Below are 288,358 nucleotides of genomic sequence, written 5' to 3' on the forward strand. Positions count from 1 at the left end.
AAATGACATCGCTTCTGGTGTTCGGAATCCCGAGCAGTTTTTACAATCCTGGGATTTCCAATTGTGGGTCCTGGGACACAAGCAGGATCCAACTGCACATCCACCGTATCTGTGCATCCTGTCATCCCCACAGAACATTCTAGTGAAAGAAAGCGAAAAAAAGTCGCTGGGCAAAAATTTCGTTGCATATTATATTGACCACTTGCACCATGCTGGAATATTGACTTTGGGTTGGAATACGTCTCTTCCTTGTCTGCTACGGAATATCTTGTGGCCGCGCCTCAGGACACTCCTCTCTGTTAGCAGTCCACCAGAAGACATGACATTCAGCACTTCTACTTACGCTGCAGCTAAAATCAATGATAATTTTTGCATCTTCCGCTGGAGTATTCCGAGGAATGTCGCTTGTGAGAATACATGAAATGGTGCGCTTTGCATTTCTCCTCTTTTATTCGTGCACAGAAACTGTCGTGTCCTCGTCTGGAGCAGCAGAGTCTAGCTTTCAGAAAAGGCTGTCTCCATCTTCCCTTTTCACTTTCAAACATATTCCTAAGAGTCAAAAGAAAAATATAAAAGAGAGAGAATCTGGCAGTATTTTGTGTAGCCGTATGGGACTGAAGGAGTTTTAATGCTAGTTAAGGGCCGACCACGGCTTGCACGGTTCGCAAGTCAGCAGCTAAAATCTTTTGTCATATGGTTCAGTTTCAGTTGGTGAAGCACAGGAGATCTTGGCTTGCCTAGTCTCCTGTGTTGTTCATGACCATGGTAGTTGTCTCCCAATGTAAAGTTTCAAATTATCATTAAAGAAAGATAAAGATTCCTAGAGCTGGACGAAGTTTCTCCAGCATGTTTGTATGTCCTGGCATGCTTGTCTCATATCCTAGTTTGTAATATGGTTACTTGGCCAGCGGACACAATGGTAGCGAGACCGCTGCCAAAATCACCCACTGCTTAGCTTAGTTTGTGGATTGCCCACAGGCAGAAGTTGGTCACATGATGGCTCCATTTTACAGGGTTCTGAACTTGCAGAAGACTGCATGGCAGACAAAAGAGCCACGAGCAACGTTTATTATACACTTCTTACATCGTTTCTCTCGTGCCCTAGCTTGTTTACCAGGCCACATAAAAGATTTACATGATTTACACGCACATACCAGGAGAATAATAATTCATACACAAACCAATTTTGTGCAGCCCACCTGGCATATATAAGAGAAAGATAAAACCCAGCTTGCACTTTGTACTCCACTAAAGCAATTCTACGGCAGTTTACACTTTTCTAGGGCAGTTACGAACTGAATGATTACAGCTACAACCTAACACACACAAAAAAGTGTGTAACAGCTGACTAGGACATCAAACCAAGGCAAGCCGGGTCAACATTGAAGACCAGCATTCAGCATTTCATCTCACAGCCAACTCTCATTCAGATTATTCACCATTCTTTCCATCCCACATTCGCACAAGAATCCACGCAGCAGAAAATTCCGTTAAATAAATCGCAGTGCAATAAATAAAGTTTAACAATCCTGCTTCACACGTAATTTCTGTCATGTAACAAACGCACAGCTCCGGAGAGCAGACGACAGGCCGCTAGCGTCTCCCCAAATTCCTGCTAAAGCTCCTCGGTGCCAAGCCTGTGCAGAAGAAACAAAGAGCCAAAATGCAGTGAGGCATGCTTCATAATAACAGACATGTAAAAGAGTAAGGACAAGACACTGACTGCCAATTATTGACGAAGATAAAATAAGATTGTTGACCGAATTTCAACGCACTTATAGTAATCACTGCCCTCCCCCTCGAAAAAAAAAAAAAGTCTGAAAGCAAGATTAATGCTATGAGACTACAGGATTCTGGTGCCTGGTTAAGCCTTTGTCAGACATAGCTCTTTGTTGCGGGCACTGTTGTGAAAGCAATGAAGTACAGGACAGGGACAAGATAAACACGCAAGGCAAGCTCCAGTTTTCGATTCAAAGAGGGAACAAAATTGGGATAGAATTACTTCTTTCAAGTGCCTTGAAAATATGCATTTTATCATATCAATCTCCTTGGTATCATATGTACAACCGATCATATGATGACACCGATCAACTGATCACCGATAACAAATGATGCACATATCCTCGCCTTCGGGCAACATAGAAGGCCGCTCCATTCCCTTATGTTAGAGCGAAACAGTTGACACATAGTGGCGCTTTGTTGTGCATGTTTGTTTTATGCCTGTTGTCTCGCATTTCCTGTACTTCCTTACTGTAACAGCAGTTGCTTGGAAAAAAAGAACTATGCCTGAAGAATACCAACTAGCCTCTTACCAAGCTGCTTCTATTCATCTCCACATCGTTTTCCAGATACCCCACAGCGATTGTTGCAACAGTGGCCTCAGAGGGCACAAAAGCTTTGACCATGAAATGTGTAATCCTTTGAGTAGTCTGCTTTCCACAAATGACTAATTTAAAATTGCCTCCACCATGGCCAACAGTGGCTATGAAAAGTCAGAGACAAGACAAAGTCACTAAAGACTGCAAGTTTTGATGACTTGACAGAAAAAACCTGAATGAAGAAACTGATATTTTACAATGAGGCTAACAGCTACTAGGTTCTCTAGAAAGAACAAATCATGAAAAGAATGTTGGGTACATGAAGGTGTGTAACTCAAAAGAGAGGTTTGATGGGGGCATCTACATTTATATAAAACAAGCTTCTTGTGCACAAAATTGCACTTCCTGCACAAAATCTTGCTTTAAATAGATGACGATGCTCCTTTTCATTTGATCTCTTGTTTGAATTTCAAATATGAACTGCATGTTACTGGTGTTCATGTTTGATATGGCAATTTGACATTCAAGACTTTTGTGCAACGTGATGATGGACGAGGTGATGCATATGCTATCTTGCAAGTGAAAAGCCTAGCGAAGGCGTGCCTTGAATCCACGCACTTTCTCTTGCTCCTGCCCTGGCAGCCCTTGTACTCTGTATGTTGCACTCTCTGCACTCAGTGTGAAGAAAGACACTGTGTTCCTTCAGGTCAGCTGCTTACGGCAGCCATCTTGAAGGCAGCACCTCAACATGCCACAACACAACAGTACTGTATTGTATTGTATACTAATATTGTATCGTGTTATACTGTATTGTAGCCTCTCTGATCTGATGAGATAGTGCGGACAAATTTAGAGCACAGTTGACTCTTTACTCTCACTGTGTCAGTCTTGATTTCGTTCAATCTGGACAAGAGACAATGGGCCGTGCAAAATTTTGTGACTGTCCATGGCACATCTGCCTACCAGAGTGACCCGACTAGATGCGCTGTTTCAGACAAAACAGGCCCTGTAAATGGAATGACTCTGTCCTTAGGCACCAAGTAGAAGGAATGCAGGAGAGTGTTCAGTAAGCTATGATCCTGAAGCCACTCCCTTTTGGAGTGTTTGGGGTAAGGGAACATATAGTAGGGGGCCATATATGCATCCAAAATCAGCAGGACACAGGAAAATTACTAGGGGTGTGCGATTATTCGAGTTCTCGAATTCAAATCGAACATCAATCCCTCGAGGTATTCGATTCACGAATCGAATATCCAATATTCGGCTTTTCGAATATTCGACTATTCGCCGAATATGAACTACAGCACCCTGAAAGTGAGCTTCACCTAATGCTTCCCTGCATGAGGTGAAGCCTGCTTTACGAAATTGTCAGCGCTGCAAGACCAACACAGGCGGACTGTTGTTGTATAGCTTAAGACAATGTTAGAGCAAGTTAATTGCATATACTTTGCCTAAGGAAGGGGTGGCATCCCTCCCACGTGCACATTAGTGGTGGATTTGGTTTGATGTCTGGGAGGTTGCCTTTAAAAAGTTACGAATTTGTTTGGATCACAAGTGACCTGTGGGATGTTCAGAAACAATGACAGCCTCGCCACTCCCTGATATCAAAGTTTGAAATCAAGATGATTACCCCAGTAAGTGTAGCCTCACCTGAAAAGCAGGAAACACTATCATGTAAAATTAAAGAGTAGGGTCTTCCCACAGAAGAATTGTGTCTCTCTCTTGTGACAGTTAATGCCAGGAAAATTACACTAAAGCCATGGGCTACAAATTGCAAATTTTTAGTGCAAAAGACATATATTGTAAAATTTGCATGAATATTCGATATTTGATTCGGTATTCAGCATTTTTTCCCACATTTGATTCGATTCGACCTCAAATATTCAGATTTGCACACCCCAAAAAATTACTGATAAAGTGCACCAGTGGTACTCTGTACGTTGGACTTCCATCATTACACTTTCTGAACACTAAACACTTCTGGGATGAAGACTAAGTACACTTTACACACTTGCCATCTGCTGTGTTCATCATTTTTTATCTTCTCCACTTGAAAATCTGCTTTTTCACGTGATATCACCAAAACATACATGTTTTCCAGCTTCTTATAAAACTTGATTTTTACCCTCTTTATTTGGAAAAGGCATAAGACTTGGAAACTAAAGAGTTCTACCTGTGTTCCACAGATGCACCTGTTGGCATACGTCAGCATTTTCCTAAGAATTCACTCAACATCACATCATGATTGAATTTCTGCGCAGCCCATAACCTAACATCTCCATCATAAAGCATCACATCATAATAACTAGGGTTCCACGTTTTTGGCCTTTATTCCTGGGGAGATTCGGCGGGCGATTTTTGGCATTGTATATGTTCTTCGAATACGGATAGTTTCAGCATTTTAAAATGTTTGCAGTAAAAATAGATGCCAAAAAAACGGCAGCTATAATGACTTATACAAGCAGGGCGGCATAGTAGTGGGACATTGAGAACGTGCTAAACAAAATCTGTTTTGAAATTCTGTATTGTACATGGCAATACAGGCCACGTGTGCTTTTTCCTTGACGTGTACTTCCGAAACAATGTCTAACTAACTTCCATGCATCCTTTGGAGTCAACATGCAAAGCTGAGGTAGTTGGTAGCGCTTAGACATAGCTGTGTCAGTGCAAAGAAAGACAAAAAGAATGTAAGAGAGTCATCTCATCTACATTACTTTCTATCCATGACCCACTGCGCTGACAGAGCTATAGCCTGTAGAGAAAAGGTGGTAGCTGACGAGGCGGCAGGTGACTCTGCATTTATTTCGTAATCTGAAGGGGAGGGGGGTCGTAAAATTACAAAAATCAAGTGTGCTGCCAGCTCTCGAGCAAAAAGTGTGGAGTGACAGCCCAGTGGCCGTTGTTCTTGTATAAAAAAAACCTCCATTGTCGTTGTTCTGTACATGGCATTGCGGCGTGTTCCTTCAAGGGCAGACGGATGTCGCCCTGGGAATGGGATCGGATTTTCCCACAGGCCAAATCCTTTGGAGTGTTTCTATGTAAGCTGCATACATTCTATCCCAGAGGTCTTTTACCTGAAGTGCACTGACATAAAGTCCCCTATGTGTCTTCTGAATATGGCTACGCTGCAACGAAGTCAAACAGCCATCAGCTAACAAACAAAAAATCCATGCCTAAAACAAACAGCACAAGAAAGTCATGGTGGAGGCAACCAGTTTAACCATTCTGAGCAATCCAACCAACCTTTACCGGTTAGGAGGATTTCCCCTTGCGCGCTAGAAACTTAGCGGTACAAGAAAGCCACCTGCCGGGCCACTGGGCATCCTTGTCTGTCAGGGGCACATACACCACGCCCATGAGGGAGGTCCGATGGACAGTCCCATCCTCCAGCTTGTCGATCTGGTCCAGTGTCTGGCTGTGGCCTGCACGGCCCACAGGGCAGATCATGCGGCCTCCAGGTTTCAGCTGCTCAATGAGCTGCAAAAAGTCGCAATAATTCAATAAACTAAAGTCAGGCAAATTAGCATCATGATAGCGATAAGGCCTCTTTTCCCGTCTCAGTATATCTTAGAAGTCATAAAATGATAAGAGTGCTTGACCAAGCTCTGACAGCTTTTTAAATTAAATACGACCCCGTAATTTCTCTATGCCAATTTTCTGCGAATCTGTCATAGGGCACACTCTGGCCACTAAACTGCGGATGGTAAGATTTGTGGCTTAACTGGCTTACTTTGTGACAAGCTCGTGGTTACCCCTAGCACAACTGAACAAACTGACATCGCACATGCTTGTGCTGTAAAGCAGTTCAAGTGCTTACTAGTAACCTGTACAACCAACTGTGAAGCATAGTTTTCAAAATATCAAATCTTGCCAGATATTTCTGCACACACTGGACAACTGACATTATCCCCCCATCTATGCTGAGAAGAGTTGATCCAACGCTTGCTTTCCGCACGCTACGAAACACCTCTCGTCAAAATGCTGCGTCAATTCATCAAATGCGACTCAATGTAGCTTTTTCAACTCAGACAAGTGGACTCTCCCAGATGCTGTCACCGCAGTGTTCTAGAAGATCTAGAGAACATTCTTCTTCACTGCCCACACTACCAAACCTCCAGAACCACACTCTCCGGATTTCTTTATCAGCTGGACTCTTCCCCCCACCTCTCTCAAAAGTGCTTGGTCCCTGGCAAAATCCAGCCCACCGACGCTCTGCCCTCAAAGCTCTCTTCCCCTTTCTGGATACCATAGGACTTGGATCCTTATTGTGAAGGGGCTCATCATTTAATTCCCCGCATCACCACCAGCAATGGGGTAGCGTATTGCCCCTAGCGATGAAACTCCCCATTCATTATCTCAAAATAAAGTTGTTGTTATTGTTGTTGTTGTTGCATGCACTTGCTGAGCCCAAAGATCATGGGCCTAGTTGGTCTATGGGGTTCTTAAGCTTGAGTGAGCAGAAGTTACTGGAGTCACCCGGTAGCACACACCTGGAACACTTTGTCTTCTTCTTGGCCGGCCACGTTTTATCTCCATTAAACCTACACTACTTTTGCAAATGCCTGCCTGTGTCCGCTTCCTCCCATCTCGCTTCGGTCGTAACACCCTCAAAATCTACTAACCTTTGAATTTGCAAAAATTAAAGGGGCTGTAAACAGGCCGCCAGACATTTCACAAATAATGGTACCCCATGAAAGAACGCAGGTCATAATACCCAAATATATTTCGTTCACCTCGTGCCAGCTCAGTGACCCATAGAAATGCTTTCAAAGATCAGTAACCAGCACGCCTATCTCCAACACGAATACGTCACGTGCCTAAGTAGCCTTTTGCCGTCCAATCGGGGGGCCGAGCTCCGCACTATGACGTTTCAAATTACCAGCCAATAAACAGACTTCATTATCAGCTGTGAGGCGGAGTGCTCCGTTTGCTTGTGTGGAACTACATTTTGCGCTCCGTGCTTCCGAAATTCAGCGTTATGGGTATGACATCTCTAACATCTTCGGCTGGCGCAAACATCAATAATTGGGCTGCTATCATATGACGAGACTCGAACCCGGGTACCTCCCAGTCACAACGTGACATTGCCAGCACGCTAACCACTCTGCCACGCGAGCTGGTGACGCGATGCCGCGTGGCTCAAGCCAAAGTACGGCAGCCCAGTCATCGGAACCATTCGAAGATGACGAAGATGACCCATCGCGCACCTACCTAAGATTCCGGAACTGTAGCGCCGGATATTCATTCGCGCTCGCGGTGTGCTGTGTGCTACTGCGCGGAAAACATAGTTCGCGTGTGACATCTAAATTGAACGCATTTATTTTCCAGTTTGAGGTTGTAACTGTTTAGATTTTGAATAAGACACACATTCATCTAGCACAGTTTCGCAAGTGAAATAAAATCACACGTGGAACCCTTGATCGTAATTGGTGAGGAAAGCGCCACGTCAAAATGACGTAAAGTTAGAGCGCAGGGCGGAGCTAAAAAGCGAAAGAGTGCAGTGAGTATTTCATCAATATGCAAGTGCCTTTTGGTTTTGAGCGTTAGTAATTGCAAGAAGCTTTCACTGACTGAGTTGCAATAATATAATGCAGAGAAATGTGCACCTTGTATACCTGTTTACGGCCCCTTTAAGGGTTCGCAAACAATAAGGGTTTTACAGTAACCACTAGCTAACCAAAAATTATGGCAGTCCTCAGAAACAAGCCTATTCCACCTTTTTCTTTCATTTCTGTAAAGTAGTCATGAATACACTCTTTACAGGTAATTTCACAAGTAACTTTAAATTGAGAGAGATTCCATTCCCAGAAAAAATGGCAGAAGAGGCATGGCTACACAATGGCCCTGCCATTACATATTCTACTCACTAGTAGTGCCGTTACCAGCAGAAGCATTCAGAAGGGAACAAAACAGTCCACTCTGTGCCTTCCTCGTGCCACCTTATTGTACTCTTCTGAGACAGTACTAACACATAGTATTTGTGTCCTTGCAAACAATGATTTTCCCCAGCTCTTACCACTGCTCAGTGGAATGTACCGTGTGATGGACTGGATAATTTTTATAATAACCTTCTTCGATTAAAAAAAAAAAAAAGAAAGCTTTGACTTTGCAAATTTGGGAGCTTTCTCAATTAAAATTTAATCACTCGTGTATGAACAGACAACATGGATGGGCAGTCCGTTGAAACTCTGTGACACCAAAAACGTGTGCAGCGCCATGCATGCATATATGTAATTAGATGTAATTCTTGAATTATCATCGTTCCACACACACACTGCTGTCTGTGACATGGACACATTTTATGCAAAATTCTGCTGAAACTCACCTGTGTTGGCAACTCTGGTGCTGCTGCACCAACATGTATTGCATCATAAGGCCCTTCCTCTTTATGTCCTTGCCTTCCATCTCCAACTGGACATAGAGTTCAAAGCAACAGGTCAAGTATGTACTTCAGTACTGCTGTAAGCAAGTTGGTTAGTACCAAAATTTACTCAAAGTACATGTCGGAGACTAGTGTTTGAGTGTACTCAATGTGTTTTCTACACATTCTTGTTATGCAGGTACAGTCAAACCTCACTTTACGAACACCCTTCGTTTCTCAGAAAATCGTTCGTAAATCGAGGTATATTCGTAAATCGAGGTCCGAGGTGTGCAGTGCACAAATACCTCACAAAACCACGGGAAATTGATTTGAATAAGTTTTATTTTTGAAAATACTGCGTAATTGTGCTTTGCACCATACTTTCTGCAGGGTCTATCCTGTTTAGAAGAGATGACAGAAGTCTGACACTTGACTCATCCACCTGGTCGTCAAAGTACCCTATCGCGCGCTGATGAGACTGTTTCCAACGGCAAATATCACGCTTATCACCGGCTGTCAGGACTGAATGCCTTCTCTTGGAATGGCAAGATGTTTCCATCTCTGTGACCTGGTCCAAACTCACAACCGTTCGGCTGTAAACGCCCGAATTATTCTTTCAGGCAATGGTGGATCATGTTTGTGGAACGTAGTGGCGTTGGGACATTGTATGTTTGACCTTGGCAGCATGTAATGAGGAACTTTCATTATCCTCCGGTCCATTGGCCTGTCCTCTGTACGTTCATAACACCCGTTCGTATATCGAGGTCAGAATGGCTTGGCTACTTTGGGTCCGTTCCCTAATAATCCGTTCATAGTTCGGGTATCGAGGGTTCGTAAAACGAGGTCAAAATACACGGAAAAAGTTTGGTTCCCTGTGGAGCTGTTCGTAAGTTGAGGGAATTCGTATATCGAGGGTTCATAAAACGAGGTCAGACTGTACACAGGTGCTCTAGAACATCTTTTTTTTTTTGCAGTCACAAATTATGGCAGATACTTTCCCTCTGTTATCTAATTGTGCTGGTTCCTTTTAATACCGAAACTCATGCAGCGCTGACATCACAGCCCTCGCCACCACCGGTGAGGCAGCACACGAGAAGTCACGTGCTTATGGCTTCCAATAGGAATGAACGCAGCTCTGTAACGTCTGCGCTCTGCTTGTGAGTGTGTTCGTGGGCTTCTATCTCTCCAAGTATGACACACAGAAGAACAATTCTTTTTTCATCTGCATTCTGGCGTACAGTACAATGCGTCCATGGTGTAATGAACCACATCTATGAAAGTGTCCCAACCCCTTTAACATATGGTTGCCAAAAAATTTTTGAAGAAAAATTCAAGGATCTTTCGAGGACCTTTTAAGATTCTGTTGTCATTTTGCCCAGGATGTTAAACACAGTTTATGGCCAGGTTTTCAATATTTCTGAAGAAAAGATTCATAAACTACCAATAATAATTACACTGGACTCTTTCTTGCTTCGGCACTATGCAGTGAACGACACTTCAGCTCGTGCATCGGTGTTTTTAGTGAAGTGATTCACCACGAAGTGATTCATCGTGACTTTCCAACACGTGAGCGCATTTTTTCCGGCACATTCAGGAGATTGGCTCCCGTTTTGGAAAGGCGACCTGCACATGGAGGCGAATGACCCCGATAAATGAGCAACGCGTTCATTGGTTGCGTGCTTCTAGTGCTTCCACACGCGTTCCTCCTCTCCACCGCACTTTCGTCCTCGCCACCGCCGAATTGATCGTGGATTGCATCATTCCCGAAACTTCCCGTCATCGAGTAGCCGGTATGCTGCGGAAACGTTAAGCGCTGAGCACCGAAACGAAGATGATTATTCTTCGTGATGATGAGTGCGAAGTACGATAAGTGACGTGAGTGACGATGAGCGCGAAGATCCGGAAGACACGGACCGCCGTCTAACACACTGTGAGGCTCTCTCCATGGTACGTGCACTGAAGGACCTCTTTCTGGAACATCCGACGGCGTCCGATGAAATCGTTCGTGATGCATTTTTTTTGCTCGACAAGGTTGAAGTAATTGTCGCTAACACCGCCGTAGCCACGAAGCAACAGAAGATTACAGATTTCTTCAAATAAAACGGTTGTGTTTTGAATTGATTTTGACATATTGTGGACGCTACATGTGTTCCGGCGGAAGCTTGTAATCATTTGTCGAATTTAAATGCTGTACTTTTACAGCGAATATCGCATATAACGAACCCAATTTGCGATTCCCATGCGACTTCGTTGTAACGAGGTTTGACTGTACAAGGAGAACTCGTTCTGCTTCGCCGGTCAGTGAAGGTCAGCGCCTCGTCCCTTTGCCGCTGTAAACCAGTTTTCATACCTGCCAACTTGGGAACATCCAAATCAGAGAGATTTAGAGAGAGAGAGAGAGTGTGTGTGTGTGTGTGTGGAGTGGGGGGGGGGGGGGTACATTTGGTTTTGCAGCAACAGACTTTACCCTTTCCAAGAAACTATCTGGGTCTCTGGCTGTGACGAGGCCATGCCACTTTCAACCATGTCCCTGTTCTCTTCGCCACACTCAGCTCAAAGAGATGGCACAAAGGCAACAAAGGCCATCCTCAGTAACGTGGATGAACTAGTTGTTGAACAGTTTAACAAGTCATTAAAAAAGTAGTTTGCATAATACGTCAGGACCATCAGTTACAGTTGTACATCGCCGTCATCAGTTACGTGAACAGCGACCGCAAACACTTCCCGTTCAGCGCGCTTATCATGAGCTCTTGTGCGCGGTTTCCCATTTCACCGACAATTGCAGCCGACTTAGTTCTAGCACACATGTACAGCTTTGCAATGTAGGGAGTTGGGAACACGGAGAATAAGGGCCCGCACGGATAACATCGTAGTCAGGCCCTTGTCTCGATTTCGGAAAAGCTGATGTAGCTAGTACAGTTTGTCTTTGCATTTAACGTGGTTCTTGTGCTTCCCCGACGTAACGTGGGTAACAACAGTGTCGGTCCACCCTCCACATGGAATGCTGATGTTGCAGTCATAAACTGTGGAGAACACATTCTGCCCTTGCTTGGACGCGATCGCGCGTCCCAATTCAGTTGGCTATTGCTACAGAAACACGTGCAGATACTTGTTTCGCTTACACGGAGCCGTGATCTGCAATGTGCAAGGCAAAAACACGGCAAAGGTGCCCTTGTCGCCCGAAAACACGGAGGAAACGCGCGGAAACTAGAAGCGCTACAACTAGAATAGAAAGCGGAAGCGATGCCGATGGTGATCGGGCTGGTATGGGATTGACGTTTACGTCTGTGTGGCCAGACAAAAGGCAGACGTTCTAGATATAGAAAGGGAAACTGCATTTTCCGGGGGGTTTGCTTCTCGGTCGTACAATCGTACAAAACGGTCTCAATCCAGGAGTCTCCCGGATGAATCGGGAGACTTGGCAGGTATGAGTTTTGACAGTTCTCCAGGAGAATTGGGGATAGGATCGACCGAACCATTAGCGATCCAAGAGAAAGGCTTTTTCAGAACCCCGAACAGCCGAGTAGCAGACGACAGCGGAGTAGCAGACAACATTTCTCTAGGCCAATCAGCAAGCGTTCTCCTTATAGCGTCAGCGCGAGGTTCCAGGCGGATCACAGGCTGGTCATGAGCAGTAGCTCTTCACCACTGTTGCGCATGGTCGCTTTTTGTGACATATTTTAAATTCAATTTCTGCGATAATTATGATTCTGTGGTGTGAATTACTTCGCATGGTGCATCTTACTGACCTACTTAACAGTTTTATAGGAAGAAAACAGGGTGTTAAAAATGACTTCTGTGCTACTTTAAGCTGAGAAAACAAAGGGGCGTGCATAAGAAAGAAAGGGAGAACAGTGTCGCTACAAATCGGGGGTGGTGGTGTCTGGATAAATCACTATGCAGTGATGCAATGCATACCCTAGTGGCAGTAGCACTTGCAGTAATTGTTGTCTGTGTCCTGTGTGGCAAGTACAACATTCAGCTGCTTTGCCCATTACTGTGTTCATGCTTGCATGAAAATGTGCAATGACTTACCAACCAGCTTTATCCGCTTAGACTCATAGAGGCCTGGCTGATCCAGTTTGATGTTCTCGATTGACTGATTGATCAATTCTGGAATATGGTCGATGCCAACAGCAAGTCCTGTCTTGCCCACCTAGGATGGCAATGGGGAACAGGAGCAGGCGTATTATCAATGTTGCAAAATGGGCCGGTGGGTACATAATTTAAAAGCGTTATTTGTCCCTGCGGCATGTTCTAGTATTTAGTCTAGTATTTACACACTATTTATACCAAATACCTCTTTCATGTAACAAAGTTTATATTGGACTACCCGTTGTGTAAATACTAGACTTTTGCGAACATGCCGCAGGGACAAATAAACATTCAACAATGCAGGAACATTTAAGAATCTGCAACAACTATAGTCCAAGATTCCAAAACACAGAAATTCTTTATCAAGGGAGGGGAGCAGGAGGCCTGATATACAAAGAAGCGCAATTGATAAAACAGGCAGGAGAGAATTGTATTAGCCAATCATCTGTAGAATATACAGATAATGTGCGAAGGTTCTTAGGTGATAACCAATAGGAGCGAAACAGATTTCCTGGAAAATCCTCCCGATACGTCTTTAAAAGATGTTCACGAAACAAAAGCACATGGTTGAAGTCCATGCTTGTGTCTGTGTCCTTTTATGTCTTTTAGTGTACTGTCTTGTTTGTACCCAGCACTGGGGGCTTTTAACGCTTTTAAATTAATATCAATGTATGTCATCCTGTTACAGATGGCCTTGTCAACGTGATGCTAATATCCGTCGCTACAATGATATGCTGCTGAGAAGAGGCAGATAAATAAACTGCTTCAAATCCAGCCGCAAGCACCTGGTGTCTAAACAGTTGTAAAAGAAACATAACGTGTCTGCAGATTTTTATTTTATAAAATATAAATGCAGAGATATAGACATCTCTTCCCATGGACAACACATTCAACAGTGCCAATCTATCTTCCAGACAGCTCGACTTGCTTATTATGGCATATCATTCAATAACTACAGGACATACTTTTTTTTGGAGATCTCTCTTTTGTGTGTGTATGTGTTACGGTTGTTGCTGAAATATGTTGCTACAATTTTAGCATTTGCAACATTGCTTCTTGTCTGCTTTATGTTCAAGCTGTTGATGTACCCATGGCCGGCGAGAGAAATTACGGGGCCCGGGGATGGGTCATGCCCGGGCCTCCTCCTCAGATCTTAAATAACACAGCCCAAGTATTTCTTCTGCATATGATTACAACAGGCCTTGGATCCCACGGGCCCCTGAAGTGGCCCGGGCCCAGTGGCACCATCCCGGGCTGCCCCTCCCTCTCCCCAGACCTGGCTATAACGCATGGCAAGCTGACACGAAAAGCACCTGGGATTGAGCACGCCTTTTCACAATCGCCCAAGCATTCTTATTGCCAATGGGCCGTTTTAAGTGTCTTATCACATTTTCTTGCTCTGACTTGTGTTATGCACAATGATGTTACACTACAATAATGCTACGAATACTTCTGCGCCATGTTGGGGGCAATGTGGCACAGTTAGTAGGAGTATACACATTGCTATTATTCAGATTGCGATTTGAGCAATAAAGGCACGAAACATCTGTCATTTAAACATCTATTGCACTAAAAGTTTCCACCACTGTGTTAATGGGTATTTATGCAGCATTGATATGCATCAGTGTACCCTTTGAATGCCTTTGGGTTTAGGTTTTAAATTTATAATTGTGGGTTTGTGCTTCTTGTCCTAATAATGCATTTTTTGTTGTTGTTTGTCCTTGAGGGACACACATGCACACAGACACAAAGATCCAGTGCCATGGTTACACCTCACAAGATCATCACATGAAGAGTACATTTCTGAGTTGATAAAAGACGGGACAGTGCAAGAATGTCAAATTAAATGTCCCACTGATCAGGTGTGGCGGCTGTCTATGCTGCTGTGGCGTGACAGCCATTATTGGTATTGGTATGTGGTATTGGGTGCCCATTACAACCTCTTACACTGCCGATATGCTCTGCATTGCTGGACATTTGAGTTCACTCCAACAAATCTCTTATGACGTGTTCAACCATGAGCACCTGTCTAGGTAAATGTCTAAAAGACAGCTTCATTATCAGGCCATGCATGAGCCAAAATTAAGCAGCAACACACCACGTAACATTCCTCTAAGGCCAGACTTGTGCGTAACGCGTTACTAGTAAATGCGTTACTTGTAATCAATTACTTTTCTGAGTAATTTTTTGAGTAATCAATTACTTTTCTGAGTAATCGATTACTCAGTAACTGATTACTTTCCCGGCAGATATTAGCTTATCTTTTAGATGTTCTGCCCCAAGTCAAGCCACTGGTGACGTCAGCCTTTGTTGGGCTGTTGCTGTTCTACTATAGCAAGCGGAGGTCATTGTAATGACATTCTGGAATTTCAGGGTCTCTCTCTCTCTAATCTCTTCCTACACCAGTGTGATGGTACCTGAAGATTTGGAGGTTTATTGAGTCATGGGGATGTTCCACGCAATGCTCTTCCACAATCGGGTCAACGTCTTCCCTTGCGATAAATACAGTAGACATACAGATCTCCTTATCCTAGGCATTTTTGTTTTTGTTGTTATCTCCACTGTTCCACTGTTGAACCTTTCTCTGTTTGTTCTTTTTTCTGAGGCACACAAAGACGGTTATAATTTGCGTGAATGCAGAGTAACAACTGGACTAACGCGTTAGTTTTTTACTCGTTACTCAATTACATTTGGAGTCGAGTAATTAGTAACGGTAATCAATTACTTTCTTCGAGTAATGGGCACAAGTCTGTCTAAGGCAGATAATTCAATTCAATTTGTTGCTTCTTATATTTACACGTTTTATAATACACATCACCTTTCTTTGTATCTTTCATTGTAACCCGTCTGGTCCTGCGATTGTGACCTTTGGGATGCCAAGAATTTTGTAGGTGTTACATAAAGTGGAGTGGCACTCATAATAACTGAGTTATTTTAATGGCAACATGAAGAGGCAGGAAAGAAATGGCATCTCGTTTGTTATGAGAAAACCCTCCCCAAAAATGCATATTGTATCAATATTATTTCAGAGTTCAAGAAAAAAAAAAAGAAAACAACAACAAAGTAAGAAAGAAAAAGTAGGTACACAGATAGGAGCTTCAGAAATCAAGCCTCTCATACAACTGATGACATTCTGGCTTCTTGTGAGTAACAGAGCTACCTGAACATAACTGATTCCTAGGTGTTTCATGCTTTAAAGGAGCACTCAAGCCACATAAGAACAGTGTATTAATTTCAAAATGTTGATTTAATTTTGAACGAAGCTTACTGAAATTATGGAGGTTGATGACATTGTAGCACAACACTTACAGGCAAAAATGGGAAAAGTCTAGCACTTGCAAGTGAATCATAAGATAAGTATTTAAAGAGATTGAAACATACAAATAATTTATTTCTCTAAAAAACAAGCTCTCGGACGGAGTCCGTCCTTCATCAGGTGAGATACAATGATGTGTCTTACCTGATGAATAACACACAATAACATTTTATAAAAAAAAATTGAATTTACCTGTTAAATCCTAATAACCGACAGCGTTTTCTCAGCTTCATTATGCTAGGACGCAGGCTAAATAGGAGTGTTGCCATTGTTTTCTCATCTCATATTTTCTCAAACCCTAGGAGTGTAATATTTTTTCCAGCAGTCTTCCTGGTCTTTCCTAACCATGTTCGTATACCTGAGATATTTCTCTTAACGGTTCTTGTCGTGGGTAACACACCTACTCTACATGGCCTTCTTTTGTTTATTATTTTTTCTTGCCCTCAAACCTCTCGAACAAGAATTTTTTTTCCCTCCTCACCACCTTCTCTGTCCCCTTCCTCTGATGTACATCAGTATAAATATCTTTACCACCTGCCAAATGTATCTCACCTGATAAAGGATGGACTCCGTCCTAAAGCTTGTTTTTTAGTAAAATAAATTATTTGAATGTTTCAATCTCATTAAATACTTATCTTAGCATAATACTTAGTAAACGTGGCATGCACCATACGGTTTATTCACAGGTTCAGGTTCGCCTAATCCCTTTAATTCACATGACGTCACTTCGCAGGGGGCGCCACAGTCACTTGTGAATGGGCTGCGATAACATAGGTCCTACGGGTTCCAACTGGCCTGACTTTAGTCAGCGTCGTGTTCAGCATCCATTTGCTGTTTCTAAGTTTGTGCACTGTGTGAACATTACTTTTACAAAATCCCCTAATTTTCGCATTTCAACATTAATAACTTCCAAATAGCACATGGCAGCGAACGAAATCACAACCAAACTTCGCCGGACCTACATTATGGTGGCGATTTCTCCTTTTCTCACGACCATTGCGTCAACATCATTTCAGTGTTTCATACGGGCCACCACGTATGATGCTGCATCTTATGAGGGTTTTATTCTTCGACCCACCAGGCTACATTCACGAGGAATGTCCTGCCACAAGGTATTATTTGTACATCGGTTCCAGAAGCCTTCAGTAACACAAGTAAGATTACTTCATAAACGGTACCATTTGTTTGAAGTTACACTTCTCTGCAGCAGTAGAGCTGCAATACTGCGGCAGTAAATAGGCTGAACATGTTGCAGCAGTGGCACTACGTTGCCGAGAACAACTCCCTCAAGACTAGGCTGATCTTGTGGGTGTCTGGGATTGGCTGGCATCAAAACAGCATTCAGGGCCAATCTGGGAAATCTGGGCTCCGTTTCATGTAGCTCAGTTAAGTTTGCTGACACACCGGAGGAAGGAGAGAGATGTGCCGATCTCACTCCTTGATCTGCTTTGTCGATAATTTCATTTGCCATCCTCTACAAAGTTATATTTACAGCTACATGTGTAATGCAGTGCAGTATGTTGTATTGAGAGTTTGTTGAGGCGGGCATGTTGATGTGGGTCAATGTTCCAAAACGGGGAAGAGCACAATATGTTGTATATCAGCATATACAGCATATCTGTGTGTTGTAGTACTAACCATAAGTGCCATGCACACAGTTAGGTATCCGCTTCCAGACCCGACATCCAGAGCTCTTGCACCCTCATAGAGATTATCTTTCAGACACTCCAGCGCTTGAGCATGCTACAAGAAGAAAGTGGAAATTTCGTAAGAGGTCTAAAGACTCCAAGCATGTTTTCTTAATGGTAGTTATGCGAACGTTTACAAAGTAGAACAGAATGTGGTTCTCTCACCATATGAGGTGCACTGATTGTAACCGCATAGCCAATGCCCTGCGGTGAATCCTGATATGGGTTGTACTTCGTGTAGTGTCCTCGATCAACCGAAGACATGACTTGCTCAACCCTCTGAGTTCGGATAATTCCATTTTCTGTGCATTCGGAGAGAGTATATAGTTCACGGTCCATAGACTTGGTCGTGCGACATGCTGTTTCGTCTATCGTCACAATGATGACGGTGTATTCGAGGCAGCAAATGGCTTACTTTTCAAGTTTGACACTAACTCGAGGTTGTTTTTTCCGTGGGACCTCCAGGCCATGGTCAAAGCGAGAGCTAACAGCGATGCAGCGCCGACCCGATTCAGCATTTACCGCAAACTTTACCTGAAACAATAACGCGTAATTTTGGGAGGGTCAACAAGTGAGGTTGCTGCTCACTTTGTGTGCGTTTTTTTTTTAAACAGTTACGATATCGTATTTACAAATGCGTCGCAGAAAAGGAAGTGACCCCGGTCGCACTCCTTGAGATTACTTGCTATAACACACCGCTATGCAGCACAAAAAGAGCTAAAAGCGCAGAGTCCCATACCCATTTCGTCAATCAGCTTCAGCAAAACTACATATTAACTTACTATGCTATTTTAAACTTTACATTCCACGATGAGCAAAAGGCCTCACAGATTCACGCATCCAAAACTGCGTGCCGAGTGAACGCGCATGCTCACCGCGTAAACATCCGCTACGTCATATCCGACATCTGTTCACCACCAGGTGACCAGGATTTTTTTTTACAAAAATTCCGAACGAATGTCACATCGTAAGTATACGTATACAAAACACAGCAGCTCTGTCAAGCTGACAGAACACACACAAACAGCGTTGTGATTTGTGGACAGTACACTTTATACACGATTCATCGTTATGGCATATTCTTTGTGCTCAAGGTGTTCTGTTTCTTGAACTTTAACATCATCGCAACATCATTGCAGATACGCATACAGTACACTACATCAGCAGGAAGCGTGGAGGCTGATGATTCCTAGATCTTAGACTATAGTATGGAAAAGAGTCTGGCAGCCTTCCGCGCGCGCCTCAAAGAAAATGCATCAACCACGTCATCATCAGTTGGAGATTACGAAGAATCCAGCGGAAAAGATCCCACCAAGGTGCATCGAGATAGATGTGAGCAATGCAGAACGAGAACTCACCGGTGACATACCATTTCAGGAAACAAAAGGCAACCTCAAAGAAGAATTGCGAAGGTCGCTGCTATCAGGCTTGAGAGCGTCGCCCGTCTCCCCAGTCGTATTTACGGACGAACCCTTGGTGAACGAAAATTGCTGTCGCTGGACCGTGTGGGATGTGGCCATTCTTGTTACAAAATTTACGTTGTGGTTCTTGCTTATGACCTTGGCAGTGCACGTCGAATTTGGTGCGGTCTTCTTCATACTTTCATTATTCTATGTCATTTTTACCAACCTACGAACATCACCCAGAAAGAAAGGGGAACTGAGTGCGTATTCAGTGTTCAATCCAAACTTTGAAACAATCCATGGGACTGTCTCACCGCAGCAGCTTGAGCAACAGCTTGCATACGGTGCCATGTGATGATACGTTTTTCTATTACAGCAGCATGAAATCACTTTGTGAAGCTTTATTAAAATATTTTTCATAAATGCTCATATTCCTCCCAAATTATTGAACATAATCTTAGCACCCTCAAAAGAATACTCGTAGTGGTTCAGCCCTGCTGGTTGCATACCAGGCTCAAGAAAAGCAGCCTTCTCACGGTATTTGAGCTGGGAGCTGGCTACACACTGCAGGCAGGGAACGGTACTTTCTCTTATGTCACAATGTCGGAGAACTTCTCGCAGCTTCTACGACCTCAAGAAGGGACCCATAGCTTGGAACGCTGGACTGTGGAATTCCTAATTCTTCCATCTGCATAAGAAAGACAAAATGGATTCAAACAAGGCTGCAAAAGAAATGATGCCTTTCACATCTGGTACCTTAGGAATGGATCTGCTCAAACTGTGCATCATATTTGACAAGTGCTGCCACGTAATCATAAACTTCATTTGTAGCCATCGACATCGTTCATAATCAACCATACACATAAAACTGGGAAAAAAAGAACTGGGGCTACTGTACAGGCCATGGACAAAAGTTCAGGAACATGGGAACGGTGTTATGTTTCTGCAGTACAACACTGAAAGCAGACAGAAGTGTTTGGTGCACTCATTCAGAGAGGTGGAAGAGCCGGATGTCGTGGTCGGGTAACTGTTTATTGAAATCGCGGCAAGTTGTGTGGTGCGGTCATCTGGACGATGATAGGGAAGGACTTTTGTTTTGTTATCTCGGTGCTGCGGCACGATTAACTTTGGGATATGCCCCCCCCCCCCCCCCCCCCCCCCCCCCCGTTTTCCTTCCGAGGGCATTTAAGGCGACGCACGAGGACAGTTGGGGCTTTTCCTCGTTTGGTTGTTGTTCGAGCGGAATGTTGGCACAGCCGGCCGCAGGAATAATCTGGTGTATGTAAGTGAATAAACCTGCTCTTTAGTTGCGAGCCACATTGTCGCTTTTGTTTTAGAATTAGAGTCGCATTAGAGCCGAATTAGAGCCGCATGGGATATGTGGGCCGTAATTCCCACAGTTGCTACGAGCGTAGTCGTCTTTCCCTTTGAATGAGTGCACGCATCCGCTTCCATCTATCACAAGGGTGTCGCACCCCAGATAAATTTTGCCTTTCACAGGTTTGTAAACTTTTGCCCAGATCTGTACAGGCATGTGAAATGACGGCACCGTAAAACGAAAGGCCGGCAGTGCCATGCTATATCAAAAAAGGAGAGAGAGAAGTGTGTCGCGAGAGAAGTGTGAGAACTAATGTGTCCTGGAGTGTCTCAAACAGTTTTGGGGTGTTATCGGGTGCAAACGACCTTTTAAAGGGAAACTAAGGTGTAAAATTTCTCACAGAATTAAATATTCCGTTACTTTGACACCAATACAAAAAGAACAGGATTCATCTGTTGTGTCGTTCGTAATATATGCACGAAGAAAACCGCAATTTGCACCATCCCTGTCCTACTCAAGAAGCACGACAACGTGGAGTGACCTGTCACTGGTCTCCTAAGATTTTCTCCCACAGTGATTGGGCCAATCGTTTGAGGAAACCAATAACAGTACACTCCGTAGAGAAAACGTAAATTGTGATTTCATTTGCACATAAATTATGAACGATGCAACGGATGAATCCCGTTTCTTTTGTATTGTCACTGCGCAATCAGACGGAGAAACCAGTCTGAGAAAGCAGCCGCGGAAGGTCCCATCATGTTCCTCACGTGCCTTTCTTCTCAGCTCACGCGCTGTTTATACCATTTGAGCTGCGCCGCCCTAATTCATGAGCCGCATGCCACGGGAATAGGCTACGTCACGGTGTACCCCTCTCCTCCCCTCATTCTCTGATATGCTCTTTCCAAGAGTTTTTGAAAGGTGCGCAGAACAGAGGCCTCGTGCGCATGTTTGCTGGTCACCCGCGCCCATTATTCTTTTGCAGGAGCTCATTTTATTAATTGCAGAACACACAAACAAAAGAGTTTCGGGATCACCTCATTGCTCCTTTAGTGTCGCAAGAGATATGTATCCCGTCAGTGATGGTGCTCATTGCCATCGGGGCCACACTATCCACTGTGTAGCATTACTTATGCAAGAAAGGCCTCTGGATGCACTGCAGGGGTTGCTGTAGGTGGGCCATTCTGATTGTTGGTGATTCATTTATTGCATTACGCTACCCACGTTAGACATGGTACAAGATGTGGCTGTTCTAGGCCACGGGCAGACATTGGAGCCTCCCTGAACGTATTTTGTTGCTCTTCTTTGAGGATGTACCCAAAACCATGCTGTACTTGGCATGAATTATACTGCGTGCACAGAGCCTCATTATGTGATTGTTGCATAAACATTTTCTTTGTCAGTTATCTATGTTTTATTAGCAATACTCTTTCCCTTTCCCCCTAGCCCTATCAGTTCAACAAACGAGTCACTTACGCCTTTTGAAAGTGTGCATTACTTGATGACTGCTGTCTCTGAGCCTTCAATTGTTCATCTTAGCTTAACTGCAGGCACAGTTTGATATTGGATGGTTTGGAAGGCTACCTTTTGGCTAAAGCATTTGACATCCAAGTAGAGTTGCAGACGGATCTTGTCGTCATCAGATGCGGCCCCCTCTGGCAATGGAGTTCGGTCCCTTCCCCTCTTCAACCTCTTTAAGCTGTCTTCCATTTTCTTTACAGATACCAACACGTCATTGGTGACCGTCAGATACCTATAAATGTCACAACAGAAAAATTCTTTCAAATATCATTACAGTCGTTAGTAAAACACATACTGAGACACACAACAGATCAGGTACAAGTGGCAGTATAGACAAGAATGCATAGCTTGAGCCAGGGGCGTCGGAAGAGCAAAGTAATCTACGACCGAAAATTTCTTCCTGCTGATTTCTCCCCGGGAGACGCCGTACTCTATGAGACCACGTGGCACCCCAACCGTGGGAAGCTCGCTCCTGCCGCGGAAGGACCCTACACCATACTTCGCAAGATTTCACCTGTTAATTATGAAATGGACCGCTCCATCTTACCTCTTGGGCGGCTAACCGACATCGTCCACGTTAGTAAACTACGCCTCTACCATTCCCCTACTCGCTTTTCTCTTGGGGGGGGAGTGTGACGTATGAAAGAGGAGGTGCAGCGCGCGCAATAAACATACGTTCTTTCTCCGATTCACTGATCGCTCCGCTCCTTCGTCACATGAGGTGGGGACAAGGGGGGCGGGCACCCTCCTTGAGCTTGGGCTGTGGGGCCCCCCATTTTCATGCATAGATTTCAGACAGGGTGGCTGATACTCCCCTATACAACATATTTTTACAGGATTTGTATATTCATCAGCATGAACTTTGACTACTAGTGGTAAGCTTTTTGATGTCAGAAGTATTTGTTACTGGCATGAATATATCTGCTGCTATGAGTAGCATCACTACCCTCTGACACAAAACGCATTGCAAACCTAAATATGGCTCGGCAATATCTGATTCCCATAATGTGCATCAGATAGTATAGAGAAAGACTGGCCATTGTCTAGGCAACTGAATGTAATAAGGTGAAGCTGTTTTCCATAGCACCATATTTCAAGTAATTCTGCACTGTGTGTAGTATGTGTCACTTTACTACTTTTCATTTGATTATGTTATTATTATTTATTTTTATTGTACACTGACCGTTCTTCATGTACCAGTCCCTGAAACTTCAGCTTGTCCCCCAGTGGCGAGGGACTTCTGAGGCCCGTGGCCTGAGCCAACTTGAGCCCGGTGGCAACAACCTTGGTGCAGCATATTGCAAAGCGCTCCAACTCAGCAGAACACTGATTATTCCTGACCAGTGGAGTGGCTGGCTGTATACAGAATCCTATATTTTATTGGTGGTGGTAGCATCAAGGTAATGCTAAAGTGGTCATGCTGATGGGATCGGATCACACCAGATGTGCTGTCTCATGTTTCATGGGAGACTTTCAAGACAGACATTGGCGCAGTTCTGCTGAAGTACGCCCAAGATGCATACAACTCCTCCCTGCCTGTCCCACATCTGCACACTGTTCATAGCCGCTGTGGATATGTGGTAATAGCAAACAAAAAAAGTAATTGTCACTATTCTTCGAAGAAGGGCTCTTGTTTCAGAATTCTGTTGCAATGATGATTCGGCATTCCATTGAGGACAATCGGCCATGTCTCTTCTTGTTCTGCTCGATATTTCTTGTGTTCATTAAGTACTACTACATTGCAGGTTGTTACAGATGCATTAGGATGAAGGAAGGCGATTGTAATCTTGCTCTTCTTTAACTTCTTTCACATCGTTTCACCACGCTCTTAGCAATCCACCAGTCATTGTTAGTGCTGCAACAGCGAAATCACCAGAATCCTTGACAGTTTCGAGTAGATTCTTCACAGGTAGCCTTGTACGTTTGTATGTATTAGTGAACCGCCTCTAGAAGCCTTGGCGATCATTGTGTGCATCAGTCAATTTTCTGCTGCATTTTAGATGCCCAGATATTAGTTTGTTGTGACCACAAGCTACTAGGTTATAACGACCATGTCATAATCGGCAACCCCTATGAGGAGCCCGTCCTCACGATCTGCTAGGGGTGCTACTCATCCGCCCGCGAGATCTACATCATGATTGGAAAATAAAAAATTGAATTTTGAACACGCAGAAGCGGACATACGACTACCATAGCAGACGACAGCAACAGCTCCTATGAAAACGCGTACAATGATGATGATAACCAACTTTAGAAAGAAGCATCTCCCGTGGGACATCCACCACTTGTACAAAAATACTAAGGCAAGCTGAAGTACAAAGTATTGCAGAAATTGAGGAAGCAATAACCGGGCTGATGAGTATAGTGTCACCGCTAGCTTCCACATGTGGCGTTGGGAGGGGGTGCCTATGACATGGTCGTTATAATCTAGGTCGTGGTTGTGACATGGAAACTCAGGTTTAGCCCAAAAATGAAGAATCCTACTCATGAACAAGTAAAATAGTCATGCGCGATAATTGGCAGTGACCCACGAGGAGCGACAGTACGTCACTGATAGTCCTGTGCCCTTGATCCTGTCTTTGTCTGTGTTTTCCATGTTTCCGCCCATGTTACTCTGGGTTGTCACCATGATGCACACTCATGATTGAGCTGTGGGGAAGCTTTACATGGACATAGTGATGCGTGCATCCATGTACGGTACAACATGCATCAGCAAATCTTAAAAACAAGATAAAATAACAAGGTTTCTCCCACAATGCTTTCTAGAGTTTAATCAGTGACAAATTTCCATACTTACTGCTGTGTGATCTCTTCCAGTACACTCCTCGTCCAATCTGCATTCCACTGTACTTTCAAAGTCTCTGTCACATGTCTCTTTAATTTCACCAGGGGTTCCAGAATCAGGTGAATGTAGCTGGAAGGCTTGGTAGGAACCTGAGAAGAAACAAATAAATACGAAAAATTGCAGCACTCCTTCAATATTCCAACCAAAGGTCCTTTACGCAGAATGCATATCTGTCAGCAATATGAAGATATCTGATCGAAAGAAGTGAAAGCGATTCAATGCACAATTGGGCAATGTGCACTAAAGTAGGCCACGCAGCATTTACGTTTGAACAAAGTCACGTCAAAGCACAAATGGAATTCCAAGATTGGCTTTCGTGGGCTGTTAGTCAGTTGCAGGCGGGTTGTTTCATTTATAATCGAATGATGCCCGCCGGTCACATTTTTATTTCTCTAGAAAAAAATATATGTTATCCCACCCATACAGAGAAGCAAAAGGTGCCTGACCGCAGGTCTGTGCGATATTTTCTTCTCCGTCCACGGCGCTTTGAAGCAACCGGCGCGATTTCGCGGCTTAAATTTTTTCCAACTTTGTGACCTTGTATCTCTTGAACGAGATGTCCCATTTAACAAAATTTTTTTTGCTGACAGAGTGGATGGTGCACGTTCCACCGTGGGCTATTAAATTTATATGGTCAAGAGAAAAGTATACGAAAAAAATCCCAAAAAACGCAACAGAGAGCCTTTTTACCGCACGTTTGGAAGGTCATGGCCGAGGCCCTGGATCTCAGACTGTGATGTTCTTCACATGAGCAGAAAGATCGTTCTTTGCTCTTTCGTTTGACATTAAATACATTGCTTTATCTTCCGCCATTATCCCGTAACAATGCCGTGAACACGGAGGGGTAGGGGAAAATTCTCATTTTCGCGGCAGTTTTTACCCAAAAAGGACATCTTAAAATTTTCCGATATTTTGTACTAACATAGCTGAGACATAGCTCTTTCAGGATATGCAATAAAGTGTTTGCTCATTTTGGTCCCACAGGGCGCGCAATTTTTTTTCTCGCACCCCTATTGGGCAGCACTCGCAGGGGTCAAACACACGTACAAAGAGTGGACTTCTACCCGGACTTGCACCCTGCGAAGCCTCGTAGCCAACGTCGTCGTCTTTAACATTGTCGTCGGCGCCGTCATTGATTAATGCAGTTGTCTCGTGGTTGTCGATGAGTATTTGCAGGTCACTGGTAAGGTTTTGAGCGTCGCAGCGGTCTGTATTGCTGTTCGTCGAGCTCGGAGACTGGTCGTGTCGTGAGTCAGCAGAAGCATGCTGCTGCCCTAGAGTGTCTTCAATTGCAGCGGGGTGACTACATGCTGAAGGCGGGAGGCGTCAGGTGAAAATCCGGGTAGACCCAGTCGTCGGTACGGGAAACGGTGGTAGACCCGGGTGGCTCCTTCACAGTGGTAGCAGAGCGGCCTCAAGTCTGACGTTTGCCGTACGTCTGTCTAGCGAGTTCCTTGTGCGCGTGGCTGGTAGCTGAGTGGTGCAGGTTGGGCGGGTCGCGAATGCGCCCAGCTGTTGGCGTGCCGCGCTGCCGATGGTGGCTGTCACATTCATCTCCTTGCAGGTTGGGGTTCCCAATGGCCGAATTCCGCAGGTAGACCACGCTTTCTTCGACTCAGTCGTTGCTGTTCTTCCAGGCCGTTGAGCAGGGATTGCCCCGCACCTCCACCAGATATGTCACGGATGAAAAACGGACGAGCGAGACGGCGAATAATCGGCGAACACTTTATTCAGCTGCTTAGTTGGTTAACATCAGAGTGATAGCTCTTAGACAGAACTAAGGTAAAAGAATAACGCTCCGACTGGGAGCTCGCAAGCTTTTATGCACAGCGGCGAACATTATAGAAAGCGCGCGTCGGTGGAGAGAAGGAAATACAGAAGCCTCTCCAAGGTTGTCGGCCCGTCCTTGAGATTCATGTGAGCGAAGGAGCAGATGCTTCCAGAAGGATCGCCTGCCATGTAGCACGACGTGTCGCGGGCCGCAGCCCGTCGTTCGACGCCGCGTTGCCTGTTGTTGCGTGTGGTCGCCCCAAAGACGATACGTGGCATTGTCCCGATGCCAGAACCTGTGTCGGCTCATCGCATTTCGTTTGCACCCTGCGAAGCCTCGTAGCCAACGTCGTCGTCTTTAACATTGTCGTCGGCGCCGTCATTGATTAATGCAGTTGTCTCGTGGTTGTCGATGAGTATTTGCAGGTCACTGGTAAGGTTTTGAGCGTCGCAGCGGTCTGTATTGCTGTTCGTCGAGCTCGGAGACTGGTCGCGTCGTGAGTCAGCAGAAGCATGCTGCTGCCCTAGAGTGTCTTAAATTGCAGCGGGGTGACTACGCGCTGAAGGCGGGAGGCGTCAGGTGAAAATCCGGGTAGACCCAGTCGTCGGTACGGGAAACGGTGGCAGACCCGGGTGGCTTCTTCACAGTGGTAGCAGAGCGACCTCAGGTCTGACGTTTGCCGTACGTCTGTCTAGTCATGAGTAAAATCTTGCAGCCAAAGAGATGACGGAGACACAACGGTAGAAACACACAACAGCGGAACTGCAGTTCCGCTGTTGTGTGTTGCGTGTTGTGTGTAGCGCGACGTGTCGCGGGCCGCAGCCCGTGGTTCGACGCCTCGTTGCCTGTTATTGTTGTCAGGGTGTCGAACTGAAACGTTTTTCGTTCCGGTTTTATCATAAACGGTTCGGTACCGGTTCTGCTCCGGAGCAAAAAAATAATGGCTCATATCGGTTTTAACCGGTTCCACACCTAGTGGGCATATGCATTTCCAGAAAAAAAAATCAATGTTGCAAAATGTAAACCCGGTTATCCTGCATACATTGCGTTTCATATTAATAGGCAGCTGAGAAGTAGCTCCTGGCTCCAGTTAAGAACTTTCAAAGAGAAACAATCCTGAAACAAAGAAAGACTGTCTGTTCAAAGAGGCTTTCTCGACGTGGAACGTCCATTGGAAGGACGACGTCCATTCGTATATCGACATACATTCCACCGTAACCGTATCCCTCGTAAAGTATCCGTGATATGACTTCAGAACACACGACGTCAGTCTCATTCGCCTATTCGTAGTCCAAACCGGCGAAGTTTTTTCTTGGACCGAAAACCGTTAAATTATTTTTTTGGTTTCAGTCCAGAGCGAAAAAACCGTATACGGGTTCGATTCTGTTACGGTTTCCACCAAAATAGCGGTATTTTTTGGTTTTGGTTTTCAGTTCACTCCGGCACCCTGGTTGTTGTTGCGTGTGATCGCCCCAAAGACGATACGTGACAATATGCCCAAACAAAACAGGTTTTGTTCAGTGTTCCCAGTCAGTCTTTTCATTTTTTGTCAGTGTATTGCTCTCTTCTCCAACAAACTCTCCAATTCTCTAACAAACGTCGGGATGATTCCGTATACTAGTTCCATTTTTAAAAAGGCTCCTTAAAAACTCTAATAAATACACGGATGAAAAGTACAACAAGTAGTATCACTACACATAACCAAGTCACATAAATCACGGTGAAAGTCAGCACACCCACCTCTTTATTTGTCCGTCGATAGAGTCGTGGAATGTCGTTGACAAGCTTCAAGTGGGAACAACAAGTTCTGGCTGTATCATTCACAATTCGCTTTGAGATATTTGGCTCTAGTTCCTTTAGGGCGATGCTGCATTCTGATATACTCTCTGTAAAATGTAGTAGCAATTTCATTCTACGTTACTGTACAAGAACTGGTGGTGTTACATAAATTAGTATAACACTGATAGTCGTCGTTGCCATGATATTTCAGCAAGAACAAGCTCATCAACATTCACTCCTCAGTTTACATGTTATGCGAGGCCTTCCAAAAGGGATATACCTAACTTGCTCAGAAAAAGCAAGAAAATGCGATTTTTTTTTTCATGTTAGCACAGCGAAGCAACTGTGGCTATGAGCAGCATACAGATGTGGATAGATTGAGAGATGACAGCAGGAAGGAGTGGGAGAGAAGGGGGGTCAGTATACATCCTGGGCCAACTGCAGGGGGAACTGTGCCGACATTCTCGAAAGTCTTTGGAAAACCGAGGGAAAACCTCAGACAGCACAGCCGGTGGTAGGATTCGGTTTTTACCCTAAGTGATAATGATGCATATCAGGGGTTAAAAACAGGTTTTACCAGGTTTAACCCTAAAATACAAGGGCCTAATGATATTCCACAGCATTTCTCACATCACTGGTATTGGCTTCTTTGGCATGTGCTAAAGCATGGGAAGGGATTCCAATGGCGTTTGAGAACCCTGATGAGTTCTAGCTCACCAGAATGGCTACATATTCATTACTCGTGAACAGACTGAAAGTACTTTAGAGTGTTTGGTACTTATTTAGGCAGCAAGAAAATGTTCCGCAAGAAGGTCATATCGATGCAGCATGTTACCTTCTAGTGCATTGAAACATGTGAAACCTTGACGTTGAAGCTTTGGTTTGATTATGCTGGTGAACAGGTACATCACCTGCAATAGAAAAACACGAAAAAAAAAAGGTAAAAAAAATTTTACAAGACCTTGATACGCACACGGTCACAGTGTACCTTGTTACTGTTACGTACCTGAGACTACTTAAGCCTATTACTGAGACTATTTAGTAGGGCTTATGGTTTTCGGTGATCATATTTTCCAAGGTATTACGATGTAGGGTGAAGATAGGTGGCAAAGAGAGGCTATCTTGTTATCTTATGATGCTATAAGCCCAATCAACTTTATACTACAGAAATTTGGTTTTGCGTTCATTCTTGCAGTGTTTACGGAGTTCTCAATAATCATGATCACCGAAAACTGGGAGCCCTACTTAGAAGTGCTGGTGAACAACATGTGTCTGGATAACAGTGCACTAAAACAAACAGAAGGCAAATGAAAGTGGATCTAAATGACCTCCTGACTCGAAATAACCAAACTGACCCGGTTACGTGGAGCAGTGTACCAATGTGCTCTTTTGCTCAGCTATCCAGCTGCAAATTACATGTGCATTCGCCTGGTTTACACATGGGAGTGACAGAAGATAAGGAACCACCACAGGGAGTGCCCTTATCATGATGATGACGAAGAATGCACCGAAGCGTCTCTTCTGTCTGTTCTTTATCTTCCGTCACCCCCCGCATGTGAATAAGGCAGATGAACACATAATTGGCAGCCGGACGGCTGAGCGAAAGAGCGCATTGGTACACTGCTCCACACAGAAATACGTAAACCAGAACCAATTAATTAGTTGAAAAAATCACTAAGTTTTGACGTAGATTTTTTCCAGGAATATTTTTTGCTGAAGGTCCCGATCGGTAAAACAGAGGTTCTGAAAGCATCAGAAGTAAAATGTAAAAGTTAGGAGTTTTATAAAATTACTGAGCATATGCAAATGAGCCACACAACTCAGTTCAGTTCATGGACAATGTCTCAGGGATGATGACTGAAAGAAAGCTTTTTGATAATGTCACCTGTTTATGAATTATTCAGCAGAACGACCTTCGTGAAACACCCGGTATATGGGCGCAGAACTGTGTTGTGTGCACTCTACTGCTACAGTTATGCAGAGAGCATTATCCTAAAAATTATTAGTACAAAATATCAAAGCAAAATAACTGTTACAACTCTTTATATCCATCTTGCCTTTAATGTGCACTTTAGAGCAATGTCGTAGATGGGCCATTCCACACCAGATGATCCTAACATACCGCTCGACCATCGCCGATATTTTTGTCATGAACACGCACACACACACACTTGCCATGAACTAGTCGCATACAGTAACGTGAAGTGGGGTTCACTTAACTCTTAAATGTAATGAGGCGAAGCCCACTTGCAGAATGGCGATAGCGATACCTCGCTTCAGTACTATTCGAAAAATATTCGAAAATTTCGAATACTGAAAAGAGCATTCGAATAGCATCAGATATTCGTTTCATATTCGAAATTTCGAATATTCACACAGCTCCTTTTATCTGATCAATGGAAAACTTGAGGTGTGCTTGAATAGTATTATTTCTAGGGGTGTGCGAATATTCAAGTTCTCGAATTCGAATCGAATATCAAACGCTTGAACTATTCGATTCGCGAATCGAATATCCAATATTTGATTTTTCGGATATTCGACTATTCCACGAATATGAAGGACACAACCCGCAAGTGGGCTTCACCTGATGCTTCCGTGCATGAGGTGAAGCCTGCTTTACGAAATTGCCCTTGCTGCAGGACCAACACAGGCGGGACGGTGTTTAGTTTAAGATAACGTTATCCAAAGTTAGTTTTGTAGACATCGTCTGTGAAAGGGGTGGCACGCTCCTCCCACATGCAGTTTAGCGGTGCCGACGAGGGACTTTGATTTGATGTCTGTGAGGTTGCCTTTAAAAAGTTAGGACTCTTGAATAATGACTACAGCCCACGAACAAGAAGGGTGTCTTAAAGATGTCCTTTATGCCTAAAATTTCAGTAGTGCAACTTCCTAGGGTCAGTGCAAAGAAACTAAATGGTGTTCATGGCAAAGCTGAGGCAGGATGCCAATTCGTTTGTTTCACAAATGGCCTGTGGTTGTCTGAAACAATTACAGCCTCATCCGTATAACATGCTACTACCTGACATAAAATTTTGAAATGAAGGTAACCACTCCAGTACTGCAGTAAGTGTAGGCTCACCTGAAAAGCAGGAAGCACTCTCATGTAAAATTAAAGAGTAGGGGCTTAAACAGAAGAATTGCATGTCTCTCTTGTGACAGTTAATGTCAGAAAAATTACACAAAAGCCCTGAGCAACAACATGGAAACTTTTAGTGCGAAAGTCACATATTGTAAATTTTGCACGAATATTCGATATTCGATTCGGTATTTGGAATTTTTTCCCCCATTCGATTCAATATTCAATTAGACTTAAAATATTCGGATTCGCATACCCCTAATTATTTCTGTATCAAATAATAGCATAACCTTCTGATAGGAGTGATGGCTGTCGTACCGATAATGACTGTACAGTTCTCATTGAGGATACTATAAAATTTTTTTCTGCCGTCGATATTTGTGGTGTTGGGTACTTGAAGTATGCCTGAGTACTTTTACCTCAGTGTGTTAGGTTAGTTACTCAGGAATGATGGTGAATGGTATCAACTAAAATATAATACGTACAGTAAACCCTCGTTAACTCGAACTCGCTTATCTCGAAATATCGGTTATCTCGAATATTTTTTGCGTCCCGATCCATGTCCCAATGTTTCCTATATATATTTGCCCTTTTAAGTCTAAGCTTTTTTTGCCCGAGTACGGATATCTCGAAATCCCATCACGGGTAGGTCTGCGTACCTACGGCTGATAACGTACATTCTTCGGTCCCCCCAGGCTAGGTCAAGGTCAAAGCCTTTCAGTCCTAGTGACTCACGCCTCACGCGCCGCTAGCTGTGGCAGGCAGACAGCACTCCCCTTTCCACCCAATGTCACTCCTCCTCCTCCTCCTTTGCATTCGTCCGAGTATCTCTCGTTTTGTTCTTCGCGGCGCCATGATGGATGAACAACGCACATGAAAGTCCCTGACTTTGGAGCGGAAGGTGGCACTTATCAAAGGCCTGGTAGCAAGTTCATCAAGCCAGTAGCATGAACTGTTTCATTCATGCGGGTTTCCGGTCTTCCACCGCCGTACCGGAGCCAGCAGACCACTTCAGTGGCTGTGATGAATTGTGCAACGACATGATGCGCCTCACATGTTTTGGGGAGAGTGACTTAGGACTTCAACATCGAGGACTATGCGCTTTACGACGGCGATGTTCCAGTAGCGGTGAACTGAGTGATACAGAAATCGTCGAGAGTGGCCGCGGTAGTGACGTGCCGGGAGGAGCGTCTCATGCGTTGCATTGAAGCGCTTGAAGATGCTTTCTTGTTCACAGACGCAAATGCCAAGCAGATTGCTATTACGGAGTTATTCAGTCTCAGATGATGTTGAAAAATAAATGGCTTCGGAATTGTTTACGAGCCCTATTACTGTAGGAACGCTTTTTTTTTTTACGTTTCATAACATAGCGCATTGTGGTAAAATCGTGGCCACATAATTTTCGCTGTTCGCTTAACTCGAAACCCCGCTTATCTCGAAATTTTTTCCGGTTTTTACGACTTCGAGTTATCGGGGGTTTACTGTATGTAGTAATGGACTCTGCTAAGAAGTGCAAATTCAACAGCTTATTTCATACCTTCTCGACTAGTAGGTCGGTGTCACAAGAAAGCAGCACCAATAAAACAGTTTCTGATGCTTCGTTGTTTGCTTGCCTTGGAGCAGTGAAACTGTCTGTGCTCTCAGGTACTGGGGATGCTTCTTTTCCTTTTTCACCCTGCAAAGGAGAAAGTCACACCTTACTGTCACAAACCCTAGTAGCAACGGTTGCACTACACCCCTAAAAGTCATAGAACGGTCCAGTATTTAGGCAGTATGCCTTAGTATGGTTTAGTTGACCGGTTCTGTATATTGTCCTGCATTGCTCTTTGTTCTGCAGTTTGAGGCAAACGAAAACAAGAGTGTGCCGTGCTGTAACACACTTGCACACCGTTGTATTCTCGCTTCGCTCTGAGGGATCCCTGCGCTTCGAGGGACCCTTCCAGTAGCTTTGGCAATGCATTGGGCACGCACTCGCTGCGCGTGCACAATGCGTTGCCCAAGCTACTGGAAGGGTCCCTCAAAGCGCTGGGATCCCTCAGGGCTGAGCCAGAATACAGCGGACAGGCTCACTTACATGAGAAAGAGAGAGAGAGTTCAGTTTCAGTGTACTATAGCAGAATTATATTAAAAGGTGGTTTTGCTACTTTCTGGAGGACTGAAACTTAGGTTTGCAGATGTCAGCTGCACAGGCCTCTGTTCCTTGGAAAGTTTTGAATGCTTCTTGAAAACAGTTTTGAAAAGAAGAAAACAAATTTTTAATCTCTGATGTGACCTTTGATGTGGCGTGGTCCACCACTTTACATCTGAATTGAAAAAGAACAAGTATATGAAGTGGAAATATGTGGGCCCTCATCCTCCAAGAAAAGCAGAAACGCTTTCTTCAGCAGGCAAGCTCATGGTAACCTTGTTCTGGGATTGACAAGGCTCTTATTCACCTGGAATTTCTTATCGCTCAAAAGAATATCAAAGCATAGTATATTATTAAACTTTGACAAATGAAAAACAGAGGCCAACAAGAGGATAAAAATTGCGTTTGATGGCAATTGATGCGAAACAGTGTCAAAATCATATGAAAGAGCAGATTCTAGGGTGAATAGATCAAGTGAACACGTGATGGCAAGAGGAGCCACTGAGTGCGATGTATTTAGTAGAGGTGCGCGAATCCGAATATCTGATGTCAAATTCAATGGGGAAAAAAATGCCGAATAGCAAATCGAATATCAAATATTTGTGTAAATTTTACAATACGTGCCCTTTGCAATAAAAGTTTGCAATTTGTAGCCCATCGCTTTAGTGTAATTTTTCTGTCATTAACTGTCGCAAGCGAGACATCTAAATCTACTGTGGGAAGCTCCTATTCTTTAACTTTACATGATAGTGTTTCCAGCTTTTCAGCTGCATCTACATTTACTTGGGCAATTATCTTGATTTCAAAATTTGATGCCATGCAGTGGATGCTACACAGATGACATTGTAATAGTTTCTGAACATCCACAGGTCACTTGTGAAAAAAACAAATTGGCATCCTGCCTCAGCTTCGAGATGAAAATCCTTTAGCTTCTTTGCTTTAGTGTGTATGTCTCGCCTGGGGATGTTGGATTGCTGAAATTTTGAATGTAACGAATGTCAAAATTCCCTGCCGGTGCCGCTAAAGTGGGAGGGGTGCCGCCCCGTTCTCAGGCGAAGTATACACAATGAACTTGGGCTAACGTTATCTCACATTAAACAATAATGGTCCGCCTGTGTTGTGTTGGTCCTGCGGCACTAGCGATTTCGTGAAGCAGACTTCACCTCATGCAGGGAAATGTCAGGTGGAGTCCACTTTTGGGGTGGTATTGTTCACATTCGTGGAACAGTTAAATATTTGGAAAAACCTAATGTTAGATATTCGATTCACGAATCGAATACCTCGAGTGATTGATTTACGATTTCAATTTGAGAACTCGAATATTCGCACATCCCTAATGTCTTGCAATCATGCAAGAAGAAGCGAAAATACCCTCCAGGGTCTTGAAGAAGTTCTGTTGCGAGTTGCAAACAGTTATTCTTTTGTTCTACTGCAAAGCACCAACGGAAGCAATTCAGGAAATAAGGTGCTCTGATACGACCAACTTAATTATGAATTACACGTTTTTCTGCTTCTGAAGTGCCCAAAAGTGAGCCTCAAAATTGCATTGCCATTTGCAAATGCAAAGGGAGAAGGAGAAGGTAAGCAAAGCACCAAAAATGCCCAAACGAGTAGAGTAGTAGTAATGCCATGATCTGCATTTTTTTATTAAAGTTTAGTCCTGCGAAAGTGGCCATAAGCGTCGTACAGACACGGACAGATGGAGACAGGACAGCAGGAGGAGGGAGTGGAAGGGGGTTAGTATGTGTGCTGGGGAGACTTCAGGAGTAACCGCGCAACATTTGCTTGAAAAGATTGCTGGGAAACCCAGGACAAACCTCAGCCGGTGGTAGGACTCGAACCCACCATGTCCCAGTCTGCAGAATGACTACGACACTATCACCACCGAGCAGATACTTTTATCCACTCGCTGGTCATGCCGTGCAACTAGCCAACGATCACAAGTGACGGGCGGATGTAACAAAGGTGACAACACATTTTCGCAGCATGCTGATGTGACCGTACTGCAGCTGTTCCTTTCTCTCTCTCTTTTTTTTTTGTGTGTGTGTGTAAAGTACTGAGTTGTTCCTGACATAAAGTTGTCCCAAATCTAGCAATGTGCACAAAGAATGTAGCAAAAATAGCTCCAGTGGCTCTTACCTGTTTATCCCCTCCGCCTTCGTCACGCAGGAACTCAGTCAACCATTGTCGATGCCTGCTCAGAAGCTGAAGCGTGAGCTTCCAGAAGCGATGCGCTAATGGAGTGAGGAACACATTCGGGTTCCAACAGCGTTGAAGCTGCTCCCACAAGACTTCATAGCAGCTTGTGTGGAACTGTGAACCAGCTGCACGTGACAATGAGACAATTACAGCATGTGCATATATCGTTCACCAGTTAGGCAGGAGGCGCAGGACTAATGCTGCTCATACGTCACAGAAATTAGGAGACACACCCAAGAACATTGGCTTACCCTTACTGCACTGCAACGGCTGAAGAAGGCATGCTTCTAACTGAGATGCAATATCTTGGAACCTGCACAGTAACAAATGAGAGTTCTATAACATAAAAAGAGCCATAGTCCATTGCCACTTTGCCTGCTCTTGCAGCTATTTTGCGTACCTCAGCTGAAAGTACACAGGCAAGTTCCACTTTGCCAAAAATGTCTGATAGGACGGCTGGTTCCGCAACCGGATTAACACCTCAGCAGTGCGGCATGCGAGCTCAAATCGGTCCAGGAACTCCATTGTAGAGGAATAACGTGCATGAAACTGGTCAGGGTTCCCTGCAGCGAAGACCAAAGGGGCTCTTGTCTCCAGAAGCATTGCCAGCTCTGGCCATACTGCATGGCTGAGGAAGTCGTACCCACTGACAGTGGATGTGTCACCCATTCTGCAAGTAGCAATAAATGATCAAGGGCATTACTGTTGAGGTCACTGAGTCAGTGTGTGTGTCACGATCCTAAAGAGGCCACTGATGCCTACACAGTTACGTCCAATAAAATAAATGTGCATTTCACTTTGTCACATATGACTGTGTACCAGTCCTCATCAGTTCTAACCACTCTCTCATGTCTCTGGCCTGACTCTGGTAAGTACTCGACCAAGGAGGGATGCAGTACCGGATTTGTCGAGGAGTGGCTGGCTGCATTTGTACCGTATTTTCACGCGTATTAGCCGCGGCTTATGCGCGATTTATTTTTTTTCGCGGACGCTCTGCGGCTTATCCGTGGGTGCGGCTTATCTGGTGACTATTTTTCCCTGGTACTTTCCCCATACCCCGGGTTACAAGAAAGGGCCGACAGTGCCTCATGTTTTTCGGAACAGGACCGCCCTGCCAGTGCACGAACAATACCGAACAGGGGCGGGTCCACTCCACATCCGAGTGAACGAACCCGTCAATCCACGAAAAAAACGCAACAAGGGCAGAATCCGATCTTAGTAGAACACTAGAACTGACCTCCTTTGTTATACATCATGCCGACACCGGAATGTGGACAGGGTTTATGGCCTTCCCTACGGTCTCCTTTGTCGGCAGACGCACAGGAAGGGTTCAATACACCTGACATCGGGATAAAACGTGGTCAGCTAAGCGTCAGTTCTCATTTGACGAGAACAGCAGCATTCGTGGACACGGGCACGGCAGTTAGAGGTGAGGCATGGCTCCAACGCTGAGGCACAGCCACGAAAGCGGCTTCAAAGTAAAAGTCGTCGACTTCGCGGACAAGTACGGGAACAGGGCAGCTGGCAGGGAGTACGGCGCTGACAAGCGTTGAGCGTCTCTGTTGATTTTTTATGTGCATCACTGGTTTAGCGCACAAAGCAGTCGCGTCGTATTACCCGCGGCTTATCTGCGAGTGCGGCTTATCTGCAAAAACATTTTCAAAATGTATCTAAAAACGAGTCCTGCGGCTTATCTGCGGTGCGGCTAATACGCGTGAAAATACGGTACTTTTAGCTCCATTCAACAATCGCATATGAGCCCACACATAAATTATGTCAAATTGAACAAGTTAAAATCAGTGCAGTCGTTGTTTGTCTTTACTTGTACTGTCCTTCGTCATATTATTGAGTAATAGTTGAAAACAAAAGGAACTTATCGAGAAAGAAATGCAGTAATCAGGGTTTGTTCATATGCATAAACGATGTGCAACTTGAAGCAGAGAAAATCTCGACAACATAGAGTGGGTGGTGCTGGTCGCCATTTCCTAAAACATTAAGCGCTGTTTACTGTGCCTCATAAGTAGGGAGTGACTTTTTCGGGTTAAACCCGATTCCGCCCAGTTATTTCCCCCTGAACTGACCTCCGACAAATTCGAATTAAACCCGATTTGTCCCCGAATTCCATTCACTATGAAATCCTCGAGTGACGTCGCCAAGTGTAACACGTGAAAGAATGGATCACTTACGTTCCCAGAAACACACCCATGTGCGTCACCACTGTCTATGTCTTCGGGGATTAGCGCTGGTAGGTCACATAAAATAAAAAAAAAGGAGAATGACGGGAAAGGAAAGAACCTAATAGACAGGATGGAGGAACAAAAACAGCGGATAACACCCGAAGGCAAACATCAGATTCCCCCCCCAATCTGAGAAAGGCATTTAACGCGGAAAAGTCACTCCCCTGTGATGCCGATCTTGAGTGCCTGTGAACTGTATATAATTAAATTGTTAATTCTTCAGACAAGTTAAATGGCCAGCCCTGTGGCTACAACATGCTGTTCAGTACCCTATGCCCTTCTTTGTTCTCTAAAGAAGCTGTTCCTCTGCAGGGATCGGAACCGGTATTTTTTTCGGTCCGGTTCGGGTTCGGGTTCAGGCATACTGGTTCGGTTCGGGTTTAGCTCCGCTGAACCGAAATTATCAGCTTGAACCGGTTCAGGTATATCGGTTCGGTTCGGTTCGGGTTCGGCTCAGGGAGAACCCCCACCCCACCCCCGCACATACACAGACAAAAAAAAATCTGTCAGCGGCCAGGGAATTTACAGGGATTGGAACAGTTACTTTTTTCGGCATCGGTTTAACCGGTCCACGGGCAGTAATTTTGCTACATGCAAGCAAGCTTACGCTCATCGTACACGATTGTAAGAGAAAGGTGTGAGATAACCGTTCAGGTGAGCAAAAAAAAGGTCGGTCATTAGTACAGTTAATTCACCTCTGAACCGATTCCCGAACCGGTAACCGTATCATTTTTTTTCGGTTCAGTTCCGGTTCGGCTCAGGACAAGCAAAAAAATCGTTCGGGTTCGGTTCGGTTCGGGTTCGTCAGAAAATAACGGTTTTTTCCGGTTTTCGGTTCGGGTTCAGTTTCGGTTCCGATCCCTGTTCCTCTGTTGTACGCAGTGAAAATATTTGCTCACTGATGGACAAAGTTCCCTCGATACTGATGCGGTCCAGAATAACAAGACAGAAATACATTGCGATCTCTAGGTTAGGTACCTTATTGCACTGTCTACACGGCATATTTGTCCGAAAAGCAAGTGCACGTATTAGCGAGACATAAATACATTGAAAAAGTTTGCCCATGCAAAAGTTTCACACATGCATATGTGATGAGCAACACTGTCGCTGCCCCTTGTCAACCCCGGACAAATCCATCACTGCTTCCCTTGTTGCTCACCAGTCGAACGCTTATCGTAGCCAGGCCACAGAAATGAGAAATCCGACAGAAGTGATCGAAGTTCAGTCTGCACCACGACGTAGTAGACTATAACGATCATGTCATAGGCATCCCTTCCCAGCGCCACATTTGGAAGCTAGCGGTGGCGCTACTCATCGGCCCGGATATTGCTTCCTCAACTTCTACAATACAGCTTACCTTAGTATTTTTGTACAAGCGGTGGATATCCCATGGAAGATGTTTCATTCTAAAGTTGATTATCATCATCATTCTACGCGTTTTCATAGGCGCTGATGCTGTCGTCTGCTACAGTACTTGTATATCCGCTTCTGCGTGTTCAAAATTCAAATTTCCATTGTCCAATCAAAATGTAGATCTCGCGGGCCAATGAATAGCGCCCCTAGAGGATTGTGCGGACGGGCTCCTCATAGGGTTTGCCGATTATGACATGGTCATTATAATGTAGTAGATCGCGGTCCACACACTGTGCCCTGAATTCAACCCGGTGCGTGCAGGCGGCTTCAAAATCCGATTAAATTCATTTTCTTATGTTTCAAACTGCTTCAAAATGAAATACTGCATAAACGAAGCATTTCAGGCACCCATTATTCCGATTGCCTCTTCAGTTCAACTGTGTTTTTTGTCAGGACGCCACCTTTAAAGTTGTCATTCGTCAGAGGCAGAAAACCCAACTGAACTCAAAGCAAAACTGCGCCTCACGTTTACGCGCCAGGCGCGAGCCTCGTTCGTCACCGTCGACGGACGCTATAAATGAAACAGTGGAGAATAAATATAAATGAAACTTGGAGAATCTAGCTTTCAATTACAAGCTGCTGTTCAGCAAGCACAGTTTAGCGGTGCTTCTGTATTGGCTATAGAAGGGTAAAAGGTCCAGCAAACCAGAAAGGAAACATGAAGCGAATTGCTTCTGTATCAGTTGTAAAAGGGTAGGAAATCCAGCAAACTCGTAAGGAAATATGAAGCGAAGTGCTTGACAGGAGTACGTAGAAGGTGCTGACTAGCTGGTGCATAACTCTGGTACCGTCCTCTTCGCAGAACCGAAGTGCCTCAAGATGAGAGCCGCCGACATTTCGAACAGAGAAGAAGAGCCTCTGTTTGAAATATCGGCGGCTCTCATCCTGAGGCACTTCCCTTGATATTCTGTATAGGTAGAGCCTGAAGTTTTAAGGTTTAACCCGATTCTTCCACGAATTTTTACCCCTCAATGGAAGGTTGCCCCTTTAGTGTGAAAGCCCATTTTTACCTTGCAAATTACCCTCACTGAGACGTCTGTAGGAATGCACACTAACTTGTCTGGTAGCAAATGCAGTTACGTCACTGTTTGTACCAAACCAGTACAGTTAGTTTGAGCAAATGAGCCTGGTCTCTCCCCGAATTCAGCATACTGGAATTGTTTTCACCTGTGTCGCATGAATTTAGAGCACATGTTTATTTACCCGATTTTTGCCTCCCGAATTTATATTAAAATATTTCCCGAAAACTTCAGGCTCAATGTATAGGTTGTATGATGCTTGGGTGCATGCCCTCACACAAACCCCTGAAACAGCTGTACCCACGAGCTGTAGAGATGGCTGTTTGGATGGCCTTGCATTTTGTTTAGCAAATGATTTTTATTCCTTCGTAACAAACAGTTGATTTTATGGAGAGAATATGAAACAAGTACGTTATACTCTGTGGATCAGGAAAAAGTGTTAAATGTCAATTAACACGCAAACCTGCCACAGCGATATAATTTCAGTGATTTTCAATGAATTACACGAGCTTCTTGCATGTGATAAACAGCAATTAAAATTTTTGAAAAAGTCCTTCAGTACCTTTCTCCTACTGGGCCCAGTGGCAGAATGGTCTGTGTTCAAAATATTGGCGGTCCCTGTCTCAGGCATCTTCTTTAATCAACAATTTGATATCATACACAAAATATTGTATGCAACCATTTCATCGCAGACTAAGAATTTACTCGCAGAATTAACACACTCACGTAAATACCCCCCACCCCATGCAGGAGGACAGAAAGACATGTTGACAGAAAGAAGATACTGTTTCCATACCCTGGTGTACTGACAGTAACATTTAGAAGACCTTGACACCTGGTGCTGACAAAGAGAACCACCTGACTGTACACTCCTTCCAAACCGGACTCCTGAATCACTTTTTCTGATACAATCTGAAAAAGAAAACAATGATGATAAAACTAAGAGTGCATACTCATATATGCAGTGAGAAGGCTAGAATGTGTGCGAAAGAGTAGCCCAGGAGTGCATCCTGGCAAACTGCAACCCATACAGGCCAGGCCTCGTGGTCTTGTATTTTTTGTATTCTCAGTTGAGACACAATAAACATATCAGTATCATTTCACTGACCTGTTACAATCACGCTGGTTGTGCACATATGTTCTGAAGAACACTAAAAGACAAAGCTGGCAGAGAGATATTGCTTCGATTTTGAACACTGTCCCTGTAGTTTCCTGTAGTAGGCACCGTTGCTGATGGGCATTAAAACCAAATCCAGTTACAGGAATTTCACGCGTATAAGCCGCACCGCAGATAAGCCACAGAACCCGTTTTTAGGAATGTTTTGAAAATTTTCGGGCAGATAAGCCGCGGGCAATATGACGCGAGTGATTTGTGCGACAAAGGAGACCATAGAGAAGGCCATAAACCCTGTGGTCCATACTTGGGGGTCGGCATGGTGTACAACAAAGGAGGTCAGTTCTAGTGTTCTACCAAGATTGGATTGTACCCTTGTTAAGTGTTTTTCATGGGTCGACGGGTCAATGGACTTCCAGAACACATGAATCACTGTCACCACTTTTGTTAAAGCTGCTTGCGGGAAGGCACTAGAAGGGCCAGTCTACTCGAATGTGGACGTGCATTGTAAGGGCGGTGCTGTTCCAGAGACATTGTCGGCCCTTTCGTTAAAACGTAATCAGATAAGCCACAGCGCACCCGTGAGAAAAACAAACCGTGCATAAGCTGTGGCTAATACGCATGATATTACGGTACATTTCTGCTGGCTGTGAATATGGCACTGACGAAAGTCATTACCTTTGCATAACCGTGTTCTAAGAGCATTTATCTAACCACTGACTAGCAGAAGCTCTATTTCTACAGAGGCTCTTGACTTACAAGATGTTTATCACTGAGAAACCAAAATACATAATGAAAAATGCAATTGAACTTCTATGTGCAATAAGCGGACAAGCTGAAAAATGCTGAAACAAGTAACCTCGTCAGGAAATAGAATCTGCTTAACATTGTAGGTGCCAACAAACATCATGACTGGTGACAGGAAGAGTGCGGCACTAAACGACATAATCCTCAACGGAACAGTCAATGTGACTTAAAAAAATACAATGTTCACTGCCATGGACTGTGTACACTGCCCATTCCTGTCCTTCCCCCCATACAACATGTTATACAGGGTGTATGCTCCAGTGTGTCCAGAAATTATATTTAAAGCGAGCGATAAAAGAAAAGCAAGTGGTACTTTTCTGCTACTTGAGTAAGAAACAGGTACTGCTTCACTAGTAGCATCTGTTTCTTAGTCAAGTAGCTGAAAAGTAGCGCTCATTTCTCTTTTATCGCTTGCTTTAAATAAAATTTATGGACACGTTAGAGCATGCACGCTATATAGTTTGACAGAAATCAACAATGACATAAATACTGAGAACAGCCTATGCACAAACATAGAACAAATATTCACATTTTTTCTCCCCCAGGACAGTCATCACCTGCACAAATACTCTACTCAACGAAATAAGTGTCCCCTTACATCTCGGAACACAGGTGCCACCACTTTCTTTCGAAACAACTCTTCCATCGACGTGACACGGTCAATTGTGGCACACACATGGAGCACTGACGACAACTCTGCCGGATCATCCGCGTTGATGCTCCGCAGAAACGATGCTTCAAGGTGCTGCTGAAGTGCCGACGTCACGACGTCAACTCTCTGCATGGTGTTTTAAAGTCAACGAAAAAAAAAAGACTGTTAATACCCAAAATACACCAAAATGAAACCAGCACTGTTGGCCAATATGCTCGGTTAATACCTGTGCCATTTCGCCAGCGAGTTTCACCTGGTAGCATTTCTCGAGGTAGAACAGGATTTGGTTGACTTCTGTAGCAAGCTGCTCAACTTGATCATTGTTCCAGCTGGAAAAAGAAGCAGAAACATTTTCAGAGTCTTTATATCTAAATAGTTTGATAACAAAAAATAATGAGAAAAAAAGCTAATTATGTTCTCAACAGGGCAAAAACAAATAAAGAAAATAAAATATATTTTCAGGCAAGCCACAGCAAACTGAAACTTTTCTGTTTCTGGAGCAAAAAAAAAAATAAAGCATGCAGTATTTGGTGGAAGTGGAAATTTATGGCAGCTGTATAACTTATATGGCTCGGGAAGCAATTTAGTTACAGGAAAAGTTACTAAAACCAAAATGTACGTAATTTAGTTACTGTTACTCATTAAATGTGATTAAGCCACTCTCGAGTTACTTCATGCGGTGTTCATGTAACCATGTCAGAAGTTCATAACTTATGCACTGAACTAGATGACACAAATGTATTATGTCAACATTGAAGCTTACATGCAGAAAACAAAACACATGAACAAAAGCAAGAAAGCACATGTAAGATTGATGTTAAATTAGTCACTACATGGTACACAGCATTAAAGTGGTGAATACATTCTACTATAAAACAAATTTATGAAAGTAGATGAAATTTAAAAATCACCATCACTGGTTGGGTACAATGAGTGTCCACACGAAGAATTGAAAATGTCATGTTTTAAATGAATGCTAAAACCTGTGTCAGACCAGTCTATATGGACAAAAATGCAAGATCCAATTGCAGTACGGAAGCTTCAGGCTTTGGAAAGAGACAGTACTGCAGGCAGAAATTTACACAACCGCAGCGGAAAGTACAAGTTACAGATAAAATGTAATCAAATTACAGCTACATGTACTTGTTTTTGAAGTATATTTAGGTAAAGTAATTAATTACAGAAAATCAATTTTATCTGTAACTAATTATTTCACAGCCATGGACATATATCATGCTAGAATACATAACAAAAGGAACAAAAATTGTTCCTTCAGCCACAGCCTTCTCAAACATGGTTGGTTGCACTGAACAAGGTCTGTATTCTGGAGAATAAGGTCGTTTCATTCATTCAGGTCATTGGCATGTGTTATTTGACATATGCGGCCAACGCAAGAACCAAAGCTGAAACCTTTCCATCAAACCGTTCCAGAAATAAATAAAAAAATTCAGTTGGACACCCTGGTTGTGAATCATATTTTGCAGTCTTCAAACAGGAATAAATGACACTACCTCCTTGAGCCATCAGCAGACAGAGGAGGAAGCAAACGCTCCACCTTTTCCACACTTTTGCACACAAATTTTGCATGCTGTATCAGGGCCTGAAATTATTGCAACAAGTACAATTATTATTGCGATACAACAATATAATATATATTATAAAAGACAAAGCTGCAATTTTTGGCATTTTCAATGCAAATACAGGTTTTAGCAGATATGCTTCGGCTGCAAATTATTTATTCTTGTAATCGAAGCATTTGATTCTGGACTTGATGCAACTGTTACAAGACAAGAATGTGCAAAGCATAAATAATGTGTCACATATTGTCTACTGTCACCAGCGTACAACAATTTATTAACAAACACACTTGGAATGAGCCAGTTTACGGGAACCGTCTTGTGTCCTAATCTATTTGACTTTATATTCGACTCTACGCTGACGATTGTATAATTTATCGAGCTATAACCAGTCCTTCTGACATTGATCTCCTTCAGTCGGACCTAAACTCATTACAATCGTGGTGCTCAACGTGGTTAATGGAATTAAACATAGATGAATGTAAACATTTAAGGTTTTTTCGTTCACGTGACGCGTTGCCCCATCCGATGTACACTATTAACAACGATGTACTCGAGTCTCTTACATCTTTCAAGTATCGTGGTGTCCATATATCATCCAACCTGTCATGGAAAACCCACATTACTCAGATATGAAATGCCACTAATTCATCCCTTGGCTTTATTCGACGCTTCTTCTATCACGCATCATCAAGTGCAAAGTTACATCTATATAGGTTACTTATTCGCCCCCCAAACTGGAATACGCGGTCTCAGTCTACGGCCCTGGCAGTGATAGCCTTATCAAGGTACTTGAATCTGTCCAGAACCGCGCAGCACGTTTTATTTTATCAAACTACTGTCCAACAGCAAGTGTCACATCAATGAAAAGATATCTGGGATTAGCGCCGCTCTCTTCTCGTAGAAAAGTAATTCGTTTATCTCTATTCCACAAACTGAATCACCATAACGACCCAATGGTGTCCACTTACTTTTCATCACCAGATTACACCTCCCATCGCGTCACCACTCCCTAAGAGTACGGGTTCATTTCACTAACACAAAGTAATTTTCCGGTTCTTTTTTCATTCATACAGCATAGGAGTGGAACTCTTTTCCCCGTAACATCGTCACCATCTGGGATACTTCCACTTTTAAGGATGCATCAACCGATTTGTTTTTGTTAACTTTTTCAACTTTACCTATACCATATGTTTCTTGTTTTGTATTACATTTGTTACATGTTACTGTATTACTTATTTGTGTAGTATCATGTGTTATTTGTGTATAACTTATATATGTTTCAAATAATGTCATGTACTTGCCACACGTGTAATTATCTTATGTTATTTTGATAAGTGTCTTGTTTTGTGTATGATGCCTCTCCCCTCTATAAGGCCTTTTTGGCCCTGAGGGTATATAAATAAATAAATAAATAAATAAATTAAATAAAGAAATAATCTCTGCAGTTAACTTCTTGATAACCTGAGGAGGGAGCAACAAAGTAAACTGTAAGGAGAATCCAGGATAGTTCCTCTGAGCTCAGATTGTAGGGGCCTCATCACACCCTTTCTTGTGGTAGCCAGCATTACAAGGCAGAGTTTCACAGTATTTGCAAGTTCTCTCATATGAATTTTGGTTACTGCAGGCAACATCTAGGGTTGCCACCTTTCGGAGTGCAAAATACCGGCTGAGGGAAAGGAGCTGGAATAGAGGGAAAGGAGGAAATGTTCGCGGGAAAGGGAAAGTGGGTGAGGGGTGGAGAGTATACAGAGAGAGAGAAAGAAAGAACGAGCGTACTCGCTCAAGACAACAATGATAATAACAACGAATAACTAAGAAAACGACTGTTGACTACGGAGTTGGGTCTGTGCTCCAGATTTATTCAAGCTGTAGTGGAATGTTGAAAGGAAAAACACGTAAAAACCCTTATGAAAGGTGTTGAGTGACAAATACCGGCAAAAGGCTGCCGGTATCACCTTCCTACTGGCAACCGGCAGAGCGAGCAAATAACCGGCCCTGCCGGTATAATACCGGCCTGGTGGCAACCCTAGCAACATCTGTAAGCAGCAAAGTAAATATGCTACTTCGCGTAAGCATATTAACGGGTACAGTCAGCAACCCTCTGACAAAAAACACATTCCAAATCTAAAAATCTCTGTCATTGACAGAGGAAGAGGCTAGCCATTTCCAAATTAACCAAATGCCGTAAGTGGAAAGGGTTCAAAGTGTTTGGAGTCAGCCTGCATTGTTCTATTCATCCGTTTTTCTCTATACAGAAGGTTCTTAACATAGGCAGAGAGTTTTTAATCTGCCGTAGGGGGCAGGGGCGCAACGTCCCCTTGTCCACTGGCTGGTGGCACCTCATCATATTTTCACGTTCATCTTGGGTGTCAGCTGAGGGGACTTCTCGGAGGGGGACTCAGGCCCCACAAGCCCCCACATAGTCAGCAGCTATGGTTCTCAATGCATGAGTCCTTCAAATTTCAAATGGTACCCCATGTGGCGAGGGACTTCTGATACCACTGGGTACAAGTAACTGACTGCCGCCATCTCATACATGTGAACTGAGTACTGGTAACAAACTTTTTTTTATACTTTGATGCATTTAGTGACTTAACTCATTGTTGTCAAGCTCTGTAGCTTCTTTGAGGAACCTCAGCTAGTGTAATCACTAACTGACCAATTAACCAGTAACCATATTCATTCGCTCTTTCTGAGAGAGAACGTTCATGTTGAATACCAGTAGGCGAAAGATAGTGAACGAAGATGCAACAAATTTCTGAAATTAGAGAGATAAACAGGAAATTCTAAAGAAGCTGCAACCACTTGCTTTCTAGTTAGTTACTTTAGAATTTTGTGTTTGTCAAACCAAGCACCTCTGGATTGCTGGTCAAGTGATCTAAACAACTGCAATACACAGGCATGGCCTACCATGACTTGCATTCATCAAGCAGGATATCTCTCTCCACATTCTTCCTCGTACGTATACATACAACACAGGATGAGACAACGGCACCTAGTAAGCATGATAGGAAGCTACAACTACATTTGCTACACCAAGTGCAGCTATTGAAGGCGAAATGGCGTGGTCCAGCTCGAATACAGGGAGGTTCGATCAAAAACAGTTACCCAGGACGAATAACCCACCTAGCAGAAAACACACTTAAAACCAGTCTTCCAACACGTACATTATAGGGGCACAAAAACAAAGTGGATCAAATGTATGAGTAAGATAGACTCCAAGTGCAGTAGGGGAACGACACAACACAAGAAAAAAAACGTACGAGAATGGTACAGACAAGTCAACAAGGAAATGAGGGCAATCGAACATCACTGCTGGAGACAATGTCCAAACAAAAAAACAAAGCATGATATAAAGAAGAACGGGCCCCATACAGCTTCTACAGAGGTGACCACCAAAGCGGCTTGCTATTCCAAGCCAGAACAGGCGCCCTCCTAACCAGAGAAAGAACCGCACAGCTCTTCGACCACCCCGACGAAACACGTCTGCTTTGCGGGATCGAGAAAGAAGACATAGAACACGTGATGTTGAAATGCCCGGATACCCAAGCAATCCGTCTAGAGGGTTTAGACATTAAAACAGCGCTCGGTCTAACACCCCCTCAAAATGGTGAAGACCCCAGCAATATCGCAGACAGCTGCAAGTGCCACATAACAAATTGGAAAAAACAGACAAGAACCCCTCTGCACACGTTAGAAACTAACACGCTAGCCAAAGCCAGCACCAAAGCCTGGTCAGTGATCCAGGACCCAGTCAACCAGCACCACCCGACCAGCCAACAGACCGGGAGACCCTGCGAACAAGCAAAGCCAACCCCCAGTGAAAGCGATCAGGAAGTGACACACGGGAAACCACCTAGCGGGCACTAGCCTGTCTGGAACGCCTGGAGCCAAGTTCTTTGTGTCTTTTTTCCTTTCATTTTAATTCGCTCTTTTCATTTCTTTTCACCTTCCGTCTGTGGCACCTCAAGGTGCCTGCCCTGTGTCGAAAGCAGTGTTGTACGTATCGCCGTTACAAGTAACGCCGTTACACTAATCGATACTTTTTCGGTATCGGAGTGCGTATCGGCGATACTTTTTAAAATCAGTATCGGAAAAGTATTTCCGTTACGCATTTATGGTAACACATCGTTACCGATACCGATACTTTTTAGTGCCCCACCTTTTCTTCACCGACCATATTTCTTACTCTTATTCATTGTCAATGGTCCGTCTAGCCCTCGACAACAAGCTTGTGGACACGCCTACGTGCTCCGTAACCGGAATTATGAAATTATACCAAACACGTGTTCACCGTTTTTCTTTGAAACTGAAGGAAATAACCACGCTGTGTTCAACAAAAGAGTTGAGGTCAACGAACAGAGGTCAAGTTCTTTAACAGTGCACTCTAAATTCCACTGCTAAGCTGCCGTGTCGCACTGGGTCACACTCACATATACTGTGGCATTGTAAACTTCAGATAGGATTCCTGGGTCATTGGACTTCATGGTATGTGTGGGCCTGACACTAACATAATTGTCACACTGGCCTCTGTCAGCTGCCTGAGACACCACAGCTTGCAAGGATGACAGAAGACGATTTCAAGAACCAGCTATTGCTAAAAGTCAAGCATAACGTTTCCGAGCTACATATGAAATATGCTGTCTTTTCACTGCAGAACTGTTCACGTAAGCGATATTTCCATGTTGCACCATCTCCGTATTTCAAACAAAAGTATCGCCCAAAGTATCGCGTTACTTTTTTTAGTAACGGTAGCGGTACTTCGTTACTTTACAAAAGAAGTATCGATATCGGTATTTCGATACTTTTTACTCAAGTAACGAGTATCGGTATCGCGATACCATATTTCGGTAACGGGTACAACACTGGTCGAAAGGGATTAGGCGAACCTGAACTTGAAGCGACCCTCCTGAGCACACAGACAGACAAACACAGCACACACCTCAAGGAGCCTAAGAACAGCTGGTTTTATGAAAGCCAGTGTGCCAAAGAATGTGATGGGTAGAAACACAAAAGCAGGCATCACAAAAAGTGGGAAACAACCGAAACAGTAGTAGTAGGGGGCCAGAAAATATAAGAGGTGTCAACGGAGTCCTTAATCGCAGAGAGGACTGAACGGTCACTACATTTACGTTGGCAGTTTGAGGTTTGTGAAATTGACTTCATCCATTTTCACCAACCACAATGCATTTTGTAAAAAAAAAAAACAGTTTAATTGCTAGATTTATTTCCTTTTAACGTCTCGTCTGTAGTGGTTGTTCGCCCACACAGGCACTCCAACTACTTTACCTTTTTCTCTCGAATTTTGCGCCTTTTCTCTAGCTGCTCTTGTGACTGCTTCAGGATGTCATCTACGGTTGCCTTCACGTCCTACGAACGCAGAAACTCTTCCAGCATATATTAGAAACGCATGCTAAACCTTTTGCTTACATTGACTTCTTGCTTCAGCTGCTCCAAAGGCTGGGATATATTTTTAATGAACTTGTCAAGCCCAACCTGTCGATAATATCTGGTATTACAACACTTAAAGCTCATTACACAGATGTTCGAGTAACTTACAAGATTAGCTGACAAGTTAACGAAGTCTGCGTAGTCCTTGTTAATAAGTTCTATCATCGATGAGCGTAAGAACTTTAGGTGAATTCCAAGATCGTCTCGAAGCTTCTCTAGGCTTGCATGCTTTCGATGTTCGCTAACGAAGGTGTCCACTGAGAAGTTTTCCTGCGATAAGTTAAACTACGCTAACTAAGGCTCGTACAACGATGAAACAGAATTTGCTTCTGCTGTTAGAACATCACGTCAGTTTCTATAGTCACGAAGTTCATACCTTCATGAACACATCTCTCGGAAAGCATAAAGTTGCCGTCGGCTCCGACTTTTCTGGCAGCACTCTTTCCATGTTTTTAGACGTGGTCCGATTAGCGGTTCATATTTACATATTCCATAAACACAACACTGGACGGCGCCATACTTGCCACCTTAGCTTAAGACCGCAGTCGAACCAAAAAATATCCAGAACGATATAATTTTTGGATTGCAACGATAATTGCAGACTAGTAAAAACAAAAATTGAAAAAGTAAAATAAAACATAAAGTGTACGGTGAATAGCATAATAATTATCATTAGAAAAAGTGCGTTCTTTCTGTCAGTTTGCCTTCATTTCTCCTGTTCCCTTCGAGCAACACGGTTTCAAGCAGCTATCCAGCCTGGTAAATACATGTAATCCATATGGTAAGAGATACCAATGTGGTTAATACGTAGATCATGTCAGGAACATGTCCGTATAACTTCGTGTTCCCAACATTATTGCGAGTAGATCGAAATTTTAGTGCAACACGTGTGCAAGGCTTAGATGTGATAAACACGTGCAATGCTTGATATTGGACAGTTGAATATGTTCAACATGCTTGATATTGCTTTTTTTTTTCTTCCTTTGAACATGTGTTTGCATGATGACAAGTTGAATCTTGAATGCACTATGTGAGTCGCAACTGATTTAATGAGTCTGATTCAATTCCTAATAAAAGTATCGCGGCATACTCACGTTTTTCGATACTCATGCTTACCTTTCATTTCAGAGTGCAACATTCCATCCGTTGTGGGGACCAAAAGAGCCCGTACATGTTAGTAAGACACATTTTTGGAGTCTAAAGGCCACAAATGATGTATACTACAATTCTTGACACCATCGTGGAAGTTAAATGACTGATTTAATGAGTCTGATTCTGTGCCGTGTGACTGATACTTGGAAGAAGAGGAACGAGTTCTACAGACCTTTTTCTTTACAGGTTATACCAAGATGCTCAAAGGGGAGTAACTGAAAAATCTCAGTACAAGTGCATATGTATGCTATATGTTCATTAAAGCTATTGTATAATATATATACGAGCTTTGTCCACAGTTCTTTGGCATTTTATGGATATAAATATTTTGACTGGTGCTAGTGTTCAGATATCTCTACAGTGCCTTTTCATGGTGATGCGACAGATTGTAGAAAGAGAAGCTTTTCTGCTTCAGAAGTAAAATTACTCTTCAGAGTGGCAAAAAAAGGGGCCGTTAACTCTCACCAAACACACAGCTAATGCTGTTTGTGCCTACACGCTGTAATGTCCATTGGCCTGTTTGATCTTGATCAGGATCACTTGAAGGATCACAGTAATGTTGTCTTTCGTCAAATCTTACGAAGCTGTGGACACTTGAAGATTCAAAATTCAGTTGAATCCCATGCATCTACTCTACATATCTATTCAGGACCAACTAAACCTGTGTCCTCAACGATTGCTCATGTTGCACAGAAGCTGCACACCTGAGTGTGCAGCTGCACGCACCATTATTGACGAGCATCCATCTCCAATTGCGGTAATATACCGTTTCTGTTTCCGTTACCATTACCCTTCCCTGCCTGGAACACCTGTCATTGGTCAAGGAGTAGCGATGACCCTGCATGCTTAGGTCAGGAGTCGTGTGAAATGGGATGCATGAGGAAAGTACCTGATGACTACGTGAAAGAAAATAGTGATTTTGAAGTATCGTCTGCAGCATGGATTGACAGTTTGATATGCAAGTATGTTTAATTTCATAAGTTAGCTGGTTTTTAGGGAAATAGCTCCTCCCTGTGTAGCTCTGCCCAGTGGTGACAGCTGACGATTTTTGGCACAAACATTTCTAAATGCTGACAATTTCCGAATTTAACAAAACACATAAATGACGAAAACTCTGAACCCTATTTATGAGTATAAGGACTGCTCCAACAGCATAATCCTACGTTTTAACTCATGTTACAGCTTACATATTAAAAGCATTTGTCTTTATTATGTTCGTATGATTCTTTGGTGTCCTTAAAATTATAATAAATTAAAATTAACAGCACACACGAAACATGTCCCAAGATGAAAGGCCCGTCTCATCTTTGCGCGCTTCTGTTTTTCCACATCTCGAGTGGATTCTTTCCTTTTCTCTCTTTTTCTCTAACTTTATCCTTAAGCTTTGACAGATTCTTGGCCGAGCGCTCCAAGTTCCTGTACTTATCTGAAAGGTCAATCGAGGAGCGATCGTGAAATCCACCGAGCCTCTTAATGAGTGCCCAATGTCCTCTGCCGTACTTCACCACTCCGTATACGAGAGCCTCAACTTCTGCATCGCAGTAGAATTTCCTCTTTCCTGTTCCGCGTGTAGCAACACTGGTACCCTGCGCTGCAGACGGTGGACTGCCTTCGATAGACGAGTCCTGTATTACGGAATCTTTGTCCCTGTCATCAACGTCTGCCTCCGTAACCGTGGCTCGCCCGGATGTCGAGCTTGTGCCTTTTTTGGTCGTTGAAACAGCAGGGCACTTGGCACTGATCTCTGTAGGCTTTTTCGTTCTCTTCGAGTACCACGGACTCCTCCTTGCTTTTTGCCCTCTGCCACTTTTAACTGAATTAGGGGTTTGAGTGCCCCTCAGCGGTACTGCACCCTTCTGCTCTTCGCTCTCACGCACGCGTGCCACCAATGTCACACCCTCATCACTGGAGACCGTTTCGTCATCTTGTGTCTTGCTGCTTGCGAAGGCACAATTTTCTAGTCTCCTTGGAAACAATGGAGCATAACGCAGCAGTGTGTCACGCTCTGTCAAGGACTGCTTTTTATTTTTGTTATATTCCCGCAGCTCTTTCAGTGGGTTAATCTTCTGTTCACGCTTCTCTTTAACTCTGCTCTTTACAAACTTATATGCCTCAGGATTGCTTTCAAGGTTTCTGAACTTGTCCCTCAAGTCCGTGGTTTTGCGACCCACAAATCCGCCTTCCATGTGTATCTTTTTCCATATCATGTTATCTCCCGCATATTTCGCGACACCATAGAAGATGGCTTCTTCTTCAAGGCCGCTGAAGGCAATGGGCTTTCTACGACATCGAACATTAACAACTTGCTCGCAGTTTCCGTTCTGCGCTCCCTCCTGGTCACGAGCATGTTCTAACATTCTTGCCTGAAGACTTATTTCCACTGTGGGCCGACCACTTGTCTTTTGCCTTCTACGTCTCATTTCTCGTGCCGGCGGTGCATTGGTTGCGGCTGCTTCCTCCGACAGTACGACAACGCTTGCGTCACTTTCGCGAGCTTGAATGCCCGTCGGCAAACAAGGGAAGGAATCATCACTCTCTTCTATACTTTCTGTCGCATTGTTACTTTCGTCGTGTCCTGAAACTTCACTTTTGTTCCCACTAGAAACAACAGACTCTTTGACGTTAGATGTCCCTTCCAAGGCTCTGGTCGACACTGTGGCTTCGCGCTCCAGGTCCGTAGCTTCTAACGACTTGTCGTGCTCACCAGGTTCACAAATTTTCCTTGCTTCCGAATGTTGTTCCTGTTCCGTTTGGACGACACTGATTGGTGCAACGCTGTCAGCTTCCGTATCGGGAGACTCTCTTTCACAAATGTGGCTTACATTCCGATCCACCGATTCAGGAGCATCGATCGAAGACCTTACTTTGTCGCTTCCCTCGTGCGAATAATTGGACAAGCATTGCGTGTGTTCTTTAGAGCGCTGCTCGGAACCCTCGCTGCATTTATATTCTGTTGCAACCGCTGTCGTTCGTTGTGTAGCACCATTTTTGTGCACATTTGGTTGCGTAACCCAATCTCCTATATCAGAGATGCGGGATATGAGATTAGGCGACAAACGTGTCAGTTTAACCACTGGCGAGATAACGTTGACACGCATAGGACAAGGCTTCTTTAAGGGTTGGTTGTCTTTACTGTCTTGTGATAGATTAGATAAAGTTCTTTTGTTGCAAGGTAGGTCTGCGTCACAATCAGAAACCTTATGTTTCACTGCAGTTTCAGATTCAGAACTCTCTGATGCGCCGAACAACGAGGTCTTTTTTGTCATTGTTGTTGCACTTTTCACAGGACTTCCCTCTGGCTTGCCGTTTCCTGGGAGATCTTGTGGAGATTCTGCGCTGTGTAAGGATCCGCATGCCTCACTGTGCGAGCCACTACTTGTATTACAAGGATCTGACTCATCTTCAGCTACGACATCAGACAGTGTCTTATGTTCAGCCTCGTGCTGCAAGGGCTCTGCTCTTTCGTTGGTGTTACTTCTAGATGTCGATTTTTGTGGAGGTGTTGCACTCGTTTCTTCTCCTTTGCTGCTCGACATGCTACCAGGCATAGGATCTTCGTCGTCGCATTCACTGACGCTGCCTAGTTGCAACTTTTGAATGATGGCGGTGTCCCCAGGGGTCCATAGCAGTCTGCTTGTTGTCATATCAGACGACTGCGAATTACTATCACTCTGACTGTCAGGAATCTGCTCCTCAGCCAAAAACTGTGACACTGGGAAGCCTTGAGACTCGCCTACTGGATCGGTTATCTTAGGTGTACTGCTGAAAAGCCGACGAGGCCTGCACTGTTGGATGCTGTCCTTGTCCGCCACACAGGTGACATTTTGCTGAAGTTCGCAATCGGACAATTTATTGCTTACTGCACTTCCTGCTGCAACACAGTTTGGTGTGAACACTTGTGATGCCGATGTCTCTGGGACTGTGTCCATTTGTATTTCCCATTGGCACATCATTTCACAATATCTGCTCACACGAGTCTGCTGTACACATTCCTGTGGTGTCTCTGTCACGCGGTCCATTTCTACAGGACTGTTGTCCACGCATGTTAAATCATCCTCATTGCTGCTCACAGGTTTGCTTCCTTCTAATATGCCAGTGTTAAGCACATTATCGGTGCAACTCTTGGCTGTTTCTGCCTTGTTATGCATTAGCTTGCCTGCTAATGCAAGGGTATCACAGGAGGCCTTGGATGATATTTCAGCACCTGTCACACTTGAGATGATATCTTCGAGATTTATTGTTGGAAAGACGTCCTGAAGCGTTGAGGTAGCATCTTGTACAAGTGTGCTATGTGTTCCTAAAAGCAAGGTGCTGTCGCACAGTAGTGCAGCGTAGAACTTGGGCAAGATTTCTGTGACTTTATTTGCACTTATAGTGTCCAGCTTAGCAATAATCTCTTCTGAGGTAGGCACTTCCACTGGCACTGTACGAGTAGCTTTGTGTGATGCCATAGTTTCACTGTGTGGGCTGAAAATAGACAAAGATATTGGGCATCGCCTCATTCAATGTGCACATACTAAGTGTTATGTGCTGCTATCTTTGGAAAGGCAGCCATATTTTGTGCGCCTACCGCAAGTATTGACGAGAGCACACTTTCAAGATTGGTACGTGTAAGCCTACATTAACCTCTGGTATCTTGTAAGTGAAGATATCGAACTCATCGAAAAGAGTCGAAGGAGGTGTTAACAATCTGTGGTTCATCACCTTACATTGTAGGCATAAATCAGAACAAATACAGGTAAAAATTAGCAGAGATGCCAATGCACCAGCGCGACCATGCAAGTAGTCTTCAACTGTTATTATGTAGAGACTAAAGCAAGCAGGTCGTAGATCGGCAGCCGCTGATATTTTGAACAGAGTGTGTTCCCTGTTAGACATATTGGCGACTCCCAATGTGGGGCTTTTGCTGCAACCTGTTTCTCAATGAGTACTGTGAGAAATACGACCTACGAATCCGAGTGACACTCACGCAAACACCCTTGGGAGTTTCACATCAGCCCATTGCACAGCCGACCGCTACAAACCACCACAAACCACGCAAGCTTCCAGAATGGATTGAATAGGAACTTTTTCTTAGTCTATGGATATGACCGTCAAGTCAGAGCCAACAGGCGCTCTTCGATTTGGCTCAGGGTGTCGAACCGAAACGTTTTTCGTTCCGGTTACGTCATAAACGATCCGGTACCGGTTCTGCTCCGGAGTAAAAAAAATAACGGTTCATACCGGTTTTTATTCAGTTCCGCTTCTGCTGGGAATATTCATCCCCACAAGAAAAAAAAAAAAAAAAGGAATCAATGCTACAAAATGTAAACCCGTTTATTCCGCATACATTCCACATGGTATTTAATATCAATAGACAGCTGTGAAATTGGTAGCTCCTGGTTCCTGTGGGTTACTGTCTGTTCAAATGGGCTTTCTCCTTTATTGAAGCGCATGCTACAAACGGACTTGTTTGTCGTGATTGATATATTAACATTGCCTTGAGTTTGAGGGGATAACACAGGACGAACACAGGACGAGATGAACAGATAGACTCACGAACCAGCAATGAAGCTTTAATACAGAAAGGGCAAGGGAAATATGATAAAAAGAAAGTGTACACTCCGGCGTCTCGGCGTAGGTGAATATGAGGCGTGTAATACGAACGAATCGGTGGTAGCATCGATAACTGCACAAGGGAACGTGTGTGATTGTAAAGAATGGAAAGGTATTCTAAAGCAGTACAGATTGCAAAAAGGACGATAAAAAGTAAAAGTATTGGTAACAGTAACAGTAAAATATATGAAAGTATAAATATACAAGCAAAACTCAGAAGTGAATAAGGTAAGGAATAAAATGTGTTTGAGTCTCCCCATGGAATTAGTCAAGATTAAAGAAGTTATCCGGGGCTAACGGGGCTAAGGAGAGTGACCAAGCCTTCTGGGATGACAATGCTAGGTTGGCTCACACATTCTTTTGTAGTTGCTATTAGAGAGGATTCTAGTAGAGTGCGGGACAGCTTGTCATTGCAGGAGATTAAACAGTTGGTTCCTAGAAGGTCTGTCGAGCAACCGGAACAGCCCTCCAGATGTTTAAAAAGTTCAGAAGTACTTGATTTGTTTTTGACATTATTAGCATGTTCCCGAAGTCTATCGTTTAGGCAATGGCCACTCTGGCCAATGTAGGAGCCCCCACACCGAAGGGGTACACGGTACACGCACGACTTTTTGCAGTCTACGAACTTTTTTGTGTGGGATGTGGTGCATCGCTGGTGTTGAACAGATTTCATGAAGGGTGTTAGGGTGGACAGCTTGTTGTGAACAGAGTAGGCTACTCTGATTCCTTGCGAGGTTGCAAATTTTCCTAAGGCATGTGAAATACCGTGGTAAAACGGTAGGACCACGCGGCGGTTCAGTGGGCGTTCAGGGTTTAAGGGTTTTGGGGTGCTTAGGAGATTTTGCAGGTGTGTATATATCAGGGTGTCGAACCGAACCCGAACCGAAAACCGAACCCGAACCGTTATTTTTGCCGGAACCGAACCCGAACCGAAATTTTCAGAACACTGCTGAACCCGAACCGGAGCAGAACCATAAAAAATAATAGCGGTAACCGGTTCGCAACAAAACGGTTCGGACATAGAAGTCAGCACAAGAGTTCCTCTCTATCCCCGAACGAAGACACATCGGTATCATCATCACGCGCCTATATCATGGATTTCAGAAATTTTCACCTAGCAGTCAGACGACGACGTATAGTAAGTATACTTTCAGCATCTTTTTAACATGTTGAAGCGCAGTTGTCCTTGTGAGCGCCGCGGCTGGCGCCCCACGCACGCGGTGATGCGGCGTCTACTCTTCAGAGACGAGGTGCCACGCGGACGAATGCAACAGGAATGGAGTAGGCCAGTTATGTAGCTCTACACGACGAATATGTGATCAAATAAGCGCCCAAGATTTCTTTTTACACGTGAGCAGTAAAAATTAAACAAGTCAGAAACATGAGAAGTGGAGAAGGAGCGTACGCAGAACGGTGCCTGTTTGATTGGTCGTGGTTTGAAAAGTAAATGTGGTTCTGCTTATTGGTAGTGCAGTTGTGTCGTGATACATTGCCTTTGTGAGGTGGATTAACTAGTACACTGCTGTGAGCTTGGACAGAGTAAGGCTGGCAGGCTTATTTTCGACATGCTTCAGTACGGTTTCAGATCGATGCAGTGTGCCGGCAAGTACTGTCGTCTATCTTACGCTGTCCATCTTATTAGGCTTCCTTTAAGTTTATCTTGCTGGCACTGTGCGTGTGAAAAAGAGATTTTGGGAACAGAAAGTAGCGGGACAACACCACTTCATCAGCGTGGACTCTACTTGCAATAAGTGTTCATCCATTTCTTATTTCTCTCGCTAAAGAGCTACCTCACCGCTAAAGTCGTCAATGCAGACAACAGCAGTAAGCTATTAGCCACGCATTTCCTGATAAAAGCAGTTTTATGGAACATATAAAACGGAAGCGTTGAACCGGTTCGCGAACCGGTTCGGTTTTTGGCGTGGCCGAACCGGAACTGAACCGGAACGAAATCAAAACAATGCGAACCCGAACCCGAACCGAACCCGTATTTTTTGCGGTTCGACACCCTGGTATATATTGCATCCGACTGGAAGCCAGCTTCTTTGAGGCGGCTGATTTGTTGGGACACAGTGGTAGGGACTTTATGGACACAGGATTTTTTAACAGCAGAACCCAAGACGGAATTGATTACACCTGACTTTACGGCTTTGGGATGGCAACTCCACCTTGACAGTAGCGGTTTCGGGTCAGTACGGCCATACTCCCAACACAAAGTTGGACTAAGGATGAAGGTTACGTCTAGGAAACCTAGACGGCCGTTTGAGGGGACTTCTGAAGTAAAGACCAATTCAGGACAAGTCTTTTGAGCACAAGCCACGAGTTCAGTTATGGAGTCTGAATGAGAGGCTAAAATAATGATATCATCAACGTAGCGTCGGACAAGAGTTGTGCCACGACATGATTTGGAATAGGACGATAGTGATCGATCGAGTGCAGAAAGGTAAATCTCGCTAAGCTTGGGTGCGACAGAAGAACCAATGCAAATTCCCTTTGATTGTGTGAAAAGACTATCGTTGAAGCTGACAACTGTAGACGAAAGGTAAAGTTTGACATGCTCGAGAAAGGAGGAAAGTGGGATCCCCGCATTTCTTTGAAAACAAACCAAATTCTTCTCAATGATGTCCCATAATCTGGAAAATAGGATTGCGGTGTCGAGGGAGAAATACAGGTCCTTGATATCAAGTGACATACAGTGGAAATTTTGTGTGTGATAAGGCACAATGTCATCAAGGAGATCCTCAGAATTTCGAATACTGATAGAGTCTGGCAGGAAAATGCATTTCAAAGAATTTTCAATATAGTCGGAGATAACTTTCTGCCAAGTGCCGTTCTCGTTTACAATGACTCGAAGTGGTTGAGAAGGTTTAAGTACAAATTTTACGGAAAAGGTATCAGCTGAGGCAATAGAAATCTTTGTAATTGTCGAGGGTTTGAAGTGCAGGGATCGTAAAAGATCTAAGGCTTTCCGTTTAGCAAGTTTGAGGTTGCCCTCAAAAGGCTTTAGGACGGAAGAGATGGAGGCAAGAGCTTTCTCATTAAAGCTTGACTGAGGTAAGATAAAGAACTTGGAGGATTTATCGGTCTCGAAAAGGACGGCGGAGTTTTTTGCTCAATCCCGCTTGATGTTCAGTTGCCATGCGGTAGGTTTTAGGAGAGGCAACGAGGGAACGTTGAGGGCCGAGTGTAGCTTTTGCAAACATTGTTGTGTCAGGGAGACTCGGGTGTCACTGATAGACGGCGCTGAAGAGACTTCAAGACGCTGAACATAACCAGCACGAATCAAACCAAGCATATCATTCCAGATTGCAATTGCAATCTGGAATGATATCCTTGGTTTAACAAACGAACAAAAGCTTTCCTTGCCGTACGTATGAATTATTTTGAGTGCCAGATACCCAGCGCTGTCGCCGATCGGCTTCCCTATTTTGGCCGGGGCAGTGCAGGTGCCATGTATTACGGCTTTGGCCCGGGGAAGCGGGAGGGGGTTTATTTATTAGACCAATGAAAAAAAAAAAACGGGGGGAGGGAAGGTGGGGAAGCGGTGACACTTCCCAGTTTCGCTCGAGATGAAGAACCACCTGAATGCACTCAGTGTAGCGAACCGCTGTCGGTTTTACACAAACTCATCTCATCTCCATGCAGCAAGGCTATGCAGTACTACGCTTTACCCTAGAAAACTACGAGCACCATGTCAACATGTGCACATTCCCCATCTCTCCGCAGCAAGAAGAATGAAGAATCGTCCGCGGCCGGCGCGCGGGCAGAAGCGACTTTCTCACGTGACATATGACGTTCGCCGAGAGGCGGAGCCCGTGTGACTCGAACTACAGCCGAAAAGAGTCTCCCGGCGATAGCAGGCGCCCACAGCTCCCCATAGAGCCCATAGTTTGAGATAATTCAGGCAACACTGGACATACCACCAATGAAAATGCGTCGTGATGCCTACTGTGCCTACGTCGTGATGACTTTGTCAACCAATCCCGGAGCGCGCAACCTCCTTCGGCCAATGGGCATCCGTCATGATGCCTGACGATGACCAGGTGACTATGACGTGATTTTATTTTTCTACTGCCGCGAATGCGGGGAGCTATGGAGGCCTGGCGATAGTGCTAAGTTTTCCAAGGTTGCGTGTTCACTAGAGTGGCCTAGATACCAGTATTCTAGGTCACTCTAGTGTTCACTCATCACGCACATGATATGTGCTGTGTGAGAATGACCAAGCTATGGGTGAACTAGAAGGACTGATGTATTTACTGGCCTATTCAATACATGGGGAGCGCGTGGTCCCTCTTTTGAAGCAAGCACGTGAGCTTCGCGCTTCGCCACGCCAATAGGCGCTCGCCGCACACCACGCGGATTTCGGTTGAACTATTACATCAATTCAATATGCGGCAAGTCTGACCATGCCGATGTTAAAAGATTTTTGATATACACGTCATTGGTTTACATGCTGACTATTTACATTCGATTCGGGCACGCCCTGTCGTCACCACTGCAGTGGTCGTCAGAGACAACGTTGAAATAACAAGGAACGTTTTTAAATTTTGTTGCTTAACATGGCTTGACTCTTTTATCATATGCTTGAACCGTACATGGCTGATGTAAATGCGAGAAAATGAGCAAACAGAAAAACAGGTACCGAAATTCTAGTGCCTTGGTCTTTTTCACATACTATTTCCGTGCAGTGAGAAAGTTGCCTTGATGCCAGCCTCCCACGGAGGCAGTATAGTACCAACTACCAAAATGAAGTAACGCAACACCTTGACCCGCTACCCCCCCACACACACAAAAAAAAAAAAAAAAAGAAAGGAAGAAAAAAGAAAGGCAAAGAAAAGAAAAACAGACAGCGCAATACAGTACTAGCGTCGCTACATATTTGAAAAAGTAACGCGATACCGCTACCTTTCTCAAACAAAAGTAACGTAAATACTATGCCGCTACTTTTTCGCTGTACGCATCTCATTGCCGAAGACGCTCCAATATTTATGTTCCCAACATGCAGCAGGGCCATTCCAGGGCAAATGATCCAAAGGTGCCGCTATAGCCTCCGCTTAGAATTTTAGGTGAAGTTTTAGGTGGTTCCTTATAAATAGCGGTCGGAACAGTTGTTTTATTTATTTATTTTATTTTTCGGTTCGATCCATACGATTTTCAAATAAGACAAATGTACTTTGGTAGTAGTTCTTGTTTGGAAATTTGGAGGTTTGTGTTATTTTTATGTACGTATACTGGAGATAAACATGGAGGTTTGTTATGTACATAAACTGTTAAATAGGGACTGCTAGGCAAGCCCGAGCTGCAGCCCCCCCCCCTCCCCCCCCAAAAAAATCATTTTTACATGGAACATATACAACAGTCCTGTGTAAGAGATAAAAGAATATTCATAAAAGAAAACACGCATACGCACGAAAGGTATCATCAACAGCAATCCTAACTGACCTATCAAAATAGTGACCGTCGCGTCATTCATTTACAAGGTGGTTGTTGCGAATCTGCGTTATTAGACCAGTTTTAATCTCGTTATCTTTATACCCTGCTATCTCCCTTTGACTTTGCATGCAAAGTTCGGTTGTTGCTGACCAGCAGTGGTTCACAGCAACACCTGTTGTTACAGATGTATATTTCAGGTGCAACGTTACGGTAGCATGCTGTAGTTTACTCATCGTGTGTACCTTGTTACATCCTGGCCGATTGGGCCTGGCATTCTGGAATTGGCCGTTACTTTCACAGCCCGAAATAAAAATAAATATTGGGGTTGCTGGACGACAAAAATTGCGTACAAGGAAGCCTACAACTGCCAAAAATAACAAGAGAAAACATAAAAATAAAGCACAACCAATGGCGCTTCTTGTCCTTTCGGACCATATGTATTCCGGAAGAGTGTAATGATACCGCCCGCACTAGCATTCGTGGGCGTTTCGTTTTTTTTTTAATGGAAACATCATAACAACAATCGGTTTAGTCAGTTTTTAGCCTGAGGTAATTCAGCCTGCCATACGAAATACGAAACAAAATACGAAATATCTCGCACGGACGAATTTCGTTGGCAACGCGGTTCAATCCGCTAGTTCCGATCTCTCACGACGCCCATTACGCCCGAACCGTTTCGTGATCCTGTAAGCGCAAATTTTTTCAACGTTCAGTTCCGGTTCGGTTCAACCAGAGAGAAAAAAAAAAAGGGTTTGGTTCAGTTCCGGTCCACCGAAGAATACAGGTTTTTAGCGGTTTTCGGTCCGGGTTCAGTTTCGGTTCCGATCACTGCTTCTGAATCGGAAAGCAACGAAACATAATTCGTTTCTAAGTTTTGTTCAGTATAGTGCGACTGCTTAGTGTTTGCTTTCCATGAAGGGTTTCGTGACTGATATCCGCTCAGTTGTTCCTTGCTACGGTGCGCCGCTGAGCGCATACACGTTTGCGAAGGTACCTTGAACTTATATAGGGTGTCCCAGCTGAGTGCGAACATATTTCTTAAAAATATATATACCACTCTTTCCGAGATGAAATCAATTGCAGTGTGGCATATGCTGAAGGGCACTCCCTAGGAGGGCATTAGCAGACTCGTAAGGCAATGCCTTAATTAACTTTCAATAATTAACTTTTTAATTATAAAAGCTACGAAGTTGTTCCAATGAGAACATCTGATCTCTTTCGTCAACTGATACCGGAGCCGTTTTCAGAAAAAAAATCCGTTCGATAGATCGTCCGCTAAAAATTCGTGAAGGAACACCATTTCTTTCTTTATTTTGTTCATTGCGCATTTTCGGAGACGCGTCTCTCCTTCACCGCTAATGTGAGAGGATGAAAGAGCACACTACCGCCTCTGGCGTCCTGGAAACAGATTAAAAGAAAACAGTAAATGCAACCCAAGATAAGGACAGTTCGGAGAGGGTCACCCGATACGTTTTTTTTCGTTTTGTTTCCGCAAGTTAAAGCTCATCTTCCACGCATGAGGCGGCACTGTGGTCCTTCACCCTCTCACATTGGGGATGAAGGAAAGACGCGTCTCCGAAGGTGCGCGATGAACAAAATAACGAAAAAAAAAGGTGTTCCTTCACGAAATTTTTTGCGGACGATCTATCGAACGGATTTTTGTTCTGAAAACGGCTCCTGTATTAGGTGACGGAAGAGATCAGATGTTCTCATTGGAACAACTTCGTAGCTCTTATAATTAAAATGTTAATTATTGAAAGTTAATTAAGGCGTTATCTTAGGAGTTTGCTAATGTCCCCTTAAGGAGTCCCCTTCAGCATATGTTATGCTGCAACTGATTTCATCTCGGAAAAAGTGATTCTTCGAAAGACACCTTGATCACGCTTCTATCCAGACCTACTCACGCCGAGCTGTTTGATCAAAAATGTGCGTTGTGTTGAATTCTCACAAGTTCGCGATTATTTGCTACGGCTTACAGTGCACCCACGGGACATAGCTTTTTTTTTATGTGTGTTCAAAGCATAAATGCGGGCAGAATTCGCAGGAAAACTCGAGGAAGAAGCTCCCAAATTTTATATGGCTAAAAATTATTAGTTTACCAAAATTTTGCAAATCTCGTGTACGCCACAAGCGCGTCGAGCGCGTTAGGTGCGACGATGAAAAATAAAGAGGTAAAATGAACGCTCCCGTAACTAATAAGACGCTTTCTAACATGATCCGTGCCTTACGTGGTCCTTAAAGGGACCATGAAATGATTTTTTTCTTGCTCTCATCAGAAAGAAAACATTTTTCTGAGACTAGAACCAAAATTTTACCTTCGTCATGCGATGAGTATTCTCGGGAGCGAATTTAAACGAAGCGGCGAGGGGAGTACTGCTGGCGCCGCGCTGTGGCAAGATGCTGCGCGGAAACACAGCGAGCAACTTGGTGGGACCACGGCCCGGTCCGAGACACGTCATCGTGACGTGTCCCGGTCCCGCCAGGAGCATGCGCCGTAGGATCCCGCGTATGCGTTCATCGGGAGTGGAAATCTTCATGACGCCAGCTTCCGGGCTATCGTCACAGTATCAAGGGGATGAAACTCGCGAGTTCACTTGCAGACTAAAGTGAGGCGCTGAGAGCTTTTCACGCCATCAAACGTCATGAAACGTCAGAATTTTTACGTCAAAGCGCGAGTTCTCAACCATCACGAGCCCATTGGCTCCTGAGGCTATGTTAGCATACTGAGGCCGCTCCCCCGGTATGCGAGTATTGGTTGGTTTGAAATTATGAACTTTCCTTGACGCGCTCAAGCCGGCGACACCGTGTCGGCGGTGCCGGAGCAACTCGCAGCAAAGTTTCGAAATGTGTTGGGTTCAGCAGGGACGCATGCAAAGCATCTATGCCGGTACCGCTTTGGATGGTTTTTAGTGTCCTAACATGTTGTCGATACCGACTCTGAAAAGCTCGGTGCCTTATGGATAGTTCTGCAAATCAATTCAGTGATAGATAAGTGGAAGGCAGGTCTGCTCCGCATTGCTTGGTGCGACAACGATTCAAGAAGGACGAAGACTGCGTTTTTCCGCTACCCACTCGATGACAGGTAAGTCAGTTCCTATTCCATTCTGCGGCTTAGCATTCCATAGCGCCACACCTGTGGCATATACGCAGCATTTTGACAGGTAGAATTTTTGGTTTTCACGTTTCTGATCTCTATCTTTCTTGTTCAGGTATAAGCACTCAACCCATATCTTCTTCAGAATAGCATCTGCATGGATACAGTAGAATGGATAAGCCACTCAGAGTGGTTGGAGGATCATCTTTCGGCATAGCAGCTGCACAAGTTCCTTTGTGGCGGGTCAAACAGGCGCCTACACAAGCAGCAAAGGGATATGGACATGTTCTCTGTCATGCTGGATCTCTGAATGTGTGTGCCTGTGCGGCCAATATACTGTTGTTCTACTGTGAAATCTTCCACGTGAGACATCAGCTATCAATGAATGCAAAGTTGCTTCGGCATATCATTCGAACTTCAGAAACAATGTTCATATCATGTTCGTGTTTTGCGCAGCTACAGCAGACTGCAGTTTGTGATTTGGAAATATCTAGCTCGAAAAATAAAGCGGTTTGTGTAACAGAAACAGCCAACGCTTCCGCATTTTGTTATTTATTTCACTCGACGCGAACGAAAATCCACAACCACCCAGAACCGCCAAAGCGGGGGAGAGGGTAGAGAACAGATGAGAGAGGGAAAGGGGAAAGCACCGCCAGCGTCACAGGTCACCCAGGGAGACAGAAAAAAGCAAAGCAAAAAAGCTACTCAACCGTCGTCCAACGATTGGCCCAACGCTAGAGGTCATGTGAGTTTTTCCCGACAATAGAAATATACTACACGTTCATCCCCCTGGCAGTATATCGCAGTCGCATCCTGTGGTTTTCGCCGACATTCCCAGACGATGTTGGATGGTTGGTTGCCCTAATTCACGTCAATATTCGCCTGGCATCCAATGTCATATGCTTCCCAGTGACGAGACGGACAGCTTTTGATGCCACGAAGCAATCGGACCGCTGGAATGGAAAGACGGTGCGGCAGTGATTTCCCCAGAAATTCACTACTGGGGGGGGGGGGGGTGTGCCGAGCTTTCAGGGGGGGAGGGGGGGTCATGCTTGGGGAAGGTTCCACTTACGGAATTTTTCTTAGACACACGATCATGACACAGAATCATGGCACAATGGTGACATTTCTGCACAGCTTTCCCGGTTTATTTGTACACGTTATTACTTTGGCACACAGTACATTAGAATAGAGATTCATTGTGAACGGCATTTCAACATTAAGATGCATAATCACACGACCAACATAGATAAGAGACCACCATCTTGTCAACGAACACCTAGCAGTCAACGGTGAAAACCTTAGAATATCTCGCTTGGTTGAGTTGGGCGCAAATGTCTCTTGATGATCCACATTGAGTTTGCGTGCACGCACGCATTTTTGCTCGTACATACGCGCAATATTTGCAATGCACAGTCAGTTTCAAATGATTTTGGACAAATGCATGGTACGATCATCTACATGACTGTGGTCCTACAGCCCAAGTTCGAGAGTACGGGATGTAATTCGCTGCACCGGACTCACTACCAGAACGTGTTGGTGGCCGAGCTGGGTGGAGTCACCTGAGAAATTTCAGGGGGGGGGGGTGTTGCAAAAATGCAGGGAGGGTGTACCCCCCCCCCCCCCCTGAGGGGGGTGTAGGGAAATCCCTGCGGTGCGGTGCCATCGACTGCTCGTGTCTGTAGCGAACATTTGCATGATTGCGATTACGAAGGGGGCGCTGAACCTCTTCAACGTACTGGATAACGAGCTCAGTGTCTTTTGAACCAAGGTGTAGCACCATCACAATACGTGTCTCACCGGGGAAAGAACATCCACCTCAGCGGCGCAAAAATGTGAGTACTTTTCGCTATTGGGGCTAACAAAGGCCTCTCAGTCCGTGTGGTCCAAATGCTATGACAGATTTCAGGATTGCGTAAATGGGGTAATTCTTCTCTGCGTGACTCGGAACCTTGCGGCCGCTTACGGCATACGAGAGAGAGCAAAAAAAAAAAAAAAAAAAAGAAAAGAAAAGAAAGAAAGACAAAATAAAACATCCAGAAGATGTGGGTTCGAGTCCTACAGCTGGCTAACCTTTTCAGTGACTTTCATGTTTTATCGTTACAAAATAGAAGCTACCAAATCTAGGCTTGACTTCCTCAGACTAGGATGACTTCCTCAGCGGAGCCCGAAACCCCTTAGGTGAGACAGTTGATCATTGCAACCCACTACTCAGAGCGGACAAATGCTATGCACCCTGCTTCCAGATTCCTCTTTGATGCAGTGTCTTGCCTACCATTCAGGCTCTGTATATTGTTCACAAACAAACATGCCCCTGCCCAGATGATAGGCAGAACACTGCAAAAAAAAAAAAAAAAAAAGAGGAAAGGGAAAGGAAGAGACATCGCGATAATAATCTGAGGCTACATGGATTCCCATTGGTGCAGGGCAGGGGCATGTCCTCCTCTCATCGCATCGTGATTTCGTTCGCCAGAATACGCCTGTCAGAAAAAGCCGATTTTCACATTTTTTTTTTTGCACTCGCTGTAGGATTAGATATTTCGGCTTCCGGTGTATTCGACTAAGTTCGCCACGGGCTTCGTGATTCTGTAAAAAAAGTTATGTTGACTAGGCAAATTTCGGAGTACAATTTAGAAATTTCAATTTATTGCAATTGAAATTCGACATAAGTATTTTTTGAAGATGGCAAACTTAGTTGCCGCACGGGAGCCGTTAACCGCATATTTTTCCGTTCTACCGTTTTCTTATAAACCCCAAGGCGGCAACCGCACGGAGCATTTTTGCCAACTGAATGGCAGCAGAACTTGAAAGGAACGGTGACCTACTAAGCGAATAATAGACGACGGACCGATGAGCCGGTTTCTGCCAAGGATAGATATTTAGTCTGAGGAGAGGAAGTGACACCACCCGACGGAACCGTGTGCGCCAATGAAAACACGCTTCACAGGAAATGCCACAAGCACGTGACAAAGTCACCTGTGACCATGCCTGTGACCGCTTTTTTTTTTCGGGCTTTGCACTTTTCGCCCTGCCTCCTAGGAGGACACGCAGATGGCCCGTCGCGCGGACTTCGACGTGGATATATTAATATCGGAGGTTTCAAGGAGGCCACTCGTTTGGAACGTCAAACTTGTTCAGTATAAGGACATCAACTTAAAATATATCCTTTGGCAGGAGGTGGCAATGTGTGTGCAAGGCGAAGGTGACTAAACGAAACATCAAAATATTATTTGTGGCACATGGCAAATCGGAAATGTGTGAGGAGATAACGGTAATAAAAATGCAGTCTGATATTTCCTTAGTCAGCATTGCAGCATTGCTAGAAAAACTCATAAGCCAACATTCTCTTCGTATCTCAAAATTTCTTGTAAACACCTGATTTCTAGATGTTATTAGCACCGTACTTTTTCAAGAACCACCAAAATATCATTTATGTTACTAAAGAATGCGTACAGCAGTTTACTACAGTAAGCATTGCCATATCGCGTGCAACAAGCGGTGGTAAACGCTAGGCCGACGCTTCACCATGACAACCTCAACGTGGTCATTCTGCTCCATGCGGTTGCATAGCTTCGATGGCGTTCCGTTCACGCTGAGTTGGCGCTCCGTTGGCCCGATTCAGTTGGCAAAAGTTGCTCCATGCGGCTCATCGGTCTGTGCTCTATTGTTCGCTTAGTAGGTCACCGTTCCTTTCAAGTTCTGCTGCCATTCATTTGGCAAAAGTGCTCCATGCGGTTGCCGCCCATATGACACGTTTCGTGCCGCACCCTGTATACCTAGAAACCATTGCCGAGGGGTCAAGAGCAAATGCTAGTCGAGACACCTGCGGCACGGGAAAAAGATTTTAAAGATGTAAGACATAATTAAATATAAAGTTATGACATAAGTTAACGCGCATAGCGCATATGTGCATTTAATGATTTTCCGATCAGAATGTTTCGAATACGAAACTTTTTTTCTGCAATAACACTATTTTGTTCGCGTTTAGGGCAGAAAAGTAAAGCATTCCTCTGGAAACTGGGAGGTGGTCGATTCGGGTCCTGCAGGCGGCCATGTTGTGTGATGTTTCCTCAGAGTTTGCAGACGAACATCGGCACAGTTCCCACTGATCTCTGCCTTGGACGCATACTGCACTCCCCCTGTTCTTTACTCAATTGCACTGTCTCCTGTCTATCTGCCCACATCTGTACGCCGTTCACAGCCACAGTTGTTTCGCGGCGCTATAACACGGAATTCATCAATCCATTTCCCGGGTTCGAAGTTACAACGCGTCCTACTTCGCAAATGAAACCAAAGTAGTTGTGTTGCATTGTCCGTTCGGTTGACAAACAACAACAACAACTTTATTTTCGGCCTTGGAGAGTGGGGAGTTTCATCGCAACAGGCGATACTCTACCCCAGTGCTTGGTGGAATGGGGGGAATAAAATAACGAGCCCCTTTACAATAACGATCGAAGTCCGATGGTGTCCAGAAATGTCAGAAGACCTTTGAGCGCAGAGCGTTGCTGGGCTGGATTGGGCCAGGGACCAAGCAATTTCGGGAGGGAGAAAGGGCGAGAGTCCAGCTGACGAAGAGACTCGGAGAGTGTGGTTCGGGAAGGTTCGTAGTGAGGGCAATGAAGAAGAATGTGCTCCAGATCCTCAAGAGCACCACAGTGGCAGCAGGTGGGAGAATCAATTTGTCTCAAGCGGTAACGCCGCTGAGCTGTAAAGACCACATCGAGGCGCATGCGGTGGATTAATGCAGCATCCTGACGAGATGTGTTTCGTGGCATGCGGAAAGCGAGCGTGGGATCAACTCTGTTCAACATAGAGGGGGGAAGAATGTCGGTTGTCCGTTGGCGGGAAGCCAGGGGTGTCACTAGACGTCGCAGAATTGAACGGCGGTCTCCTCTGAGCAGAACAATACGGGTCCGCTTCCGTGACGAGAGTGCTGCTTCTGCGGCGCTGTCGGCCTGCTCGTTCCCCACGACACCACAATGGGCTGGAACCCACTGGAGAACAAGCCTGTGGCCTGCGGCGTAGATAGTGTGGTAAGCCATTAACACGTCTGTGACTAGGGGTGCGGATGGGCCTCGTATGCCGGAAGTTTCAATTGCTTGAAGTGCAGATTTGGAGTCTGTAAAGACTGCCCATTCCCGGGGTGGAAAATCAGCGATGTGTTGTAGAAAGAAAAGGATGGCATAGAGTTCCGCAGCGGTGGAGGAGGTTGGATGTGAAAGGCGTCTTCCGTGCACGACGCCTTCGGATGGAATGACGAAGGCTGAGGCGGACTTGTTGTTTCGGGATGCGCCATCAGTATATGCTTCGGTTGACTTCTCAAACTTGCCAGATGGCATTTTTACATTACAGGGTTAGTCTGGCCAACGTTACACATTTTGATCGCATCGTAAAAATAGAAGACGGCGTTTATCCAACACCAAACTTTACAGACTGGTAGCCATTTGTCTGAAGTTTTGTTGGAATTTTTTCTGAGCATTATGGTCCCGTAGAAGAAAAATTAAAAATCAAGCAAACTTTCACTCTATGCATTTTCTATGGCCTATCTCACTCAAAAGCCGCCATTTTCTGCTCTGTGCGCTTCAGTTTCATTTCACCACACACAGGTGGCACCAGCATACAGAACAAGACTGGAACAAGAGGATTGGTGCATAACGTCAGAATCGGCATGTGACATCGTTGTAGGCAGCGCTACCTGTGTGAAGTGATGTGAATGTCAAGCAGACACAAGAAAAGATGGCGGAGTTTGTGTGGGATAGGCCATTGAAAATGCATGGGGCGAGATATTGCTTTATTTTTAATTTTCTTTCTACATGACCATAGCGCTTACAAAAAATTCGAATTGATTGATTGATTGATTATGTGTTTAATGGCACAAAGGCAACAAAGGCCATAGAGCGCCAAAACTATGGTGAGTGTGTCGGAGATGATTATGGGAAAGATGATGTGAGAGAGAGTGTGGTAGTTAAAACCTATCTACAGGTATGAGCGATGAGCGATGATTGATTGACCAGGATAAGAGAGAGGGGGATGACGATAGCAAGCGAGCATGGCAGTTAAAAGCTATCTACAAGTGTGACAATGAGATATTTACATGAGGAGTTCGGTGATAATGGATAAAAGCGGAGCAATGCTTATCATCTACATCTGACTAAGAAACCCACACGTGGTCAAAAATTTGATTACGTTATCAAACGGCACAAGAGGGGTGTCACCCAGTAGAAGGGCTGGGTGGAGTGGGACATGGTATCTGTAGAATGCGGTGAAATACTGTTGGCGTTGGTGTTCGAAGTGAGGGCAGGATGCCAGTACGTGCAAGACAGTCAAGCTGTCACCGCAGTGCGCACAAGCTGGCGGATCCTGACCTCTGAGTAGGTGGTGATGCGTGAGCCATGTGTGTCCAATCCTCAATCTCGCGTAAAGAACTTCGGATGATCTGTTGATGTGTTCAGTCCGATGCGGGGGAGAAACGTGTGGCTGTGTGAGGTGTAGCTTGTTATTTTCTTCCATGTCCCACTCCTGCTGCCACTGTGTGCAGACAGCTCTCTTTAACACTGGCAGGATGTCTTGGTAGGGTAGTCCTAGAGCTGACTCCTCTTGTGCCAACGCTCGCCGAGCCTCACGGTCGGCTCGTTCATTCCCCGGGATCCCAGTGTGGCTGGGGACCCAGCAGAGACAGATTGAAAAGCCTCGGGAACAAAGTTGGGTCGCAAGCGCTCGTACTCGCTTGACGAGGTGATTCTTGCTGTCATAGCATGAAAGCAGCGCACGCACAGAGCTTAGCGAATCGGAATAAATCACTGAATTTTGAAGGTCGTTTTGTTGGATGTGCCGCAGAGCCAGGAGAATCGCGTAAAGCTCTGCGGTGAAAACTGTGGCGTTCGTGTTCAGGCGTGCCGTCATAATAGAATCACCTTCAAGGGCAACGGCCGCCACACCATTGCTTACTTTAGTCCCATCAGTGTAGATTGCATGGTGGTTCCCGAAGTTATGGTGAATCTCCAGGAATTCCTGGAGAATGACAGTGTGTGCAGTGGATTGTTTCGAATTCGAATGAAACTTCAGATATGGCTATCAGTCTGCGAAGTTTGGGATGGGCAAACCTAGTCTTCTATTTTTACAGTGTGACCGAAATGTGTAACCTTTGCTAGAATAACCCTAAAGTTGGCGTAATATTCTTATTCAGCGTCGCTTCTAACGCTTCAGGCCAACGTACATTATAAATGGAACCACAGAGCAGCATTTCGTGAAGCGCATGTGGCTCTCGTATTCTTCGTCATTGTATGGTGTAGAATATCGGCCCTGGTGATGAAACTCCCGATCATGATTCGTCATTCGTTCGTCGTTGTATACATATCCATCGGATACATATAAACAGGAGTAAAACACGATTCATATTGTTTTGTTTCTGTGTTTCAATTTCTACGACTACAGAGCGGCTACCCATCGCTGGAGCATACGGCGAGAGTGAAGAGGGCGCGAGGTGGAAGGCGAAGAAGGAGCGCACGCTTGGGAAGCCGGAACGCATCTGGTTGCAGTTCGGTGAGCTTGGCTTCAAACTTGTGACTGGAACGGTGGCGGCCGCAAAATCGCACGTATGAAAAAGCTGCCAAGAGTCATCCGCAAAAGTTGGTATACGTGGTACTGAGTCATTGACAGAATGGCGTAAATGCAGGCTAGCTGGTGGATAAATTCCACGATAGTCAAGCCTGAGCGATGGGCAGGACACGTAAACAAACACAATGCCTTCGAGCCTTTTTGAGCCTTCGTGTTTGTTTGTTTACGTGTCCTGCCCATCGCTCAGGCTTGACTATCATGGTACTGAGTCGCACTACAGACATAGCCGGACTGTACCTCACCACCGTGGACAACGACTTCACAACGACTTTACTAACTGGGAGAGGAGAGCCATCTAAATAAAGTAATATGTGTGGAAAATAAAAACTGTGGTCTATAACTCTACGTCAACAGCTGTGCTCAAATTCTGCACTACCGACTATCGTAATCGTCCAGTGAATTTTTTGTTCAGGTATTGCCCAAAAAGGCCAGTGCACTTAGTTTAGATAACGCACGAACACACTGAGCGGCATAGGTCGGCGAATTCACTCATGATGGCCATCACCGACATCATTCACCACCACATCACTCAGAATTACGTGTTGTTGAGTGATGGGCAATGATGTGGTGTAATGTTGAATGATGGGCAATGATGTCATGTTCAGCTTGATGTTAATGATGCGATGTTATGTTGAGTATGATGTTGAATTATGGATTATGATGTGATGTTAACCCTCAAATGGGCTGAACCATGTTGATAACATGTCTCTGGCACCATGATACAGGGGGGTGTGGCCCGCTTTAAAGGGCTCTGCTGCTGCCTTTTTCAAATTTTGCGGTCGCCTCTGTTACAAGCCCAGTAGAATGGCGTTCGCATTATCACTTTGTCACCATGACTAAAGGAAGTTTAGTCGCTTTAAAGGGCTCTGCTGCTGGTTTTCTCGAAATATGTGGTAGCTTCTGTTACAATCCCAGTGGAATGGCATGATATATCTCGTTCATAATATTACTGACACAATGATTAAATGGAATTTTCCTGTTTTAATCGGCTCTGCTGCCGACTTTTACAAATTTTATTGTGACCTCTGTTACAATCCCCGTAGAATGGCATTGCATAAGTGCCAGACGATGGCAGACATATGGAAGACATATGCCAGACGATGGCATAATGGCACGATGATTGAATAGTTTTCGTGCGTTTTAGAGGACTCTGCTGCCGCAGTAACCGTTAATAGTAAATCAAATTATGTTGCTCTGCTGCGCTTCTGGAAGAAGCTAAATGCCATCCCTAAAACTGTGTACAGCGCACTTTTAAACTGCAATATGCCCGTGGTTGTACGACTGGCCCCAAGCGGTAAACAGTATTTCAAATGGCATTGCTGTGCTGTACTTCAGGTAGAAGTTTTAAAATTCCTAAAAGCCTATGCACCGCCCCTTAAACTGCAATATGATGATAATTATACCATTGGCACCAAAGTGGTAAACAGTAATTCAAATTACATTGCTCTGCTATGCTTCAGCTAGAAGTCAAAGTTCGTAAAAATGTGTGCATCGTCCCTTTAAACTGCAATGGGCGGGTGGTTGTACCATCTGCACCAGAGCAGTAAACAGTGATTCAAACTACATTCCTCTGCTGCGCTTCTGGTAGAATTTGAATAAAATTCCTAAGAGCGTGTGCACCACCCCTTTAAACCGAAATATGCAACGTGCCGCGATTGTACCACTGACATCAAAGCGTAAATAGTAATTCAAACTACATTGCTCCAGTGTGCCTCTGGAAGAATATAAATAAGAATTCCTAAACGCATGTGCATCGCCCCTTTAAACTACAATATGCAAAATACAGTCGTTGCACCAATGGCTCCAATGTGGTAAACTGTAATTCAAATTACATTGGTCCACTGTGCTTCTGGCAGAAAGAAAATACAAATCATAAGATCATGTGCACCGTCCCTTTAAACTGCAGTATGCAACATGCAGTGGTTCTACCATTGGCATCAAAGTGTAACTAGTAGTTCAAATCACATTGCTCCACTCTGCTTCTGGTGGAAATTAAATAAAATTCTCAAAAGCGTGTGCACTGCCCCTTTAAATTGCATTACGCCGGCGGTTGTTACATTGGCATCAAAGCTCCGCTCCGCTGCACCTCTGGAAGAAATTAAATAAAATTTCTATAAGCCTGTGCACCGCCCCTTGAAACGGCATTATAACGGTGGTTCTACAACTGGCACCATACCGTAAACAGTAATCCAAATTACATTGCTCCACTGTGTTTCTGGTATAAGTTAAACGAAATACCTAAAAGCGTGTGCACCGCCCCTTTAGAATGCAGTACATGTATTACCCAAAGGCATCCCACGCCCTCAGTCTCATAATCGGTCTCTGGAATTTAGCACCTAAGCCCATTGTAAATAAAGTTTGATTAAGAACGGGTTCTGAGGCTGAATTCTGCCCTATGATGTGATTGGCTATGATGTTAAATAATGGATAATGATGTTATAGGCTGCGATGTCAAATGATGGGCAATTATGTTATGGGTTGTGATGTTGAATGATGGATAATGATGTGATGGGCTGTGATGTTGAATGATGGGCAGTGATGTGTTGGGCTGTGATGTCGAATGATGGGTTATGATGTGTTGGGCTGTGATGTTGAATGATGGACAATGATGTGGTGGACTGTGATGTTGAGTGATGGGCAATGATGTGATGGGCAGTTATGTGTTGGGCCGTGATGTCGAATGATGGGTTCTGATGTGATGGGCTGTGATGTTGAATGATGAGTTATGACGTGATGGGCTGTGATCTTGAATGGTGAGTTAGTTTTTTTATTATAATTCAGTGACACGTTTTCTGGGACACCCTGTATAAAACTATATCTAAAAATATAAAACCATAAAAAATATTCTTTATAACATCCATGATATGACCGCTGATGGAGCAGCAGCCATATGTACGTACTTGAAACAGAAAGGTAACAAAATCCCAACGTCCTGATATCATTGAGGATCGGGAGTGACAAAAGACGCAACCAAAAAAAGGGCGTGGTGCTCGAGCAAACGAACGGGCACTATAATTTTCACGGAGCGGGCGCACGGGCTCGGACAGTGTGAATAGCAGCCTTGAGCAATGCTAGTCCGTTTTCTCTCCGCTTCAAATTTCGATATTGACACGGAGGAGGCACACTGTAGTCTGAAAAGGCGCGGACCTGACGACGAGTTTGTTCCGTGAAAATCGCTTATAATTATAACGTGGCGTGGGGAAAATTTATCGTCGCGAACACGCCACACGCGTGGAAATACGGTTGTGTGCATGGCCTACATGAAGCAGAGTGGAGCCTGTGAAAAGTGCAAAAGAAAACACATACGCACGTCTCGAACACTGTGAGCACACGGATGATCACCGAGGAAAAAAGCGGTCCCAACACGGACGCGAAAAATGTTAGTGTAAAACTTGTGAAACGTTGTGCAACAAAACCGGTAACAAACCGACGCAACAAAAGACGTATTCGACAGCAATCGATGTCTAGTGTCATCATTATTTGTCTCCACTGTTTTTTTTTTTTGAAATTATGACACAAAACGATGCTAGTGCATCGAATAGTATCAACACAAGCTGTGCCGTCTGAGGTTTTCCTGGTGTTTACGTAATAGATGCACATCATTTTAATTATTTTTTACCAAGAAGGCTCAACGCCACTGTGAACCAAGAGGTTTCTGGATTTTTTTGTCATTCCGTGTCACCGCCGCGAAGCAACGCAAGAGGTTTCTGGATGCAACAGTGGGTTCCACGTCACCAGGCGGCTTTCTCAGCAGCGCTACTTATTTTGTCCTGGCAGTGTTACGGCAGAAAACATTATTTTCTGAACTTCCTTCTCATGTTTTGCCAGTGCCTTCTATACATACAATCTGTCCGTGTGACCCCAATGCTGCTGGTCAACAAACAAGCGGCATGTTGAAGAGAGAGTCGCACTTGTGATTTTATAACGTTTAATAGCCATCTATGGGTGGAGACACTTAGAGAGATGTAGTCCGGTGAAGGGCCAGACATCCAAAACAGGGACATCAGGAACCGGGTTTGGCGCGACGTCCGGGAAGTCATGGTTGCGCTGCAAGACATGTTACTCGCATTATTCTATGCGCTTCTGCCGCGTTTCATGGATTCCGATAATTATCTCCCACATATGCTGAATATTTCATTGATAACTAGTACACCGCTACAAAACTGAGAAAACGCGAACTAGCACAACATGCTCTTGCACAATCAAACCTAAAATCATCATCATTATCCTAATATTTATTATTAAGATTAATAGTAATAAAACGCGACGTAAAATTATTTTCTACACTTCCACTGCACTTCTCTACATGCTTCTCCATTGCCTACACTTCCAATTGAGTTATACGATTACAACTACGTACAACATGGGACAAAGGTTTATGGAACACGGCACAGACGTATTCCTTCATCATAGTGGCGCCCTGCTTGCTCTCGGGAAGACATCGAATAAGAAACAGGTGACCGACTATCCTACCCGTCTCTCACCATGTGTGTCCACTCTTGTTTGCTGCTAGGCTGTCTCTCCAATGGAGAAATGCGACACCCCAGTGTTCCGTAAACTTTTGTCTCAAGCTGTATAAATCGCAACGAACATGTCGTAAACATGTTATCCCAATCAAACATACCGCATCGTTGTTGTCCAATCACTCGTGTCATCTTATCAACCGCATAGTAGGAATGGGTAGACGGGTCCAGTGAACCGTTAGGGAAGTATGAAGGGAGTAGCCTCAGGACGAGAGTCGCTGATACTTGGAACAGAGACTATTCTTCTTCTGGGCACCGTCCTCACCATTGGCATGGTATTTAAAGGGTTAGGTATGACGTGTTAAAGGTTCGTGCGAATTGTGGGTCAACAGCCGAGGGGAAGAAAGAGTCCGTACAAGCTTTTGCGGCCGGAGCAAATGGCCGCTTTGTTAGAGTGCGGAGTGATCTTGGCTCCAGACCGATTCTAGAAATGGGAGGTTCACGAACAAGGGGACGAAACGGGACAACAGGCACGAATTGGCGAGCATTCCGGAAGATAATGAAGTCAGTGGATACGTGGGGAAATTTTCGGAGCAAGCAAAGTGTTCCCTTCTTCTTCGTTGTAAGATATACAGGGTGTTTCACCTAACGTGATAAAAAATTCTAACTGGCAACCAGGTAAGGGTAACGGTAACGGAAACAGAAACGGTATATTACCGAAATTGCAGATGGTAACGATAACGGAAACACATACCACGGTCCTCCGTTACCGGAAACAGAAACGGAAAAGAAAATTATCGTCCGGTATTGAATTCGGGTAATGGCTATTCCATTCGGGTAATGGTTGTGCGACGACATTTGAGTGACTTTTCATTTTATTTTTGTATTTTAATGACTCAATTCCCTGTAAAGCTCTAAATACTACACGTGAGCATGGAAACAAAGCTCAATATTGGATCTCGAGGGTGCATCCCTCGCTTACCTCGTCTCAGTTCTCATAACTGCATGACATCAACACATGACTAAACTCCATCGTAGCACCAGGATGACCACAAGGATGACAGCACACAATTTTTAGTTATTTATTTTTACTGTTTCTCATTTCACTGTGGCTAAGGCAGTATTGGGCAGTATTATTTACTACTGCGAGCGTCCGCTTTTGAATGCGACATTGGATGAAGGTTACGCCCATTTTTAGTTGCTGGATTCGGAGTGGCTGAAGACTGAAGACATGCTCCTACATTTTTTAAAAATCTTACAACGTGGAGGGGGGGGGAATATATATTTATTGAATGGAAAGGTCTGCCAGACCAAGGTCGGCATGCTATTCCATTAAAAAAAATCAAAACAAAACGAAGAATAAATAGAAAGGAAAGGACGCGGACGCCTTACAAGGTGTGCGCACCCCAACGAACTATAATTCCTTGTGTAGTGTGTACGCGTGACACCGAAGCAGCACTTGGGCAAAACAGTGTGCGGACACAGCCGGACTGGCTGTCCTCCCACACACTAAATTTTTTACACCTATGTTAGTGTAAGAGGGGTGTATTTTGCAACATACACCGAGATCACACTCATATTACACCCCTTCGAGGCTGATCCTCTCATAGATGGGTGCGAATTGGGTACACATCTACATTGGTGTGTTAAGGGTGTACTAAGGGTGCAATGTTCTAAGGGTGTTTGGTCTTATTCTAAAATGTTTAACGTTGTCGTGGAATATGAATGGCGTGTACACTGAGACTTAATTATTCCTCATACCAAAACCAGTAAGAAACACAAACGTTATCTTGATGGTGAGTTGATGATGAGTTGAGCAATTCCTCACTTCAGTGTTTTTTTTTTTTTTTTTGTGGGGGGGGGGGGGGTGTTATATAATCAAATTTAACTTAGACGCGTCACCCTTCGTTTTGACTGCAATGCGATCAGGGCTATCGATTTTGCAGACGCTCGCAAGACAGGCAATGTATATAGTATCTGTTTTTTCTTAGAAAGGAAATGCCTTTCTAAGTGAGCTTTTGGGTCGTCATCCCATTTATGTGATGTTTCAAATTTATCTCTAAATTTAAGCGCGTGTATTATTATCCGTATATCAGACCGTATATGGCACCAGTTCGGAATTGCTATATTGGGAGAACACAATGCATTATATGTTCATGTTACGCATTTACTTTGACTGATTTGCATGATACCCTCACTATATGGAAACAAAGCTGCACACGTTACACCATTGCTTAAGGGTGTTGATTTACACCAAACATTCAATCAGTTACAGGGTATCGTCCAATTACCAGTGTAGACCAACAAGCCGCACACCCGCTAAGTAGATGTTACACCCTTTCAGAGGTAATGTGAGTGTATCATAACTCACACCCTTTTAAGTGTAAAAGTTTGAAGGTGTTGTGAAATACACCCTGAGAGGTAGGTGTATTTCATTACACGTACAAACTTTTGCATTCAAAGGAGTGTGAGTTATGGTACACCCACCTTACACTCAAAAGAGTGTAAACAAGTTTAGTGTGCACAGCTCTGTAACAGCATTGCCATTACCGGAAACAGTAACAGAAACGTAACGGAAACGAAAAGGCTGGTATCAGAAACGGATAACGGAAGCGAAAATATAGCAATAACGAAAATGGAAACGGTAACGAAAATACGTCCGTTATCCTTCCCTGCTGGCAACATACTCGCCGGAGGACTGTGGGCGTTCGGCAATTGCCTTCTGGAAACTTTTGCCACCGTTAAAGAAGGCTTTCAATGAAAGCCTTTGTCTACGCTTTCATCCAAACGCTTTCGTCTACGGAGCAATACATTCGATGCCACCCCTGTGCTTCCAACGCTGCGTGCTGGGCGGAGACGCTCAAGCCTCGAGTCCTCTGTTCGAAATATCGGCGGCTCTCGTCCTGAAGCTCTTACCTCAACATTTGCTTACCGGGTCACTGGATTTTCTACCTTTCTATTGTAGTGTGGTAGTATGCTTACGACTGCAAACCCGCTGGCAAGAGCCCAGGTCCGCGTAGTTGTTTTCATTCCCTTCGCATCCAGTGTAGACGAACTTCTGGCACTCCCCGCTAACGACGTCAAAATAGTACCTCTCGACCTCCGCAGAACAGTTCCCAACGTCCAAAGGTGCTAAGCACTTTCTGTGGGACAAATCTACAGAGAACGAAGGCATGCCATCAATCAGTATCGTCTACAGTCAATTTCACAGCTCTAGTGAACATTGTATTACTGGCGCAGTTTTTGTAGCAACTGACTATCCTCTTGTAGTTGTTGCTGTTCCCGTAACAACCTCCATAAATGAACTCTTCGCAGCGGCCCGATGTGGCGTTGAAGTAGTAGCGTCTCATGTGAGCTTTGCACGGCCCTGGATCTGGAGATGCTGTACAGGCAGGGGGCTTCGGTCTGAGCAGCAGTCCTGCAAGGGGAGGACCATCAGTGGCTACAAGTTCTATGAATACGAACCGCATCTGCAACATACTCTTGTCATCGTGGAACTTTTTTTTTTACTTTCGTGTTAGCGCCGCGAAGCAACTGTGGCTATGAGCGGCGTACAGATGTGGACAGATGGAGAGAGGACAGCAGGAAGGAGTGGGGTGACAGGGGGGTTAGTGTGCCTCCTGGGCCGACTTCAGGGGGAACTGTGCCGACATTCGTCTGAAGAGTCTTCGGAAAACCCAGGGAAAACCTCAGACAGCACAGCCGGTGGTAGGATTCGAACCCACCACCTCCCAGTCAGCACGACACTAATCGTGGAAGTTGACGCCATACATGCACTGGACTCCTCAATGCTAACGTCTGGTCGGCACTCGGAATACGGACAATGACTCGCGGTAAGTGTGGAATTAAAAAAAAAAAAAATACAACTCACTAAGATAGTCGCGCACGCGGTCACTTCTCCACGACTGAACATTATTGTGGCGGTTACTACGCTACACGACAATCTGTCCTTACGTTGCTTTATTCATTTAATAATTGGTACAGTGCTGGACAAAAGTTTACGGAATTTTTTATTAATATTAATTAATATATAAAAATATTAATTAATAAACATTTTAATTAACATTAATGAATAACAACCTGCGGCTAGCAATGCAAGTAGCAATGCAAGGTCGTACGTGAAGTTCGTCATATTTCGCCCAAATGGCTATTTTCTCCAAGTGCTTAGATCCTGCTGGAATTAATTTTTCGGTGTTACTCGCACTGTGTATGAAGATTCAACTACTGCTCATCTGCTGCTTCCTGCACTCCGCGCCCTATTTCTTCTAGAGGTGATTACTATTGATGGGCATCTTCGAGAAAACGTTGAAACGGTAAGAACTAAAAAAAAGAAACCTTACCTGAAGTGAGCTCGACAACGACGAAAAACACGACAGGGTAGATCACCTTCATAGCTTTCTTCAGCTCTTTAATGCTCTGCCCGCGAGAGTCGTCACCTAGCTCCTGGAAACGCGGGAATAAAAATGAACCCCCGCCCCTTACATGTGCGTGTATAAGAGCATACAGGGTAGATTGTACCAAGGTATATCTAAACTGGTAGCGAAAACTAGCGAAAATACCAAATCAGACCCATCGGCAAGGCCACCAGCAAGAGGCGCGAGCGATCCTGGGTGTTGACAGTAGAGGTACGGTTGTAAACAGAAAAACTTTGCAACATGGGCGTCGCTTGTGTGTGTACTAATAGGTTATTCATAATTTCAATGTAGAAAAAACTTTCTGTTGCCCCGCTCGTGCACAGTACGTTTCCGTATCCTGCTCCTTGCGCATGTGTGCGAAATTGCAAAATTCCCATATCGGACCCCCCTCCTGGGAACAAGGCTAACCGGAAGTCGCGCGTCGCTAGTAATAAATTGCGCTGTAATGTGCAAATTCTGTAGTGAGGTTAGGTTAGGTTAGGTCAGTACATTTTACACGCGCGGGGGGGGGGTCCGGGGGGGGGGGGGGGTTCCCCCCTCGCAGTTGTTCGAGACTGTGCTCACTTCCGTCTAAGCCTCGTTCCCAGGGTTAGATCGGAGGGGGTCCAATGTGGGATTTCTGGCTCACTCCACAGTTGGGTCTGTTTATCCGTGCGTCTCTGTATCCGTACCATGTGTCCGTGCATTGTAATACGGAGTTCGTACAGTCTTTGGGTTAAGCAGGAAGCGACGTTCACATCTCTGTGCTGTAAACCAAGATTAACACGAGTGAACAGATGAATACAATGATCCCATGTTGCTGGGCCCGCGAAAGAAAGGTTTCGTCATGGGACGAGCGGCCATTATGGTGTGAGTGTTAGCAGGAACCAACTGTGTACAACGATGTCGTGTTTTGTTGCGATGGACCTGTAACGGCCACTTATTGAATAAATGCAAACGTCTAATCACTAGGTATACGTATAGCTCTAGGTGAGAAATGGGCCTTATGTGAGCCTTCCTAATTTCTGTATGGTCATCACGATGCCTTTCTGTTTGGAGTTGTCAAAATCTGTGATAACCGTATGTATTTGGAATTTATATGATTCATTAAACCTGATATGCTTTATTTTTCTGTGTTCCCGTCTGGTATTGTTGACTGGGCGCGGAAAAGGGAATACAGAGCAAGTGAAGTGGGCCAATGTAAACGTGCATGGCTAATTATGCACTAATTATTATTCATACTAGTGACGTCATTTATTTACAATCGTAGTAGTCCGCGCAACGGATGGATGGCGCTGACCGTCTCAATCATGGCGTCATTCTGAAGCCACAGGGGCCTATGGGAGTTGCGCTACCTGTTTAAATATACCTTGGATTGTACTGTCACTAGCCTTTTTCTTTTCCCCGGTAGTCACCCGAATCCAATGGAGGATATCTCACGCGTACCTGGCGCCCGTATGTACCACTATCAGCGTATGCGACCTTCACAATGCAAGTTTGCGATAACAGAGTCGGGAACTGCGTCTCATCACAACGAGCGCTTCCGGGTTCGGAATCCGGAGCCGCTTTTACGATCTCGGGATGCAGGGTCCTCTAAACATGGATCCGGGGATGGGTTGGAATTTTTGTGCAACTTTTCGGTCGGTAAGATGCTGCTTCCTTTCCAGCTCACAACTATCATAAATCATTCGTTCTCAGGAAAGTCGAAATTTATTATCCCGAGAAACTCGGGATTTGGCCCCTCAATGTCGCGAGATTTCGAGACATTCGGAATATCGAGATCGGAACACTACCCATGCCTAATACTTCCCTTTGATTCCTTCCACAGAGAACCAGTACGAGGTGCTTACCTATGCGTGTACTTCCTTCTGAATGCAACCGATACTCCTCTTGCACAGTTTGCCGTAATCACACAACAGCCTCTTCGCATATGCGCAGCAGTGCGCAGTATGCAGACATAGTGCGAAAGCAGATACGTGAGAAACGCTCTTCACACGTGACCTTCGAGCAAACATAACTTTTTGTATACTGCTCGTTATGCTTCAAACAAAGAGGGTCGTTACAGGCACGGTTTCGGAGAAAAACGTGTTGAACTTAACGACGGTTTAAATATGGACACATCGTACACGTCTTTTTGAACGATTTCAAGGTGAGACGTGCGTGTGCGTGGTAAACGGCTTTTCTTTTCTTCTTCACGTACTGGAGTACTGATTGTGTTCGTTCGCGAATAAGCTATTTGTAGTCTCCGTATTCGTGTAGAATTCATTTCCAGGGAAGCCTGAATTGTGAATTTTTCAGCCATGGTCTCAGTGATTCATTGTGCTCCCCACCCCCCGCCCGACACCACAAAATTTACGTGCACGGCCAAAATTTATCGTGATACCATTACACCGACGTTGGCTCGAAAGTCTGCCTTCCTTCATTCAAAAATGCGGTTTGAACCGCACAGACAACAGCTAGCCCACCGTAAAGTAACAAGTGAGTAACAAAGCAACACGAAGACACAAATATTCTGCTGTAGTGATGGCGTATGCCCGTGATGTTTATGTGCCAACACTTGCCAATGTCGGACGATGATTGCTGCATTTCATGGCTACCACAACAGACCCACTTGGGATCTTCTTTGAGAACGTGAAATTAATCCTTGCGAACATGGCACTCTTCCAGGGGATACTTCGTTCACTCAATATATGATTTACTGTTCTTTCGCTCGAACCGGACTGCCAGTTATGCCCACTGGATTGTAACATTCCCCGCCTTCCTGAGCTACGAGATTTTTTTCCCAATCCGCTACAGCGCACTCTCCCTCATGAAGCTCACCTTAGATCCCGCATATCTATGAGAAACTCACAATGCAAGCCTGCTGCTCGACAACGTACAATACGGCACGTCTTTTTGCGGAACCTAATTGCTATTTGTTGGTTGCCCTCCTCAGGGGCCCCTGCCGAGGAGGGCGACACAGCCGATACTCGGTTTCCTGGTCCTGAGTACCGCTCGGGGGCTTGCGCCGCCCCGACTGTTGTCCGTGGTCACCGGACCTGTACTGTCCGCGGCCCGAAGAATCGAACCACAACTGTAGCATGCTCCTCTCGATCTGTCCGTTCGCGTTGGCGTCCCTACACCAGAGCCGTGTTGCGTGATCCCGAGGCTTCGTTCCAACAAGGCCTCGAGACGGTCCAAGAAGCCGTCATCTCTCTTATTTACCGCGTGTCGCTGTCCGAGATACCTCGCACAGCCAATGCGTATCGACACAACCTTCTCATTGCGTTCGTCTTTCTCTGCGACCTCGATAGCTTCCTGCATACTTTTCGGTTCGCGCGAGCGAACGAAGCGCCTGACCGGATCCCTAACCCGGATCATCCCGGATCATCATACCCTTTCCTATAGCGCGCGTACGCGGTTGGCGAAAGCTCGTGCGTCGTCATGTTTTTCCATTTTGACGCCTTTTGATTCCGTATCAAACCGGCTTATGGCCATCTTTTTGAATAATTCAAAAGAGTTGACCACTAGGGCCTCTTCCTCCAGCCAAGCAAAGTTATGCGCACTTCCCATCATTTTATACCTAGCCATGCCAATAAGCTGATTATCTTTCCAACCCCCCATCTTTCCCAACTGCTCTAAAACCTTAATTAGCATCAGCCGAAGATATAAAGGTTCAAAGAACCAAAAGTGAATAAACCGGTTCACACCGGTGTCTGCAATAATCAAGCAACAAGTTTAACCTCTCATGTCCCTTCCAGAAAACTCATTTCAATCTTGTGCAAGTATATCGATATGCCACACATTTTGCACGCAGTTTTCTTATCTTCTACTATCTCCCGTGCCGTCACATCTTTGCTCCTGCACAACATTCTTGACTCATTTAAACTTGGTTTGCATGTGTAGCTTCTACGGTTGGCGGGCAGATGTACGATGTTTTTTACTGACAGTTGATGTTCACGTAACCGTTCATTTACATTACAGGCGAGGGCACAAAAGAGATACAGCGGTTGTACATTGCTTAATGGGTTCGGTAAGTGACGTCACAATCGGTATAACTACGCCATGTGGCGGTCGTTGGAAGGAAGTAATTTGTGTCTTTAAAGGAACTGTAAAGTGAATTTCAACCCAGGGTAACCTTATGATTTTATGAAAGCCGAGGCAGAGTACATCTCAGTTACGAAATATTTCTTTTGGAATCATTTTTTATTTTTTATTTTATTGAGAATTGTCTACGGAGGATGAATTGCCGTCATCACTGTCACCTGGCCGCGTGGTGTGTCTTCATGTGTAATGAAAATGTTGAGAGCCTCAGAGCGGAAATGTGGTATTGCTCCTTCAGTTCAGGTGTCCTTGCGGCAAATGCGTGCAGATGCCGACGTTAGAAGAATGCCTTTGTTGCCGAATGAGACGTTACTGACGCAGCGCAGCGGTTGCATTTCAAGAAATCAGTACATTGAAATACTGTGGCTGGACACTGAGGTGCTCCAGGTGTCCTACTGCTACGTGAGAGAAAGCGACGACTACGCCCTTATCAGGAACAGCCAAGTGAACAAGTGAGTTCATTCACGTGTACCTTCTGTTTGTTATCAGTAAAGTTACATATCATAATTTTACGCTGCGCATGGTAGATGCAGGAAGTTTTGGGGACGTTGCTTACAAACAGTTTATCAGGTGGCTCTGGGGAACATTAGGAAAGCACGGCTGAAAGGCTTCAAAGCATGTGCTGTACACGTCATAAGGGAAAACTTTCCTTCTGAAGCATACAAATGTTCTTGCTTTTGACGTGTGAAGCAGTAGGTGCTGTCTTTTTTTTTTTTTGATTGCGTGTTAGCGCCGCGAAGCAACTGTGGCAATGAGCGGCGTACAGATGTGGACAGATAGAGAGAGGACAGCAGGAAGGAGTGGGGGGACAGGGGGATTATGTAGGTGCTGTCTGACCATGTGTATGTTTACTCGCTTTAACTGAGGTGAAGCTCTCACTTTTCTTTCGGGTGCTTGTGGGCAGCATTGAATGCCTGCCATCTTGACAGAGGTACGCTGGATGGTTTGGCCCTGAGTACTGCAAGATCACAGCAGTATACCCCTTTCATGCACAATAGGTCTGTCATATACCGTCCTGGATTAACCAGACAGCCATTACACAGAAAAATACAGTCTACAAACATCAAAGCTTGTAAATATTGCTTTATTGATCACGGTGTTTATGAATGAATATATGAGTGATAGCAGCAAACAAACAAGGAAGGGAGGAGAACATCCCCCGTACTTTGTCCATATCGATTTGCAAGTGCTTCACCTCCCACCAACCAGTAAAAAATGTATGCATGCGTTTTTTTTTTCAGTGCACAGGTGTTTGCTACAAACACGCTCCAGTGCATAAGCTGTAAGAGAACATAGGCTATTATCTTGCCTATCAAACATCACATGAGTTCATGACTTCATCAGTATAAAAAGGGCATCAGGTGGGGACATGCCAATGTCTTCAACAAAGTCTTCTCTTCAGAGGCATCCCTATCATTGACTCCGCAAGCATGCGAAGAAAAATTTTAGACCTCTTCTGTGCACATCCATCTTTGTAACGCTTTCTCTATTTCTCGTTATAAATTTCGTTATGTTTCTCTCATACCCAGTCCAATTGCAGTCATTGGTGCGGGCTCAGGGCTTTTGCAGACCGTTACCATTTCACTGTAGCGCACATCTTTCCAAGTTCAATCAGGAGATGATCTACATCCTCTGCCAACAAAAGATAATATCGTCATGGCTAAGTGTCTTCTCTATACTCTTTATATCAAAACATGGTCCCTCATGGCTGTCATGGATGTTGATAGCGTGCCGGGTCAAACCAAGACAAATTATCTCGAAGTTAGTATACACTGTTTCCTGAATGACAGATTTAGATTGTGGCGAACAGCTAGTGTGAAAATGGAATGGCACACCCAGCTGATCATCACAACAGCGGAAAGACGAACATGAAAGGGAATCCCATCCAGCACATCCAAAGGACGCAGAAATCGCGAGGAAGTCGCATTTCTTCGGATATCCCGCAGGTCAACGGTAAGACAAGTTTGCGTACTTCTTGTTACCGAAGGAAGTAATGCAGGTTTATCGTGTGAATTGTATTACATACAACATTTACGAGTCACTCTTTACGTTAGAGGCGTTTCATAGTGCAGTGCGTTGCCGTAACCTGTGCGTTTTGGATATGCCGCAAATTAAATTATATGTGTCGTTATGCTATAGTTGCCCCTCATGCATGTCGCAGCCGCTCACTGTGATCTACGAACGTTTGTGGCAAGTGTGTTTTGGTGTTCAAGTACGAAATCAACATCGGTTGTCCATTCATAACAGTGATTTTCGTTCAGAGTTACGCATCATCAATAAATTTTTTTATTTTTCAGTGCTCCTGCAGCCCTCGGCAACAACGTCACGCCTGGCCCAGCTGTTTTCGAAAACTGTACACCTTTACATTGGGTGTACTACACTGGCTTAATTTTGAACTGCTCTTCGGTGTCAAAGCACCTAAAGCTTCAGTGAAGCCTGTTACAAGACGTGAAAAGGAATATACTGTAACTTTTTCTGAACAGTTCGAGAGGACAAATAAACTTGCTTTATCAACCGTCATCGCTTTTTGTTTCTCTGCTTTGGAACAACACTTGCGTTACTCTACAGCAAGCGCGCAAGAAAAACAGACGAAGCTGGGATTGGGGGGAGGGGGTACGAGAAGAGAGAGACGAAAAATCCGAGGAGAGAACTGGAAGGAGGTTGAGAAAGGAGGTCACTGTGCGAATGCGCAATTGACCCTACCTTATTTCCCGTGCTGCTGTGAGTGGCTCCTGGAGATCACGTGGTTTGGGCGCCCGCCATTTTCCCTGAATCATTGCGGATATGGGAGCTTCCGGCGGATGTAGTAGCCGCGCCACGTATTCTTAGTTTCGCTTCTGTCTTGCACGCACTCATATCCTGCAGTTAGGAAACCTCTTATTGACGTGCGTTTGAAGGGTGAACCTGCTTACGAGTTTCCCGTTGCAGCCATGCAATAGTAAAACGAGAGAGATAAGATCTCTCCCACCGGAAGTATTAGGGATATCACTAAATATAACGCGCATGTCCGATCACTACCACTTTCATTTTTTAGACCAGTGCAGTGTTTCAGTGCTGCGTTGCCGTAACTTGTCGCAGGTGTCACATGACTTGACTAACGTGATAACGCAAAAGATTGCGAGAACGCTCGTAAGAGACCAACAATGAGTTGGTGTTGCGGAGCGAACAAACATAAATATTGGACGTGCTCAGCCTATGTGATTCTAGCACCATGTGAAAGCAGTGGGCAAATTACACTGTATATACTTTCTCACCAGTAAGCTAGCTTAGCCATTTTCTTTAACAGTTTCGCTTATATTTGGCGCAGTAACTGCACTATATCAGGGCAAAAAGTGACTAGTAAGAAATTCTTCGCAGTAATCTATATTCAATTGTGTATTATACTATTCTGATATATTCGAATTTTCAGCACCGCTTTGTCGATGTTTGCGAATATTGTTAAAAATCCTTGTCTGAATTTTAGCATTACACGTAAGCTACTTCAACGGATTGCAGCACATGACAATCGCTATGACGTCACTCTTTCGAACTCTTTCGAAGGTTTATTAAAATAAAGTGTATATGACTGCGCATGATGTATCTGCTCCAGAGGACCATTTTGTTGTTCCAAAGCGTTTTTAGTTTTTCTTTTTTTCTCTCTTTTTTTCCTGCTCCAGAAGGCTATCCAAATGGTTTGGGCTAATCACATGCATCACTGTATACAGCCCACATGTGTGCACTAGCTGTGTGTTGCTTGCTCTACACTTTTGTTTTGAATTGTTTAGTTTAGTTCTGATATGTCCGTGCACACAACGAGCAAGTTAATCTAGTATCAAATATATCTATTCGTTTACACGAAATCCAATACATTATATTTGAGCAGATATATTACACAATAGCTGCGTACGGCTTCCCTTACACTATTATGAACGCAATGTTAAGAATAGAACAGTCCTGTCGCCATTCTGGCTCGACGCGCCTGAATATCTCGAACCTCCCGCACGAACTTGAACTCGTCGTACGTCAACCATCGGCACAATTCCTCGTCACGTCGTTCAGGCTTCACCACCTGCACAATCACATGCACGTCAAGGTCGTGGTCCACACAACGCGAGTACCAGTACTTCGTTGCATTCTGCAGATGTTCCACGTACCACTGCATACGTTTTCTACCGAACTTATTCACTTCCCTGTCGAGCTTGTCGCTGAAAAAAGTGTACAACTGCATGTCGATGTGGTTGAGCTTTTCGAGACCCCATCGAGTTCCATTAGACAGTTGTGCACGCTTCGATAGAGCGTTCTTGCGGAAGGCTATGATGCTTGTAAATGGGAGGCACAGTTTGTTACGAAGAAGGATGAGGGACTCCTCGAGGCGTTCTGTAATCATGACCAGTTCGAACGTCTTGTTGACATGATGGATGAGATCATCGACGGCGGCGCTGTTGTCGAATTTCTCTAGGCCGAGGTCGAAGGCGATTTGGTTGAAGCCCAGCAAAGCAGAGTATCGGTTATGGCGAAGATCTTCCGTCAGCGTAGGCGTCTGGAACAGAGACAACCGTTAAGTATAGACCTGCGTTCCCATTCAGTTTTCATGTTAGTTTACTTTGGTACCTTTAAAGGGCATTCAAGTGCAAACATTTATGTTCGCAGAATGAAAAACGGCGTTACCTTGAATCAAAGGACGCGACGCATGAATCACCTTCCTTTTGTGTCGGTGTCAAGGTAAGGACTTCTTTCATTCCGCGGTGAGAAATGTCTGCACTATGCCGTGTATTCACGCGAGTGACATCCTCAGGGAAGATTATAGTGGAAGAAAAAGTGAGAACATTGCTCACAGAGCCGTAACCTAGCCTCTGTTCGAAGTGTCAGCGGCTCTCGTCCAAATCATCACAAGGCATTTAACATACTGTCACCACATCGGTGAATCTTCGCTGTGTCGACTTTCACGTATGTCTTCTGTATGTATGACTTCAGCAGCAGTGCACATACGAGTTGCATATACTAATCGCATGTTGTGTTACAGACAACAAACCTGTGTCCTGTATCTCTGAGCTATCGGAACTACCTCTTTGATAACCAGCAGGATGCCTTGATCTGATTTGACACTGGAACATGGTCTTTTCCGCCCTCTATCTGAGGAAACTTCCGTACACTCTTAAAAATGAACTTCACCGCATAGCACGCTTTTAGCCAACCATCATCTCGAATGATATCGTTATCTGCCCTGATTTGTTCAAAACGGGAGGCGTACGCCTTTTTTGTGACACTTATGCTGTTCATAATTGTCACAGAAAAGGCGTACTCCTCCCATTTTCAACAAATCAGGGCAGATAACGATATCATTCCAGATGATGGTTAGCTAAGAGCGTGCTATGCGGTGAAATTCAGTTTTAAGAGTGTAAAAGGCGCAGCTGCTCTCGGCATTATCTTCATTTCAGAGGCAGTGCACATACGAGTTGCATACAGGGTGTCCCAGAAAACGTGTCATTGAATTATAATTAAAAAAAACTACACCACCTAAATCATGTGGTCAAAGGCATTTGTTCTTACTAGGTTTTTGCCACCTCCTGATGTGAATGTCGTGTAACGTAAGTTTAATTATGTTAATTGCGAACTGAAGTCGGAAATTTGCCAAGTAAAGGTCACTTTTTTAACGCACCAATGTGAAGAGCGTGTCTAATTTACTCAAATGAATGGTAATTGACAGGTATATTCATTATTCATATATTATATATATTCATATTCATATATATATTCATATTCATATATTATATATATTCATATTCATATATATATTCATATTCATATATTATATATTATTCTGCTCGGACGACGATGTTCTAAACAAAAACCTCGCGGAATTAGAGCAGACCTTCGTTAATCGTAATTTTCCACCCAGTCTAGTAAGAGACGCCCTGTCCAAAGCACGACAAACAGACCGGAGGAACTTATTCGGTAAACGCAACGACGAACCCAAGGGCGACCGCGTAAACCTTGTTCTTACCTTTGGTGCAGGCGCGGGTAATATTAACAGTATCCTCCACCGCCACCATAGCATCCTTCTGCAATCTGAACGGACACGACAAATATTTGCCGAGAAGCCACGAGTTACCTACAGACGTGCCCGCAACCTCCAAGATAGACTAGTCAACTCCAAAGTTCCCAAACCATTAACACCCACGGCGGGATGCAATCCATGCAATGGTAAAAGATGCCAAATATGCAAATCAATGCAAAGCACGGCAGCGGTCAAGAGTACAAACTCCGACTTCTCCCTTAAAATCAATGGCGACTTTTATATCATTCAATGTACAACATGCTCCGCGCAATATGTAGGTCAAAGTAAAAATTCATTTAGGATTCGATTCAATAACCACCGATCAGATGTTTCGAAAAAAGGTAGCCTCCCGGTTTCTCGCCATTTTAGTCGACCCGGTCATTCCATTAATAACGTCGCACTTTTTATTCTAGAGTCAAATTTCACATCCGATCGCTGCAGAGAGCAACGCGAATCGTACTTGATCTACAAATTCCAATCTCTAATAAATGAGGATAAAGGAGTGCTATCAACTGTAAGAAGCATATCCGGATAACTTTTTTTCTGTATGTCCTCGGAGTGCCCGCTGCCTCTTTTCTTTTTTTCTTTACAGCTGGACACAATGACTCTAAGAACACCCCGGACAACAGGTTTTCAACGAGCGCGACCCAAGGCTCTGACCACTGATCTCGATTGTAAAAGGCTGGATCGCGGATTGGGAGCGCGAGCGTGAAGAAACCGGCCGCCATCTTACGGTGCCCACAACAGTCGCCGCAGCGATCATGGCAACTTCTTGCAATTACGGTCGTACCAACCGTACTGGCAAGGTTACAGGGCCTAAATTTATACAGGTGAGTCACTCTTCATCAAGGAATAAATAGGCGTCCATTCTGTACATTTATTTGACCATTATGAAGTGTTTTTTTGCCCAAAACGAGCACTGGATGCAGGTTGCTTGATCGCTCTTCCGACGTTCAATCGAGCACACTTGCATTTTACCCGGCGGCAAATACAGTTTGAGTGCATAATATGCTTGAAAGAACATGTTACACTACACAGGTAGTGTTGTCATCAATATATGTGCGAACACTCGAGCGCTTTTTTGCATGCATTGCTAGCATGGTACACGGTGTTCTCTGCGGAAGCAAGTGCCACATTCATTTCTTTGAATTACCTTCGCGCACAAGTTCGGTATTACGTCATAATAAGACCACGATTGTCAAATTTTTTCATGTATTGGTATTGTTTTGTGCCTTGGTTTGATTTGTGACAAAGAATCCTACGTAACGGTGGTGTGGCGCGACTCGAATAACGCCTTTGTGTCTGAGCTGTGTCGTCAACTTGTTACGATAGTAATAATTTGTAGCGTGTCGTGCTATTTGTAGCAGTTTCAAGGCAAAAGTGGTCTCTCAATACAGGTTTCGTCATGAGGGCTGTCCAGTGAATAATCTGTGCAGTGTGATACGGCTGGGTGTACAGGTAAGTATCACGTTCCTCATCCACTGGTTTCTTCTTTACAGGAAGGAACAACCTCAGTGCACGCGCTGTGGTTAGCCTCTCTCAGTTTTGCATATTTTGTTACATGTTCACATCAGAAACACACCTTACACTTTAGTCTCCTTAACCCAGCAATATAATAATTAGAGATTATAATTCTTTTTAGAAGAGTTCCCCATATTCTTTTTAGAATAGTTTTTAATCTTTTTAATTTTTAGAAGATACAGGAATTGTAAACCATGTTTTAAACTGATGTTTTAACATTTGTCCAATGCATTTATTAAACAACATATTCATTTTTAACTGGTTGCACCCAAACCAATGTTCTGATGTAGTATTTCCTTTGTTGTCGATGCACCATAAAAGTTGGAATAATCATCATCAATGCAGGTTACTTCACAGCTGGCTCGACATACTCAAGAAATGGGTGCAGAACCTACGTAATGCCCGCAAACTTTGACTACCACAGCATCTCCAGAAAGTAAAGGGATATGTGTCACATGGGATTTTTAAAGGCATTCACAGTATATAATACCTTGTATGAACTGTTGTAGATCTAAGCAGCTTCTACAGTACACTCTCAGAAATTAAAACTTGTCAGGGAACTGTGATAATTGTTTCAGTTAATAGGCATGCACATATACGCTATAAGAAGACAATTATTTATTGAGAATGCACTTCTCTGGCTACTCATGTTGTTTACATCTACTGTTGATCACATTCATTTATCACATATTATATTCTTATATATTATTATTATATTATCACATATTCGATCACATTAAATTTAAAATTTAGCATATATGAGAAAATATCAGTGGGGAAGTTGCTATTCATTGCTCATTCCAACCTAAAATTGAGTGCTACAAATTTAGAGAGCGTACCTGACCATTGTTATTCCTAAAATATATATTGCCATTGTAGCAAGGTCACAAAACAATAAATGTAGCCTTTTGCGACCTCCCTGCACGTTCATTGTATCCTGAAACGCATAAGTGCAAGAAATAAATCTTGAACTTGAATAAACTTGATGTTGTATAAACTTGACATAAAATGTTGAATAATATAATGAATGATATAAAATATTGAATAAACTTGAACTCGTATTTTCTCTTTACTCATCATCACTGATCTTCATTACAAAAGCATATCGTGTTAGACTTTTTTGTTTGCGTTTCACAGACTGGGTACACGAGGGCCAAAATGACAAAATCACAACTGTTTCAACCTCCAAATAGTCCTGTTGCAATTTGAAGACCATACGTGGAGCTGCATTGTTTGGAACATGCTCCACATAACAAGCATGACAAAGTCAGCACTGGATACCAGGACCCCGTCCCCAAGCAGCTTTTCTCACGCTGCAGTTGTATTCAACAAAAGCATGTGAGTGCTGGAGAAGGACATTCAGTTTGGCACAACCGTGCCTGCAGATAATCAGAACAAATAAAGGAAGAAGCAAACAAACATAGAAGGGCTGTACTTCAAAAAGAGATAAGTCCTGTGTCTCAAGGAGGTGTTACCACTTTCTAAGTAACTTAATTGATTAAGCTTACATCACTACCTGATTAACTGTCCTAACGAGCGTGATCTAATTGCGTGAAGTATTTAGGGCTGCTTCGGTGTGTCCATATTTGCGAGGCAAAGCACCGCTGTCGTTTACTAAAAGACTGTTTCTGCGGCGATGCTTGATATAAATCATACTAAACCCATGCACGACTAAGACAACGGCTGTGATTCTGCAGTACGATCTCTTTCTGCCATGCGAGTATATATCATCCCGGACCGTTCTTTATGGAACAATTTGTGTCCAGAACGCAGCACGGGATATTACATACATGGTTGTTGTTAACCTCACATCGTTTCTTATTGAAATATTGGCTGGGAAACGTACTGTAGTACAATCCCCAGCGCTGCACTGCCGTGACGGTCTAGTTTCGGAATGCAAAACATAACGTAATTAACAATCGAACGACAGGACACCTGTGAAACACTGTTAGGATACATCTGTATACTGGCACCTTACAAAATTGTGTGATGACAAACAACGATCAACGCCTGCAGCGCAATAAATACTCACAATCTCCGTTGCCTCCCATTGTTTTCTATGGGCGCACACTGCGTTTTAGGGCCTCCCAACATGGCGGCCCGAATGCACGCCTCTCCCCCGCGAGCCCCTCTCCCATGCGCGATCCAGCCTTTATACATAGAGATCAGTGGCTCTGACACGTAATCTCCCCGGCCGATGACCCAGGAACCTTCCGGAATCTTCCAGAACATGACTCACTGACGACTGCCTCGCAGTGGAATTGTACCAACTGTGACGACACTTTTGTAACCTTTTAAAAGACCTTGTATATAGATTTTCGTCTCAGTCCCGAAGAAGGCGGAGCTTCCGCCGAAACGTAGACTTCCCCAGACCCTTAGTTTAAATGCCAGCTTAATAAATAACTTCCCCCTACTCCCTACTTCAGTCTCTGGTGTCTTTTCTCCCCTATTTATATATATTCATATGTATATTCATATATTCAGGGGCTATCTCATAAAAAAAAATAGCCGAACATCATGCTCTGCGGAGCTAGCGCGCGACAAATTTTTCATCGGAATCCTTGTCAGTCCGACGAAAGGAGGTTGGAAACCCCGCCCACACCTACAACGCAGAAAGAGATAACACAGGTATGGCTTATCGCGTCCGACTTTCGCTGGGATCGCACTTTCCCTCTCCCAATTTCAAGAACTGTTACTTTTTCTACACTCTTAAAAATGACCTTCACCGCACAGCACGCTCCTAGCCAACCATAATCTCGAATGATATCGTTATCTGACCTGATTTGTTGAAAACGGGAGGCGTACGTCTTTTCTGTGACAATTATGAACAGCATAAGTGTCACAAAAAGGCGTACGCCTCCCGTTTTCAACAAATCAGGGCAGATGACGATATCATTCGAGATGATGGTTGGCTAGGAGCCTGCTATGCGGTGAAGTTCATTTTTAAGAGTGTACTATCACTCTGTGCACTCTTAAAAATGCACTTCACCGCACAGCACGCTCCTAGCCAACCATAATCTCGAATGATATCGTTATCTGCCCTGATTTGTTGAAAACGGGAGGCGTACGCCTTTTCTGTGACAATTATGAACAGCATAAGTGTCACAAAAATGGCGTACGCCTCCCGTTTTCAACAAATCAGGGCAGATAACGATATCATTCGACATGATGGTTGGCTACGAGCGTGCTATGCGGTGAAGTTCATTTTTAAGAGTGTGGGTGGGTTTGGAACCTCCTTTCGTCGGACTGAGATAGATTGCGCTCCAAAAGTCGTGGCGCGTTATGGTTCGGTGCTACGAAAAGCATGATGTTCGGCTATTTTTTCCGATGGCATAGCTCATGAATATCACTGTCAATTATCATGAACTTGGGTGAATTCGGCACGCTCTTCATATTGGTGGGGTAAAAAAGTGACATTTACTTGGCAAATTTTCGAGTTCAGTTCACAAATCTTTACATAATTAAACTTACGATACATGACATTCACATCAGGAGTTGACAAAAACCTAGTAAGAACAAATGCCGTTGGCCGCATGATTCTAGGTGTCGTAGTTTTTCTTATTGTAATTCAACGACACGTTTTCTGGGACACCCTGTATACGAATCGCCTGAGAGAACTGATGTTCTGAGGCTGGAACACTAATCGCCTGTTGTGTTACAGGTGAGCGAGTTTGTTTATTAAACATAGTCCTGTATTCATACAGGACTGCCGCTGTTGTACCTATATTTTGTTGCTTCATATAGCAATAATCCGCTGAACATGTCGAAGGAGTTCAAAGAACTTGTCAAGGTTATCGATTATTTGAAGCGCGAATTACGAGCAGATAAATCGATGACTGAAGGATGCCACCCAGAACTGTCAAGATGCTATAAATGAATGTAAAAATGATATCAAGGAATTGAAAGTTCTACGTAGCGATGTAAACCATCTAAAACAGGAATGCAGGAACATGGAATTGTGTGTTGCGAACCTACAGCAAGAAGTTAACGCCCTGGCACAATATCAGAGACTCAATAATTTGGAAATCAGGGGCGTCCCAAAGGAGGCTTCCGATCCTGTTAACATTGTCAAGAAAATAGCAGACAAAGTGGGCGTAGAACTTCAACTGACTGATATTGATATATGCCACCGAGTCCCTACATGGGGACGACATCAAGAAAACATAATTGTCCGCATGCTTTCTCGTACAGAAAGAAATGAGCTGCTCCAAAAGGCCAGGAAACATAGACTAACTTGTTCATCAGCAGCAGTTGCGCGCAAGAAAAGAACTGGAAGTATCTTTGGACAAACAAAGGCAAAATATATGCCAGAAAATCTGACGACGCCCCAGTTCTTCAAGTTAAAACAAAAGAAGATATTCGTCTCATGTCATAGGGCGAGATTTATTGTCAGAGAAGATTACAGCCCGTATAGTGCTTCTGCTTCTTATGTTGATCTGCAAGAGCTAGACCTGAGTCGTCTACATTCTGCCTTTTCGTTTTTTCACATAAACCTACGCAGCATAAATAAACATTATGATCGAGTTATTGACTTTAATTGCTTCTTTGGGAAAGAAAGTAACATTTTTTGGCCTTTCTGAAACTTTGTTAAATAACGAGACTGAAGGATATTACCAGTGATGGCCAGTAGTTAAACTACTAGGGCCTGGTTTCACCAACGCCGATTAACACTTGAACCGAGATGAACGGTCCCTTAACTTGAATTTAACCCTTAACTGTGCTTCACAAAAGGGTGTTATTGTTACTGAAACATTCATCACCTCACCAACTAACGTTTGCAAAAAAGAATTGAGCGTTAACTTCAAGTTTTAGCAACGCTTGATCTCGGTTTAACCAGCGTTGGTGAAACCGAGCCTAGTTAAACTTCTGATTGTAGTTAAAAAGTAGTTATCAACATCTTGCAGAAACGTAGTGGCAACTACTAGTAAGCTACTATTTCGAGTAGTTAACTACAGTAGTTAGGTTACTGAGGGGGGGGGTGCAGGCGCCAACTACTTCCGATTTTGCCGCAAGCTTTACGGCACGATTGTGCTGCCGACATTTACCTTGAGCTACTTGTTTGATGAAAACGGAGGTACAGAGCAATTGTGCCGTGCACGTGTACTAAATCTTCCCTTTTAATGCTTGTCTAGTGAAGCCTCATTTGTTACGAAATAATTCTGTAACTTAGTTTATCACGTAGGCGCAGAAAGAATCCCGCCGCAAGCTTTGTATTTGACAATCGTAGCGGCCTGCGTGATACCGTGGTCACCGTCCTGGTGTGCACATAACCGCGTAGGATGGCTACGTGATCGATCATCGTGGTTAAGCGAAAATATTTTACGGTCCACAGTGGCGCAATTGGCAGCCACCACAATATTTGTGCGTGGCGCATTGATCTGTGACGAAGGAGCCTGAGTGTAAATCTCGTACATGGTCCGTCGTATGTTGTACGTACCTTTATAGCGGAAGCTTTCACTTCATAGAAAATATTTCCGCAACAAGCTATTTTGTCAGCGCATAATATTCAAGAGACAGGCAGTGGATTTTACGACAGTATGTGAATTAAGCGACGTAGACATAAGAGTATATTTTAAATATCATTATCAATGCTTGTGATTCATATTTAGGTGTCTAACGACACTATACAAGAGATTGGTGTTGATGGACAACGTTGAGTAGTTATAGATGTAGTTAAAATACATTGCAGTAGTTAAAGAAGTAGTTTTAACTACTCCCCTGAAAAGTAGTTGGACTACTAGTTAAACTACTCTTTTGCAAAGTAGTTAGTAGTCATAGTTAAACTACTGTAGAAGTAGTTACTGGCTATCACTGGATATTACTCATTTTGTGGATATAACCATGAATTTTCCAATCGTACACTAGGTATTCATGGCGGAGTAGGTCTTCTAATTCACTCCTCTGTACCGTATCAGTTGAGGAACGATCGTTCTTTAAGTGGTGACCTTTGTGAATCTCTGTTTGTTGAGATTTCACATACTCATTTCAAGAGATACTCCCTCCTTCACAAAGGTAAAAATGTTATTGTGGGTGTCATATATAGGTCACCTACGAATGACATTAAGGAATTCATAGAAAAGTTTGATACTTTTTTGAGTGACATTTTGCGAAAACATTATGTCATAATCTTGGGTGATATAAATATTAATATACTGAACGTTAATTCATCAAGTGACTATCCACATACTTTGCTCGCTAATGGCTTTGATCAATGGATCCAGTTGCACACTCGTGGTGGCCACACTGGTACTCTAATAGACGACTGTGTAAGAAATCTCAATGGTGATGAATTTCTTGCTGGTGTTATCCCATGTGACATTACAGATCACGACATTATCTTTGTGAATGAAAATAAGCCGAATCACGTGAAAAAAACATCAGAACGACAGGTTAGGATTTCTGACTATCAGATAGCAGATAAATTCTTAAGTGAAATAAATTTTGGATTTTGTAGATGCCAACATGTCAGCCACCGAAAAGTTTACAAGATTTTATCAGATACTTGTCAATAGTTTAGATAAAGCATGTAGGATCGTTTCTCGATCTAAGCGGCAGTTCATACGTGAACCCTGGATTACTGCACACTCTTAAAAATGAACTTCACTGCATAGCACGCTCTTAGCCAACCAGCATTTTCGAATGATATCGTTATCTGCCCTGATTTGATGGAAACGGGAGGCGTACGCCTTTTCTGTGACACTTACGCTGTTCATAATTGTCACAGAAAAGGCGTACGCCTCCCGTTTTCAACAAATCAGGACAGATAGCGATATCATTCACGATAATGGTTGGCTAGGAGCGTGCTATGCGGTGAAGTTCATTTTGAAGAGTGTAGGTCTATTACAGTCCATCAAACGTATAAAAAGGTTCGACAATACCCCGAGAACACAAATTTAAGAGAGAAATACATAAAATATCGCAATATGACAACTAAGCTATTGCGAATAGCAAAGAAGAATTATTTCCATCAGAAATTTCATGAAACATTTGGGGGCGCGCGGAAGTCATGGAACCTTGTAAACTGTGCCCTAGGGAAAACAAAGCCAACCAGTGAAATATCAACGTTAAGAGACGATACGGTTGCAAAGTGATAAGTAATGTATTGAACAAATATTTCTTATGTTCCGCTTCTACACAATCAATTGGTGAGGAGAAAGTCAGCATGAAATATTACCACATCGGAACTCGCATACGTGTTTTCTCTCACCCTCTTGGCCTGAAGAGGTTGACGTTGAATCAGTTCTACAGGGACTGAATAACACAAGTGCAGTTGGATACGATAATATAAGTATAGAATTCCTAAAAAGGACTGTAACAGTCATATCTTATCCTCTGTCATCAATTATCAACACGCTGTTTAGTGAAGGGACGTTCCCAGACGAGCTGAAGATTTCCAAAATTGTTCCTGTTTACAAAAAAGGTAATCGACTACTCCCGGAAACGATTATTATTAACCAGACTAGAGGATTTTTTTGAGAAACAGTCTTTTATCTGATTATCAGTTCGGATTCCTGAAAAATAAGTCGACAAAACTAGCAGTACTCTCAATTTGTGAACTTCTGAAAAGTAATATTGAAACAAAGCTATTAACTATGGGGATATTTGTGGATTTGCGGAAGGCGTTTGATGTTTTAAGCCACTCAATATTATGTAAGAAACTTGAACGCTACGGTATTAGAGGTGAAGCCCTCAACCTGCTCACTAATTATTTACAAAATCGAAAAGAGTTTGTGCAAGTTGCTGGCACCTCCTCTTCTCTAGGTAATGTTTCCACATGCAGGCGTTCCGCAAGGATCAATTCTTGGGCCTTTCTTATTTATAGTTTATATAAACGACTTGGTAGCATTTCCTGATGTGCCGACAATTTTATATGCTGATGAACCTTCATTATTTCTTGAAAGTTGTAATATTGTGGATTTGTGTGAGAAGGCGAACAATATAGTAACGAAACTGAGTGCTTGGCTTAACTATAATAAGTTGTAAGTGAGCTCATCTAAGTCATCGTACATTATATTTAGGCCACCGCAGGTCCCCACAATTACATATACTCAGGATGTGGTTCTTGGTTCTGACATCATTCACAGACGCTCATCGGTTAAAATATTAGGGGTTCTACTCGATGAGCACTTGCAGTGGCATGAACGTATTTCTAACATCTGTAAAAAAATATATTCTGGCACCTATGCAATAGCCAAGATAAAATGTCTTTTCCCCTTGCATACTCTTAGAGCAATCTACATGTCATTCATCCAAAGCTATATTTCTTACGGCATAGAAAGTATCGCCTTAACATACGAATCTACAATAAAATCGTTGCATGTTGCGCGGAGGAAAGCACTACGTACTATGTTATCACTGCGGAACCACGACAGCGTTACATTTCCATTTACACTTATGAATATCCCTACAGTCTCAGAACTATTTCGTTCCAGGTTATGTGCAATTGTATATAAGTTGACACATAAACTATGTAACGTGCCGTTCATAACCTTGACTAAACGTGAAGTTACAGCCTCAATACGAAGTTATGGGCCATACAGGGTGTCCCAGAAAACGTGTCATTGAATTATAATAAAAAAAAACTACACCACCTAGAATCATGCGGTCAACGGCATTTGTTCTTATTAGGTTTTTGCCACCTTGTAAAGTTAATGTCATGTACCCCAAGTTTAATTATGCAAATATTTGCGAACTGAACTCAGAAATTTGCCAAGGGAAGGTCACTTTTTTACCCCACCAATATGAAGAGCGTGCCGAATTCACTCAAATTCATGATAATTGACAGTGATATTCACGAGCTATCCCATCGGAAATTATTTCAAATCTCAAAGTTGGTGAGTTGTAAAACCACACGAAATTAGTGTTCTTATTATTACAGCATATCTAGCTCTTGTAGTAAAGCTTGAGATATGTGCAAAGTAGTATATGGTCTGGTCATATAGTCGGGGGGTTTAGTTACGAACATAGCCACCAGGGCCAACTTCGCGTCTGCGCTGACTTCACTCGCATAATTTTTCCCGCGCGCGGCGTGCGGCGCGTGGGCGGAGCGTTGTCCGCGTGCTTACCGGCGGGCGGAGGGCTGCGTGGGCGCTTATCTTCAGCCTGGGCCGACTTCTTTCGCCATTTTTCCGCCTGGACCGTCTGCACTCACAATTTTTTTCCGCTACGACAGGTGCGCGGTGGGCGGTTTACATGCAAGTATAGACATGCAAAGGATAGCCATACACAAAAGTACAAATGAAAATATATTTATTAATGCCAACAGTGCAGGGAATTATGTTGTGACTTTGTGTGAAGGAGAAAAACCCTGAATCAGAAGAAACACAATATGATACACGTAACAAATATTATAATTATTACAGCTATGATGCAATAGCATCGAAGAGGTATCACTCATCAAACACAGTATTTTTTATTAATGGTAATCATACACACAAGTTTTTAATCAATCAGAATTGAAATAGAGTAGCACATTTAATCAAACAAGATATTCTTAATCAATACGACTACAATCAAATTACTAAGTTAAGTTTTGCTATAAAATGCATGAGACGTGAGCTCCATCATTGCAATCGTAGAGGTTTAATTACAAGTTCTGACAGATGTAAGTAATTTTGGGCACAATAGGGAAGCTAAGTTGATTATTTCAACATGACACAAATTTAATTAATCATTTTATTATGAAGTGAATAGCGCAGACATAAGGAAATAATTCGAATCAACACAACACAATCAATAGCTAGCACTGATAGAGAACCAAACCGACGTATCCTTCAACATGTATGGAATGGAATAGCACATTTAATCAAAGAAGATATTCTTAATCAATATGATTACAATCAAAATTACAAGTTGTATTATAAAAAGTCCTAATCCTAAAGTCCTAATAATCCTATACATAAGAACCATCATTGCAACAGTGGAGTTTTAATTACGAGTTCTGATAGATGTAAGTAATTTCGAGCACAATAGGGAAGCTAAGTTGAATATTCTAACATGACACAAATTTAATTAATCAGTTTCTTATGAAGTGAACAGCGCAGACATAAGGAAATGATTCGGATCAACACAACACAATCAATAACTAGCACTAATAGAGAACCAAACCGGCGTATCCTCCCAACACGCATGGAAGATAATAGCGAAACATTACTCTATCAAAACAAGAAACGGACGTGACCTTTAATCAAAAAGACGTTCTTAATCAATATGATGACAATCAAAATTTCAAGTTTTATTATAACAAGTTTGAGTCGCGATCACTATTATTGCAACACTAATAATTTCTTCATTAGCATGTTTCCTATTAAGTGTTTTAAGCCATTCCAAGCACAACAGGTAATCTAAGTTGCATATATCTTGTTCCAACATGGCACAGCTTTAAATTATTCAATTTCTTATTACGTGAATAGCGCACACGTAAGGAAATAATGAGAAACAACACGATCAACAGATAGCATTAATAGAGAGCCAAACCTGCGCATCATCCAACGCGTAAACAACATATACAGGCAGGAAAATAATAGCGAAACAATCTATCAAAACGAGAAATATTACAAATACTGTGACTAGCACAGGCTCAGTGCCGAAGAACAGAGGAACACTCTAAGCGGCACGTTCTCCAACACGTCAATAGAGGAGAATAATCCATCATTTTAACTATCATAAAATCATCCTCGTGACTTAATCCAATTGAACACTATACAATTTTCATTCTAACAGACAATGAGCAGAAGTTCAATATTGTTGTTCAATGTCTGATGTATCATCACTTATTGAAACTCAATGACTACATCAACTGCGGTGGACCACCGAACGATTTTCATCTAATAATCTCTTGTACGCCATTCAAGAATCTTCATACAAAGAAAGGAAACATCAATAAGAGATTGCCCAAGTTTGTGAAAACTAAGTGCAAGTTACTGAAGCGATACAAATGCGGCGACAAGGTATCGATTGTATTAATCAACGCTGGACTCAAGCGACCGATAATAAGACATCGTTATGTAATACATTACGAATTCATCAATCAAGACAACAAACGAAAACTTCAGAGTTTGGAATAGAACAATTGTACTTTATCGAAAGTGTATAACTGAAATAATAAATGTAACTTCTTTGTCATCTCTATAATGAATTCTACGCATTTCATTTCATTTCATTTCATTTTATTTATTTCTTCACAGAAGTGAAGGGGAGGCTAAGGCAAAAAAGTCTCTAAGGGACTTGACAGAGGCCTCAGTCACCCGCCATCAGCAAAGACAATGCATATATACAACTGAAAGCACAATACGTGGCACTGATAACACTTGATAATACAAACATGATAAGTATAATGATTTGTAACATACACTCTCATTACTTAATCAACTAAAAAAGTTTTAGCACTACAACTAAAAACTTTAATGAGTAAAGCAAGAAGTAGAAAGTACTGCATTCGGCTCAACCTGAAAAGAAGCGGCCAAAACCGTTATTCTAATGCACAAAAATAGCCTAACAATTCACACTTGGATATTTTGGTAAGGTCATTGTCAAATGTATTTAGCAGCTTACTTAGATTGTACTGCAAAGTTTGAAAGCCATAGGAAGTCCTACATTGAAGAAAGGAGTATCTACAAGGATTGCGGTAGCTATAGACGTGGCTCACGCGTTTCAAATTTGCCATGTTGTCACAGTCCTCGAACAAAGGCAGCACCCCACACGAGTATATTGCAGTTCTGTTTCCCCGGTTGCTTAAAAAAACATCTGTCCGGCACAGCAACACAGGCAAGAAACTGCGCGAATGGCCTGCGCTCTGGTAGCAGCCATTCGCACGCGTGTGATTCCAAGAACTATTCCCCTATATGGTGTCTGGTCCACACTTCGGGCCTCTGTAACTGGACCCGCAGTGTTGCACGGGAATGTTGTGCGCTTCCTTAGTGTTTGACACCGACGACAGATTTATGGAGGGGGGTGTTCTAGTCCCGAAGCGGGACAGAATAATGAACTGTAAGCAGTTGGTATCGGGCTAGCTCACGAAGAAGTCGCACACTTTCACGTGGCGTATCGGGCGTCTCGATGTTGTGCCACCAGCATTGGGCTGGTGTATTCTTCAATCAATCTGTGCAATAGTGTCCTCTGCTTCAAGCTCCATCTCCATCCTCCTCAAGTACAATCAGACTTTTCTTCAAGATCATCTTCTCCACTGCGCATCTCGTCTCTACGAGGGACCTCACTCACCGGCTATTGGACAGTCTTTGACCGCAAGTTTGCTTTGTTCTTATTCTTTGTATGTTGCCCTTCTGTAATGCGTAACTGTAACTGTCAGGCAAACTTCTCTCTCGTGTTCAACTAGTGGTTCAAGTAACTGTCTATAGCTGATTGTTACTTTGTTAATTGCTTATAAATGTGTGTGTTTCCAAAAACGATTGTGTGACTTGGTCTGCTCATTGGTCGGTGACAACACAGCTCTTCCCCAGTTACGTCGTCGCGTTGGGAAATCCCTGGCTCATCAAACCACGTGACACATGTCTAGAAACTCGTTGTCATTTTCTCTAATGGCTTTCTTATATCCTAGAGCAAGTCTGTAGTTATACAAGTTGTGAATTTTTGGTATATAATGTTTTGTGAACAAGCCTAACGTTGTATGTCTGTAAGGTAAGTTTTCTAAAAGCCTTAAGAATTTTTTCTGAACCAGTAAGAGTTTGGAGAGTGAGTGTTTCGAGGATGTGCCCCAAACAAGAAGACAATAGTTGAAATGCGGTTCAATTAGCGTACGATATAACAATGTCAAAATGTTGGCTGGTAAGATGAATTTGTACTTAAATATTAGTCTAAGATTGGAGCACGCCTTTGCCCGAACATGTTGAATGTGAGCATCCCAAGTTAGAAAGGCGGTAAAATACACTCCTAGGAGTTTAACCTTTTCAACTACTTCAACTTTTTCGCCACATAAAAGTATATCATTTGTTAATTGGAAGCTTCGGTTGCGAGATCTGAAAATGATTGCCTTGGTTTTGGCTGGATTAAGCCGCAGACGGTTTGTATCTGACCATTCAGAGAGCTTTAGAAGTACTTTCTCAACAACATCTCTGATGTCCCTACCCGTGAAGAACATGCTGGTGTCGTCCGCATACATTACAAACTCTGTCTCTGAGCACACGTCTACAATATCATTTACGTACAGGTTAAAGAGAAGGGGGCCCAACAAGCTGCCTTGTGGAACTCCGGATTTCACGGGCTTGAAAGATGACTTCTTGTCTTTTATAACTACGCACTGTAGCCTACAGCTAAGATATGACGTTAACAGCATTAAAGGAAGTCCGCGTATGCCGTAGGAAGAAAGCTTACTTAGTAAAATTGTGTGATCTATCGAGTCGAAGGCTTTGGAATAATCGGCTATAATCCCTAGTGTGAACTGCTTGTTCTCAATTCCTTTTGCTACTATTTCCTTCACTTTTAAAAGCGCTGTTTCAGTGGATTTTAATTTTCGATACCCATATTGTGCAGGCGTTGAGATAGAGTGACGATCAACAAAAGTGATCATTCTTATATATATTATTTTTTCAAACACCTTAGACAGTACCGGTAAAATGCTTATCGGTCGGTAGTTGGACATGACCTGCGTGTCCCCCCCTTTATGTATCAGACAAAGTTTGGCTATCTGCATTTCAGCTGGGTACACTCCGTGCTCAAAACAGAGATTGAAAATGTGCGATAAGCAGGGTGCTATGTGGCTCGCTACACTTTTTTTTTTGCGCTATTTGCATGTTGAAAACATCCAAGCTCTTGCTTTTTTTCAGAGAAACAATAGTTGAGGACACTTCATTAGCATCAACCGGAGAGAAAAATAATGAAGTTGCTACGTGCTGGATGCATTCTTGTTGGTGTTGATTGATAAGATGGTGGAAATTGATTCGCAAAGTACGCGTTTATGCCCTCAACCATATCTTGTCCTGTTAAAATGGTATTATCATGGACAACACTGTGGATGGAGCCATGACCTGTACCATTTCCTCGCAGTTTGTTTATGACACTCCATATATTGCTTCTCGATGACAAGGATGCAACCCGAGACAGGGAAATAAACAACAGACAACAATTTTCTCAGTATCCTTGTCATCCTTGCATCCTTGTCATCACTGAGAAAATTGTTGTCTGTTGTTTATTTCCCTGTCTCGGGTTGCATCCTTGTCATCATGAACCAGCTTGTCTGCGCCCTCTCTCTGTTGTATATTGCTTCTCGATTCGTCAGTGAAAAGTCTCACGTAATAATCTTTCTCAGCACGTCTAATTGCCGCAGTGGCGTAATTCCTAAAATTCTTATATGTAGTGTGATTGATTTCAGTTCTATCTTTCAAAAACATTTTATAAAATTTGTCTCTTTCCCGTATAATTTTCATTAAACTAGTTGTCATCCATGGCTTCCTATAGGTTTTGCGCAATGTTTTCGTAGCCATAGGGAAGCAGGAGTGGTATACCTCAAGTAACTTTTTGAAAAAAGAGCTGTAGGCTTCATTAGGTTGATCTGTATTGAGAACAAAGTCCCAGTCTGTACCCGCGACGATGTCAACAAATCGTCTAATACTATCTTCACTGATCGATTGGAAAGTGTAGTGTTCTTTTTGTCTCGTAACGCTGTACTTAAGAGAAAGAAATATTGGAAGATGGTCACTTATGGACGTGTCTGTGACCCCAGACTTTGATACAATATTAGTATTTGTAAGAAACAAATCTAACAGACTCGATGTTGACCTTGTTATGCGCGTAGGCAACGATATGGTGTTTGAAAAACCGTAAGTAGCGAGTATAGACTGAAAGTCCTGGCTATGGGAGGAATTTTGCAATAGGTCTATGTTAAAATCACCTCCGAGATAGCATGTACATTTTTGCTCTATTACAAATGACAGAAGCTGCTCAAGGCAACGAAAAAATTCTACAGTACTCGTTCCGGGAGGCCGATAACAAACACTAAAGATGCGATTTGACGAGCGTACCGTTAACAACTCAAAATCATTGCACATGACAGTGTATTCACTTAGTATTGTACATGAAATGTTGTTCTTTACCAGCATACTCACACCTCCACCCTTTTTATTTGTACGATTTAGAAAGAAGGTTTCATAGCCCTCTAGAGTAAACGTATCTTCAGGATTTCTACCCCATGTCTCCGTAAACATGACGATGTCGAAGATATCTTGTACATTGTCAAACAGAATTTCAAGCTCAGAAACTTTATTTTTGAGGGACTGTATATTGACGTGGAAAAGATTGAAACATTTTTCAGATATGTTGTCGACAACACTACTAAGAGGAAGTGACACGTTTCCATCCATTTCTAGAAATAAAAATAATAATAACACCAAAGGTAAAAACAAAAAAAGACTTTTTTTTTTACTTAATCTTGTCCATGTCACTAATGCGAGCAATCCTAATCACGGGTGACAAACCTGTTTTTCTAACGTACGTAATACCATACTTGTGCCACACGAACTGGTATCGCAACGAAAACAGATTGTTACAATGATAGCTAAGGAAACGAATATTCCACACTAAGTGCAAGAATTCTCATATGGAATCAGAGCTGACCGTCAAATAGGTTTTACCCGACTACACTCTACAATTTCAACATCCGAAGTATAGAATTGACAGAGAAGAATTAAGAGGCGTGATACGAGTGCGTGCATATTTCTCAAACAGTTGGACTAGCTTTCTTATTTATGAGCAAACGACAAATGTATAATTGAAAGTATGTCTATAACATCTTTCGACAATATATGTTGAAAGGAATCTATTATCAAATGCCACGATGCAAATGGAGGATTTCACAAGCATGACGTGTGGGCAGAGTCTACATTTCTAATCACTTAATCCTCGTAACACACGGCACACAAATGCATATGAGATAAATTCTAAGTGGCAATCAGATTTTGCGAGAAGCGAATCACACAACAGTCATCTGAAATGTTTAACCAATATACAATGGAAGGCATGCAATCTTAATTATAATAAACAGATATTTCTTTTGTAAACTTAATCATTATAAGCAGCACAGGTCACACATAAACGTAGATCAATTCACAAAATGTACCCTAGGTTTCTCGTAACCATACTGAGAAACTATCACCCTATTCTTAGTGTCATAGGATACGGGCACTACGAATGGAAAGGGCATGCATTAATTTGATAAGTTTTTAGCTCATAATGAGGTAAAACGCAAACACCACACTAAATATCATTTTCTTGTTTAAATTTTCAAAGTCAAAACTCTACACTCTTTCTTACATTTTTTTAAAGATATAGATTTAAAAGTTGTGTTTATAGTCACACATACTATACAAAATATTTGATTGTGGCTTAAATGCTAACATTTATAAAATTAAATTCACTTCCAGGAGAAGTGGAGTGTTTAATTAAAATTTGAACGGGTGTTGCAATTTACGATCAGAGTTGTAGAATGTGTAATTTCACAATACGCAAGCTTTAGCTCGCTCACTTTGACAAGCACTCTTTCGCGATGACAGAAAATTTCAATCGAAGTGTTTGATATTTTCTATATACACTACAACGTAATGTGGATTCTTTATGCCATGGAGATTAATAATTACGAATATTTTTCGAATGAAACTTACTTAAAACTCGAAGAAAGGATCATCCCCGTCGATGAACCCGTTTCCGGAAAAAGCAACACGCTCGCGTGAGGTACCGCGTTAACGCGTTGTTAATCTATATCTTCAAAAAATGTAAGAAAGAGTGTACAGTTTTGACTTTGAAAATTTAAAGAAGAAAATGATCTTTAGCGTGGTGTTCGCGTTTTACCTCATTATGAGCTAAAAACTTATCAAATTAAAGTATGCGCTTTCCATTCGTAGTGCCCGTATGCTATGGCACTAAGAATAGGGTGATAGTTCCTCAGTATGAAAAACCTAGGGTACATTTTGTGTGACCTGTGCTGCTTATAATGATTAAGTTTAGAAAAGGAATATCTGCTTATTATAATGAAGATTGCATGCCTCCCATTGTATATTGGTTAAACATTTCAGATGACTGTTGTGTGATTCGCTTCTCGCAAAATCTGATTGCCACTTAGAATTTATCTCATATGCATTTGTGTGCCGTGTGTTACGAGGATTAAGTGATTAGAAATGTAGACTCTGCCCGCACGTCATTCTTGCGAAATCCTCCATTTGCATCGCGGCATTTGATAATAGATGCCTTTCAACATATATTGTCGAAAGATGTTATAGACATACTTTCAATTATACATTTGTCGTTTGCTCATGAATAAGAGAGCTAGTCAACTGTTTGAGAAATATGCACGCACTCGTATCACGCCTCTTAATTTCAATGACTGATCCTTCTCCGTCAATTCTATACTTCGGATGTCGAAATTGTAGAGTGTAGTCGGGTAAAACCTATTTGATGGTCAGTTCTGATTCCATATGAGAATTCTTGCACTTAGTGTGGAATATTCGTTTCCTTAGCAATCATTGTAACAATCTGTTTTCGTTGCGATGCGTAGAATTCATTATAGAGATGACAAAGAAATTACATTTATTATGTCAGTTATACACTTTCGATAAAGTACAATTGTTCTATTCCAAACTCTGAAGTTTTCGTTTGTTGTCTTGATTGATGAATTCGGAATGTATTACATAACGATGTCTTATTATCGGTCGCTTGAATCCAGCGTTGATTAATACAATCGATACGTTGTCGCCACATTTGTATCGCTTCAGTAACTTGCACTTAGTTTCCACAAACTTGGGCAATCTCTTATTGATGTTTCCTTTCTTTGTATGAAGATTCTTGAATGGCGTACAAGACAGTATTAGATGAAAATCGTCCGGTGGTCCACCGCAGTTGATGTAGTCATTGAGTTTCAATAAGTGATGATACATCAGACATTGTACAACAATATTGAACTTCTGCTCATTTGACATCGTTGCAAGAACTGGTAGAAGAAAATAATTGCGTAGCCGTGGTAGTGGAACTTATCATGTGATAAGATTTTTTATGTACTTTCCAAGTCAATAGTTAGGTGTCATTTCAACAAATCCGTAATGAATCGTGCGATATAGATCGCTTGTATATGATAATTTGATCTCACTGCTTTCTTGATGAATGCAATGCCCATTGCAATGATTACAATTACATCTGGTCTAGTGTATTTAAATTCTTCGTTAGCAAACCTCAAAAACTCCGCCATCAGACCCAGTGGCCCTTCCGATGTTGACGTGCAAATATTTTTATAAGTATTGTAGATTCTGCAAACAAATTCTTGCACCTGCAATTCTGTAATTTGTACCATATCTCCGAATACGACCATCTCTAGGACGTATTGAAATGCTGTGATAATAGAATCATTTCGCGGCTCATCTTTTTCGAATCAGCTTTTTACCATGTCCTCCCATGACTTATGATAGCGAGTACAAAATCCGTCCATCTCTTCAATGTAGGGCAATTGTCGTTCTGTTTTCAAGTGTGCCTCTACACTTAATTAAAAGCATATCTATGCTCATTTTGTTCTTTAAAAGCTTGTTATGCTACCTGAATTAGAATGTTATTAATATCCCGCTCGTGTTGCCGTGCAAATTCTGGAAATTGATTTAGAAAAAGATGTGATGAGTAAAAAAAATGTGCGCTTTCAATGATTCCATGTACAAGACCGCACTAGAAAGCTCCCTTCCCTAACTTGATGCTGGTGTTGGGGTCGTCGGTTTGCGTCACTCACTTTATCGCTTGAATCCGCTAGTTCATCCTGCTTGTTCATTGAAAAAGGCAAGTTTCTGTACTGATTCCGTGGTGTATTCACACTGCTTGCTTAGAAATGATTTGTCTGAATTGACTTTGTTTCAGGTATTCACCCGATTGATATTCTGTGAGTTTGGAATTATGTATACATGATGTATTAATTGTGTCTGTTGACTTCCACTATAGGAAAACTTTTAAATATTTCTCGCTTGCTTAGAAAGTGGCTGCCTGAAATAATTATTGTCTTGTATTTGTTTCGATTGTTCACTCGATGGACATTATTAAAAATAATCTCTAAGTTGGGAATGCCTCATATTATTATATTCTTGCAAGTATCTGTTGTTTACGTGTTGGATGATGTGCAGGTTTGGCTCTCTATTAATGCTAGGTGTTTATTGTGTTGTTTCTCATTATTTCCTTACGTCTATGCTATTCACTTAATAAGAAATTGATTAATTAAAAGTTGTGTAATATTGGAACAAAACATATGAAACTTAGATTTGGTATTGCGCTCGAAATGTTCATAACTGTCACAAAACAGGCGTACGCCTCCCGTCTTCAACGAATCAGGGCAGACAATGATATCATTCGAGATGGTTGTTGGCTAGGAGCGTGCTATGCGGTGAAGTTAATTTTTAACATATCTATTTTCTGTGTTGGATTCATAAAACAAAGTAAGGTTTGTAGTGTCTGTTAGAATGAAAATTGTATAGTGTTCAATTAGATTAAGTCACGAGGATGATTTTATGATAGTTAAAATGATAGATTATTCTATTGTTTACGTGTTGGAGAACGTGCCGCTTAGAGTGTTACTCTGTTCTTCAGCGCTAAGCCTGTGCTAGTCACAGTATTGAATTTGTAATGTTTCTCGTTTTGATAGATTGTTTCGCTATTACTTTCCTGCCTGTATCTGTTGTTTACGTGTTGGATGATGCGCAGGTTTTGCTCTCTATAATGCTATCTGTTTTGTTTCTCATTATACTTCTGCATATGTCGCCACTTACTATCAGGGTTTACAAATGCTTTTTCCTCCTTTCCGCTAGTGAGATCTCAATTTCAAAGCCAAGTTCCAAAACTAAATCCCAGGTGTCGCTGCTGTACCTGACTTCCGTATATAACCCGCTCTCCTATACCCCATTCGTCTTTCCTCTTTGGCTAGTCAGTCTTGATAGCGGCCTCTTGCGCACGATTTACTTTCGAAAGTTCTTTGTCCTTTGTTAGCTTAACAAGGTACGTTTGGTTCTGTGTCTTCGGTTCCTCCAACCCAACCTACAGTTTGGGTCGTAGCCGTTGTCCTTCGTTCTTGAACTCCCCGTGGTAGGTTCCCCCTTTTCTTCCATTTTTTTTGTTTTTGTTTGTTCTGTGGGTTGCTTCCTCCACCTGATCATAACTCACACTGACCTGTCTTAGAGCTGGAAGGACCCTCTCGGGGTCGGAATATTACTTTTCAGGGTCGGAAGACCAATTTGCGGGGCCGGAAAGCCAATCTCGGGTTGGAAGACCAATTTACGGGGTCGAAATGTGACGTGCTCGCAGCTGGTTCGGGCATGATTGCCTTCCCAACAGCGGGAGTATTGTCTGAATGGGCGATTTATCCTTGACAACGAGATTTGGCCGAGGCAGACCACACTTATAGGGACGACACAAACATGTAAGCCTCATACGCCAGGAATCATCGAAAATCATGGTGTGGTGTAGTGGTAGCATATCTGACCGGAAATCAGAAGACCCAGGTTCGATTCCTGGCGTCAGCGCCTCTTTTCCCTGAGTTGTTGCATTCGATTTGTCCTTGTTCCACCTCCCTTAGGGCAGCACACAGCATCAACCAGCAGCTCTTGCGCCTAATCCTTCAGGGCCACTTATCCCGCTCCTGTTTCTTCGCAGGTGGGATGTCATCCCCTTCCCCGCTAAGCTCCCGCCGCGATCCTAACCTACGTGCCGTGGTCGAGTCGCTTGCAGCAACGGTCGCGTCCCTGGAAGTTCAACTTCCACCTCTGCCAGCTCAAGAATTTGTCGTGCCGGCCGTTCCAGTAGCAGTCCCTCCCCCACCTGTCCCGGGAGCGACGCCAGCCCAGTCTAGCATTCCTCTCCTGCCGCTTGGAAACGAACAGGATAAGGAGTACATGCAGAAGTGGGATTCTCATCCAGCCGACTGGTTAGCAGGCCTGGCTAGCTCCGGCCCACAGGGCCTGTCTCCTGCAATCTCTCAGTTCGTGCAGGCCCTTTGGGGGCCTGAGGGAAGTGTTGAGCGTTGCCCCAAGGCTCTACATGACTTCCCTCGCCTCAGGCTTCCCTGGCTCGGGCTCGTGGTGCCAGACATGAACCCTGAACTGAAGGCAATAGCCCGTGAGCTTACCAGGGACCACGGGTCCATTACGAACCGGTACCAATGCCTGCGGGACGCGCAAACAGCCTTGGTGTCAGCGTTGGGCCCATTAGTGGCTCTTCTGGAGGTTTGCTCTGCCGTTGGACCGGACCAGAACGGGGGTGCCAGGGGAAGCTTGCCTGGAGCAACAGCAGGGCCCAGACAGGAGGACGGTCGCCAACCACTTGGTAGCTATCATATCTCACCTTGGTAGGCTGTTCGCCTGTCTGGGTGTAGAACGCAGGGAGGGCATCCTCAGCCGCATTGTCCCCGAGCTCCGCCCGCTGGTGTCCTAGGATCTGCACTTAGAGGGCTTCACCCTGCTATTTGAACAAGGTCTGCTGGAGCAGATAAGGACTCGCAATGAGGCAGTCAGGGTCCTCCGCGAAGCACGGCAGTCCACCCCAGCAGCATCCTTGGGCGAACCAGCCGCGAAACGCAGTCGGCCGGCCCAGTCTGCACCTGGCACGTCCCGCCGCCCCTACCAGCCCTTTTCATGGAGGCCCTTCTCTGGTGGACCACAGGGAGGGGCTCCACGAGGCCCCAGAGGTAAGTCATCCACTATCACCTTTGCCAGCCGGCAGGCTAGGTTCCTGCAGAAGGACTTGGCTAAATCTCACACGGGATGCTTGGGTTCTCAAAGCTGTAGCAGGGTACCAACTCGAATTCGCGTGCACCCCCGCGGCATGTTCAGGCCTCGCGCTCTCACGCTCATTTACCCACACCAGCCGGGAGGCTCGTTGTAGAGGAGTTGCTACACAAAGGAGCGATTTCAGTCACGCATGCTCACAAAGCGCTCTTCCTGTCTCCTTTCTTCCTGGTCCCAAAAAAGGACTCCCAACTGCGACCAATCCTAAATTTAATGCAGCTAAATATCTACATTTCCCACGAGCACTTCAAGATGGAGGGTTGCGATACAGTAAAGGAGTGGTTCCTGCAGAACGACTTCTTGGTGCGCATCGGTCTGAAGGATGCCTACCTCTCCGTTCCAATAGCAGCGCAGGATCGTCCTTGGCTTTGCTTCCTCTATCAGGGAACTTGTTACCATTGGAATGTCTTCCCGTTCGGGCTGAGGTCAGTACCGAGGGTCTTCACGAAGATAATGAGACCGGTCGTGGCCTTTCTGAGATCGCAAGGGATACGTCTTGTGATTTTCCTGGACGACATTTTAATCATGGACCAGTCCTCCTCCAATCTCGAGTCCACGCACACAGTCGGTTGTACACCTGCTCCACACCCTGGGGTTCATTGTGAACCTTTCAAAGTCCCACCTCATCCCATCCCAGCAGCTAGTCTCTTTCTAGGCTTCGAGGTTCGCACGTCCTCGTTGTCTGTCTGCCTTCCCAAAGAGAAGGGGCTAGCCATCAAGCAGTTTCTGGGCTCCCTGGGCCAACAGAGGGTTCGTGCTCAAGTTCTCGCAAAGGCGATTGGTCATTTGAACGCGACATCCCTCGCAATTCTAGAGGATCCTCTTCATCTGAGGTCCCTCCAGTTGCTCCTTATCCAGGCTCTGAGAGTGGGTTCCTACTAGACCATAGTTACGCTTTCGGCAGAGGTCATGCGGGACTTGGTGTGGTGGCACAATATCCTCCCTCTGTGCCCCAGACAGAGCTTGCGCAGGAATCCCGTAGTCCAAGTTATTCAGACCGACAGCTCTCTCCAAGGCTGCTGGGCCTGCTCACAGACCCATGTGACCGGGCATCAGTGGTCTTGCGAACAGTCCTTGCTCCACATAAATGAGTTGGAGTCAGTAGCAGCCTTCCTGTGCCTCAGAGCTCTGGGGAGGGTTACAGCTTCGGGCTGCATCCTCCTCCTGTTAGACAACAAAGCAGATGTAGCAGCCATCAATCGGATGGGGAATGTCCGTTCCCCTCGTCTCAACAGGGTAGCACTTCAGCCTTGGTGCCTACATCGGGGGATGACTGTGAGAGCTCAGCACGTACCCGGCAATCAAAACCTGGTGGCAGACCAGGCATCTTGTTTTCGCTTCGACAGCAGCAGCTGGAAGCTTTATTCCTCAGTTTTTCGGAAGATAAACCACCTGTGGGGACGATCTCGACGGACCTTTTTGCACATCTATCGAACTACCAGGTGCCTCATTACTTCAGCTGGAAGCCCGACCCGGGGGCTGCGGGAATAGATGCGTTCAGCCTGGACTGGTCAGGGACCAGCCTTTATGCCTTCCCTCCTTTCAGTCTGGTGAATCGATGCCTCCTGAGGATGTGCACGTTGCGGAGCTCTCTTATCCTGGTAGCGCCAATTTGGCCGGCTCAAGCGTGGTACCCCACTCTCCTTCGACTGGCTTGCAAGGAACCTCAGGCTATCCAACCTCTCCCAGACCTGTTGGTGAACGCCAGGGGTCTCAAACACCCCCAATGAATCACTGTTTGCACCTAGCAGTGTGGAATCTGTCGAGCAATGCAGAGTTAGTCCTACCCTTTAAGAAGACGCTGCCAACCTCTTGGCAGCATCAAGACGAAAGGGTACTAGGCTTGCATATGACTCCTGCTGGGGGAAGTGGAGTAGGTGGTGTGGTGAACGGTCGGTTGATCCGTTTTATCCCCCTTTAACTCAAGTCCTAAACGTTCTGGCTTATCTGCACTTTTCTGAACACCTGGCATTCAGGACAATCTGCAGATCTCGTTCAGCACTGTCCCAGGCGGTTGGTGTCTGTGACGGGTTCCCTCTGGGTGAGCACCCTTCAGTTTCCAGATTGCTTAAATGGGTTTTCCACCTCAATCCTCCTTCTTCCAGATACTCGTCCACCTGGTCAGTCGAGAATGTCCCTTCCTTCCTTTCATCTTTGGGCGATAATGACTCACTGCCCATTCGTCTCCTGACCTACAACTACAGCCTGCCAGTCAGCAGATCTTGTGTTATTTTCTTTAAAAGGCATTCAGCGCCGGGATTCTGGCAGGGAACTGCGTCTGGCTGGCCTTAGGAAAACTTCTCACATGTCTAAGCCCTGGCCATCGGTCTTCGCCCCTGCTCTTTCTCAGGTCCCTCTTCTCTGGCTGGTTCGGTCACTCGAGTCTTGCATTGCTCGCACCCTTCCTTACCGGGCTGGCCACTCGCAAATCCTTCTAACTACCCAGAAACCCTTCCAACCAGCTTCCCGGGATACCGTACCTAATTGGCGGAAGCGTACTCCTGTTTTCAAGGCCCACTCCGCAAGAGGAGCAGCCACCTCAAAGGCTCAGGGAAAGGGGGTCCCAATTGCAGAAATATTGGAAGTGGCAGGCTGGTCTTCCGACACCACTTTCAACCATTTTTACAGGCGTGACTCGCGCGCAAGAGCACACTTTGGGGTGCAAGTACTCAGCTAGCCGTGCCGCCCTCACAGCTTTGAAGAAGCATTTGTAAACCCTGATAGTAAGTGGCCGACATATGCAGAAGTATAATTACCAGTTCTAACGAACGGTACTTACCTGAAGTTAGAGCTGGAATTATACGATGTATAGGGAGACACTTACTATCAGGTTGCCTACACCCGCCCGTTCCTTACCCCCACGCGTGCTCCTCCCCCCATTCAATCTGTTTTTTCTGTCTCTTTCCCTGCAGGACGGGGCAGATACGAGGGCAGCCTGGCTATTTCATGCCAACAGCGATGCACAGTTTGGATAAATAAATATTCTTCTTTGCACTCTAATCCCTCTCGTTCCTGTCTCCTCTCTACTGACCTAGCTTATCGGAAAGAAGAGTGGGGTAAAGGAGAGCGGGGTATGTACGGAAGTCAGGGACAGCAGCGACACCTGGGATTTAGTTTTGGAACTTTGCTTTGAAATTGAGATCTGACTAGTGGAAAGGAAGAAAAAGCATCTGTAAACCCTGATAGTAAGTGTCTCCCTATACATCGTATAATTCCAGCTCTAACTTCAGGTAAGTACCGTTCGTTAGAACTGGTAATTATTTCCTTACGTCTGCGCTATTCACTTAATACGAAATTCATTAATTAAAAGCTGTGCCATTTTGGAACAAAATATATGCAACTTAGATTCCCTATTGTGCTTGAAATTGCTTAAACACTTAATAAGAAACATGATAATGAAGAAATTATTAATGTTGCAATAATAGTGATCACGACTCAGACTTGTTATAATAAAACTTGTAATTTTGATTGTAATCGTATTGATTAAGAATATCTTCTTTGATTAAATGTAGTGCACTTTGTTATAGATTTTATTTCCTCTCGTGTTCGTGTCGTTCTTGTCGTCGTATCGTTCGTGTCCCATAGTCTTCCAGGGTCTCTGCTGTTCACAATTAATTGCATACATCTATCGGCACTTGTAACTGAAATTAAAATCCCGCTATTGCAATGATGGTGGTCACATCTCAGACTTTTTATAATGAAACTTGAAATTTTGATTTTTATCATATTGATTAAGAATGTCTTTTTGATTAAAAGCAGACTTGTGCGTAATGCGTTACTAGTAATTGTGTTACTTGTAATCAATTACATTTTTGAGTAATTTTTCGAGTAATCAGTTACTTTACTGTCAATGTAATTTTTCGAGCAATCAATTACTTTTCTGAGTAATTGGTTACTTTTCCAGCAGAGATTAACTTATCTTTCAGATGTTCTGCCCCAAGTCAAGCCCCTCATGCCATCAGCCTTTGTTGGTACTTCTACTATAGCTCTACTACAGATCTACTTGTTCTAGGCGTTTTTGTTTTTGTGTTATTTGAGCTGTACTGCTGTTGGACCTTTTTTATTTTTTATTTTTATTTTCTGAGGCACACAAAGACGGGTTTAATCTGCGTAAATGCAGAGTAACGACCGGAGTAACGCGTTACTTTTTCTACTTGTTACTCAATTACATTCGGAGTCGAGTAGTTGGTAACGGTAATCAACTCCTTTTTCCGAGTGACGGACACGAGTCTGATTAAAAGTCACGTTCGTTTCTCGTTTTGATGGAGCAATGTTTCGCTATTATTTTCCATACATGTTGGAGGGTACGTCGGTTTGGTTCTCTATCAATGCTAGCTATGGATTGCGTTGTGTTGATTCGAATTATTTCCTTATGTCTGCGCTATTCACTTCATAAGAAACTAATTAATTAAATTTGTGTCATGGTTAGAATAATCAGCTTAGCTTCCCTATTGTGCTCAAAATTACTTACATATATCAGAACTTGTAATTACAACTGTACTATTGCAATGATGGTGCTCACGTCTCAGACATTTTATAGCAAAAAACTTATAATTTTATTGTAGTCGAATTATTTAAGAATATCTTCTTTGATTAAATGTGCAACTCTATTTTAATTCTGATTCATTGTTAACTTGTGTGTATGATCACCATTAATAAAAGATATTGTGTTTGATGTGTGATACCTCTTCGATGCTATTGCGTCATACCTGTAATAAGTATAATATTTGTTACGTGTATCGTATAGTGTTTCTTCTGGTTCAGGTTTTTGGCTGGATTTTTCTCCTTCACATAGAGTCACAACATAATTCCCTGCACTATTGGCATTAATAAATATATTTTCACTTGTACTTCTGTGTCCTTGGCATGTCTATACTTGCATGTAAACCGCCCACCGCGCACCTGGTGTAGCGGAAAAAAATTGCGAGTGCAGACCGCCCACGCAGAAAAATGGCAAAAGTATCGGCCTAGGCTGAAAAATGCGCAACGATAAGCGCACGCGCAGCCCTCCCCCGCCGGTAAGCGCGCGGATAATCCTCCGCCCACGCACCGCACGCCGCGCGCGGGAAAAAATACGCGAGTGTTGTCGGCGCAGACGCGAAGTCGGCCCAGGTGGCTATGTGGCTGACTGGACCCCCGACCATACGACCAGACGATATACTGCTGTGCAATGTGTGTAAATATGTTCAGTGATAGTACTATGTTTGTGTACCCGCCCTATATGTATTTCTTCTTGTTGTCATGATGTTATGACGGGGATCAGTGACACGCCGCTGGCGTTTGATTCCTTTCATGTGTTGTCACTGTTCTCTGATTTTATTACTCAACCTGCGAAGTTGGCAATATGTACTGTAAAATAATGTAAAAAATAAACAATTTCCTTCCTTCCTTCCTTGTCCTTTTTGTTTTCGATCATTCTGCCTTGCATGCTGCATATTTTTATAAAAAAACAACAACAACCTTACACAATGTTCTTAACACAGTCCCGCTTACTGACACAACACAAAGCTTCCTTGTTCATCCAGTCGTCGTGCAGCCGCCCTTAGGAAGGTTTTACAATACCGTATTTCACGGAGCCAAGACGGACCCATTGGAACCTACTGGATTCGGTTGCTCTTTAGTTCTATTTTTGAAGCAAATGGACGACAAAAACGGTCGTGTGAAAGAACCCTTACACGAACATCCGTGACTGCGCCCGTACATCAAATGCGTGTAAACGGACGTCGAAACCGCCACATTCGTTTACACTTCAATTGCATCCGCCCATCAGCATGTCTTTTCGTCATATACCTGTCACGCACTGAGTTTCTCGGGACGCACGCGTTTGCATAAAAGTTCCGTTCGAGTCTCAGACTCAAACTCGGCAGCGCTTTCCGCTCGTGCATGCGAGCGCATGCTCAAAGCACTGCCAAGGCTATTGAGATTGCGTGTGAGGCTCGTCCTCAACTTTTATGCAAACGGGCCCGGTCCGTAGAAGAGAAAAAAAATAGACGAATGCGTGAATATCCTCGTAAATTTCAGAGGACCACCGACGTGACCCCCCACCCTTCTTTTTAATTTTGTCTGCGACGTGTTCTGCAACGAATAAAATCAGCTCTTGCAAAAGAACGACGGGTGCACGTAACCGGAATTGTCGGCAGTGGGCCGAGACCACGAACCATGACCATCTCGAGTGGATGGGAATCGCCGAGCGAAAACTTCAGAAGTTCATCGTGCATCGCCCGATGAACGAGAGGAGCATTGCAACGTGGCTTATGTCCACAATCCCCAAAGCGATCGCACAGACGTATGGCGACCGTAGCTATAGCAACGGAGTGAAGAAGTGACTCGAACCTGATCCCCTCAACTTGCCATACCAACCATACTCATCCACCCCGAGCACCAAGTTCCTCCTCCATAGGTCAACAGCACCGACTTGAAGCCTCCTGGTTCCTGGCTCAGCGACCTCTCACTGTGGTTAGTCCTTGTTGAGGCTGAATTCACGGAACGTCACATCACAAGCCAACAGACGCCACGTACTACCCTGTCCTTACGTCTGTCATCTCAGGTGATGGCCGAAGTCCGTGATATCAGCCTCAATCCCTTATGACTCCCTCAATCCCTTCACTTTTGGCAGGGAGGTACCTGTGGCGGCCATGGCTATAGCAACGGATTGAAGAAGAGGCCACTTCTTCCACCTGCACGGGTCTCGCATTAAAGGGGTTGGGACACTTTCACAGACCTGGTTCATTACATCATGAGCGCATTGTACTGCACGCCAGAATACAGAGGAAAAACGAATTGCTCTTCTACATGTCGTACTTAGAGATATATAAACCCTTGAACACACCCCGAGAAAAGCGTAGACGTCAGAGAGCTCAGAGCCGCGTCCATTCCCATTGGCAGCGGTAAGCACGTGACTTCTCGTGCGCTGTCTCACTGGCGGCGGTGAGCGCTGTGATGTCAGGGCCGCGTCAGTTTCGGTATTCGAGGTGCCCACTTTCTCCGCTTCTGTTGCCCTCTTCGCTTTGAAACTTGCAATGCAGGTTCACATCGGTGCAAAGAACCATCTTTTACGTTTATACGGAATAACCTGAGATGACCTGTCGAAACCCCTTTAAGAACATTTTATCGCTGTTCGTCAAACGTTGCGGTCGCTCGTTATTTAAACCAAACACTTGCGTAGGCATAGCTGATAAATATATGTTTTTTTTTCTAAACTAACGCCACACACAATATTACTACATTGGCGAAATAAGCTGACGCAAGATTGTTCGTGGGAGCAGCTGCAGAGTTGGTACGTGTGAACAGGAGACGGCATCGAAATCGGTCGTAGGACGTTGGTTCGCGTTGGCCGGAGTTGGTGAAGAAGATTGGTCCGAGTTAGTGCTCCTCCTAAACAGCGCGTGAGCTAAGAAAGAAATAAACACAGACGGGTATGGGGACTCGCGTCACGCGAGGGGATCTTGGAGGCTGCCCGCGCCTCCTTTTTGTAAATTCGATTGCGCAGTGGCTATATATACGTATACACCGCAGTGCGAAAATATTTTGCATGATGGCTTCCGATGGAAAGCTTGACGAACGAAACAGTGTTTTGAGCCATATCAAATATGTCCTCATTGCCCCTCTGAAAGAGAACGACGACAGACCTCTGCTTTTGCTTACCTCCACGAACTTCTCCAACGTAGCGTTGAAATGCTTGTCGAGTTGGTAGTAATGATACATGGAAGCAAACATGTCGGCCGGTTTTCGCATGATAGTGATAAACTTTTGCTGTGCTTCTGGCATAAGATCTCTGAAGGCCGAGTGCTCGTAGCGGAGATGCATTGTCACCAGGTTGGTTGTCATGTTCGCCGCCGAAAACTTCTCCAACTGCAAGTGACATAAAAAGCAATATGAAAAAACGCGCATGTCCTGCATTCCAAACACACAGGTGGGCAATATCGCCTGGATTTGTTGACCGTTTGTTCGTTTGTTGATACACTATATACCGTATTTTCCGGTGTATAACGCGCGCGTTTTACAGTAGAAAAGTCCTCTGAAGAGGTCCTGCGCGTTATCTAACGGTGCGCGCTATACACGGAAATATTTCCCTTTCATAGTTCCTTTTCAGGTCGGTGACGTAACAATTCTAGCGTCTTCCAGGGTTTGCTGTGGCTTTGTCCCAAATTTCGCAGGGTCAGTTGACAAAACCGGACTTCATAAAGGTTAAAAGCGTCTGAGATTTTGTGGAACTGGACATACCTACAAAGAAGAATATAAAATGTTGGAAAGGAGAGTGAAGTATACTATATGCATGCTATATGACACCGACTCTGTTGCATCGGAGTTTAACGGCTGAATGTATTTCAAAAAAAGCATATGCATAAATGATACACCGCCTTGGTTTATTGTGTATCCTGTTGGCAGTGCAGCTGCGCTTTATGCACCGGTGCGCGTTATACATCGAACTTTTTACAAATTCGGTCCGTTTTTATTGTTGCGCGTCATACACCGGAAAATACGGTAGCTAAGGCTGACAACGCACATGTCTTCCTGTCGCCGCCGTGGTTATCCCCCAAAAGATGGTAACCATTAAAACAACCTATAGGAACTTGGTAGTGCGTGTGAAATATCCTCCTGGCTGGCTCTGATCCATGTCAACGACACCTAGACTGCACACGGCCTGACTGCTAGTCGATGTCATGAGGAGACCCGCCAACCACACAGCCTTGCCTTTTGTGGCTGCGGCTTCGGAGACGATATACATCTACTCGTAGCCGCAATGCTTTGTTTTCGAAATTCTCTGCTGCGATTGGTTGAAGTGGACGACACCGCAACTGGCTATCTACCATTGAGTTTCGGCGTCCCATTCATCGGTGGAGCAGCCTTTGCATAACACTAGACCGTTCAGGAAAGTTTCGCGGAAGGGCCAACACGAGTTCACAAGAATGATACACTTCATCCGACGTCAGTGCAACGTTCCGTGCACCGTGGAGCGGAGCGCACAAAAAAGGTAGTCGCGGAGAATGGTGCTCGCCCACGATAATTTGTCATTGATCTGGTGCGTATTGATCACGTAAGCCAGTTCTTGCCTCTCCAGCAGATGAGACAATAGCTTCTCCAAACCTGCAGCACGGAGCAGACGTCCGTGACAGCTACACAGCCGAATCAGCTTTTACTTTAGCTGTATTTACACTTTTTTATTCGACAGAGTATTTTGCACGAGGGCATGCGCCTGTTGTGCATTCAGTTTGCACCACGGCCATCTCTATAATACACGACCATAACACTCGCCCGTTCGCCTATGGGACTTCCGTCCGCGCCTCGAGGAGCGGAAGTGCCGTATTTACGCCCAGAGCGCTCGCCAGGGGCGCCACTTGCGGTACCCAGAAGAGCGTCTGTTGTAGCTCAGCTGTGTGCAATATGAGTGGTCCTTGTGGTTAATTCTTCGCGCGTACACGTTTGTGTATTGTCGCAGGTTCTCTGTTCATGTAGAGCTAAGAGTTCTGAAACTAAATACTCAGAAATAGGCTGTGCTCTGAAGCGTAGGTGGCATGTAAAACTGTGAAACTCGCGCACTATGTGCCGTACATCGTACACATAAACTTGGCAGCAGCACCTTGTGTGTTGGGCCAGTTATCATGCGTTTATGATTGTGAGACGCAAGCGCGTTCAGACTTTACTTTTCACGTGAGAGGCGTTCCGTGCCAACATACAGGGCAGTTGCAGAGAATGGGTGAATGCGACCGTAAGAAGAAACTGTTCCTGGCAAAGAGATGACTGACACCAGTTACGACGTCCAACAGAATTTGTTGTATAAGCAAGCACTTCAGTTTTAAATCAGCAGTTGCTTGTTTTGTTTTCCTACTTATTGGCCCCTTTTTATTGTACTTTCACACTTTTTTTTCTTTCTTTTGCGGTTTGCCGTTACAGTGCTCTGCTAACCTTTATTATGCTGTCGGATAAAAGCCACTCTGAGAATTTTTTTTGATGGTGGCTTTTCTGCGACGCTACCTTGTGGTGCCTTTTTTGTGTTCGTTTTGCACTCCTGGGAGATGCAAGGCTGTGTAGACTTCGTGATCACAAAACCTAGGTACCGCGCCACGGTGCCACGTCTGAGAATTTTGCGCTTTGCGCCGATGCTAAAGACTTCCGCCTTGAAATGCCGAGAACACGCAGAGTTCGAGCTAGCATGCAGGCGAAAAACGATTTTAGATGGAGAGTTTTTCATTGTTGTTGCAGACAATGGTCGCGGCTGATAACTTTGTTGTACGAAGCATCTTCATCAAATTTAATGCAAGCCATTGCTCATCGGCACCAGTGAAGGTGCTGTTCTCCTTTGCGAATCTGATTGTACGACCGAACACAAGAATCCTAAGTGATACAGTCAAAAACTTCTCATATTAAAATTACCGTGATAATCTAACAAATAAATGCTATTTTTCCTTGCTGACCTGTTATGATCATCGTTATTTCTGTAATTCCAGACGACATCTTCATCACAGTATTTATGGTACAAGTTACGGCATTTAAATACTGTATATTTTATATTTAAATACTCCTATCGAAAAGTATTTATGAAGAGTATTTAAACACCCCTTTCAACAAAGTATTTTGTATTTATATTTAAATACTCAAAAAATGCATTTATGTCCACCTCTGGTCGGAGGCCACGGTTCATTATTCGTTTTTTTCAGAGAGAGATGCGTAAAAGGTACTCAGCTATATTAGATAAAACTATTTATGGTACACACTGCCATCCATAAAGTGCACCCTATATTAAATGAAACAATCGCAATTCGCAATGAAGTTACTTGTGTCAAGACGCCGCGATATATTTTGAGCCACTTCTCCCGTGTATTATAGAGATGGTCGTGGTTTGCACCCGTCTTTCTTCTTCTCTTTGCACTTTGTCGTTAATAGAAGGCAGAAGGCACATCACGAAAGAAGGAAAAGGCATGGAGCAGACTTTCTTTTGTCTATTCGCGAGTCCAATGAAGTACAGGTGGCGCCTCAAACTTCCATGATGGCGGACATATGGAGGTCTCCGAGCAAAGAGCGTAGGGAATTCGGTGTGGACACAGTTATGTTCATCTGTTTTTGTCATTAATACACACGAACTGACATGTTTCATGAAAAATTAATTTTGTCTGCTGGTCATCTCATACTGTGCAGTTCCAGTCAGAGAAGTAGGCAAAAAGTTTCCGTCGTCGGAGTTTGTTAACATACGTCGGGAGTCGAGCGAACAAAGGAAGAATTTTAGAATCTAAGAAGGCAAAGCAGGGAGTAGTTGCTATGAAGAGTGACACAGCATGTGTTTTGGAATGTGGATTAGTAGTCTGCGAGCAATAACGTTTGAGTTTCTCTTCCGATAGTCCTGTACTATTACATGTGAGTGTTCCAAACAACAACTCCGTTGGAAGTGTCGTGTATCTAGGGATTATATATACTTTTTTCGGAACTTTGAGACACAAGTAGTCATAAGAAATTGTAGTGCCCAAGTTGACCTTCACATGGGTATTTGCAGGACACTTCTTTGTTTGGTGTGGTGATGACAAAGACCTGCTCATACATGACGTTAGCTCTAACCTGATGTTTGCAGAATTCTGAATGTATGTCAAAGGTATACGTGAGCAATACCTATTTTGAAAATCCTGGGCACATACGCGTACACCTGACACCTTGTCTTAACACCATACATGTGCACTATTTAACATGCCATATGCTATGCGGCGAACATCTGAGCGCTGCAAGAGATGCTGTGGCAAAGTTAAGTGTTCGTTTTCTGCACTGCCCTTTGTATTCACGTACAACTTGGTATGATATTTTTATCTTGGCGAGTCATTTGTTGATACGTGTGCGGCACCAGACAGGGGCTTTCCCTCCCAGAGACCATCCATTGTCAATGCTTGGCTACGCCGCATTCGTAATATTGTTTGTTTTGCCTAAGGTCTGAAAATACATACATCTTCACACGACAAAGAAATGCCGGTTCCTCGTTGTAATATTAATATTCAAATAAAATCGTAGTGATCAGGAAACTCGTGAAATGGGCCGACACACAGGACTTCAGTACCATTCTTGATAGGGAAACTATTAAAAGAAAGCATAAGGTATTTCCAACAGACTGAGAAGAAATTAGTGCCGCAGCGTTCCTCTTTTCGATCTCGGTACATTCTTTGTTGCCGGCATTCTGCCCATGAGCAAGAGAAATGTGTACCGCCGTACCGCTGCCTGGTCCGGACGTGCTCTCGAACTTCCACTCGCAGCTTTTCGATATCGCCACCAGGTGGCCACGGCTGGGACGGAATCGTGAATTGGAACGCTTTCTCTAGATCCGTGGTTTATTCATGGGTCATCAAGGTATACGCGGAACTGTAGGGTGCTCGTGCAGTGGAGTTTCTTTCTCAATATACCATACTGAGTTAACTACCAGGGGTGTTCAAGTCAAACCGGGACCAGAGCCGTATATTCAAAGGGAGTCTGGCCATTCGGAGGAGTCACAAAAAGAGGCTCGACCTGTCAATCACAGTTTCGCTCCTCTGATTGGGTTGCTTTTTACCAAGGGGGTCGCCATAACACCTTATTGCACCCAAAATGGCGACGAAAACAAACAGTGGTGAAGCGGAGATTTCGCGACAAAACATTTTCACGGACTACTCTGATTTTACGCTGCAAATGTACATTTTTATATACGTTTCTTGGAAACCAGTTTCAACGTACGCTCATCCATCGGTATCTAACCGAAAATAATACGTTTTGTCGCCGATGTTAGGCCTAGTGAACACGGCGATCACAGCGAAATCGTAACCAAAACGGCACTGTGCTGTATAATCTTATATTTAATTGATGGATTTCATGGATATAAACAGTCCTGCCTCTTATATTCCAACTATTCATGTAGATTTGTTTGAAAATCATACCGACAACAGAATGTGTCCCAGCAGGTGGTTCTGCCGGCAGCGGTACAACGACAGAAGCAGACGACAATTCCCGACGTGCCTTACGCTCCCTAGGTGGCGCTCACCAAATTTGCGCTAACAATCCACTACTTTTGCAGATTGCGAGAGGTATCCATTTCAATCCCATCCAATCCGCTTGCCACCCAAAATGGCGCTACCCGTGTTGGATAAGGGGGCAAATAGTGAGGATAGGCTGATTGATAGCGCCCCATATTTCAAGACTTCATTGGTCGGAAAGCTGAAAAAGTGGGTGGAGCTTCAGGTATAGGCATGACCCATTAATGGCCAGACTCCATTTTAATATACGGCTCTGACCGGGACTTCTGTCTCGCTGAATGTACAAATGGCTCGCGCTACTTCTTTTTCGCCTCCGCGTTCACCACATGGTTGTCCAAAGTTTGTGCAAAACAGAAAACAGTGCTGGACACGATGGCCGACAACGAGGTGAGCGCGCACATCGAACAGCGAATTGTCATGAAGTTTCTCGTGAATGAAGGCGTAAAGTCATCTGAAATTCACAGAAGACTTCAGGCTCACTATGGCCACGATACACTTAGCCGCAGCAAAGCGTTTGAGTGATGCAAACGGTTCAGAGACGGCCGTACATCAGTGGAGGACGATCCCGGCCGCCGGGGCGGCCCAGAGCCCAGTGTCAGAGTTCCTGAGAACATCCAACTTTTGGAACGCCTGATCCTCGAGGACCGACGGATAACATGTCTCGAACTGGCTCGAAAGACAGACTTTTCTATGGGAACGTTGAACACTATCATTCATGAACACCTCCAGTTTCGGAAAGTTAGTGCCCGTTGGGTCCCGTGTTTGACGGCAGAGAAGACTGGAAATCTCCCAAGAGCTAAGGTACCGTTTCGACACTGAAGGACAGCCGTTCCTTGGTCGGATCATCACGTACGATGAAACATGGGTGCACTATTTCACTCCTGAGTCTAAACGCGCATCAAAACAGTGGAAGCATCCGGGCTCGCCAGCTCCCAAGAAGTTCCGAAGCACCCCGTCTGCGGGTAAGGTCATTGCCACGGTTTTGTGGGACAAGGCTGGCGTTGTTCATGTTGATTTTCTGCCCAGTGGTACCACCATCAATAGTGCATATTCCTGCCAGATTCTCGGGGATGTGCATAAGGCGCTGAACCAAAAGCGGCCGGGCCTCATCACCAAAGGAGTCCTCCTCCTACAGGACAATGCAACGCCCGCATACCGCGCATCTTACGACACGCACCTTACAGGAACTTGGCTGGGAGCTGCTGCCACATCCCCCTTATAGTCCAGACTTCGCCCCCAGCGATTTCCATCTCTTCGGGTCACGGAAGGCAGCCACTTGGGGGCAGCCACTTCAGCTGCGACGACGAGGTCAAAAATACGGTCCGACAATGGCTGCTACGCGCCGGTAAGGATCTGCTGGCATCCAAGCCCTAGTGAAATGCTGGGACAAGTGCATTAGTGCAGCTGGAGATTACGTTGAAAAATAAAATTAAATTCTTGCCAGTAAGCTCATTTTACTTTAGCGAAAAATGAAGAGTCCCGGTTTGAATTGAACACCCCTCGTATTCCAAGCTATTGCACAAAATCATGAGGTGCGACAGAGTCATCGTCCAGACCCGTAGAAAGGGCAAGTGTCGGCTTGGCACTAAACGGGACTTTAGCTTTCGGCAACGAAGGGACTCCTTCCTACTCACACACTCTCGTACTCACACACACACATATACGTACACACGCACACATCTTATGCAAAGGCCCTAGTGGCATGTGACAATTACCACTTTGGGGGTAAAGTGCCCAGGAAGACCCAGATGGAAGTCCTTGGCATGGCGTGGCATGGCGACGTTGAGCAGGTTCTGGGAAGCGTACCGCATCAAGATGTTGAAGATTGTCGAGCTACCTGCCTTGTGCACCTTGATGAAAATGATGTGTTCTGCTGGTCGGCACCTGGCAGAAGTGTTCAACTGCCAACCCGCGTTTCGATTACGCCCCAATCTCAGCCTATTTATGGAGAAAAAAGAATTTCAACGGTAGCTTCACCTCTTCAAGAGGTAGGGTGCGTAACATATACGCCAAGAGTTTCTATACCTTATTGCTGATGCCCAATAAATGACAAGAATTCGCTGCAGATATCGAATGATGTGGAAATACTATATGCCATTAAATTCCCAGGCGATGTAGTGGGCAGGTAGTGATAACACCTTGGTGTCCGGAAATGGATTTGCCGGTACGATGTGCGGATAGCTCAGGATATCCCGAGACCCAACATTTGCATTGTAAATGCGTATCAATATTTTCTTTCTAGAGCGCTTTGCGCTGCGCGCGAGCTTGACTACAGCCGTATCGTCGTCGAGAATTAATTATTTGCAGTTCGTGCGGTAAATGGCACGACATTCGGGTTGTTTTCGTTTATTGTCTCACCAGTGCGGCACAGGCGTTAGCAGTATCAAAGTTACACATAGTTGTCCCAGAGCAACATCACCACTGTCCTGAGCGCTGAAGACTACCGGACTGCGGTTTCCGCGCGATGAGACGATGTGTCCCGCTGTCTCACTGCTTTGGGAAAGTCGCAGACGTACCAAACATGCAACAACGCTGTTTCTTAACTTCTGTGTTTCATCGACCTAACGAATGTTGTTCAGCGATGCCTTGTGGAGGTAGCACTGTTGACACTTTATTACATCTAATAAGTCGTTATGTCAAACAGCGAATCGGATGTAGTTTGTTACCGGGTCCACTGCGTTTCTGTAACCAAAGAAAATAACTAGGTAAACGATATGTTTTGACCTGAAGCAGGAGCAAATTAGGAACGAAATTAAACAGGAATTACCCTCGAATATTGCGTGAAACGTATACGCTGTACAAGTGCGTCTGTATGCATGAGAGGAGGCAGTGAGAGGGAAGAGGGAAGGCGCCGCCGCAGCCAATGGGGCTCTCCGAGTGGAGTAACAGGGAGAGGAGATATGCGCAGAACGCTCGGTTACTTCCAGAGCGTATAAAAATTAAATTTTATCGCCAGTTTCTTGAAGGCAATCCGCAATCTTTACTGAGGACCTTCTGATTTGACCCGAGGCACAGTCTCGACGCCCGCACCGCCTAGTGCGTGCCTAGGGGGGGGGGGGGGGGGCAGATCCTCAATCTGTCTAAACCAATCTGGACTAACCTCACTAAAGTGAGGTTATTTAGCCCAATTCAACGACCCTACCTTTTGCAAGATGGCAAGTTACGAATCCGTTAGGCTTAGCATTCCCGTGTTTCTCCTGCGCTAGACGTGACTGAGATGGGGTTGTTGAAGTGCATATAAAAAACATTCTAGACCACACAACTTTATAATTCTTATATTTTTAGATTCAGTATATGACTTTCTTTCACTTGTACGCGATATTTACCTTTCAAACGCTTTCAGTAATTTTAAAAGGCAGTGGTCCCGGTAACGAACTACAGCCCAGCGAGTCGTCCATTCTAACGCATACTAGAATGTGCTAAGTTTCAGATCAAATCACAACCTAGAAGCTGCATAGCCGGTGCATGGAATACTGGTGGGGTGTGCAAGACCCAGATTACTCCATCTGTTGCTGATCGTTTTCAATTTCTTGAGCGCCAAACAAACAGACCGTAACTCTCCATCGCCGCGCTACACGGTAACTAACCCCGTGTAAAAGCGAGCGCACAGTGTGAAATCCCGCTTTACGCAAACAGTCTTTCAGGACACTGCTTCCAGTAGCTTTTAAATTACCAAGTGTTCAACTGTCCTGTAAGCACGGCAGTAGGCATAATAGGATGGCTCACCAGGACCTGGCAACTCTGTCGTAACAGACGTGACACAACAGGATTAAGGTCAGCACAAGTGTAGCAGTTATGCACTGGAGTAGTCGGAACTTTATCCTACGCGAAACCATTTCGAATAACGAAAGCGCACTGCCATTGACTTCTTCTTCTTCTTCTTCGTCCCGCGGAGAATGGCCATTAGCCCCATGTTCTTCATCTTCTTCTTCTACCAATGAGATAATGGCCGTGAGCCACTAAGGGAGATTGGCCAGGACAAAAGGGGCGTGAGATGTTTGTTCATGGCCTTTACGTGAGGCCGACAACGGCAAGCCCTATCGCCATCACCACCACCACCACCTTGTTCATGGCCTTCATGTATGGATACTTCATGTTCCATGGCCTTCATGTTCTTCTTCTTCCAACACTGGGTATCCGCACGAGCGACTTTTTCGGGCGAGATCTCGGCGGTGGCGCGAGCACGACAGGAGCGGCGTCATAGTTTCTTGGGCGCACGTGAGCAACGTAACGTCGGGTGCGTTTTCTTATTCAACTCTGGCAACTCCGAGATACTCTCAGCCGGCGAAAAATAGCCAGTATGGTGAGCCTTCTAGCTCACCATATAGCCAGAGTAGCCAGGAGTGACAACTTTACTCTGGTCTGAAGAAGGGTAGCCGTCGTTCTGAAGTCACACACAAGCTAGCAGACCACGATGCGTCGTCTGCTACCAACCGTCTTGTTGACAGACAATATGGGTGGTGTTCATTTTCGAAATGTAGGACCGGTTAAAAACTGTCGAGCATTTTCAAAATCTGCTGGAGTGGACGCATCTGCGTTAAGTTGTTAAACAGAGTGTCTGCCAACACTTCCGGCCGTCAGGCCACTCCGCCATTTTGAGCGCGGAACTCTAGCCGTTCGAAAATTACGGTCAAATGTGGCTACTCTGGAGTCACGTGATGATAAAGGCTCTGATGTCGTTACCCTACTCCTGGCTACTCGGGTTCAATAAGAAAACGCACCCGTCTTCTCGTGCACTCGTCTGCCGCCCAGAGATGCTGTGCGCGCTCCACAGAATTTCTCCGAAGAGAAACTAGTCACACCAAGAATATCGGCCGTGTGGACCGTAAGACCAGCTCCTCAAGTTCCGCTTTTCGCTCCTTCTCACCCTTCTTTTTCTCCAGCGCTACCAACGTGCTGTTCAATGTTACCAATCCAGAATATTGCTACATAGATCGTTTTAGACTTTCATTCCTATCCGAATATGCTGAGCTGGGTGGATGAAATCCCAGTCTTACAGAGCACTGAATGAAGAAAGAAGCAAGTCACTGAAAAGGTTTGCCAGCTGCAGGATTCGAACCCACATCTTCTGGATTGCTAACCTTGGCTAACCTTTTCAGTGATTTCCTTCTTTCTTCATTCATTGTTCTTAGGCACCTTTGTGTATTTGTCCGTTTTTCTGTGTTGCAGACTCAGAACATCAATTTCCATCATGTTCTACACAACACGTCAAGCAATATAAAAGAGATACATATATATGTATTTTTTTTAAGCGGAGACGTTGTCCTGATTAAAGCAAACGAATGCTGAGGCTGTTGGGGTGGAATAACTTGTGAATTAGAGCTTCATTTCTATAATTTCGATAAAGAGTAGGTCTACAGCTTTCTTTGCTTAGTGTAACAAAACATAGTCGATGTAAAAATGATGACTAACTGATACAGTGCTAAAACATGTTCGACGTTGTTGACGACATTATCGTAAAGTGTCTGCTTGTAACTGCGGACAGTTGTCCACGAAACAGGTAGCCGCTCTGTAGTCGTAGAAATTGAAGCACAGAAACAAAACAATATGAATTGTGTTTTACTCCTGTTTATATGTATCCGATGGATATGTATACAACGACGAACGAATGACGAATCATGATCGGGAGTTTCATCACCAGGGCCGATACTCTACACCATACAATGACGAAGAATACGAGAGCCACATGCGTTTCACGAAATGCTGCTTTGTGGTTACATTTAGAATGTACGTTGGCCTGAAGCGTTAGAAGCGACGCTGAATAAGAATATTACGCCAACTACAGGGTTATTCTAGCAAACGTTACACATTTCGGTCACACTGTAAAAATAGAAGACTAGGTTTGCCCATCCCAAACTTCGCAGACTGATAGCCATATCTGAAGTTTCATTCGAATTTTTTGTAAGCGCTATGGTCATGTAGAAAGAAAATTAAAAATAAAGCAAAATCTCGCCCCATGCATTTTCAATGGCCTATCCCACACAAACACCGCCATTTTTTCTTGTGTCTGCTTCACATTCACATCACTTCACACAGGTAGCGCTGCCTACAACGATGTCACATGCCGATTCTGACGTTATGCACCAATCCTCTTGTTCCAGTCTTGTTCTGTATGCTGGTGCCACCTGTGTGTGGTGAAATGAAACTGAAGCGCACAGAGCAGAAAATGACGGCTTTTGAGTGAGATAGGCCATAGAGAATGCACAGAGTGAAAGTTTGCTTGATTTTAAATTTTTCTTCTACATGATGATGTAGCCTCAGATTATTATCGCAATGTCTCTTCCTTTCCCTTTCCTCTCCTTTTTTTTTCAGTGTTCTGCCTATCATCTGGGCAGGGGCATGTTTGGTTGTGAACAATATACAGAGCCCGAATGGTAGGCAAGACACTGCATCAAAGAGGAATCTGGAAGCAGGGTGCATATCATTTGTCCGCTCTGAGTAGTGGGTTGCAATGATAATGCTGTCTCACGTAAGGGGTTTCAGGCTCCGCTGAGGAAGTCATCTGTAAACATGAAAGCAGATGAGTGAAGGGAAAAGAACGGATACATATGTTCAACATAATACATAAATATTCTGTTGAAGTATGGTTTCTAAAATCATGCTAAACGAGGTGTACTTTTATCAACCGTGCACCACCTGAGTTTAGGGCCTAGATTTGGTAACTTCTATTCTGTAACGATAAAAGATGAAAGTCACTGAAAAGGTTAGCCAGCTGTAGGACTCGAACCCACACCTTCTGGATGTTCTATTTTGTCTTTTTCTTTTTTTTGCTCTCTCGTGTATGCCGTAAGCGGCCGCAAGGTTCCGAGTCACGCAGATGAGAATTACCCCGTTTACGCAATCCTGAAATCTGTGATAGCATTTGGACCACACGGACTGAGCCCCAATAACGAAAGGTACTCACATTTTTGCGCCGTTGAGGTGGATGTTCTTTCCCCGGTGAGGACACGTATTGTGATGGTGCTACACCTTGATTCAAAGGACACTGAGCTCGTTATCCAGTACGTTGAAGAGATTCAGCGTCCCCCTTCGTAATCGCAATCATGCAAATGTTCGCTACAGACACGAGCAGTCGATGGCACCGCACCGTCTTTCCATTCCAGCGGTCCGATTGCTTCGTGGCATCAAAAGCTGTCCGTCTCGTCACTGGGAAGCATATGACATTGGATGCCAGGCGAATATTGACGTGAATTAGGGCAACCAACCATCCAACATCGTCTGGGCATGTCGGCGAAAACCACAGGATGCGACTGGGATATACTGCTGAGGTGCAGTAGTGGCGCGCACTGTTCAATTTAGCGCGCCCAATATCAGAAATAGCAAGGCACGTGATTAATATTGTGAGTGTTTACCAGCTCAGTTGATGTTGACCAAAGCGGACCAAAGCGGTTCACGCAGCAACAGCGCTGAAAATCACACAATACCATTTATGCACCAGCAAACTATCACATGCAGTTGCTTGACAGTTTTTGTTTGTTTTTGCTCTAGGCATCACATCATATCCAAAGCTAACCGCTTGAAGTATGCATAAATGAGAATAACCGCAGACGCCTGTATATGCACGTATAATGCTTGTCGAAACAACAATGCTTCTTCAGGAGCTCACCTGGCAGGATCCTGAAGAAAACGGTAAAAATGTGGTGCCGCTTGTGTGGTGCCGTCAGCGACAGTCTACTCTGCTGTTCAGAAAGCACGCCTATCTGAATATCTGAACATGGCTCACGCCTTTACGAGGGCCTGCAATAGGGAGTATTCTGATTATGTTCAGCTTCTCTACTACACGTTCAGCTTACCTTCAAGTCCCCAAATGTGTAACTCGAGTGTTCTTGTACGATATAGCAATAAATACAAGCAAAAAATGCGAAGCAGTCCATACGGCACAAACGGAGACACTTGAGGAACTGCGCATGCGAAGCCCCCGGAGAGCAGCAGGCAGTGTTGCCACGTAAATTAAAATTATCTGTAGATCCGAGTCCGAAAAATCTGTAGATCGTGCTAAAAATCTGTAGTCACTCAAAACTCAGTTTCTTGAACGTTTTGCCTTCAAATCTGGAATGTCTGCCTGCGTCTCTAAATTAGTGGAAGAGCAAGGGCTTATTTCGTTCCACTGGTGAAGACCACAGCCGGAATCAGTGATTTCCCCAGAAATTCACTGCTGGGGGGGGGGGGGGCGAGCTTTCAAGGGGGGGAGGGTATACTTGGCGAAGGTTGCACTTAAGGAATTTTCTTAGACACGGAAAGAATCGTGGAACAATGGTGACTCTGCAGAGCTTTCCCGCTTTATTTGTACATGTTACTACGTTGGAACGCAGTACATTAGAATACAGATTCATTATGAACGGCATTTCAACATTAAGATGCATAATCACACGACGGACAAAGAGCAGCACCTTGTCTCACGAAACTCAATGAATACCTACACACAGATTGTACAAATGCATGGTACGATCATCTGCATGACTGTGGTCCTACAGCCCAAGTTTGACAGTACAGGATGTAATTCGCTGCACCGGACTCTCTACCAGAACGCTTTCTTGGCCGAGCTAGGTGGGGTCACCTGAGAAATTTCAGGGGGGGTGTTGCGGGGGGTGTAGGGAAATCCCTGGCCGGAATTCATTGCTGCGGCGCACTGCCATTACGCGCTGGAACTTTTGGTTTCGGTTTGCGATGTCGCGTACTTAAGTCCGCTACAACACAAAAAAAGTGCCACTGCACGTAGATTTTAATACTTTGACATGTGCATTCACGTCAACTGTGGCACTCCAACGCAAGAATAACGCACGGGTGCCGTATCGCGTGTAGTAGGAACATTTCTCTCTCTTGTTCCACCATCACAGTGGTGAGCGAGGATCGCGATGGACCACAACAACAATAATGCTCAATATATTATTTCCACATACATAATGAAAGCGTACATGCATGTCGTGAATTATAAACGTTGTGGATTCACTTCAAAGCTAGTCAATCCAAGTCTGTGAGGCAGACTGGTAACGCGCACACAAACACTCAAGAAAACCTCCTCGCTCGCCAATGGTTCCGTCGCTGGAGACGTCCTTCTCCACCGCCGAGCCCTGCCAGTTTCGTGATCGGCGGATCAAATCATTCATGATGTAAAACCCCGAGACTAGGGAATACGAAGGGACAGACACAAACACGAAGTGAGTTCGTGTTTGTGTCTGTCCCGTGTTCCCTAGTCTCGGGGTTCTACATCATGCATCATCTTCACCAGCTCGCTTGCTTCCTAGCCATCTTTTCATTGTCAAATCATTGTCAACTGCGGCGGCGTAGCAGCTTGACCCAAAAGCATGCGTTTTGTGTGCTAGGCCAGTTATGGTGGTCGTTGAGAGGCTGTTTCTTTACTTCGTTTTCATCAAATTAACTGCGGAAAATATTTAAAAAAATGGTCGGTAAATACTCACTCTCGTGCTCTGCTGACGTTTTTCATCGTTGTCGTTTTGTGCACTAATGCGAAACACTGGGTTGAGCGACTCATTCGTTGGAGCAGAAAATCATGAGATTTTCAGAAATCTCTGTAGATCTGTAGATTTTTCAAAAAGTAGGTAGGTCTCATGTTAAATCTGTAGGTGTGGCAACACTGGCAGCAGGATGTTGAAGCCACTGATCTCTATAGTATATGGGTGGATCGCGCATAGGGTGCTCCACAGCGTGGAACCGGCCGCCATATTGGTGGGCCCAACACGTACTGTCGTCTGCATTTAGTTATGCGCGGCTGCCCGCAATTTTTTTGCTTCCTTTAAATTAGAGGGCATGCCATGCCAGCTTGTTGCAGTTTTCAGTGCACTTCACGCACGGACAGACGAAAGGGGTTAACTTTAAGCTATTTATTTTGAGGAAAAACAGTGTTTATTCGTATCGCATGCTCGCGCTTGCTCGCACTGCTACTTCGCTGGTGCCGTTAGGTACTAAGAAATTACGTTTGGCTGCTCTATTTATGTATTTTCTCCACAATGTGCTTGTGCATTACAGGTTCCCTCACAGTCGCCCAGCCGTGCTGAAGAAGTGGGTGCAGAAGATGCATCGCAAAAATTGGGCCCCATCTAAATCTTCGGTGCTCTGCAGCAGACACTTTGAGGAGGCCTGTTTCGGTCGTACAGGGCAAACTGCGCGACTCAAGAGTGATGCTGTGCCTACAAAGTTTGACTTTCCACAGCAACTCCTGAAAGTAAACACAATAGTAACACATTAGAATTTGCTTGGGAACCTGTGTAATGTGCAGCAATTCTGAATGTGGTAGTTGATCCAACAAGCTCAGTACAAGTCTTCAGAAGTGAAACATCAGTCAACATACATGACACAACAAGACTTATGCAACAAAATTTATGGTACAAAATAATTTACATTCCCTGCTAGGCTTTCTGTCATCATCTTTAAGGCTCATGTCAATGCAAGAAATAGCTTGCAAACAAAATTCTGTTATATTGAGGTTCCACAACTTCTCCGTTTTAGCTGGTGGTGATCACAACAGCTCTGGATTTGTGCACTGTGCTCAGGGTGCAAAGTCATGGAGACTTGTAAGACACTTTTTTTTGCTAACTCACATTGCACTTGCTGGACTGAACTGACACTACTACTTTTTGCTTTTATGGTTCTTCGCAATGTAATTTTACATTCACTACCTAGAAATGCAGAGTCATGTCCCTGATTTGATTATTCAAGACAGTCCTAGTATAAGGTCAGGGTCCTGTGGCGTAATATTCGAGCTTGTAGGAACCAATACATATACTAGCTCGTTAGGTATTTCTCATGCAATGCAAAAATAAATAAATAAATAATAATGAAGAAAAAATAATAATTTCTAGGTTTTCACTGCAGTGCCCACTGACCTCCATCATGACCTCAGTTCCTGGCATATGCAAGAAATGTGGAAATAAATGTTGAATTTAACAAATGTTGTCATTTATCCCACATGAACAACAGCTTCTAAAAATGATTAATTAATCTTTCCACCACAGAGGGTACAGCCAAGAAAACCACGTCCAACAAGACATAACATAGAGGTAGAGCAGGACGTCAACCATGAGATTTCACAGCCAGGACCATCGTGGGCTGCAGGTCCAGGGGTCTTGTCACCTCAGCCAGTCCGATCCTCACATAACATTGCTGCTGACCACACATACAGAGTGCAAGAGAGTCCACGGACCTTAAAAAGGAAGATAGACATCACAGTTGAAGCACTGGACAACGTGAAGAAGAAGCTGAAACGCTCTGAAGAAAATGCCCGAAGGCTTAAGAAAAAGGTACTCACTGCGGAGAGTGTTATAGAAGATCTCGAGAAGAAATCTCTCGTATCATGTCAAAGCACTGACATGCTGCGTGGCACCTTGTCTGATGTGCAGCTAGGTTTAGTACTGCGCACCCTTCAGAACAAAGCTGGAAAAGTAAGCAGAAAGCAGCATCCCCAGTCACTGCGTAGCTTTGCGCTCAGCCTCCAGTTTTATTCAGCAAAGGCATACGAGTACGTCAGGAAGACATTTAACCTTTCGCTTCCACACCAGGCGACACCTCGGTCGTGGTACAGCTCTATACACGGCGAACCAGGTTTCACACAGGAAGCCTTTGATGCACTCAAGGTTCTAGTCGGGGAACAACAGAAGTTGTCGAAACGTGTTGTTTGTTCCCCGATGCTTGATGAAATGAGCATAAAGAAACACATCCAGTATGCAGGAGAATCGTTTCAAGGTTTTGTTAACCTTGGTACCGGCCATGTTGATGATAGCCAGGAGCCAGCTACGCAGGCTCTTGTTTTCCTTGTGGTAGCCACGGAGAGCAGTTGGAAAGTGCCGTGTGCATACTTCCTTATCAACAGTTTGAGTGGACAAGAGAAGGCAAATCTCTTCACGCTCTGTCTACAGAAACTACATGAAACTGGCATTCTCGTAGCAGCTGTCGTGAGTGATGGTTTGGGCTCGATTCTCACAATGTTTCGAGAGCTTGGTGCAGACATTCGGGCCCCCTCCCTCAGACCGTGGTTTCCTCACCCGTCAGATTCTTCTTGGAGGGTTCACATCATACTTGATGCCTGCCACATGCTCAAGCTTGTGCGCAATGCCTTTGGGACCATGCAAGTCCTCCAAGATAGCAATGGAGGGCAGATAAAGTGGAGCTTCATTGTACGCCTTCAGGAGCTCCAAAAGACAGAAGGGTTGCGGGCAAGCAACAAACTCAGGGCTGCACACATTGATTGGAGCAGCCAAAAAATGAAAGTCAACTTGGCTGCCCAGACACTCAGTGCAAGCATAGCAGATGCGCTGGAATTCTGTGATCAAGACCTAAACATTGCAAGCTTTCAAGGGTGTGAAGCTACAGTGAACTTCCTCAGAAGGTTCGACCGTCTCTTCGACATCCTGAACTCTCGCAATCCTCTGGCAAAGAACTTCAAGGCACCAATCCGATACGCGACCCGCCACCTTTGGATGTTATTCTTTAATGACATGGATGGTTATATAACCGCTGTTAAAGATGGATTTGGGAAGCCAGTTCAAGAATCTGCAAGAAAAACAGGATTCTTTGGATTCCTGATCAACATGAGAAGTCTTCAAAGTCTCTGCACTTGCCTTCTCTCTGGCGAAAATCCACACTTGAGGTACATGCTTACCTACAAGCTTTCACAAGATCACCTTGAGCTTTTCTTCTGTGCACTAAGAGGCAGAGGTGGGTGGAGCAATAATCCTACTGCAGGACACTTCATGGCTGGATACAAAAGACTGCTTGTACACCACCAAATAGAGCCATCAGCAGGAGGCAATTGTACAGCTCAAGACAGCACACATACACTTACAGTGTCAACTGCGGCAGCATCAGAAGCCACCTCCCTTGATGAGCTTGATATTCAAGCCTCTCGATATTTTGGCACCTCTACAAGTGAAGGTGGAGACCACGACTATGCAGAAGCGCCAGACGCTGGGCAACTCTCTGCCTTTGTTGAGGATGTCGTCGGGTACATTGCAGGGTACGTAGTGAAGTCAGCAACGAGGAGAATCTCCTGCGCTCACTGCATTGATGCCCTGACAGACAGTTCTTCAAGCAGTGCCCTACTCCACCGCAAATCGCGTGGTGGGCTTGTCAACCCGTCCCAAAGCGCCATTGCCATATGCAAGGTGACAGAAAAACTAATTCGACGAATGCTCCACATTTCGGAGGGAAATTTGCCGTCTAGCATTCAGATCGGGCAGCTTCTCACAAGAGCTGTTTTACAAGACATCTTGTCCACATCTCTGAGACACGACGTTTTCCCTACCCTCTGCGAGCACATGTTCGAGTGCTCTCCAGAAGAAAACCACGTCATTCGCCTCACTGTTAAAAAAGACCGCAAATTTACGGACCGGCGCCCACGGAACCAGAGCTTCTCTTTTTCATTGCTGCTCCAATTCCGTAGCGGCACATGAACCGTTGCTATCCCGTCGTCTTTTCCAGGAATGAGTAGAGCAATATCGCTGAAAATGAAATATTTTGTTCAGACCACGTCACGATTATACTAGCAGAGACGATACATATCTTCAGCGAAGCACATACTTACAGTTTTTAAACGATCCAACAGTGATATCGCGATATTCGGGCGTAACTTTTTGCTCGGATGAATGTGGCAGGCTCAAGGACGCCGGCGTCTCGCTGTCAGCGAGTGCGCAGCGCGGAGCAATCCGCTCCTTGCACCACGCAGGTGGAGCCAGCGTCGTATGTCCCCTACCGGCGCTGCGCAAAATGTTGGGTAGTAAAGGGTGCGTATCCTCGCTTGCTTTGACTACACGATTTGACTGCGTTGCGGCTGTTCCCGCTCTACTTGGCCTTAGCTGTAGCTGACTGTAGCTAACTGTAGCTAAAGTTGTTGGTTGTTGCTATGACACGGTTTCTGGTCCATGAACTGCCTGGCCATTTTTTTGGACAAAGTAGCGCTGTCAAAGGGTCAAGGATCTGTGAATGCACATCATTCGGCTGAAGATTTCCCGGGGTATTGTCGTAACGTGTGCTGGCTTAGACTCATGCCAAAATCCCTGACTTTTGCGAAATTCTATTTCCGCACGCATGTAATCTCAGAAGTTGTCGATTTGCCCAACTGTTATGTTGCGGTTGAACGGTTATGGTATTCTTATGGTTTTTGTTAGGTATGCAGAGTTAAAACACGCGGAGAGGTAGGTCACGGCTACGTTGGTCCCTGAGTTTGCATAAACTATTCACAAACGGTACAGGTGACAATGAATTTCAATTAAAATTGCCGCGGATACTGAGCTGGCGTTTCCTTGGCCTGGTGGCTCTCTGGTATCAACGAAATTATGTTTGTGACAGCGCATTGCACAACTTTAATAGTATATTCTGCATAAACGTTCGAAATGAAAATGAAATTTCGAAAATGCGAACTACACAGCAATTTTTAGACATTCTTTCATTGAACAGTAGACATGACGGCACCTTTAGCTTAATAATTACGTAAGGTCTCTTGAGGTTCATGATTGAAAGCGTTAAAACCCCAGTGCCGGGGAGCTAAAAAGTCAGACACATGCACTGACGCCGTTTTGCGTTGTTGCCGTTTAGAAAGCCCTGAACGAGAGGGGTGTATTTCCGCGTAATTTGCTGCACACTTAATACTGAGTTTCAGTATAACCGTGATATAATGTACGCTGACGCCTTTACGCACGTAAGGGAAAGCGTTGGTGGTTCGCACGCGCAAAACACAAGCAGCGCATTGCGCAGAACCAAGAGGCTATCCCTTACGTCAGTGTTTCCCAAACTTTTGGCGGTGACGGACCCCCGGACGGTGACGGACCCCCCCCCCCCCCCCACACACACACACACACCGTCACAGGCAGTGCATAACCAGCAACCTCGTCAGCTGCTGCGTGCTTTCGATACAGCTTCAGAAACGATTCCGGACTGGTTTCTTCCTCTTGTTTGTATGTGTATGACGCGGACAAACGTGCATTGCAGGACTTTTCTATCAGAAATTAGAAGATAGCCGTTGAAGCATGCTTGTAGCAATTTTGGAAGTTCTGGGTGTTTGGAAATCGGCCAGCATGTACGAGCGCGTGTTTGTGGGGACGAAAATCCTCACTGGAATGTGAGAGACGGTCGCGGACCCCCACGGACACTCTCGCGGACCCCCAGGGGTCCGCGGACCACACTTTGGGAAACACTGCCTTACGTATACGCAAAAGCGACAGCGTACGGTATGCTAAAACTCACTATTATCTATTACGGGCCTTTCCTATCAGGATGATCGTGTAGTACCGCAATTTCACCTCTCCCTCGAATTCCACAAGGAATGTATCAAAAGAGAACACCAACCCATCCGCCAGAAACGTGAAAACGTGAAACACACACACACAAAAAAGAAAAGCATAGAAGAAAAAGAAACCAGTAAAAACCAGCAACCGTAAAAATGTCAAACCCACGGAAGAAAGTGGGAGTACAGTGAACCCTCGTTATTATGACCATGGTCGTTCCCGAAAATTTTGGTCATAATGCGGAATTGTCATATTAACGGGAGGGATTTGCAGAGGTTTCACAGCATTGTTCCCCAAGAGTATGGTCGTAAAGCGCGTATGTCAGATTATCGGGGGTCATATTAACGAGGGTTCACTGTATTGGACTCCTTTTTCATTTCGGCGAGATTTGCCTGGCTAGAGTCATGCATAGCAAGCTCGTCGCGTCTTATACATGTTTCATTACAAAAAAATTACAAACGTGCAGTGTAACTTTGTCTAACCTAGAGCCACCAAATAAATGTGCGCTGTACTGAGCGATTGTAATATGCTTCGCTTGAGTGGACACCATTTAGCGAGACAAGTCAAACCGAAGGAAAGCAGGAGACCCGCCCGAAGTTACTACTCAAATGTTAACACGTGGCTGGTAGAGGGCGCTCCAGCTGCTGGAGAAACTCTACTGCAAGGAGCGGATACAGCATTGTCACCTCAGCCGCTAACTGGAAGCCCGCGAAATTCTTTCCTCGTAGACGCATGAGACGCTCCGTGAAGTTTTAAGTGTTTGGAAGTGCATCTAGTGTTCGGTCTTTGGCCGACAGTACCCCCGCAAAGCAAAGGTGAGTTGAAACTCTGTTTCGTTGTTCCACTACTATACCAAGTCACCACTTGTAAGCATGGTTGAAAAAATTGTTTCGTTGCAGACGCGTTTGAGCAACGGTGTGCAACAGCAGGAGAGCAGTGTCTGTGTGTGTCACTGTGTGTGGATCATGAGTAGAAACGTAAAGAGTTGCCTAACGTTCAGTCGTTCAGGGGGAGGCTACTGAAATAATTTGTGTTTTGCTGTGATCTCGCACTAAAAATTGATAAATGCTGTGACTCTATTTTCCCCCTTGGAGCTGGAGTAAACAGAATTCCTCTGTTGTGGAAGGTTCACCTGAAGGTGTCCCAATATCCAAAGTGGATATCATTCCGATATGGCCTGTTATACTTTCCATTGAAATCTGTCTTTCAGTCTTTCCAGACAAATGTACCTTTCACTAGTCAAAGCGGCGTCAAAATTTTCACCAGTAACAATTTCCTGCTCGCACAGCTGAAGGCTGTACATAAATGGATCCCTTTTTTGCACTCTCTTGGTAGGTGATATACGGGTGCACTTTGTTCCTGCAGAAATTTTCATCTCGTCGAGCTCTTTTCGACCATCTGCTATCACATGAAGATTTTGCAAGGGGTGTTCCTTGCACCATAGAGGGACATAATGCTGCTTCTAAGAACTATAGAACCAATTCCTCCAGGTGTCATCCTGACGAAATGCCAACACATTCAACACAAAAAGTATTGTCTCAAAAGTTTTGCTCTCTGACTTCTTGCAGCCAGCAGTGTGGACAGTGAGGAAGCACATATTGCACGCTGAAAACATCACCTCATCACAGATGCATCGTGCACTGTGAGTTGACAGTCCCTTCTTGTGTGCTTCGACAGTCACTATTCATGGGACTCAATATACAACAGGACACTATCTTGTGGTCTCGAGAGACGAGTACAACCTGTGCTATGGGAAACTGTTACACATCTTTGTGGAAACTGGCCCGGAGGTGATGCCAATTTTTCTTTTTTGCATGACGCCATCAAGCTTCCTACTAGACCTCAGGCTATACCATCTTGAATCTCAGGTACAAGTGAATATTGTTGTGTGCGACCCTCAAAATTAATGGACAGTCATCCATATTCAGCTTATGAAGTAATAAACTCTATTGTTGTCTCCCTCAGAATATCACTGCTCAACCATGATTATGAAGGTATATATAGTCTGTTTAACCAAATTTTTGCAAAATATATGATACTTCTGGTTTCGCTTACTAACTTCTAGTTTTCTGACACAGAAAGTTCCATATGAGAGGTACATATATTTCCCTATGCGTGCTACAGTGATTGCTATATATGTGTGTGGTTTTCAGAGCTTGCTCAATGCTGCTGCTTTTTCTCTTTCTTTTTTTTACTAGACGTTTCTGAAGATCAGGAGTAGAGATCACAAAACGAAAAACTTGGTGTCAGTAACATGTCTTGAGGAGCTAATCAGAGTTGCTGTGGGTCATCGAATTTGTCAGGAAGGCGACATACAGGTATGGCACTTTTGTTATAACGTTTATAATGCTCGTATGAGCTTCAATTGCATTGTTGTTCTAAAAATCTTTGTAACACCACTTATTTGTTTCTAGGTGTATTTAATGGATGAGTTATCACTTCGCTGTATGGTTGCTGGTGCTGAGAAATGCCTCGATGACATTTTCATTGTCAAAAATGGACTATGGAAACAAGGTATAGTGCATACATCTCCAGATGCCACTTTGCCCTCTTGCTTGGGGCTTTAAGTGCCATTTTTTTTGTTTTGCTTTCCTGTTTAGATCAGTCAACATGTGTGAGTGCACCTTCACCAATCCCACAAATGCCTCTGCTCTCACGAATTTATTACCCTTGGGAGAGCCTCAGCAAGACAGTACTTGATGCATTGGAAGCAGACAATGTTCTGCTTGCCTCTCAACGACAGGAAGTGTCACACATGGCAGCGTCATGGCCCTGCATATCCATTGAAGGTGGGAGGCACTCCTGATATTTATTCACAGGTATATTTGCTGTTTGCATGGCTTACCTGGATAGAGTACAGCAGATATAAAAAAAATGTTGTGACATGCATTGAAATGTTGTAGGAAAGCATATCACATACTGGTAAAATATAGCATTTTGAAACTCACGTGATGTAGTAGAGTAACAAAAAACTGGTTTGGAAGTTTAGATATTGCTCTAGCTTAGATTATCTGCGGGCCTGTCTCGCAAGAACCCTCCTCATATTATACTACATATTTACTCGGCTGGTACGATACATACTGCAGTAAATACAGCAGGCGATGTAACACATACGTATAGCAGAGGCCATATCAACTGCTAACCTTTCAGAGACATTCATATGCTTCACATATGGTGGTGTCTCTGCCATGCTGAACTATGCTCATAAGCATATTTCACGGATGAAAAAAAAAAAATCCTATCTATGTGCTCAGAAATTTGTTTGTGCCACTTGCAGTGGTGGACGTGTAGTGTTCTTCATAAACTTATTTGGAATAGTTGGTAGAGAAATGGAGTGTTTGTCCTGATCATTACACTATGTGAAACTAAGAATATTTCATGCAATTATTTTTAATACTCATAAGGAAATTTTATTAATTGGTTGTGATTTTAAGCACCTGGTTGGTATCATTGAGAACGAAGGGAGCCAGCAGGCATAAAAAAATCAAGAGGGCTACATACATAAATGCGTGAGGCAGTGAGGGCAACAGATGAATATAGCAAGAAGTGGGAACATGTAAGTTGTAAATGCTTCCTACGAGCATATTACATTTCTTTATTCATCAAATAATTTAATTTGTTGTGGAAGTATTATGACTAAGGAGGCTCAGTAATACTTTCTTTTCTTTTCAGCTCGTGATACATAGCGGTCAAATGTTCCGCCACCAAAGTCATGCACAAGTTATTTGTAGTATTTCCAGTAATTTCCAAAATAAAGGGTTATTATTGAAAAGCTATCCTCTCTGGACACACAAAACATGAGAATTGAACAATTAACAATGAAACAAAATCTCTGGACATCTCGCATTGATCATAAGGACTGTAAAGGAAAACAACAGGAAACCAGCTAGCATCATGGTCGACAGCATTTATCCCTGTTTTAAAGCGGAATCATCGTTTCATTGCTGCACAGGGCCCCGTCATTATAATTAGTGAATTGCTGCCGTAATGAAGAGACACATCACGAGTACAGTTTCCTATACTTACTTATATATAGCAGTACCTTGCCCAAACGGCACTTCGGTGATGATGTACTATTTACTGAGTGGTAGCCGTTGGCAGTTCACAACAGACTCAGCACCGTTTTTCTCAGTTACGGGTGCATTCCTGTACATTCGCCATCTACCATCAGAGTCGTAACGGAAGACTACGGGGACTTGGCTGGCATCAACGGATAGCAGCATTCGTTCCCGTTTTGAAACGGAATATTTTCTTACAGTGCTCATAAAGCTTACAGCTAACTGCTATGGCAAGATTCGACTTCACCATCTTGCAAAGGAGCACAGAGAAAACGTGAATGACAGACCACGACTACGAAAGAAGCTCTCAAGAATCATAGTATTCAACAATCAATGACAATGACTAATGGCCGTAGAAGTCGAGTGTTCTTTCTATTCTACATGTCATGTTCGCAGTGATGTTACTGTGCAATTTTATCCACCTTTACTGGGTATCACTTTAAACAAGCCGTTTGTGAGGTAGGGTGGACGTAAACTGCGGCGTTAACATCGCAAGTGCAATCACTCTTGCAGCACTTGTTACGTCATGCGCTCTTCGTGCACAGCGCTTCGAATTTCTGTAACGAACTGCGCCGACAGCTGAACAACTGCAACACACTCGTAGAACACAATACGAATGCCAATGGATTATGGAAAAGGCCAAACGAGAACCATATACAGCGCCTAACGAACCACACAATAACAAACGAAAACCACACACAAACGAAACTACCTTACGATACCAAACAGTGCAAACCCTTTCTAAGCAAAAGGAATTAAATTTATATGTTGTCATTCACCAAATTCCTGTGTTTTTATGCTTCCCGTGCACGTAACTAACGACACCATATTCGGAGTACAGGAAGCGGAGAAGAAAAAGAACGTAATTACCATGAAAACTACAGACACACCGCCGAAGCACGGTAGGAATACACTAGCACACTGATTCCTAAGAAAGATGCGTGCTAATCAACAATGAGGAGCGTTTAAAGAGTAACAAATGCTCCAAATCGAATCGCTTCCCATTGTTTCCTATGGGAGCAGGCGGCACCATTGAGCCCTCCAACATGGCGCCCGGTTGCCGCACCTCTCTCCCACGAGCCCCTCTCCTATGCGCGATCCAGCCTTTATACCAGGGACGGGCATAAATACACTTTTGGGGTATTTAAATATAAATACAAAATACAACATGTTTTCATGTACTTAAATACTGCCTATAAATACTTTATGATGAAAGTAATTAAATACAAAATATAAATACATTAATACAGTATTTAAATACTGTAACTACTTCCGCAAATACTTTCAGCCGTCCAGACACATTATTTTTTTAAATTAGTGTATAAATGGAGCCACCTGTGGATGCATGTCTGCTGCACACAATGCCCACATATTTATTTTTCCGTGATGCAGTGTGATGATTTCAGTATCTTGCATGGACCGACTTTCCATTGACCGAAAACGTCTCCTTGACTCTCAGGAGCAACGAGAGGGGTACTAGACAGGACGGACACGGGACAAGGACCGACGGCGACTCAAAACCTGCTAATGAACTCGTTATCGCTTCTTCCGCTTTCTCTATGTTGAATAAGTGTTCATTTGCTGGTTTTCAGTCGTCGTTGTCGGTTCTCGTCCCCTGTCTGTCCTGTCCCCACCCCCCGCTGCTCCTCGGACACAAGGAGATGTTTCGGTTCAATCGTATACACCAGCTTGCTTGCCTCCCTCTACTTATGTTAATCGACTTTCCATCTTCAGCGACGACAGTGAAAAACTGTCTAGTGCGCTGCAGCCCTTGTCCAGAGTTCCCAGTGAGTGACTGAGTAGAATTGCCGCTAAAGGTATATTTTAAGGGTTCCCTTTAGACATCAGGCTTTGTCAAGTGACGCAAGAGGGTCCCGAATCACATTTTTCCCAAATTGGTGTTATCATTTCTCTCCCCGCTTCCAAGACTGAAGCAACGGGGGGTGATGCCCTCATTCGCACATTGTGCTGTTTTCTAGAAGGACGGAAATCTTCGAACACACGGGATGAGTGACCTGTAGTCTCTATCCAAGATACCCTTCATCGCTGGGGGCTAATAATGTGGAACTTGAGAGAAGCCCACAAATACGGGAGGATGAGATATGTGTATTTTAAATATAAATACGCCTAGAACGGTATTTAAATATAAATATCAATACATTTTTCTTGCCTGTATTTAAATACATGTATTTATATTTTAAATACTATTTTAAATACAATGTATTTAAATACTGCCCATCCCTGCTTTATACATAGAGATCAGTGTTCTACACCCGACAGCGAGATAAGACGTATTATCATAGATAACCATTTTTGTCGGAACCAAATGTGACATGAAAAGGGCCTTTAGTGTTTACTGAACGTCGGAGTACCATTTTTAGCAAAGAAAATCTTTTTTGTGATGCCTGAGGTACTTTGAATGATGTGTTCCTGCTCGGAGACATTGGGTCCTCCGTTTGTGTCGTTCAGCTCATGCGTTCGCCTCCACGAAAGCTCATGAGTGCGGCTTGGAAATTAAGAAGAATTTTGTTTTCCGTATCAGGCTTGTCCACAAGGAGGGCAGAGGACATTTTGCAGTCAATTTGTGATCGCAATAATTCCGATATTTCGAATGAAGACGTGAACAGCAAGTACGATTCCGAAACGGACGAGTACAGTGATGCCTCATCAGACAGTGATGACGATTCTACTGCGCGTGCCCCCCAACGCCGTGTTTTGTGGAAAACTGACAGTTCTCCACCAGAAAATGATGTGCCCGTTATGGAAACAGGCTGTGTCTTCACAGAAAATAGATCCGATTTCGAACCCGTGAACTATACAAGCTCTACGTTGAAGACAACATGCTTGAAACTATGGCCGAAAAGACAAACCAGCGGCTACTCAAGGAGCGTAAAATGATAGCAAAAATTACAGGTCAGGAAGTGAAGCAATATTTTGGGTGCTCCATGCTCATGGCAGTGACTCGATATCCCAGGATTAGCTTCTTCTGTAAGAGAGGAATGGCGGTCAGTGCAATAGCTGACACCATGTCACGAGATCGCATTTTCTTGCTGAGATCCAACCTGTGCTGCCAACTTGAAAGTGATGTCACTGACGAAGAGACTAAACGTGAAAGACTCTGGAAGGTTGCGCCATTTGTTAAGATGGTCCGGAGCGGATGCTTGGGTTTGGAAAGACCCAACTGCTTTTGTGTGGACGAACAGATAATCCCACTTTCAGGGCGCTGTCCTGCGAAACAGTATGTACCAAATAAACCGAATCCCGTGGGTCTATATAACTTTGTTCTGGCAGGAAAGGATCGAGTCATCTATGACTTCAGCATCTACAAGAGCAAAGACACATTTCCTGATTTTGGCCTTGGTGTGTCAGGCACGTAGTATCAGGTAACTCAGTGATGAAGCTTGTCGAAACAGCGCCAGTATGTTCCACACTGTACTGTCACCGCTGGTTCTCATCAGTCCCCTTGATGGATGAGCTAATGAAGAAAAACATTTTTGGCACTGGCACGCTCATGAAGAACAGACTACCAAAGGAGGCACACTTCATGAACGACAAGGACTTGATGAAGAAGGCACGGGGCACCTCTGAGGAAGTTATGCGAAGGGACAGCAAGCTTGCTTGCGTGAAATGGGTAGGCAAAACACCAGTTGTGATGCTCTCCACTGCCTTTGAAGTTGAACCTGAAGACACTTGCAAACGCTGGTGCAAGAAGGAGAACGAATACATGGATGTCCCACGCCCCTCAGTGATAAAAAACTACCGGCTTACTATTTCATATTGGACAAGTTTCCATACTACCTTCGCCTTACATTATGACCTCATCTAGCAAAGTGTGTTGGCTGGTGTGGACAAGGAACGTCGCTTGCGCGAAGAAGAAGAATGTGATCAGTGACTGAGGTGGAAGAAGAAGAAGTCATCAGAAACGACGACGTTTTTCCGCCCATTCAGATTCTACTGATTTTGCGGTTCCCGTGTCCTGCACCGTCAACATGAGCGAGGACGCGTTATCAGTCGGGTACCTGACCGCCGATGAATTCTTAGAGAGCATCGGGGTCAGGCCGCTATCGCCTGACCCATACTACGACAGCATAACAGCAGGCCTCCACGATATGAACAACCTTCGCCTTGGCCGCCCCGACGTTGTGAGGCATGTGTCAATACAACAACTCTTCGGAACGGCGACGCAGACCAAAGAACATACCACCAGCAGGTTGCCATCACTGACGAAGATCTGTAATGGTCGCTACAACGTTCTCCTTGCCGTTGTCTTCGTAGCAGCGTTTACCTTCGGATCCGTTGTCCATTTCAGTGACGGCTCCAACGTAGCGAACTATCGTCTTGCGCTACAACGCCAAAGGCCTGCACCGGCAGACAACAACACCATCGCTGACACGCCGGATTTACAAGACGATACTACGTTGGGACTAGACGCGGCCAATACGGAACAACACTACACAAGAACTTCGACAGTAAGATACAAAGACGACTGGAATGCTGAACAACTACAGTCAACGAAACGTCATCGTAGAAGGAACATAAGATCAACGACCACAACCCTAACCAAGGAGAAGGGCATTACCGAACATTCCACCTCAAGTACCTCTGCAGACGGTGAGAAGACATATGACTACATGTCACGATACAAGACAACTCCCAGCATTTCTCCAAACATGCAGCGGACGCCACGTTCGAAACTTGATACGACGTACAGAAAATATTCATCGACTTTTGCAACGAAGTATGTAAGCAAGAAAGGGCATACCAGGACATTCTCAAGCGGTGCGTAACCCCATGCTATGACTACGACTACGCCTTCGACTGACGCTACGACTTCGACCGCTTGGAATTTTCTTTAATCTTGGACGTGGATAACCCGCTAATTGAAAAACGGAATAAAATGCCTCAGAAACACTTTCCTTGTGAGGTTATAGTTCATTGATCACTTCCTTCAGGCTGATAAGTATCTCCATTCTGATGGCTACCATTCAGTTTTTGCGTCCTGTGGCCATTTCATTGACCGACCAAGATCGCCCTTGCGTCGTACTGAGCATTTCCTTTCCTTGCCCTTCTAAATTTCATTTCGTTCCTACCATAGCTTGGCGTTTCGGGCCTTTGAAACTCACGATCACAATCATCTGATAAGGCGTGAGTTCGGCCCCTGCTATACGCACTCACGCCGAGGTCGACATAGCATATCGGTGATCTCAATCATGTCGGATGTTAGCGCTCTCGGGCGAGAGCGCTATGTACTCAAAGTCAAGTGCAGCTCAATGTACCAAGCAGCACAATGTACTCAAAGTCGAGTGCAGCTCAATGTACCAAGCAGCTCAATGTACTCAAAGTCGAGTGCAGTAGGGGTGGACGGGTAGGTGGAAGACCTTGAAAAGACTCGTGAAGCTAAAGAACATCGATAAGACACATACCGCCCACCCCTATTGCACTCGACTTTCAGTACATTATGTTGCTTGGGGATATGCGCCATGTCGACCTTCCCGTGAGTTCGTCGTAGCAGGGCCCGAACTCGCGCCTTATCAGATGATTGTGTTCGTGAGTATCGAAGTCCCGAAATGGCTATCTGATTCATCACCCAGAGGATCTCCTTACAGTGAGGCAGAGCGTACTTCAACGCACGGAGGGGATTAGTCTTTAAGGTTTTTGTTGTTTTGTTGTTACTGTGGTAGATCGTGGCGGAGTGATTGGTGGTAACAGTTTGCGCGAATGAAGATGATTTTCCACTTGTCGTTCCCACGGAGGCAGATGAATGAAGTACATGTAAAAAAAATGTTCCAAAAGCTGCAGGCACGCGTTTCTACCAAAATTATATCGAGAAAGTAGTCCATAGTTGTCCACGTTATAAATCTTTATTACGTGTAATGCTTCAAAGGGACCTTGAGTTGTTTCCGAATGTGTTGCATTTGTTATATGACGAATTAGGATCATCGAGGGGCTTAAGCTACGCTCTAGCTCTGGGGTGGGCAATATTAGCAGCAAATTTCTCAAAAGCACAAAGTACTACTCATCCGTGATACTGACAAAATTGTTAGAGCAGACCCTGGAGTTTGGAACGTTGCCCTATGCCTGGAAGACCGGAATTGTTATACCAGTTCACAAATCGGGTAGCGTGAACCAAGCTGCCAACTTTCGCCGCATATCACTAACCAGTGTGCCATGCAAGATCATGGAACATATTATATACTCCCATCTAATCCGTCACCTTGAGTCGAACGCCTCTTTCACTTTATATCAGCACGGTTTCCGCAAGCAGTTTTCCTGCGGAACGCAGTTAGCAGCCTTCTCTCATGACATCCTCCGCTATCTTGACATCGGATTAGAAGTCGACTGTATATTTCTCGACATCAGCAAAGCTTTCGACAAGGTATCCCATAGCCGTTTACTTGCGAAGCTTTCCTACCTTAACATCGACACTAAAATCCTGGCCTGGATCCAGGCATTCCTCATTGATCGCTCGCAATTTGTTCACGTGAACAATACCAATTCTTCATCCGCACCTGTAGTATCAAGAGTTCCCCAAGGCTCCGTCCAAGATCCACTTCTTTTCCTTATCTTCATCAATGACTTGCCGACCCTCGTTTCCTCCACTATGGGACTCTATGCCGATGACTGTGTCATATACACTCCTACTGCCAACAATCTCGATACTAACCAGCTACAGTCCGACCTGGCTTGTATTGCGACCTGGTGTTCCACTTGGTCTATGGAGTTGAACATCAGTAAGTGCAAGCATATGAGAATCTCTCGATCCCGCAAACCATCCCCCGTAGTCGAATACAAGATTAGTGGTGTGAACCTTGAAAGAGTCTCCACGTCCAAGTACTTAGGTGTCCCCATATCATCTAACCTGTCATAGAAAATACACATAGCCCATATATGCGGTCATGCAAACTCAACTCTTGGTTTCATTCGCCGCTCGTTTCATCAGGCTCCTACCAATGTGAAGCTTCATCTGTATAAATCACTCGTTCGACCCAAACTCGAATATGCAGCGTCGGTGTCGGATCCGGCTACTGAAAACCTAGTGAAAATGATGGAATGAGTACAAAATCAGGCCGCGCGCTTTATCCTATCAAATTACAACCGCACATCTAGCGTAACACACATTAAAACTACTTTTACACTTATCACCTTTCTCGCATCGCCGTAAAATGGTCCGTCTCAATCTATTCCAAAAAATATACTACCACGATGATCCCGTTCCTTTCGTTTTACCTATCGGCTCCACAGTACGTTTCACAGCGCATCGATCACGCACGGAAGGTCTTCGTGCACCCTTGCAACACCAATTCTTTCTCTGACTCATTTTTCATCTGCACATCTCATGAACGGAATACGCCTTATTCATAAGTGCTGCCATCTCGTGGCGGCGGCTGGCGGCGGCGTAACGTGGCGGCTACCGCGTAACGTTGTTAATATCTGCGACTCATCTACCTTGAAGACTCACTTGAAGACTCACTTCAGCACACTAACCACCAACATCACGCAGTGAAAGAGTGTCCTTTGTATTTATAACTACGTTTACATGTATTACTAATTGTTTTGTGTTACATTTGTATCTACAGAGCTTTATCCTTTGTTATATGCCTGTCTGTTCGCCTCTCCCCTCTGCAATGCCTCACGGCCCTGACACTAGTCCCACTGACAATAGTTCAGTTGAGATTGAAAAAAAAAAAAAAAAAAAAAAGCAGAGCAACGTGATCTCAATTTTTTGGGGCACAAACTGTAGTGGTGTACGTAGCGCCGTTACTAGTAGCGGCGCTACCGTATCCGTTACTTTTTTCGGTAGCGCAGTAGAGATCGCGCTACTTTTTTAAGCTGGTAACGAAAGAAGTACTTCCGTTACAAATTTACGGTAGCGCAATCTTTGAGCGCTACCGCTACTTTCCGAGCTGGGGCTCGCGACGTCTCACTTCGACCTATCATCAATCCTCCACTGCCTGCCTTCGAACAAGCTGCCCGATATCACAACTCATTCTGGGAAGACTGGGCAAATAGCCGGAAGGAGGGCACAGAGGCCGTTATCTTACAAAGAGGCTGTGTCCTCCACGTGTTCCCTATTTGGGATTAACCTTCTTGAAGATTTGGTGTATCGTCGGAGTTTTCTGCAAACTGACGTCACTCCTACTGCATTCTGGTGCCGTCTTCCCTAGCTATGAGTCATGACATTCCACATGACATTGCACCACGTACGCTTAGGTGCTTGACCGTTGCCATTTCTTGTCCGCTGCAATGGAGGGACCATGGCCTGCTACAGCAAGCATCTTTGACTATAAGGAGGAGAAAGAAAACAGTAGTGTGGTGTTCAGATGTCTACTATGCGCCTAGGTGGGAAAGCTTTATCTGTGCGTCTAGGAAGTAAAGGTGCAATTTGAAAAAGCACACCATGGTATGTTTACTAACTTCTCGTTCCGGGAAATCTCAGTTCTTTTTGTGACAAAGCTGTTGAGCCTTTTATCGGTAGACTTGCGTTGTGCTTTATTTGCTTTAGAGGAAGAGAAAAAGATATGCAGGATATCGAGTAGACTTTAGTAAATCTGTAAAAAACGGTTTTCCAAATTTTAGCATTCAGGCGACCTACATGTAACCTCCATTGGACGTTGATTTATTATTTTATTTTATTATTTATTATTTTGAGCTATTGTTTTATTTTATTATCTATTATTTTAAGACGTTTGAAGTACGTCATCAACGATACTGTTTGTTTCTTTCATAAAAGTTAGCGCATGAAGTATCGCGTTACTTTTTACGGGTAACGGTAGCGGTATGCCGCTACTTTTAGGTACGTGTAACGATATCGGGATTTCGTTACTTTTTGCTCAGGTAGCTCGTATCGGTATTGCGCTACCTTTTTCGGGTAGCGGGTACAACACTGGCACAAAGTAACGGCATCTTCCAAATAAACCAACAATGGTCGGTAACAGAACACCAAGTATAGTCAATAGGCAGAATCAAGTTCAAACTATATCACTAAAGCAGACACCCAATTTAGAAGAGTTAACAGTCTCAACCGAACCTTTGTCTAAATGAAGACAGGTACGTGTATCGACATTTTTATTTTTTAGTTAACTTTAACGAATAATGCACAATACGATTCCTCAAGATTGCATACAGGAAAAATTACACCCTTCACCCTCTGTCACTGTGTGGAGTTTGCGATATAGCGTTTTTTGCTTTCAAACAGAAAAATTAGGAATTGCAAATTCATAAAAAAAAATTTGAGGCAAAGCTGTGGTTTTTGCGTGACAAGATAAAGTGATAAATGTAAGATGATGATGATATCATTTTTGTGTAAGGAAATGTCTGTACCCTGCTTTCGAATTTCAATGACATATCTTCACTATTCTCTATGCGTATTGATTCTTCCCGTTCCCGCGTCATCAAGTGGATTAAATTGCTTGCATCCATCGGGCATCTCTATGTTCTGTTCGTAACAGGAGGGAGGGTAGAAGGACGGTGGGGGCAGGCAGCCCCCTCTCATTCGGTTTCTACATTTCCATAAATTTTAGAAATATTCCTCGCATGTATAGTGTGGAATATTTCGTGTCGACGCTGATCTGTTGTTGGTGTTTTTGTCTAAAATTTCTATATTGTCTGCTTCTGTTGTATGTAAAGATGTATGTAATGTATGTAATGAAATCAAAATCGTTTCATTGCTGAGTTTCAATTGCATCTTTCTGTGTTGATCATAGAGATAATGCAGTTAGCGAGAAGTCTCTAGTTGAAATTCCATTAAAAAAGAAAACCGACTTTGTCATGCGAATAAGTTGACAATGGAAGTCACACTCATGCAGTCAATAATACAGTTGTTTATTTTGATATGGTACAGCTGTTGTTGAAGTAGTCTTCCAAGTTTCGAATCTTTCGATTGGCATCCTTGTCCTGATGAATGATGAATTGACAGTGTACTATACAGTACTAATTCCTTATGATAGGCCGTTTGAATCAAGCGTTGATTAATACCGGTGTTATGTCTTCGCTGTATCTGTGGCGTTTTAGTAGAAGTTACACTTGATTGACACGAACTTGTGCAATCTTTTGTTGATGTTACCATTAGGTATATTGGGTATTGTAAGGGAGACAGGAGAACTGGAAGTTGCCAATGGTCCACCACAGTTCATAAGCACACTGAGATTCAATAAATGGTGGTCCATAAGATGTATCATTGCCGTCAACTTTTGTTCCGGGGCCGTCGTTTATCCAAACGGTGGTACCAACTGATAGAGGGAAATAAGTGCATGAATATGATAGGAGAACGCATTACATGATATGATTGATTTTGTACTGTTTAATACGTTCTATATCAATACGCAAATAGAAGTTCAGGAAGTCCATAATGAATCCCGCGATGTGGACTGCTTCTGCATTATGATTAGTTCTGACTGCTTCCTTTATGAATCAACTCCCCTAGCAAGGGGTTCTACTGTATCTGTAGTCACGTATTTCAATTCTTCGTTAGCCGACTTCAAAAATTATCCCATCAATCCTAGTGGGCATTCCAATCTATATAGATATGCAGCCATTTTTGCATTTTGCAACTTCTTGTGCCTTCCATTTTGTGATGTTTGCGATATATGCGAAAACGACCATGTCTATGACACATAGAAAAGCAGAGATGATGATATCATTTCGTGGACCTCTTTCAAAACAGCTCCGTACTAGATCTTCCCACGAGCAGCGATAGTGTGTGAAAAACTATCCACATCTCCCATAGAAAGTGATGATGTTTCCTTTATGGAGCAGCCTTTTGTCCCATTTCAGTTGTACTTCTACACTAGTAGTATATGGCGGAGCCCAGTTAACAACGTAGCAGCCTGGGACGACTCCTTTCACGAATTTTTTACGTGCGCGGTTCCCTCCGGTGGGTGGCGCGTGGGTAGTTTACATGCAAGTATGGAAATGCAAAGAACAGTCATACACAAAAAGTGCAAGTGGAAATTTATAAAAGCCAATGGTGCTGGGAATATATCACTACCTGGGAAACGTCATCATGACGTTGGTAGTCAGACTGAAACCGAAACAAATTGGAAGGGGAGGGCTGGGATCCACGAATGGGGCACTTGTTCACTACCTCCTATTGAAAGAAAAGTAGGACCGAAGGTTGCGTCCCTTTCAGAGGCCGTCGTAATCTCCTCAAGACTGTGGCTTTAGGGCGCGACTTTGTTCGCTCTTAGCTTTGAGCGTAGTTCAGCTCTACCAAAGTGGTGGTGCTGTTGCACACCATGACATCACTTGTTTACAAACAGGGACAGGTCTATTGTAATGCGAATCAAGTGGATGGGAAAAAATTTATCCGAAAAACCTTCACGATCTGAAATAGAAACAGGCCGGTTTCACATCAGTTCAGGCAGAGAGGTCCCATCGACATCCTGGGTTTTCATTATTTTTTAATATTTAGAAGCTCATCATACATATTGATCAACAGCAGTAAAGTGAATAACTTCTACTGAATAGTTTTTGTGCAAAAGAAAAGAGAGAATGTCCGGCCCTGAATTGGACTGTTTCACTTTTGCTGTGTTTGCACACGTATATTTCCCGAGTTTTAAATGATATTGTAGTGAACTTTTTATGGTTTAGTATGCCAACAGTCCAGCAGTCCGAGCACAAATTTTGTTACACAGGTGCAACGCCTTATGCTATAAAAAATGGCGAACATGCTCTCTTGCACAGTTTTGTTCCCACTTCGACGTGTGATTTGTCAAGCTTCCGTCCGTCATTTCCATACTTGTATTTCAGCTTTTCACGTTCTTTCATCTGATATATCTATCTTGCGTATACCTCCTACTGGTATCTGCTGAAACAGGCAAAGGTTTAGGCCTATTAAAAAAACCTTTATTTTTTAATATGTATTTTATATATTTTTTATATATATTTTAATTATATATATTTTAATATATTTTATAAAAAGTATTTTGTATGCCCATTTTTTGAAAAAGCCCTTTTAATTTTATTTATATTTTGCCAGGATATCGCGCGATGTAAAAAAATTCTGCTTCAAGAGGCGTACACTGGCGATTAACGCTTTAAAACGCGGCAAAGCAAGACATCGGAAAGTGGAGCCCAAGAAACATTCATAGCTCATACCATGGACAGTGAATGCAGAAAAGTGACGTTTTCATAAAAACTGTGTGAAATGATTTGTTGCTGTCATTGCAAAATACTGCTTCTGCTTTTGCAAGTCTTGTAAGTAGAGGGTGTCCCAGCTAAGTGCGAACATATTTTTTAAATATATATATATATATATATATATATCACTTTTCCGAGATGAAATCAATTGCAATATAGCACACGCTGAAGGGCACTCCTTAGGAGGACATTAGAAAACTCCTAAGGCAATGTCTTGATTAACTTTCAATAATTAACTTTTTAATTATAAAAGCTACAAAGTTGTCCCAATGCGAACATCTGGTCCCTTCGGTATCAGAGCCCCTTTCAGAACAAAAATCGGTTCGATATATAGTCCGCAAAAAATTAGTAGAGGAATACCATTTTTCTTTATTTTGTTCATTGCGCAACTTCGGAGACGAGTCTTTCCTTCACCCCCGATGTGAGAGGGTGAAAGAGCACACTATCGCCTCTTGCGTCCTGGAAAAAGATTAAAAGAAAACAGAAAATGCAACCCAAGATAGGGGCAGTTCCGAAGATGCGCACTCAACAAATTAAAGTAAAAAATGGTGTTCCTTCACCATTTTTTTGCGGACGATCTATCGAACCGATTTTTGTTCTGAAAACGGCTCCAGTATCAGGTGACTGAAGCGACCAGATGTGCTCATTGGGACAACTTCGTAGCTTTTATAATTAAAAAGTTAATTATTGAAAGTTAATTAAGGCGTTACCTTAGGAGTTTGCTAATGTCCCCCTAAGGAGTCCCCTTCAGCATATGCTATGCTGCAATTGATTTCATCTCGGAAAAAGTGATATATGTATATTTTGAAAAATATGTTCGCACTTAGCAGGGACACCCTGCCTATCGACATAAACTACCACTTTTGGTTACACAAAGTTGTCCCTTTTCTTGTACGACATTGACAGATATCCGCTATCCCGCGGTACCGCCAGCAGGGCTCCGACACGTACTCACGCAGAGTAGGGCCGCGTTTTAACCAGGGATCGGAACCGGAACTGAACCTGAACCGAAAACTGGAAAAACCATTATTTTCCATCGAACCCGAACCAAAACGAACCGGAACAATTTTTTTGCTTACCGGAACTGAACCGAAACCATTCCATACGGTTACCGGTTCGGGAATCGGTTCAGAGGTGGAATACCTAATTGTACTAGCGACCGGCCTTTTGTTTTCGATTATATTTATTTTTTGTACGATGCCAGATGAGAGTAAAAGTTTTGTGACTGTATTGCCAGTTTTTTGCCGGAACAAATGAGGGCCCTGACTGGGTTCTGCCAAAAGGCTTCCAGCACTTCGCTTTTCGTTTTCAGCAGACGACCACGGCAGTGCAATACAATAAAAATATCAGAGCTCTGCTACTCCCTTCGGATGCCCTGACCATCTTGTGCAATGAAGAGGCAGAGAGTGAAACCGAAACTATGCAAAACTTCGTGTGTTTCCCTAAGAACTTGTCTTGTGATGCAAGTGGTCATGGGGAGGCAGCAGTTACGGTTATCTCACACCTTTCTCCTACAACCGTGCGCGGTGAGGGTAATCTCGCTTTCATGTAGCAAAATTACTGCCGATGAACCGGTTAAACCAGGACCGAAAAAAGTAACGGTTCCAGTCACTGTAAGTGTCCCGACCGCTGACCGCTTTTTTTTTTCGTTTCTCCCGGAGCCGAACCTGAATCGAACCGATATACCTGAACCTGTTCAAGCTGATAATTTCGATTCAGGGGAGCTAAAGCCGAACCGAACCAATAGGCCTGAACCCGAGCCCGAACTGGACCGAAAAAAAATACCGGTTCCGATCCCTGGTTGTAACGCGTTAATCGCCAGTGTACGCTTTTTTCGTGAAATGAAAGGTCTAAGATCTCGCCACGTACTGGCAAAACAAAAATAAAGTCAAAAGGGGCCTTTTCGAGAAACGGATGCGCAAAACACTCGTTTTTTCGAAATATGCATAAACATTTGCTTGTTTTAGCGGATACCTGTAGGAGGTATACGCACGAAGAACTTGAACTGATATCCTCAGTCAGGCACGGACTGGGTGACCCATCAAGCAAAAAGAGTAGGAACTAGAATAGTAAGCGATTATATTCATGGGCGTTCCCAGAAGTTTTTCCAAGAGGGGCAAACTGCTTCCAAGGTGGGCAAAATGCCCCTCTCCTTATACTTCTTTTCTTGGAGACGGACGCTGCAGACTGTGCGAGTGTTCAGAGGTTCATATAATACCATCTCAGCGCAATCATGACGACCTCTGACTAAAGAGTGCACAATTTTTACAAGCGTCCTTGGCGCTTCGGGGAGGGGGCACTGCCCCCTTACCCTCTCTCGGTACTTCCTTGACCACATTACGTATATTTTGCTTTTGCATTGAGTGCGCTCTTTACATTTGCAAGGAAGCTAAGCAGGAAACCAGAGAATGATTGCACGCGGTGGTGGTGATGGAAATGCTTGCCGTGGTCGGCCACGCTCAGGAGGGCAACTTCACGACTATCGCAGGGAGGGATAGTGCATCCTGGGCCGACTTCGCAGGGAACTGACTCGATTTGCAATTTTGCATTCCATGTTAGCGCCGCGAAGCAACTACGGCTATGAGCGGGAACTGTGCCGACAATTCATTTTAGAGCGTCTGAGGAAGACCCAGGGAAAACACCCAGACAGCACAGCCGGTGCCCGTACGCGGACCCTGGTCACCTCAGCGTGGAATGATTGCACGCGGGGAGTGGGAGGAGCATCTACTTGTACACGTTAAGAAAAAAAGAAAAAAAAACGAACTAAATACCGTTGCTTGTTACATAAAAAAAAGAAAAGGACGAAATACGTTATTCGTTACTGAAATACAAAAAGTAAAGCTTAGCCCTTACTCGTTACTAACGAGTTTCTTTTCCGTTACAAATGATGTTGCAGAACGCCAAATTATGAAGTCAACATGCTTTTGTTTTCATTCATAACTTCATACTGAATTTACTTTCAGTAGCAGTTGCTGCTCAAAACACTCATAGGTTATCGTTATTTTTGCGCGTTTTCTGGAGAATACATCAGCGGCGAAACTGAACAGGCGCTCAACGGAAGCACTTGAAGGAACAGACGCGTTCAGCCTCAGAAAATGTTCATGCACACGAGGGAAGTGGGCTTTAAAGGGACGGTCTCGTACGGCCGGGTCGATTGCGAAACTTAGCCAAAACTATCTTCATGAGTACTGTGCACATACAACCGTCAAAGTTTCATTCAGAATAACGAAGTCGTCTTCGAGGAATTTGTCGAAAGGGGCCATAATAGAAGACGACGGAACCTGTACTTCATTCTCACGCAACGTCACGCAAGACATCGGCCTGCGGGTAAATCGTCAACGTCGCCCACTGGCTGAGCGAAGAGCAAAGCAGCAGTTTGAAGTTGCCGTTGCCATAGCAGTTGCAACTTGCAGAAGGATTTTGGGTTGAGTCATCCCCATAAGCTCCCCTTTGCTATTGAAAGGGGGACGCTCAGACGTGTATCTCCGCGAGTGGATAATGTAGTCCGTGCATCGAATGTGGGGTTTCCGAGAATGTGGCGCATACTCGGATACGTGGAAGCTAAGTCACGCGTTTTCTTTCCGCGAGTATTTAATGCGGTTCTTGAATAAACACACACTCCTTCCCCATGTACGTCGTCAGCGACATTTCGTTTCGAAACATCATCAGTTTGCAACGGCGAGTGTAACGGAAGCGCACATAATATATTTTTGGTCGGAGCTGTAATACGACCGCGCTGCCGATGACGGACGACTTTAGATTTGTGATTGTGGGTAGTGTTGGCCTGCGGCTTTTAACTTGTCTCTGAGGATTGACATAGTTGTTATAAACCAGCAAATGGTCCATGCACTTCATAAAATGTGCGTCTTTCGCGTGACAACCGAAGGAAAATGTACGAGAGTTCCCACGGTCCCCAGTCACTTCTGAAAGTCGTCTGCTCACGCCGGTGCACTAGCACGCGCGAAAGCACACAATTCCTGCATCCAATCACGAACTTTCCCGCAGGGCGACGTAGCCAGTAACACAACAACAACAACAACAACTTTATTTTGAAATGGAGAGTGGAGAGGTAACACAAATCGCGGTATGCTCCGCAATCTTTATCAATTTAATTCGGTTATCTAATAACCGTGACGTGCTTTGTCGGGTAAGTTCGAAGCATTCCATTTTCAACAAAGGGCAATCAAATGGTACACTTTACCTCCTCGGACCCCTTGTCTCTCTGTGGGGAGATTCAGTTCTCAGCCTCTGATGCTCTGACAAGGTATATGTAAAAAGGTAGCGATATTCCCATAAGGCCCTGCGTCTTCAAATCTACGCCATCTTTTGACGGTCAGCGCCATCCATCCGTTGTGCGAACAACTACAATTGTGACGTCACTCATGACATCCGGTGACGTCACAGTCGACGTCAGTTCACTTGTTCGCGCACTTCCGTTTCTCTTTCCCTTCCTTCCTCCTTTTCTTCCCTTTCCCCTCACCCCGCACGCGCTTCGTTTTCCTTTACTTCCATCGCGACATCGAACAGTGGTTCGACGGTCGATGGATCGCCTGTTTGACCATGGAAGTAGCCCATTGAAGAGGGCAATGAAATACAAGACAGAGAACACTTCATGTAAGAGTGCACTTTTAACAAGTTTAATGACAAATCACCCATAGTAACATATGACAACTCGTGCGAACATTGAGAGTTTTGTGTGTGGTAACTTGACGTTTACAGGATCCGCAATCAGTAGTATACACAAGGCCATGCATAGCACAAGACATTGTGTGGTGCACTTGTGATCTCATAAGGGTCCTGCTCAAGTTTGGATTACAAGAGAGCTTTCGAAGAAGCTGGTTCATTCCACCACCACACATCACTGCAACATAAGGTCTACAATCAGTGAGAGTGCACTATGCAATATATGCCACTGTCATGACCACTGTGGTACCACAGGCAATGACTCTCAATATACAATCTGTATATCACCTGTAACTTTCACATGCATATCACAAGTGAACGTAGGACACAACAAGGCAGCACTCGAAATGGCATGGAGGGTTACTTCATCTGGCACATCTGTCATAATGCTGTGTGGGTTGCTTCACCTTTTTAAAAAGTGTTGAGTAATTCAAGGTAGCAATTCTCAGGCACTGAGGCAGGGCAAAAAGCAGCAGGTGTGCATGGCCCCTTGTACATGGTATATGCACATGACAGTCAACCTGAGACATTCAAAATAACACTAATGCAAAGCACAAAATACATACTAAGCACCAAGCCACACTATATTACTCAGTAAAGCAGTCCATACTACGAACAACGTTTCTAAGCACCCCAGAAGCATTTACGTGGTCTTCACGTGCACCGAGTGCAATTATGAAAGAGGTTAAACAAATACGTACAAACAGCAGTCCAACAATTACAACCTCAGCCTTTCAACTTGCCCTGCTGCCCTCGGATGCACTGCACAGTCCTTAAGCTGTGCATTTTTGCATCCCCACGGATCAAAACAAACGCACACGAAGAAAAGGACTGGATAAGTCAGCATACACTGACAGAGAACACAAAGTTGGAATGTTTCGTTTGACCATAACTAAGATTTACCCGAGAGCTTCGACCTGAATCCTTGGGCAGTAAGGAACCTGTCAACATTGCATTCAAAAGCTTCTTCACAGGTGTTAGCAAATGAGGCAATGGTCTTTCAGACTCTGCACGAGTTCACAGATTGTTCTTGATTGCTGACGTCGCTGTAGATCCTTTGTGTTGTTTTTCGTTGCAAGCCTGGAGTGTGTGCAGCTTTTTCCGCAGCTCCTGCAGCTTGCTCCTTGGATGTTGAAGTGTTGACTCGTATTGAATCACATGCTGCGGACGGAGGCATTGCTCACCCCTGCCTATAGGAATGATGACAAAAGGAAGGTTACGGATTGTAGTAACTGTGACAACAAAGCTACTCGATGGGGGTGCATACCTGCAGCTTGGGTTGGCGGTCCTGATGGTACTTGTAGAACATTGTCAACTGCAGGTGTACAGACTCTGCTAGCAGTTGTCCTGAAGGGAGGAATCGTACGTCACGATGCTCAGTAATCTGCTGGGTAGTGAAACCTCTGCCCCATTCCCTGTTGTGCAATGCAAGGTGATGCACTGTTATCTTCAGGTTATGCACCTTTCTTATGTCAGTGTACCTCTACTATCAGGCTTCTGGTGATGATCCTGAAGGGGTAAGCGTGGTGACCCAGTGCTCCCTGTATCACCTTCTGTCCCTGCAGTTTCACCACAGACAGGCCTGCTGGGAAACCAAGATGATGGCATGTTGTCTGCTGTCCTCCCCAATGCTTCTGTTTTATGCTATATGGTGTCAACATACGTCTGTACAACAATACATGCATCTGTTTTACTCCTTTTGAGGTCATGCTGATATAGTGACAACAACACAGAAAATATCGCTCGTTTCGATGTTTTTGTTGGCCCCATACTTACCAGCACTATATGATGAGCACTTAAGTGTCGGGACGGTATCCCGCCTGAGCCTTCCTGTGTGTAAAAGTGCACTCTGTGCAAAGGGTTGTGCACAAAGCAACGCGGGGTGTCAAGGAAACAGAACAGCTCTGAAGCTTCACGTCACAAAATTCCAGCCATGCTAGCATCTGTAAAATGATTCCCATTGTAAGTAGATGATACACAAAAATGTATGCGGGATATTACACAAGAACTGGCCGGTATCCCAAGCATGCATCAGACTGTGAAAAACCAAGGCCCAGAGCTCACTGCAATACCATGTTCAAAAGCGCAACTACCAAATGCAATCAGAAGCAACAAGAAAGCAAGCCCAAAGTCATCACCAAGTACCCACCAGACTACCTACATAGCTCCAGAATACATCCAAAAATGGGAAGAAGAAATCATACGACAAGCTCGTGCCCCTATGTGAGGTGCAGTGGCGCGCACTGTCCAACTTAGCGCGCCCAATATCAGAAACAGCAAGGCACGTGTTTAATATTTTGAGTGTTTACCAGCTCAGTTGATGTTGACCAAAGCGGACAGATGTTCACGCAGCAACAGCGCTGAAAATCACACAATACCATTTATGCACCAGCAAACTATCACGTGCAGTTGCGTGACAGTTTTTGTTTGTTTGTTTTTTGCTCTAGGCATCACATCATATCCAAAGCTAACCGCTTGAAGTATGCATCAATGAGAATAACCGCAGACGCATGTATATGCACGTATAACGCTTGTCGAAACAACAATGCTTCTTCAGGAGCTCACCTGGCAGGATCCTGAAGAAAACGGTAGAAATGTGGTGCCGCTTGTGTGGTGCCGTCAGCGACAGTCTCCTCTGCTGTTCAGAAAGCACGCCTATCTGTGTATCTGGACATGGCTCACACCTTTACCAGGGCCTGCAGTAGGGAGTATTCTGATATGTTCAGCTTCTCTACTACACGTTCAGCTTACCTTCAAGTCCCCAAATGTGTAACTCGAGTGTTCTTGTACGATATAGCAATAAATACAAGCAAAAAATGCGAAGCAGTCCGTACGGCACAAACGGAGACACTTGAGGAACTGCGCATGCGCAGCCCCCGGAGAGCAGCAGGATGTGGAAACTCGCTTACTCTGCATGGCTTTGACCACAGGGGTGACACAAACCCGCCATTGTTGTAACTACCCTCAAGCGGGTGCTTTTGGCAAAACTGCCATCTTGTCCTGGTCGCACATCATAGAAAACGTCATTTTGAGGTCACGTGACTTTGTTTACATGTCATTTTGCCGCTTACCGACATATTTTCACCGTCATAACACCAAGAGGTGACCGTATTTTGCCAGCGTAAACTATGCGGTGCTTCTTCCGCAACATGGTAGCCCATTTCACATTAGTTTATAAGTACACCGCATCGGCTCGGTAAGTCTTAACGCGCGGTCGTCATCACATCTTTGGAAGTTGTCAACAATACGAGGCTGTACGTGTAAAATTGCGCATTTTACTGCGAGATTATCGGATAAAAGTAATTACCGTGGTCGAAAAACATCCAAAACGTCGTCCAGAAAGAACAACCGCATTGTTTACAAACGGTTTGGCCGCCGATCACGGGTGCCGCCATCTTTAAGGTCACGTGTGCCTTGACGTTTGGTGTGACGTGCGACCAGGACCTGTCCAGGATGCATTGCGTTCGCCCAGCACGCTTTCGTCTACGGAGCAATACATTGGATGCCACCCCTGTGGCTTTGACGTACGCATAGAGCAGGCAAAGATGTACTTTTTCCTATATTGAATAACCGAGTAAGTGATTAGTACACACCTAACTTTTCTCATCGATGTAAAAAAAAGTTGTTTACATTCGTGTTTGTCCTCGCAACACCCAGGTTCGCTCGCGCATCAAAATACCAGGGCTGCCGGGCCAGATTTCGTATTTTTCCCCGCCTTCGCTACCAATTTAGATTTATCTTGGCTCTGATGCAAAACACGGCTGATGTAGCGTAGGAACACTGGTGTCCCTGGCGAGGCTGGCGAGCGGCATGTACTGCTCTGCCATCTGTGAAGAGCGGAGCGAAATTCTTCGCTTCAGGTCGTGATAAACATGGCGGAAATCAGCCCAAAATACGTTCTACACCACTGATCCCTATAGTAAGCGCGTTCTTTTCACTTGCACTGGACTGCACTACGTTGGAATCCACGCAAGACGGGTTTTCGGGGGCTGCACTTTCCAGCTGAAAGGAACTTTATTAGTAATGCCTTTCTTTTCAACAGGAAAGTGCAGCACGCAAATAACCCAGTTCAGATCTGGTGCAGGAGGTGCAAGCGAAAAGAATGCACCTAGTATATGGCTGGATCGTGCATAGGGTGCGCGATCACCGTGGTCACCGGCCGCCATATTGGTGGGCCCAACACTTACTGTCGTCTGCATTTAGTTAAGCGCGGCTGCACGCGATTTTTTTGTTTCCTTTAAATTAGAGGGCATGCCATGCCAGCTTGTTGCAGTTTTCAATGCACTTCACGCACGGACAGACGAAAGGGGTTAACGTTTCACAGGTAAGCTGTTTATTTTGAGGAAAAGCAGTGTTTATTCGTATCGCATGTATGTGACACTCGCGCTTGCTCGCACTGCTACTTCACTGGTGCCGTTAGGTACTAAGAAATTATGTTTGGCTGCTCTATTTATGTATTTTCTACACAATGTGCTTGTGCTATACAGGTTCCCTCACGGTCGCCCAGAGGTGCTGAAGAAGTGGGTGCAGAAGATGCATCGCAAAAATTGGGCCCCATCTAAATCTTCGGTGCTCTGCAGTAGCCACTTTGAGGAGGGCTGTTTCGATCGTACAGGGCAAACTGTGCGACTCAAGAGTGATGCTGTGCCTACAAAGTTAGACTTTCCACAGCACCTCCTGAAAGTAAACACAATAGTAACACATTAGAATTTGCTTGGGAACCTGTGGGGATGTGAGGTAACTGTGTAATGTGCAGCAGGTCTGAATGTGGTAGTTGATCCAACAAGCTCAGTACAAGTCTTCAGAAGTGAAACATGAGTCAACATACATGACACAACAAAACTTATGCGACAAAATTTATGGTACAAAATAATTTACATTCCCTGCTAGGCTTTCTGTCATCATCTTTAAGGCTCATGAGAATGCAAGAAATAGCTTGCTAAGAAAATTCTGTTATATTGAGGTTCCACAACTTCTCAATTTTAGCTGGTGGTGATCGCAACAACTCTGACTTTGTGCACTGTGCTCTGGGTGCGAAGTCATGGAGACTTGCAAGACTATTTTTTTTTTGCGAACTCGCATTGCACTTGCTGGACTGAACTGACACTACTACTTTTTGCTTTTATGGTTCTTCGCAATGTAATTTTACATTCACTATACCTAGAAATGCAGAGTCATGTCCCTGATTTGATTATTCAAGACAGTCTTAGTATAAGGTCAGGATCTTGTGGCGTAATATTCGAGCTTGTAGGAACCAGTACATACTGTTGCTAATGCAACCCACATATCATGATCATCATGAGTACAACACAACTGAGCGCATGTCTCGCACATCACATCTTGACTATCATCCGTCGCGAGCGTTATTCATTCTGGAAATAAACATACTCCCCTATACTTCCCTCTCATACTCCTGGCCAATCGCCCTGTTTGGCTAAGGGCCATTTCCTTTGTGGCAGAAGAAGAAGAATAAACATCGTCGTAACTAGTCACGTCTCTTCTCGACTTGGTATCAACAGAAATTGGTGCCGTGACCAGGATATTCAAGGTTAAAAGAACGAAGGATACAAGGATTACGGCTCTGGTTCTCGCATTGTTGACCACGGTGAGTTTTACGGGTTGACTTTCTCCCGTGGATATTCGAATCGAGTCGGCCATGGACAAGTTGAAGAGAGACAGGAAATTTTTACGCGACAAGATTGAGGAACGATATCGACGAGAAATTGGGAGCTGCCGGTACAACCGCGCAGGATATTGCTATACTAAGAGAGAAGCTCCAAAATATTTCCAGAGATTTGAAGGCTGTTGACAGCGAGCTCAAGGATAAATTCTCTGACGAAGAATATGAACGCGAGATGACTGCCATGATCGAATACCGCCATCAGATTTTGGGGACCATCACTCGCATAGATCTGCGCTCCCAAGAAGTTTCGACGGGCGCGTCGACTTCGGTGGCTTTGAACCCCAGCCCTGTTCCAGCTGCTTCTGTCCATAGGGACAATAAGATAAAGTTGCCAAAATTAGAGCTCCCATAGTTTCATGGCGCCATAGACGCATGGCTTCCTTTCTGGACACGTTATGAAGTTGCAGTACACCACAACAACGCGCTTATATACCGCCACTGAGAAGTTCTGTTACTTGACGTCTCTGTTAACTGGGAATGCCGCTGATCTCATCCGATTCTCATCTCACGAGGCAATTGAACTTCTCAAGAAGGAAAATGGATCATCCACACGCATAGCTGATGAGCACATAAGGAAGCTGACAAACATGGTCCCAGTCACGGATCCTGCAGATATTTCGAAACTGCGGCAATTCTATAATGAAATTCAATCCCGGGCACGAAGCCTTCAGGTTTTGGGCATATCAACCGATGCCTACAGCGCACTACTTAGACCCATCATTTTAAGCAAGCTGCCCAAAGATATGGTCGTTGAACATCAAGAACGACAAGAATTTAATGACAGTACTCGCGGCGCAGATGTGGAACAGAGATGCGGCGCACAGTCAGGAACGTCAACGGAAGGTACGAAGTACTGCTACCTTGGAAAGACGACATAGATCTTGGAACAAATGAACGAAACGCACGGAAACGACTTAAAGGTTTGACGGACCGTTTACTTCGTACGCCCGACCTGCTCCAGACGTATGATGATGCTATCCGCAAATATCTAATTGACGGCGTCGCAGAAAAGGTGCCAGAGAACGAATACAATCACGATCAAGTTGATAGACCAGTGTACTACTTACCTCACCACGAGGTCATTCGCACGGACCGCATTACAACGAAATGTCGTATCGTGTTTGACGCTTCCGCTCATGAAACTCAAGAGATCAGCTTGAACGAGAATCTTCACATCGGACCAATATGAACCCGAATGTAAGCGTTCTCCTACTGAGATTTAGACTACATGCTGTTGTTTTTACTGCCGACATAGAAAAGCCCCCCCCCCCATTCCTCCAAATACTCACCACAAAAGAGACCGAGATGCCCTGCGATTCCTCTGGTATCAAGCTATGCCCACAGGAGTGGACGATAAGTTGGAAATATGGCGAATGACGAGAGTCACGTTCGGGACTGGTCCTAGCACATTCCTGTTGGCGGCGACATTGAAGAAACTGCTGAGAGAGTCCGAAGTAGACTATCCGGAAACATCAAGACTGTTGAACGATTGTACGTATGTCGATGATTTTATATCTGGTGCTGACTGCGAGGAAGCCGCTATCAACGTGTACAACGAGGTGAAGAATATAATGCAGAAGGGAAGCATGAACATGCGGAAATGGGGCTCCAACTCAGCACGGCTGAACGCTTTGTACGTGCAGGACCCGGAGGAAGTCTCGCCCTTCGCTGGAGATTCCCGCGTGATAAAGGTTCTGGGAATGAAGTGGGATACGGAACAGGACTCCCTCTTTTACAATGCTACCAACCTTCTTCAACGTGGAAGGCCTGCTGTATGGACGAAGAGGAAGGTGTTGCAGATGGCTCAAAGCATATACGACCCGCTAGGTTTGATGTCACCGTATACGATCGCTGCAAGGATCTACATGCAAAAAATGTGGCAACAAGGTCTCACTTGGGATCAACCTATTCCGGCGGACCTACAGGAGAGTTGGGAAAGGTGGTATGAAGGCTTACAGTACCTTACCGAGATCAAGATCAACAGGTACTACGGCATGTGGACGAAGAATGTATCGTTGCACGTTTTCTGTGACGCAAGTTGCAACGCGTATGGCGCCGTTGCGTACCTCGTTATTAAAACATCGGACTTTTCTTCAAACGGATCTGACGCTTCTTCAAACATAGTGCTGACAAAGGCCAGGGTAGCACCAGTCAAGAAGCAGACGCTTCCAAGGTTGGAACTCCAAGCCGCTGTTGTAGCTGTGAAAATTTCAAGAATGTTGATGGATGCATTCCCAGGCATCAAACAGGTTTTTTTCTGGACTGACTCGACAATCGTACTGTATTGGCTACACGGTAAGAGCGAGAACTGGAAGGAGTACGTTCGAAAGAGAGTTAACGAAGTCAAGAACTATACGAAGCCAACACAATGGAGGCACTGTCCTGGGACCGAAAACGTCGCGGGCATGCTCACTCGAGGTCTTCGACTGACTACACTGACGACCAACGACAAGTGGTAGAACGGCCCTAATTGGCTCACAGACGAACAAGCATGGCCTGAACAGTGCTTCGAAGCACCAAGCTGCGGGGAAGAAGCGAAACATGAGCAAACAGCACTTGCAACAACGACGGCGCCAGCGGAAGAAGTTACTTGCCGCACGAACTTCAGCTCACTAAATCCTCCACAGAGTAAGACTCCACAGAGTAACAGCGTGGATAAAGAGATTTTGTGGAAACTGTAAGGGGGCTTCTATCGATGGACCACTTAGTACGGAAGAGATTGAAAACGCTAAGATCTATTGGCTCCGACATGTACAAGTCACACCTTTCCCTGAAGAATATCAAACCCTGAAGGCCGCGAAATCACTAAAAAAACGACACTTCATGCAGAAGTACAGACCGTCTCTTGATGAGAACGGCATAATGAGGATTGAAGGGAGGTTACAGATGGCAAATCTTACGTTCGATGAAAAGCACCCCATAATCATGCCACGAGATGCTCACTACGTCCCATTACTCGTCGAGCAAGCTCACCGAAGGGTCATGCATGGAGGAGTAGCAGACACTCTTGCAAAGCTCAGGGAAAACTATTGGGTAGTTCGAGGAAGGCAGGCGGTGAAGAACATTCTTCATAGGTGCACCGTTTGCAGGAGATATAACCAGACAAAAACGTCTGAGTACACGTCACAACTTCCTGCTGACAGAGTGCAACAATGCCATCCATTTACTGTTGTAGGAGTGGGTTTTACAGGACCTCTATACGTCAGAGACACGCACAGTCATCAACGCAACGTGAAAATGTACATTGCCATGTTTACTTGTGCTGTCGTAAGGGCTGTCCACCTAGAAGTTTCCCGCGACATGTCGGTAGCAAGCTTCGTTCACGTACTACGAAGATTCTTCGCATGGCGAGGGATGCCTAGAGTGATATACAGCGACAGCGCACCCACCTTCAAAAAATGCAACAAGGAACTTGCTGCATTATGGCGACGTATACGAGACGATGAAGTGCTGGACTGGCTTGGGACCAACAGCGTGAGCTGGAAATTCATTCCTACAAATGCACCGTGGTGGGGTGGATTCTATGAAAGATTGATAAGGTCTGTGAAACAGGCATTGAAGAAAACCATCGGCAGAAAATCATTGACGTATGAAGACCTGGTGTCAATCGTAGCAGAGGTTGAAGCCGTCATTAATTCTCGACCGCTTTCTTACGTGTACGATGACCCACATGAGATTCTTCCGCAAACACCAGCGGAGTTCATCACAGGGAGACGCCTTACCATATAATGCCTCCAGAGATGACAACAGAGGAGACGGAACCCATCCATCGCACATGGCAGAAACATGCAACATTGCTCCAAGCAGCATGGCGAAGGTGGCAGAGGCATTACCTCATGGAGGCTCCGCTCAGCCAACCAGTGCAAACAAAACAGGGGGGAAACTATGTCGCCAGGCGACGTCGTGATTTCAGAAGAAAGAAAGCCAAGGATGTTCTGGCCTCTGGTCTGCATTCAATCCGGACACAAGAGACAAGATGGGACGGTACGGACATATACAGCGCGAACGTCTACTGGGCATGTGACTAGACGCGCTACCAGGTCGCTGTACCCACTTGAGATACAACAGCATGATGTTGCCGGTCCTCAGTCTGTTGCTAATGCAACGGACATATCATGATCATCATGAGTACAACACAACTGAGCGCATGTCTCGCACATCACATCTTGACTATCATCGGTCGCGAGCGTTATTCATTGTGGAAATAAACATCGTCGTAACTAGTCACGTCTCTTCTCGACTTGGTATCAACACCTACTAGCTCGTTAGGTATTTCTCATGCAATGCAAAAATAAATAAATAAATAATAATGAAGGAAATATAATAATTTCTAGGTTTTCACTGCACTACCCACTGACCTCCATCATGACCTCAGTTCCTGGCATATGCAACAAATATGGAAATAAATGCTGAATTTAACAAATGCTGTCATTTCTCACACATGAACTACAGCTGTTTCGAATCGGACCCAAGAATTCGTGACCGACAGTTCCGATGCCTTCTACAAACTGAACCTTTATTCCTTTATTCCAAACTGACCTTTATTCCTCTCTCTCGCGCTCCTCGTCTTCGTCCACCGCTGAGCCTAAGAGCCCTCATCCTCCCGGGCCACCGGTGGTGCGATATCCCCTTCCAAGTGGTGCAGCAACTGCACGGGACGGTGAAGAATGGTCTTGTTGTCTTGTTGGCCAGCATGACCGCACAGGCACGAACAACACCGTCGCGTCCGGGAATGGTCTGAGTTACGCGGCCGAGCTTCCACAGAAGCGGCGGTCCTCTTTCGTGGATGACGACCACATCTCCGACCCTCAGTTGACTCTCCGGGTCCCGTCTCGCCATATGCGCGGATCTCAGCTGGAAAAGGTATTCCTTGCGCCACCTGCTCCAGAACTGCTGGCGAAGACTATCCTGTGCTTTCAGGTAGTGCTTGAGTCTCCCTGCGTCCAACGGCTGTGCAACTTCGCCCGGTGTTGGGGTGGCAGTCAAGCGCTTCCCTACGAGGAAGTCTGCAGGAGTCAAAGGGTGCAGGGCGGCGGGATCGGAATCCACATACGTCAGCGGCCGGCAATTCACTATGCATTCTACTTCGCATAAGGCTGTTGTAAGATCTTCATATGTCAAATGGCGCCTTCCTAAGCAACGCCTGAGGGAGCCCTTCACGCATCTGACCATCCTCTCCCACCATCCGCCCCACCATGGTGCTCTTTCGACAATAAACCTCCATTTGATGCGATTCCTGGCGGCAAAGTCTTGCACTTCTGAGGACACGGTGGAGAGAATCCGTGACGTCTGATGGAAGGTGCGAGCGTTTTCTGACATGATCAGTGACGGGGCCCCGCGTCGGGACGCAAAACGCCTAAATGCGCCGAGGAAGTGTTGAGTGGACATCCCGGTCGCCAATTCGGGGTGGATCGCGCGGGTAACGCCACATGAGAAAAGGACGATGTACGCCTTCCGCTGTTCGTTATTGTCAAATGCATAGAGCGGTCCAGCAAAATCCACCCCTACTACGTCGAAAGGACTCGTGGGTGTGATCCTTTCCCGCGGGAGAGGAGCGACAGGTGCTGTTTCCGAATACAGTCGTTGTCGTTTGCATTGTAGACACGTATGAAGAGCGCGACGAACCGTCTGTCGACCCCTTACAATCCAATACTTCTGGCGAATTTCACAGAGTGTGTCTTGAACTCCTGTGTGGTGTAGACGACAGTGCATGTCGAGCACGAGCAGCTCTGTGAATCGGTGTCTGGACGGCAGAAGGATGGGATGCCGTACGCTGTCGCTTTCGTCGGCGTACCTCAGACGACCACCGACGCGGAGTAATGAATTCTCGTCGATATACGGGTTCAATAGCAAGACGGCCGATGAAGAAGAGATGGGGCGTCTCGTCTGTAGGTCATCGATTTCAGTGGGGAAAGATTCCAACTGAGTCCAACTGACCCAGAGCAGCTCTGCTGAGTGTAGCTCTTCCGCTGAGAGTGAGCCACTGTGTTTCGACTGGGGTCTCTGGGTGTTGTTGATGTACCTGAGCACGTATGCTGTCACACGGAGCACGCGGTTAAGGGAGCTGTGATCTTCGCGTTGAAGAAGGGGGTCCCGATGCTGAACAGCGATGGCGCAACAGGCCTCCTCGATCCGGAAATGCGGAGATGCGTTTTGGGCCGCTACGAGACCATCCACGTTGCCAAATAACCAGGGTGGACCGGTCCACCACAGCTTGCTGTGGAGCAGCTCAGTCGTGGTGATTCCCCTCGTGAGCAAGTCAGCCGGGTTGCTTTTCCCGTCGCAGTGACACCATCGAGCCGGGTCCGTGAGCTGGCGAATCTCTCGTAAGCGCCCCTCGACAAACTGAGGATTCTGCGACTGAGTCATCTTCTCATTCTTTATCCAGTGCAGTGCAATCTGAGAGTCCGTCCACAACGTGACCCGTGACTGCAGGGCAGGTATATGACTTCACAGATGCTCTTGAACAGTCTAGCGGCGAGAAGGCAGCCAAGGAGCTCTAAACGCGGAAGAGTGACCGTCTTCAATGGTGCAATGCGACCTTTGGCGATGAGCAGATGGGAGCTGACACCCCCGGGAGCCTTGTGGGTGCGTACGTACGCAACCGCTCCGTAGGCCCGCGGGCTTGCGTCTGCAAAGATGTGAAGGTCTGGGACGGTGCCGGCCGGATTGAAGGGAGATCTCAGTGCTTGCATTGTGGAGAGCGCGGGAAGGCCGTGTACCCATTCGCGCCAAGCTTGGTGTGTCGGGGGGTGCATGGGTAGGTCCCAAGGAACTGCTTCCTTCCACATTGCTTGAAACAAAAGCATCGCGGTTACCCTAAAGGGAAGGAGCAAACCCAAAGGATCGTACAGTCAAGAAAAGGTCCTGAGCACCGTGCGCTTCGTGGGCTCATTTTTCTGCGCGAATTCGTGAACCGCGGTGACTGGTGCTAGGATGACGTCCGCCTGTCTGTCCCATGGTACACCTAAGGTACGAAGCACTGGGTTTGTACAACCGACGTTATCGTAGGCAGTTTCGTCTGCGAGAAATTTCTGTCGAAGTGCGGTGGAGTTCGCTGCCCATTTTCGGATTTCCATCCCTGCGTCCCGCAGGACAGCTCTGGTCTCGGCATATATCGTCTCGGCATCTTGCACGTCGTCGCAGCCAATTACTAGGTCGTCAACATAGAAGCTGGTGCGGAGGCGAGCTGCGGTGGCTGGGTATCGCGAAGCGACCGCGTCGAAGTGATGGTGCAGAGTTGCCGCGAGTAGGAAGGGGCTGGACGATGCTCCGAACGGGCCTCTGGTCATCCTCCACTCCTGGGTCGCAGGATAAGGGTTGGATGATGACGGTAGCTCCTGGATCCACAGAAAGCGGAGGGCGTCTCGGTCCTCTGGTCGCATCTGAATTTGAAGATACGCCTTCCGAATGTCGGCGGTCAAGACAATGGGAGAAGACCGAAACGTGATGAGGAGATGGAGGCGGTTGCTGTTTAAGTTGGGACCCTTCGACAGAACCTCATTAAGAGACGGTTGGCCGGGAACATGGGACGATGCGTCGAAGACTATGCGGACCTTGGTCGTGACAGCCTCCATACGTACAACGGCATGGTGGGGCAGGTAGTATACGTTCCTGGTTGTGTCTGGGCCAGAGGCTGGTTCGGCATGCCCTTCGACGAAGTATTCGCGCATTGTGGCGTCGTACTGCTTGAGAACGTCGGGTGCCATCTGGAACCGCCGGAGTTGAGCGTTGAGTCTCATCTCGGCGGTTATCCGATTGTGTGCCTCTGGTGGTAGCCCAGGCGCCTGGATCATGAGGGGAACCTCGTACCGATCTGTCTGCCACTTGATGTTCTCTTGAAACATTTGGAGGTCTGCCGCTCCGGAGGGAGCGGCTACGTCAGTATCCGCGATACCTAATGCATCTACTCGCCACAGGATGGTCAGCTCATGCTCGGGCGCGTCGTTCGTGCAGCACAAAAGTGACGTGGTGGCGGGATAGTCTGGTAGCGAGGAACGCAGTGGGGCAACACCTTGGACGATCCACCCAAATACCGTTTCGACGGCTGTGATATTGTTGGGACGGCGCTCTATTCTGCCAGACACAAATCGCCAGTAGTAGTCCGCGCCTACCAGCACGTCGACGTTCTGCGATAGACAAGTCGTTGTGACTGGAGAGAGACCACGATCATGTAGCATTTGCAAGATCCGGGCATCCACAGGTGGGCTGAGCGACCTGCAGATCTGTGGGATAGCGATGGCCTCTACTTCCAACGACTGATGTAAGCCATCGATACGCAGAGACACCTTCTGGTATGTGCGATGCGTGGACGGTTGCGTGGAGCCAAACGCAAAGATCGACATGTTTTCGGATGCCAATCCCGGGCATCGAAGCCGCTGAGCGAGTTCCTCGGTGATGAATGTTCTTTGGCTTCCCTTGTCGAGAAGAATACGTACGGACGCGGATCCGCCAGGACCGGCAACCTGAACCACAGCGGTCTGCAGAAATGTGACAGTAGACGAGGTTGACGCGGTGGTGGCTTGGATTTCAGGTGTCTGCGCTGGCGATGATGAAGCCGATCCAACGCTCCCGGCGGTGCGCTCTCGCGCTTCGCGTTTCGGTTGTATGTCGCAGAGCACAGTCAGATGTTGTCCGTGGCATCTGGTACACGTGAGACCAGCTGAAGAGCGACACTGACGGGCCAAGTGGTTCCGCTTGGCACAGCGGAAGCAGCGACGCGCTGACGTGAGGCTTCGCCGTTTTCCCTCGGGTGTTAGTGGCGCTGGACAAGTCGCCGTGCGGTGATCGCACGCGCGGCAAAGGGCACACGAAGGGAGATCGGACGGTGGTGCTGGTGGAGCTCCATCAGGGCGTGTGGAGTCTGTGCGCACACCAGCTGGCAGCGCTGCGGCTGAAGGAAAGGGGGCTGGCGCATCGTCTTCCGCGTGGACCGGAGGTGTGTGCCGAGGCCGGTGAAGAGCGACTTCTTCCCTTGCTTCCACTTGAATGCGTAGGAAACCCATCAGTACACGAACCTCCGCGGCACACGCCTCTGTCAGGGCATCAATGCAGTCAGCGCAGGAGATTCTCCTTGTTACTGACTTCACTACGTACCCTGCAATATACCCGACGACATCCTCAACAAAGTCAGAGAGTCGCCCAGCGTCTGGTGCTTCTGCATAGTCGTGGTCTCCACCTTCACTTGTAGAGGTGCCAAAATATCGAGAGGCTTGAATATCAAGCTCATCAAGGGAGGTGGCTTCTGATGCTGCTGCAGTTGTCACTGTAAGTATATGTGTGTTGTCTTGAGCTGTACAATTGCCTCCTGCTGATGGCTTTATACATAGAGATCAGTGTTCTACACCCGACAGCGAGATAAGACGTATTATCATAGATAACCATTTTTGTCGGAACCAAATGTGACATGAAAAGGGCCTTTAGTGTTTACTGAACGTCGGAGTACCATTTTTAGTAAAGTAAGTCTTTTTTGTGATGCCTGAGGTACTTCGAATGATGTGTTCCTGCTCGGAGACATTGGGTCCTCTGTTTGTGTCGTTCAGCTCATGCGTTCGCCTCCACGAAAGCTCATGAGTGCGGCTTGGAAATTAAGATGAATTTTGTTTTCCGTATCAGACTTGTCGACGAGGTGGGCAGAGGACATTTTGCAGTCAATTTGTGATCGCAATAACTCCGATATTTCGAATGAAGACGTGAACGGCAAGTACGATTCCGAGACGGACGAGTACAGTGATGCCTCATCAGACAGTGATGACGATTCTACTGCGAGTGCCCCCCAACGCCGTGTTTTGTGGAAAACTAACAGTTCTCCACCAGAAAATGATGTGCCCGTTATGGAGACAGGCTGCGTCTTCACAGAAAATAGATCTGATTTCGAACCCGTGAACTATACAAGCTCTACGTTGAAGACAACATGCTTGAAACCATGGCCGAAAAGACGAACCAGCGGCTACTCAAGGAGCGTAAAATGATAGCAAAAATTACAGGTCAGGAAGTGAAGCAACATTTTGGGTGCTCCATGCTCATGGCAGTGATTCGATATCCCAAGATTAGCTTCTTCTGGAAGAGAGGAATGGCGGTCAGTGCAATAGCTGACACCATGTCACGAGATCGCATTTTCTTGCTGAGATCCAACCTGTGCTGCCAACTTGAAAGTGATGTCACTGACGAAGAGAATAAACGTGAAAGACTCTGGAAGGTTGCGCCATTTGTTAAGATGGTCCGGAGTGGATGCTTGGCTTTGGAAAGACCCAACTGATTTTGTGTGGACGAACAGATAATCCCACTTTCAGGGCGCTGTCCTGCGAAACAGTATGTACCAAATAAACCGAATCCCGTGTGTCTAAAGAACTTTGTTCTGGCAGGAAAGGACGGAGTCATCTATGACTTCAGCATCTACAAGAGCAAAGACACATTTCCTGATTTTGGCCTTGGTGTGTCAGGCACGTGGTATCAGGTAACTCAGTGATGAAGCTTGTCGAAACAGTGCCAGTATGTTCCACACTGTACTTAGACCGCTGGTTCTCATCAGGCCCCTTGATGAATGAGCTAATGAAGAAAAACATTTTTGGCACTGGCACGCTCATGAAGAACAGACTACCAGGAGGCACACTTCATGAACGACAAGGACTTGATGAAGAAGGCACGGGGCACCTCTGAGGAAGTTATGCGAAGGGACAGCAAGCTTGCTTGCGTGAAATGGGTAGGCAAAACACCAGTTGTGATGCTCTCCACTGCCTTTGAAGTTGAACCTGAAGACACTTGCAAACGCTGGTGCAAGGAGGAGAACGAATACATGGATGTCCCACGCCCCTCAGTGATAAAAAACTACAATGAGAAAATGGGGGGAGTGGATTTAGCGGACCGAATGCTCTCCCTGTACGCTCAGAGAAGCAGATCGAACAGGTGGACACTCCGCACCATGCTCCACATGTCAGATCTTGCCTGCGTCAATGGCTGGCTCCTGTACAGGGCAGACAAAAACACAATGGGACGGCAGAAAAAAAAAACATAATGGATTTCCTCGATTTTAAACTATCTGTAGCTGAGGGGCTCATTTGTCAAGACATGAGCCGAACTGTCTCAGATGATGAAGACAGCATGGATGTGCAGCCAAGAAAAAGATCAAGAGCTCTTTCTTCAGAAGTATTCAGACAACAAGGGGCACTCCATTTACCATTGAAGGACGACCTCTCAAGTGGAGCAAGGTGCCGGAATGCTGGGTGTAGCATGAAAACACGCCACCGATGTGCACAGTGCATCATGTACCTATGCATAGAAGCTGGCAGAAATTGCTTCTATCAGTTTCATGTTTGAACATTGTTGCAAAAAGCATCTCTGTGAATGTACTTTACTCGCTGTGTTTTAGTACTCGTCAGTTTCATATCATATTTCAATCCTTGGATATATAACATGCAATAAAAAATTGATTGTTATTTCATCCTCAGAAAGGTGTGATGTTGTGGCAGTCTTTGATCAGTCTCCTGTGACAACGTAAAAATCCACAACCACATAAGTAAGATATGGAGACAAACCTCGTGCCGCTGGAGGTGGATGTGCATTTTGATGCACTTTGGCATTACACACATTACACACGTCCCTTTAATTGCGAAAAGGGCATAATCATCTGTAGTTCGAACGAATTGCGTCAGCTCCTGGTCGTCGCAGACTGCGGTATACTTGCGGAGCCCTCGCTCGCACAAGACGAAAAAAATCTTCGCTGTAGGATACACGAATCGCGCTCTGTGCCTGTCCCATTGGGGGAGTGGTTACATCCGAGGTCTCCGTTTCCAGCAGGTGCGTCACCTGGCGCAGGTTTTACAAAGCCATAGAATGTCCCCATAGAGATGAATGCGGGTATGAAAATTCGTATCCGCAACCGCACCGGACCCGCGGAACCACGCCCCGCATCCGCAGCAATGTCATTAGTGCAACTCGCATCCGCACCCGCACATCACAACGGGTACCCGCATACCCGCAGGTGCAGCCGCAGCCCAATGCGCACGCATGTTTCAGTTATGCCACTTGATCGTCACAGCACGAAATGATTTATTGATGCTGGGTACACTGTCCTTTAGTGAGCCACTTTTTCAACAGTCAGACGCTGTGGCGACAGTTGACGTGTTTGCCAGCTTACTAACACGAGGGGAACCAGTCGTCGTGTCAAAAGATAGCCAAAATTAGCCCTACATGGCAAACATGACTGACAATAACAACAAGTTTATTTTGAGATGATGAATGGGAAGTCTCAGCCCCAGGGGCGATACCCTGCCCCATTTTTTATTGCCCACACTACCAACCTTCCCGGTCTCATAATCAGCTGGACTCTCGCCCACCCTCCTGCCCTCTCTCTCGCAAAGAGTAAGCATATAGAACGTGGTGCCAGTAAATGACAAAGCTGTCATCTCGCACACCACGGAAGCACTGGATATGGAACGTCTTGGAAAATAGCTTGGGCACAATGTTCGCGGCAAATCGGGTCGTACACCAAAAGCCGATAGGCTTGTTTTGGGCCTGCGGGTATCGCGGGTATACCCGCGTAATCCGCGGAGGCAGTGCGGGTCAACCCGCGATGACACGTAAATGTGTACCCGCAAAGAGCAAACTTGGGCGGATACCCGCGGGTATACCCGCACTGCACTCATCTTTAACCATAAGCTCAGTTTTCTATCTTAGCAAAGGGTCTGGAAAGAAGACCACAACGTGGTTTTTCGAGAAGGCTGTATATTATTGGTCAGTGACGTGGACGCCGGGAACCTGGTGACTCAACATCCAGGTCGGAGCACCATGTGTGAAGTGTAGAGAGGGTGACCCATTTGAGAATGTCGTCCATACTGAGTCGAAAGGGGAACGACGGGAAAAAAGCAACGAGTAACTTGAGGTAAGGGGGAGTAGTAATGTAACAACCCAAGATTTACACAGAAAATCCACGGCAAGTATTGCACTTTTTACTTTAAATTATTTTGAAATTTTTTAAAAATTCAAATTTTTAAAATTTAACACGAGCTTAACACGAGCACGTTAAAACAACGCGCAAACATCGGTAAATCACTCACCTTTTTCCCCGCTGCGACGGAGCGTCCGCTCTCGTCGACAGCCAGGGATCAAGTAACGACGGAGCGTCCGGCCGCACGTCGTCTACCTACGAGAGCCAGAGCTGGACTGACTGAGGCGACGCGCCGCGGCAGCTACGCATGCGCGCGCGCTCCTAGCGCCCTCTGCTCCACCCGACCGCGCATGCGCGCGCGCGCGCTCCTAGCTCCCTCTGCCCGCGGGTGTTTTCGGTTTCGGCTCTCCGCTGCGCGCGCGCGCGCTCCTAGCGGCGACGGGTGGCTTCTGAGTTTCGGTGTCACTCTCGTTTTTTTGCGCGCGGGCGTTTATCTGTATAAAGGCAGCGCGCACCGCGCTCGCGTCATCATTCTGTCCGATACGTGGAAAACGCCATGTGTGGTTTATTCTCCTTCGTTTCTCGGCGTCGCAAGGAAAAGACAAAAAACGAAGAACTTCGCGAATTTATACGCGGCATCGTGGAGGAAGCCTTTCAAGTCCACCGCCTGGAATGGTTGCAAGCGCGTCAAGAAATGTGTCAGGACAAGATGAAGACGCTCGACCGCATCTTAGCGGCGGACAGACTGGCGAAAAAGAAGTCCAACTTTAGCCTAGATAATCTGTATTAGGAACGCAGTTCCGATGTAGAGGACGACGACGACAACGTGTAAATAAAAACGATGCATTTCTCTTCGAGTCTCAGTCTCTTCGTTCTCTTCGTGAAACGTGTACGCACGCAACATGTCTTCCCCCGGAACCTTTTCGTTTCCGTCATCCTTTTCGCTGTATCTTAAGCGGCCCCTCCATGTGCGGCAAATCTACTTTCGTTGCTAACGTGCTGAGGAACCTGAACGACGTGGTGGACAAGCCTCCGTCACAAATATTCTACGTGCAGAAATATGCTTCGCCGAGCATGCAGGACGAATTCGGGGACTCCGTAAAATTTACCAAGGAGCTACCGCGAGAGTGGGACACGTCGCGCGCTACGCTGATCGTCGTCGACGATCACATGACCGACGCCGGTTCCTTGAAGGAGGTGACCGAACTTTTCATTCGGGGTTCTCACCACGCCAACGCGTCGATCTTCTTACTCGTTCAAAACATCTTTTTCGACAGTAGCCATTTTAGAACAATATCCTACAACGCCAGTTACGTCGTCCTGTGGCGCACCGTGCGCAGCGTGCACCAGATGGAACATTTCGGCCAACAGCTATTTGGCAGGAAAAGATTGGAGCATTTTCTGGACGCATATAAACAAGCGATGTCGTCGCTCCACGCATATTTACTCGTGGGTCTTCACAACTATACGCACGAGGATCACAGGTTGCGTAGCAATATCTTTCCGGGAGAACGTCAATATATCTACGCTCCGAAATGAATCTCTGCCCTCACCTCACTTTACTCAAAGTACTCTCCACTCTACCCCCTCCACGCCGCCGCGACGTCTTGAGACGTTCGTCCTCGTCCGACATGAAACACCTCTCCGAAATTTGCCTCAATGTATTGAACGGAAAGGTGGCTCTAGCTCCAGATACGTTCGCGCGTTTGAAGAAGCACAAACGCTTTTTACGACGGCTCGCCTAAAAAAGGTTCACAAGAATCCGCAACGTTTGAAGCGCTATCTGTCTCAGCAGCGAGGACAGGGCGTTCTTTCGTCGGTGGTTCCTCTCCTGCTTTCCGCCGTGTTGAACCTTTTCGCCAATGGCCAAGAGAATTGAAGTGACCACCTCCTCCTCCATCGGAAACATTCTTTCCTCGAAGGAGAGTGACGACGTCAAAGTGAAACTCATACTGCAAGCACTGTATCGCATACTCAAGCAGTACGGATTTGACCCCTACGACAATAAAAACAAGGTGTCCGACGCTACAAATGACTTTGACTATTCGCTCCTCTCTCCAGAGGTGGACGAAGAGGAAGCGGAAAGGGTCGTCTCAGAATTAAAGAAGGTTCTTTCCTGGAATCGCGAGGGTTGTGTCTCCGTGTCGGGCAAGCCCATCAGACACTCCTCCGTTTACGAACTCGTCAATTATTTGTTGCAACGTAAGACGGGAAAGAAACCTTCCTGGTTCCCCAAAGTCTCGAAACTATTGCGCCTGATTTCTCTGCCCAAATCTCGCGAGCCTCAACAGCAGCAGCAGGCCTCCATTGCGTGGACGACTTATGGAGGGATATGAGAAACCAGAGGGTGGTTTGGGGTGTGTGGAACGCTATAGAAAAGCGCATCACTTGAGCAAAAAGAAGGCTCTCGCCATTCTCAGAAAGCTGGATGCCTACACGCTACACCATCCGGTCAGAAGAAAGTTTAATAGGAGACGCATCATCGCGCTCAAGATCAACGACGTGTGGCAAATGGACCTCGCCGATTTTTCAAAATACAAGATATTCAACGGTGGCTACCGCTACATTCTCGTGGCAATCGATTCCCTCTCCCGCTTTCTGCACACCCTCCCACTAAAGGCGAAGCGCCCCGCCGAAATGAAAAGGGCCATGATAAGACTTTTTCGGGGAGGTAACGTAGGTCATGCAGGTCATGCGGTGAAACCTCCCAAATTGAGCGAACGCGAAGCCACCTCCATCTTGTTGGAGCACGCCGCACCCGTCGCTTTCGGCGACGTCACTCTGAATTCGGAAACCACGTCCCTACGGAACACACTCAACAAGTATTTCCAGACGCACAAGTTGGACGCCTCGCTAGAATTCGCGGATAACGTCTACTCTCTGAAAACGCCAAAAGGGTTGCACGTACCGGAACCCCTTGTCAAGCTGCTACATCTCACAGCCGTCGAGGGACACGGAGAAACGCTACGCGTCTCTCTCCCCGTAGCGCGCCAATTTTCTTTCACGATCAAGACGAAAATTCCTCGATCTTTGCAAGTACATCTGCCTCCCGGCTATTATGCGACGCCGCAAGCACTTCTAAATGCGATTAACCAGCGCGTAGGCGAACGCGCGCGCTTCAGCTTCGACGGAACCGAACAGAAATGTAAAATTCGGCTTTCCGAGGGTACCTCCACCCTAAGACTTTCCGAGTACCTGGCCGTGCTTTTGGGCTTCGAATCGCGTACCGTGTTCACGGGGGAGGAGGAGGAGGATGCCACGAGCTCCGTCGAGGTACTCCTGGAACCCCCGTTTCACAACATAATAGTAGTATAGAAATGTGTCCTATAGCCAAGAGTTTTCTCTAATCCAATTCTAATCCAATTCCAATCCAATTCTCAGCCATAATCCAGTTCTAAGTCAACACAATCCAGTTCTAAGCCAACACAAGCCAAATCCAAAGCCATCTGATTGGCCGCCATTAGCTCTGCCCACTTCACGTTGATTGGCCCATGCTAAGCCTACTGATCTTTGATTGGCTGACCGTAGCTCCACTCCTTCATGCTAATTAGTTGGCTTGGCTCCGCCCAGTTCACGCTGAATGGCCCGTGCTAAGCCTTGACTGATCATTGATTGGTTGACTGTAGCTCCGCCCCTTTATGCTAATTACTCGTCTCTGCCCACTTCACGCTGATTGGTGCACGCGTATCGCTGAGCACAGCTCCGCCCCTTTATGCGGATTAACTGGCTCCGCTGATTGGTCCATTCGAAGCCTACTGATCACTCTCCACATTTTCCAGACTTTCTAGGCCCTCTGATTGGCCGTCCCCCGTTTAAGCCTACCGATTGGCCCCATTCTAAGCCCGCTGATTGGCTGACTAAGTCCGCTGAACATAGCCTTCGTTAGCGCCCGCCAGATGGCGCGCTCGGCAGCGACCCTGCTGCGGCTTTATCTCAGACGCCCAAACTTACCTCATGCCACCAGATGGCGCGACTCAGGTGCATCAACTCCACGCTGTTCCACTTTGAGGCGTCACACGAGCGAGAGAACTTTGTCGAGATGTGCTGCCACATACTGCGCTCCCGTATCACCGCAAACAAGTTGCGGGAAATCATACGCGAAATCTTGGACGAGTACCTGTCGGCTTACAGGGAGCAATCACTGCGCGAGCTTCAGGAACTATGTCAGGAAGAAATAAGAGTCCTGGAGACGATCATCAATCGCGCTAGGAGCTATGGATGAAAATAAAGATGCATCACACCTCGCTACACAGTCTGCTCGAGTTATTCCACGATGCGCATGCAGTTCCAGCACCCCGCTCGAATTCTCATCTCCGGCGCGTCCATGTGTGGGAAGACGGTGCTCACGCAGAATATAATGAGACACCCCGAGTTATTTAGCGTTCCACCGCAGAAGATACTCTACGTACGAAAGTATGCAGCCGGCTGGGAAAAGGATTTCGACGGTGTGGAGTTTATGGACAGGATACCCGCAGATTGGGATGAGCGATATCCCACTCTCATAGTTATTGACGATCAAATCACGGAAAAGGGGGTTCTATCGGAGGTAGAGTCGTTGTTTGTACGTGGTAGCCACCATAAGAATGCGTCCGTGATCCTGATCACACAAGCCTTGTTCTATCACAATGCCGCTTTTCGAACGATATCGCTGAACGCCAGTTATATCGTATTGTTCCGGAACGCTCGGTCCGTACAACAGATCGAAACCTTCGGACGTCAGGTGTTCGGGAAACAGGGGCTCTCCTATTTTCTCGACGCATATAACCAGGCGACGGAGAAGGCGCACGGTTATTTAGTTGTGGATCTGCACGCGCAAACACCTCCCTCTCGTAGCCTGCGAACGGGTATTTTACCGCACGACCGGCAGTTCCTGTTTACGCCCGCGAAATGACGGCCGATCTTAGAAGACATCTCACGCTCCTCCAAGTATTGGCCGCCAGCAAACCGACGCACCGCGCAGAGTTACTTAAAGAGCTCAGCTGCGACGACATTCGAATCCTTTCGGAAATCTGTCTGAACATTCTACGCGGAAATATCCCACTTTCGACGGAACTTCATAAAAACCTGAAGAAACACAAAAAAATCCTCCGCTTCCTCGCTTACAAGTCACTTCATAAGTGCCCCCGACAGTTGAAGAAATATATTAGGGGACAACGAGGTGGTCTCATTCCCATACTTCCACTGCTCCTCTCAGGGCTATCAAGTCTCGTGGCGGGAGTCGCCGGGCGAGCGATATCCAAAGCCATCGGTCATGGCTCATAGAATAGAAATAGGTGAAGTTCTTAAATCGAACGATTCGGACGATGTAAAAGTGGGCAAAATACTGGAAGCCCTCTATTACTTGCTGAAGCGTGCTCACTATCATCCTCCTCCTCCTCCTCCTCCTCCTCTGGAACCTGTCCATTCGGAGCCCGAACCGGAACCCAATCAATTCGATTTTAATCTTCTACCCTCCGGCGTTGATAAAGCACGCGCGAAATCTGTGCTAAAAGAATTGAAGAAAGTTTTCACCTGGCAGGCGGATAATGTGCTAGTATATAGAGGGAAGCGAATCAATCGCTCAAACATTGTGGCTCTCGTGAGCTACTTAGCACGTCGTAGCGCGCTCATCAAGAAACCCCGCTGGTACAAAAAAGTATCGAAAATGATAAGCGCTCTGAAAATACACCGCATTGCTCGCTGGAGCAAATATGGGGCCCTATAGAAAGATCAAGGAGAAAGGGTTAGGTGGAGTGGATCGGTACCGACGTTATCACAAGCTCACGCGCGCAGAAGCCGTGGAACCAGGTCCCCCAAGGTCGCCATTTTCCCATGTATTTGTTCCTATCCCGATGCGTGCAACGCCGGAGGCCGCCCTTAGATACCCCATTGTTACCAGACGTTGGCTTGCGTTTGATTGTAGCGCGCTAAAGATCCAGTTGAAGCACAATCCAGGCCAGGCCAAGTCACCGAAGGAGAAATGGACGACTGCGCCTGCGCCGCCTGGTACGAAAGGTACGCTATGTGATGCACGCAGCCGTGCACTAGATCCTTCCGATCGCTCAACACGTTTCAAAAAGGGGCCAAAAAGTGAAACACGACACAGAAAGTTGTTATACGCGTTTTATTTGGACATATAAAGACTAGATTCATTCGCAGAAACAACAAAAACATTTTGCCGCTAAACTTAGCGCGCTGAAGCGATCCGGAACGGCAACAGTGGGGTATCTAGTGGCGGCCTTCTTCGTTGCACGCTTTTCCGAGGTGAGTTTGGGGGACCTGCGTGGAACAGCTGAAAAAAGAAGATGCTTACACCCTTCACAAGCCAGTGAAGAAAAAATTTAAGCGGCGCTCCATCATCGCAACTCACGTGCGGGATTTATATCAGGCAGACCTTCTGGATATGCGCAAATATCAGAAATTTAACAAGGGCTTCAGGTACATCCTAACGGTCATAGATACGCTATCGAGGTACCTGTACATGGTCCCCATTCGCACAAAGCGCCCGCAAGACGTAAAGAAAGCCTTCCAACGAGTTTTCCGTCACGGAATTCCGAAGAATTTGCTCACGGATCGCGGGAGCGAATTTTGGGGTTCCCCCGTTCGTCAGTACTTTCAGTCGCTGCTAAATCACTATAGCACGCAAAGCGGAATGAAAGCGGCCTCCTGTGAACGCGTGCAGAGAACAATTAGAGAAAGAATAGCCAGGCATTTCACTAGTACGGGGAAGTTTAATTATATCAACGCGCTGCCGAAGATAGTGGCCGACTATAATGACTCGGTACACTCTGTCACGGGCGAAAAGCCGAAAAACGTGAACGCCGGAAATGAAGTAGCTCTGTTCAACAGATTGAATCGTAAGACGACCCCGCGCGAGAGCAAGTATAAATCAGGGGACCAGGTGAGGCTCGCGTTAGACCGCGGCGTGTTCGCCAAAGGCTACGATCAAAGGTGGACGGCTGAAGTGTTCGAGGTGTCGCGAACGAGAAAGACCGATCCGCCCGTAGTGTACGTGAAAGATTCGACGGGAAAAGAAATACTGGGATCATTCTACGAGCAGGAGCTGCAGCCAGTCCACCATCTTTCCTCGTACGATAAGCGACTCATATCCGCGGTGATTAGAAAGAAGAAAATTAACGGGGTATTGCACTACTTGGTTCGTTGGTTCGGATACGCCAAAGATCACGATTCTTGGGTGCTCGCCAGCGATGTCAGAAAATGAATTTTACGTGTATCTGCTCTCGAACGCCAGCATGGACCTGTACCCGTCCAACACGTTGAATGACTTCACGATCGCGTTAGATAAGCCGCTACACCTGGATGATTCGTACGTCGTCGGTCTAGAGGGATTTTCCATTCCCAACAGCTTCCTGAACGTGAACCAAGCGCCTGATAACCTGATAACGCTATCAACGGAGAAGTGGCAAACAAAACAGCTCACGTTCGAAGACACGGACACGCTACTGAATAAAATATTCCCCGAATATGGGATAGAGTGGACTTACGAGGAAGATCACTACGTGTTTAAGCTACCGTCGCGCGTGCGCTCGGTGAAATTAATCGACAGACCGCTGCATCTCGCCTTTGGAATCGTCGACATCGATGGAGATCATCCGGAGGGCGGTAAAGTACGCGCCGTCCCAAACGTGTTACCGCTCGCGGAGGAAAGAGCCGTTATGATGCGAGTTCGCCGGGTGATAGTGATCAATAACGATCTAATTTTAGAACCCCGATCGCTCATTACCGACACATTCAACGAATTCTTCAGAGCGACGAACGATACAGAATCAAGGGTGGAATACAAAGACAACACTTACTCGCTCTCTCTCCCGGCGAATTTCAACATGTCGACTGAGTTCCTGGACCTCATTCAGGTAAAGCACGTCTGTGTTGAAGGATCCCGAAAGCGCATCACGTGTAATCCCATAGTGAAGACGTACCGCATCCACATAAACACTCGAGAGACAGAAAGTCCGCGAATTTCACTTCCACCGAATTACTACGAAACACCCGAAGCTCTCGTGAGCGCCATCCATGAGCGTCTGCAGCCGGAGGCTTCCCTCACGTACGATGCATGGGCGAGGAAGTGTTCGTTGAGCTTGCGGGAAAACGTGTCGCTTACATTATCCGATTACTTTGCGTACCTACTGGGTTTCGGCGCAAAAACCGTATTTACCGAAAACGATACGGGCGTCGACGAAGTGACCATAGATATTCCCATTAACTGTATTATGATATACACGGATCTCGTCGCGCCCTCCGTAGTGGGAAACGGGCGGCATCCGATACTGAAATTAATTCCATTTGTATACGATAGAACGAAAGAACAACTGAGTTTCAGCTTTCTTCCCGTTCAGTATTTTAAGTTAGTGCAGCGCGAAATTTCCTCAATCACCGTCTCCATACGCGACGACACGGGTCGCAAGCTACCGCTACAAAATCGCGGTAGATCGACGCTGACGCTGCACTTTAAGCATGTACACTAAAGCGGTACCAATCTACGGATTTGGCGTTCCAACGGTATACAGGTCGCACCTGTACCAGAGGGGAGGCAATTTCTTTTCTCAGCTCGGGCGTTTCGCTATTCCACTCTTTAAACGCGTATCGCCCTACTTAAAAAAGACGGCTGTTGCGGCCGCTAAGCGCGTGGCCAAAAATCTGTCGGAGGGAGACTCTTTCCGAAGTGCGCTTAAAAGATCGGCGAAAGATACGGGCCGTGAAATTCTCCGCGACCTCGGAGGGGCTGGCGGGCGAAGAAAGAGGAGAAAACCGGACGTCTTCGACGGCATAAATCACGCCGGTTGCGCGGCCACAATTTAGTTGCGAGATGGACACGATTAACGTCGTACATCCCGACACTCCTCTGTTGGATAAGTCGGAAACGCAGTTATTTTCCGCGCCTGGAACGCAGTGGCATATACTGAAGGGGGAATATGAGGTATTCTACCCGGTCGCTGACATATCCTCCGTCATAGAGTTCCAGCTTTCGAATTTGGGGTATCACTATCTCGATTTGAACTCCGCGTACATAGTGACAAAAGTCCGCATCGTACGTGACAATGGTTCGCTACCGGAAACACAGGCTGGCGATCGGACGACCTACGACGAGGTCTACCCCGTCAACGCGTTCGCCAGCTCGCTTTTCAAGAACGTAGCCGTCTTCTTGAATCAGACCATGATTACGAATAATGATTTGTATAGCTATAGAAGCTACTTGGATATTTTGCTTCACGCCAGTACCACGGAGCAAAATACCGTGCATAAAGCAGGTCTGTACACGCAAGAAGAAGCGCGTCAAACGGAAAACAACATTCGCGCTCATGGACTGACCGAAAGATACAACCTCACACGTGGCGGCAAGACCATCGACCTGGTTTCCAAGATCAACTCGGATATTTTCCTGCAGCCTAAGCTACTCATATCGGGAGTGGAAATTAGGCTTGTTTTTTATCAAGGCTCCGACGCGTTCCGCATTATGAAGACCGATCAGGAGCAGCACACGCATAAAGTGGAAATCGTGAGTGCCACCTTGTACATAAAGAAAATCACTGTGTCTCCCAGCCTATTCCTCGGACACGAAACGGAATTGCAGCAGCGCAAGGCTCTCTACACACTGGCCGGAAGTGAATCGCGTATTCGTTCGCTACCAGTTGGCAACCTGGATGCATGCCTGGAAGATTTATTTCCAGAGAAGATACCATCTAAGGTGGTGGTCGCATTCGTGCCCACCCTAGCCTACCAGGGAGCATTCAATCGGGACCCGTACCGATTCGTGAACTGCGACATTGAGTCGGCGACGCTCACCGTGAACGGGACGCAGCGAATAGACACGTTCGACTTCAACAATAACCTGAACCACCGAAGCTACTTCAACCTCCTGGAGCAGCTGTGTGAGAAGCACGTCTCCTACGAATACGACCACTACGTTGGAAACAAGTTCCTACTGTACTACGACCTGGATCCCGATCAATCCTCCGTCCACCTGTCACCGATCAGGCGTGGAAACGTTCGTCTGGAACTCAAGTTCCGACGTGCCTTGACCGAACCCACGACCGTATTGATACTGTCCGAGAGTATGCGAATTATGTCCATCGATAAGAACAGGAACGTCACACTGGATTAGCAATGTTCGAGCAAGATATCGAGAGACTCCTGAAGTACAACGATTACACTTCGGCACTCTTCCGTGGTGTATACGCTCGAGACGATCGTCTGCCCGCGCTGGATAGTCCGGGTATAATCGTGGTGAACACCGATCGGCGACAGCAAGCTGGGGAGCACTGGATTTTGTACGCGAAAATGAAGGATGACCTAATCTACTTTGATTCCTTCGGATTGCCGCCCATCGAACCCGAGTTGAAACGCCTCACCGTCGACGAATGTAATGATGTCTGTATCCAAAGCCTGTATTCTCCAATGTGTGGTGTGTACTGTTGTATCGCGGCGACATTGTTGGCGAAAGGGAAATCACTGAAGAGCATTGTATCCCTGTTTTCCGATAATCTCGCCGCTAATGACCTAAAATCAATAAAGCTGCTAGAAAAGTTGTTTGTCGCTTAAAAACGCCTGGTGTCCTTTATTCTCTATAGCTCCCCCACAAACTATACTTGCTTAGTCAATGAATACACGCTATAGCTCCCTATCATATCATTCTATCAATACAGCTTCCCATCATATCAGCCTATCTTCCTAATCCATTACAACAACGCAACACTTAAAATCAGAAATACATGTATTTTTATTTTACTGCTGATTACATATGGGACGCGGACTTTCGGACTTTCGCTGGTCTCGCGGTCACTTCTTCTTCACGTGAGTAAAGATGATGTCGGGCGATGCGACTCTTTTACCATCCCTGAATCTCTCCTTCTTCTCTAGTTTCAGATCTGGTAATTCTCGCATTTCTTGCAAATCTTCATCTGTGAGTCGCTTAAAACGACTGGGTAGGTACACCTTTACGCGTTTATCGTTGTCCATCAGGGGTTCCACGTACACGGACTCCCCGTACATAGTATCCACTTTGCGCAAGTCCAACATGTCGAGCTTTTCATTGTTCGGAACAGTGCTCATTTTCTGAATGTCCCCATCACCGGGTTTCTTTAGTTTATCCAGCTTCTCGAAAATAGATGACATATCTCTCACTGCAAGTTTCTACGCACGCCAAATGAACTGAAAATGAGGACAACTATTACCTAACTTTCCTCATCTTGAAGACAATAGTGAAACATACCTTTCTCGTTGTGCGCTTCACCAGGAGTCGACCGACGGATTCACAGACCTCAAATGAGTTGTATATATCGCAACTTTTATATAAAGCACCCCTGGAGGAGCGCAAGGGCGGTGCGATTCTGTTTACACAATCACGCAGGAACAGCATGTGATTTATGATGCGCGCGCGAGGGACATTTGGAACTTCTTGGAAACCAAAGTGCATAAGCGAACCCTTTGTTTTTGGTTACAGAAAGCTTGCTGATATAAAACAGATGGCCCAACTTGTTGAGACATGCAGCGCCGCGGCCGAGGCTCCATGACCTCATTTCTTGAGAAACGTGATTTACGACCTCCAAAGCATGGCAGTACACGAGCTTTGATATAGAACAGATGGCCCCAACGTGTTGGGATGGCCGATGAAGCTCCGTGACCTCATTTCTCCTCCGTGACCTCATTTCTCGGAACACGATTTACGACTGCCAAAGCATGGGAATATGCGAGCTTTGATATAAAACACATGGCCCGAACGTGTTGACACGTGCGCCACGACCGCGGAGGCCCCTTGACCTCATTTCTTGGAACACATGATTTACGACTACCAAAGCATGGGAGTACCCGAGCTTTGATATAAAACAGATGGCCCCAACGTGTTCTGACGTGCAGAGTGACCGATGAAGCTCCGTGACCTCGTTTCTCGGAGAACGTGATTTACGACCTTCAAAGCATGGGAGTACACGAGCTTTGATATAAAACAGATGACCCCAACGTGTTCTGACATGCAGCATGGCCGATGAAGCTCCGTGACCTCATTTCTCGGAACACATGATTTACGACCCCCAAAGCATGGAAGTATGCAAGCTTTGATATAAAACAGATGGCCCCAACGTGTTCTGACATGCAGCATGGCTGCTGGTTTACAAGCCGCGCGATCGCCTCAGGGGGGAACAGTCTGCTTTCACTCGCTTCAAAAGTAAGTTATTCGCCTCACTTGTTGCACGTTTCTTACGGATCCGTTTATTTTCAGTGCCTCGGTGTGTGTTCTGCTTTTTTGATCCTCACGATATCGAGGATGAATCGGACGACGACGATTCTCGGGACGGCGCACCTCCTACACTGTCTGCTCACGTGATGCGATCGCACCCCGACGTGGATACATCTTTCCTGCCCTTCTTCCAGACTGACAGTGCATTTAGAGGTGTCGTTAAAAGGTACGTGCTATTGGCATCTGTTCACGATCAGGGAGTAGAGGATTTGCGACAATATTTAATGAGTCACTTTCACGATATGGTCGCTATATTGAGCGCGCAAAGAATACCCTTTAGGTTTTGCATTTGTTCGGATGTTTTAATGGTAAAGGAAACTCGTGGGGAGATAATCGCGCACATTGCCCACTTTATGGCGTTTGCTCGCGAAGTCCACAGCGACGGAGCCATCGCGAATACCCTGATGGATGTGATTCAGGAGTCCACGGGACGCGTAGAAAATTATCAGCGGGAAGGGAGCGGGTTCGTGTCCACCGACGTCCAAAACGTTCAAATGTGCATTTCCGCCGTGAAAACGAAAAAATTCGGATGCAATGGGACACTTCCCGATCATTTGGCTAAGCGCAGGAACGTGCTAACAAATATTCATTTACCGGCACGTAAGGAGGGTGAGTGTTTTAAATACAACACGCTCGCCCTCCTGCATCCACAGAGTTGGAATACATGGTCAAAAAAATATGAAAATTACGCAGCGGAGTACTGGTGGCCAAGTCCCTTCCCCGTTTCCTACTCGGACCTGGACGAATTCGAAGACAAAAACATGATATCCGTGTACGTATACGAGTACGTCGATCAGGGAGTGCACGTGTCGCGACCTCCAAAACTCGAATATGAAAAGAAAATTCACTTATTGGCTATAGACCAGCATTTTTTTGGAATCAAGTCCCTCGAGCGGTTACTGATTAGGAAAGACAAGCGTTTCGTCTGCGAGCGTTGCACGCGCTCTTTCCTGAAGGAAGAGAGCATGGCGAAACATCGTCGCCTGTGCGCGGACGTAAACGAAATCATATTGGAATTTTGCGAACCAGGCAAAAACTTTGTAGAGTTTACTAAAATACAGTACAAGCAGCAGTACAACTACGTCGTCGCGTTGGACACGGAGAGTGTACTCGCGCCCAGTGGTGTTGGCATGCAGCGTTACGTCACCTCGAGCTTTTGTGCCGTGCTCGTACGCACCCACGACTCGAAGGTGATGCGCATCAGGACGCACCACGGTGAAGATTCTGCGAGGCAGTGCGTCAGAGCTTTGATGGAAATGCGGGACGAGATGATCGCCCTGAACGCCTGCCCCGCGGAAATGGTGCTGAATGATGAGCAACGAGCACGGCACAGAGCTGCCACCCACTGCGCGTACTGCGGGCGGGAGTTCGCGCAAGATCTACCCCGTGTCCGGCACCACGACCATTCCAAGCGTTGTAGCGCTGGCGAGACAAATTACATCGCGACGCTGTGCAACACCTGTAACGTGGCGTGCACGACGCGGGAAAAACTGCCCATCATGGTGCACAATCTGGCCTACGATTTGGCCGGACTACTGCGGGAATTTCACCTTCTCGGGTGGAAGCGAGCTCCCTTCATCGTGGCCAGTTCCATGGAAAAAATCCGATCGTTCGAAATTGGCACCTTCCTATTCAGAGATACCATGCAGTACCTAAATTCGTCGCTGGGAGAGCTCGTGGAAACCGTCAAATCCATGGGGGGTGCAGAGGCGTTCCAATGCCTGAAGCAGGTGTTTGGAGACGACTACAAAATTTTGCTTCGTAAAGGTGTATTCCCGTACAGCCACGTTAGCTCGTTCGCGGTCTATGACGAATTGGCTCTGCCGGCAAAATCCGCCTTCCGAAACGATCTGACGGGGGAGGATATAAGCGACGAAGACTATCAGTACGCGCTGCACGTATTTGAACGTTTTGGATGTTCGAATCTGAGGGATTATAATGCATTGTACCTGAAAACGGATGCCCTGTTACATGCTGACGTAATGCAGCACTTCCGACGCCTGTGCTACGACGCGCGCGGTTTGGAATTGCTTCATTGCGTTTCTCTGGCATCCTATTCGTGGCAATGCGCTCTAAATTACACGCGGGCAAAATTGGAGCTGATCATCGACGAGGACATGTACCGGACCATCGAATCGGGTGTTAGAGGCGGACTCTGTCAGGCGAGCAGGCGTCATTTACGGGCTAACAACCCGCTGTGCAGTGGCTACGATCCCGATAAAGAGGAGGTGTACATATCGTACATAGATTGCAACAATCTTTACGGATTCAGTATGATAAAGCACCTCCCCGTCGGCGATTTCGAATGGGTCGAGGATTTTAGCTCCGTGGATTTTATGCGTCATCCCACGGATTCGGATGTGGGATACGTGTACGTGTGCGATTTGGAGTATCCAAAATCTATCCACGCGCTGACGCGGTACTTCCCCCTGGCTCCCGAGAAGGCGGTCGTCCCGAAGGAATGGCTCTCACCATTCCAGCGAGGGCTCCTCAAAGAGTTAATGTATCAGCCGGCGAACAGCAAAAAGCTGCTGCTCACGTGCAAGGCCAAGGTCGAGTACGTTGTTCATTACGCGCTGCTCGCTCTCTATTGTAGACTGGGCATGCGGGTGACAAAAATTCACCGAATTCTAAAATTTCGTCAGGCACCATTCCTGCGTCCCTACATCGAGGACAATGTTGCCAGACGCGTCGCATCGAGCACGACGTTCGAGAAAAATTTCTATAAAATCTCAAATAATGCGGTCTTCGGGCGTACGCTACTAAATAAATTTAATATGCGGGACATTCGAGTAGCCTTCGATGAGGAGACGGCGAGTCGCCTCGGGAGTCGGGCGGAATGTGTACGAATGGAAATTTTGTCCCCCGATTGCGTCATGTACGAAATGCGCAAAAGAAAAGTGCGATGCGATTTCCCCCTGCAGATTGGCTTCACGATTTTAGAACTGAGTAAGTTAACCATGTACTCGTTCTACTATGAAACCCTGTTGAGTAAGCTCACTTGTCCGGTGATTACGTGCTACTTTGACACGGATTCTCTGATCCTCGGCCTATTCTGCAAGGACTACGAAGATCAGTTACGCGCGATCGCCGACGACCATTTAGATTTGTCTTCTTTCGATCGTGATCATCCACTGTACAGCGAGAGGAATCGCGGTAGACTTGGCGCGTTCAAAAGTGAAACGGGTAGCGTACCCATTGAGGAAGTAATATGCTTGAAAGCCAAAATGTATTCCATCAAATTAGCCGGGGGAAAACAAATTGCAAGAGCTAAAGGGGTCAAAAAGAACATTGTGCGCAAACACCTCCTCCATGATACGTACCGCGATACCCTATTCAAGCACGCTAGCGTATCGCACGAACAGGTGTCAATAGTGGGAAAGAAACAGTGCATGTACACCATCAGAAATGTGAAGAGAAGTCTGATGGCGTACGACGACAAACGATACCTCTACAATGACGTAGACTCCTACCCGTACGGAAGCTGCGAATATGGTAAGCTCGAGTGGATGACGTAGATAGCGAGATTTCACCTGGCGTTCTTTCCCCCCGCCGCACAGATAATGCAGTGGATGAGTAGGAGTAGCATCATTCGACCTGCGTCACTGGAAGGATGTGGCACCTCGTTCTCTTCTCGCTCGTCTCGTGCGCGCTGGCGCTGGACGCTGGCAACTGTACTGCGAGCATCAAGCTGGAGAAGGATAAGCACACGTACGCGCACGAATGCCCTGGCGACATCTTGGCCATCAGAGAGTGGCACGTGGTACCTATGCGATCCGGTATTAACCTGAATAGGAACGCTACTGGATCGCTGCGCGCGTGCCTTCACTCGCTGGACGTGAGCGACAGCTACGAAGATATCCAGTGCACGCGGATGTGCCAGCTCACGGAGGACGAAATTTTTCTCAGCCGCTGTCCCGGAGACGTCTACATGATCCGTCACTTCCGTGGAACCACGCCCAGCATCAAAGGAATCAATCTCTCCAAGACCGCCATGCTTTTTCTCAAACATGTACTCAATAAACGTTGAAAGGTATTTTTTCGCTGTCTGTCTGAGATAAAGCCGCAGCAGGGTCGCTGCCGAGCGCGCCATCTGGCGGGCGCTAACGAAGGCTATGTTCAGCGGACTTAGTCAGCCAATCAGCGGACTTAGAATGGGGCCAATCGGTAGGCTTAAACGGGGGACGGCCAATCAGAGGGCCTAGAAAGTCTGGAAAATGTGGAAAGTGATCAGTAGGCTTCGAATGGACCAATCAGCGGAGCCAGTTAATCGGCATAAAGGGGCGGAGCTGTGCTCAGCGATACGCGTGCACCAATCAGCGTGAAGTGGGCAGAGACGAGTAATTAACATAAAGGGGCGGAGCTACAGTCAACCAATCAATGATCAGTCAAGGCTTAGCACGGGCCATTCAGCGTGAACTGGGCGGAGCCAAGCCAACTAATTAGCATGAAGGAGTGGAGCTACGGTCAGCCAATCAAAGATCAGTAGGCTTAGCATGGGCCAATCAACGTGAAGTGGGCGGAGCTAATGGCGGCCAATCAGATGGCTTTGGATTTGGCTTGTGTTGGCTTAGAACTGGATTGTGTTGACTTAGAACTGGATTCTGGCTGAGAATTGGATTGGAATTGGATTAGAATTGGATTAGAGAAAACTCTTGGCTATAGGACACATTTCTATACTACTCATAATCGTGTACACGGATATCGTGGAACCCACGTACGTGGGGAGCGGGAAAAAACCGATATTAAAAATACTACCCTTTTATTACGAGAAAGATAAGCATGTCGTCACCTACACGTTAGATAACATCCAGTATTTTAACCTGTCTCAATTCGAAATTCCCTCAGTGACGATCGTTCTCGCGGACGAAACGGGAAGACGTTTGCCGTTGCGGTCCAAAGGCAGAACCAATCTAACATTGCATTTCAAATATGTACCGTAATTCCCCCAAAATAATTCCCGTGTACACAGGACCCCTTTTCCAATGAGGGGGCGGTGTGTTGAGCAACATATCCAAGTTTATCGTTCCAATCTGGCAGCAAATAAAACCGATCGCCAAGGAAACAACAACAATGGAAAGAAACGCCGCAAAAGACAACAAAAGGCGCCGACACACGACGCACCTGCAGATATCTTTGGTACGCCGTGAAGGTCACACATCCGCTGCGCGCGCTCCGTCATGACGTCAACCAAAGCAAAAATACAGACGCAACGGTCACCGCATTGTCTTACGAGTGACGTGATGATATTCGAACCGCCTTCCATTCAATACGGCGTGGAAGATACTTCGTACCAACTCTTTTATCCTGTCAACGGAGTAAATAATTCCGTAATCGAATTTTCTATTCAAAATTTCCAAAGGGCGCACTTGGATATCTACGGCAGTTTCGTGTCTTTGACCGTGCGCATTGTTCGCGACGACGGGGAAGAAATGGACGAGAAAGATGTCGTTTTCCCAATAAACCACCTGTTGAGCAGCATGTTTAAGACGGTCACCGTTTATGCGAACAACAAGCTCGTCAGTTCCAACGAGTTGTATGCCTACAGGAGTATTTTGGACGTCGTGCTTCATTCCACGCCCATGGCTCAAGAAACAGTGCACGCGGCCGGACTTTATGTCGAGGACTAACACAAACATTTAAAGAACGATTACGACGTCTCGTCTCGCGGTCCGAAACAACGTTACGAAGCGACGAAGGGTGGAAAATACTTTAACCTGGTCGGACAGATCAATACCGACCTGTTTCAACAGCCGCGCCTGGTGGTACCTGCCGTCGAAATTCGCGTCGTTTTCCTATTAAACAACGATGAATTTAAACTCATATCGGCCCCCAACGACAAGAAAACGTACAATTACGAGGTGGACACTAAAGAAATGACGTTACACTTGAAAAAGGTGACGCTGGCACCTTCACTGTTTTTGGAATACGAGCGGCGGCTTCAGACCACGCCAGCCATCTACGTGTTACGCGGACTGGAAACCAAGGTGCGGAGCTTGAGTGCCGGGAGCTTGGACGCTCACTTTGATAACGTTTACCCCGAAAGGGTGCCTTCCAAATTATGCGTCGCCCTGCTCGCCACGTCCGACTTTCTCGGCGACATCCAATCGAACCCCTACAAATTCCGCCATTACGACCTGTCTCAGTCGATGCTCTCCGTGGACAGCCAGCAAGTGCGAGCCGAGTACGACTTTCAGAACGACCTCGTCAAAATTCCCTACTTTAACTTCTTGCAAGAACTGGGAGAGAAACATTTCAAGTATAGCTACGAGCGATTTAAAACGAACGGGTTCCTTCTCTACTTCAATTTGGACGTGGACAAGTGTTGTTCTCCTTCGCATTTGAACGAGTGGCGAAGAGGAAATGTTCGCCTGCAATTACGCTTCGCTAAAGCCCTTCCACACGCGGTCACTGTCCTCTTGATTTCCGAGTGTCCCAAGCTCATGTGCGTCGACAAGGACCGTACGGTCACCTTCTCATAAGAAAAGATGTACGAGAGCGACATCTTGGAACTCGAGTCCCTGAACCCCCTCGCTTCCTCCATGCTGAGAGGCATTTGCGCTTCCGACGAAGCCTTCGTTTTACGCAAGCCCGACTATTTAATCATCAATACCGAAGAGCGAAGAAGGCGCGGGCAGCACTGGGTGCTCTACCTGAAAAACTACGACGAGTCTGCCGTGTTTTTCGACAGCTACGGGCTTCCCCCCATCGAAGCAAACCTTCGAAGGACTTTACCTGTAGTGAACGAGTATAACGACAAGTGTATTCAATCGCCTTTTTCGCCTTACTGCGGGCTTTTTTGTATCTACGTAGCCACACGCATGTCGAAACGCTACAGCTTGAAAAATTGTGTATCCATGTTTTCCTGTAACCTCGAGGAGAATGTCGAAACAATAAAACGTCTCCTCGTGAGCGAACTCGTTTCGTCAAAATAGACTATTAATTTTTTCACGACATACACAAGACCCGTCTGCACCGTGACGTCGAGGGATGTGTGGAGAAGCCAGTAGCGACGGACGATAGGTCGGTTGAAACCCGCATTGATGAGACACGGGTCGACTATCTCTCCTCGTCTATACTTTTCCAACAGCTCGAGCTTGTAATCTACGAAACGCTTCATTTTCTTTGCAATCTTCCCACTGACGGTGAACAGACGTAAGGGTATCGTCTTGAGAATCGAGCGAAAGTCTCCCTCGCAGCTATCGCCGTGAATATAATCGCGTAATCGCAGCAAGTCCCGATACATTCGCGTTTGCACAAAGGTTGCAAACCTCTGCTCGGGCGTCATCATAACTGAGACGGAATGAGAGTAGACAACCTTTTTTATTTCTCGTGAGAGGTTACACATGAATTAGGCTCCAGCTTTGGTTTCGTAGCCGGGAAGGCAGCCCAAATACGGACGAAGGCTCGAGTCTAACCAATGGCTGGGGTTTCTCGACCAGAGTCCACCGCAGCGACAGGTAGTCAGTTGATCGCCGATTCGCAAAAAGAAGGTCTTCGGAGGAGGTTTGAAGGTTAGGACCAGGGGTAGATCTCCCGTCAGTAGCCATTCGTAATCTGCAACGAAAGGAGTGTGAGAAACACGTGTTTTTTTTATCTCAAACACACACACGTACAATCTTCTTCAGTCACAGAGTGACACTGATGGTCCATCTTCTCCATCTTCCTTCAATAGTCGAAGTCCTTCGCAACGTACGTCGAACGGTACCGTCCGACAGCCGAGAAACGGGCGAATCAATCGGTCCGTCCAATGCTTTTGCTCTGAAAAAATGTGAACGATTATAGAACGTATTAAAAAATAACGAGGAAGCGTACCTTTGGACCACAATCCACCGCAATTGGTGCAGAAGAAGCGGGCGCTGCCAATCTCCCGAAATATGTGAGGCGGGAAAAAACCGACTTCACGCGCAGCAAAAGTGTTGTACACTGGAAACGAAACTCTTCAAACATTTCGACGATGATGACGACATGGGTATTACTTACGAGGATCTACCAAGCTGATCATGATGGCACGAGAATGACGATCGAACGTTCGCTTCGTCATTTATAGTAAAGCTTTTCCTCTCACTCTCTATGACGTCATTGAACGTGTTTGAACATGTTAAGACGTGTTTGAACATGTTTGGACGTGTTCAGACACGGGCGGCGAACCGTCGAAGTCGCCCCTGGACACACTCGTCCCTCTCACCCTCTCTATGACGTCATTGAACGTGTCTGAACATGTTTGGACGTGTTTGAACATGTTGTGACGTCACTGAACATGTCTGAACATGTTTGGACGTGTTTGAACATGTTGTGACGTGTGTAGACACGAACCCCGCAATACGAAAAACGTCACGCAGTACAAATTAGACTGGTGGTTAGTGTGTCGCGCCCAGTGTAGAAGGATCCTGGGTTCGAATCCCACACTGGGTCTTCTCGTCGTCATATACAAGTCGGCCCAGAGTGTTAGCTAGAAATTAGTGTAATGTTTTATTCAACGTCGATGGTATCATTGTCATATGCGACATCGCAAAAAGGCGCGAAAGACGGAAGGCGGGGTGGTCAAAGTACAGACGACACCGTCGCAATGCGAGGAGGAGGAGAGCGGTGTAGCGACTATGGGCACCGTGCGCTAGAGTTTTCTATCGACGGCAGCGGCCCCTCGAGGGGAAACGCGGCGTAATGCCCTGGTACCAGCCAGCAGCGTCTAGCAGTGCTGTGCTAGTTTCGCCGTTCGAAAAGAGCGATTTGAAGCTGCCTGCATAGAAAGTCAAAGGAGAAGACAAAATGGAAATTAATTCTATGTGGTAATCTGCCACGACAACCAAGTTATTGTGAAAGAGAGGCAACTTGCCGTAAAGTTTTCGTCCTTCTCGCTGTATCGTCCCGCGGATCACGTATTTGAGAGAGCGCTTTCACGGCAATCCACCCAACGTGTCGCTCAAATCCGTTGTTTCAAACTTAGAACTCATTCCTTGCATTTAGTATAGTATTTGTCAATGACCAGTTGAGCGTCACGGTGCGGACTTATAGCACAGCAACTGACGTGAAAAAGTTGTGAAGTACACCAATGAATGACCAATGAACATCGTGGGGCTTGGCTAAAATTAGTGTCTGCCATATGTCGTACAGCATTTATCTGTTTTACTCGGACCCTAATTCTGCGGCGTCTCGGCGAAGACTGGATTTGGACCTCGTCTTCCTTCAATGTAAAGCTTGCATGCGAACACAGGGAATTATTTGTCCTCCCAGAGCTGCGTTTCGCAAGCCGTCATCATTTTATGTAGGTGCGTTCTGTCCCTATGATATTATAATCGTTGCCACATCTTGTGATCTCGGTTTACAAGTGGTTCTTTGCTCCTTCCTATTCGTCCGCACACACACACGCAAACACACACAAAAGTAATCATGCGTTTGTCGAACAGCAACCTCACTGTTTCTTCTTAATTATTGTCATTTTTATTTTTTAGCATAGTTTGTTTTGTGTTTCTTTTGCGTGATATTTCTAGCTGCTTCTATGTTGCAATTTGCGACAATGTGTCTGATGCGCTATGTTCTGAGGCCGCTGTGGTCGTTGTTTAGCACTAATAAAACATTATTATCATTACATATCCAGTTCCAAACAAAAACACGCCTTATTTATATCCTGAAACAATCTTGATTGGCTGATTGATTTTTATTACTATGACTGTGCATAAAATGCAGGCACATAGGGCTAAAGGGGAATCCCCCGCCTTGAGCGATGCAAGATTGGGAATTATTTGACTAAGAAACTTATCCTCACAGTGCATCATCACGTTAACGGATTATGCATAAGAAAGAAACGAGAACATTTTTTCCCGCTATCTTCGTAATGTATATTCCAATTTGTTGTTGACTGTATTATTCATGTGAATTCTTCACTGAGAGATTTCCGTCCTCATAGCGCAGGTACTGGACGTAGCTAGTCTCTGATGTGTAGTCTATAATTGGTAGTCCCTTGCGGATAAATATGCACTTAACGTCACGTAAATACGGGCCACGAATACTACACGCTTGTCTGCGCTACACACTGTGTCACACATTGTGCATAGACACATAATGTTCCACGTGCAAAAGGCTTCCCTATCACATACATTTTACATGACAAACCACTTCCACACAAGTAGTCTCACGGGTTAATGAGTCCAAAGCCCCAAAGCCGACATATAAAATTCGGTAAAACACACGTACGCACCAAAGCTACATACGCGAAGGCGCCGATACGGCGTCAGTACCAGACCGTTACGCGCGAAATCGCCACGGGTGGCGCTGCCGATCAAGCGGCCACAGCGTCCTCTCGCTAGTGCACGGTGCCCATAAAAGGTGCGCTGGTTCTACGACGATTGATCGAAAGCCCACGAGGGGCATCCATCCACGACGCGAGGCGTTTCATGGAGCAAAATGTAAGTTGACCGTCTCTGCTGTGAGAGTGTATTCTATGTATGACATTGTTTTTCAGGAACCAATAGCCGCTGTCTCCGCATGACACTGAACACACACAGGGACTCATCCCATCCTTTCTCATCATCAATCTCAAGCGTTCCTCAACTGAAGGGAAAAGTGAGCATTGTTTCGTGAGGGGGAATCTCGTACTGATTTTGTTTGACCGCAGTGCCGCGCTGTCTCGTATGTCAGTACGACCCCATCGATGCCATGCTCGTGGCCGTAGAAAGCCATGCCTTTCAAATTTTGTCTGTGCTCGAAGGCGCTCATGGTTAAGGACGGAGCCGACGGGTTGACTTCTCATCTCCTTCACGTGAACCTTCACATGAGAGTGGTTCATAACCGTCAAGAAATCGAAAGCGCGATAAATGCTGCTATCGCAGAATCCTCGCAACGCGTTGAAAACTATGCGAGAGAAGAGTCTGGTTTCACCTCGAACGACGTCCAATGTGTCGACGTAAAACTAACGCGCTTAAAACCGAAGCGGATTGGGTGCACGATCGAGCTTCCCGAGCTGCTAAAAAGAAAACGAAAGACTCTCACAAACGTCAAACTTCCACCGAATCACGAAAACGAGTGTTTCAAGTATAGCGTGCTGGCACTCTTGCATCCGTTAAAGAGGAATGCAAACCATTATGTCAGATATCACAAATATATGAATCCGCGGAACCCGGAGACGCGCGTGACGTACTGGCCCCCCTGCTTCCCAGTCACTTACGAAGACATCACCCTGTGGGAGAGAAAAAACAAGATCTCCGTGTACATCTACGTGTTCGACGAGCAGAGGAGTTCGATATCTACCGGACGGGTCCCTGTACGCTCTATAAGGATAAAGTCTATCTGCTCGAGGTTAGGGAGCATTTCTATGGCATTAAAAAATTTAGCACTTTCATGGGACGTGGTGACTATTTTTATTGTGAGAAGTGTACGAGCGGCTATGGGACAAGACAGGCGTTGGAGCAGCACGAACGTCTGTGTCGAGACGTAGACGAAGTGATCCTCGAAATGCCAAAAGCGGGGGAGAGTGTCTCCTTCAACAAGATACAGTACACGCATCCCTACCCCTATTTCGCGGTGTTAGACACGGAGAGCGTCTTGGAAAAGGATGCACTTGTTAAGGACGCCGTGAGTGTGCACAGGATGGGTTCGTACAGCATCGTTGTAGTGCGGAGTTGTGACGGGAAAATAATGGGCGTAGATGGCTATTTGGGACCCAACGCGGCAGAAAAATGCTTGTTCGCGCTCAAGGGATTTAGCGAACAAATCCATAGGCTGAACCGTCTTCCCTCACCGTTGGTCATGAGTGTGGAAGACCACTTTCGGCACGCGAGCGCTACGCACTGCGAATTTTGTGGAATCGAATTTAACCGACACACACGGAAAGTGTCGCATCACGACCACACCCACTTCGTAGAGCCCGGTTCTTCGAATTTTGTCGCGACGCTGTGTGATACGTGTAACCTTACGTGTCGTAATACCAAAGAACTCGTCGTGTGCGTGCACAACCTGCAATACGATTTGAGCTCCCTTCTCCGATACATGCACGTTCTAAATATGGGTGAACCGTGGATCTTAGCTTCGAGTTCGGAAAAGATAAGAGGGTTGAATATTGGAGATCTCCATTTCCGCGATACCACGCAGTTTTTCAACCTGTCCTTGTCGAACCTGGTGGAAACTCCGCTCGCCAGCGGTGGCGAGAGCGCGTTACATTGTACCCGTCAAATGTTTGGTGACCGTTTCCGACGCCAGGGGCGCGAAGCTGTAGTAGAAATCTATTGTAGCTGAAAACTCACGTGACCTCCGGAGCTCGACCAATGACTGAGGACTAGCCACCCTATTTTTTTTTCTTTTTTGATTATGTCGCGAATGACGTAAATGACGTGTTATCCGTTTCTCTCTCACTACTTTCCTCCTCTCTGCTCTGCTTCCCGTCTTTTTTTGTTGTTCCTTTTTTTCTTCTTCCATGCACTGTTTTTTTGGTTCGCGTTTGTCGGAATGCAGTGGGAGTTACAGGAATACGACAGAGCCTTGGTTGTTTGTCACATGAAGTATTGTATTGTGCAACATACGGTTATGCAAGCAAGACGTACACAGGATGACATTAATATTGCTCCAGAATTTGCTTGAAGAAGCTTGATAATGTCGGACTGCCTCTGGCAAGGACTGCTACTGGGAACTGGAGTTCAGTGGCTGCAAGATGAAAAAAAAATTTTATCAGATATACGGTTATGCATGTGAAAGTTGCAATGTAAATAGAAAGAATAAAGGTGCTATTGAACGCGAAAAATAAGAGCGGTGGCAGGGTTGCGAGAAGCTCGCAGCCATGGGGTGTGATGAGCGACCTTAGTATAAAAAAATACCTTTTATTGCGCTACTTCACAATGATATATTCCGACCGATTAGCCTGACAATCTTGGCTTTGGCGCTACGTACAGAACAGCTACTAAGTCAACGCGTCGTACGAAACTTGTCGAGCGAAATCACCAAGAATCAGACTTACAGTAGCGTCATACCTTTATACAGTACGACGTGAACGGGTATTTAATCATAACGTTTAGATGATATTGTTTCACGAAAAGAAATATAGTCTACCATCGTATCTGCAAAGCTACGCTGTCTGTCTCGGTCACCGCGTATTACGGTAACTGTTAAGCAACTTATTCACAATACACGAAGTGAATGCGGTGTTGTAAGGCAACAAGCAACGACAAATGACTTACCTCTCGGCAGTCGTTGACCAGGTATCGGGTACGAGGCGTTCGGGGGCTCGAATACTTTCTACACCAAGAAGCAGAGCACAAATGTTGCGCAGGCATCTTCCCTGGCAGCTGTTACTGTTCGAGGACACTCACATGATACAGCTTGCGTTTTTAAAAAGGAAAAATCAGAACTCATAGTCCAACACAACCGCTACACAACACGAGCCGTCCGAAACGGACGCCGTCGACTCCGTGGACGCCGGTTCCAACCGGCACAGCCGCCGCGCTGTCGCCTGTTCGAGCGCCCGCGAACAAATTTGAAAACGGCCAATCATCCCTCAGAAAACGAATTCATCCTCATGGGAACCAATCAGTAATCACTAGCCACCGGATGTCTCCATGACGTTCAATTTATGACGTTTTCTGACGTCCGATGACGTGAAACGCATGAAGCGCCTCACTTTATCCCGCAAAGGAACTGGCGAGTTTCGGGCCCTTGCCGACGCCTCCTCAAGAAGGGAATTTACCCGTACACCTTCGTCGACAGTTTCGAAGCGTACAATTTGCCCGCACTACCGCCAAAGGAAGCTTTCAAAAGTGACCTGAACGACCAAGAGATCACGGACGAGGACTATCAGTACGCCCTCGAGATTTTCGAATTGTTCGAATGTAAGGACCTGGGCGATTACACGCGTCTCTACGTTACGCTCGACACTTGTCAGCTCTGCGACGTCGTGCTGCATTTCAGGAGAATTGCGCAAGAAACGGATAGGATAGATATCTTACGCACCGTGTCCCTTGCCAGTTACGCGTGGAGCAGCGCTCTGAAGTTCACTAAAGTCAAGCTCAAGCTCATAAGTGATAAGGAGATGTACGAAACGATCGAGAAAGGAATCAGGGGGGGCATTTGTAACAGCTTCCATAGATACTGTCGGGCTAATCACGAGGAGTGCGACGATCACGATCCACAGCAAGAAAATACTTTTATCCAGTACCTCGACGTGAATAGCTTGTACCCGTACGCGATGACTTTCCATCTCCCGACAGGTGGTTTTGAGTGGGTCGATCCTTCGAGGTGGAGCGAGATCGATTTTCTCAACATTCCTCACGATTCGGAAGTGGGTTACGTCTACGTGGTAGACTTGACATACCCCGAAGAACTGCACGCACTCACCAGGGATTTTCCCCTGGCACCCGAACACAGGTGTGTGAACGAGAACGAACTCTCCTCCCCCTACCAGCGACACTTGAAAGACGCATTGGCGCTGAACGCTCCTCCCACAAAGAAACTCTTGCTGACGTGCTACGATAAAGAACGCTACGTCGTTCATTATGCATTGCTCGCACTGTATGTGAGGTTGGGCATGAAAATAAAGCGTGTTCACAGCATTCTTTCGTTCCGCCAAGACAATTTTTTGCGAGCCTTCGTGCACAGAAATGTCACGTTGGGGAATGCCGCCACCACGAAATTCGAACGACTTTTGTACAAAACCATGTCCAACAGTACGTTCGGTAAGTCGATACAAAATGTGAGACGCATGAAAAGGTACGCTATAGCCTACGACAAAGAAAGCGCGCTCCGAAAAGCTAGCTCCGTCAGCAGTCAGCATTTTCACATTCTGAGTGACAAGTGCATCTTATATGAGATGCAGAATAGGAGGGTCAAATGCACGCACCCCCTTTACGTGGGCTTTACCATTCTAGAGATATCCAAAATCCGAATGTACAGCTTCATCTACGAGTCTCTCTTTTCTCGCTTGACGTGTCCAGTGCAATTGATCTATAGCGATACGGACAGCATAATTTTTTCTCTCACGTGTGAAAGCCTGGAAGAACAGCTCATGAAGATTGAAAATGAGTTAGATCTGTCTTTCTATCCACCGGACCACCCGCTTTTCAACGACGAGCACGCGAACCAGATGGGGTACTTCAAACACGAGACGGGAGGTGGTGTTATTCAGGAAGTCGTAGCCATCCGAGCGAAAATGTACAGCATTCTCTTGGCTGCGTCACACAAACAAATCGCGAGAGCGAACGGAGTTAAGAAAGACGTGGTGAGGAAACATTTATTGCACGAAGTGCACAGAGATTCTCTGTTCAATGAAAAGACAGTCTCTCAGAAGCAGTGCACCATCCAGAGTATAAAGCAAACAATGTACACCATTTCGAGACTCAAGAAGAGCTTGGTCCCCTACGACGACAAGCGCTATCTCGTGGATGCCGTACACTCCTTCCCTTATGGAAGCTGCGAATACGGTAAGCTTTCCTAGTGTTTTGACGCGTATAGGATTACGATAGTGCTCTCTCTTTGTGCAGCATCGGAAAACCCGGAAGAGAGCCCGAGAGCTTCGTCGTCAGGGATCGAGTAACCGCGGAACAAAGAGCTGCACGCGCATGTAATCGAGAATAAAAGTTGTAGTCGAGATATGCTTCTCTCTCTCTCTCTCTCGCAGACAGGAGAAGCAGGGGTCATCGTGGCAGTGCGGTAGCGGAATGTGTGCACGAAAAAAATGACCATACCGTCATCGTGCTGGTACCGTGACCCGCGCAATGACGACGCTGCGATGAAGATTCCCCTTTTCTGGCACGTCTGATCATCTCGTTCTGTTCGTTAGATCAGACAAGTCAGGGAGGGGGCAGGCATCTATCGTCCAACTCCTTTGTTTGTATTCAATACACATGTTTCAGCGAAAGAAAAGACAGAGTCTCGTCAACGTTATTCGGACTGTTTAATGCGTTGCATGTCAATAACTAAGCGGTATTTCAATAAATCAATGACAAAGTTGGCGATGTAGACTGCTTGCAAATGTCGCTGCTTCCGCAGGGCGTGCTTAATATGAGCGATGGCACGAGCGAGAATGTCCACGATGTCTGCAGCGATGTAGTTGAATTCTGAGTTGGCCAGACTCACAAATTCGCTCATCAGTCCCAGGGGTCCGTCAGGAACCGTTATGCAGACGTTCTTGTAACGGGTGTAGATCCGACGCATCATCTCCTGCAGTGGCCCTGGCGAGATCTCTCCTATATTGCCAAAGCCTACCATGTCTATCACGTAGCGAAAAGCAGTGATGACGAGCTCGTTGCGGGGACTTTCGCTACTGAAACATTCCTTCTCCACTTCTTCCCAAGAAGCGTGGGTGCGGGAACAATTTTAGACTTGTTTAGCGGTGTCCAAGCCTGTTGACGCACGTTTACCATCGTGTGGCTAGTGGTTCCCGCCATGTGTTAGCCGCGTAGTGTTGTGACGCTGTGGTTAGGCCTTGTCGATTGCCTTAAGCCTTTTCCCCCGATGTGTAGTGTTTTCTCCGTGCTGTTTAGCAGTAGCGGTTAGGCCTTTTCCCCGCGCTCTGGCATGGTTAGACCTGTCGAGCAGTGTTGCCATTTTTATGTGTCGCTAGTACTTTCTTGTTCTCTGTGTTTCTCGTATAGTGCTACGATGCTGGCGCCATCTGGTGTGACGCCTTGGAACTAGCGTGCCACCTGTCTCTGCAACCGTCGTGCTCCAGTCGCCCGCACCGGCGTGATTTCTTCAAGATGGCGTCGTTGATTTTCAAATAAATCATTTCCCACTGTCTGCTTCCTTTCTATCTAGTTTTTTATTTCCTACAACCCAAGATTTACACAGAAAATCCATGGCAAGTATTGTACTTTTTACTTTAAATTATTTTAAAATTACTTTAAAATTTTTTAAAAATTTAAATTTTTAAAATTTTTAAATTGGGCAAAATCTGACTCAGTGCAATACTTGCCGGGGATTTTCTGTGTAAATCTTGGGTTGTTACATTACTACTACGGGGTACCAAGTTTTGTAACGACATACCACGGTCGTCTTCCAGACTGATGTCCACCATCACAAACATTTCAATTGTCGTGACTAGAGCCGTAGCGAGGCGAGTTTGCGCCCAGGGCAGGGCAAATCGGGCGCCCCCCCCCCTCTCGTTGCCGTCAGAAACCCTGTAAACAACGAAAAGAAAACGCTTAATTGCACTGCCGAGATCGTGAATTCAAATTCTATTCATCCCTGCTTTATGCTGTCCATCCAACCTGCCAGGGCCTGCCGTTCGGCGCCCTCTCTGGTGAGAGCGCCTGGGCCGGCTGCCCCTCTCGCACCCCCGTCGCTACGGCTCAGGGGCCGGATTCATAAACAGTTCGCACGACAAAAATTGTCGCAAGTCCGTCGTAAGACAACGTTGCGATAAAGTGCGGATTCACGAAGCGCGCGCGTCGTAAGATCGTCATAAGTTACGGCGAAATCCTAAGAGAGCCCCCGAGCTGTCGTAAGTCAATCAACAGCAAACATGGCTGCCTACTTTGGCCGGTGTGGATTTCGAACAGTTGGAACCGCGACGAGGTTTGCGACGTGAGAGGGCTTGTTGGAAATGTGTGACCTTGTTTGACGTCTCCGAGAGCCACTTGCTACGCTATCATAGGATGTCAAGTGCTGGGATTCGTATAGCCTGTGCGACGTACGTGTTGGCTCCCTCCTTAGGTGACCAACTGATCGGTGCCACGCTATTCGCGGGGACGTGCAGGTGATGGTTGCGTTTCGTTTTTATTCAAGTGGAAGCTTCCAGTTGGTGATTGGAGATTTGGCGGCCGTGAAACAAAGCAGTTGTTCCCGCATCGTCGTTGGTGTAACAAGTGCAGTGTGGACGCTCAAATGAAGTTCATTCGCACACCGAGTGAACTTCTAAAAAACACCCTGGGTAAATTATGTTTGGTCATGTCCAGGCAGTTGTCATGCAATGTAGCGTAAGCAAGGTCCTTCTCTATGAACATTCCGTATACGTGTGCATATTCTGAAATTGTGCAGGAGGAGTGCCCGGGGGATGGAATGTGTGGTTGTTTTAGAAAACACGTTTATGTCTGAATACGCTGAAGTCAACTAAATAAATGAAGATTCCACATTCTTATGTACGCAGTCTATTCACTGTTGCCATGGTTTAAGCTGCCACCTGGCAATGTGTTCACCCGATACTTATGCTGCTCTATATGGCAAGCATTCGCATTGCAGGACAAGCAGGCCTGCTAAATGTTTCTCAGTTTTCTTGTGAGTCTCCAAAACTTCCTCTGCCCCAGTGCGGCTGTCATCTTGACGCCTTCATGAAATGCCATGCACACACTAATCTGAGAAGACAGGCATATAATTATTGACTCAATTGACTGTACACTGTGAATGCACGTGACAAAGCATGAGGAGGTACAGTATGCTTGTGGTTCTGTGCGTGGTTCTACTCTGAATGCCCCTGCTCAAACATGAGTCCTTGCTTGACCATGAGGCGGATGCCTGAGGCTGCTGAGCAGGCTCTACATAGATATCATTCGCAGTCGCTTTTTCTGAAGGTAAGTACACATGGGAGAAAACGTAGCCCCTGAAAGAGGCGTCGTTGGACATGGTCGATGGGATGTGCCTGGATTGGTGAGTTCTTGTGCTGAGTCAGAGCTGAGCACAGCATTCTCAGCGAATTAATTAACACAAGTTTGTGGTGAGGGTGTTTGGTGCACTCATCCCCCCTCACACACATACCAATATCGAAACTGCCAGGAATATCATGGACAGCAGTTCGGTCAATGGCCCCAACCACTCTTTCCTCCAGTATCGTCACCGGTACTAGCCGCGCTGCGGTCTACACTTGCTCCTGACGTTTGAAATTAATATACTTGTGAATGTTATGAAATTTCATAGCCGTCCTTTCCTTTCCTCTCTGTAATATCCACCCTAACAACTATTGTAATTCCCAATGAACCCTCCCATTGTGCTGTTCCTGCGAACGTCCACATCGTATACCTCTCTTTTGCTCGAACTTTTAAAGTCTGTCCACTTCTACTTCTGCAAAGTTCCGTGTAATTCCCGAAACCGCGAAGAGGGCTGCAGTGATGTGCCTAGGGACCTTTTGCTTGTCTTTAGCTCCTGCTGCTCCATCTCCACTGGCGTCGATAGCGTTTTTGTTTGTTTTGTACCCTTCCACGAGGGTCTCTATCTCGCTCTCCGTAAAATTCGGCCGGTGGACACGCTTTGAGGCCCGATAAGTGACTTCTATATCAACTTCAGAACACACTTCTGAAAGTACCGAGCGATTTTGTTGACAAACACCGTGGCATGTGGCATAGGATACAACGGGCCCCATTGGTTGAGCTGACGTCGTTGCTATAACAATAACATAACCTCGGGCCCAATCGCTCATTAATCCCACGGTCACATTTCAGGAAGCACGTCAGCTGCTCTTTCTTGCTCGTTCTGCCCATCGTGAAACTCCCTCTCCTTTACGATCCTTTCGTGAATACTGAACCCCGCGATTTGCGACGATGTCTTACGACGGTTGTAGACTACGACATCGTAGCGAATCTTACGAACTTGTTTGTGAATCCGACCCCTGGTCGTGACGCTGCCCCTTTTTTATTTTTGAATAACCCTCGATGATGGTGTTGAGTGAGATAAGAATATTACACACACACACACACATACAAAGGAAACGCAAATGGACACTTTATCAATTATTACGTATTTACGGAACTACGTCCATTAAAAACGTGCAAATGACCGTGGTGCTTAGAATTAATTTTTGCCGGCTTACTATTTCATATTGGACAAGTTTCCATACTACCTTCACCTTACATTATGACCTCATCTAGCCAAGTGTGTTTCAATGTTGGCTGGTGTGGACAAGGAACGTCGCTTGCGCGAAGAAGAAGAATGTGATCAGTGACTGAGGTGGAAGAAGAAGAAGAAGTCACCAGAAACGACGACGTTTATTTGCGCCCGTTCAGATTCTACTGATTTTGCGGTTCCCGTGTCCTGCACCGTCAACATGAGCGAGGACGCGTTATCAGTCGGGTACCTGACCGCCGATGAATTCTTAGAGAGCATCGGGGTCAGGCCGCTATCGCCTGACCCATACTACGACAGCATAACAGCAGGCCTCCAAGATATGAACAACCTTCGCCTTGGACGCCCCGACGTTGTGAGGCATGTGTCAATAGAACAACTCTTCGGAACGGCGACGCAGACCAAAGAACATACCACCAGCAGGTTGCCATCACTGACGAAGATCTGTAACGGTCGCTACAACGTTCTCCTAGCCGTTGTCTTCGTAGCAGCGTTTACCTTTGGATCCGTTGTTTATTTCAGTGACGGCTCCCACGTAGCAAACTATAGTCTTGCGCTACAACGCCAAAGGCCTGCACCGGCAGACAACACCATCGCTGACACGCCGGATTTACAAGACGACACTACGTTGGGACTAGACGCGGCCAATACGGAACAACAGTACACAAGAACTACTAATTATTCGACAGTAAGATACAAAGACGACTGGAATGCTGAACAACTACAGTCAACGAAACGTCATCGTAGAAGGAACATAAGATCAACGACCACAACCCTAACCAAGGAGAAGGGCATTACCGAACAGTCCACCTCAAGTACCTCTGCAGACGGTGAGAAGACATATGACTACATGTCACGATACAAGACAACTCCCAGCATTTCTCCAAACACGCAGCGGACGCCACGTTCGAAACTTGATACGACGTACAGAAAATATTCATCGACTTTTGTAACGAAGTATGTAAGCAAGAAAGGGCATACCAGGACATTCTCAAGCGGTGCGTAACCCCATGCTATGACTAAGACTACGCCTTCGACTGACGCTACGACTTCGACCGCTTGGAATTTTCTTTAATCTTGGACGTGGATAACCCGCTAATTGAAAAACGGAATAAAATGCCTCAAAAACACTTTCCTTGTGAGGTTATAGTTCATTGATCACTTCCTTCAGGCTGATAAGTATCTCCATTCTGATGGCTACCATTCAGGTTTTGCGTCCTGTGGCCATTTCATTGACCGACCAAGATCGCCCTTGCGTCGTACTGAACATTTCCTTTCCTTGCCCTTCTAAATTTCATTTCGTTCCTACCATAGCTTGGCGTTTCGGGCCTTTGAAACTCACGATCACAATCATCTGATAAAGCGTGAGTTTTGCCCCTGCTATACGCACTCACGCCGAGGTCGAGATGGCATATCGGTGATCTCAATCATGTCGGATGTTAGCGCTCTCGGGCGATAGCGCTATGCACTCAAAGTCAAGTGCAGCTCAATGTACCAAGCAGCACAATGTACTCAAAGTCGAGTGCAGCTCAATGTACCAAGCAGCACAATGTACTCAAAGTCGAGTGCAGTAGGGGTGGACGGGTAGGTGGAAGGCCTTGAAAAGACTCGTGAAGCTAAAGAACATTGATAAGACACCGCCCACCCCTATTGCACTCGACTTTCAGTACATTGTGTTGCTTGGGAATATGCGCCATGTCGACCTTCACGTGAGTTCGTCGTAGCAGGGCCCGAACTCGCACCTTATCAGATGATTGTGATCGTGATGACCGTGTATTCACACGAGCGCCTTTTCTGACTGCGCAGCGACTGAAGGAGGAGGAGGAGGTATCAACATAATCATTTGGTCGCGGGCGGAGCTTATCGCGCGGCAGAATCTATGAAGCGCGCACGTTTTTATTGTATTTTTGGCGAGATATCCAAGAGCCTTGTGCAACATCACTGCTCTGATGGGGTAACTTCGCCAATAATCCTGGCGGTTACCGTGGTACAGGGAGCTTCCCTATGAAGACTTCTGAGGGATGCTCGCATGTTTTCTGTGGTGGTTTTCACAAATCCCAGAGCAAGAGGGTTAGCACGCCTCTCCCTCTCCTGTGCCACCATCATCTCTTCCCTCCCTCTTTCACCCTCCCCCTTCTCCCTCCGCTGGGTGCACCGAGCCGCCACTTCAGAGCAGGCTGACCGCACCTTCCCCCTACATCACCTCCCCCCCCCCCCCATCACTGCGCTCAGCAGCTCCGTCCGTCAGAAAGAACCACACGGATAGTTTGTTCGCGCGGCACAGAATCTGACGACTGACGCGCAGAAGGAAGACAGGGCGAAAAAGAAAAGCCACCCTCTGTTGCCAATGTTACAAGCTCTATTATTTTTGATCTAATACACCAGGTACACTCTTAAAAATGAACTTCAACGCATAGCACGCTCCTAGCCAACCATAATCTCAAATGATATCGTTATCTGCCTTGATTTGTTGAAATCGGGAGGCGTACGCCTTTTTTGTGACACTTGTGTCATAATTGTCACAAAAAAGGCGTACGCCTCCCGTTTTCAACAAATCAGGGCAGATAACGATATCATTTGAGATTATGGTTGGCTAGGAGCGTGCCATGCGGTGAAGTTCATTTTTAAGAGTGTAGAGCAACACCCGATCTTGTGGAAGCTTGCCGATGAGCAAAACCGAAATGTACCTAGGAAACATGCGATGTGGGAAAAGACCACTCTTGAAATGGAAAAGAGACACCCGGATGTCGAAGGAACGGTAGATGTGTACATTAAAACACTTCTTGGGTCCGCATATTCACAGCGCAGTCGTTGTATCAGTTGCTGTTAATTAATAATAACGAGTTGGCGGCATTCGCGTTCCAATCCAAAAGGTATCGGCTCAGGACACTAGCAGTTTCGTTTAAAAACGAGAAATGTGTGAGCAGTATGCCGCACGCCGGGTAGGACAAAGGGGGACAAAATTTATTCCCCAAGCCGGCCACTCTGGGGTCACGCATATTCATAGTTGTCTGGCATCATAAATTAACCATGTAATGGTATAATATTTTAGGACGGTCATTACACAAGCCTACATGGTAGCACCCCGGGGTCATCATCACGTCATGAAGTGCATTCGCGGGGGCCACTGTGTGCATACATTGTGTTCTGACAAGCATCAACGAGAACGATCAGTTGTAATAAAGGGAGCCAGTTTTCCGCGGTTTCACTATTCTTACGTGTTTCCCATTCATCGCAGCCACACAGTTTGGGAACTGCCACAGCGCTTTAGGGTAACGTGCTTTGGCCCTGGATAAAGCTATAGTGCTGAAAATGCAACACTTACGTGATAGCGTCTCGCTTTGTCATGACATATTTCATAATTATTCACTAGGGGAGCATCCTATAAAACGCGATATGCAAAAAGTGCCAATTCGTGAATTTCGTTTTGTTCCATAATTTTCTATGTATGTATGGGACGGTAACGTACCCCCACCAACAAAAAAAAAAAAAAAAGAAGAAAGAAAGGAAAGAAACAGGAAAGATCATAAGAGTTGTTTGAGTGGGTTTGAACTCTGCCTCGCTATGCCACCAGTATACGCGATGAACGTTTTACTGGGAATGAGTAGTAGACACAAAAATTGGGTAGCACCCCAATTCGTCCAAATGTTTGTTTCGTCCAAGTACTCAGCACGTCCGAAAATAATTGGACATAGTGGGCATTGGACGAACTGAACCAAAGGGGGGAAAACTTGACCAACCCGTCCAAATAACCGTACCGTCCAAACGCTTGTTTCGTCTGAAAAGGGAGGGGGATCTCCGAATGCGAGTGAACAATTGCTTCGTTTACGATTGAAGATAGGATTTAAACATTCACACCGAAAGATGTCATACTCTACACCAAGAAAAACGAAAAACAAATGCTCAGCCTGCTCTGTTTATTTATTTTTCTTTCTTTTTTTTTTATTCCAACAACTGACTTATTAGTTGAAGGTAAGATTTAAACATTCCCACTGAAAGATGTTATACACCGAGTAAAACGAGAAACAAATGCTCCGCCTGCTCCGTTTAGTTGTTTTTTTCATCTGAACAACTAACTTATTAGTTAGCATGGCCCAGCAAGTATGGGACATGCGCTGCAGGTATGCCTTGATGACATGAAGAAACTGCTCTGTTACGTCTGTGAAGGGTGCTTCGTTTCCCAGCGTCATTTCCCCTGAGCTGTATTTTCCGTACGCCCATGAGAAGGAAGAGCGAGCCTCTTGTATCGTCGCGTTGTTCACCACGAAATTGCCTCGTCTCCTGCTTGGCGAAGCCCCGTTCAACAGCAGCCGAATGCGTACCCGCAAATGGCGGTAAGAAGCATGAATACAAAGAGAGCAAGCGAGGAAGTATATATGCTATATTCTATTAATTAATTATGTTCCCTGATTATGCGAATTGGTTGCTTACCTGGTTGTGCTTACATTGTGTATGGTTGACTCAAATTCGACGAGGAACTTCGAAAACGTCATGTGGGGTTGGCTCTTGAATTTCATGCGCAGCGAATTATGCCACCCTTCGGCGTGATTGTTTGTGCGGAGATCGTCCTCATCCGCAAAATAATTCCAGAGATGAACGTTGGTAAGCCACGATCTCTCGAAGTAGTCTACGTAAAGGCAAAGGGACGCAAGTTTCCTTTCAGATCCCTAGATGTTTCTAAGAAAGATCACTGACATTGGGAAACGCGGTACTTGGCGAGAGCACAGTTATACAAAACAACACATCGTTAACTGGACGGTCACTGTAGGTCAGCGATCCTGTGAACGGGTTTGTGTTTTCTGTGATTCCCCGTTTGATCGATAATCCATTTGCTTTCATGAATACAATCACCTGCCATTCACCCAGTGTCAAAATGGCCTGTGCTTTCATGAATGCAGCCAGGCAGTCGCCTGCCGAAAGGAGCAGAGCCTTTAGGAATTCCCTCATTTGGACGAAATGGGCTATTGGACGGTACGGGTATTGGACGCGATGGGCAAGTTTCTCCTCGCCTGTTCATTTCGTCCAAGTGTCCAGTACGTCCGATTTTTTTCGGACGAATTAAATATTTGGACGTTGTGAGTACTTGGACGAAATAAACGTTTGGACGAAATAGGGCGTAACCCTGTCCAACGCCTAAGACAATGGGGCCAATGAAACGCAGGAATTGGAAGCTACTAAAGCTAGCCAAGCTAGCCGAAAAAAAAAGCAAGACGGATGGAGGATAGAGGATGGAGGGTGGAGATGCGTTGAGGGTGCATGAGTTCGTCGGGGAGAGCAAAGTATTAGATGGGCCGTTGAGCAAGACCTCCGTTCTGCAGAAAGAGGACAAGGTTTCTTGCTTTAGCGGAACGTGCGGCAGAAAAACCACCACACACACACACAAAAGGTGTACGCCCCAGTCTGTCCTCCAATCAGAAGTGAGAGCTCTATCATTCACGGCAATGATTGGCGCAGAACCTGCTAGGCGGTGAAGCTGTTTCTACTGTGTTCGAAAGGTGCGACCTTTACGCCACAGCCATCTCTGCTTTACACCAAACTCAATAACCGTCAGACTGCTGCGGAGTCACGGTAAAAAACGACGACGCACAGCTTTCACAGTACTCTCTTCTACACTCTTTCCCGCTCACTCTTACTTACGAACGTTTTTATGCATTTAGAGGCATGTTTAAGCGCACATAATTCGAACGAACCTGAAGCCATTCTACAGAAGCACGAGCCCCTCCTCCAAAGCAGTGACCGACTTAGCAATATATTCACAAATCCCATACAGGTGACATACCGACGCGCAAAAAACCTGGCAGACTCCTTGGTCAATGCCAAAATCAGCAAAACAAGCACCCCGTACACGGAAACACGACCCTGCAACCTCCCGCGCTGCAAAACATGCAAGCACGTTCAACACGCTAACTCTATCAAAATTACACCCACCCCGTTAACCACGCATTCACATGCACAAGCTCCAATGTCATATACTGCATTGAATGCGGCGACTGCTCTATGCAATACATTGGTGAAACCGGCCAACAAGTGAACAACCGTCTTACCGGACACAGAACCGACACGTCCAACAAACTCCCCAAAGCAGTCGCCGAACACTTTAACGTTCCTGGTCACAATTTTGACAACATTAAACTATATATTCTAGAAACCGGGTTTAGATCCACACGTGACAGACGTGATAGGGAGTCTTATCTCATATACAAGTTCAACGCTCTTCACCCGTCCGGTATCAACAAATCACAAGGCACCCTAGAAACACTTCACAAATAAAATATGCTTTTCCCTTCTACCTCCATTATCATCTGTTATGTTCTGCATGGCCACTGCTTTCTACTTTCTTTATTGCATGCCACAACTTTGCATTACAAATATTTAAAAAAACAAACAAAAACCCTTTGCTGGTTCTGGAATTTTCCCCACGTAACCACTAACCTCCTTATATTTCGCTATGCTTGCCAATTCTTGCCTGTTGTCCCGTTTCGTCCACGTGTTCGTGAACCTTCCATCTTTCTGTAACCGGTCTGTAGCCTAGATCACTACGTTCACATAATCCCCTCCACACTCTAACAAAGAAGCCATTCACTCCGGCCGTAAAAGCCCGTACGGAACCTTTCTTCCCTCCGGGCTGTTGACCCACAATTCGCATGAACCTTTAAACACGTCACACCTAACCCTTTAAATACCATGCCAATGATGAGGACGGTGCCCAGAAGAAGAACAGTCTCTGTTCGAAATATCGGCGGCTTCTGTCCTGAGGCAACTCCCTTCCTGTTGCAGACGGGTTACGGAAAGACTGGCTAGTATACTGTCCCGCACATTGGCTTCTATACTCTCCTTCTGCGCTTTGCTATGCGGAGCAGAATGTATTTAAAAGTGGCCGCATCGATTCTCAAAACCTTGCGGTAGACAAATGGGTCCTCGTGTCGTAGCTGCCGTAGAAGGCCATTTTGCAGACCGTACTCTTTCCTCAGCACCCATTCATTTGTCTATAGCTTCTTTAACCGCTTCTTTTCGTGGCAGCATTCACTATCGTCAATGAGAAAAGCAAGAGCCACCAATTTTCGCTTTCTTTCGTCCATTCTGTACCAAGCGCCGTGCACATAAAATTAATGATGCAACGTTCAGCCGGCTTCCCCAACATCTGCGCTGACAGCCCATTGGAACACTATCTGTGTAGGCATTCCAAAAGGGCGTAGCCTCAGCGCCTTATCATTTACCCCTGACTCGGCGCCTGACAGTCTGGGAAGAAATCCGTTGCTGCTCATGTGACTGATTATCGTGAAGTGATCAGATCAGCATCGGGGAGCGATCCTATATTTTGCTCACGTGACCAAGATCAGCCCAGACCGAGAAATGATCAGAGCAGCATCGGGGAGCGATCCTATATTATTGTTTACATGACCAGAAGGAGTCCGGAGCGGGAAATCATCAAGGCACCGTAGGGGGACTACCTTATCTTCTCTTATGTTCTACCTCCACCGTTCTCACACCGCTTGGAACCAGTAGGGCACTATCGCCCGTTCAGGAGCCGAAGCCCCCATTGCGTTCCCATACTTTTCTCGAGGGTTTGTGCTGTCTGAGTCTAGACGCACATTTCGCGCGCGCTTCTTTGCGAAAATTAAGCAGGCGGGGCTAAGGCGTAATCACTACTTTTTTTTTTCGATTATTTCTGTTGCGATACTGTGCATATTTTTTGTTGGGTCTGCGGTTATCCGTCTAGGACTTTATATTTCTGTAACAGAAAAAAAAAACAAAAAAAAAACGAAAAGTGAAGTTCGCTTGGCAATTTTCAAAGCTCAATAAAAAAAACACAAAAAATAATGTCCCGCAAATAAAACTTGTCCAAAGGCATCCTCAATGGTGGCAAATGTCTCCAGAAGGTGATTGCCGGAAGTCCCACAGTCCTCCGGCGAGTACGTCGTCAGTCATAATTTTTTATCACTTCAGGTGAAACACCCTGTATGTGTGCAATAGAGAGTGTGTGCAATGGAGAGGCTACAGTGTCGACTGGTACGCCGCCGCCCAGTGTTCGGATTGCTTCGCAACGCGTCAATCGAGTAGCATAAACTTTCTTGACGCTGCGCTGCTGCTTGTTCGGCTAGCACGTTTTTGTCTTCTGCTACGTATGTGGAAGCGTGGTTGTGGTGGTGATGAAACTACTCGCCGGTAGTTGGCCACGCTCAGAGCTAGATCTGCTTGCACTGGCACAGGGTTGAGGCAATGACCGGGATCCCATGGTTGACGGAGGCATGTCGGCATGTGCCAGTAGAGGGTGAGAGGGAGAATCGTGACTTCGCCCGTTTTTCTGCGTCGGGTATTCACAGAGACACTTTTTTTTCGTAGTCGTGGAGCTTCATTGTGCTGTGTTTTAAATCGCGGCTTCGAAATATACGTATTGCAAATGTGTAATAATTAGACCGCGAATTTTCATATAAATGCATAGCTTTTCTCTCTCGATATAGTGCCGTGTCCGCACGATAAGATCACTTTTCCTTTTAGTTTGGGACCGGTTAAGGTGGTTATATAAATAATGGTACCGTGATGTTACACGTAAGGTTTGTCTGTGTGGGAACATGTTGCATATGCAGCAGTGTAGGAGTGCCGATAATTTGAACCACCTGGGGTTCTTTTGACGTGCGCCGGAAATCTCCGACACGCGGTGCTGGAAGCGATATTTACCTCCCCCACATTGCTACGCATTGCATTGTACGTTATGGCATGTCCCACATGACACATGATGAGATGGGGCTTAGGCCACATGAAAATGCGCGCATAGTGCATACTTTGGGATATTTCCTTTTGCTCCAAATACCTTTGCTCTCTCTCTCTCTCCGTCTCTCTGTTTCAGATGACCAGGTGCCAAGGCTTTCTGTTTTTTTTTTTTTTTTCATGGAAGGTTTAGCTGGCTTCGGGAGTGCTTTAGGTTCTCCTTCACGAGAATTTCGTTCACAGTATAAACTGAACCCGAACAAAAAAAAATATGGCGGTTCCGATTTTTGTTTCGAGTGCCCCTTGCTTCAATCGCTCTTGTTCGCATGGAGTACCTACATTACCTGTGCACGGTAGCACAGCGCGTTTATGGTGACATTGCACAAGCTAAGATTCTTCACCACGTTCCCCTTATGGTTTCCACACCGTATCGCTGTGTCACTCTTATGCACTGTGGTGCCGTGACGTAGCGACCCTACCCAAAACGTGCTCGGTGGTACTCTGTCCCTCGTACTCCGGTACCTCTACGAAACGGTCTTTCAGAGCCACCAACAAGCCCCGGCGAAGTTTCCAAGGTTGGTTATCCGACCTCCCTTTCCTCCATACGTCACGGAGCAGGAGCAGTACTTACGCGCTACAACCTACAAGCTGGAGCCCTAGGGTTCATCAAGATCAGTAGTAAGTACTGACCACGCTTATCCGGAAACGCTACAAGGCTTCTGGACGCCATTAATTAGCAATTAGAGCTAATTGGGACCCCCACATTAATCAGCATCATCCAATGAGTCATCACACTAATTGGGGAGCGTCTAACTAGTGTCCAGACCACCCTGTGCGTTTCCGGATAAACGTGGTCATAAAAAATAAAAAAATAGATAGAGATAGAGTGGAGAGAAGGAGTTTAGTTGAAGATCAACGACGCCATCTTGAAGAAAGCGGCCCGGAAAGGCCGCTGACCGTCGCTGGGCGACGGAGCACAGAGGCAGGTTGCAAAGCATCTCAGCTATGACCACCAGTTCCGGACATCCTGTGACGTCAGCTATGACGTCATCATGGCATGTCTGGGCAAGTTAGGACAGCTCTGAACATGCAAGGAGAAAAACACTCGTAATACAGAGGCTGGGAAAGCAAGAGTATGCAAACCATCAATAGCTAACAAGAAAATAGAATTAGTTACACAACAAATGAACCCACCAGAACAGGAGCGCAGAACGACGCGACTGCTCTATCAGACAGCCATGCAGAGAACTGACTCGTAATGGTTTTTTTCTCCTGTATAAAGTCCGGCAGCTGCACCCCCTAGCGGTTACTTTCTCAACTATTCTCACAACAAAATTATTAAGAATCACGCCAGCGCTACTCCCGGTCCCAAGGCAGAAGATGATAGAAAATGCCGGGGATGCCCAGTCAACAGCAACCAGCACCCGACATGCACGGGCACGAAAATCACAAACAAAGCGGGAACAAAGTTGGCGAAAGCATTAGTTACACAACAAATCACCTCACCACAGCAGGAGCGCAGACCGATGCGACTGCTCTCTACGACAGCCAGCCAGAAACTGAGCGAGCGCGGGGAGCGCACGTCTGCTTTCCGCAACAGCCGGAGAGAAACTGACTGGGGCGCCGCTCCGCGGCCGCTACGCATACGCGCTCCTAGCGCCCTCTGGGGCGACTACCTCTGAGAGGCTAAGAGTGAAGAGCATTCCTGCGCCCCCTGCTGGCCATTCTCATTGGTCGTGAGGCTAAGAGAGAAGAGCATTCCTGCGCCCTCTGCTGGCCATTCTCATTGGTCGTGACGTCATCCTATTGTCTCAGGGCTACCCTGTTTTTTTCCACTAATGCTCCTTTGGTCAATCTACAATGAAGCCACAGTATGACGTCATCATGCAGCTGTGTGGCTCAAGGACGCGTACGCTCTAGACAGGGGACATATTATTTATTGAATCACTATCCCAAGATTATTTCCTTTATTATTCTATAACAACTGAATAGGAAACTATTGCAGAAGAGCACCATGCATGAAAGCTGATCGTAGGAATTCCAAAGTCTTACTAAATGAGACTTGCAAAAGAACAAAATATCCTAACACGTAACTCCATCAACGGCAAATAAGAGGACTAGGTACTCAACAAATCAACACAGAGTACAGGTAAACAGGAGCGCAGAACTCAGGGCAGCACTATCGTCAAGACAACAATGTTCCTTGTCAAAAGAGAAAAATTACAAAACGTCAACACAGGAAAGCATGCATATCGGGGCATGTCAGAACACGTCAGCACAAATTGTACGACTGCTGGGCAACAGAGGAAAACAAACACTTGAAAAGAGTGAAAAAGACACTCACCATCATTTTTCCCGTTCACAGCATTCCCTCATTGTAAATCCGCTCGTCACAAAATCCACCTGCATCGTCGAACACCATTCACCAGTGACGAACCACACATCCGCACCCCATCAGAGGCAGACAGAACCCCACCGAAGCTACGCTCTTCCACTGACGGCCAACGCCAGGAGCAGAATTTGCGTGTCGAGACCCGTCAGTGTCCAAGAGAGAAGTGAATCCTTGCGCCCCCTGCAGGCCGTTCTCATTGGTCGTGACGTCATCCTATTGTCTCAGGGCTACACAGTTTTTTTCCACTAATGCTCCTCTAGACAAGGTCAACCTGAAACAATAGTCTCTCGGTATGCGGTCATCATGCAGGTGCGTGGCTCAAGGACGCGTACGCTCTAGACAGGGCACCTGTTATTTATTGAATCACTATCCCTAGATTATTTCCTTTATTCTACTATAATGATTGCGTAGGGAACTATTGCAGAAAAACACCATAGACAAGAGGAGATTGTAGCATTTCATTCCCAAAGTCTTACTGTACAGGAAAAAAAAAAATGGTTCAGCAAGACATAAAGTCACACACCTGTCCCCCTCGCGGTTACTCTCTGAACTAAATGAATCGCAAAAGTATTAAGAATAGCTCTACTCCCATTCAAGGCAGCACTATCGTCAAGAATATGCCTTGTACAAAAAGAAAAAAAACTACATGCAGAAGGAAAGCATGTCAGAACAGGCCCAGGCATGTCAGCGCATGTTTGTCAGACAACAAGGGGGGAAAAAGCGAAAAGAAACAAAGAAGAAAACCAATATCAAACTATTTCTAAGCACACGCACTCCTCTTATTCAAAAACAGTGCTCATCATAAATCTGTCCAGGGGAATACACACCATTTTGCTACACTTTTTTCCAGTAACGGTCAATGCATTGCTACAGACTGCGTGACGTCATCACATCCTGTCCGAAGAAGAAGACAGCGGCAAAGACTCCTATTAATTATTGAATCGCAAGAGTATTTCCTTTGTCCTACTCTTAATGACATTCATTCTCTCATTAAAATTCAACAAAAAAGCACCCTGCATATTAACGATTTTCACCCCAAAGGCTCATCATGGTCATTAGAATTACAGTAAACTACCACTGCTCTTTAAAATAATAAGTGAGTCCACTCCACATCACCTCCAGGCCCACCCGAGAGCCAGGCAGATAATTGAATAATGATGCTTTGTTCCTCCTGAATAAAGTCACACACCTGTCCCCCTCACGGTTATACTCTCTGAACTAAATGAATCGCAAAAGTATTAAGAATAGCACTATTCCCATTCAAGGCAGCACTATCGTCAAGAATGTTTCTCTTCAAAAAGGAAAAATCTACATCTAGAAGGAAAGCATGTCAGAACAAGCCCAGGCATGTCAGCGCATATTTGTCAGACAAGGGGGGAAAAAGCGAAAAGAAACAAAGAAGAAAACCAGCATCAAACTATTTCTAAGCACACGCACTCCTCTTATTCAAAAACAGTGCTCATCATAAATCTGCCCAGGACAATACACACTATTTTGCTACACTTTTTTCAGTAACAGTCAACGCATTGCTACAGACTGCGTGACGTCATCACATCCTGTCTGAAGAAGAAGACACCGGCAAAGACTCCTATTATTTATTGAATCGCAAGATTATTTCCTTTGTCCTACTCTTAATGACGTTGATTCTCTCATTAAAATTCAACAAAAAAGCACCCCGCATATTAACGATTTTTACCCCAAAGGCTCATCATGGTCATTAGAATTACAGTAAACTACCACTGCTCTTTTAAAATAATAAGTGAGACCACTCAACATCACCTCCAGGCTTATGTAATACATGACCCTTTCTATGCTCATACATTCGCTGTCTGAGGCTACACCTGCGAGCAAAAAAGGCGCGGAAGCCGGGTGGGCAAAGTTCCATTCGCGCATTGCGAGCATAAAGGCGGGAAAAGCCTGGGAGCAAAGTTCTGTTCGCGCATTCCAAAGCACAAGACAGAACGCCTTTACGGGAACATGATGGCATTCCTATACTATATTAATGATTATTGCATTGCAGTTTAGAAAAGCTTCTACAAAACTATAATTTTAGGAGCCCATTAAAATTCAACTTTCTATGGAAACTATAATTGCCCTATTACTTGGATCGCTACTAATGAAGCGCTCCAATTTTTTCTCTCTTCCCATTTCAGCCTTGTCATGCAGTGAAGCCGTCTCACATCCAAAATAATTAATTTACACTGAGGGTGCCGTGCTTCAGGAATTCCTATCCTGCGCTCAGATGCAAGCATATCTTCACGGATACCTTTAACAGCTGACTTCCTCAACATACCGAGCTCCTAACAACATCTAACAAACAATCAGAGAAACCCACTTCTCAGCTGCACCATGCGACTTTCTTCTGCGTAAAATCGGTGATTTGAGGAAGAGAGCAGCGAAAAATTGCGCGCACTTGTGCTTGACTTAAAAAACCTGAAGCATATGCTAATAAACTAAGAAAAAGACACTCAGGTCTGGTATGTGATAGTGCCACATACGCAGACGCATTGCCCTTGCGTAAAGAAAGCACAGGACAGGGATACACAAATTTCCTTAGGTGAGCAGGGAAAAGGCTTAAGACCTCAGGTCACCACACATCGCCACGCGGCTAGCACAACATGACACCAACAAGATACTAGCAGCGGGAAGAACTGCAACACTGCTAAACAAGTCCAGACATGCCACGATGACGTCACAAATCAGGAGAAAACAAAAGCACACGCATGCACGCACAGAGGACAACGCATTGAACACACAGAGCGCTCAGGAATAATCGTAGCGTTACCGCACATCGCTACGAAGCTCAACGTCTAACACAAGACGACAACAACAACAAGATATTAACGAAGGGTAAAAATTGCAACACTGAACAAGCCCAGACATGCGACATCGCATACAAAACACTGCGCATACAAAACACTGTTTAAGTGATAAAACAGTGCGCTTACTCGGGCAATCGCGCGCGTCCAAACCGCGAGAACGGGTCCGCGTTGCGCTCGCGCCGCGGGGAATCGCACGCGTCGCGAGTCCAAACCGCGAGACCGGGCCCGCGCGCGCGCTTCGCGGTTCGGGCGCACTGTTTTATCACTTAAACAGCAACAGAGCTGACATCGTAGTACCCTCGCGATAAATCTTTTAGTCCAGCGCCGGCAGAATGCATTCAGAAAAGGCTTCGGGTGTGTAAGGTCAGCCCAAGGCGTGTTGATAGGAGCGCGCTGCTCTGTTGGGTACCCAAGCTTGCAGCCAGCGATGCTGGAATGATTATTTTATTTTATTTTATTTGGAGTCATTATCGGCTCACCTATTTAGTGAAGACCTATGAACACGGTTTGGTTTAAAAATGATGAGAGCTACAGTGTGTAGCGAATGATGTTCACATTTACGCGTCTGTATAATGATCGCTGCGTAGAAGCACGGCACCGTTTTCTTCGTACAGCGAACATGCATTCCTTTCTCTCTTTATTGGTTCGCGCCGGCCGAGTGACGATATCCTATTACATCCGGAACGAGGACCGATTGTCTCGCGTAAGCATACATGTCTGTGCCGTCTTTTGACGATGGCAGGATAATTATTGACCTGAGGAATAATATGGATTTATGTGGTTGTGAAAATAGACTTTGTGTTTGTGAGTGTGAAAATGTTAGTGTGTGTGTGTGTGTGTGTGTGTGTGTGTGTGTGTGCCTGTGTGTGTGCGCGCGCGCACGCGCTGGGACCCCACTTGACAAGTAAGTGTTTGCCTTTTCGTGTGGCACGAGTGATACATTTATGTACTATTGCGTGAAATAGTGGTTTAAAAAATAAGGGCAGTCGCGTTTGCATTGCTATCTGTAGGATAGGACGAGCGTTTTTAATGGAATTGCCTCGCGAACCTGGCGAAGTCTTTGTTTTGGGCAGGGTATTTTATGAGTGCCCGACGCCGGTCCTGCTGTTGTTTGTTTGTTTGTTTGTTAGTTAGTATGTATCTGTCACGTTCGTAGCGCTGTTCAAGCGCTAGCCGCGTAGCGATACGCGGTGATTCTCCGATTATTCCTGAGCGGTACCGACTTAAGCCTTTTCCCTGCTCACTTAAGGAAATTTGTGTATCCCTGTCCTGTGACACAAATGCGTGTAATTTTTCGCGGTTCTTTTCTTCTGTCACTGTCACGTTCGTAGCGCTGTTCAAGCTTTATTTTCTTTGTAAAAATTCAGACTTTATGGTATTAAGCTGTTCGAGTAGAAGTGACTTTCCCTGCTCGCTTAAGATAAATTGTGTATCCCTGTCCTGTGCTTTCTTCACGCAGGGACAATGCAAGTGACTATTTAGCATTATGCAATAGTTATCTGATAGCAGAAATTGGTGTCTTTGTCACAGTTTATTAGCGTGTGCCTCGTTATTTTATTTTATTTTTCTCTCTTATTGCTATGCGAGCAAAAGTGCGTGTAATTTTTCGCTGCTCTTTTCTTATTTTCTCTACTTTGATGTAGAAGAAAGCCTCCTGCGTAAAAGCTGAATAGTGTTCTATCAGTGGAAGTGGGGTTGTTTGTTTGATTTTGTTGGGTGTTCGATATCTTGATGAAGTAAGCAGTGCTTAATTTTGCAGGTTTCTGAGCAGAAATGCTGGTATCTGAGCACGGAGTAGAAATTGCTATATTTCTCTGCTCCCTAAGAAACTTTGTACGTCGTTTTCCAAGCAGACCGCGTTTAGTTTACGCGAAATGAACTTATGTATGCTCTATGATGATCCGCCGCAGGCTTAGCCCTTTTCCCCGATCACCAGTGTTTTCGCATCCGATGTCGCATGTCTAGACTTGTTCAGTAGTGACTTTCTTGCTGCAATTTTTACCCTTCGCTGATATCTTGTTGCTGTCATGTTGTGCTAGTCGCGTAGCGATAAGCGGTGATTCTCCGATTATTCCTAGGCGGTACGGCTTAAGCCTTTTCCCTGCTCACTGAAGGAAATTTGTGTATCCCTGTCCTGTGCTTTCTTTACGCAAGGGTAATGCGTCTGTGTATGTGGCACTATCATATACCAGACATGAGTGTCTTTTTCTTGGTTTATTGGTATATTTTGGTATTATATTGGTTTATTGGTTTTTTAAGTCAAGCAAAAGTGCGTGTAATATTTCGCTGCTTTTAGCAGTGCAGTGCAGTGAAGTAAGCAGTGCTTAATTTTGCAGGTTTTTGAGCAGAAATGCTGGTATCTGAGCACGGAGTAGAAATTTCTATATTTCTCTGTTCCTTAAGAAAATTTGTACGTCGTTTTCCAAGCAGACCGCGTTTAGTTTACGCGAAGTAGAAAAATGAAGTTGTGTATGCTCTATGATGATCCGCCGCGGGCTTAGGCCTTTTCCCCGATGAGCAGTGTTTTGTATGCGATGTCGCATGTCTGGGCTTGTTCAGTGTTGCAATTTTTACCCTTCGTTAATATCTTGTTGTCGTCTTGTGTTAGACGTTGAGCTTCGTAGCGATGTGCGGTAACGCTACGATTATTCCTGAGCGCTCTGTGTGTTCAATGCGTTGTCCTCTGTGCGTGCATGCGTGTGCTTTTGTTTTCTCCTGATTTGTGACGTCATCGTGGCATGTCTGGACTTGTTTAGCAGTGTTGCAGTTCTTCCCGCTGCTAGTATCTTGTTGGTGTCATGTTGTGCTAGCCGCGTGGCGATGTGTGGTGACCTGAGGTCTTAAGCCTTTTCCCTGCTCACCTAAGGAAATTTGTGTATCCCTGTCCTGTGCTTTCTTTACGCAAGGGCAATGCGTCTGCGTATGTGGCACTATCACATACCAGACCTGAGTGTCTTTTTCTTAGTTTATTAGCATATGCTTCAGGTTTTTTAAGTCAAGCACAAGTGCGCGCAATTTTTCGCTGCTCTCTTCCTCAAATCACCGATTTTACGCAGAAGAAAGTCGCATGGTGCAGCTGAGAAGTGGGTTTCTCTGATTGTTTGTTAGATGTTGTTAGGAGCTCGGTATGTTGAGGAAGTCAGCTGTTAAAGGTATCCGTGAAGATATGCTTGCATCTGAGCGCAGGATAGGAATTCCTGAAGCACGGCACCCTCAGTGTAAATTAATTATTTTGGATGTGAGACGGCTTCACTGCATGACAAGGCTGAAATGGGAAGAGAGAAAAAATTGGAGCGCTTCATTAGTAGCGATCCAAGTAATAGGGCAATTATAGTTTCCATAGAAAGTTGAATTTTAATGGGCTCCTAAAATTATAGTTTTGTAGAAGCTTTTCTAAACTGCAATGCAATAATCATTAATATAGTATAGGAATGCCATCATGTTCCCGTAAAGGCGTTCTGTCTTGTGCTTTGGAATGCGCGAACAGAACTTTGCTCCCAGGCTTTTCCCGCCTTTATGCTCGCAATGCGCGAATGGAACTTTGCCCACCCGGCTTCCGCGCCTTTTTTGCTCGCAGGTGTAGCCTCAGACAGCGAATGTATGAGCATAGAAAGGGTCATGTATTACATAAGCCTGGAGGTGATGTTGAGTGGTCTCACTTATTATTTTAAAAGAGCAGTGGTAGTTTACTGTAATTCTAATGACCATGATGAGCCTTTGGGGTAAAAATCGTTAATATGCGGGGTGCTTTTTTGTTGAATTTTAATGAGAGAATCAACGTCATTAAGAGTAGGACAAAGGAAATAATCTTGCGATTCAATAAATAATAGGAGTCTTTGCCGGTGTCTTCTTCTTCAGACAGGATGTGATGACGTCACGCAGTCTGTAGCAATGCGTTGACTGTTACTGAAAAAAGTGTAGCAAAATAGTGTGTATTGTCCTGGGCAGATTTATGATGAGCACTGTTTTTGAATAAGAGGAGTGCGTGTGCTTAGAAATAGTTTGATGCTGGTTTCCTTCTTTGTTTCTTTTCGCTTTTTCCCCCCTTGTCTGACAAATATGCGCTGACATGCCTGGGCTTGTTCTGACATGCTTTCCTTCTAGATGTAGATTTTTCCTTTTTGAAGAGAAACATTCTTGACGATAGTGCTGCCTTGAATGGGAATAGTGCTATTCTTAATACTTTTGCGATTCATTTAGTTCAGAGAGTATAACCGTGAGGGGGACAGGTGTGTGACTTTATTCAGGAGGAACAAAGCATCATTATTCAATTATCTGCCTGGCTCTCGGGTGGGCCTGGAGGTGATGTGGAGTGGACTCACTTATTATTTTAAAGAGCAGTGGTAGTTTACTGTAATTCTAATGACCATGATGAGCCTTTGGGGTGAAAATCGTTAATATGCAGGGTGCTTTTTTGTTGAATTTTAATGAGAGAATGAATGTCATTAAGAGTAGGACAAAGGAAATACTCTTGCGATTCAATAATTAATAGGAGTCTTTGCCGCTGTCTTCTTCTTCGGACAGGATGTGATGACGTCACGCAGTCTGTAGCAATGCATTGACCGTTACTGGAAAAAAGTGTAGCAAAATGGTGTGTATTCCCCTGGACAGATTTATGATGAGCACTGTTTTTGAATAAGAGGAGTGCGTGTGCTTAGAAATAGTTTGATATTGGTTTTCTTCTTTGTTTCTTTTCGCTTTTTCCCCCCTTGTTGTCTGACAAACATGCGCTGACATGCCTGGGCCTGTTCTGACATGCTTTCCTTCTGCATGTAGTTTTTTTTCTTTTTGTACAAGGCATATTCTTGACGATAGTGCTGCCTTGAATGGGAGTAGAGCTATTCTTAATACTTTTGCGATTCATTTAGTTCAGAGAGTAACCGCGAGGGGGACAGGTGTGTGACTTTATGTCTTGCTGAACCATTTTTTTTTTCCTGTACAGTAAGACTTTGGGAATGAAATGCTACAATCTCCTTTTGTCTATGGTGTTTTTCTGCAATAGTTCCCTACGCAATCATTATAGTAGAATAAAGGAAATAATCTAGGGATAGTGATTCAATAAATAACAGGTGCCCTGTCTAGAGCGTACGCGTCCTTGAGCCACGCACCTGCATGATGACCGCATACCGAGAGACTATTGTTTCAGGTTGACCTTGTCTAGAGGAGCATTAGTGGAAAAAAACTGTGTAGCCCTGAGACAATAGGATGACGTCACGACCAATGAGAACGGCCTGCAGGGGGCGCAAGGATTCACTTCTCTCTTGGACACTGACGGGTCTCGACACGCAAATTCTGCTCCTGGCGTTGGCCGTCAGTGGAAGAGCGTAGCTTCGGTGGGGTTCTGTCTGCCTCTGATGGGGTGCGGATGTGTGGTTCGTCACTGGTGAATGGTGTTCGACGATGCAGGTGGATTTTGTGACGAGCGGATTTACAATGAGGGAATGCTGTGAACGGGAAAAATGATGGTGAGTGTCTTTTTCACTCTTTTCAAGTGTTTGTTTTCCTCTGTTGCCCAGCAGTCGTACAATTTGTGCTGACGTGTTCTGACATGCCCCGATATGCATGCTTTCCTGTGTTGACGTTTTGTAATTTTTCTCTTTTGACAAGGAACATTGTTGTCTTGACGATAGTGCTGCCCTGAGTTCTGCGCTCCTGTTTACCTGTACTCTGTGTTGATTTGTTGAGTACCTAGTCCTCTTATTTGCCGTTGATGGAGTTACGTGTTAGGATATTTTGTTCTTTTGCAAGTCTCATTTAGTAAGACTTTGGAATTCCTACGATCAGCTTTCATGCATGGTGCTCTTCTGCAATAGTTTCCTATTCAGTTGTTATAGAATAATAAAGGAAATAATCTTGGGATAGTGATTCAATAAATAATATGTCCCCTGTCTAGAGCGTACGCGTCCTTGAGCCACGCAGCTGCATGATGACGTCATACTGTGGCTTCATTGTAGATTGACCAAAGGAGCATTAGTGGAAAAAAACAGGGTAGCCCTGAGACAATAGGATGACGTCACGACCAATGAGAACGGCCAGCAGAGGGCGCAGGAATGCTCTTCTCTCTTAGCCTCACGACCAATGAGAATGGCCAGCAGGGGGCGCAGGAATGCTCTTCACTCTTAGCCTCTCAGAGGTAGTCGCCCCAGAGGGCGCTAGGAGCGCGTATGCGTAGCGGCCGCGGAGCGGCGCCCCAGTCAGTTTCTCTCCGGCTGTTGCGGAAAGCAGACGTGCGCTCCCCGCGCTCGCTCAGTTTCTGGCTGGCTGTCGTAGAGAGCAGTCGCATCGGTCTGCGCTCCTGCTGTGGTGAGGTGATTTGTTGTGTAACTAATGCTTTCGCCAACTTTGTTCCCGCTTTGTTTGTGATTTTCGTGCCCGTGCATGTCGGGTGCTGGTTGCTGTTGACTGGGCATCCCCGGCATTTTCTATCATCTTCTGCCTTGGGACCGGGAGTAGCGCTGGCGTGATTCTTAATAATTTTGTTGTGAGAATAGTTGAGAAAGTAACCGCTAGGGGGTGCAGCTGCCGGACTTTATACAGGAGAAAAAAACCATTACGAGTCAGTTCTCTGCATGGCTGTCTGATAGAGCAGTTGCGTCGTTCTGCGCTCCTGTTCTGGTGGGTTCATTTGCTGTGTAACTAATTCTATTTGCTTGTTAGCTATTGATGGTTTGCATACTCTTGCTTTCCCAGCCTCTGTATTACGAGTGTTTTTCTCCTTGCATGTTCAGAGCTGTCCTAACTTGCCCAGACATGCCATGATGACGTCATAGCTGACGTCACAGGATGTCCGGAACTGGTGGTCATAGCTGAGATGCTTTGCAACCTGCCTCTGTGCTCCGTCGCCCAGCGACGGTCAGCGGCCTTTCCGGGCCGCTTTCTTCAAGATGGCGTCGTTGATCTTCAACTACCCAAACAGAACAAAACTTCCCGGGGTGTTCCTGTGGATATCCTTTGACGGAAATTCGGATCTCCCTGGGAGACAGACATTTTTCCGACGGACGTCCCCCACATCTCCGAGTGGCCACGGTTCGGACTTCCCACATATATCCGTCGTTTGTCCTCACAGGGTGTTACATGGAGATGTCTGGACATTAGACGGACCTACTTATGTACATGCACACGTTGTGTGGATATACAAACATCCGTAGAGGAGAAAGACAGTTTTCATTGAAATCAGCATTTTTCTGCTTGCCATTTTGTTTTAATCCCCGCCTCCGCAACTTTTAATTTATGCCTTTTTGTTTTTCGTACATGCCATCACGGAGAAGGAACGCAGCGTTTTAGTCAGAAAAAAATATATATGAAAGCTCCGACAGGACAACCCAGTCCCAGAAGCTCACTTCGAAAGGCAGTGCCATTTCCTTCCAAAGAGATATACAGATATATAGATACTATATACTGCTTGTCTCGCGAGCATCCCCATATTCCAGGTACCTTCTCGCCTGTGAATCAAAATGATGGGTGTGTTGTCTAAGCTTAATTCGATTACGCACGCATACAACAACGAAATGAGAAATTGCTCGGTGTATTAACTCGCTATCAAGACAATGTCTGTGTTTCCTACTGGTTTTGGTGAGAGACATTAAGCTGGTACATCGAAAGTCAAACTTCGCAGTGCTACATCGCCACCCGTTTCTCTCTCTCCCACAATAAATGATCTGTGTAACATCCCGACAGGGATCTAGCTCGGACAATTCTTGAAACAGCCGCGACCGGATATCCTGTGGATACAGATCCTGGGACGTCCATGTATGAGGCTCCCAGTGATATCCGACGGATATAGATTTGCGGATATGGACCTTGGGATCTGTTTCGGACGTCCACAGGAGAAAGCGTTCTGTCTGGGTAAACTCCTTCTCTCCACTCTATCTCTATCTATTTTTTTATTTTTTATGACCACGTTTATCCGGAAACGCACAGGGTGGTCTGGACACTAGTTAGACGCTCCCCAATTAGTGTGATGACTCATTGGATGATGCTGATTAATGTGGGGGGTCCCAATTAGCTCTAATTGCTAATTAATGGCGTCCAGAAGCCTTGTAGCGTTTCCGGATAAGCGTGGTCAGTACTTACTACTAAGATCGTCACGCTCCGGAAAAGGAGTGACACCGTTTAGTAAAAAGGGGCACGCTCCCTGCGCTCTGGAGCCCACCATTGACTGCGTTGAGTGAAGACTGCTCCAAACACATATTTTCAAGTGTGGAAATAAATGCAACAAAGAGAAGTAAGAGCAAGAAGCCTTGCTGACTTCCTGACTTCACACCCCCATATTGAAAGTGAATTTCGAGCTATGGTTTTTGCTCTTGGGATTGCCTCTTCCTTTGGAAAGGTGCTGATTCCGTTGGACTCCCTGTCTGTCATTTCAACAATGACCTCTACCACTAGCGTGTTCTTATCTGTTTTGCTCCGCCACATATAACTGACATTGTTCTTACGTGGATCCCCGGTCATCGTGGACTGCTACATAAGGACATGGCTGAGAGCGTGGCGAAAATGTCTTTGTCGGGCGAGATTCTAGGTGTTTTGGCGATCGTTTGCGGATGTTGTGCGTTCCAGATACAAACGCATTCTTGCCCTCTTCAGTACTCTTACCCCCACCTCTGATATGAACATCTGGCTTTTAAGTGGCAGCGGAAGTGCTGCACCTCCAGCCAGCATGAAGTCTACCTAACACGCACTAGATGCCTAGTGCTACCTTCATCTGCACAGCTTAGGAGTGCATTTATCCCCAGCGTGCACACACTGCGGGCAGGACGAAATAGTAGAGCACCTCTTGCTCCTGTGTCCCCATTATCACCGCCTTCGTCAGACCTACATATATACACGCCTCTAACACGGCTGGGAGCTACTCTGTCGTTACCGGCGGTACTACCATAATGGGAGGGGGTGTAACTCTGTTGCCGCTGGCACTCTGTATTTTATGTATCAATCACTTCGTTTTTAGCTTTTTCCAAAGAGCACAAGTGAGCGCTTTCCTATACGCTTAGAATCCTAGTGTTTTTGTATGTCACGAGACCTGGTTCACCATACCCTGACCAATCTCCGTTTGCAGATCAAGGTCAATGGAGAGGAAGAAAAAGAAGGAGAAGATGATGACGATGATAATGTTCGAATCTTTGGATGTCGTACGATGCACACTTCTGAAAAGCGCATAGTATTTTCCAGTGCGGGCAGCCAATGTTCATGGCTTGTTGACCACGTAGCCTATTGGACTGTGCTCACCGCCTTTGCAACGTTAGTAATGGGAGCGTTCGCCCTCATTGCTATCCCGTTCCTTCCGAGTCGGCTCGACGTCTTCCCGTTCAGCGTTGGACAAGAAATCCCGGATGAAGTACAAGATAGCGATGTGATCGCATCCTCTCCGATGTCAGCATCAGGTCAAGGCTGCAGAACGCAGGCTTGCAGTCGCGAAGCCCGATCTCTTCTAAACACATTGAACAGCTCTTTCGACCCGTGCGACGACTTCTACCTGTATGTCTGTTCTAACTGGAGAAATCGCCACAGTGCATATTCTGAAGAAGCAAAGACTTCTGTCGATGACGTTCTCTTGTTCCAATACAGCGATCTGGTTGGGAACATCCTCCACAATTCACACTCAGCAATGCCAGCGGCCAAGCTAGTGTTCGATACCTGTATTCACCCGCCTAAGTCTCTGTTCCCAGCTATGAGAGACAACCTTCTGTACCTGATGCGTGTGCAGAACTGGCCGTACCTCCGCACGCACCTGTCAAAGATATCGCAAGAGGACGTATCGGCCAGAATCGGTGCGTTGTATCGTTACCTGGGCCTGGACAGTCTCTTCCACTTTTCCGTACTCGAGGGTACATCAAATTCCGTGCCTGTCATCGGCGAGCCCGACCTCCTCATCGGCAACTTTCAAGGGCCACTCAGGTCGTACGAATTTCTCACGACCGCATTTACTTCGGTGATGAATTGGATGAATAAGTTCGCTGACACAGACGTCGCTTTGTTCGAAGTCGAACTTGCGAGGAGGAAGGTCCTCGCTAGTCATTTGAACGAATGCGTTTTGAAGCGGTGCAAAAGACAGATGGCGACGGATCTTCCCGCCAATAAACTAGTCGTTTGGAAAACGATCTTGGAACGAGCGTTTGATGAACAAGTCATGCTCAAGTCCAACGGAGAGGTGAGAGTAGCTAGCCTAGATTACCTACTAAGTTTCAACGATACTCCGACGCTGCCGAGGAAGTCCGACATTTTAAACTACATCGTATTTCGTGTCGTGATGGCTCTGTCACCTTTAATACATAACAACACGCTGCGTCGGGAGCTAGCATCGTTGGCGTACGCCGCACACCCGCCGTTTGCTCCCTACCAGCCAGACGTTCACTACTGCGTTCGGTTCCTGGATAGGTTTGAACCGTACGTGCCAATGTTGCTCGCTTACGACGAGAGCGTGCTTTTAGTCGGCTACGATACCCTTCAGGGACTCCTACTGAACGACCTGAAGAACGCATTCAACGAATTTCTTTCGAGCGAGATTACCTTTTCTGGTACTTTCAAGAACGGCTTGCTCGAAAGACTGGCGAAGATAAGTTGGGAACCTGTGGTGCCGCAGGCGCTCTTCAGCAAGGAGTTTCGCAAGAGATACGTCGATAAGATGTACACTGGCAGTCCTGTTCGTCCCCTCAATGATTTTTATTTCTCCTGGCTTCAAGAAGCTGTCAGAAAGAAACACGGAACGAGAACTGGTCGGCACCCTATCACTGGCTGGAAGGGAGGGTTCCTGCGAGCTTTCCCGTCTCTGGAACCACCATTCCGACAGATGGAAATACCTCTTCCTGTTTTTGACTTCAGGCTGCCAAATGACGAATCCGTCCGACGCTTGCACGTGCCTCGCGTGGCTACTCGCATCTACCGAACCCTCTACCAGTTTGTTTACACGTGGGCGTACAACTTCTACCACAAAACGGCTGACTCAGACCCTGTCTCCACTCTAGAGAACGCAAGAGGCTGTCTGCGACTGGACTACGCGTTCCTGACGTCGCCCTTTTCTCAACTGACCCTAAATGCGGAAGCTACATCCCTGATGGACCTATTCGATTACCTGGCAATTCGGCCCGCTTTCGGGGCCTTCATGCAGTTGTCCCTGAATGGAAGTTTCTGGATTCACGAGGCGCCACTATTCAGCGCAGAGAAGTTGTTCTTCATTTACTACGCCCTGGGATACTGCGAATACAATAATCCGATGTACTTAGACAAGTCTATGAGGCAATCTCACGAGAGCCCCGCTTGGTATAAGGTGAATGGACCACTCCGGCATTTCGATGGCTTCGCGAAAGCTTTTAACTGTACCAAAGGAACGTTCATGAATCCGCTTCATAAGTGTTTGTAGTGCCTTTCTTCATAAATTTGTTTCCGTATGCGGCAAATGGGCTGAGAACCATACTGGATATTACGATATTTATGGTTAAAATACGAGTAGTAAACAGATAATTTGTACTGTTGCGTTGTTTCGAATAGTGTACGAGAGCTGACAGTGTACGGGTTGCCTTATTATCCCGACCCAGTTTGTACAACTGTGTACCACAACTTTGTACAACAGAGGGATATGTACAACGGTACATATCCCTCAGTAGAGTTGAGATCCAAGCTGATGCACTTGTCCATAGCATTTCGAAGAGTCTTTCCCCGTCAGCAACAGAGATACTTTATTTCAATGATTGTGATTGGGGTTTGGCATCGCAACTCTTACCACCTGTTTCGTCAATGCCCTAACATCTGACAAGAGCGCATCCAGCTTAGAAACAGGCTCGACCCTGGGTGGAAACACGATGGCTCCAGCCCGAAAAAGCATGTTCAGGAACCAGTTCCACAATGGGCGCAGTCTGGAAGGCTGGCTGGCTACACTGTAAACTTCTTTACACTTTCTTGGTGTAAATGGCTTGTCCCATGGCGCACACCTTCTTGGTGTTGCTTTTACACCCGAATCAAGGGTGTTGTCTAAAACACACTTTAATTAGGTGTATTCCTCATAAAACACTCTTATAATGGGCGTTTAAAAAGGGGTTAAAAAATGGCTGGTTTAATACAAGCTCCCGTGGCAGCATGCCGATGCATACAGTTCGACGTTCTTGCTTCTATGGCAAGCACCACCCTGAACATGGCAGACTTCTTGCCGTGGTGCCATCTCACAACCTAACCCGGAGTGCAATGTGTCACAGGCACGCCTCGTTAGGTACTGTAGGCGTGAGTGCCGAAGCTTGAAGAGACCTGGGCACCCTCGGTAGCCTATATTGGTGTGCCGAATGGATCATATACTGTTATACAATTGGTTGGGGGCATGTTCGTTAAGTGTAGTAGCGCGGAAAACGTCTATGACGAGAATTCGTCCCTGCAATTAAAACGTACGCCAGCAACGAGTCACGGATATTATCTAAATTGCTGGCATCCTTCCCTGCCAAATACTACATGTTTTTAACTAAAGTTATCGATTTTAATGTGATTAACTGCTGAGTGGAATTGTGAAACCAGTATAACTTTTCTTTCACGAATTAAAACACCATTTTCAACACCATATTCCTAGGTCAAAAGGGTCAAAAGGGGTGTAAAAAAGGTGTATATGTCGTAAACACATCTTGCAACACCTCACTTTACACGCTTAATGATCGACATGGGATAAAACGTGGTGTATGTCGATATTACACCCTTGGTAATGCTCTTTTTGCACCATTTGCTACAGTTTGCGGGATAGAACGGGACGTTTTTATGAATACGCGTGTTTTGTGCGAATAAAGGTGTAAAATTATTTATTGTGTATGCGACCTATTTCCAGCTGGAATTTCGTGTCGCGATGTTTCGGGGTGGCTTCCACGGGAACTAATGTTGCCTTCTGTCGGAACCTATGTTCCAAGACCGAAGACATCAGATCACGTTGAAGCAAATAATTCACGATAAATTGCTGCATGGGGAAGCACAAAAAGTTGAAATATGCTAGAAAATTAAGAAGGGACAGAGAGGAATAAATTGAAAGAATTATTGTAAGAATGTGAGACAGTTGCCGCAAAGAAGCAAGAAGCTGCTGTTGAAGGAAGAAGATGTATAAAGGAGGTTGTTAAAAGAACGAAAACACCTGTCTGCTTCATTAATTTCTGATCCACACTAACACTCCATAACAGGTATATTAACAGATATGCTACAAATATTCAGTGCACATGCATCAACAGTAACAACACTGTGAGAAAATAATGATATCACACAATTTAATGCAAAGTCTGATACATACATGCATGTGCGAAATCACGAAGGTCGCTTATCAGCCTCTCTTTCTCATTTGATTGTCGGACAAGTCCGTCCCGTGCAAGCGAGACGATGACGCATCTTGAAGGCAGTTCAGATAGCTATAGATAAATGTCGGGTAACTACACCACTACCCCTCTTGGTTCATATTTGGGACTTGAGGATCAACCGTCCTACACACGCCGCTTACCCTTTGTCGTAAGCTCGTGCACGGGTTCAGGAACAAAATGTATAACTAAGCACCTAACTACACTTATGCAAAGACGTTCACATTCTTATACGGTCGGAGGAGTTGAAAGACAGAAGGAAACATCTAATTTACCAGGCTGCGTCTTCGATTAAAGCCCTGCACCATCCGCAGGTGGAAGCGGATATCCGCAGGGAACTTGCGGGTTCGGATAAAATATGGACGCTTGTTATGATCTGCGGATCCGATGCGGTATGCGCCAGATCAGGAGAGGAGCGCATGCGGATAAACCGCAAGATTGCGCCACAATTTTTTTTCGCACTAGGCACAGAACACCACCTACAAGGTGAACGCAATCCGCTCGCGCGACAGGGAGAGGAGACCTGCGGCGTCTCGAGTCGAGGTGCGCTCTCCAGGGCCGATATTGCATTCCACTCGCAATAAACCCTATACCTACTCCGTTTGTTGCAAAACCTGTGCTTAGTGCCGTGTATTCTTTCATGGCAGCTAAATCTATTTTATTTATTTTATTATATTTGAGCATAAATTCTGTGCAACTAATTTCGGCTTTGCTTTGTTTTGCTTTACATAAACCCAGATTACCTTCACAGCCAGGAATCTCGCACAATCGAGCGTTCTCGTTGGAACATCCCATTTCCAGCTCGGCTCCAGGAAGGAACCATCCTAGTTTACGAATGTAAGTTGGATGGTGTCAGAATAGAAATTCAAACTACAATAGACCCAGCATGGAAACAGCCTTGGCCAGCCCAGCTCTAGCCTGGGATGGCTTTAACAGGCTGGTTCCACAGTAGATCCATGCTGTTTTTTTCTTCCTTTTTTTTACTAGAGTGTGAAACAACATACTCAAAAAAGAACTAGGCGCGGCCCCTTCTGAAAAGACATTGCAGAGTCAGTTCTGTTAAGGGAGCGACATTGCAGAAACGCTTACTGTTTTGAGGCAGCGTACTTTCAGACATGCCACATCTGTACCACGATCACCATAACGATATGAACACCTCGAAGTCCGGATATTCCTCGACAGGCTCTCAAGGAAGCTTTAGCTTGAGCACAGTGCAGGATTGGCAGTGGTGGTGGTGGTGGTGGTGGTGGTGGTGGTGGGGGGGGGGGGGGGGCTTCTGCCTGCGGTCAGAGTACTTTTCATTGTGCTTCATCAGGACAAATTATGGCCAAGTCCATAGTGATGCCTGACATCGGTGCTACCGTTCCGTGCGATACGTACATGAAACACAGTTCAGTGTACAGTACATGACTCGCTTATTACCACCCATGAGTTTCCAAAGATAGTACTCTACCTTGGATTTTTCAGGTTACATCTTCCAACATCTAGCATCAAGTATCTCGCAAGATATTCAAAACTAAATTAATCTGCTATCGTAAATTGGAACCTCGCGTGACTTCTTTATTGAAAAATCGGTAAGGAGCTCTGCAAAAACAAGATGTTTAACAATTTATATTTCTATGCATAAAAGACAAACTATTAGGCCGGGGTCCCATAGCCTCGATTTCAGCAGCATCAGCAGAGCTGCAGCGACACGAGCGGTCCCATAGCGCTGGGCGAGAGCACCAGCGCTGCCGAGCAGCGGAAATTCCCTGCTGCTCCCCGTATCCGAATTTTGGTTGCTGCGCTGCGGTGGTGGCGGTGGTGCAAATGAAAGAGCTTGCCATTCTCGGCCTTATATAGGTGGGCAACGTCACGGCTAGCGCTCTCGGGGAATGCGCGTCCTGGGCCGACTTCTAAGGGAACTGTGCCTACATATGGCTGATAACGTCTGAAGAAAACCCAGGAAAATCCTCAAGATTAGAACCCGGGCACCTCCCAGTTTCGATGTCACATGGCCAGCACGTTAACGACTCAGTCACACGAGCTGGTGCTGCTGGCAGTAGGTCTCGCGAGGCAATCAGGAGGTTGGTTGGCATTGTTTTTGTTCGACCGTGTTTCGGGCGTTCAGGGTTAGCAGGGCGGTGAGCGACGACTTGAATGCACAGTTCTGAAGGTTTGTTTGTGTGTTCTATATGGTTTGTTTCTGAAAATCTGAACACGCTTGCGATTGCCAGCTGTTTTGAGTGAGTGTTCGATCATCGGCACTGCATGAAGTGCTCCCTCAGGGCATAATTCGTTTGATTTGTTACCATCTGCAGCTAATAAAGTGTTCTACCAAACCTGCGTGATGCATATGTTGTACGAGAGTTGCTCTCCAAAGAAACGGTAACCGCTTGGGGCTAAATCTCGGCAGTAAGGGGCATGGTGGGGCAAAACAAGCGAGCGCATTTTCGCCAGGGTTGCTAACGTCAAATTTGCCGTGATAGGCCGGGCATTGTCATGAAGGAGAATGACTCTTCCCGACAGCAACACAGGCCTTCTCTTGCAAATGATACTTCGCAGGGCACCATTTAGCAACGTCGAGTAGTACTGGGCACTAAGCGTGACCCATAGCTGCGAGCAGTCCACATGGGTCACACCCCGGATGTCCCAGAAGACAGTTCTCATGAACTTCCCAACAGACGGCTGCACCTCGTCATAGGCGTTTTCAATCTGCCTTGAGGGGGCCGCGGCATAACGCCTCCCCCTTTCATACACAGAGGTCGGACTCGGTGTCGGGAATTACGTATTGTGACGTGGTGAGGCAAATTTTTACAGAATGTCCATGTTCACTCGCATGAAGTACGCGATTATTAACACCCGTCGAAACGTTCATCTTCAGTGTCAGCTGGGTAGGCTTTCCGGAGGGGGCCTGCCCCCCCCCCCTTGGGGAAAGGTTCAGTCCCGCCCCCAACGGAGTCAGCGCCTACGCATCTTGCTTTTTTTGGCGGCGGAGAAGCCTTGTGTCACCATTCCATGCTGCTTCTTTTTGTTTCAGATTTGATTCCATTTAATGATTAATGTTAAAAACTTGTCCCCCCCCCGCGATTGAAACAGGTTCAGCAATTGCTCAGAGACTGCCATGCGCGCTCCGTTCCTGCTACAAGGTGTCGTGAAACCCATCCGGCCCAGACTTTGCGGAACAGTAAGTGCTCGTAAGTGATCGTCTCCACACTGCAGACAAATATCACGCTGTGCTGCAACGTCCCGAACTGTTACTCACCGGTTCACGAGGATGGCTGGCTCAACGTGTAAGATGTTCACCGGGCGTGACTGCAGTCGGACGAACCTGTCCATGTGTTTCATTCGTCACCATGCATATCCCGTCCTTCGCCAAACTGTCTGCTCCTTTCGTACACTCTTCCCCTTGATATCGTTTTATTACCTATACTGTGCCTGTAATCTTTGCAAAATCTCAGCTGGTTTGACGTTTTCCTTCACTAGGAACTCAATTATTCGTCGCTGTTCCACAGACAGACACACTGCTCGCCACCATGATAGCCGCCGCAGCTGCACGTGCACTGCCGCACGTGCTGCAGGAGCCGCTGACCCGAGAAGGTTTGCACCTCTGGCTCCGAAAGGTTTATTCAGCTACATTTACTCAGAGATTTTTCTCGAGCCTCATTCGACAGCTCGGAAAGAAAGCAAAGACGAAAACAAAACAAATATAGTGAAGCTATAGTGAAGCATACCGCGATAAGGGTTTACCTGAATCGCGTATGACGTCTTTCTGTGACGTTAAGTAAGGGCGGAGATATCGACATCACTGTCGCTCTTTTGCTGCTCACTTGCGGTTTGCAGCAGCAGACAGCAGAGGTGAAATAGATAGGTCTGAAGCGCGCGCTGCGATTACTTCTGCGCTTCATCGGTAGTTCGAGCGGATCATGTGGAGATCATGCTTTAATATCACTCTTGTAGTGTGCTCCCTAAAGTCAATAATTAAAAGGTCGATTAAAATATCTATGTTAATTAGTCCCCTAATTGAGAAAGAATACGGTTTCCTACAGCAGCCCCGTCGAGTAATCCATTCGAGCAAAAGCCTCGGTGAGACTTTAACGACCTCTGTACAACGACGTGACACGGAACAAGTGGATGGGGTAAAATGAAGTCCAGGTTTCTGCAACAGTGCAGTGACGCTGCACATCATCTCCTTGCTGGCTTGTTTTAAGTTGCCGTTATCTGTCATTGCATTATGTTGAATCGGTATGTCTTATTAGAACTACATAGAATAAGTAATTTGCATGTGGTATCGTCTCCTAGGTCAAAATTTCCTTCAAGACTATCAACAGCCCGAAGTACTTTTTGGCACGGGGAGATTCAAAGTAGACGTCACACAGCTCACGAGTGCTTGCGCCTCTTACCGCGTGCAGCAATTCTTGCTTGCGTGCCGGTACATTTCTAAAGAATGAACTAGTGCGCGTTCCCGTGCAGTGCAACTCGGACAATTCAGTTGTCCACGGCCAGAATGTCCAGTGCTGGACCGAAGAATGAAGGCAGGCAGATAGAAAGAGACAAAGCACGTGAGTATGATTTATGCCTTCCTTAGGTTGCGTTGCGAACAAATGATTATTCGTAATTTGTTGATATTTCTGGCGAATCTTTTCCAATTTCAGTGGTGGAGAGACGAAAGGCATCGGCCAAGATGTTGGTCAGCATGTTCCCAAAGGTATGTAGCTCTGTACGTCGGTTAACCTAGAGACCCTTGAAACTATCCGGCACCCGGTGAATTCAGATGTGCTAACATGTGCGAAATGTTTCGCCAAAATGAATGCATGCCAAGCAGATTCCCAAGACTGCTACAGTGCTACTAGAGTTCTTCATAAAGCGCGAGAGCAACACCTCCTTGCAGCGCGACCCCCTGGCTCACTTCTGCCAGGAGGAAGTAGTGCTACACGCCCAGGAGTGCCTGCGCAAGCTCAACAAGCAGGTCATCCATTACCAGCATGTACGCGACATGATCGAGAACCTTCATGCCCTGCACATAATGGTGAGCAAACCACTATTACAGTAAGGAACTCGTATCGAGCACCAGTTCAGAAGCACTAGCGGCTTGACGTCATTGGCTTCATCTGGGCGTACTTAAGTGTGGTACGTGCAGTGCACAAAAAAGAACCCGGATAATGCGAAAGCACTGGGCCACACTATCCGCAAGTTGACTATTATCATCGGCGAAGTGGCCACGTCCCTGGAGAAGATCGCTGAAGTATCTGTTACAGACTGGATAGGAATCGGTGATGCTATAGTGAACAAATTGGAAAGGGTGAGGCCCGGACATGACGGAATTACCTAGTCTTCAACTAAGTTGTTATTAAATGTCACCTAAAAAGTCTACATGTTGCAGATATCATTTCCCGAACAGCCTCCGTTATCGGCGTTTATACCGAAGATTGGAGAGTTTGAGAGCCTGAAGTTGTTGGGAGCTGGCGGCTTTGGGTCAGTTTTGGGTGCGAGCACTTGGTTCGCTACGTTACGCTATGTACGCTATGCCTTCTTGCAGTGCGGTGTACTTGGCGAGGTTCAAGCCTGGTGATTTCACGTATACCGTGAAACTGGTGGCTACGGACCGGTTTAGCAAGTACAAGCAGGCGGCCATGGACAAGGTGGTGGCGTCAGTTATCAGGAACCCGTTTCTGGTCAAGTACTACTGCTGCTTTTGCGTGGAGGTATGTAGAATTATTGATTCCGAAATCGTGACCATGCGACACTTAAGTGAGGTCTGCGCTTAGAAACCATCACCATTATTGAACTACGCATCTGTTTAAAACCTTTCCTATAACCGGTAGGAGGCCTATGTTACCATCATGGAGCACATTCCTGGCGTGGACCTTATGCGCGTGGTAACTAAGGAACGTTTCTTAGAAATCGACGCCGTCCAGATCATAATGGCCCAGCTCATCTTGGCCCTGGAGCATTTGCACCTGCGAGGATTTCTACATCGAGATATCAAGGTTTCCAAGTGAGACGGCCTTATATTATCTTACATGATTTGGAGAACTCTGCTCACAATGAAATTGGAAGTGTAAATCTATGCACGTAAAACGCTGCCTACATTGCTACATTGCTTTGCTACCTTGTTTCCTGCCATCAATTAGCCTAGAAATGAGCGCCCTTTTGCGAAGAATTCCCAATGTGCCATTGTGTTTGCTGCAACGTTGATGTCTGTTCTAGCATGCTCATCATACCTGGAGGCCGTGTGAAAGTTATCGACTTCGACACCACGAAGATATGCAACGCTCACTGTAAGGCATTCTATGGCATCTTTCTTGGCAAGTAAAAAATGCTGAAACTTTGTCAAATAACAGGCTCAGGATCCCTAAATTGCTATTTGGTCCTACCTTCGTAAAATGAAGGCGCCTTTTTCTGTCAGTCAACAGAAAGGACTATTCTCGACGTATTGAGCAACCCAAACGGAAACAGTATAATTCGAACAGCAAAGTTCATTTTATTGTCTTATGGGCAAATGCGATATTCATCATTGCCGTCATGTGCACCTTGTGGCAGTTTCAAAGAGGCCGTTGCGGGGCTACTTCAGACGAACCTCGTTCGAGTTCAACGACGGTGAGTCTGCAGGAACGATCCCTTACATGGCTCCGGAAATACTCAAGCGAAGACCTTACGGTAAGCATTCTCTCTACGTCAAATCCGCAACATGCGCATAGTAGGGCCCCTTTATGCCCCCCAAACACCTTTAGTGGTTCAACTAATTTTTCTTAGATGAGTATCCTATACGAATATCCGTGACGGTAGACAGCTGAGATGAGTGTGATTACAGACACAGAATGCTCTCATCCAAATTTTTAAATTTTAGGCCAAGGCAGGGGAGGGCTACAGTATAGGTGTGTACTCATACAAACGAAGACAATGAATAACGCATTGATGTCACAACCCGTCCACCAGTTTAACAAAGCATTCAATATTCTTAGCATTGACAGCATCTGCGGACAAGCGGTTCCATTCGATAACGGTTCGGGGGACATCACTAAATTTGTAACAGTCGTTACGTGGCAGAAAATGTCTGAATTGTAAATTGTGCTCTTTTCTGGTGCGGTAGTCAGATAAAGGTGTGTGGTAATCGGTAGTAGCAATTTTAAGTTTGCCCTTAACTAGCTGATAAAACTTCGTCGTCTGGCTGCCAAGAGAGGTAAACCACATTGGCTACGTAAAATAGACATTAGAATGCTCCGCCCGTAGTCATTAAAAGCAAATCTAACTGCTTTTTTCTGAATGTTCTCTAGCTTGATAATTGCTTCTCGTGTATGTGGGTCCCAAACGATATCAGCATACTCTAAAACTGAGCGTAGGTACGTTTTGTAAGCGGTTAATTTAGTTGTGGATGGTGCATGTTTTAAATTACGTCTGAGGAACCAAAGTTTCTTGGACGCCTTCTGGCAAATGTTGTCGATGTAGTGATTCCACTTCAAGTTGTGTGACAATATAACACCTAGGTATTTGTACTGCAATACCCTGCTAATGAACATATTATTAACGCTGTAATTAAACACCAAAGGTTGTTTTTTTCGTGTTACCGTCAAAACTGCACACTTCTTGATGTTCAAATTCATCTGCCACGATTCGCACCACTCACCACTCACTAACAGTCATTGAGCAAGACCTGGTCATCCCTACCTCTAGCATTACAGTAAATCGCACAATAATCTGCAAACATTGACACTTTGCAAGAGAGGTTACATCCAAAGTCGTTCATAAATAATAAAAACGATAATGGACCCAATACTGACCCTTGTGGGGCCCCGGACGTTACTGGAATTACGTCGGACACAGTTATCGACAGAGACAAACTGTTCCCTCAAACGAAAGTAGTTCCTTAGCCAGTTTAATAGTTTATCATTTTTCAATATGGACTCCAGTTTAATTAGCAATTTCGTATGGGAGACCCGGTCAAAAGCCTTAGGAAAATCTAGGAATATAATATCGGATTGTCCGTTGTTGTTTATGGTGGCTGCTAGATTATGCACTATGTGAACTAACTGTGTTACCGTCGAAAGTCCTTTCCGAAAACCGTGCTGGCAACGATAGAAAAAGTTTGTGTTCTCAAGGTGTGAAGTGATATGACCGTGTATTACATGTTCCAAGATCTTGCTACACGTACACAGTAACGATACCGGTCGATAGTTCGAAGGATCAACTTTGCTTCCCGACTTATACACGGGTATCACTTTTGCAATTTTCCACTGATGTGGAACCACTCCACTAGATAAAGATCTATAAAAAATTATAACCAGAAACTTGCTTACCCATTCGGCATACCTTCTTAAGTACACGTTAGGCATTTCATCAACGTCCATACTCTTTTTCGGATCCAGACATAGCAGTAGGTTCAAGACACCTGTTACGGTGACAGGTACATCTGGTACTGATACTGGACAGGAGTATGTAAATAAGGGCCTGCTGCCGTTATCAGACGTGAAAACGGATGTAAAGCAGTCGTTGACGCGCTGAGCTACTTCTTGTTTGTTTGATATCAGAACGTCACCCACCATTATCTTATCGATTCCGGCTGGTTTAGGTGACAGGTGTCTCCAAAACTTTCGTGGGTTATCACTCAAAAAGTTACACATCGTGATATTATAATAGTTGAACTTAGCGGTTTTTAGCTTGGCTTTGAACGTTGACTCAAGTTCGGAAATGGCAGATTCTTCCTTTGACAGCCTCCTTTTTGACCGTCTCTTCTTGGTCTTGCGTTTTAAATGTATAAGCTCCCTCGTAACCCATGGATGGGACTTATTTGTCTTTTTTACTCTTTTCGGGATGAACTGGGAGTTTCTTACAATATTAACAAAACTTTCCCAAAGATCGTTAGCACTTGTCATACTGTTCTCAGCAAAGTTAACGAATTCGTCATACTTACTTTCGAGGTAATCTCATCTAGGTCTCATCAAGGGGGGTTAGAAAAATACCGCCAAGGTCTGAGGGCGATGAACATAGCTAATAGTAGTGTCTAGGGCGACCATCTTGTGATCAGAGAGACCTTCGTGAACTGAACAATGGTAGCCCCGATCTATCAATCAGCTTGACACTAATATTAGGTCAAGAATTGACGAGCAGTCGTCCGCAATTCTTGTTGGCTCCTCTACTATCTGAGTCAGGCTAAATGTATCATTTACTAATTCGTCAGACATTTTGCAGCGGAAATACGTTGGAATCATACTGGACCAATCCACATGCGGAAGATTAAAGTTGCCTGCAAGAATTATTGGTTTGTTCTTTGGAAGTGAATGCATGTAGCGTATTAACTGCTCTACAGGAGTAATGTCAGAATTTGGGGGACGATAGAACCCACTTACGATCAATGATTTAGCAGAGAGAAAGTGGATCCACACGGACTCAGCTCCACCTATGCCTGGAAGTCAAGGCCACTTCTAAGGATAATAGCTACTCCACCTCCCCGTGATTCCCTGTCCTTACGAACTATTGTAAAAGATTGGGGGACAATCTCCCAGTCCAAAACATCATCCTTCAACCACGTTTCCCACGTGAATTCTGTTATTTTATTGACAACACTTCGCGCGTTGAGATTAATGAGACGAAAAGGCGTTGACTTAGTTGTTTCTACATTCTTTTGGCGGTATGGGTTCACTTCTTTCACACTTTCATCGCTTGCGTCATATGTGAACACTTTACCTGCGATGTGTAATCTACTAAATCTCAGTTTGAAGTTCTCACCGCGCGATGACAAATGACAATCATGCAAGGATATGGTGGCATAACAGCAGCAAGACAAAACAAGGACAGGAAGAATAGCACACAGGACGACACAGAAGCTTCTGTGTCGTAATAAATCTTTCAGTCGAGAGCCAGCAGTCGTCCTGTGTGTTGTTCTTGTTGTCCTTGTATTGTCTTGCTGCTGTTATACCACCATGTCAGTATACCGACTACCCCACTTTCCACGTTGGTACTATGCGAATATCCTGGTATATCTATGCGCAATGGGGTAATAACTGGCGGCCTACACGCAGGCAATATAGATGACGAGACACAATTTGGGACATCGCTTGCCTTCCCCCTCCACGTAGTGATAATAGCATTTTGGGACGCTGATCTTGCACAAGGTTGCCTGGATACGCTAAGAAACACCCTCTTGTATCAGGGGTGGAGTTAGGAGCGGCGTCAGGGGCGGGTCCCGGATTGTTCTGAGAGGGGGATCTAGCCTTGGCCAGCATGGTAGATTCACGGTCTAGGTCAATTAAACACTGTGTAGATAGAAACTAAAATAAGGGTCAGGACATCCTGACCCCCCCCCCCACCCCCCACCTTTCTAGATCTGCCTCTGAGTGGGGTTATGTCGCTCTTGGGTTGAGGCAGAGTGCATTTTTGGCCAGCGGAATGGCCTCAGAAAACTCTGCGGTTGCGGCAACCGCTGGCAGATTTTGGACCGACAATGTCCATGTTTACACAATTTACACAATGTCCATGCTTACATGAAGACAACAAACGGCTCCGCCATCATTTACGAGACTTGACTTCAAAATCATGTTTGTTTATTTCATTAATTTATTTATTATCGTGTTCCCACATAGACTTACAATACTGCCAACCTATCGAAATGACTGCGAACGCCTTTAGCCAAGCCTCTGCCACGAACTATAGATTGGAGGTTCTTATAGAACACATTGGTGTAATCAAGGGTTATGTGACGACGGACTGAGAGGGGCGTCGGATGAAGGCACCTGTAATGCACCCCTGCGCGTACGCGCTCATTTACGTACGTTCACTAAACCAGTTCCCACACTAGAGTACCCTTCTTTTTGTTACAGTTACACTACAAAATTATGTGTACGTCCTTTCAGGGCGTGCTGTAGACTGGTGGTCTTCTGGGATTGTCATGTATAAATTGATGACCGGCCGCGTCCCATTCCGAGGGAAGACTAAGCAAACCCTCCGTAACAATATCGTCTCTTCTCCGCTCAAGTGGCCCCGACGCGACGAACATCCGCACTCTGCTACCACACCTGCCAAGGATATGGCATACAGGATGCTTAAGAAGAATCCGGTCCAGCGCCTGGGATCCAAGAGCTACAGCGACCTCAAGACACATCAGTTCTTTGACGGCTTCGACTGGAATCAGTTGTACAGGAGGAATGATTTGTGTGACATTCCCTCCATCCAGGAACTGATGAAGGAAGACGCTGATCGCGACCTAACAATAAATCCCGACTCTGACGACAAACGTGAGCATCAGCAGATCGAGGAAATGACCGACATCAGCGGCGACAGTCAGAAGCCACTGCTATGCTTTGTTTCTCCGTCTTTCAAGAAACTCATGACCATGGTACAGTACGATCATATTTTGTGACTTTGTTCCCTCATAGCGTGGTCTTGGTTTCAGGTGAAGGTGTACGGGACGCAAGTCAGTGCCTCTAACACATTCATCGAGACGAGCAGTGAAGGGTCCTCCGAAGTCGACTACAATTTTCCCAAGCCAGGTTACTCTGCCAAGACTAGTGGTAGGTCGCCAGATGTAAACTGATGCATAATCACTGTAGGGTCTGTAGAGCTCACCCGAGTGCGTGGGGCCCCAAAAAGAAGTCACTGCGCAAGACTATTTGGTTTCGGGCATTAGCAATGAGGACTCATGATCTCTTTGAGACTCCAAGGGTGTTGGACACCTTATTATAAAGCTGCCCTTTCTCCACTGTTCCCTTTCCAATGTCCTTTACGGCACGTCGCTGAGGGTCTGCGTCACCAATGAACAGTAGATCCAGAGCTCGATTCGTTTACCTCCATCGATTATTGGGCATATCTGCGCACTGTACTTTCGACTATGCTCTGTTACGGAACCTTTCTCACGGTACACGGTATTGCTACCGGGGCAGAGCTGGCGTGATTCCTCTCCAAACTAGCTCATGCCGCCTGCAGGGCTTCCACGTTGGAGACAGACTAATGAAATGCGCGTTCACAATACGCGTACTGTTTTGCATGGACAGCTTCTGCTACCAACCTGGGACACTCAGTGTCATTTGAAAGGAAGTAAAATGCTTCTCAGGTATGGACGACAGGGTCAGCCGACGGTCACTGGCCTAAAAGGTTGATATCATATACCGGCAGAAGAAATTATTCAGGTACTGGGGTTATGGTTTCACTCTGCTCGTCATAACGGGAGAAGACAGCATCTCCGTTGAGCTAATCGTCAGCTATCGTCAGCTTGAGCTAATCACTTGTCGGTGATTTACAGAGAGTGATTGAGAAAGTGACTGTTCAATAACATCACCAAAACTGTGAGACAGCAAGGGGGGGGGGGGGCTAACGTGTTGATATTTATAGTGATGTGGCTTTTATGGATGACGTCAGCAGATTGACGATAATACCACTCGCACAAATGTACTGCTAGCATTTGCCTATGTACCTGCCCAACGGATATAATGGGAGACGTACCTGTGTACCTATCTAGCCAAAGACCACATCAATAAGGGGCCAACCAAAGGCTTTTGCCTAAATGAGCCTTCAATATCCTATCCGATATCCGATATCTTTCAAGCCGGCATGGAGACTGATGCTTCGTACACGCTAGCCTGTCACACTGCAGATGCAGGTGAATTTGCGCTTCAATGGACACCTTTCAGACGGTGATGCGAAACGGTCCCTCGGACGCATCGCAGCTGCTTCCTCTGGACGTGATCGTGTCTGTGAACTGTACTTCAGTGGCACACTTGTCTTTGGAGAAAGTGCGCGAAATGATCCACAACACCACAAATCAGATGGTGCTGTCTGTGATGGCATCGATCGTGTGCCGTTTTTTGACCACTAGGCAGGACATGCTGTTCATCCTCCGAATAGTGCCCAGGGGCACCGTTGTTCTGCAGGGCGGTAGTTACACCTGCGGAGGGAACAACCCTTACCGTCTGGGAATCATCGACGCCAACACGTCGGACGAGCGAGTCAAGAAATTCTGCAAGTGTACGTCCTTTCGGTATGCACGCTGTGTCCTCTTCAGATTTCACTCTCGCAGAAGCCGAGGTAGAGACAAGAGAGCCGAGTATCGTGTGGCTGGCACGTACAAACAGCAGTTGGCAAAATCTAGCTTGCGGGATCTGCTTGTTACGTGACAAACGGTGCGTAGTCTCAACAGACTTGCTTGCAACGGGCCACCCACATGACATTGGACATCAATGAAGCCGCACCCAAGTCTCTAATCTTTGATGTCACCGCCTGGGAATACGCCTGCTTCTTCAGAATTCACCACCTCACGATGTTTGTGTTATCAGTGTTTCCTAAATTATTGATACTCGGTTTGTTTTGATTTTCTGACCTATTGTAATCGCCGACAAATTTGTTCCTTTCTTTCTCAGCGCATGGACACAGCGCCCACTAACCACAAGCTATTGTTTCCTGGGGACATCGTGACGAAAGCGGACGGGACGTCTACAGTGACAGCATCCAGAACGTCCTTCAGGTCATTCACCTAGAGAAGAATCTCACTCTCAACATCATTCCTATATCCCCACTCTGGCAGAACCGCATCCTCCTTAGTAAGCTGCGGGAGACAGCATTGTCTGATGCTCTTCTCCCCAGCAAGTCTACTCCCGCTGAAATTGAAAAGGAGCTTGAAGAAATGAGTCAAAAATAGTACACAAACAATGAACACGTAATTATGAACTATTAAGAAATTAAATGATTCCGTCTCACTAATATCGAGCTGAATATATGTGGAACTATGAAAGTGCGAGTAGTACCGAAATCTGAACTAGAATTGATTGTGAACTTGCACGTGGACAAGAGTTTGCTAACGATGGCAGTAATTTGCGGTGCTGTTTATCAAAAGATTTGTATTGGTGTATGGACATTGCAGCGAATAGCGACGGTGTAACCCACTGATCTCGATTGTAAAAGGCTGGATCGCGGATAGGGAGCGCGAGCGTGAAGAAACCGGCCGCCATCTTACTGTACCCACAACAGTCTCCGCAGCGATCATGGCAACTTCTTGCAATTACGGTCGTACCAACCGTACTGGCAAGGTTACAGGGCCTAAATTTATACAGGTGAGTCACTCATCAAGGAATAAATAGGCGTCCATTCTGTATATTTAGTTGACCATTATGAAGTGTTTTTTTTTTTTGGCCAAAACGAGCACTGGATGCAGGTTGCTTGATCGCTCTTCCGACGTTCAATCGAGCACACTTGCATTTTACCCGGCGGCAAATACAGTTTGAGTGCATAATATGCTTGAAAGAACATGTTACACTAAACAGGTAGTGTTGTCATCAATATATGTGCAAGCACTCGAGCGCTTTTTTGCATGCATTGCTAACATGGTACGTACACGGTGTTCTCTGCGGAAGCAAGTGCCACATTCATTTCTTCGAGTTACCTTCGCGCACAAGTTCGGTATTACGTCATAATGAGACCACGATTGTCACCTTTTTTCATGTATTGGTATTGTTTTGTGCCTTGGTTTGATTTGTGACAAAGAATCCTACGTAACGGTGGTGTGGCGCGACTTGAATAACGCCTTTGTGTCTGAGCTGTATCGTCAGCTTGTTACGATAGTTTTAATTTGTAGCGTGTCGTGCTATTTGTAGCAGTTTTTAAGGCAAAAGTGGTCTCTCAATACAGGTTCGTCATGAGGGCTACCCAGTGAATAATCTGTGCAGTGTGATACGGCTGGGTGTACAGGTAAGTATCACGTTCCTCATCCACTGGTTTCTACTTTACAGGAAGGAACAACCTCAGTGCACGCACTGTGGTTAGCCTCTCTGTTTTGCATATTTTCTTACATGTTCACATCAGAAACACACCTTACACTTTAGGCTCCTTCACCCAGCAATATAATAATTAGAGATTATAATTTTTAGAATAGTTTTTAATCTTTTTAATTTTTAGAAGATACAGGGATTGTAAACCATGTTTTAAACTGATGTTTTAACATTTGTCCAATGCATTTATTAAACAACATATTCATTTTTAACTGGTTGCACCCAAACCAATGTTCTGATGTATTATTTCCTTTGTTGTCGATGCACCATAAAAATTGGAATAATCATCATCAATGCAGGTTACTTCACAGCTGCCTCGACATACTCAAGAAATGGGTGCAGAACCTGCGTAATGCCCACAAACTTTGACTACCACAGCACCTCCAGAAAGTAAAGGCATATGTGTCACATGGGATTTTTAAAGACATTCACAGTATATAATACCTTGTATGAACTGTTGTAGATCTAAGCAGCCTCTACAGTACACTCTCAGAAATTAAAACTTGTCACGGAACTGTGATAATTGTTTCAGTTAATAGGCATGCACATATACGCTATAAGAAAATTATTTATTGAGAATGCACTTCTCTGACTACTCATGTTGTTTACATCTACTGTTGACCACATTCATTTATCACATATTATATTCTTATATATTATTATATTATCACATATTCGATCACATTAAATTTAAAATTTAGCATATATGAGAAAATAGCAGGAGGGAAGTTGCTATTCATTGCTCATTCCAACCTAAAATTGAGTGCTACAAATTTAGAGAGCATACCTGACCATTGTCATTCCTAAAATATATATTGCCATTGTAGCAAGGTCACAAAACAATAAATGTAGTCTTTTGCGACCTCCCTGCACGTTCATTGTATCCTGAAACGCATATGTGCAAGAAATAAATCTTGAACTTGAATAAACTTGATGTTGTATAAACTTGACATAAAATGTTGGATAATATAATGAATTATATAAAATATTGAATAAACTTGAACTCGTATATATTCTCTTTACTCATCATCAGTGATCTTCATTACAAAAGCATATCGTGCTAGACTTTTTTGTTTGCATTTCACAGACTGGGTACACGAGGGCCAAAATGACAAAATCACAACTGTTTCAAGCTCCAAATAGTCCTGTTGCAATTTGAAGACCATACGTGGAGCTGCATTTTTTGGAACGTGCTCCACATAATAAGCATGACAAAGTCAGCACTGGATAGCAGGACCCCGTCCCCAAGCAGCTTTTCTCACGCTGCAGTTGTATTCAACAAAAGCATATGTGAGTGCTGGAGAAGGACATTCAGTTTGGCACAACCGCGCCTGCAAATTATCAGAACAAATAAAGGAAGAAGCAAACAAACATAGAAGGGCTGTACTTCAAAAAGAGATAAGTCCTGTGTCTCAAGGAGGTGTTACCACTTTCTAAGTAACTTAATTGATTAAGCTTACATCACTACCTGATAACTGTCCTAACGAGTGTGATCTAATTGCGTGAAGTAATTATTTGGGCTGCTTCGGTGTGTCCACGTTTGCGAGGCAAAGCACCGCTGTCGTTTACTAAATGCTTGATATAAATCATACTAAACGCATACACGGCTAAAACAACGGCTGTGATTCTACAGAACGACCTCTTTCTGCCATGCGAGTATATCTTTTCCCGGACCGTTCTTTATGGAACAATTTTTGTCCAGAGCGCAGTACGGGATATTATATACATGGTTGTTGTTAACCTCAAGTCGTTTCTTATTGAAATATGGGCTGGGAAACGTGCTGTAGTACAATCCCCAGCGCTGCACTGCAGTGACGGTCTAGTTTCGGAATGCAAAACATAACGTAATTAAGAATCCAACGGCAGGACACCTGTGAAACACTGTTAGGATACATCAGTATACTGGCACCTTACAAAATTGTGTGATGAGAAACAACGACCAAAGCTTGCAGCGCAATATATACTCACAATCTCTGTTGCCTCCCATTGTTTTCTATGGGCACACACAGCACTTTAGGGCCCACCAACATGGCGGCGCGAAGGCACGCCTCTCCCCCACGAGCCCCTCTCCCATGCGCGATCCAGCCTTTATACATAGAGATCAGGGGTGTAACCTGTCTGGTCCCACCGAGACTTCACCACATGACGTCCGCCCGCGATGCGCTTCTGCGCTTGCACAGCTTCCTGTGTGAGTATTGGTGTGCGTAGCCCGTGCCATTCCAGTGCCAGTTCCCACTCCCACTCCGTCCTCTCCCAGTCCCTCTCAGCTAAGCTGCCGAATACTGCGCTAATGCTATTTGGCGCTAACTAACCCTGCCCACCTGTGAATCTTGCAAAATGTTTAAGCAGGAGTTCCCCCGAAGTCCTCTTGCAATGGTGGGCAGTATTTATCTCAGCCCCTATAGGCAACATCCTAGCCAGCAGCCCCTAGACGCTTGGTGGCGGCAATGGTAGATTCTCGTTCCGAGCCGAATTGATAACGTTGATAACTCCGAATGGACTGCAAGTATATAGTGTAAAGGATCGATGTGCTTACCGACGTCCGAAGATTGGGTCTTGCTGTCCTCCTATTGCAGATACGGGTGAACTTCGGCAGGGTCCGATTTAGGTCACCTGGATCACGGCAAAATTACATAGTCATAAAATACGTAGACAATAGGCTCGTTTTCTTTCACTGAATTTATGAACCGTTTTAAACAGGAGATGGAACGGTACGGACTTGTCTCTGTCTCTCGAACAAATGTGTGAGAGTGAAGTGCTGGAAAAATCCATGCAAAAAATTATTTGCGCGCGCAAATTCGTGGCAAAAACAGCAGGTTTTATTCCGTGCTAGCGCCGCAAAGCAACAGTGGCTATAGCTACAGACGGCGACAGCAGGAGGCGAGTGGGATTCGGGGCGGGTCGGGTCAGCAAGCGTCCTGGGTCGTCTTTGAGGAGAACCGTGCCGACTGAAGTTTAGAAAGTCTCCCCCGGGGAAAAAGCCTGAGACAACACAGGAGGTGGTAGGATTCGAACACACCACCTGCCAGTCTACAGCATGACATTGAAGCTACCGCCAGTGCGGGGATGCTTTTATTTTCTCGTCCAAGCCGCTGGTGCCAACAGCTGGTGAAAGACGACTTCGAATTGTGCTTTTCGAGTGCTCCTTGGAGTACGTACATTTCCTGTGCACAGTTGCAAAGTGCGGTCACGGTGATATTGCACAAGCGAAGACTCTTCACCATGTTCCCTTCATGATTTCCACACTGTGTCGCTGTCTCCTGTATGCACTGTCGAGCTGTGTCGTGCTCGACACAGCTCTCGTGTTGACCTCCCCGCAGAAGTCACCAAAGAGAAATACAACGGTCTAATTATATCCGAAAAGCGTGATAGCCAGCAACTTCCGCGTCTCACCGTATGTTGGTTACCATGCGAGGGACAATGAAATAAAATACACCCAGTAGAAACTCTGTTGTGAAATTCTGTAATCGCCATTTGTGAACAATATAGCGACGAAAGAGTCTGCACCAACCCTTAGCAGCTGCCGCTGCTAATTCCGACCTCAATTACAATTTTTCAAAAATTTCCGACCTCCAAATTACAAAAGTGCCCTCGATCTCACACTCTGCTCGCCTGACCTCACCCTTGACTGGAAAATGGAACTGGACACTAAGAACTCTGATTACTTTCCAATCAAAATCTCCGCACGTACAACGTCACTAATCGGGACCCCTCCCGCAAGGCTGATGCACATAACAGCGAAAGCACTCACATCGTCGACGCAATCAAAACAGGAGCCACCGGGACCACAAAATCTATAAGCATCTAAGCTAAACAACCCAGTCCAGGCCTCAAATATCTGTCTCTTCGCGCCGCCAGAAGAAGATCTCAGTGTAGGACAATTTGCACGGGGTGCACAAGTGATTGGACCACGTACAAAAAAATACCGGCGGCCTTCCGACGACACATTTCCGGCGTACTCAATGGCAGAGTTCACGCTCAAAGCTCTCTTGACCTTTTTGGACACTCTATAGGACTTGGATCCTTATTGTGAAGGGCCCATAGCTGGGCGTCCTCACTCATGAGGACCCTCATGAAGACGCCTCACCCTCACCTCACGACGATGAGGTGAGGGTGAGTGAGGCCAGACCACGCTGAACGTTCCTCACGAGGACAGTCGTGAGGCATTGTCCGTCATGGGGCCCACCGTGAAGGCCCTCATGAGGCCAGTCGTCGTGAGGCCATCAATACATGAGGGTACAACCTATTCCGTGAGGAGCCTCACGGATGAGGCCTTGAGGCCCATTGTGAGGAACCTCACGGATGAGACCGTGAGGCCTTTCGTGAGGAACCTCACGGATGAGGCCGTGAAGCCTTTCGGGAGGGACCTCAGGGATGAGGCCTTTCGTGAGTGGCCTCACGGATGAGCTGATGGGTTCGGGCTCCTCTTTGCTGATGCCAAACACTAACGTTAAACCTCACTGTGACAGTAACAACTGTTACCAAATTTATCCAAGCACAGCACGAAACCCTATAAACACTTTAATGCCAGGCCGTATCATTAGTACCAACTACCGACACAGTAGTTCAACGCAGATGTGTCACGTGAGCATGACGGAAAGTTCTTTTGAGGCTCATGCGCCTCCTAGTGACTTGAAGACACGTCAGGCCATGAGGGTATTCACGAGGCGAGGGCTCGTGAGGTCATGAAGGTCCTCATGAGAAGAAGGTACGCGACACCATGAGGGCCCTCATGAGGTGAGGGCACGTGAGGATGAGGACTCGTGACGCAATGGGGGTCCTCACTAGCCGAAAGTACGTGAGGCGCCGCGAGGACATGAGGGCCCTCATGAGGTGAGGACACGTGAGGATGAGGACCCTCATGAGATGAAGATACGTGAGGCCATAAGGGTTGTGAATAGCCTCATGAGGTGAAGGTATGTGAGGATGAGGATGGTGAAGCCTCTCGGGATCCCGATGGCCTGAGGTGAGGTTTGTGAGGGCAAAATTTAAAATAGAATGTGAGGGTGAGGACGACTGAGGTTTAGTTACTGGTGAGGAAAATTGGGTGAGGGTGAGTGAGGCCAATGAAGTCTGTGCTTCGTGAGGTGAGGATGAGTGAGGCCGCAAGAATATGCCCACCCTATGGAAGGGCCTCATTATTTCATTCCCCGCATCACCACGAGCAATCTCCCCATTCATCATCTTAAAATAAACTTGTTGTTACTCCCAATTATTATTATTATTCTATCAAAGTATGGAATGTCAATAAGCCTCTGGAGGGTGTCCATTGTCCCCCCCCCCCCAAAAAAAAAAAGAAGAAGAAAAGACACTCCGCTCTAGCTATGGCGACCACTTTATAGCCTAGAGGCATCGCAGAAGCTTTTGCGGACTCAGCCTTCCCGTGCCTACTACGAAGCACATCCCCGCCTTTCGCTACGCACGGTGCATCTACACCACCGCAAGCCTTAGGCCCAGAGGATGACCTCTTTACTATGAACGAACTCTGTGATGCTCTGAGACGATGCAGAAGGGCAAGCGCCTGTGGATCAGACCAGATGACATACCAGATGCCCTTGATAGTTCAGCCCTTACCGAACTTCTAGACTTCTAGATCTCTGCTCTAGAATCTAGATCTTTACAGCGAGGTGTGGACATCAGGTGACATCCCCCCTCCCCGTCTGGAAACATGCTAGAATCATCCCCATGCCAATGCAAACGGGCCTGTACGGAAAAGAAGCAAAGTATCGGGAAAGTTGAGAGCCGTCGTCTCCTAACGGAGGGCGGCGCCCCCGATTAGCGTCCCTGAGCGACCCCTCCCGACCCTAAATAAGTTGTTCCATTGTATTCCACTGGAGTTCCCTGCCAGAGAGAGTATTGAGAGACCGTGCTATTACTCACCCTTTTGCTGTTTTCGGAGTGATCGACGCATGTTACCGTCAGCACCATCGTAATCGACATCAAAGTGGAATCATCATCATCATCATCATCCATCCGGTTACGAAGTCTGCCATTCCGTTCTTGCACAGAACACATTCATCTGCCTACAGATGGCTAGTTCAACGTATTCCGGTGGTGATGCAGGTAAGGAATCTGCCTTTAAGTCATTGAGGAAGGAATGCTGAGGAGAGGATAGAGATATGAACCTTCGACTTGCGGCCTTTGCAATCCCAGCCAATCTATTGCCTACTGCAACCTTCCCGCATAGCTTAAGAAGAAGCTGTACCACGACTGTCTTCTCAAGTAGGTATTGCTTCACTATAAGTTGCAGCCTGCAACTTATTTCTGCCTTCACTTAGTGTTTAATTGATCCTAGATCGCGTATTTAGCATGCTGTCCATGGCCGAATCCCCTCCTGAGAAAAATCCTGGACCCGCTCTTGCTCTTAGCATTGCTTCCTCTATGACTGACACATACAATGCACTTCTTCTAGGCCGTAACATTGCCGCGGTACTTTTCCAGGCGAACAAGAGTAAGTCTGAACAACATAATACGGTAAAGAAATTAGGTAATATTGGATCTCTTAGTCTGACCTCGGGAAAAACTCCTTGAACAGCGGCAGGGAAGTAACTTGATACGGACCACCAGTCGTGGCACGATATTTATCTGTGGCTTTTTGACGAACAGTATACTCAAATGTTCATGGCGCCACATGGATGTTGAACAGCATGGATGACTGCCGACACGCTTGCATTCCTCCATTCTGGAGTGTAGTTCCTACTATTGCGGGGGTGACCCACTTGTTTTCGACCAGTCTAGTGTTCATGCAGGGTATGCGAAGTCCTTACCGTAGCAGGAAGGTTCCTAAAGCGTGACGACTATGGAAGAATGGAAAATGAAAGATACAATGCTGAGCTTTCTTCGCTTTCTCTTTCTGTTGCCATCCCCGCTGTAATTGCTTCCAGTGGCACCGCTCAACATATCATGGCCGAAGGAATATACAGGCTGCATAAAAAAGAAAGAAGAAACACCAATCGCGACACTACGCGTGCTTCTGTACAGTTGCTTTACTGCTGTCGTCTGTATGTAGAACACTAGTCCCATAGAACAACACAATCCTGTGGTGCGTTTTTCGTACCCAGGGCAGCCACGAATGTGTACACAGGAAGCTCTTTAATATTATGTGAGTTTTTACACAGCTCCGACGACAGATAAAATCAAACCAAAACCGAACCTCAAACAAATGTCAGTGTCTCCCAAGAGTTCCGCAGCCTTCCGTTTCCGAATGCCTCAAATGTGAATAGAACGGGAATTAAAGAGGTAGTTTTTTTTCTTCTTCATATTCTTCTCAGTCTCACTCTCTTGCCTAATTAGTATTTAATAAAACCGAATTTAATAGTATTTCTAAAAGTGTCTCGCGAAAAATTTACCGCTATAAAACTGAACAAAGGTATGAAGCTGAGGTAGTTGTTAAGTGTCCCTAATGTGCAAGCGAACAAGAACGACACGAACGGAAGAACGCGAACGCAGCCCATTGTTTCACCAACAAAAGCTTTTTCGGGGTAATAAAAGTGAGTCCTGTTTTCCAGTTCGCAACACAGAGAAATGAAGTGTTTTGCTGCGAAGAAAATTCTATTGAGCAAAACTGATACAGCATCGCTCGAAGCCCTAGAACGAATTTCGTCTTCAAGATCTGAGTGGCTGGTCTATGGAAGCGGGAAATCAATGACGAAAGTAAAACAACAAGAAAGTTAGCGTACAAGGGGCTATCTGTGCCCCTCTTCTACGAGCTCTACAGTTACCTATGTGTCTATTTATCTTCTTCGATGGCCGCAGATATCTTTGTATTTGCTCATACCTGGGTGGCATAAAGTCTCAGACGCCAGAAATTGTAATGTCGTTTGGTGGGATAGCTGTGGCATCATTTCCATTCTATTTTGATTTTGTCACTGGTTGTCCTACCTTCTACGTAAAAACAGCGCAGAGACGGGACACGAAGAAGAAACAAGTGCACACACAGAGCGCTGACTAGCAACTGAAGCTTTACTTCCCGAAGGGGGCAAAACCGAAAAGGAGAGAGGAGAACATGAAAGGACAATCAAGAACACTCTTGAAGATAACTAATCTCTTTGTACAGGTCCACTGACGGCCTGCTGACACATCTTTCACCTCTATTATGAATTTGTGCTCCTTCGTAAATTTACCTGGCGAGCCTGTCAGAATAGCTCCTAAGTACACGTGTGTCTTCCAAACGAGGTCGGCATCCGCAATCGCGACAGTGCATGGCCAGATTGCTGCCTGTGTGGGTCTGCAGGGAGGATGAGTGTTCGCGCAGCCTGGCATTCAGACACCGTCCTGTCTGCCCCACATATGACTTCCCGCACGTCAGAGGAATGTCATAAATAACATTACACTTGCACTAGACGAAAGGCTTTACATGCTTTTTGTTGTATCCGGAAGCAACGGCTTCCTCACTGTTGACGCGCCGACACAACCCGCCTAACTTGTTAGGTGCAGCGAATACAACGCTTTCTTTATGTTGTGGGAAACGGCGTGGATATATGGAATGGCCGCTATCCTGGATGGGTGATCATGCCTGGGAACCTCTTCGTGTTTCTTGTGCAACTTCCCGAGGAGAACCTCAACTAAGCCTCTTATCAGCTGAACGGGAAAGCCCGCGGCCTCAAGCCTCGAAACTTGTGACTGGAGGCTCCGCTGAACTTGATGTGAGCATCAGCGTTTCACGGAGTTTTCCATTGCCGATAGTGCAATACAGCGTTTGACCAGCTTGGAGTAGGACGACAAAAACGGCAAAAGGCCCTTCTTAGAGCGTGGAGCGTATGTCCAGCACAGGTGGTCAGTCTCGATGGCGAGTTCAAGGTCTAGGAATCTTAGTCGATGTTCCACTGGTAACTCCCTCGTGAGTGCGAAAGGTGAGAGGGTGCGCTGGAAGATGCGAATTATGTGGCCTGTGCGCTCGTCCACGGGCACGTTCTCAGTCCCAGACGATCAAGTAATCGTCAACGAACCGGAAAATCCTGGAGACTCCATTATCGCGGAGGGCACGTTCAAGCCGCCTGTCGTATCTTGCCAGGAGCAAGTTGCTGAGCACGGGGACAACGCATGACCCAATGCAAACTCCGGCTCTTTGTGAGTACACTCCTCCCAAAACCTCGACCACGGTTGATTGAAGGTACAGTCTGAGGACTGCTAGGAAGGTGGAGACATAAACTCCAACTTGATTTTGAAACCGAACGGTTCCGTAACGTTCCACTCCTTCACTAACAACTTCGATGAGCTCGTCTTGAGGCAGGGAATAATACAGGTCCTTGACATCAAGTGAGAAGACGCTATGCCATCCTGGCTTTACACACTGGAGGAGGTCGGAAACGTCTTGCCCAACTTGCCCAAATCTCCGCCTCAGTTAATCAGTTAACTCAGTTAATTTCTTGTACATTGGGCTCTTCTTCTCAGTATTCTTCTTTTCAATGTCCTCCCCTGAATGTCACATCGTGTACTCAGCTTCTCGTCGCCTCCATGTGTCGAGCTCGGACCTTATCGTACCGCATCAAGCGTTCTGTGTTGCCTCAGGACCACAGCCTCTTGGTCGGGCCCTTCCCACCGTCGTCGTCCCATGGATCAAGACTTTGTCGCATCCTTCACTCTGAGGCTTGTCGGCAGGTACGCCTACTCAAGGATTTTCTCCTAGCTGCGTGCACCCGGGGGTGCCCCCCTGGCATGTGGCAATGTCGGTTTCACAACGAACTCAGGGCGTGCGTGCAAGTTTCGAATTCTCCCCAACCTCCCAAAGAAATTGAATGTTCAGCCCCCAGCAGTATAAGATGTGGTTGTGCTTGACGGGGCAGACTTGCCTCTAGAATGTGAACGAGTTCTCAAGCTAGGGCCCAAGTTTTGTGCTCCCGTAAAGCCCAACAAGACGGAACTCCTGGCCCTGGTCAGGAAGACCGCCGTGAAGGCTCATCCCCAGGAGGGAGTCTCCAGGATTTTCCGGTTCGTTGACGATTACGTTGATCGTCTTTGACACTGAGAACGTGCCCGTGGACGAGCGCACAGGCCACATAACTCGCATCTTTCAGCGCACCCTTTCACATTTCACACTCACAAGGAAGTTACCAGTGGAACATAGACTAAGATTCCTAGACCTTGAACTCGCCATCGAGCCTGACCACCTGTGCTGGACATACGCCCCACGCTCTAAGAAGGGCCTTTTGCCGTTTTCGTCGGCCCACTCCAAGCTGGTCAAACGCAATGTTGGGAGCTCTAAAGAGCGACAACCTGTTCGGTTAGTGGCGAGAGCCCAACTGATGCTTTAATGATCGTGCTCGTGAGATGGTGCCTTGCACCAGTAGCGATGTGGATGAAGGTGCTGCACTGCTACATGTGCTGCACTGCTACATGGCCCTCCCCTTAGCGAAGCGGTCGACAGTCATGGGCAGGTGGTGGCAAGGGGGAGGGCCCAGCGGACGTGGCGAGGTGAGCGGGTAGTTGCTGAGGTGGCGGGTCTGGGAGACGGTGAGCAGGGAAGTTCGACGGGGGAAACAACTCCTGAGGTGGGGGCAGAAACCGACGCGAAAGAGGAAGGGGAATCTCCGGGCTCATCCAAGAATGCCGGCTTCAAACGGTCGATGGACATTGTGTCCTGACGGTTTCCGAGCTGAAGGGTGAAGTGCTTCTGAGAGCGCTTGATGACACGGAATGGTCCATCATAGGGATGTTGCAGAGGCTTGCGGGTGCCATCATGCCGGACAAAGACATGGGTGGAGGACACAAGAAGTGGGTGCTGGAAGGAGGGCCGTGTGCAAGGTCGCGAAGGTTGAGGGCGACGTTGGGCCATGGTGTTGCGCAAGCGGTCGACGTAGGAGGTCAGGTCAGCGAGGGGAGGATTGGCTGGAGTCGGGAAAAAGTCACCGGGAATACGGAGCGTGGCGCCGTAAACCGTTTCCGCCGGCGTGCAGCCCAAATCTTCTTTAACGGTCGCACGAAGCGACAGGAGCACGAGAGGCAGCACTTCGGTCCAGCACGAGCTGCCATTGCCTTGAGGGCGGTCTTGAGACGACGATGAAATCGCTCTACCATGCCGTTCGCCGCAGGATGGTAAGCGGTGGTTCGAGCGCGGTGAGAGCAGAGTATGGTGGTAAGGCGGGCGAAGAGGCCGGAACGCCGAAACTGCCTACAGCGGTCGGTCGTTATGGTAGCCGGGACGCCAAATCGGGCGACCCACGTCTGGACGAAGGCTGCAGCTACAGGTGAGGCTGTGATGTCAGCAAGCGGGGCGACTTCAGGCCAGCGGGTGAATCTGTCTATGATGGTGAGCAGATAGCGAAAGCCTTGCGAGGGTGGAAGTGGCCCGACGATATCTATGTGAATATGAGCGAAGCGTTCAACGCCCGGGTCACTAATGTTGGGAGCTCTAAAGAACGACAACCTGTTCGATTAGTGGCGAGAGCTCAACTGATGCTTTAATGATCGTGCTCGTGAGATGGTGCCTCGCACCAGTAGCGATGTGGATGAAGGTGCTGCACTGCTACATGTGCTGCACTGCTACAGCAGTATTGCACTATAGGCAATGGAAAACGCCGTGAAACGCTCATGCTCACATCAAGTTCAGCGGGGCCTCCAGTCACAAGTTTTGAGGCTTGAGGCCGCAGGCTCTCCCGTTCAGCTGATAAGAGCCTTAGCTGAGGTTCTCCTCGGGAAGTTGCACAAGAAACACGAAGAGGCTCCCAGGCATGATCGCCCATCCAGGATAGCGGCCATTCCATATATCCACGCCGTTTCCCACAACATAAAGAAAGTTGCCCAACGTGTCGGCTTTAGCGTTGTATTCACTGCACCTAACAAGTTAGGCGGGTTGTGTCGGCGCGTCAACAGTGAGGAAGCCGTTGCTTCCGGATGCAACAAAAAATATGTAAGGCCTTTCGTCCAGTGCAAGTGTAATGTTATTTATGACATTCCTCTGACATGCGGAAAGTCATATGTGGGGCAGACAGGACGGTGTCTGAATGCCAGGCTGCGCGAACACTCATCCTCCCTGCAGACCCACACAGGCAGCAACCTGGCCATGCACTGTCGCGATTGCGGATGCCGACCTCGTTTGGAAGACACACGTGTACTTAGGAGCTATTCCGACAGGCTCGCCAGGGAAATTTAGGAAGGGGCACAAATTCATAATAGAGGTGAAAGATGTGTCAGCAAGCCGTCAGGGGACCTATTGTACAAAGAGATTAGTTATCTTCAAAAGTGTTCTTGATTGTCCTCCTCTCTCCTTTTTCGTTTTGCCCCCTTTGGGAAGTAAAGCTTCAGTTGCAAATCAGCGCTCTGTGTGTGCACTTGTTTCTTCTTCGTGTCCCGTCTCTGCGCTGATTTTACGTAGTTATGTACTTGCCCAAATCTCCGCCTGTCCTACCTTCCATACTGCAGCCATTCAGGCCTTCTTCTCCTCCCGAGGCCAAAATCCATATTCGAGCTTTAACAATCAAAATCCTAATGCGGAGTTTGCTACAGTGATGCTAATGCCGCCTTCCGTTGCTTCTCTGTGGTAACGGTTGTCCTCCATTTTTCGTGAAGGCATCGTTTCTTTTTATTCGTATAATTATCAGGTCCGATGAGTCATCCGGAGAAGAAAGTGGGTGAGCAACGTTGCCCATGGAGACTACGTGCGGAGGATTCCAATCTGGCTGACATGCAGGAGCCATGCCTCGGAACCGATGCACAACCCCGTGCTGCGACTGGCGCTCAGCCTGCTCTGCTTAGCGTTCCTCTTCACAGTCTTCGTGTTGGGCATAGTCATCCTCATCGTTAGAAGTTACTGCTCAACAGATACTCCCTTAGTTAGCGCGTCACACGCTTCAAATATTTCATCTCATGTTATAATGATTCTGCTATAGTCGTCGATAGACGATTTAGCGTGTATTCTGCGGCATGTGATCTAGCAACGAATTTTCCGCCATACTATAATACGTTCGACCAATCTGTGTGCTTACTATACCAGTCACTTAACTGCAAGTACTCATTTCAACTTTCTAATAATGAGATACTATGCAGAATAAACGGATGCCGTCGCAAGGTAACAGTGTTGATGCCGCTTCTGCCCTCTGATACTGTTTCAAGTGCGTGCACTGTAAAACAACTTCACTGCACCACACGCTCTATGCGGAGCAACATTCTGGATGTTGTTGTTATCTCAGCTGATTGCTGAAGAGGGAAGCGCACAGCCTATATTTTACAAATGTTGAATTCCAATGACAAATTTGGAGCAGTTAGCCGGCACCACGTGGGAGCGCACCGCTCCGGCCAACAGCACACGATCTGTGTCTGCGTTTGGAACACTCGTGTACCCATTAGAGCGACCGGGAGTGATAGGGGCGCTCGCCCACGACTCGACGCAGCTGTGACCGGATAAGACAGCCGCAGAAAGTAAAAAAGGCAAAGAAATAGCCACCCAGTCTCGTCATCTAAGCGTCAAAAAAAGCTAGCATGCGAGGCGAAATACCAGCAGGCATGGGTACGGCACCTACAGCGGGAACTTCCGCCATGTTAGCCAAGGCGAAGGGAGAGAAGTGGCAGGAAGCGGAAGCACATGCCGTGTGACGCGAGAGTTCTGCTGAAATCTGCCGATTTTGGCGGAGCAGTCGGCGTTGCTTCGTGGAGCGACATTGTCCCCGAGGCCAAGAACTGCCATTGGAAGACTCAGACTCTGCTCCCAGTCTGCCAACAGAACGCAATACACGATTCCAGAAAATCCGAGTGCTCCTTGCGCACGCGTTGCATCCTGGGAGTTTACTGAAATTGGGATGGGAGATCTGACCTTCACGTTTCGTCTTAGCTAGACATTGACTCCTCGAGGAAAATCAGCCGAGAGAAGGAGAATTCAAAACTGTTTGGAAGACTTCTCCTCCTTTCTGATAAGCAAGTTCCCATAGTTCAAAGCGGCGGTAAGCTCTACGGGATTTTCTGAAATCGTCTATTGCTCCAGACAGAGCAGCCAGACAATGCTCCGGAAGTGTACCCAATCAGATCAGCCATTGGAACTAAACATAAGTGTCACTAGAGTGCCTCTATCGCGTGTACTTAGCAAATCAGGAAACAGAGCAATATCATACGCTATGCCACTAGGTCAGCTGTCTCCGCAGCTCCCCACTTCCCTCTTTCCCCTATTGCCCGTGAGCGACCTCATTGGTACCTCTCCCAAATAAGGGGGTAACATTTAAAGGTGAGGCGCACGTGGCTTCTTCGGTTGACCCACGCTTGTCTACTAGTGCCCCCTTATTGCTGCCTTGTGAGTGGACAGACACTTCGTCACGTCACCTCTCCAAACTTTACCCTCTCCCCTGCGCAGAGACGAACTTGCGCAGCGTATTGTTTTTGGCTTGAAGCGTGCATGTCATGCAGTGAAGTTCTGTAGACTTCAGACGAACAACTCCTGAAATCCACCGACGGAGATATAGCACCGTTCGTGAACAGCACTTTGAACGGCGCACTTTATGAGACGAGCATTTTGCTTCATACTCGATATCAGAGAAGGTTAGGAAAGATATGGTGCATTTCATAGTGGGGGGAGACAGGAAAGCGAATTTGTGTTATCCTAACCTCAGGAGCGCGTTTCCGCTGTACAAAGTGACTTGCACGGGTCACTGTAGTATGTTTGTGTAGCATTACCGTTTCTTTAAATATTTGAAGCATCTCCTATATTTAAAAGTGCTGACGTAGAGCACCACTCGTGTACAGAGAAAGGCAGACATGTAATATAGGAAAGTAACGAAGAAAGGTGATTTTCGTGGGTTTGTCATGTTACCTATAATCATGACTTTTGTGCAGTACATGGTGTAGTTGATGTAGCTCCAACGACTTCTTCCTTTCCCTCTGTAATAGGTATCACCGGAAAGAAAGTAAAACCAATAGGTAAGGCAGTCCTCTGATTTTGTCCTCCATCTAATGCTGTGATTCATGTACAGAGGAGAATGTGACAGACGTTGCCGACATCGAGTTAGAAACGAGTAAGTCTCCTTCCTTATATGAGATTCGTTGTGTGACCACACAGAAACGCTCAGGGGTTCGAGCACAAAAGCGTCTGAACGTAATTATCTCATGAAGAATTTCAGTGAACGTGTCATTTGCATTTTGATTGTAGCGGAAAAATATATGAACGAGAGATTAGCCGAGGCAGGCTAAAACATGGACGACACAAACAGGTGTTGGGAAGACAGTCATGTGCCCAACTGAATCTTTAATGATCGTGTTAGGCACGGTCGTGAGTGAGATGTGTTGTGAAAAAGTGACGATTACAGACAAGTGCCCAACTGAATCTTTAATGATCGTGTTAGGCACGGGCGCGGGATGTGTCGTGAAAAAGTGACGATTCTGATAGCAGATATCCTACAGAGCCCCCCCCCCCCCCCCCCCCCCCGCTCAGCGGAGTGGTCGCAATGATGGACTGCCCGGACTGGGGAAGCCCAATGAACGCGAAGTGACGATGTTGCTGGTGGCGGTGATGCAGTTGAGGAAGGCTGCGCGGGAGACCCTGATGGCAGGAGGGGAACTTGAGGTTTATGCACTGGGGGGTCTTCGAGAAAGGCAGGCTTGAGCCGGTCAAAAGAAATGGTGTCGGGGCGACCTAAAGTGTCTACCGCGAAGTGTTTGGTCGACTGCTGAAGGACGCGAGAGGGCCCGGTGTATGGCGGCTGCAGACTCTTGCGCGCACCGTCATGTCGCGCAAATGAAAACATGGCTTGATGTGTGAATGTCGGGGTGCATGAATGAAGGGCGGGTTGTGCAAGACCGTGGAGGACGAAGGCGCAGGTCTTGCATGAGAGCGCGTAGACGGTCGACGTATGAAGACAGGTCGAATTCAACAGCTGGTGGGGTGTGGCGAAGAACTCATCAGGAATTCGAAGGCACCGTACACGAGTTCCGCCGACGTACAGCGAAGGTCTTGCTTTACGTTGGTGCGGGAGAGAAGCAAGATACGCAAGACCTCCGTCCAAGGAGAGTGGGAGTGGGCTTTCAGAGCAGACTTCAGATGACGATGCAGGCGCTCGACAATACCATCAGCTGAAGGATGATATGCAGCGGTTTGTGCGCGATGGGAACCGAGCAAACGCGTGAAGTCTGCGAACAGAACAGATTCAAACTGACGACTTCAGTTCATTGTTATGGTGGCGGGGACGCTAAAACCGGGCGACCCAGGTGTGCACAAAGGCAGTAGCGACTGTGAACGCGGCGGCATCTGGGATTGGGACGAACCTCTGCCACCGTGAGAACCGGTCAGCGATGATCAGAGGAGATATAGCACCGTTCGTGAACAGCACTTTGAACGGCGCACTTTATGAGACGAGCATTTTGCTTCATACTCGATATCAGAGAAGGTTAGGAAAGATATGGTGCATTTCAGGGTGGGAGGAGACAGGAAAGCGAATTTGTGTTATCCCAACCTCAGGAGCGCGTTTCCGCGGTGCAAAGTGACTTGCACGGGTCACTGTAGTATGTTTGTGCAGCGACGGACGACTATAATTAGCTAAAATTCATTAATTAACTGTTTTGTGAGCCAAAAGGACGCTCTTTCACTCCCATGTCCACCAATGAATTACGTCCTTTTGCGTTTCGCCGCGACCAGCCGCGACAAAAATACGTAAACCGAAACCAATTAATTACTGCAACAAATGACCCGCTTCGGTGGCAGATTTTTCTCTAGAAGGTGTCCACTGAAGGTCCCAAAAGGGGTAGTACCCATTTTAATGCCGACGGAGCCCTGCTTTAGAAGTTAGCTTTTTTCACGAAACTCATTTGAATTTCTATTTAAATAATGAGCGCCTCACGCTCATTCACGCGGTGCGCATCTTGTTAGCGGTATCGGACAGGTACTTGTAAAAAGAAAATTAATCGATTGGTGCACCGGTTCGCGAATTATTTAGCCCGGGGATTTAACTGAAACACCCGGTATGTTGTACCATATTAAACCTTGTTGCTCTTTATGCCATCTACCTCATCAGACATCCTTTTTAGAATCCAGTCCCGATCTCAAGGAACACATCGTGGAGAGGGAGAAAGAACATTTACTGATATCGTTGTCTGCCCTGATTTGTTGAAAACGGGAGGCGTACGCCTTTTTTTGTGACAATTATGAACAGCATAAGTGTCACAAAAAGGCGTACACCTACCGTTTTCAACAAAACGGGGCAGATAACGATATCATTTGACATGATGATTGGCTAGGAGCGTGCTATGCGGTGAAGCTCATTTTTAAGAGTGTAGTCAGCCATCGACTGCCATTTTAGCGCTCTATGTATACTGATTGACATGAGGGGGACTGTTCTGCTTATTTCATTTTCCAATAACACTGCATTTTATATATTTAACTGCTGTAAAAAGATGTTTCTTGTTTATCCTTCAGCTGTCAGACACAACGATACGGATCTGGACATAAGTATGGCCCATTTTCCTCGTTCACCAGTGCAGTGTTATAAGCAGTGACAATTTCAGATACTACTGCTCAATGGCCTTTCGAACGTAAGAAACTGATGTTACGCCTGATGGGGCCCACTTGCACAACCGTTGAGGATAGTCCTCAGTGGGCTTAATTCAGTAGTGCTTCGTGCACACGCTTCTGTTCTCAACACTGCTCGTGCTTAGAGTACTGCCAAAACTACTGAGGGCGGAACTGAGGAATTTCGTACACGTTCGACGTAGTCACACCTAACGCTTTACTTTCAGTTTTCCCCTTGAACTGGAGCTACTTCGGGCTGTCGCCAATGAACGCCAGCGCTCCGCACTTGATCGTGATATGATGTCACCTTCGACTGTTGTTGGCAGAGCATAATGTTACAAATGTGTACAAAGCGTACTCATAAACCCTTTCATAAGCACATCAGAAGAGTGATTTATATCAAAGGCGCACACCTCACATAGCGCGTCGTTGTTCTTGTTCTAGTTCTAGTTCCAGTCTAGTTCAGCCTAATTAGGCTGATTTGCATAGCGAAATCTGATACTTTTCGCTTCACAGGGTGTTTAATGAGGACGGTGGATTTGAATAATGACTGGCTCAAATTCTGCAATCTCGTATTTCTCAGAAAAAATCGAAGTAATAAGTTAATTAATGAATTTTAGCTAATTATAGTCGTCCAGTAGTTGTAAACGCTGTCGTACAGGATGTTCGCCTGGCCGTATTCCACCTGCTCAAATGGCATCTATTTTGCTCTGCTAGTTTTTAGATAAAAATTCTGTAAGGAATAAAATATCCTGTATATGTTAGGCAAGTCTTCCTTCTTTTGTGCTCCTAACGAAGCAGCTTTATTTTATCGTGTCATCCCCTAGAAACTTTTGTCATGTAGTTGTATTATGTAATCAAAGCATTGCTTGCATACCAAGAACAAGGAAACACATTGCATATGTTAAGTTTCTTTACTGCATATTTCGAAGATTTTTAATGCATATTTCCAGGCATATTTCAGGAGTTTTTAGTGCATCTTTAACCGCCTTTACAGTATGCTCTTTATCGCACCTCCAAATAAGCTTACAGCAGTGCCTTTGGCCACCTGGTCATTCCGATCCCGTGGAGTCGTACGGGAGCAGCAGAAAGACATGCAGCATGTATTTGTCAATGACTATGCAACAGTATCATTGGAAGAACTACAGCTTGAAAATGTAACAAGACAGACACTTTTTATCGGATGTCCTCCGCGAATAAACTGTAAGGCGTTCATCAACAGTGTCCTCTTGTGCTGCAGTAGACAATAACGCAACAGTGTGTTACGCAATGTGGTTTTCTTTCTAGCGTTAGTGGGCATACCATGTGCCGTTCGTTAATATGACAATTTCCTTCGTGAGCAACGTCTATGGGAACGCTCGCGCTTATTTTTGTTCAACGTTCGGCGCTATGTGTGTTAGATATCCACGAGTTCTAAGCAGACTTGCATCATGTACGGTGTCGTCACGAAGACATGTGGATAGCTGTCTTTCTTATGGAGCAGCACTGAAAGCAGGTGACAGTATCTATATAAGCTCAGTGTTGTAGGGAGGGATTGTCTTCTCCTTCCCACGGGCCATACACTCTTAAAAATGAACTTCGCCGCATAGCACGTTCCTATAGCCAACCATCATCTGGAATGATATCGTTATCTGCCCTGATTTGTTGAAAACGGGAGGCGTACGCCTTTTTTGTGACACTTATGCTGTTCATAATTGTCACAAAAAAGGCGCACGCCTCCCGTTTTCAACAAATCGGGGCAGATAACGATATCATTCCAGATTATAGATGGCTAGGAACGTGCTAAGCGGTGAAGTTCATTTTTAAGAGTGTAGGTGCGAACAGAACGCCGATTAATAATTCGATACATTTTCCTGAAATATGACGCGGGAAGATATTGTGCACATAGTGAAACGTATGAAAAACAATAAAGCATCTCGATTATGATAGCATTAGACCTCGTGATATTAAAGGGACTCTGACCAGAAGTTCAACAAATCTTTCGTTTGCATCTATTACGAAGGTATAATATGCCTCCAAGCTACACGCGAAATATTTTGGCTGTGCGCGGCGGCAAAGTTTGCCAAATGGGGAGCTGAAAACCCGCTTGGCTTTTCCTCCTCAACTCACGCAATCGGCGCCGAAATCTAGCCTCTTTGTAGTGGATATCCGCCAATTTCCGTGTGCGTGACGAAAACATGAGGTTCATGTTTCATTGGCCGCCCGGACCGGAAGTTCTGCTGTTAGTTTGTGAGAGCGGCGGCATCCGGAAAGCGATCTTCAATATGGACGTCGAAGCAAGGAATGCGGAGACTTCGAGCCCGGAACTTTTTTCTGACCTTTCTGCGATCGAGAAGGAAATTCTGTGCTGAACAGTACGGAAGCCTCGCTTTCGAAACGTCGACGATGCCGCAAATGCGAGCCGAAGTCAACGCTCTACGAACATCGGTCACAGATGGAGCAAACAGGATCAGTCGCCTGTCTTCGACAGACAGGTAAGCGATGAGCTTTTTAACGCACACTGTGATCAAACATGTAAACGTGTTCTCTGAAATTTTGTGTCCTCATATTTAATGCGTACTTCCTGTTTAAGGTGCCGGGCGGCTGGTGTGTCATAATGCCGAAGGAGATAGAATATGCTTGTGCTGCAAGGAGCTCGAAAGCGCAGCCGAACGACAGCAATAGGAGTGCATTACAACCCACGAAGATTTGTAACTTGTATGCCTCGATACGACTGTCCTGAAGGTGGATATTGAATTCCGTGGGCAGCGCGAACGTATGAGCGACCATATTCACAAGTAAGTCACATTTGGCCCTGTCGAACGATGTTAAAATTTGGGCGCTCGAAATTGGTTTGGTCCTGCATTAAGGTCGCTAAAAACTTCAGTGCAGGGCGAACGACCCCCTATGAAAATGAAATTAGCCTGTCTATTGCCATCCTTTGGACATTATTTGGCTTCTTTAGGTTTTGTTTTGACTTTGATTTCCTATAGACAATTGCACCAATTGTCCAAGCACTGGCTGTAGACGGAAGTTGGCCTTTCTTTTTCCTGGATGTCTAAAGAGGTTACACCAAAGGAAATCTATTGACTGCCTTTGGTCTTATCTTCTCTTTATTTTCAAAAGAAAACGGTCTATAGGTGGTCTAAAGAATGACAAAAAAAAGTGTCCTAACGAAAAAAGAATAAGAAACCTCGTCTAATATGGAAGGTGGAAGTCTAACCGCAGGGTGTGGGCGTATTTGGTCTTTCTGTACAGCGTGGCACATTCAATAGCGACACCACTTTGCGCCAAAACACCCACTGACTCGATGATCGCGCGATTTTTGGCCATCAAACAGGGCAGCAGCGTCAACACATCGCTATGACGTCACGCAGTGAAGTGGGTCTACGTATACCTTAATTTGCCAGAGCTTTCAGGATGTCCACTTCTCAGCATGCAGTTTCCTTCGAGAAAACAGATACCATAGGTTACTTGTCTTGCGAGCTTCCAAAAAGTCGAGTGTCCTACTTGCGTCTGTGTCACAATGAAGGGTGAGGTGCCCCAGCTTAATTCGATTACACACATATCCAACACTCAAGTGAGGAATTGCTTTGAGCATTAACTCACGACAAAGATAACGCCTGTGTTTGTAACTGCTTTCGTTTTCAGACATCCAGTACGTCCACCGATAGGCAAACCTGTGCAGTGAGACGGCTATTTGCATCAATGTGAACCTGCATGGCAAATTACGCACTGCAAAAATTTGACTTTCAATGGACATACTCAATGTCTCAAACAGAAAGCAGTTACAAACACATGTGTTATCTTGGTTGTGAGTTAATACCCCAAGTAATTCCTCACTTGAGAGTTGGATGTGTGTGTAATCGAATTATGCTGACGCTCCTCACCCTTCATTCTGACTCAGAGGCAAGCAGCACACTCAAGTTTGCGGAAGCTCGCAAGAGAAGTAATATATCGTATCTGTTTTCTTGTGGTACGTGTGCCAATGACGGCTATGTATTGTTTCTCAACCAACTTTCACACAACACTAACTTAACAGAATTCGAAGAGGTACGCGGTTGCCACTTTTTCACATCTGTCAATAATTTGCCAAAGCTCCGGCAATAGAAAATGTGTACCCTATATTAAGGCTTTCCTATGAGGAGAGAAAAGGCAAATATTTGATAGATTTTCTTTTGAACAGATGTCTACAGAAAGTGGGTGCAGCGGGAGTAATCAAAAGAAAACCCAATGACTGTCAATAGATGTTCACAAGGCACTACAAATGTGTGTCTGTGTGAAACAACGCTTCCCGATAGCCCACCATAACAAGTATGTGATATAGAATAGTAGCCAAACTATAAATGACAGATGACTTGAAAGAGAAAATTAATGGCATAGGTTCAAATAATAATAGTCTATAGCATTTCCAAAGACAACGTGTCTATAGCCTGTCAACAGAAAAAAAGTCTATAGACTGTCTGCACCAAATAGCTAAAGTGAGGAAAAAAAAAAAAAGAAAAACCTCTATCCAAATAAAGTCTATTGTCTGTTTGGACTTTTTGCTATATAAATTCAATAGCACGTCCATAGATTTTTTCATAAGGGACATAAAACACGACATAATACAGAACTGTGAACTGGAGAAAAGCAGTATTAGGCAATTGTGTAATTGTCAAGGTGATATGTCCTAAATCACCTCTTTGTGTATTGCCCTGTGCTTATGTTTTTAGCGTAGGCTTTTAGCGATATTGAGTGTTCTTACTTACGATTCACTGAAGAGTAAAAAATGTTAGTTTCTAAAAGAATACAGTATGTGTAGTAATATACAGGGCGTGTGCAGATAAATTGCAGTCGCTTTCAAGCAGGGGCAGATCTAGGACTTTTCCTGAAGGGGGGTGGGGGTGGGGTCCGCTATGGACAAGTGCCAGGTGCATGCTGGGATTGGTCCATTGAACCCTATGCTCAAGTCTGGAATTGAGGGGGGCTTTCAAGTACATGTAGAAATGCCACGACACATACCCTGTACTGTGACCGGTTGCCTATTTGCCTACACTATATTTTATGTACATCTGCGTATACGATATGGATATACTGCATATCGCCAGTTCGCAACGTGTTTTTGCCACAAGCTTGGGAAAAACAAGAACATCGTCATCCCAGCCTGTGCAGTGAACAGGATCTGGCGAGCCTTCCAGACAGAAAGTGCCACAGGCTTCAAGTACCCAACATCCTAACTGGAGGCAGCTCTTCGCACAGCTCGTCTATCGCATTTAAACTAATTCAGCATCTGTATTTAGGATTACTTATAGCTCTCAGGATGATGCATGGTTCATCAGTTCAGTATGTTGTGTCCTTTTTAATGAGTCTTGCGGAAGGGTAGATGAGCACTCCTTTCGTCGTGACATTGTGTACCGTTGCTACAATTTCTTGAGCAAAACTGATGAACAAATGAAAAGCAGCGTCTGTCTTTCAAATATGTATGTTCCTTGTAACTTCTGTATTTGTTAAGTGACCCATGTTGTCCCCCCTCATGTAATGCTCGCAAGGGCCTTTGAGGTATATTCATGAATAAATAAATATCAAAACCAGAAAAAGGTGTAACATCTATTGTAATACCTATCCTCTCTGTGTGTACGATACATAAACATTCTCAGAAGGTTTGTTGTCACACTTTGCCTCATTGTGCCTAAAGCCTAATTCCACCTCTTACATCATCTCCACATCCTCAATCTCCAAAGCTGTACAAGGCTAAATCAGGTACTACATAAAAAAGGGGGAAGGAGGAAATTAAAAGCTGAACATCTAAATTCAAAGAAACCTGGTGCTTTCTTGGGGCTACTCATGTCTCTGTCCTGGATGAGATCCACATAGACAGCTTTTCTGAGCCTCTGTGATTGATTCCCTTGATTGCCCTGACTCTGAGGAAATACTCATCGGCTTGGTGGCAAGTGGGCTTGTGTCTGATAGTGCGATTTGGAATAAAGGCAGCAAGCAACATCTCTCTACGGTCTTAAGAAGGATATCAACATAACCTGTCAAGGCATAGCATTTCATATTGCTTTCAGTAAGTACAACACTGCTCATAGAAGTTGCGACCATTCATGTTGGGAAAGCATGCTGGAGTTCCCTCAGGCAGTGCATCCAGAACAGGGAGTCAGGTTCATAGAGAGCACCTTATGAGATGAACAGTGAGTGCCCAGCGAAGACACTCCAGAAATTTTGTGCAGGTTTAGGGGGTCACGCCTTTTAACAGTTTTGATGGAAAGCAGGGTGTGTGTAACACTGAGCTCGGGTGTATGAGTTCTTGTTATCTACAATCCGGTACCTGTGTTCTAGTAATCTGGAAAAGCCTTAGCTCTCTTGCATGTGAGTGTCTTCTGTGGAAACAGGTTGTCATTGTCTTTCTATCCACCCTTCTTAGTTGCCCTAGCAAAAGCAAATATGTAATGCTGCAGACAATATCTAATTCTAGCACACTAGTTGCTTTGAATGTTCTCAGGCTCCTGAAATGGAGTTACCTTGTGCGTACGCTGTGCCATGTTGGCAAGAACATAAATCAGATTGCCTTTGCTTTTGAAATTGGCCCTTCAGTGCTCCACGTGACTGCAAGAATGGTATCCCGTAAACAATAGGCAACAAGAATGATTTTTACAATGTAATGAGCTTTGTAAAACAACAACTTTATTTGAAAGTATATTCCAAACTCCGGGTGACGACCTTATAATGTAGCATCCTTTACTGCAAACACCGCTTAACATAAAGACTAAAAACAGAGCGTAAACGTTTTGCCGCCTATCTGGGTGGCATCATCAGTACAACAAGGGCCAAAGACAAGCACCTCAGCCTACTTATCTAAGAGCGCATCATACACATCCGATAGGGGGCCACTGTTTGTATTACAGGCTGATGCATCACGTCCGATAAACCAGGACTCTAAGCACTTTCTAAGGCCACATCGCTAGTCATGTGCAAAGGTTACCGCACCATCAAAATTTAATACACGTTCATCAGGCCAACAAGAGTAGACTAATTTGGTCCTGGTTTCAGTAGCATTAGAAGCCTTGGGAACGTCCCTTGTGTGTTCTTTTAGTCTTTTCCCACGTCTTTTGTCTGTCTTGCCAATGTAGGTTGTGTCACAGTCTGTGCACTTGACTTTATATGCACAGTCTTAATGCCTGATGGGCACAGTTCCCTTGAAATGGCCTATGAAACACCTTGGATGAAAGGAATGCACACCACTGATTTGACTCCTTCGAAGTTGTTTTTGACTGTTCTCTGTTGAAGCGACGATGCCACCCGGATAGGCGACGAAACGTTCACTCTCTTTGTTCTCAATTTTTGTGTTAAGTCGGTGTTTTCAGTAAAGGATTCTACATTACAAACTTTGTTTGAATGATGATTAGTGGCAAGCTTCATACCCTGGGCCACTACTCTAACAATTGTTTGCGTTAATGTGGTGAGGTAATGAGCGTAATGAGGTAATGAGGTAATGTGGTGAGTAATGTGGTTGGTAATGTGGTGAGGTAATGAGCCTTGTAAACAATTTACTTGGCAATATATTTATTTATCTGTCATAGGTTGAAGAACCGTGTGGCGTTAAATAACGGAGGGACGTGTAATTATACAAGACCGATCACCTAAAGGCCTTGCTTCACACTTGATTAAAATGTGATACATATGTAACCTGAGGAATGCTGCATGGTGGCGATATGATAGGTTCTCCTCACGAATTGTTGGCATGGTTGCAGTTAGTCAAGAAACTGCATATCCAGTTAATGGTAGCAAGATCAAATTTTAATGGGGCTAGTTTGGCCAACAAGCAAGCATAAAACACAGTACCAAAAGCCCTCACAAAATAAAAAGAAATACTGCATCTACGTGAACCCAGGAATCAAGACAGTTTAAAATGCTGTGACCGAATTATGTTACTTTTGTCTAAGTACCCTTTTCTAAAGCCATGCTGGAATTAAAAAAAAGAAATTTATAGACTTAACGTGGTTAACAACGTGATTTGATATGATGTGTTCCATTAGTTTACAGGGAACCCTAAAGTGGAGCAGGTTAGTAGATAGAAAGAGCATAGTTGACACCTCTTATGAGGACAGAAATTAGCTTGTGACCTATGGCCATGACTCAGACACATACAAAGCACCTTTCACACAGATTAACGCATCTTCGTTCCAGCACTTCCACCTTTCATCACTGTTGTTCATCACTGTTGAGTGGTCTGTCATTCTTGTAACACAGATCTTAATTGAAATGCAGGTGCATAAGGGATGCTCTGAAAGAAAAGCGTTTGGTTTTAGCCCTCTTAATGTTTCCGAAAACAAACTTCACAGTGACTATTCTTCTGAAATGAGCAACTCCGGAACGAAAGGAAAAACTATCTCTGGCCACATCATTGTATCCAACTGAAACATGACACTTCAATTGAATAATGACAGTTAAAGATGATGATGATGATGATGATGATTCAATTTTAATGGCGCATAAACAACTCAGGCTATAGTGCGCCATAACCATGCGAAAATTGTGACTATTAAAAATCAGACGATTATACTAAAATAATATTATAATAAAAACAATCAGTGGAAGAAAAGGCATAAACAATTGTTTGCATTGTGTGGCTGGTGTCGAGTTTTCCACACTAGGTGTTCAATAATAATGTACGTAGATATGCTATAGCATCAAAAGTACAGCGATATACACACTCAATATGTGGTGGGGATATGTGAAACCAACATAACACATACTTACATTTCAAACTTCCTTGAAAAAGGCAGTTCAGGCATGTCGGATTTGTTAGACTCGATGCAAAGTCAGTAAGCACAGTGTGGAATGACTGATTCATCTTTCGAAAGCAGAGGTGCAGACCCCACGACCTTTCGCCATCTCAATGCTTCAGAGCGGCATAGCCTAGTCAGGAGCCATCAGATGGGTCACATAAAGTATAACTGGGTTCCTGAAGCGGAGGGTTCTGTGGGATACGTATAAGAAAGCATACGTGTTACAGAACAGCTACGAGAATGATCGAATGCACTTGTATTGTTTTGAGTGCGTGGACTTGTAACTGAAAAATAAATGCGCTAACCTTGTTGAACTGCTTTTCCGTCGGAACCACACGAGAGCACACTTTGTTTCTTTAGATGAAGGTTCAAAGAATTCAACCTCAGCATTTGCAGTACGTCATCAGGTCCCGATGCTCCTTTGATATGCAGAAGACAGAATTTCGCTGAGGCGAGAGACTGTCGTAGCGGTTCGTTGCTTTGCAGCAGATCAAGAACAGTACGCCGCAATGATAGGTGAAACGTTCAGGTTATGGCGAACAACTCCAACACTAAATACAATGACCCGAAAAAGGTAGGATGAGCCGGGAATCACACAAGTTCGCAAGCTCGTCATATGGCAGCCATTACAGCTGACCGGATACGGAACCGTATGGAACGCAAGACAACACAACGCAGATTGAAAAAGCAATCGCAAAACCTACTGCGTGTGTTAAATGCAAGGTATATTTTTCTTTTTGAGACTCTGTAACAAAATCATATTAACATATAAATGACATTTCATAAAGGGAATTGACAGAGTATTGTGTGGCCATGTGACGCGTTTGAGCCAATTGTGGGTGTTGCCAGTGGCCCTCATGTTGACGTCATGTTGATGGTGGGCCGTGGTGGATATTCTATATAAACGTATGTTTTCTCGGTTTGACGCTAGGCGTGCTCTACTCGGATGAAGTCGAATGTTTAAAATTCGAGTTTGGAGAAACTGTGGGGTTTTAATGCGTGAATTTTCGCATGGAGAGTCCGTGTTGGGTGCTCTATCGACTGCAAGTACGAAAGAGCTCCCACAACTTCTGGTCAGAGTCCCTTTAAGGAAAACATAGATGTCGTTTTACATTGTCCGCTTGTTCAACGGTATTTTCGAATCTGGTAAGATACCTGAAGGTCTTAAAGACAGCAGAACTAAGACCCATTTACAAGAAAGGGCAAAAGACCGTATTTTAAGTTATAGACCTCCGTGAGTACGCTATACTTTGTTGAAATAGGAGGAAATATTTATAATTGGTTTAGAAGTCATTTAGAAAACAGATGTCAATATCTGAATTAAATAGGCAATTTTTTAATTCAAAGTTACTTGTGTTGCATAGTGTTCCGCAGGGCTCAGGCCGCTCTTATTTATTATATACGCTAATGAAATTTCCAAGATGCCCTTGAAGGGCACATTATAAGAAACTTTCCTCCATCTCGGCGCAACTGTTCAGTAAAAGAAATGCACCATTCAGTACTTGAAGATGCATCTATTTTGCGCTGGGTATGTCGTCATTAAGCTACGGAATAACGTTATATGAAAATTGTGCGCATACTTAAAATTCTCAGAAAATTGTGAGTAATTACATAAAATGTTATGAAACATATCGTCCCTTCCCACGGTTAAAATGATACAGCTCAGAATATACAGGGTGTCTACATAAGGGTTTAGACATCTTGTTTTCACATCTATCATCTCTGGGCCGGCGGACGTTCTTGGTCACCTGTTGCTAAACCATCAAATGACTAATTAGCTAAAAATCGTTAATTAACTTTATAATTATAAAAGCTACAAGGTCGTCCCAATCAGAACATTTGGTCCCTTCGGTCACCTGATACCGTTACCGTTTTCAGAACAAAAATTCGTTCGATAGATCGCCCGCAAAAAATTCGTGAAGAACACCATTTTTACTTTATTTTGTTCATTGCGCGTCTTCGGAGATGCGTCTTTCGTTCACCCCTAATGTGAGACGGTGAAAGAATATCTCCTATGAAAGAGCTTTTGAACTTATGAATATCTCCTATGAATGAAAGAACTATCGCCTCATGCGTCAAAGATGAGCTCGAATTTGGGGAAACAAAACAAAGAAATATTTTTGAATTTTCGCATGTTCAACAGTTGCCGCCCCCGTCGATCCCGTCGTATGAATGTGTGTATGAGTGAGCAAAAATTTAAGAGTGAAAGGAGGATGAGTGAGAGAGAGTGGCTGGTTTGTCCCTTCAGATGACGAACCCTGGAAGTCGCTGAGAAGGCGTGTTAGCTTAGCTCAATTGGTAGACCCCTGGACCGGCGATCCAGAAGATGTGGGTTCGACTCCTACAGCTGGCAAACCTTTTCAGTGACTTTCATCTTTCAAGGAAATTTGGTTTCAATATCTAAACTTCTAAACTTGCCGAATCAATATGTTCTCTTCTTTTTGTCACAAATAGAAAGCGCGTGTAGGGAAAGCGCGTGTAAAAACTGTCGTTCGCACGAGAAAATTATCACTATTATTTCGATGCTGAAGCAAGCGAGGTAGCAAGCAAAACAACAGGTATCTGAAACAACAGTGAGAAAAGAAACGCCGCTCATAGCCCCAGTTGTTTCGGGCCGCTAACACGTAATAAAAAAAATCGAAAAAATATGAAGAGGACAGGTCAGTTTTTTCTAGCTTTGCCGTATTACGCATTTGTCTCTCTCTCTTCTTTCTTTTCCTTTTTTTTTTCAAAAGTTACCGTCGCGCTTTCTGATATTGAAAGGAGTATGTCGGACAAATTCTTTTTTATAGCAAGAAGAAAAACAAAGGAAAGAGAGAGAAAACAAGCGATAACAAATCGTGATGAAATTTACTTTTTTTTAGAAACTGATAAAATTACATGAGGCATATGCTGTTATCCTGCCTCAATGTGAAGTATTCTCTGAAGGATCTGGAAAAACTTCCGTAAAACGTGCCTTCCGTCTACCAACGCCCTTGACTCTTCCTTTGTGAAGGGATAATATGCTCTTGGGGTAGCCCAGGTCCGAAGGGCTATTTTGAGAGTACGGATTTTCTAGGGAACCTGTTTAGAGAAAGCAGGGTTCCTGCTGGCCGCTAACCGACAAGATAAGGATGGTGGCGCCGCGTAGTAGCGGCTGATTCGACGTGATGGGGAAGGGAAATGGTGGGACCGTAGCCTTAAAGGGGCACAGAACAGGTCAACGAACATTCTCCAATTATTATGCCCAATGAAAGAACATAGCTCACGATATCCAAATATGAAATTCTTTTGCTTCTAGCGGCGTCTTTAACATGAAACAATGCCATTCAAAGAACATAATCCGCGCGAGCCTCTCCTTATCCTTGGAACCGGGTCACGTCACTATATTCGAACGTATAGCAACACTGCGCTGGAGGTGGGGAGATTTCGCTCTCCTAGCCAATGACGAACCCCACTGAGACAAGCTGCAGCTCGCGAGGGAACCGGTTGCGGGAACATCGCGGTGACCTCGCGGAGCAATTCAGCACAGAAAACATAGCGCGCATGTGAAATAGAATATTGCGGGGTTTTGGTACAGTTGGAACTGGCTACCTTGGATTGGACAAGTGGGAACATGTTTAGAGTTGACCTCACATCTCGATATTACAACAAAATTAATGTATAAGCGTCCCGCATTCTAAATGGCTGACGATGCGCGACGTCAAAATGACGTGTCGCTAAAGACCTCTACCTGTTTGTAAACAAATGACGTCATAGTGTTCGACAGCGCCGCAAGTTTGCTAGAGTTGAACTACGTTCAAATCTAGTGGCGAACAAGGTCGCGCCCGAAAGCCACGGTCTTGAGGGGATTACGATTGTCTCTGAAAGAGACGCGACCTTCGGTCCTACTTTTCTTTCAATAGGAGACAGCAAACAATTGCCAATTCGTGGAACCCAGCTGTCCCCTTCCGAGCTGTTTCGGTTTCGCTCTGTCTACCAACGTCATGATGACGTTTCTCGGGTAGAGGTTTGTTATCGCAGGGACATCGCAGGGCGGGGCATGAGGGCGAAAGAGTGCAGTGAATATTCAGTCGGTTTGGAGCCATTATTTACTTTTTTGCGACAACTTTTTTTGAAAACGTTCACCGTCGACAACGTATCACAATGTATTTAAAAAAAGTGCGCCTCGTATACCTGTTTATTGCCCCTTTAAGTAGCCCACATTCACCACCTCCATCACTTCAACCGTCACATTCTCCGGCCAGGTTGTCATTGTCATGTCATACATAGTGTAGGTAGTCAACCTCATAGCCCTGGCCACTCTCCTTTGTGGCTAATGGCCATTCTCCGTTGGAAGAAGAAGAACCAGTCGATAGCCGGTGCTCGACTCTAAATTGGATGGGCTGTCCAGTGAATGAAGCTTTTTAAGGCGGTGCATCAGCACCGACGCTCTATGGGAATCCCCATACATTTTTCAACTCTCGTAGCGCCGCGAAAATTTGGTTGATCTCCGTGCAACTGCTTTTACATGGAAGAGGATGCTTAGATCTAGTGCATGATCGAAGCAGATTTTGCGTTTTAGACTCAGAAATTTTTATATCGTCGTCGAAAGGTTTGGGAAAAGCTATGTTTCGAGATTCCGCTCGCTTACAAAATAGAGCCGCCCAAAATCGAAAATCTGGCTCGATCACGCACTAGAGAAATATATCAAGAACCAGTACCAACAAAAAGATTTCATCTATGTTAAGCCGTTGACTCGGCACACGAGTTTTTGTCAGGTATGGTCATCCGTGGAGTACGTCCCTTCAGAATGGGAAGCGCAGTGCTGCCATCTATCATCGAGTGTGTCGTCACAAGCAACAACAATCTGACCGCTGGAAATGATATACCGCTGCACGTGGCCGGAAGACGACGAGGCCGACGTTGACCATGACGCGGGAGCACGAGCACGGGCAGCGTAGCCCAGCCCCAAAATTTTGTTTATTGTTTGTTCAACGACGCTCATTTTCTCGGGGAACAGTAGATGAAACTTATTTGTCTTGGAATTCCCAGTCGCAGCCACAGAAATGTGGAAGGATCATGCTTGTAAAAAAAATAGTGGCGCTGGATAGGTTATACAATGAAATCTTTTCTTTTGCAGTGGATGCCGGAAACCTGGCAGCGCTTTTAGCACTCATCCAGTAGGATGTCAACAGGAAGGGGGGTCTATTGTTTCATGGGACAACTTTAATGTGCCGCACTAAGCATGCCGTGTATGGTGACCGGAACATTTTGTTAGTAGTGTCCCCAAAGCGGATCCTCCTTTCAAAGCGACGTATACGTGTATGTACGTATCACAGGACGCAGACTTACCTTGAGTACATAGTGGTAGGACACGCAGCTACATGACTTGCAG

The 288,358-nt window shown here is 45.6% G+C and overlaps 10 protein-coding genes and 7 long non-coding RNA genes across 25 annotated transcripts; 8 read left to right on the forward strand and 9 right to left on the reverse strand.

The window, feature by feature from the left end:
- Positions 1-1,052: 1,052 nt before the first annotated feature.
- On the reverse strand, positions 1,053-18,664 carry LOC135396709 (protein-L-isoaspartate(D-aspartate) O-methyltransferase-like). 6 transcript variants are annotated; one of them, XM_064627842.1, is made up of 8 exons: positions 18,561-18,664; positions 18,194-18,312; positions 17,944-18,080; positions 17,729-17,833; positions 12,715-12,835; positions 8,644-8,729; positions 5,627-5,795; positions 1,053-1,637 (listed from the first exon to the last, which is right to left on the reverse strand). In XM_064627842.1, exons 2-8 carry the CDS (start codon positions 18,294-18,296, stop codon positions 1,594-1,596), a joined length of 765 nt encoding a protein of 254 aa, XP_064483912.1. In that variant the 5' UTR covers positions 18,297-18,312; positions 18,561-18,664; the 3' UTR covers positions 1,053-1,593. The 6 variants fall into 6 exon arrangements, with proteins under 6 accessions (XP_064483912.1, XP_064483908.1, XP_064483910.1 ...); XM_064627838.1 differs by having other exon boundaries at positions 5,568-5,795; XM_064627840.1 differs by having other exon boundaries at positions 5,562-5,795.
- A 903-nt stretch (positions 18,665-19,567) lies between these two features.
- On the reverse strand, positions 19,568-50,633 carry LOC135396707 (conserved oligomeric Golgi complex subunit 2-like). The gene is made up of 17 exons (XM_064627835.1): positions 50,465-50,633; positions 50,197-50,358; positions 50,068-50,133; positions 49,927-50,007; positions 44,569-44,657; positions 43,284-43,386; positions 43,004-43,183; positions 41,281-41,396; positions 36,216-36,485; positions 36,067-36,128; positions 35,756-35,940; positions 33,026-33,163; positions 29,248-29,323; positions 28,374-28,519; positions 24,815-24,951; positions 22,081-22,249; positions 19,568-19,869 (listed from the first exon to the last, which is right to left on the reverse strand). Exons 1-17 carry the CDS (start codon positions 50,534-50,536, stop codon positions 19,777-19,779), a joined length of 2,145 nt encoding a protein of 714 aa, XP_064483905.1. The 5' UTR covers positions 50,537-50,633; the 3' UTR covers positions 19,568-19,776.
- A 159-nt stretch (positions 50,634-50,792) lies between these two features.
- LOC135396714 (uncharacterized) lies at positions 50,793-51,521 on the forward strand. The gene is made up of 2 exons (XR_010423508.1): positions 50,793-51,261; positions 51,427-51,521. It is a non-coding gene; the product is annotated as an uncharacterized LOC135396714 (long non-coding RNA).
- Positions 51,522-52,428: 907 nt separating this feature from the next.
- LOC135396715 (uncharacterized) lies at positions 52,429-56,297 on the reverse strand. The gene is made up of 2 exons (XM_064627849.1): positions 56,210-56,297; positions 52,429-55,707 (listed from the first exon to the last, which is right to left on the reverse strand). The coding sequence occupies exon 2, from the start codon at positions 55,689-55,691 to the stop codon at positions 52,542-52,544; it is 3,150 nt and encodes a 1,049-aa protein (XP_064483919.1). The 5' UTR covers positions 55,692-55,707; positions 56,210-56,297; the 3' UTR covers positions 52,429-52,541.
- Positions 56,298-76,890: 20,593 nt separating this feature from the next.
- On the reverse strand, positions 76,891-81,954 carry LOC135396717 (U-actitoxin-Avd3f-like). The gene is made up of 5 exons (XM_064627852.1): positions 81,947-81,954; positions 81,783-81,885; positions 80,675-80,860; positions 80,425-80,598; positions 76,891-77,026 (listed from the first exon to the last, which is right to left on the reverse strand). Exons 2-5 carry the CDS (start codon positions 81,832-81,834, stop codon positions 77,016-77,018), a joined length of 423 nt encoding a protein of 140 aa, XP_064483922.1. The 5' UTR covers positions 81,835-81,885; positions 81,947-81,954; the 3' UTR covers positions 76,891-77,015.
- A 1,454-nt stretch (positions 81,955-83,408) lies between these two features.
- On the forward strand, positions 83,409-89,034 carry LOC135396718 (uncharacterized). 2 transcript variants are annotated; one of them, XR_010423510.1, is made up of 4 exons: positions 83,409-83,480; positions 85,800-85,848; positions 86,158-87,872; positions 88,217-89,034. It is a non-coding gene; the product is annotated as an uncharacterized LOC135396718 (long non-coding RNA). The 2 variants fall into 2 exon arrangements; XR_010423509.1 differs by having other exon boundaries at positions 86,158-89,034.
- A 685-nt stretch (positions 89,035-89,719) lies between these two features.
- Positions 89,720-132,069, reverse strand: LOC135396716 (galactosylceramide sulfotransferase-like). Its single transcript, XM_064627851.1, has 4 exons — positions 131,930-132,069; positions 129,919-130,141; positions 122,868-123,074; positions 89,720-90,438 (listed from the first exon to the last, which is right to left on the reverse strand). Exons 1-4 carry the CDS (start codon positions 132,037-132,039, stop codon positions 89,836-89,838), a joined length of 1,143 nt encoding a protein of 380 aa, XP_064483921.1. The 5' UTR covers positions 132,040-132,069; the 3' UTR covers positions 89,720-89,835.
- On the forward strand, positions 91,736-94,225 carry LOC135398047 (uncharacterized). Its single transcript, XR_010423969.1, has 3 exons — positions 91,736-92,786; positions 93,354-93,414; positions 93,823-94,225. It is a non-coding gene; the product is annotated as an uncharacterized LOC135398047 (long non-coding RNA).
- Positions 132,070-164,923: 32,854 nt separating the features above from the next.
- Positions 164,924-165,898, reverse strand: LOC135398048 (uncharacterized). Its single transcript, XR_010423970.1, has 3 exons — positions 165,800-165,898; positions 165,586-165,733; positions 164,924-165,508 (listed from the first exon to the last, which is right to left on the reverse strand). It is a non-coding gene; the product is annotated as an uncharacterized LOC135398048 (long non-coding RNA).
- Positions 165,899-165,927: 29 nt separating this feature from the next.
- LOC135398049 (uncharacterized) lies at positions 165,928-166,923 on the reverse strand. Its single transcript, XR_010423971.1, has 3 exons — positions 166,884-166,923; positions 166,095-166,261; positions 165,928-165,983 (listed from the first exon to the last, which is right to left on the reverse strand). It is a non-coding gene; the product is annotated as an uncharacterized LOC135398049 (long non-coding RNA).
- A 7,673-nt stretch (positions 166,924-174,596) lies between these two features.
- LOC135398633 (uncharacterized) lies at positions 174,597-176,696 on the reverse strand. The gene is made up of 3 exons (XM_064630018.1): positions 176,520-176,696; positions 174,705-176,430; positions 174,597-174,649 (listed from the first exon to the last, which is right to left on the reverse strand). Exons 1-3 carry the CDS (start codon positions 176,694-176,696, stop codon positions 174,597-174,599), a joined length of 1,956 nt encoding a protein of 651 aa, XP_064486088.1.
- A 159-nt stretch (positions 176,697-176,855) lies between these two features.
- On the reverse strand, positions 176,856-179,230 carry LOC135398634 (uncharacterized). Its single transcript, XM_064630019.1, has 2 exons — positions 179,098-179,230; positions 176,856-179,035 (listed from the first exon to the last, which is right to left on the reverse strand). The coding sequence occupies exons 1-2, from the start codon at positions 179,228-179,230 to the stop codon at positions 176,856-176,858; spliced, it is 2,313 nt and encodes a 770-aa protein (XP_064486089.1).
- A 15,770-nt stretch (positions 179,231-195,000) lies between these two features.
- Positions 195,001-199,152, forward strand: LOC135398051 (uncharacterized). Its single transcript, XR_010423972.1, has 3 exons — positions 195,001-195,047; positions 195,102-195,285; positions 198,680-199,152. It is a non-coding gene; the product is annotated as an uncharacterized LOC135398051 (long non-coding RNA).
- A 34,863-nt stretch (positions 199,153-234,015) lies between these two features.
- On the forward strand, positions 234,016-234,823 carry LOC135398052 (uncharacterized). The gene is made up of 2 exons (XR_010423973.1): positions 234,016-234,127; positions 234,201-234,823. It is a non-coding gene; the product is annotated as an uncharacterized LOC135398052 (long non-coding RNA).
- A 3,212-nt stretch (positions 234,824-238,035) lies between these two features.
- Positions 238,036-240,147, forward strand: LOC135398635 (membrane metallo-endopeptidase-like 1). Its single transcript, XM_064630020.1, has one exon. It carries the CDS (start codon positions 238,036-238,038, stop codon positions 240,145-240,147), a length of 2,112 nt encoding a protein of 703 aa, XP_064486090.1.
- Positions 240,148-246,462: 6,315 nt separating this feature from the next.
- Positions 246,463-257,345, forward strand: LOC135396719 (microtubule-associated serine/threonine-protein kinase 3-like). 3 transcript variants are annotated; one of them, XM_064627854.1, is made up of 15 exons: positions 246,463-246,639; positions 246,733-246,785; positions 246,903-247,106; positions 247,218-247,379; positions 247,461-247,552; positions 247,617-247,782; positions 247,903-248,075; positions 248,288-248,358; positions 248,621-248,737; positions 252,928-253,409; positions 253,467-253,584; positions 255,427-255,530; positions 255,927-256,116; positions 256,691-256,750; positions 257,130-257,345. In XM_064627854.1, exons 1-12 carry the CDS (start codon positions 246,585-246,587, stop codon positions 255,447-255,449), a joined length of 1,716 nt encoding a protein of 571 aa, XP_064483924.1. In that variant the 5' UTR covers positions 246,463-246,584; the 3' UTR covers positions 255,450-255,530; positions 255,927-256,116; positions 256,691-256,750; positions 257,130-257,345. The 3 variants fall into 3 exon arrangements, with proteins under 3 accessions (XP_064483924.1, XP_064483923.1, XP_064483925.1); XM_064627853.1 differs by having other exon boundaries at positions 255,427-256,116; XM_064627855.1 differs by having other exon boundaries at positions 247,479-247,552; positions 255,427-256,116.
- Positions 257,346-262,779: 5,434 nt separating this feature from the next.
- On the forward strand, positions 262,780-274,633 carry LOC135398053 (uncharacterized). The gene is made up of 9 exons (XM_064629493.1): positions 262,780-262,893; positions 263,272-263,281; positions 269,370-269,399; positions 269,459-269,574; positions 271,642-271,671; positions 271,725-271,766; positions 274,160-274,192; positions 274,249-274,275; positions 274,480-274,633. Exons 1-9 carry the CDS (start codon positions 262,860-262,862, stop codon positions 274,551-274,553), a joined length of 396 nt encoding a protein of 131 aa, XP_064485563.1. The 5' UTR covers positions 262,780-262,859; the 3' UTR covers positions 274,554-274,633.
- Positions 274,634-288,358: the final 13,725 nt, after the last annotated feature.

The sequence above is a fragment of the Ornithodoros turicata genome, chromosome 6 (genome assembly GCF_037126465.1).
Source record: "Ornithodoros turicata isolate Travis chromosome 6, ASM3712646v1, whole genome shotgun sequence".
In the NCBI taxonomy this organism is placed as follows: domain Eukaryota; kingdom Metazoa; phylum Arthropoda; class Arachnida; order Ixodida; family Argasidae; genus Ornithodoros; species Ornithodoros turicata.

What these genes read in the sequence shown, in the direction of transcription:
- LOC135396716 (XM_064627851.1), bottom strand. Translation starts at nt 132,039, where the DNA reads ATGGTTTCGCGTAGGATAAAGTTCCGACTACTCCAGTGCATAACTGCT. An exon ending in GACAGAGTTGCCAGGTCCTG is followed by an intron (nt 130,142 to 131,929) that starts GTGAGCCATCCT and finishes CTCCATAAATAG; the next exon opens with GCTGAGATTGGGGCGTAATC. An exon ending in CGTTGGAGAAGTTCGTGGAG is followed by an intron (nt 90,439 to 122,867) that starts GTAAGCAAAAGC and finishes TCTCTGTTCCAG; the next exon opens with ACGCCTACGCTGACGGAAGA.
- LOC135396717 (XM_064627852.1), bottom strand. Translation starts at nt 81,834, where the DNA reads ATGAAGGTGATCTACCCTGTCGTGTTTTTCGTCGTTGTCGAGCTCACT. An exon ending in CGTTGTCGAGCTCACTTCAG is followed by an intron (nt 80,861 to 81,782) that starts GTAAGGTTTCTT and finishes CTCCCCTTGCAG; the next exon opens with GACTGCTGCTCAGACCGAAG. An exon ending in TTGCTACAAAAACTGCGCCA is followed by an intron (nt 80,599 to 80,674) that starts GTAATACAATGT and finishes CGTTCTCTGTAG; the next exon opens with ATTTGTCCCACAGAAAGTGC.
- LOC135398633 (XM_064630018.1), bottom strand. Translation starts at nt 176,696, where the DNA reads ATGCAAGCACTGAGATCTCCCTTCAATCCGGCCGGCACCGTCCCAGAC. An exon ending in GCATTGCACCATTGAAGACG is followed by an intron (nt 176,431 to 176,519) that starts GTCACTCTTCCG and finishes CCTGCCCTGCAG; the next exon opens with TCACGGGTCACGTTGTGGAC. An exon ending in CGACGGTGTTGTTCGTGCCT is followed by an intron (nt 174,650 to 174,704) that starts GTGCGGTCATGC and finishes CGTCCCGTGCAG; the next exon opens with TTGCTGCACCACTTGGAAGG.
- LOC135396709 (XM_064627838.1), bottom strand. Translation starts at nt 18,296, where the DNA reads ATGCTGAATCGGGTCGGCGCTGCATCGCTGTTAGCTCTCGCTTTGACC. An exon ending in CAATCAGTGCACCTCATATG is followed by an intron (nt 17,834 to 17,943) that starts GTGAGAGAACCA and finishes TTCTTCTTGTAG; the next exon opens with CATGCTCAAGCGCTGGAGTG. An exon ending in CTGTGTGCATGGCACTTATG is followed by an intron (nt 12,836 to 17,728) that starts GTTAGTACTACA and finishes TTGCCATCCTAG; the next exon opens with GTGGGCAAGACAGGACTTGC.
- LOC135398634 (XM_064630019.1), bottom strand. Translation starts at nt 179,230, where the DNA reads ATGAGCTTGATATTCAAGCCTCTCGATATTTTGGCACCTCTACAAGTG. An exon ending in GTCGTCGGGTATATTGCAGG is followed by an intron (nt 179,036 to 179,097) that starts GTACGTAGTGAA and finishes ATGCCCTGACAG; the next exon opens with AGGCGTGTGCCGCGGAGGTT.
- LOC135396719 (XM_064627853.1), top strand. Translation starts at nt 246,585, where the DNA reads ATGTCCAGTGCTGGACCGAAGAATGAAGGCAGGCAGATAGAAAGAGAC. An exon ending in GATAGAAAGAGACAAAGCAC is followed by an intron (nt 246,640 to 246,732) that starts GTGAGTATGATT and finishes TTCCAATTTCAG; the next exon opens with TGGTGGAGAGACGAAAGGCA. An exon ending in CGAGATATCAAGGTTTCCAA is followed by an intron (nt 248,076 to 248,287) that starts GTGAGACGGCCT and finishes TGTCTGTTCTAG; the next exon opens with CATGCTCATCATACCTGGAG.
- LOC135396707 (XM_064627835.1), bottom strand. Translation starts at nt 50,536, where the DNA reads ATGGAAAGAGTGCTGCCAGAAAAGTCGGAGCCGACGGCAACTTTATGC. An exon ending in CGAGAGATGTGTTCATGAAG is followed by an intron (nt 50,359 to 50,464) that starts GTATGAACTTCG and finishes AACTTATCGCAG; the next exon opens with GAAAACTTCTCAGTGGACAC. An exon ending in TCAAATGCTTTAGCCAAAAG is followed by an intron (nt 19,870 to 22,080) that starts GTAGCCTTCCAA and finishes TTTCTTATGCAG; the next exon opens with ATGGAAGAATTAGGAATTCC.
- LOC135396715 (XM_064627849.1), bottom strand. Translation starts at nt 55,691, where the DNA reads ATGGCATCACACAAAGCTACTCGTACAGTGCCAGTGGAAGTGCCTACC.
- LOC135398635 (XM_064630020.1), top strand. Translation starts at nt 238,036, where the DNA reads ATGGGAGCGTTCGCCCTCATTGCTATCCCGTTCCTTCCGAGTCGGCTC.
- LOC135398053 (XM_064629493.1), top strand. Translation starts at nt 262,860, where the DNA reads ATGGCTAGTTCAACGTATTCCGGTGGTGATGCAG. An exon ending in TCATCCGGAGAAGAAAGTGG is followed by an intron (nt 269,400 to 269,458) that starts GTGAGCAACGTT and finishes GCTGACATGCAG; the next exon opens with GAGCCATGCCTCGGAACCGA. An exon ending in AAAGAAAGTAAAACCAATAG is followed by an intron (nt 271,672 to 271,724) that starts GTAAGGCAGTCC and finishes ATTCATGTACAG; the next exon opens with AGGAGAATGTGACAGACGTT.